Genomic DNA, 288,358 nt, shown 5'->3' with positions numbered 1-288,358 from the left:
ATTCCTCACTGCCCACTGTTATACCTGAGATATCTGGATGTGTTCTTATTTTAGCTGCTAGAGGCTCGATACTGAGGGCATAGAGCAGGGGAGAGAGAGGGCAGCCCTGCCTCGTACCATTTCTAATGTGTATTGGGGTTCCCTCATCTCCATTCATTTTTAAGTAAGCTGACGGAGTCGTATATAGTAATTTGATAGCATGCAGAAAAGGGCCTTGGAACCCCATATGTTGAAGTAATTGGGTCATGTAAGTCCAATCTAGGCGATCAAAGGCTTTCTCTGCATCTAAGCTCAATACCACTGACGGGGTGCCCTGTGATTGAATTAAGTCAATAAGATCTATTGCCCTACGGGTGTTGTCCCCTGCTTGCCGTCCTGTTACGAAGCCCACCTGGTCTGGATGGATCAATCTGGGTAGCAGCGGGGTTAGTCGTTGTGCCAACAGTTTAGTAAATATTTTTAAGTCACTATTGAGCAATGCTATGGGCCTATAATTTCCACACAAAGAGGGGTCCTTGCCTTCCTTTGGGAGAACAGTTATATAGGAAGATAACATAGAATCAGGGATGGTTTCCTTCCCCTGAAGAAAGATATTAAATAATTCCGTCAGGATTGGGGAAAGGATTGCTTGGAACGTCTTATAATATGTGTTGGAAAACCCGTCTGGACCTGGAGATTTATGGAGCTGGAGAGATCTTAAAACACTAAGTACCTCTTCATTAGTAACCTCCCTATTAAGTATTTCTAGTTCAGCTTCCGAGAGGGTAGGTAAGCCGCAGTGTTCTAGAAATTGGGCTATTTGCGTCGGTTTAGATTCATTAGTACAGGAATCCACCGGGAACAAGTTGTACAAAGTAGAGTAGTAAGAGTGGAAGGCTAGTGAAATCTGGGCGGGGTTGTGTAAGGTTTCCCCAGTATTAGATTGAATAGTTAGAATTTGAGAGTGTCTGGAGCGTTTCCTCAACTGATTTGCTAGTATTGTGTGAGCCTTATTCCCCATTTGGTAATATTTCCTTTTCGACCAAATCAAAGTCTTTTCTGCATCTAGTATAGCCATTTGTTTGAGTGAGGAGCGCAGGTCCTGGATTTCCAAAGCCGTTTTAGGTTTCGGATCCTGCTGGTATACCAATTCTAATTTGCGTAATTTGTTCTCTAAATTGTATAAATCTTGCTTTCTATTGCGCCTTTTAGTAGAGGATAGAGAAATAAGGTGACCCCGTAATACAGCTTTATGAGCTTCCCATGTTAAAGCAATAGACTCTATCGAACCTCTATTTTCTGCAAAATATTCTTTAAGGTGACGTGCTATGGATTCACTGATGTTTACATCATTGAGAATGGTTTCATTTAATCTCCAATGAGACTGTTTTTGGAGCTTAGGTGGGATGGCAACGGTCAAGGTGATAGGAGCATGATCTGACCACGAGATAGCTTGTATGGAAGTGGTAATAGGAAATTTAAGGCAAGTCTGAGAGACAAAAAAATAGTCTAATCTCATAGAGGCATTATGAGGAGACGAGTAGAAAGTATATCTCCTGTCCCTAGGGTTACCTATACGCCATGTATCAAATAGAGCATGAGACCTGATTAAGGCCCGAAATTGTTTAGCCTTTTGAGGGACCTGCGACGTTGCAGAAGGGCTGGGGTACCTATCCAGGTGTTCTGAGAACACTAAATTGAAGTCCCCACCCACTATCAGTACAGGAGAAAGACATTTGTCAGCTAAAGATAGAATCTTACGGACCATTCGGATCTGTTTAACATTTGAAATATATACATTCAAAAGAGTTATCGGGGTATCCACGTACGAGCCTTGCAGCAAAATAAAGTGCCCATTCGGGTCAGATATTTGTTTTGTAATCACTAAGGGGCAGTCCTTATGTATCAAAATCATAACCCCAGCTTTTTTGTGTGGGCCTGAGGCTTGGTAGGTCCTAGTATAAATAGGAGAATTGAGTCTATTGTTGTCCGAGGCTTTAAAATGTGTTTCCTGTAGGAAAGCTACCTCAGCCTGAAATCGTCTAATCTCTTTCAAAGTCAAGGTTCTTTTCCTAGGACTATTAAGTCCCTTCACATTCAAAGAGACAAGACGTATCATCTTAAATTATCAATAAGGAGTGCTGTCCTGAAAGGCTCGTGAAGTGGATCAGGTGTACCCTTCATAAGAGAACCATACAACAGTTCAAGCATAATAATAAACATTATGTACGAAAAAATAATCCCACATAAACTGTGCCAACCACTCAAAGATACATTCCGCAGATGTGAATTGGTTGAGTCCATGAACAAAAAAGAGTCCTTACGTAAGAGTCCAAGCAACTTCCCAAGAGAAATTCTGACAAAAAATAACAGAAAGAAATGGGAATGATCATGCATAGTGAACTTAAGCGCAGTCGCGGAGTAGTCGGTCATCATCATATAGAGAGTGAAGGGTAGTGGTAGATTATAGGCCTCCAAAAAAATTAAATCAAAAAGAAAAACAACAATCAACAAAAACCAACAACAGACATGAACACACATTGGTGTTACCTGACCTTCGGTAACTTGAGACACTCTAGGTACACTCCTCACAAGTACCAGTGTCGACGGGAATGTCTAGGCGAGAAGAGTCTGGTGGGAAGAAAGAAATACAATCCCTTCCGCAGGGCAGGCACAATAATTGGACTACTAAAAAGTAGAATACAAAAGGCAACCTGGAAAAAAAATAGGGTAAGGCAAGGGGAGTCCCTCATAGTGCAGATTCCTTCAAGTAGGCGAGTCAGGACCGCGCGGAGGTGAAGAAGATGGTCGAGATTTTCGTGGGCTTAATGAGTCCCATTCCGGCGTCATCCTTGGTGATTGAGCATGAGAGGTATCTTTAGTTGGTACTGGATTCGGCACACCAAAATTCCTCAGAAACTTATCGCACATCCGAGGGTCGGATAGGGTGTGTTGTTGTCCCTTCACATTAACAATGAGCTTAAAGGGGAATCCCCATCTGTAGGGAATATTCTGAGCCCGTAGATATTGCGTTACGGGACTTTGGCTGATTTAATACATTGTCTGTGAAATTGCACATTTATCAGTAACATTTGGTTCCATGTATGAAATTATGCAAATAGCCACCTAGTTCATTATGTACCTTTCTCTCTACAGTGGGCAATATGGGGAGTAAACCCAGATGTTACCACACTAATGACCAGAGGGGCGACAAGGCTCTTACTGATTCTGCAGGAGGCAAAAAATTATTTTATAAGTATGAATTAGGGAAATATGTTCTCAGTATTTTATCTGGCCTGAATAGAGGCGCGCCTTAACAAAACAGCCCTGAAATTCTTTGAAACATGGGAAACTATTGAAATAATTCTACAGGCAATGAGAACCAAAACAAATGTTTCCAAACCACTGATTGGCATATAGGACAGACTTTATGGTGAACCACCCATACAGTTATAGACACCATGGGCACATATCCATATGAACTTGGCCTTGCGTTAAGGAGCTGTTTACTATAGACTATGAAAAAAATGTGATACCCACTGTATCAATATTTTTTCATTATTATTTCTCTCTTTTTTTTATTTCTAATTTGTTCATGCACAAAATGTACCTATTGCATTCCAAATTAGGAAAACCGGGCAGGATTCCCTAAAATTGACGTGCCGAGTCATAGCCCTGCCCCTGACATCAAATCTGCCCCTGCTATGTCATGTCCCACCCCGTTACAGCCCCACCTCCCTGCTGGAGTTAGTCAGGAGGAAAGGTGGCAAGGCCATGGAAGCAGAGTTTGATTCAGGCAGGGTCAGATAAGTGAAGCAACAGAGCTTGTCTGCAGCAATTTCAGCTCAACTCATCTGCAATTGCAATTGGTCTTCATTTCATATTTGTGGTTTTTGAGTTATTTAGCTTTTTATTCAGCAGCAATATTTTGCAATTTCAGCAATCCAGTTGCTAGGGTCCAAATTACCTTAGCAACCATGCATTGATTTCAAAAAGAGACTGGAATATGATTAGGAGAGGCCTGAATAGAAAGAGGAGTAATAACAACTAGCAATAACAAGTAGCAATAACAATACATTTGTAGCCTTACAGAGCCATTTGCTTTTTAGATGGGCAGTTTGGAAACTGACCATATGTCTAGCCCCATGTCAGATTTCAACATTAAATATAAAAAAATCTGTTTGCTCTTTTGAGAAATGGATTTCAGTGCAGAATTCTGCTGGAGCAGCACTATTAACTGATGCTTTTTGGAAAAAAAAATGTTTTCCCATGACAGTATCTTTAACAATATTGTCTGCTGACTATATGGCCACTTATGAAGGGAGATGGTAAAGGCATAATGGTTGAAAAAATGGTTCAGCATATGCTTAGTCACCATATCTGTCTATTTAAGAACATTCCTTTCAATTTTTTTAGTGAACCTTGTAGAGTGAACCTTTACTTTGTGGTAAACCTTGTCACCCATTGTCGGAAAATGCACATCTTCTAATAAATACCGTATATACTCGAGTATAAGCTGAGTTTTTCAGCATCCAAAATGTGCTGAAAAAGTCTACCTCGGCTTATACTCGAGAGAGCATTTTAGGAAAACATTATTTTTTTTTACCGTTTTGCTTCTTTAATATCCGTTAGGTTGCATGTCCGTGGATTCCCCCAGATTCAGCGCAGCACTCTTGTAAAGAAATCCGCACGGCCCGTCTGTTCTGCCTAACCTGCCCACCCACCAATAAAGAAACAGTAGGCGTGTTTAAAGATCGCTGTGCGGACAGAATGTTGCCTGTGTGTGCGGCCCGCACTGCCTCCCAGTGCCTGGCGTCCCCTCTCACCTTCTCCCGCAGGCCGCGGCCTCATTGCGCATGAGCGAGATCGCAGAGAGTCCAAGAAAGCGGAAAGCGCCACTCACCGGGAAGCCGAGCACCAACATGGTAAATCAGCTTCACATGCTCATATCCATTTTGAGCGTGCAGGTTTATTACGGGCTTGGTCTCCGTCTAAGCCTGCCCACATCAGCAGGGTCTGACAGGCAAAGGAAAGCAGGCGGCGCTGCTCTAAGCTGTAACTTCAACCTCGGGGTTTTGGGGCCTAGTCACTAGCTGTCCGCACCCGGGCTCTTCAAAACAAGGATCTTACTGGGACAGGAAGGGATAGATAGAGCTAGCGTTATGGAAAATTTGTGTCTGCTCGCTATGTGTATTGCTATGAACTGTGTCTCACAAAAACACTCCCCTGCCAGCCATGACTGCTGATTGAACTGCATTTACTCCGCACTAATGAAGACACAGTGAGAAAAAGCAGGAAGCATTGCGCTTCTACAAAGTTGATCTTTAAACAAGCCTACTGTTTCTTCATTGGTGGGTGGGTGGGTTGGCAGATCAAATGGGCCGTGAGGATTTCTTTACTGAAATCTGAATCTGGGGGAATACCATATTATTGTCAATGAAGATGCTGGGCAACACCAAAGACACCTGATCTTCCCTAAACTTATTTTGCCAGTTCTTCCCCTCGGCTTATACTCGAGTCAATAAATTTTCCCAGTTTTCATATGTAAAATTAGGTACCTCGGCTTATACTCGGGTCGGCTTATACTCGAGTATATACGGTAAGCTAATTTCTTGTAATAAAGAACATGTATGGTGCACCACAAAGTTTTAAATGCAAGCTGAATGTGTTTGTTTTTTTGCAAGTGGAGTGTATTCTGTCTTGCTTCCCAGATTTTGCTGAGCCACATTATAAAAATCTGAGGCTTATCTGACTTGCAGATGTAAGCATGTGACATTCTTCACTGTTTTTGTCAGGGCTGCTTTTAACTCCCAGTTCGGAACTGATTATGATACCAGTGTCAACCATGATGTTGGTAATGCAGAAGCACCCATAATATGTGTTCCATCTGTATGTATGTTCTGGGCACCCATTAATCCATACACTTAAACCTTTGATGGACTGGAGTACCTGGGGCCCAACGGAGAACCTTACCCCAAGGGCCCTTCAACCCAGCTGCACCCTAAACACTGGCTGCTGCCACCCCTTTTCGAGACATACTAAAAAACATTCTATAAGGAAAAGCAGAACTATAACATGACTTCTCACTATTCACTATTACAACATCAGCTTTATAACACAATAACCATTAGAAAGAAAGATAACTATGCACATCATTTGCACAAAATAATGGATACTTAAAATCACAGTTCACATATATGCAGTGTCAGACTGTGTTAAACTAGTTTTCACTCTGACGGACAGGACTTCCAAAGTTCAGTGTGCCAATTTCAGCAACTTCAGTGTCCCCAAAAGTGAAGTGACATCCTTCCTGAGCACCACCCTCTCTCCTTATGCACCGATTCTGTAACGTAGTTTGGAGCTTACTGCAGTCATCGGGGAGCCCCTCCGGTAGAAACAGTTTGGTGGCTTTCTATTTCCAATCCTTGCAATCTCTGGGCCCTGGATATTTGCAGTTTTTATTTGCCAGCCGGGGTCTTCCAGGGGAAAAACTGGCCAGCAGATTAGCCCCAATATAAGGTCAGTTCCCTGTGCTAGTTAACTGATCGGAACCCTACTCTATGTAGATAGATGAGGTGAGGCCACTATGACTGAAGCCCACCTGTTTTTTCCCCCGGCAGGCCAGTCCGACCCTATACTTAATGTGCATGTCCCAATTTGGGATAAAATAAACTTGCTTAGAATTTAGCTATATCTCCCCCATGCTTTAAATTGTGGACACCCTCTCCTAACTTTTACAGAACAAATGTACATGCATTAATGTTTAACTCCACAGTTAATAATTATGTAAATACACCCCAGGTTTCCCGCCAACAATTTATTTTTCTAACACCAGCAATGTTCTTTTTAATGAAATATGAATACTACCTAGTTCTACTATTATTACCAATCATATGAAGTGCACTTTGTGGTACAGTAAATCAAATAGCATTTCTTTTTCTCTATTGTTTTTTCAAAATATGAAAGCATTTAGAAGCAATTACCAATAAAATATTACCTATTTTAGTGGGGTTTTTTATTGAATTTACATAGCCCTGCCACGCTGACAGAGTGACTTTCTTTAATGTTAAATATAGTCATGTCATGCTCAGTAGACAAGTATTTTCCGAGAGCATTAGTTATTTGCCAGAGACTAAATGAATTCTGTCTTTGTACATGCTGTTCGCCAGCAGGTCATATATCAATTTAATGGGTTCTCTCCTGCTGTAAACTTTATATCATACACTACATAACCACATAGGCCATGATTTTCTTAAAGGGGATTCAGACAGCATGAGTATCATTTACTGAAAACACTTGGTAGTTGGTGGTATATTTTACACAAATATCTTATGTCAAAATCACAGTTTGCTTTTGTTTATTATTACCATAACAGCACTTGAAAGTTGAAAGCAAATACATTTCACCTCTTCCAGGATTAAATTTAACCCCTTTTGCAATAATAAGGGGCAAATTTACTTTGCTCGAGTGAAGGAATAGAATTAAAAAAACTTCGAATTTCGAATGTTTTTTTTGGCTACTTCGACCATCGAATTGGCTACTTCGACCTTCGACTACGACTTTGAATCGAACGATTCGAACTAAAAACCGTTTGAATATTCGACCATTCGATAGTCGAAGTACTGTCTCTTTAAAAAAAACTTCGACCCCCTACTTCGCCACCTACAACCTACCAAGGTGCAATGTTAGCCTATGGGGAAGGTCCCCATAGGCTTTCTAACAATTTTTTGGTCGAAGAAAAATCGTTCGATCGATGGATTAAAATCTTTCGAATCATTCAATCGAACTCTTTGCGGTAAATCCTTCGACTACGATATTCGAAGGATTTACATTCGGCAGTCGAATATCGAGGGTTAATTAACCCTCGATATTCGACCATATGTAAATCTGCCCCTAAATGTAAACTAGGGGAAGCATTCTTGGTTGCTTTTGCAAAACTCCAACTTCCAACATCCCCCATCGCTTTGCCATTGCAAATACTTTTTTATATGTACAAATGCAATTGAACTATTCCAGTCTTGTTTGAAAGCCAATATATGACTGCTTTGGACTTATACACCTGGATCAAATTTTGCTCCTAGATCAGTGGTTCCAAAACTATGGACTGGAACCTCTTGTGGGCTTATAGCAGTGGCAAGGTAAAAAGTTTGAAGGTAAATTTGGAATATATTTGTGGTTAAAAAATGTATTTGGTGTCCTAGATACTCTCAGAACTATGGCTACATGATATACACGTACACCAATGTTTTCTACCTTATCCCTTTGAAGACAGAGTCATATCAAATGCACATAAATTATGGCAAATTATTTAGATGCCTGCTTGCATCCTGTTCTAAATATTAAGCAGCCATTCGGTGTTCATCAAAATTAATTCAGATTTAGCTATTAAAGGAGTTTTCCCCTTTGAGTTAACTTTTAGTATGATGTAGAAAGTAATATTCAGACAATTTGCAATTGGTTTTCATTTATTATTTTTTGTGTTTTTTTATTTAGCTTTTTATTCAGCAGCTCTCCAGTTTGCAATTGCAGCAATCAGGTTGCTAGGGTCCAAATTACCTTAGAAACCATGCATTGATTTGAATAAGAGACTGGAAAATGAATAAGAGAGGGCCTGGACAGAAAGATAAGTAATAAAAAGTATCAATAATAATACATTTGTAGCTTAACAGAGCATTTGTTTTTAGATGGGGTCAATGGCGCTCATTTGAAAGCAAGAAACAATAAGAAAAAGAAGGCAAATAATTCAAAAACTAAAAAAAATTAAGGCGAATCAAAAAGTTCCGTAGAACTGGCCATTCTATATCATAATAAAAGTTAACTTAAAGGTGAACCATCCCTGTAAGCATGTGGAACAACTTAGCCCTAAAAAGGTTTCCAATACACGCTGGACACATACACAAATAGATATTGCTGAAGGTTCTGTTAAAGGAGAACTAAAGATTAATTAAAGAAGAAGGCTAGAAATGTTGTAAATTAGCTCCCCATCTTTTTTTCTTCTGATTCACTGCACATGCTCTGTGCTGCTTTCAGTTACTGAGCTTAGGGACCAACTCAAAATATACAGTACACATAGAATATAAATGTCACAATATAAGGCTGATTAGTATTTAATACAGATAGTTACTACACAGCAGCACAGAACTAATGCAACTATCATTAGAATTTAATAAGTCAGAGACACATCATTTTTTTGGGAGACTGGTCCTCTTTAACTCTTCCCACATGCATTATTAGGCATCAGGGATTCTTACCCACAATGCTTTTTATTTATCAAGCAAAACAGGCAACTTACAACACATTATAATAGCACATCAGTATTAGATTATTTAGAGTGTCATGGCTTAGTGGAGCAAATTCCTCTAGTGCAATATAACGAACCCCGTATTCAAGAGTCTCGTCCATGCTATGCTAATAATCACTAGGCACTGGCCCACTACCACTTATTTGGGAGCTTTTGATTTTCTTGGAGCTAACTACCCCTTGCATCATATACTACTAATAATTACAAGGTGTGCAAATGACTAAATGTAATTTTAGTAGTCTTTAACTAGCTGAGGCCTGGGTGGTGACTTTGCTATGCTAAGTCTGTTAGGTTCTGGTAGAAAATGTAAAACCCCTAATTACCGTACATATAAAGAGTAGGGATGCACCGAATCCACTATTTTGGATTCGGCCGAACCCCCAAATCCTTTGCGAAAGATTTCGCCGAATACCAAACCGAATCCTAATTTGCATATGTAAATTAGGGGTGGGAAGGGGAACAATTTTTTACTTCCTTGTTTTGTGACAAAAAGTCACGTGATTTCCCTCCCCTAATTTGCATATGCAAATTAGGATTCGGTTCGCCTGGCAGAAAGGTTCGGCCGAATCCTGCTGAAAAAGGCTGAATCCTGGCCAAATGCCGGATTCGGTGCATCACTAATAAAGAGACTAATTATTGTACCGATAAGTTTTGAACATTGCTTAGTCTTGTGACTTTGACTGAACTATAGATACAATCTAAAAGTGCCACTGCCCTGTGCCAAGGAACTATGAAATATTTAAGGTTATGTAGCCATGCTTAGACTGCAAAACCATTCTGGGTTTCACATTTTGTAAGATGGAAAATGCCACAAAATTCAAGAGAATACACTTCCCTTCCAAAAACTATTTGCCATTTAAATATACCAAGAAGCAAAGTATAAAGGCTGGAACCAGACAGACTGTCCTGAAACATTATTATTTCATTATTTTCCCATCTTGCATAAACCATTTGATTCAACATTGCCATAAAACGATTACATAATATTTCAGTAGAACTGTGTTGCTTACCTTTTCCCTGTAAATGTTGTTGGTTATTTGCTTACCAGAACCTTATTATTAAACATGACACCAAGACTAGGTTCTTCAGAATAACTGAATCATTTATTAGACAAAACATTGGAATCTTGGAAGCTTGTCACAATGTCACACTTTGCACGTATGACACGAAGAGTTGCAAATGTCACGCCTATTTGTCCAAGTTTTTATAGTGCATTTACCGTAAGGAAAGGGGGTACATGAATTTCCATAAATGGTAAAACACTTCTTATAACAGGGCTAGTGTACAGTTTCTGATGTATTTCCCAATCAAACGGTTTCCTAGGCAAGCAAGCGTTGCAAGCATTGTGGGCTATATCTGCCAGCTGCAGACAGGGTGTATACGTGCAGTTACATAGTTACATAGTTAAATCATTGGGAAATTCTGTAGCTACAATTCTATTGCGTGTCCCAACTGATGTTAAACCTTTGGCCTCTGACAACAGGGCCTTGACATTATATGAGCACAGTTTTATATTGCTTTATTAGAGAACCATTAACCTCCTGCACCCACCTGTTTTGTCTCTGCATATTAAGGAACTAGGGGTGCAGTTGACATTTTATATGATATTATTTATCCATTTATACAGACAATTACATATCATGGGTGGGAGTTCTCATTATTTATTATTATGTCATCAATGTTTCCTGTTCTTAAGTATGGTTTATCATCGTATACAGTATTTCCCCACACACAAACAAACATGCCAACACACATGCTTTTTTACAATGAGCAAGATTAGTATGCATTTGAACACAACAATTAAGCTTCAATAATTAATGCTTCACATCTATAAAAACTGTGCTGTTATTTAGCTGGATGAAAGACACAAGAAACTAAGTATTGTATCTCATCCTCTATCCTCCACAAATAGGCCAGTGTGGCACACAGTCTTTTCCAGTTGATTGGCCCATCAGTGTGCACACAGGATGGATTTTATCATGTGATCATTTCACCCTTGTTATGGTCCAATACCATGGCTGTCACACACAAGATGGGGTACACCGGAGCATACCAGCCAGAAAACTCTGTATGTGCCGCTGGCCTTAGGATCTCAGTATGACAGAGAATAAAATATAAAACTCAGCTGGTTGAGGCAAAGTCTGCCATCTAATCTACAATGTCTCAGTTTCGACAGTCATGTCTAAGTCACCTTACATTTAATAACCTGTGTAAATATAGTTGCATATATGGTCATGGAACTCCCTAATGACCTACAATGGTTTTGTAAATGTAACTGCTGTTGAAGGCAGTATCTGTTTGGCTGTTTATATTCTCTACTCTATTTTTAGGGACTAGGCGATTTAATTCAGTGGGAAGGATTACCTTATCCATATCCTTAAAAAGACAAAATAATATTTTCCAGTTTTCATGTTGTGGTTTAACCAATGAATTACGGGAATATGCAGAAATGAGAACTGCACAAACATCTGTAGTGTTAGGGGATTTCAAACCATTTTTTGGTGCACACAATGGGGCCGATGCATCAAGGGTCAAATATCAAGGGTTAATTAACCCTCGATATTCGACTGGGAATGAAAATCCTTCGACTTCAATATCAAAGTCGAAGGATTTTGCGCAAAAAAGTTCGATCGAACGATCGAAGGAATAATCCTACGATCAAACGATTAAATCCTTCAAATCGAACAATTCGAAGGATTTTAATCCAACGATCGAAGGATTATCCTTCGACCACAAAAATTTAGCCAAGCCTATGGGGACCTTCCCCATAGGCTAACATTGGGTTCGGTAGCTTTTAGGTGGCGAACTAGGGGGTCGAAGTTTTTTCTTAAAGAGACAGTACTTCGACTATCGAATGGTCGAATAGTCGAACGATTTTTAGTTCGAATCCTTCGATTCGATGGTCGAAGTGGCCCAAAAAACACTTCGAAGTTTTTTTACTTCGAATCTTTCACTCGAAGTTAATGAATTGGCCCCAATATGTCAGAATCCACCACTAGGTGGGATTATCCAATGGCTTATACTTCTAGAAAGGTATGTTTTTATGAAAATGTTGAAAAGTAGGGTTTTATAAATGGGCTGTTTAATGTAATATAGTTTTATAGAAACCTATACTCCATCCAAGGGTATAATTTTTCTTTGCATTTGCAGCAATGACCATGCCTGTAAATTTCTGCAATTCGTTCAAATTTGTTTTACTTTACCCAGTGTCAGACTGGGGTGTCTGGGGCCCATCGGGGCTGCCAACAGGATGGCCTTGCTTCAGTGGAGTTATGTCCCCAACAAGACCTCTGTTACAAATATTTATATTGCTATACAATTATTGGAGGAGCTAATAACCAGTGGTTCTTTTTCACTGGTCCAAACATTCTCAGCTCATTCCATGTGTACTTGATACGTGGGCACTGGAACTGAGGAGAAAGCAGCTAATGATTAGTAAAAAAAAAAATAATCGGCACATTTCAAAATGCAGTGGTTTCTTGTAATTTCCCACCTGTAAAGCAATTGGCAAATCTGAAGGTAAAATATAATATTTTGGAAGCAGTTCAAGGGTTGAACTGCAATAGCTGAAATCTAAGGTGGGTTGGAGATGAACCGACACTAGGGGAAAGAAAACATGAGCTCAAACACTTTATGTAAGGCCTACTGTTTGCAAAAATTGAGCTAAAAAACCTCATTAACTAACTGAGGGAATGTGCAATAAATTAATTAAAAGATATACATTTTTTACAGTAAGCTCAACATTGTAGGATCAATCCTTACTTTGTACATTTGTTACTGTGTTGTGGTTTCTATCAGTAGTATCTACATTCTTGCAATCTGCGATGGGTGAGCATGTATATGTGTGAACTGTGCAACTCTAATTTGTGGTGGTATCCAAATGATCATCAAATGTTTCAGATCAGTGGATCTGGACACAAAAGTAAAGTGACTTGGTAGAAACCACATGAATGACAGGTGAAAGGTACACAATCCAGAGGATGAAAGCTATGGACAATTTGTGGCAGCAATACTGATACAGTATTTAATAACCTAATTGACTTCCAGCTTAATCACAGCTTCGCCAAAAAGGGGAAGTACATTTTTTAGATGGAAATGACAATATACAAAAAAAAAAAAAGACCAAGATTATAATTAAAGATCAAAAGATGCATTTGTAAGTGGCACATTTTGATGGTCAAGTGTATTAGTTATTAAAGATTTAATAACAATAGATATATATGTAGAAAAATTATTTTAGTGTGAGATAATGGTAAATTAATGCCAGTAGCAGCCAGTGTGGTTTTGCGTTTGTTATAGTTCAACTGACCCCAGCAACCAGGCAGTGGTTTAAAGGCCACCAAGAAGAACAAATGACAGACCTAAATGGAAATGAAAGGGTTAAATCACTGTGGGTGCCAATTTTTTAGGCATCCCCTAGTAATTATACCTGCTAACCTCAAAACCTGGGTTGGCACTCCTCCAGCCATGAGTACTAGTCTAGCGAGCCTTGTGTTATCTTCAGTCCCATCAATGCATTAAGCCTCCCCTTAGCTGCAGGCTTCTCTACTGTGCATACACACCTACCCAAGTCAGTAGAAAATATTTTCGTCTGTTCTAGTAAGTTCCAGTCTATTATATTTTTCACCCTCTCTATCATGATCCAGTCTCGTTCTGGGCCCCTGCTGTCTCTTGTTTACATTACTCAACACTTATCTGTACCCCAGGGTTACAAATTCCCCTTCAATTTCTGGTATCTCCCAAGACAAAAAGTGAGACCTCCACACATTTTACTTTCTAAAACAAATCGAAATTTGATGGCAAAATAGTTAAAAGAGAGAAAGAGATACACTGTTACCTTTACCATTCAAAATTACAATACTGTACGTGTATACAGTAGCAGGTGATGATTTTTGTCTGATTTCTACAGAATCATTTGAACTTCCAAGCATTGTCACAGCAACTTCCAGTGCTAACTGGGACATATACTACAGAAAAGAGAAAAGGACATGCCATCTGGTACCTACTGAAGAAGTCATAAAAGCCATCTAAAATCCATCTGACAGTGATGGTACAAGCAGAATTCCATTGAAGTCAATGACTATGGCTGAGATTGACAGAGGTGATTTTTCATCATACAGCGCGTGCCATGATATTTATCTATCACTGATCATTCAAATTTAATCTAATTACAGGAATGGGGTCTGTTATCCAGAAATCTGTTAACCAGAACACTCCGAATTACAGGAAGGATATCTTCCATAGACTTAATTTTATTCAAATAACCCACATTTTTCTCTGTAATAATAAAACTGTACCTTGTACTTGGTCCCAAATGAGATCTAATTAATCCTTATTTGAAGCAATACCAGCCTATTGGGTTTAGCCTATATTCACATGATAATCTAGTAGACATTAGGTATGAAGATCCAAATGACATTGCTCAGTAGTGACAAAGATAAGAAATGTATCAATTTAGAACAGTTGACAGGGTCGGCGACCCCCCCTCCCAGAGCTGCTTTAGAAGGTGAAGACACTTTACACTTTAATATTAGAAAAATAGTTGACACATAGAAAATAAAAAGTAATTGAAAAAAGTCATTATTTCTGGTGATATATCGGAAAACAACTAGTTGTTTGAAGGTAAACAACCGATTTAAATGCAACAACTAAAAAAATTAAGATCTACCACTTTATTCTACTATGAACCACTTCAAGTTCCTCTCTATGATACATATTCCACTGCCTATTATCATGAAAGCAATTAAAGGCAAAGCAAAACCATTACAGTATTTAACACTCAGTCTGCACTTATTTACCTTGGGAACGCAGAAGAAATTATATGGTGTGTGTTATGATTTGTGTGTGTCTGCATGCCCAGCATGCGTCATGGAAAGCCTGTTAGAAGTCAGATCTAAACATATCCCTTTACTAATTAAACATATCTGACAACTTCTGCAGATATGAAAACTTTCCAAAACTGTGTCATTTACCAACTAACATTGTCATTGCCAGTCTTGTTAAAAATATTTTCTGTTACATTACGTCATTTAACATTGTCATTTTATTTTCAAAACTGGAGACTGTTTTCTCTTTCTTACGTTTATTCAAGCTTTGAATTTCCCCTAGCATGCATATGCAGTTAACTAGTATTATACCTGGTTATCCAAGGACTAAGAACTATTTGGATATGTTTCCAGCAAAGTTACTTGGAAACCCGTTATCCAGAAAGCTCCGAATTATGGAAAAAGGCTGTCTGCCATAGATTCCATTTTATCCGAATTTTAAAAAATGATTTCCTTTTTCTCTGTAATAATAAAACAGTACCTTGTACTAAGATAAGTACAAGATATAATTAATCCTTTTTGGAAGCAAAACCTATTGTTTTTTTTGTAAAATAGTTTTTATAAATTTTTCATGGCATGTTATACATTTCTTGGACATTTTATATGTCCAATTACTAGTACATATTGATTGTTGATATCATAGTACATGCAATAAATGAAAGAAAAGAATGAAGTAAATAAGAAAGAAAGTTAAATGTGAACAGAGTTAACTTTGTGGTACATTTCCATAAAACTAATTCCGAGCCTAATTACAATCTTAACAGGCTAAATTTGTTTACCGTTTATTGGATGTTTAAATGGTTTTCTAGTAGACGGTACAAAATCAGATTATGGAAAGATCCGTTATCCAGAACACAGATCAGATCCCATACCTGTACTGGTTAGGAACATGGCCTTTTCCTGTATCTTACCTGGCAAAGGCTAACTTTGTTACATGAACTGAAATGGTAGCAATTCTTCACTAGTGGTGTCTTGCCTTTCCTTCTGGTGAGAACGTAGGAGCTTTGGGAAAGAAATCAAGTTTTCTATTTTTTTGATTAAGGGAAGTAGAGGCCACCCAAAAACATAGTGTCCTCCACAGACAGCTAATTTATGTAGTAATATTACCCTTAAAACAGCTAGGGGCACATTTACTAAGCTCGAGTGAAGGATTCGAAGTAAAAAAAACTATTTTTTTGGGTACTTCGACCATCGAATAGGCTACTACGACCTTCAACTACGACTTAGATTCAAACTAAAAATCGTTAAGACTATTCAACCATTCGATAGTCGAAGTACTGTCTCTTTAAAAAAAACTTCGACTACATACTCCGGCATTTTAAACCAACCAAGGTACAATGTTAGCCTATGGGGACCTTCCCCATCACTTTTCTAAGGTTTTTTTTGATTGAAGGAAAATCCTTGGATCGATCGATCGATTAAAATCCTTTGAATCGTTCGATCATAGGATTTGCGGTATTTTAGGATTTTACTTCGAGGGTCGAATTTGAGGGTTTATTAACCCTCGATATTCGACCCCTAGTAAATGTGCCCCCTAGTGAAGCAGTGATTTGCTGGCATACCACCTTCTCACACTACCTGCCCCTTTAAAAAAGTAATTTAATAAATACTTGAGTTCTTTGTTTTATTTAGGTTTACTATCTGTTATTACTACTATTTGAATACAAAAAAAGGGTGGGTTGTGTGAGCACTCCTAAGGCTAAGTAAAAATGTATTAAAGTATAATGGAAGTGCTACTGATATGGCCAATTGATCAGTGCACATACCCTGGTCCCCTGTCTAAGTAATTCAGTATATATGCAAGTGCATTTGACAGGGGTTTTTAGATACAAAGTTATGATCATAAAGTTGATAAGTCACCATACCACGTCAAGGTAAACCCCACACGGTGGTCCCTAACTTGTTTACCTCTGGTCATAGTATAAAAGGTATTGTACCTCTCTGCATAGTAGCATTAATTGAATTAAATGTCTCCTGAACCTTGGTTTCAATCTGAGGGCTAGATCTTCCCCCGCCACTAGCTTGCGGCTTTTAACCCTTTAAGTGCCAGCAGAATTTCACATTTTGGTTACGCGAAATGCCAGCCGTTTTTTAAACATTTTGTGCTCTCTCACTTTAGGGGCATTTTCTGAGGGGAAACCTATAGTTTACCTAGGAAAACTATACATTGTTTTTTTCGGTAGAAACTGAGCTTTCTAAATCTGCCTGAGTTTTCATGTATTTCCACCTGTGCAAAAAAATTTATAGTGCTAAATACCAAAAAAAAAAGAGAAATTACCATTTTTCATCGTATATCAATTTATACCAGAAAAATATTTCATTTTAGGGATGAAAATCCAACTGATTTGGAAAGCCTTATGTCTCTCGAACGTGCCAATACCAGATATGTATAGTTTTAGGGAGATTTAGGATTTCTGTACAGCAAAAACTCCCGGCAGTATATTACCGAATTTTGAAAGCACTAAGGCAGAAAACAGCATGCTTTAGATTCCAAGGCAAAAAATCCTGAAACCGTAGGTTTACCCCAGAAAACCATACATTTTTGAAAAGTACACATTCTGCCGATTACAAAATGGGTAACTATGTCTCTCTACTCCCAACTACCAAACATAAAAGCTTGTCTGAAAATAGCGGTTTTTCAAAAAAAATTCAAAATTCTGAAAAATCATTTCAAAGGTTTTATTTTGCTGCTCCGCATATCCCAAACTATATTAGGTACCAAGAAAAAGCACCTGAAATATGATTGCCAGGGGTCCACTGAACAGTTTGATACCCATTATGCATAGGTTTACCAAAGTATCTGGCATTTAGAGACACCAATATGAAGTTAGCACATCCAAATTGATCAGGACTTTACTTCAGCTACTGAGAAATCAACACATTGACTGCATTTTTTGTGGGGTAAAAACACAGAAATATATGTTTACCCCCCAAACCCATATATTTTTGGAAAGTACACATTCTAATGAATCTAAAATGGGTATCCATGCCTTTCTGCTCCAAACTACTGAGTCGCAAGGCTTTCCCAAAATTGTCGGTTTTGGTGAAATATCTGAAAATTGCCTCAAACCTTCAACTTCCCAGCACCATATCGCCCATGTATCATTACGTACTAAGAAAAAGCACCCTAAATATGATTGCCAGGGTTCCTCTGAACATTTTGGTGGTCATTGTTCATAAGTTTACCAAAGTATCTGGCATTTAGAGGCCCCAAAATGAAGTTAGCGCATACAAACAGTCCCGTGGGTAACTTCAGCTAATGAAAGATCAACACATTGACTGCATTTTTGTGGGGTAAAAACACAGAAATATATGTTTACCCCCCAAAACCCATATATTTTTGGAAAGTACACATTCTACCGAATCTAAAATGGGTACCCATGCCTTTCTGCTCCAAACTACTGAGTCGCAAGGCTTTCCCAAAATTGTCGGTTTTGGTGAAATATCTGAAAATTGCCTCAAAGCTTCAACTTCCCAGCACCATATCACCCATGTATCGTTACGCACCAAAAAAAAGCACCCCAAATATGATTGCCAGGGTTCCTCCAAACAATTTGGTGGCCATTGTTCATAGGTTTACCAAAGTATCTGGCATTTAGAGGCCTCAAAATGAAGTTAGCGCATACAAATAGTCCTGTGGGTAACTTCATCTAATGAAAAATCAACACATTGACTGCATTTTTGTGGGGTAAAAACACAGAAATATATGTTTACCCCCCAAACCCATATATTTTTGGAAAGTACACATTCTACTGAATCTAAAATGGGTACCCATGCCTTTCTGCTCCAAACTACTGAGTCGCAAGGCTTTCCCAAAGTTGTCGGTTTTGGTGAAATATCTGAAAATTGCCTCAAAGCTTCAACTTCCCAGCACCATATCACCCATGTGTCATTACGTACTAAGAAAAAGCACCCTAAATATGATTGCCAGGGTTCCTCTGAACATTTTGGTGGCCATTGTTCATAAGTTTACCAAAGTGTCTGGCATTTAGAGGCCCCAAAATGAAGTTAGCGCATACAAACAGTCCCGTGGGTAACTTCATCTAATGAAAAATCAACACATTGACTGCATTTTTGTGGGGTAAAAACACAGAAATATATGTTTACCCCCCAAACCCATATATTTTTGGAAAGTACACATTCTACTGAATCTAAAATGGGTACCCATGCCTTTCTGCTCCAAACTACTGAGTCGCAAGGCTTTGCCACAATTGTCGGTTTTGGTGAAATATCTGAAAATTGCCTCAAAGCTTCAACTTCTCAGCACCATATCACCCATGTATCGTTATGCACCAAGAAAAACCACCCTAAATATGATTGCCAGGGTTCCTCCGAACAGTTTGGTGGCCATTGTTCATAGGTTTACCAAAGTATCTGGCATTTAGAGGCCCCAAAATGAAGTTAGTGCATACAAATAGTCCTGTGGGTAACTTCAGCTAATGAAAGATCAACACATTGACTGCATTTTTGTGGGGTAAAAACACAGAAATATATGTTTACCCCCCAAACCCATACATTTTTGGAAAGTACACATTCTACAGAATATAAAATGGGTACCCATGCCTTATTGCTCCAAACTACTGAGTCGCCAGGCTTTCCCAAAGTTGTCGGTTTTGGTGAAATATCTGAAAATTGCCTCAAAGCTTCAACTTCCCAGTACCATATCACCCATATGTCATTACGTACTAAGAAAAAGCACCCTAAATATGATTGCCAGGGTTCCTCTGAACATTTTGGTGGCCATTGTTCATAAGTTTACCAAAGTATCTGGCATTTAGAGGCCCCAAAATGAAGTTAGCGCATACAAACAGTCCCGTGGGTAACTTCAGCTAATGAAAAATCAACACATTGACTGCATTTTTGTGGGGTAAAAACACAGAAATATATGTTTACCCCCCAAAACCCATATATTTTTGGAAAGTACACATTCTACAGAATCTAAAATGGGTACCCATGCCTTTCTGCTCCAAACTACTGAGTCGCAAGGCTTTCCCACAATTGTCGGTTTTGGTGAAATATCTGAAAATTGCCTCAAAGCTTCAACTTCTCAGCACCATATCACCCATGTATCGTTATGCACCAAGAAAAAGCACCCTAAATATGATTGCCAGGGTTCCTCCGAACAGTTTGGTGGCCATTGTTCATAGGTTTACCAAAGTATCTGGCATTTAGAGGCCCCAAAATGAAGTTAGCGCATACAAATAGTCCTGTGGGTAACTTCAGCTAATGAAAGATCAACACATTGACTGCATTTTTGTGGGGTAAAAACACAGAAATATATGTTTACCCCCCAAACCCATACATTTTTGGAAAGTACACATTCTACAGAATCTAAAATGGGTACCCATGCCTTATTGCTCCAAACTACCGAGTCGCAAGGCTTTCCCAAAGTTGCCGGTTTTGGTGAAATATCTGAAAATTGCCTCAAAGCTTCAACTTCCCAGCACCATATCACCCATGTGTCATTACGTACTAAGAAAAAGCACCCTAAATATGATTGCCAGGGTTCCTCTGAACATTTTGGTGGCCATTGTTCATAAGTTTACCAAAGTATCTGGCATTTAGAGGCCCCAAAATGAAGTTAGCGCATACAAACAGTCCCGTGGGTAACTTCAGCTAATGAAAAATCAACACATTGACTGCATTTTTGCGGGGTAAAAACACAGAAATATATGTTTACCCCCCAAACCCATATATTTTTGGAAAGTACACATTCTACGGAATCTAAAATGGGTACCCATGCCTTTCTGCTCCAAACTACTGAGTCGCAAGGCTTTGCCAAATTTGGCGGTTTTGGTGAAATATCTGGAAATTGCCTCAAAGCTTCAACTTTCCAGCATCGTATTGTCCATGTATCATTACCAGCATAAAGCATCCTAAATATAAACATAGGGGTCTACTAAACAGTTTGATGCCCAATATGCATAGATATACCAAACTATGTGGCGCACAGAGACCCCCAAATGACAATATGTATAGACATTTTCACGGCTGACGCGCTGGCTGCTGCAATATAACCACTCGGTGTGTGTATTATGCGACATTAGACCACCTAACAGTACAGAGACCCCAGAAAACCATATATTTTCAGAAAGTACACATTCTGACGAATCCAATATGGGTAAATAAGTGTTTCTACTGCAAACTGCCAAACTGCAAAGCAATGCTGAACATAACGGTTTTTATCAAATTTCTGAAAATTGTCACAAAGCTTGAATTTTACCCCATTATATGCCCCACATTTCGTAACTTATCAGCATAAAACATCCTAAATATGAACGCCAGGGGTCTACTAAACACTTTGATGCCCAATATGCATAGATAAACCAAACTATGTGGCGCACAGAGACCCCCAAATGACAATAGTGTATATACATTTTCACGGCTGACGCGCGCTGGCTGCTGCAATATGAGCACCTGGTGTGTGTAATATGCGACATTAGACCCCCTAACAGTACAGAGACCCCAGAAAACCATATATTTTCAGAAAGTACACATTCTGACGAATCCAATATGGGTAAATATGTGTTCCTACTGCAAACTGCCAAACTGCAAAGCAATGCTGAACGTAACGGTTTTTATCAAATTTCTGAAAATCGTCACAAAGCTTGAATTTTACCCCATTATATGCCCCACATTTCGTAACTTATCAGCATAAAACATCCTAAATATGAACGCCAGGGGTCTACTAAACACTTTGATGCCCAGTATGCATAGATATACCAAACTATGTGGCGCACAGAGACCCCCAAATGACAATAGTGTATATACATTTTCACGGCTGACGCACTGGCAGCTGCAATATAAGCACCTGGTGTGTGTATTATGCGACATTAGACCCCCCTAAAAGTACAGAGACCCCAGAAAACCATATATTTTCAGAAAGTACACATTCTGTCGAATCCAATATGGTTAAATAAGTGTTTCTACTGCAAACTGCCAGACTGCAAATCAATGCTGAACGTAACCGTTTTTATCAAATTTCTGAAAATCGTCACAAAGCTTGAATTTTACCCCATTATATGCCCCACATTTCGTAACTTATCAGCATAAAACATCCTAAATATGAACGCCAGGGGTCTACTGAACACTTTGATGCCCAATATGCATAGATATACCAAACTATGTGGCGCACAGAGACCCCCAAATGACAATAGTGTATATACATTTTCACGGCTGACGCGCTGGCTGCTGCAATATAAGCACCTGGTGTGTGTATTATGCGACATTAGACCCCCCTAACAGTACAGAGACCCCAGAAAACCATATATTTTCAGAAAGTACACATTCTGACGAATCCAATATGGGTAAATGTGTGTTTCTACTGCAAACTGCCAAACTGCAAAGCAATGCTGAACATAACGGTTTTTATCAAATTTTTGAAAATCGTCAGAAAGATTGAATTTTACCCCATTATATGCCCCACATTTCGTAACCTTTCAGCATAAAACATCCTAAATATGAACGCCAGAGGTCTACTGAACACTTTGATGCCCAATATGCATAGATATACCAAACTATGTGGCGCACAGAGACCCCCAAATGACAATAGTGTATATACATTTTCACAGCTGACGTGCTGGCTGCTGCAATATAAGCACCTGGTGTGTGTATTATGCGACATTAGACCCCCCTAACAGTACAGAGACCCCAGAAAACCATATATTTTCAGAAAGTACACATTCTGACGAATCCAATATGGGTAAATAAGTGTTTCTACTGCAAACTGCCAAACTGCAAAGCAATGCTGAACATAACGGTTTTTATCAAATTTCTGAAAATTGTCAGAAAGCTTGAATTTTACCCCATTATATGCCCCACATTTCGTAACGTATCAGCATAAAACATCCTAAATATGAACGCCAGAGGTCTACTGAACACTTTGATGCCCAATATGCATAGATATACCAAACTATGTGGCGCACAGAGACCCCCAAATGGATATATAGTAGATAAAATTTACAAGGCAAAACAAAATAAGGCAGTAAAGGGTGAAATGCAAAAAAATCCAATAAAACCACAAAAATCAATGTTTTTTTTCCAGACTAGTGTTATCGGCCGTCAGAATCACAGTTTGAATATTTTAGATGGGCCAAACAGGTTCTACGGCTAGAAACAAGTGAACACAACATATGCAGAGCTGAAAATGCAATAAAATGGCTAAAAATTCAATAAAATGGCTAAAAATGCACCAAAATACCCAAAATTGCAATATAATCACCGAAATAACATACAAAAGGTATTGCACAGTACGGTTAGCGAATACGCTATGCGTAATGGCAATAAAACATTTTTTTCAGCCAAAAAAAGAAACGATGCGATAAGAAAAAAAAAAAAAAGCCACAATGCCATGTATGTGCGTGTGCGTGTGTACAAATGGTAAATTACATGTTATGTGCGCGTGTGTGCGTGTGCACATGTGTGTAAGTGCAGTGAGTGTAAGTGACCCCCCCAATCCCCAAAAATGTATGTGTAAGTGTGTGTAAGTGTGAATCTAAGTGTGTATTACTGTAATAAGTGTGTGTTGGTGTGTTTGTGTGTGTAATTGTTGCACTAACCTGAAAAAGTCGCTGGAGACTGTTGCAGGCGATCAGGAAGAGCCTCTGGAAGACATCTGCCTCGTGGTTCCTGTCTGTGTGCTGTGGGGGCGGAGATCGTTGATCCGGTGCAGGCTGCAGCAGCAGGACACGTAAGTAACACGTGCCTGCTGCTGTTTTTGGGCCCCTGGGCGATCGCGCCCCAGGGGCCACTCGATCCCCTGCTCTGCTCGTTGCCTAGGGGCAGGGGATCGAGCAGGAACGGAGCGAACGGCTCTAACAGCCGCTCCTCCGCTCCTGAACCAGGAAATGCTGCAGAACGTAGAATCTACGTTCTGTGGCATTTCAAGTACCTTTGCCACAGAACGTAGATTCTACGATCTGTGGCATTTAAAAGGTTAAGAGAGAGTGATTGCCCAAACCAACACCCATTTTTTTTAAAAAAATTTATAATATAAAAATAGTGAAGGCAAAGTAAAATTGTATGTATAGCTGCACACATAGAAATTGTGTATGTATGTATGTAGTTATAGGTGTGAGTATAGGTAAGAATATAGGTGTGAGCAAAAGTAAAAAAGACAAACTAAATTAGGTGTAGTAATAGGTGTAGGTGCAAAAGTGCTACTCGATGCAGTTAAAAACATAGGGCCACCATTAATTAAACGGGGTAGGTATGAGGTGCTACTAAATAGTATTACTACTATTTAGCTGGGTTCGGTGAGAGATACTTTTTATTGTAGATAGCTAGTTGGGTGAAAGGGAATGGATGGGTGCCATTTTGTTTTATATGGAATGGTTCAGGCTGCAGGCTGAATGAAAGAGCCATTCGTAATAGGAACTAGCATAGTTATTAAGAGTAGTCTATGCAGACACTCCATGTGAGTTAGATTACCTGACATGTGTTAAACGAACAATGACATCAAAAAAATTAAATAGATTTAAAGTAAACAATATGATGCACTGTTGCCCTGCACTAGTAGATAAAACTGGTGTGTTTGCTTCAGAAATATTGTTATAGTTTATATAAACAAGCTGCTGTGTAGCCATGGGGCCGCCATTCAAAGCTGGAAATGGAGAAAAGGCACCGGTTGCATAGTCAATAACAGAACCATATTTGAGTATATGAGAGGATATTTTAGGTTCAGGCTCCACTTTTCCATCTAGAATTTGGCCATGCATTCCCCCCCCTTTTACAGTCAGTAATAAAACATTTTATGATAATCAATACAAATATGGTTTTAAAAGTGATCAATCCACTTCTAAATCTTAACATAATTGGCCATTTGGTTGGGGCTCATTTGGTTGGGGCTCTTAAGGAATTCCTGTGAGCATTACATCATTTACATTTTTTTTAAATGATAGCCCCAGAGATTATGGACCTCTGCACTAGAATTATGCCTTGCACCACTGTGGAATATGCAAGTATTATATAAATGATTATTATTAAAAGCAATATGCTAAGATGGTTCCAAGCAATTCCCCACAGTTCCTTTCATGCTTTTTTACAGGTCTGTTAATCAACTGACTTCTGCTACATTGTTTCAGTAGTCAAAACCAGTAGTGCAGTGAATTTGAGGGTCATTGTGTTCAACTAAATCAGGTGTCCCACATAATTGTCTAGTTTCCAACAACAAGAGTAGTTCAAGTTTATTATAAGGTTAATAATACATTACAACACAGCTCATGGGGTTTAATTCTAATTTAAACAATGTAGGTGCTGTTTTTTTGTAGATCTGAGAAGTCCATAAGGATTTCCAGAATTTTACCAATCCATTTCACCTTTTTTGACAGTCAGAAAAAAAATGTACATATATATCCAAGTAGATAGATGTATAAATGCATCAGACTGCGTGTCAGTACACAGCTTTTCTAATTGTTAATCACAAATGCAAATCATAGATTTAATAGTTTCCACACTGAAATAAATTGTATCTGGGCAAAAAATGTATAGTTAAACCTTAAACCAAGCGTTAGCACAACTTGTAAAAAAAAATAAATGATAGCTGCAAATACAACCCTCATTTTGTTGGATTTTTTCTTTCTTAAACAGCTATTTAGAGATATTGTAAAACATGCAAACATTACATTTGTGATATTTTTGCACCACCTAGTGATAGAAACAGTGTTTGTCAGTGAATAAAAAAAATATAAAAATATTCACTTATATTTATAAGAATAGTACTTTGAAAAGTACTATTCTTATAAATATAAGTGAACTTTTTACTAAGAATTTCATTGGGGCCTTCCAGATGTCCTTCTGACCAAAAAGTTGAATGCATCCTGTCACTGATCCAATTCTACCTCATGTATGCAGGCCTATGCAATCAATGGACTCACTAGGGTCTTGGACCACTAGGAAGCGCTGGTAATCGGTCAGATCAATCAGATCCTCATGTAAATGTAGCCCATCCATGGGTGTGCTATGTGATTGTAGTAACGAGCATGCCTTTTGTAAAGCAGTAGTTAGGGGACAAGTCCCAGCAACATCCTGCAATGTATTACCTGGGATTCACTCAAAACCAATAAACGTCTTTATTTATCCCAGGCATATTGCTTCTGGTGATATCGGAACTGTACGCTCACGGCTGCACTTCATGGGATGATCCAGCACGATGCGCCGGAGTCGGAGCCGCCGAATATAATGGGAATGATAAAAAATAACAGGTACAAACAACACGACTGTCGGATGAAAACGCAGCGTGTTCATATCCGACAGTCGTGTTGTGTCGGATACATGTAGTTTGTAACTACAATGTTTCTATCACTCCCAATATATTCAGCACATATCCGCTTTGTCGCCACATCAAACTGGATCGTCCCGTGGAGTTCAGCCCTTTAATAAACTAGCACAGGGGTGTCCAAACTTTTGACTTCCCTGGGCCACAAAGAAAAAATGTCTGGGGCCACACATGAAAAACACAAACACTTTTGATTTGTAAAAGTAAAGAAAATACACAGAAAAGAACTACAATACCAGTTGGATAACCAGATGGAGCTATACACTGGAATATGGGACACCTGGATATTAGACTTATTATTATTACTAACTGGGCAATGGGCAGAGTCCCCCTCCTCCCTAGGTCACCACATTGTTACAACCTGGCATAGTAAGTCTGTTCCAAACAAGATGAAAGACTGAGATGGTTAATGTGTCTGGACTTAGAGAGCACAAAGTGTTATTTCACTCTCTAGTTTTCTCCTTTATTTCTTAATTTCTTTCTTTTTTCCCCCTTCTCTTCCTTTTCTCTCTCCTTCTACATACAATGTAAAGCAAATGTATGTAAGTCATGTTTTTGCAATGCGTAAAAAAGGAAAAACTGTTTAAAAATAAGTTTACAAAAAAAACTAGTAAAAGAAAAATAAAAGTTTACAAAAAAAAACTAGTAAAAGAAAAGAGAGCAATATAAACAGAGTGGGATTTTTGACGTGTTTGAGAAATGAATGCATCAATATTTGGTTTGATGGAAGCTACACACCGCATGGTAACAAATAGGAAGAGCTAGAAGAAAAATAGGCACTATATTTACCAATTATGCCAACTGTAAAGCATAGCAGGCAATGCGTGAGGTGCCACTTAAGAATGCTTACCTGCCTTTCTAAATAACAACCGAATGCTCACTTGCAGGTTGATAAGCTCAGTGTTTCTGCTCTAGGAAGCTGCACACTGCACGGGAATGAATAACCAGAGCTAGAAGAAAAATGCAGAAACTGATATAAATGTGATACGGACCTTAGATTGCATGCTCACTGGGCAAGAACTGATGGAAATGTGACAGGGACCTTAGATTGTAAGCTCCCTGTGAGCGCAGATATGCCTTCTGCACACACACACACACACAAAAATGTATAGACGGACAGCACCTCTTCTCCAAAAATGCTAACTTGTAGCTGCCGCTGTGCTCGGTATAGACTTTGTACATAACTGGAACAAAAAAACCCAGCATCAAGGGATTTCAGTCACTTTTGGGACCTTTTTTAAGGCCCACATTTACTGGCACCCCTCCACCCCGGATTTGATGAAAGTCTACCAAAAGGAATTAAGGGCCACAGACCCGCTCACCACCACTGCCCCCCCCCTTGTTTGTTTGCTCACCGAAGTAGTAGAGGAGCTATGCAGATCTAATGTTAAGTGTTGCAGAGATGAGAATGTGCAGCAGCTTAGGGGGGGATACAATGCCCCAACTCAGTGAAGCGCTCAGCACAAGCAGCCAGAAACCACACTGATTTTGCTCCACAAAACACGCTGCTCTCCGATTCTCCCGCACGTGAAGATCGCAAGTCAGACATGCACACAACCAGAGCGAAGCAGGAACAACAAGCTGAATTGCCAATGCCAGGTACCAAGTTAGGTCCGGGGGGCCATATCCTTTGCGACATGACGTTTCCTCAAGAACCGAACATTTCAAATTGGGCCGTATTCATATCCTTCCGCAGGTTGGGCACCCCTGAACTAGCACATATTGATCCCAGGCATATTACTTTTGGTGACATCAGAACTTTAATCATAAAGAAATAGCACATGAATAAAGCAGAAGTATCTTTTCCTCAATCAGCATATAAATTCACAATTAGACACACTCATGATCTGTCCTCTCTAGAGGTGGAAGTGCCTGTCTTAGTGACAGTTCCCAGTGTAGTCTGGTCTCACTGTGGTCTCTTGCTCCAGGAATCTCACTCCCTGTGTCCCTGAAACTCAACCACTTGAATTCGTATACAGGCAGTCTGGTCATCGCAGGGTACTGTCCCCACTATCCTCCTTGTTGGAGCCTTGAGTTGCTCGACTAGCTAAATCCGCTCCTAGAGCAACTGCAACAGAGCTATCCGTAAACTTTTCCTAACCCAGCCTGGCACCTCCCCACTAGGTGGGATCCAGGAAAGAGCCCTGAGAACATGTGCTGTTCTCTTTTTATCTACTCAACCACTCTCGACTCCTAAAAGTTACCAGAGGCGACTTTTTGCCGCCCCTTGTAACTGGCCGCTCCATGCCGGCTGAGGCAAGATTCTCACCTTTCCTCATGGCTGGATCGACCTTTTTACCGAGGATCACCGTAGGTGTACAGCTAACTCTCACAGTCTCTACATCAGTATATGTCAGCATTTGAAAAACAAAGAGGGACAAAAGCTTGTGCTGCGCACAGCGTAGCAAAATCTTTTGGTCAAGCCCATTTTATGGTCACACCCCCTAATTACCATGTCTATTTTAAAAAATTTGGCAGGTTATAAAAGTTTGAACACATTTCTGGGAGTTTTAGAGCAATGTTGTTCTGGATACATAGACAATTAAAGGGACATATCTTATGTGTATAGGATACAGTTCATGAATGTATTTTCTTTAAATACATTTCCTATATTTAATGTAAACAGAACGACTTTTTTTGCATACTTTTCAGCCAAACTCATTGTAATCCAACTAAAGGCCTGTTAGCTGGATGTGATCCTGCCAAGGATTTTTATGGTACTCAGTCTACTCATTTTTTTTATAACATCATATGAACATGGAGACTGAAGAGGATTCTCTTACAGCCTTTGTTACGTTGCTTTGCATATGCAAATTCGGAGACACTCCTTCCCTTCCTCTGTGGGAGAGTTGGTCATATGCTGCATTTAAAATGTATTTTATATTCTTTGCATCATTCCTCACGTAACCGACCACTGATTTTTCAAACTGCGTAAATGCACTTGCCACTTTAATTTTTCACATTGATTTGCATCAATTATGGCTTAGATAGAACAGTATAAAATAAGAGTTAAATAAGAGATCAGGAGGCATTAAAGGAGAAGGAAAGGTTAAAACTAAGTAAGTCTTATCAGAAAGCTCCATCTAAATATACCAGTAAACCCCCAAAGTAGTGCTGCTCTGAGTCCTCTGTCAAAAGAAACACTGCATTTCTTTCCTTCTATTGTGTACACATAGGCTACTGTATCCGACTTCCTGCCTTAAGCTTAAACCGCATTGCCCTCGGCAAGAGCATGCTCAGTTTGCTCCTCTTCCCCCCCCCCGCCCAGAGCAGGGAGAGACTCAGGCAGGAAGTGATGTCACACCATGTTAATACTGCAGCTCCTATCCTAAACAAACAGAGAGTTTCTAGAGCTTTTTACTCAGGTATGGTAAAACATTCTACAGAATAAATATAGCATTCTAGCTTGCACTATTGCAGCTAATCTATTGGCAATAAAATGCCTCCGTAGCTTTCCTTCTCCTTTAAAGAAAACACACTTTACACATTTGAGCTTTTTACACTATTTTTCTGGTGTAATTGCTTATAACATGATAATCTTTTAAAGGGGTGGTTCACCTTTAGGTTACCTTTTTGTATGTTATACAATGGCCTGTTCTAAACACCTTTTCAATTGGTCATAATTTTATATATATATATATTTTTAAACATTTTAACTTTTTCTTCCCTTGTTTAACAGCAATAACACACAGGGTGTTTTGATCACTTCTGTCCTCTTTGGAAAAACTGTAATAATCAAATAACATTTTCTATCAGAAGCCCCTTCAGTGGTATAGGCAATGTTCTGCATTAACTGTAAACCTCTTGGGTAGCCCCCATTTCAAATTAAGTGGGGGCAAACCTTAGCTTCAGAAAGGAATATGCTGAGACACAAGTATAAAGTCTGCTGCGCCTATAGATTCCGATATATGAAGCAATCCGGTATACTTAATTTGCACCCTAAGTACCCCTTGTGTACTGCTTATAGTTTATGAATATTTAATTGCCTTCTTGACAATAAAAGTATACATAACGATATCAATTGTTTTCTTTTCCAGTATGGAGAAATAAAAAAATATTTTTACAGTTAATATTGACAAAATGTTAGTGTTTAATTCAACATATAAAGAGACATACAGTAAAATCTTACATATTTACATTTGCCCTTTATGAATTTGTATAATCACCAGAAAAACGTTTTTGAAAGAAAATTAGCTGCAGAGTTAATCCAGCTTCCTTGACTATCGCTCTTTGACCCTGTAGGTATCACAGCTTTATCAAGTTCTTTCTGAGGGCTAACCTCTTCAGGCAAATAATCTGGTAAGTATGAGTTCTTCTCAACAGTCACATTCATCTCATGGAGTGGAACATACATCTAGGAATTAAAAATTAAACATTTTTTTTTTTTCTTATAAACTTAATTTCGAAATCAAACAGAATATTGCAGGGAATTTCAAATAGAATTATGTTATTTTAGCATGATTGGCTGCTGTAGGTGCATACTTTGAACCTTATATTACATAACCCCAACAAGGCATTCGACAAAGCAAAATACATTTTTTTTATTGGCACAAAATATCTAATATATCGAATAATATTCAGTATACAGGTACCAGAAGCACAATGATGCAATGCCCATTTTTGTCCAGTGGATGTCACTGTAGAGCACAAAATAAACATAGCATAACATAGCTTAGTTGAATGTAACAAACATAGAATTTGCAAAAATGTTGACAGTTATTTCATCCAAATGTTTAAAGTTGGAAAAGCATAAATACCTCATTCCCAGATTCATTTCTTATAACCTGCTGTGCCCTCAGCACTCTTGTTTCAGCTATTGCAGATGCTAAACACTGTAAAACACATCAGTAAAACTATCAGATTGATACAGAACAATTTCAGGCATGTAGAACAACACTAAAATGTAGCTATAAGTTGTATTACAGTGTCTACATTGTAGGTTTAAACGAACCTCTCAATAGCAGCAGTAAATTCACGGGTCCGCACACACACTATGTATTTGCAGTTGGAGACGTGGCCCCTCTTTTAATTTAAAAAAAAAATATGAATATTTAGAGTGTGTGCGGACCCGTGAATTTAATGCTGCTATTGAGGGACCTTGCCGGAAAGTGAAGTGGCGGGTGAGCGGTAGATATAACATATTACATTGAACTAATCTCTGCAACATGTTTTAAGTGTGTTTAAAAGCAATGCGAAGCAGGAAAAAACATTTTACCTGAATAAAGGGTCACAATTTTTTCTAATGTAATGAATGATCATACAGTAATTATATATTTGCAGCAATGTCGGACATAGCTGAGGTTTTTCCAATAATATTGAAGATCAATATGGCCTTCAGGAAGGCTTCATGTTTAGGGCTGTTTTTAAAAACATGTTGGATTGTTCCAAATTGTCCCACAAATATATGCAGCTGAACAACCTACAATCCACACACTCCTGCTGTGGTGATGCAGGCCATTCATGGCTCTACAAAACTACAGACTGAAAACCTTTATCATATAACAATAGAATATTTGTTGCAAAGATTTGCTTTGATCAATAGGTACAAACTTTAAGGGGCAGATTTATCCAAATGTGAGTAATAAAAACGCACACACATTAAGTTCCTATGGTATTTTAAAACTGTATTTATCAATGGTTGAAAGTTAGAACATTTGAAAAATACAGTTCTACAAATTCCATAGTGGTGAAAAGAACGTGGGTAAGTTTTTATTTATTAAGCTCTAAACTCACATTTTAAAAAGCTGTCTCTTAATGTAAAAAAAGTATATATTTACTTTCTTCAATTAAGATTTGCTCCTGGTTAGGGCTTTGACTGGGTCATTGTGAGATAGTTACCTTTTTGTTATTGGTCCACTCCAATTATATTTAGCCATGTGTTTATTTGTCAGGCCAGTGGTTTACATTTGCTTCAATAAAGTATGTTGGTGGTAGCATCATGTTATACAGCTGATTTCCAGCAGCAGAAACTGGACATCTTTTTAAAATATTCAATACATTGATGTTGTAAAAATACAGGGAAATGCTGCTAGAAAAGTTGTTTCAGCTTCAAAAAATGCACTGCAATGGCCCAGTCAAAGCCACATCTCAGCTGAGAATCTGTGGCAGTGTTTACAAAATGCAGATGATCAAACATCTTCCAACAAGCCTGAATAACCTAGAGAAAACCAAATGACAGCAACAGCTGCAATATACTTATCCCAAAAGGTTTAGATATATCATTCAAGAAAACAAGAGAATTATTCAAGGCTATGAATACTTGTGTACACGATAGATGGAAGTATTTTTATTAAATCCATTTATCAAGTTCCCAAGTGTTATAACTCCTTATACTTACATCGGTAGCCAGGTCAGGTTTTACCCTAACAGTGCATCTCTGTATGGCTATTTGAAATGTAAAGCTGATTACACCCTTCACTTTCAGCAATGCTTCTTCACAAAGATGCTTTTTCTCCTAAGTTACCAAAAAGAAAGAAAACAAACGAGTTTTTAAGAATAGCCTTCATTTATCTGGACTAATTTTTTTTTGGGGGGGGGGGGGTTGCGCTCAAAAGAGATTGTTTCCTGCCCCCAAAAAACAAAAATCATTGATTTCACGATTACACATCTTTTCCAGGTGTAAATAGAATTTGCAGGCAATGTCGCAGATTAGACCCCACTCTGCATACATCTCTCTTCCTTGTGATTTTAGAGCTGAACTAAAAGCTGGAGGGAAGGAGCTGCTCAAAGATTTTTTGTCAGTGATCTGATATGAAGACATTGCTTTCACTAGTTTACCTTGCAAAAATGTCTCAAATGCAGCACCATAATTCCCAATTAACACTATAAACGGTTATCTTTCAAAAGTTAATATAAACCAAACTGCAAAAAGAGAGTGCTCAGACCAGGACACTGATGAAGTCATAATTATTTCAAGTTTATATCCACCTGTTGGGCAAAAATATTATCCCCAACCACTCCGGATGGGGGGTTGCCAGCACTAGGCCACCCGCACCGGATGGGAGCTTACGGAACGAGCGGCCATTTTGGTGCCCCCGCAAGTGTCCTATCGCTGGTGGGGGGCAATTTTTTTTTTTTAACTACGGTTACCCCCAACCAGAGTGCGGGCTCTATTAGCCCACACCTTTTGTTGGAGATAATATTTTTGCCCAACAGGTGCACTTTAAGGAGGAAATAACGGTTTGTGATGTTCAGTATTAAGTATAATGACTGCCCTCCCACACCTGGTTTGGAATAAAGTATTTTTAACTAATTATGAGCTATAACTATCCATATTTAATATTACCAACAAATTTCTGAAAAAGTCAAACAATGTCATAGGATATACTCCTTCGGAGGAAGCAAATTTACCACAGAATGCTAAATGCAATTAATTACTTACCACATCATGAAGACCATGAATATACAGAGTTACAGTTTTAGCTCGTTTGTTACAACTTGTTGCAAAGAAGGATGGCTTATTTTTCTTGCTGTTTGTTTCTGGAGTTTGCATATGGACTGTGGGACTCAATAAAAGCTGAATACTCCTTCCAAGTTGTTTTACTTCATCATCAACGTCATACCTGAAAAAGTATTTAACCTTTTTCATCTGTGTTTTTAATAAGTTGAATATTCCGTAAGTAGAACTGGATACTGAGTTTGACTCAAACTACCCCACAGGCAGAAATAGAATTCAACCTTCAATAGCAATTTAACTGCTAAGGATTTTCACATTCCAATACATGATGTATTTTACTTTTAATAAAAAAAAGTGGTTGAATACATGTAAGGCTTTCATGCTTTTTTGGAAGGATTTTGCCACCATAAGAGAGTCTGGCCTCTTAACAGCGAGTGCGACATGTTACTAATGAAAAGCACTGCGCTGTTCATTTCAAGCGTGCATACAAGCCTCCCTCCCTCACTATTCTGCAGAGCAGGTTATACTAACATACAGATAATCACAAGTAGATGCAACTAATTTATTGAATGGTGATACAGTAGAACCACAATGTTACACCCCTGAATGTCACATTTCCAGGAAATTAGTTTTCCCCAGTCCCACACAGGAAAACTGCATTTTTGACACACTCCTCAAAAGTTCTAAATCAGGGTTATCTATTTACATATAGCACAGCACCTTGCAATTGTAAATTACCCATTTTATTTCTTATAACAAAGTCAATTTACATTCAAAATGTGAAGGTATCCAAGTGAATTTGAATGGAAACCCCAGTTTTATCACAGCATGTACTATCTGGCAATATTGGTCAGATTTACCTGTTTTTTAAGTTTTCCAGACTTTCCATCAAGCCAAGCTCATTCCTGATTATTTCACAATGAGCAGGTTCCTCACAAAGATAGAGAAATGCCTGTAAAATGTAGAAAGACAACAAGAATACTTACAAAATAAGCTAGAAAATCAGTGTTCTTAGCAGTGCATGCGAGGAGAAGACTACATTTAAAACATGGTTAGTCTCATACTTATTATGGGGGTGTTGGTCAGTCTTAACACAGAACATGTACCTAGCTGCTTTAAGATATGTTATGCATGCATGCATGCATGCATATTTTTATTTAGAAAGCCGTTTCCCCTGTTTAGCTCAAGAAATAACAAAAACAATAGATTGTTTGGTAATTAATACAATACAATCATTATGAACCTCATTAAACAATGCGGTATACTGCCATTTTAAAGGTTTTTGTCTGGATAAGCTAATTCTCTGATCATCTTAACCTATCAGTGGACTGCTTTATGGCGGACAAACCAAATGGCACAGTAAAGAAGAACCTATAATTCTACTTTAAAGGGAACCAGTCATCCAAAAAAATTATTAAAAATCCTATTTCATCACATTAGCAAAAGTAACTTTAATTATTTGAATCTTGTTTCCTTCAGTCTGGGAACTGGAGCAGGCAGGAGCCATTTTGTGGACACTGTTATTAAGGTAGGCCTTGCATCATCTCAGAATCTTGTTTGTGCACCAGAATGGGGGACCCGATGTCCATCCCCATGCCCTGGCTACACAATTAAATGGTGAAGAGAGCGGGAGAATGCGAGGGATGCAGTGACATCTAGGAAGTTCTGTATGGAAAGTGAAAGCAATTGTCCGCTCCTTGTTGCCCTTTTTCTGCCTTGTATACACTATTGGATGGTATGTATATTATTGCTATATATGCTGATGTCTTTGTTTTAACATTGCTGTAATTGCCATATCAATTTTCTCTACACTAAAAAGATTTTTTGTGATACCACCCATGTCTGAGAAAAGAGTTTTTTTCTGAGTGTGCAAACCTGATATATGGTATAGTATTTCTATTATAGGACAGATATAGATTTTAATATTTCTCACCTTTAAAGCAGACTCCACCACACAATCATCTTGATGACTTAGAAAGAGAATGAGACCGGCAAGGCAGCTCTTATCCCTTACAATGCTTGTTCGGTTTTGTGGATCAGAGGCCAGGTCCCTAAGGTGGGCGACCACAGACACGGCATCCATCTTGATGGGCACTCACCTAAAGGTAACAATACGGACTAGTGACAGTTAGCAGATTTACTTGTATCTGGACTTAAAGCTGGATACATCACCATGCTATTAGTTTATAACTTCTCCTCAGACTTTTTGTAGTGTTGGAGTTATAGTCATGGTTAACAGCTACAGCAGAGATCCCCAATCAGTGGTTTGTGAGCAACTTGTTGCCTACCAACCCCTTAAATGTTGTTCCCAATGGCTGCGTATTTTTGGCTTGGAGGCAAGTTTTGGTTACATAAAATGAGTTTGCTGCCAGTTCACAGCACTTTTGAGCCACCCAGGAGCATTTTTTGCACCTGCGTTGCTCCCAACCTCTGTTTATGTCTGAATGATGCTCACAGGTGAAAAAATTGAGGCCCCCGGATCTAGAGACTCAAAAAAACATTGCTGCCCAAATTATGGAAAACATTGTTTAGAAACTATATACATTTTAGGTCTAGATACATTACAGCACAGAAAGTGATACGCGGCATTCCAAAACACACTCAAAAAATTGAAGTTATTTGGAAAGCAAATATTATAATTGAAAGCTGTGTTTGCTAGTAATTTCCTGTCCTGATGGATTCTGCTACATAGAGTAAGCACAGCCAGCAAGGGACAGGCAGATATTGCTTTTAATAGCACTTGCATTTAGATATCATTTTTAAACCTCTCTTTCATTTTGTCCAAATAGTATATTTTTATTTTAGTTTTTACATCCCCTTTTAGCCACAATAGCTGCCCACACATAGAGAAATATTGTACACGGGGGACAGGACTTTCCTATGGCTCCCAGTAAGTGAGGAGAATCCTAATTGAGCTATTACTGGCCTTGTTGTTAACCCTAAGGGCGGTTCGACTCATAGTGCACAAGGAAGATATTAAAATGAGATCAGGTGATGAGTTAGGCTGCAGTATCTTCCTAGGATGTTAGGGCTGCAAGTCACAAGCTACTGGTAAGCCCCATACTGCCTTGGCTTACCAAGAGATGCCCACCATGTTACCCGAGGCCCCATTTTCACAAAAACCTATAAAATATACATACCACGCTTCACATGCGGCACTGCCAGCAAGAAGAACCCCCCTGTAAGTGCTTGTCACTTGCGCTGTCCTGCAGCCGTTACACGGGCACCTTTCCCACGTTCCGAATCTGATTGGACAGTCTGGCATAAAGGGTGGCTTCTAAATGCACAGCTGGCCAATAGAAAGCGAGTGCTGGGTTTGAATGCGTCGCACCCTGCTAGAGCTACTTCCTGCTCCCGGATTAGCTGTGCTCGGCATTAAGCGCATGTTTTCAACGGGGAGACGGGCAATTATCGGTGAGTACAGCAGTATCCGCGACATCGGGTATTTACACACACTGTGGCCACGACCCTTGGGAGTCTGCTGCTGCTACTTTGCAAGCGTTCCCCTTACTGACCTCACAAATCTAAACACACAGTAGGGTTCTGCACCCTTGGTCACTGGCAGATCGGTAGATGGTAGTCTTGCAAGGTCGTAAAGTCCCTGGGAAACGAATTCTGAGTTTTTATATAATTTAAGGAGCACGCACTACATAGCTTAGTTCATTGTCATCAATACCCAACAGCAGTCAGCAAAACCAAGCAACCCTAAGCATATGTCCAAAACTGGGTATTAGTTCATTGTGGACCCCCCCATTAGTTCATGACTAGTGTCTATAGTAAACTGATGAATCAGATCTGTGCGATTTCTGACTGTCTGTATGTGACCAAATTGCACCACTAAAAATGATCTAAATCACATAAATTGATGCCTTGCGTTTACTCTAGTGCAGGAGTCCATCTGTAGGCTGAAGAGATGCACTTCAAGAGATGTTTATGGTCCTCTACTGATTGAGTAATCGACCCACTATATGGAAACCGTTATATAGTAGTATAACCGTGGCCTAAGAAGAGTTTTAGTTTCTGACAGAACCTACAGGTATAGAACAGCTGACAAAACAAGCATCAGAGTGGTGTCATTCAGGAGTTTAGATGCACACAGTTTGACAGGGACTCGGATCAAGCAAGAACATGTAAAAAAAAATTTAAATCTTGTTCACTGTTAATTTGGCTTTATATTACATGGTTGAGGGATAATGCACATAAACATGGTTAGGAATTGGGTAGAGTTCTGAGCCCCAAACTAAGATATAATTAATTCTTATTGGAAATAAAACCCGGCTATTGGGTTTATTTAATGTTCATATGATTTTCAAGTAGACTTAAAGGGATACGGTCATGGGGCAAAAAAATTTTTTTTCAAAATGAATCAGTTAATAGTGCTGCTCCAGCAGAATTCTGCACTGAAATCCATTTCTCAAAAGAGCAAACAGATTTTTTTTATATTCAATTTTGAAATCTGACATGGGGCTAGACATTTTGTCAATTTCCCAGCTGCCCCAAGTCATGTGACTTGTGCTCTGATAAACTTCAATCACTCTTTACTGCTGTATTGCAAGTTGGAGTGATATCACCCCCTCCCTTTCCCCCCCCCCCAGCAGCCAAACAAAAGAACAATGGTAAGGTAACCAGATAGCAGCTCCCTCACACAAGATAACAGCTGCCTGGTAGATCTAAGAACAACACTCAATAGTAAAAACCCATGTCTCACTGAGACACATTCATTTACATTGAGAAGGAAAAACAGCAGCCTGCCAGAAAGCATTTCTCTCCTAAAGTGCAGGCACAAGTCACATGACCAGGGGCAGCTGGGAAATTGATAAAATGTCTAGCCCCATGTCAGATTTCAAAATTGAATTCTGCTGGAGTAGCACTATTAACTGAAAAAACATGTTTTCCCATGACAGGATCCCTTTAAGGTATGAATATCCAAATTACAGAAAGAAACGGTATCCGAAAAGCCAGGTCACATACCTGTAATTAATATATAATGTACTGTTGCCTTGCATTGGTAATAGTTCTGTGTTTGCTTTAGACCGACTATAATAGTTTATATAACACGCTGCTGGGTAGCTCTGGGGGTAGCCATTTGAGCGTAGGTTGCAAAGCAGACAACAAATGTACTGTGCAGGATACTATTGTATTCTGTTACAGAGCTTATGAATTGAATGGCTGCCCCCATGGCTACGCAGCAGCTATTTATATAAACTATAGTAGTCTTTCTAAAACAAACACATTTGGGCAGAGTGATCCTTTCATAGGCTGCAGTCCTGTTTTCATTTGTAATTAGCCTATGGAAGTATTGTGTCAGCCCAGCATCGTTGAAACAACAAAAAAGATCACTTAGAAGTGTCGGAGGGTCGGGTTAACGAAGGTTCAGGGGACTGGGGGGGGCTTTTAGTTGAAAATATTCGGCATGCAGCAGCTCCTAGATATGGACAAGTTCCAATGTTTTTTTAACGATTGCATCTGGAGGAAAACTGGGTTACTGGGAACCAATTGGTTCCAGTCCCAGATTATTTTGGTATACACACTAGTTAGGGGACATAGTGGAGGGTACGGGCATACTAAGTATTCTCTGGGAGCTTTTTCGTCTATGTGCTTTGAAACGGTTCCTTTTTTATTTTGTAGCTCTTGGCAATACAATAAAGAATGTATTCAGAGTGTGCATGTTACATGGTCTTGTAGCCACTGTGCAGTTGTTCTTTTGGATTTAGCTGCCTTTAATAAGAGTCCGCGACCAGCATATTTCTTTTACATTATTTCTTAATTGAAAATTATTTTTTTTTGTCCAGCACATGTCTTATCTGAAGCTAAGACTAAATGTGTAGATTAGTGTATGCCAGGCCACCCAACTAGGCATATGTGCGAGATGGTCAATGGTCAAATTGCCTGAACAAACTTTAGCAGCATTTACTGATTTACTGCAGGAGATTGTCCGTACGATGGCTATCGGGCCAGGTTATGCTGATTTAGACCCCTCGAGCTTTTGTCGGCCTGTCTATGACCACCCCTTGGGTGTGTTTTTTTTTTTAATTATTATTATTATTATTATAAAAGAATTTAAATTTTTTTATTGCATTCTACAGTTGCATTATTAATAAATTCTTTTGAACATTAACGTGTTTAGGTAAGAAATCGTATTGCTCTGATGTATTTTTAGGTGAATGAACCTCTACAAAGCTAGCTGTCAGAATATTCGGTGCTCAATGTGGTGAATAATACTCAAGGATTATCAATGTCTTTACTGTTGGATCTTATACAGCAACTACTGGAATACCTAAATATTCCAGTTGATAGGGTAAGGAACTCTTTATATTTATTGAAAAGAATGCAGAGGAAAAGTGGAAATGATATCACAATGCCCATTCTTGTGTTTTTCAGCTTGTGCCGATATGGGAAAACTATGCAAACAGGCAATATTTTCTCCATGTTTTAAGGAACCATCTCCCTTTAGTTTTACCAGGAATTAATTTGCAGGTAATTAAACACAAATGTGAACTGTTAAAATGCAATTTTTACAGAAAGTCACTTAGAGGAAAGTGCAATAAGGCAAACATCATGTTGTGTTCGTAGGCTCAGGCATGTAACAATCATTCTCTGGTGCATTACATATGCTTGCTTATTCAGTGTACACTATGGTCGTCTGAGGTGCTCCTGGATCCCCTACATGCACCATATTCCTCTACTTGCTGCCGTGATTGAGTCCAGAGTGGGAGGTCAGGGGGCAGCACCCAGGGTTAAAGGTGTACAGCGGACCTGGGTCTGTGGGTCCACCGGGTTTTTTTCCAAGTGTCCCGCCTGCCCAGTCCAAACCTGTGCGCATGAGTATTTGCAACATGGCGCAATTATGCTCTTTTAGGTTATGGTGCCAAAAAAGACAGAATCAGTGGTTTAGATAATGGAGTCAAACCAAGTTGATTGTTGCTATCAATTAGGAACATCATGTATCACTTCAAGGATATCTGCATGAGACCCAGAAAAACTCCCTAACATTCTGTTCATTCCTATGGGATTTTTAGAAGCGTATTTATCAAATAGTAAACTCTAAAGGTCCCCATAGACGCAAAGATTTCTCTTGCCAAACGACCAATTTTAGTGAAGTCCGACCAATCCTTCTAAATTATCGTGCGGTTAGTGAGACTCGAACGATTGAACATTTTAAGATTATATGGCCGACATCTGTCAGAAAATTTATCAGCCAGGTAAAATTTTTATCGTTCACAGTGCAATCTATCTATGTTTGCAGGGACAAGCAGGCCGCTACCCTTTGTTTTCCTGGCAATATCGCCTGAAATGGTTTTTTTAGTTGATGGATAATTCGTACAATCGTTTCAAGATAATCGTGGTCTCACAATGACGATCGGATCTTTTAAAAATCTTTACATCTATGGCCAGCTTAACTCTCCCCCATTGATAAATACACTTATACAAATTTCACAGGAATCAATAGAATCTTGCACTGTCATAAATCTGCCTCTTAGTGTGTATAATGGTAATTCTGATTACTCAAAGTCTCTCTTTTTATAGAGTAAACCTAGAAGGGGCCATGATTGGGTCATAGGGTGGGTCTATGGAGACCCGTTGGTTGAGGGCCACTTCAATGTGGTACTTGCTTAATATGGTACATCAGATATGGAGACCCGTTGGTTGAGGGCCACTTCAATGTGGTACTTGCTCAATATGGTACATCAGATATATTTAATCAGAAATATTGGAGGAAGTGTATATATAGAAATATAATTTGCTAAATTTGTTTGAAAATCTTTGTTCTGCCCCTGAATCTTGTAGAGAAAAAAATAATCTGTCTTCATTTTATCATCTGATAAAGGTTTTAGAAAGATTGGAGAATAAAGAATATGGCTGGACTCGCAGTGTGGTTCGGGTGATTGGGACTTTGCTGCCATTGGCTCCGACCCCAAGGCCCTTCTTCCAGGTTAATACTTTATTTTTTTTTTTAAACCAAATTCTCTTGGAAGTGTAAATGCACTTATTTAGTATATTGACTACCTGACTGTTGGCTTATCTTGTGTATGTTTCTCTACATAAGTTTTACGCACTGTAGGATATATGACATGTTTCATGGAATTTATGATGTGATGAAAGTTAAACCACCATAATCCTGGTGGACTACAGTAGCCTGCAGTTATAAAAAATACTTTTAATTAACATTTCAAATGCAGACCGCATCCTGTTCAGAAAAATTTTAATTTGATCTATTTCTGCAGCATGTGACAGGACCTTATGCAGTAGAAGGAAAGAGCAATGGAGCAGTCAGCCGGCCTGGGATTCCCTCCTTGGTCGATGTCTATTGTTTGACAGATGATGATGTTTACTCTTACACCAGATTCAGGTAAAGATCACATTTTGTATTATAACAGTGCTGTTTATAATTTTCCATGCCATTACCTGCAATTTTACAAATTTGGGACAAAGACTGAAGTAATACAAAATGGTCTATGGAAGTTTTTAAAATGCTGGGGTCCACAATAATCTTATGGAGGGTCACATCCAGCACATGGGACTCAGTGAATGTTAGTTACCAGTTATCGTATTTTGGGATACCTTCTCTAATGGATAATGCTTCCTCATTTTTACTGAATTAACATTTCATAATAATAGGAAGAAATCAACCTATGTGTTAAGAAAAAAAGATTTTGTCTGACCTTATTTCCAGGATGCATTATTAGCTGGATTTTAAATGACATGTATTCAATGTATTTGTACTGAAATCTTGAAGTTTTTCTTTAATAAAAAATAAGTAAATAAAAATTGTTACTCCCCTTTGCACAGAGACAAATCTAGCTACAGCTATGCAAGTGGCTGCACCAAAAGCTTGGATATATATCAGTCTGACATAGCCTTTTTTTTGGTGTTATTACTTAAAACTTTTTATTTTTCTTTACCAGGCATCATCTACCAGGAAATAGATGTGAAGAAATGAAGTCGTTGGCACCATCTTACAAGAGAAAGCTGAGTTGGGAGCCCACGATAATAAACAGAGCACCAGATACAAGTCTCCCTCCTTCGAGTGAAAATGCTATTCAGAAAATTGCAGCCCTAGAAGGGGAACTGTTGCAGCTGAGGGCACAGATTGCTGCAATTGTTGCTATACAAGACACCAAATCCATGCAATCCTGTAAGCTATACTTTATTATTTCTATTGCATTTTGTAATTTATTTTGTAATGCATCTGTTGATGTGTTTTAAAACACCTTTTGTTCACATTCTGACCAGATCATTGAATTGAATATTTTAATTGTATATTGCAATATTGCCTATATTTCCCCAGTTGGTAACTGCAACACACACACACACACAATGTCACATACCTGGTAGAGTTTGCTTAAGAACTCTATATAGACTTCTTTCTATCATCCTTTAAATATATACTTCTTTGTATGCCATCATGCTTTTACTTTATCCTTGCCCTTAAATAGATTGTATTCCATATAAACTGCCCACTGCACGACAAAAAAGTTGGACAGCAATGTCAGATTTTGTATAGGATCAGATTTTGTAAATATGTCATAAAGGGGTCCTGCATAGTGATGGGCGAATTTATTCGCCAGGCGCGAATTCGCGGCGAATTTGCGCGTTTCGCCGCGAGCGAATAAATTCGCGAATCGTCCGCGAAAATTCGCGTCAAAAAAATTCGCCGGCGTCAAAAAATTTTTTTCGAAAAACGGGCGCCGGCGCCAAAAACGGGCAAAAACGAGGCGCCGTTTCGCGAATTTTTCGCCGTTTCGCGAAATTCGCGAATTTTTCGGCGAAACGGCGCAAATTCGCCCATCACTAGTCCTGCACCCAAAAACTTTCCCATAGTCTGCATTTAGCAATTTGCTAAGCTCCCCTGCAGGCCAGCAAGTTTCACTCAATGGCAAATACTGTCATTGAAGGTGACCAGGAAACAAAGGGGCTGATTCACTAAAGGTCGAAAAAGTGAGTGTTATCTATAGCATTCCTTAAAAATGTTATCACTTCTTATATCTTTCAAATTAACAATTGATTCACTAAAAGTTCACTTGTCTAACTTTAAAAAAAAAAAATCTGAACCCCGAGTTGCCTATTACCATTTGAACAAAAGGAAAACATGCATGATCTGAAAAAAGATTTAATGCCTGTGCTTTTAGGTCACGTCACTTAAAGGGTGGGGATTTGGTTGGCTATATACTAAAGACCCATCATTTTAGATTTAGTTGAATCCTTCAAAAATTTTACCAACACAAAAAAAATTTGAACTGCAATTTGCCTATTAGATTTGAACAAAAACATTAATGATCCTAATAAAAATTGTGCCAATGGTTATTCAATGCTTTTACAGTAATAATGTGACTTTAATTATTAGGGTTTGGTTGAGTAGTACTGGGGATTTAAAACAAATTCTGCAAAATCCTGAATTTTGTGCATGCCTAATAATGTTACCATTCAGAGGAGAATTAAAGCAGATTAATGCAATCCTGCCCTTAAAGGAAAACTATACCCCCAAAATGAATACTTAAAGGACCAGTAACATCAAAAACAATTTTTTGAAAATTGGTTAGTAAACAACGAAAAATAAACATCAAGGCAAATTAAACTTTTAAACAGCAAAGCCTTTATTAAGAAATAACTTACCAAAACTCCACTTCCTGTCCTCTGCGAATGGGCGACCATCCATCCTGCAGAGCTCGATTTCTCCTCCTGGCTATTCTAGTGACAGTCTGCAGCGCTTCACCTATTCCCAGCAGCAGCAGGTACTGGAAGAGCTGGATCAGTGGGGTGCGCATGCCACCTGCTCCGGGAGTTGTAGTGCCCCCGTCCGATGCTGGAAAACCCAAGACGAAGATCAACCCCCCTAAAAGCGATGAGACCGCCAATGCTAAACTACAGGACTGTTCTTTCCCCAGATCTGACACAAGCTCACAGCCATTATAAACAGGCCACAAATCCCGCGAGCTACAACATACCTCCAGTCGGCAGTCACGATTTCCCTCCCCGATCAGAGACAGTGGATGTATAACCCGTGCGCTGAGCATGTGCACGCCACTGATCCAGCTCTTCCAGTACCTGCTGCTGCTGGGAATAGGTGAAGCGCTGCAGACTGTCACTAGAATAGCCAGGAGGAGAAATCGAGCTCTGCAGGATGGATGGTCGCCCATTCGCCTTTTTTGCAGAGGACAGGAAGTGGAGTTTTGGTAAGTTATTTCTTAATAAAGGCTTTACTGTTTAAAAGTTTAATTTGCCTTGATGTTTATTTTTCGTTGTTTACTAACCAATTTTCAAAAAAAAAATTTTAATGTTACTGGTCCTTTAAGCAACAGAGTTTATATCAAATTGAATGACATATTAAAGAATCTTACCAAACTGGAATATATATTTACATAAATATTGCCCTTTTACATCTCTTGCCTTGAACCACCATTTCGTGACTCTATCTGTGCTGTCTCAGAGATCACCTGACCAGAAATACTACAACACTAAGGGGCACATTTACAAAGCTCGAGTGAAGGATTCGAATTAAAAAAACTTCGAATTTCGAAGTGTTTTTTGGGCTACTTCGACCTTCGACTACTACTTCGACTTCGAATCGAACGATTCGAACTAAAAATCGTTCGACCATTCGATAGTCGAAGTACTGTCTCTTTAAGAAAAACTTCGACCCCCTACTTCGGCAGCTAAAAGCTACCGAAGTCAATGTTAGCCTATGGGGAAGGTCCCCATAGGCTTGCCTGTGATTTTTTGATCGAAGGATATTCCTTCGATCGTTGTATTAAAATCCTTCGAATCGTTCGATTCAAAGGATTTGCACTAAATCGTTCGACTTCGATATTCGAAGTCGAACGATTTTAGTTCCTAGTCGAATATCGAGGGTTAATTAACCCTCGATATTCGACCCTTCTTACATCTGCCCCTAACTGTAACAGGAAGAAGTGATGAAGCAAAAGGCAGAACTCTGTCTGTTAATTGGCTCATGTGACCTTACATGTGGTTTGTATGTGTGCACAGTGAATCTTACGATCTCAGGGGGCGGCCCTTGTTTTAAAATGGCAATTTTCTATTTATGATTACCCAATGGCACATACTACTAAAAAAGTATATTATTATGATAATGGTTCATTTACATGAAGCAGGGTTTTACACATGAGCTGTTTTACTCAGTATCTTGTAATAGAGACCTACATTGTTTGGGGGGTATAGTTTTCCTTTAATAACATGAAGACATAAAGTATATATTTGAGTACTGATTAGGTTAAATGGCCCTAGGACAGGGCCATGTTTCAGACTGTACGTCCTGCCTCTACCTAACTCTGTGTCTTAATGACAAGGACGTTAGAGGTTGGGAGTGGGAAGCCTGCTTGCCTTACCCTGGTTAGAATGCTGCATAATACAGAGATATCCAAAGGTCTCTGCTGTCCCAAACAGAGTGCAGACCTGTAGCCATTCTGTAAAAGAATGCACAAATGTAAATGACCCTTCCAGTTACACAAGTATTTCAAACTCTCTTAACCCTGGAATATTTGAGATGCACTTTACAGGGAAGCTACTTAGAATGGCAGGATATTATTTGTCTTCTTTACAAAATCGAATGAATGCAGAATTCAGTAGATTAAGAATTATACACTTTTGCTTTTCTGACTAGGTTCTGAAACACTTTCTTCATTTGGCAGTCCCACTCATGATCTTCTCCAGCCATCTTTAACTTCTACTCCACTTTCGGGGCAAATATTGCAGCCTGTAACCCCGGCACCCCCACCGCCGCCACCACCCCCTCCACCTCCTGCTCCTCCTTCAAAAGTAAATACTGGGGAATCTGCTATAGAACTTATAAGAAAACGAAAGGCGGTTCACAAAAAAAGCCCAAAAGAGAGGGCGATGGTAGACAATACAAATAACCTGCCCAGCATGATGGATGTACTGAAGGGTATGAAATCTATCCAGCTGCGTGCAGTAGAGAGGTAAGTTAGTGTCACTTTCTCCCCCCCGAATGCTTTCCTGTTGTGGGGTAGCAACATTCCTGTGTAGTTATATATTTAAAGGGATTTTGTTGTGATTTTTAAGGTCAGAGGATTTGTTTTTCCACGAAAAGGGTATTTTTCAGTCATGGGGTTTTTTTTTGGGGGGGGGGGTTAAACTTAAACTTCAATTTTTAGGGTTTTTATAGAGATATCCAAAGGCCTCTACTGTCCTAAACAGAGCTGAAAGGCCTGTGGCCATTCTGTAAAAGAATGCACATATTTACATTGTAAATGACTCTTCCAGTTGTTTATATGTTAATGCAGGTATAGTTTTACAGTCTGAAATCTGTAGAAGTCAATAACATTTGAAGATGTTAATAGCCTTCATGATCTTTCATTGGGTTTTGTGCAAAAACTCAAGTTCGAGATTTTGTTTTGTGCCCGGAAACTTGATCATTTCGAGTCATTGTGTCTGACCCTGGGCTTTCAGAAAGAACCAGCACTGCACAATGGAACTCCTTTGAGACATCTATAGTTTTCTCCTTTTCAGTGTTGTCTGGAGGGGTCAAAGTTCTATTTCTCCTGTTTGGGTGCTATTGTAATGTCTACCACTGGGGGGGGGGGCAGGGTAGCACTTTTAGCAATTCAAATGCATTCTGAGTTGATTTTTATCTTTACAATGCTGACACTTTCTCCAGCCTTTGAGTAACTTGCTTTTTAGGGTGTTAACACACGGGGAGATTTAGTTGTCTGTGATAAATCTTCGCTGCTGCGGTCAACTAATCTCCCCAAAATGCCTTTCCACTGACAAGAATGCGAATTGCTGGCGTGATGGCATAAGCATTGTTTCAGTTTTACGAAGTTGCACGAAGATTTCTTGTGAGGCAACTTACAGTTAACTGAAGGACCTCTCAGGGCAGAGACACGCGTGAAGATTCGGGGAGATTTAGTCGCCCGGCGACTGATCGCCTCTTCTTCGGGCCACTAATCTCCCCGCATCTCCTTCCCGCCGGCTAGACTCTAAACTCTTAACTTGGAGAGCTTAGTTTTCCGAAATAGCCTGAAGTTGCCTCACGAGGAAACTTCGGGCAACTTTGGAAAAATAATCGCTCCAAGAGAAATTAGTCGATGGGCAACTTAATCTGACCGTGTGCACTTACCCTTACAGGACAAGCTGAGCTGTTCGAAAGGTGGCAGCCTATGATGTTGCCATGTTGAAAGTTGCAGAGGCCTTTGGTTTGACCCAATTTTACTGGCAGTGTTTGCTGCTGGTGATAACATGGATGAATGCGTAATTATTCACCGATATTAGCAGTGTGTCCTCTTAGCCAAGAGGTGTCTTGTACTTTTGAATATAGAGTATATATTGCATATCAGAGGAGTCTGGTACCAGTCACCACATACCCTCTGATTTATTCTTTTGTTTGTTCCTCCCCCCCAATAACATGATTAAACAAGATTTAATCCTTTTCTTCTCTTTAGATCCCCAGGGGGAACGCCCCTAACAAGAAAAGACAAAAAGAGGCGATCCCTAGATGATCCAGCAGCTATTATTGCCAATGCCTTAAAGCAGAAATTTGCGCACAGACTCAAAAATGACTCCTTTGATAAGGAGAACATTTCACATGAAGAATCTCCCTTCTCCAGTCCTGAAATTCCACAGGTATAAAATGACTTTTCCCTATTACTTCTGCAACTTTGCTTCAAATATCAAAAGAATAACAAGCACTGCACTAGAAATTGTTATACTGAAATGTGCATATTCATGTAAATGCATAGACAAAACACTGCAACTTTTGATTGTGCTAAAAAAATTATTTACAACACTACTCGTTTTTTTATTTTTTTGTTGCACAGTGTTCTCCCAAGAAAATAACATTTAGGGTGGGAGGAAATTGCGCAGGTGGGGGAAAATAAATATGTTCCTCCCCAACCCCCTACACTAAAATAACTTTTCTTGTATTCACTGATCGGACATCAAACACATCACAGTCTTACGGCCTTCAACATGGAAACTACAACTATGCATGAAACACGGGCAGAGCGGGAAAAGAGAGAACCTGGGTGGAGGGGGGGAATCAGCCAACCAAAACAGCCTGTGGACAACGCTGTTGCATTAAATGGTGCAGAAGAAGAAAACTGAGCTCCCTTGCATTTTTACCACCACAATTTTTACAGGACCGTTTTTTTTGGGGGGGGGGTATTTACTGGTATAAAAGCTTTCCCCTCTCCTTTGTTGTGACTGTTTTGTTTGCAGCAGTCCGTTATGCAGGGGAATGATCTGTGCATTGGTAATGTATCTACCTTGCAAGTACCAAACATGGAGTACCTTCAGTTTTCCCTGTTTAGCTCAAGTTATAACAAAAACCATAAAGTTTTTCGAGATTTAAAAAAAGAAAATTACATTCAGCACAAGCTCTTTTCATTCAACTGAAGGAGGTATAGTTCCCCTTTAGCAAGCATCAATTATTGCACATCTTTCCACACTTACAAATCTCTACAAGAATGTTACCAGTGTGTATTGTTTCATTTTGTACTTTTTACATTTCTATGCATCTATTCTCGTTTGCTGTATTTTTGCACATTCAAAATAGGTGGATTAATAAACAAACTTCTTGTTTGCATACATTCATTTTTAGCTTTATCTCTTTATTAACACCTTTATTGTTTTCTTTCATCTTCAGTTTGGACGGCACCTTTTAAAGCCAGTTGGAAAGCAAACAGGGGCAGTACAAGAGGGAAAACAAGTTTTAGTGAAACCTGGACCCCATGTATAATGAAAATGCTCCGAATTTGGGCTACATTGAAAGACTTTCATTGTGAAAGCGAGGCTTTGAATGTTTTTGAAAATGTTCTGCAATGTACAGTGACGAGTGATATACAAGGTGTAAGAACTGCTGTGGGTAATTTATGATTGTTTTATTGAACAAAAAATGACAAGTTTATTTTAAAGAAATCTGCATCATTTTGTTCTTTCATGTCATTTTGATGACACCAGCAGGTATTTTATAGATTGCAAATTGACAAGAGTAGGCAGAGAGGCTAATATGACATGAGTTTTTAACTTAAATGAATTTCTTAAATAGAATGACAGAGTATGGGGGTACAGCTTGTCTGCATATTTGGCATTATGCTTATAGATTAGAACTGGCGTATTGCTTGCTTCAGTACCTATAATAATCAAAACAAGGTGCTAGGTTTTAAAGCACCCACCCACTTTATGACAATATAAAAGTAAGATATACCCTGCCGTATAGAGTATATTTTTGTCTGACTATAATGATAAACAAGCAGAAGACATGTAGAAATGCACTGCTGCTTTTTTGTCTGACAACTTCCAGTTGAAGGGATGATGTGTGTGACCTATGCTGAATGAAAGGGTCTCTCCCATTGTTTTAGTTATTTATTGATGTAGAGTTTGATTTATTTTCTGTGTTTTATTCCATAGTCTCCTTGTTCATGCAAATGTTCTTTTTTTTATTAGCAGTATGTGTCCGTAATGTTTTACCTCAACTGTAAATGGCAAGTCAGAGGGCTCTGTTTGCCTACCTCTGATAAATGTGGGTTAAGTGAGTTATGTCAGCCATGGCGATGATTTTGCGGACCTATGTCATTTCTGCCAGCATACTTTGAGTAGGGGCAAGCTACGCTTGGTATGTTGGGGGTACGGGGTCATTGAATCTCTTGAGTGTGATTAGCTGCATATTAATTGCTCTACAACAGAAATATCAAGTGAAAATAGACAGTACTCCAAAATAAAACTGTCCATCTTCCTGACATTTGGTAAATGCACCTCTCTGTTGGGGTTTAGGTACAATTGTGTGCTTGACTCCTGATGATTTTGTGACCTCTACCCAAATTATGGAGGATTTGTGCTTGCATAATTTTACATCGTAGGACAGCAATCGCGTATTAAAGGTTCATCCTCATGAACAAAAAATTAAATCTGTGCATAAATTGAATTGGCCAATGTTTTTAATGATAAACTGTATTCTGAATGTATGGAATATATACGTTTAGTTTTAAAAACTTGTTTACTGACGATTAATTGTCATTTACTGGTCTTAAAAAAAGAAAAAAATATAGTGCTAAAGTGGGGTTGTCTAACTGGAAGCCCGGGGACAGACTTATGGCCCCAGACTGCTTAGGGGCAAGTCCAATAACCTCTATAGATGACACTGTAATTTTCTTTGGATATGGCCCCAAAACATGTAGTACCTGTATATTAATTGTCCCTTTTGTATGGAAACGGTTGGATAGAACAACTGCAATGTAATATCTGCCCTTGTGTTTTAGTACATGTGTCTGCTGTTTTCATTTCCAATGCAAGGCAACCCAGTGTGCTGAAAATTCTCATCCTTTGTGGCCTGGTTTACCTTGATCTGATGTAGGAGCTCACCAAAAAAATTCCTGCGCTTAAGCGTACTGGGTGCTATGCAATGAATGCACAGGGGCACTGTCTCAAGAATGAGACAATTGCACAGCTTGGAGATGTAGCAACCTACTATGTCCCTATGTGATGAATAAAACACTGTTTACAGCACACTGAATGTAGTCTTATTCTATAGAATCCAATATAAATGGGGTCATTACAGTATATATAGATGTATATCTAAAATGTTACACAGACATTCATGGGGGAAATGTAGGAAAAAGCTTTAAGTGCTGTTTGAATGCTGTGATTCTTGCCAGCTTAATATGCCTATGTGGTGGCCTTAAATAAGGCGGCATTTAGTATTTTTGTTTGTCTTAAATTCACAATGTTCGTATTTGGCAGCTCTGAGGTACACATTTTGACCGTAATGAGAGACTGCATTATGCAGCCACTAACTGTAAAACTGATGTGTTTGCTTTAGAAACAGTACTATAGTTCATATAAACTGCTGTGTAGCCATGGGATCAGCTATGTAAATGAGAAAAGGCTCAGGTTACATAGCAGATAAATTCTGTAGAATATAATGGTGTTCTTCGGAGATTATATTCTATGTAACCTGTGCCATTTAGCTACACAGTAGCCAACTTGTTTATATGAACTGTAGTAGAGTTTCTGAAGCAAACAGATCAGTTTTACCAGTGCAGTGCAACTGTACATCATATTTTAATTGCTTTAACACTTGTTTTTTGGTATTACTGTTCCTTTATAGATTGTATGTTTTCCTTTTTTCATTTATTTTCAGTTTGTGTTGTTACATGCTCTCAAACATTTTCTATGTTTCTGTCTTAAAAACAAGACTTTTTGTTTACATTTTTAGGGCTTTGCTATGGTTTTAATTCAGAAATACAAATGTGACCTTAAAGTTTGTACACTGATATATATATATATATATATATATATATATATATATATATATGCTTTAATTGCACTCGACAACCTCCTGTAAAATTAGTTTTATTTCTTTTTGTAAATACGGTTTTAAAATAAATCTTTGAATATGCTAATTACTTTGAGGACTATTTTTGTATTTTCCACCCACTATATATGCAGCTGTGATGCAAATAAAATTATATTTGATGAATTCTAATAGCAAAACTTTAGATGGGGAGGGAAACTAAAATAGCAGCAATCTGTAAAGTTTTTGTTTCTTCAAATGTAGGGCCACCATCATCCACAATGTCAATCTCTACTCTGCTTCAAAATTAAGCTTTAGACCGCAATTCGCATGAGACTGCATTTAAGGCTTAGGTCACACAGCATTGGATCTGCTGCTCTCAGCTGAGAAAAGCGAATCCGCTCCCTTATGCACCTCCATCAAACTGCACTGAACAGCTTCTACTCTGATAAATGAAGCGGAGTTCACGGCAGCCATCTTCTTCTCTTCGGTAATCTTCTGAATGAGACTGGTGTAGTAGCGCATGCGCAGTTGGAGCAATTTTCTGTCTCGTGACAACTGCACATGCGCCGAAAATTGTCAAAGCGCCGGTCTCATTCCGAAGATGAGGATGGTGCCTGTGAACTCCAATGGACAGAATCTGCACCGAGGGGTAAGTAAAGACTTAGGGGCATTTGCCCAGGGTAGCAGCTAGGCTGGGGGGAGGAGGGAGGGGTCTATGTAGGGTTTTTAACGTTTAGTTCTCCTGTAAGAGGCCCAAGTAGAGAGTTCCGATAAGCAAGGGAAACAAGCGTGAAAATGGGAAGCAAGAAGCGTAGTCGAAAACCAGGCCAGGAGATGAGTGAGTAGGTGGGGTCACAGGCCATTTCATACACAGCAATCACGGTACAAAAACAGATTCCAGGATAATAGTCAGGCAAAGATCAGGACAGGTGGCTAACTGGATGAAATCAGGGACAGGCAGGATCAAGGATCAGTGAAACAGACTTAGTAAATGCACATCTTTACGTTGGGCAACATGCTTTAGACTATGGGCACTTTAAATATTTGAATTTCGCGCCAAGATGACATAATGCGTGGTGCACCAAACTCAAAAGTACGAGCACATATGTTGTGCATCAAACCCGGAAGCACTCCGCACAGGGAAAGAAGACTGGGCGTTCCCTGGGAGGAGCGCATCGGGCATCCCTGTTGCACCGCTGGACCACCAGGTATCCTAACACTAACTATAGATAATAGTAATTTTCATTATTATATTGGCCTTCTGTAAACAGGACAATGTGTTATGGAGTGGAGGTTTCTAACCCAGATGTTGAGAGAGTAAGCTGCTGTAGGGAAGTGTTTAAATTCTGCACTTCTTGGATAAAAGCAAAGAATACAAAATTAGCAGTGCAAAGGAGAATACATACAGGCATTTAAAAGATTCCAGTCATTAAACGGGATCTGTCATGATTTTTATGGTTTTGTTTTTATCTTTATATTACACTTCAAATAATTCACTCTACCATATAAAATGTAATTCCTCAACCAATAACTGTATTTTTTTTATAACATTGGTGTGTAGGTAGCCATCTTTGGTCATTTTGCCTGGTCATGTGCTTTCAGAAAGAGCCTGTGCTGCACTTTGGAACTGCTTTCTGGTAGCCTATTGTTTCTCTTACTCAATGGGGTAAATTTATCAAAGAGTGAAGTTCCGCCACTAGAGTGAAATTCCGCAGCTCTCAATTCATTTCTATGGGATTTTGAAAGGGGTATTTATCAATGGGTAAAAGTGAAAGTTCACCCTTTGATAAATACACCTATAAAAATCCCATAGAAATGAATGGAGAGTGGCGGAATTTCACTCTAGTGGCTTAACTTCACTCTTTGCTAAATAAACCCCAATGTTACTGAAGGTGTTGCGGTGTTATCTGGATTTTACTATTTAGTGCTGTTCTTAGCTCCACCAGGGAGCTGTTATCTCCAACTTGCAGTGCAGCAAGAGTGACTGACTTTTATCAGAACACAAGTCACATGACTGGGGGCTCCTGGGAAATTAACAATATGTCTAGCCCCATGTCAGATTTCAAAATTAAATATAACAAAATCGTTTTGCTCTTTTGTAAAACAGATTTCAGTGCAGAAATCTGCTGGAGTAGCACTATTAACTGATTCATTTTGAAACAAAAACATGTTTTCACATGACAGTATCCCTTTAAATATAATTGAAACACTGAGCTGTTAGACGTATGGTACATCAGACATTTAGAAGGCCACTCTCCTATGGAAAACAATTGTGTTTTTTGCTCATAGTGCTTACTGGATATTGGACAAAATTGCCCAAATTCTATAAGCAGGACATAAGTCAAATGTGTTTCAAAGTGCTGCCCACTAATTCTGTTTTGTGCCTCTTTATTTTCATCATCATTACATTATACATGTGTTAGTACAAGTGTGTGTGGATTCAAGGTCATTCTCCTAGTTAAAAAGCAGACTTTGACACCCTGTCGTCATTTACAGCCAAATAGTAGCGGAACAGATCAATGGGAGTTTAAAACCATCTTTTTTTTTTTTTTGTGTAGTGTAAGGGAAATTTAATTCTAAGCAACCTTTTAATATACATTCATTACAGTTTTATAATGGTTTTAAAGTTACTTGTGAATATAACTCCAGTTGAGATCCATACCTGCCTCTGCACCCCTGGCTTACACTCCTAAAATAATGCAGCAGAAGCCAGCTGGCTAACAGACGTGGAGGAGACCTGACTGCTATTACATTGTTTTAGGAGTCAGAGAACAGGAAGGGATAAATTTCTTTCAGTTGCATTTACATTTACAAATAACCATTTGTAGTTTAGTGGGCCAGGGTAACAAGCAACATGAAATTAGTTGAGAAACTGCAAGCTTGCTGTTGAATTTACAAGTATACATCAAGGGGGGGTTTTCATCAAAGGTCGAGTTTGTGAGATTTTTCTACATCAAAGTAACTCACAACTTGAATGTTTGCTTATTTATGAAAAAACCCGAAATGTAAAAAACTCGATAAATGCAATCTGTAGCAAAACTTGAATACTGTTCTCAAATTTATCGAGTTATCGGCAAAAAAAACCCTCAAATTGATTGGGGGTTTTTGGTGGGTTTTGCTCAAAAACTTGAACATCATCAAGGCAAAAAATGGTTAAAGGGACCGCTGTCATTGACTTCTACATGACCTCGACAGGTGTAGGCTGGAGTATTTTTGGATTCAAGCTTTTTGCAGCTTTGGTCCATAATAAATCTCGAATTATTCAAGTTTTTTTTTTAATCCCGAGAAGTTTGAGTTTTTCCTGAAACTACTCAAAAAAAATAATTTTTGGGAAACACACAACTTGACCTTTGATAAATAACCCTCCAAGTGTACAAAGAATGTATACAGGTTACCTTTGGTATTCAGTAGAACCAGAGATATAGTGCCTCTTACTGATTTAGTAAATGGATTTGGTTTTTTTGCCACATGATGTGATGCTTTTTATGAAAGCTGGTTTATTTCTTATTTTCTGATGGACTTGGACATAAACAGCTGCTAACATACGTGGGTTGTGATTTACAACTCTTTCTTCCAAAGTAGGAATGATGCCAAAACCACAAAGTTACAAGCCAATAAACAGTTGTGAACACCCACAACTGATTTAAGTGGCCTTTGTAAACTCACTTGAGGGCAGCACAGTTTTCATCACCATATTTCTAAATATAGGTTCTGTTCCAGTAAGTTCAGAAAGAGTATCCGTGTCTTGTGTATATATTGATCCATTTAGCAACATGAAATCATTAGTTCCATGTAAACGGGCGTACAGCAGTAATTATGTGTACCCGCCATAAGAACATAAACATACTCTTTCCTATTTAGGAAGTCTGCTTTCCATTCTGCATACCAGTAAAACACTTTGCAGATGCAAAGGTAGTATAGACAGTAGAAGAAGAAGTTAAAAACTGAATTCAGTAATTGGTTGTTTTTTGACCAATATTATCCCACATCTGGGTTATAGAATCTTTATTCCGTCCTAAAAACAACACATTAATGATTTACGGAAATCTCTTCCCTAGTACATAGTGTACTCTAGTCAAAATCCATGCAATACCCCCTGTGTGTGGCCCCCCGCATGAAAGTCTGCCTACTGTGTCTGTTTACCATGTGTAAGCGTTAAAGGTATCACTACAGAAATTAACTGGCCCCTGCATTGTTTACACCTCAAATTTAGACTATAAACTCCTGTATTGTTCACACCCTTAAAGCCATGGACTGTTCACACCTCATACCCAGACTGAAACTGCCCATATTGTTCACCTTTTCACACCTCATACAAACTGCTGAAGGGGCACCAGCACTGTGTCACTATATGTAGTAAATCTAAGAGTGGTCCTGATAGGTTTCCCTGTCTCGTGCTCTGTTCTGCCTTCACAATACTACCTGTGTGTGCCATACTTTGCCTGCCCTACTCTGCCTGTGTGTGTGTCATACTCTGCCTGTCATATGCTCCCTGGGTGTGCCATACTCTGCCGACCCTATGCTCCCTGTATGCAGTACTTTGCCTGCCCTATGCTCCCTGGTTGTGCCATACTATGCCTGTCATATTCTCCTTGGATGTGCCATACTCAGCCTGCTCTATGCTACTTGGTTGTGCCATAAGCCTGGTAGGGGTTTGTTCTGGGGGTTTGTTAGCATTTTAAAATCGTTGTCAGGGGGCCCTTAATTTGTTTAATCATGTGCTGGGGAGTGCTGTGTTATCCACAGGGGAGGATGAGGCATATGGGTTTAAGGGTATGTCTTAATATGATAACTTTGAGTGAACATATGAGTGATATCCCTGCAGTGAGCACCAACCAACCAACTATTAAGGGACCTAGTTATCATGCTATACATCAAACAGGTGATGGGGGGCCCGGTATGCTGTATGGTAATCCTCCCTTCACAACCCATCTCATAGTATGTTAATTTACTTCATTTTTTTGCCCTAGCAATTAGATTGCTTAAATTGCAAACTGAAGAGCTACTGAATAACAAGCTAAAGAACTCAAAGACCACAAATAAAAAATAAAAACCGATTGCAAACTGGCTTAGGATATCACTCTACTTCATACTAAAAGTTAACTTAAGGTGAACAACCCTTTTCAGATGATGTTACAAGAGAAAAGCTGCTGATAGTTTATCATCTTGGTAGCCAGTAGCCAATACAAGCACCTTTATATGTTAAGTCCACTGTTAAATAACAGTATCTGGTTTACAGAAAGATCTTTATAATGCCTTGTGAGGTGTTTGGATCGCCGCTAGTTGTCAAATTTAATGGCAAACACTAAACAAATATGCATATTTTTTTAATGGGATATTTGTATGCATACTGAACATTCTTAGAGGAGGCATCAATAAACAAATTCTTCCGACAGAGAAAAACAGCCTTCTCTCAGTCGTTCCTCTTTGTGACTTTGCCTTAAGAAGCATTCATAGGTTGTTTTTTTTTTTCCTGTTTGACTTGTTTTGCCAGCGGCAGGAACCTTCTACTAGAATCCCTCATTCCCAAATCTGTTTTATTTTCTTAGAAAACATGCTCCACCCAGTTAGGACATAATTCATTTAGGAGGTACCAAATGTGAAAGCTAAACCAGTGAAGGCAAACCTCCCCTTGATATTCAGATATTCAGATCATGTACTGGTTTTTAGTGACTTGCCATTAGTGTTTGACTAAAGACAAAATATTGTTCGTTAGACTGTATCATTAGGTGGAGAAATCTTTAAATTGCAAATATGTGATTTGTATATGACACTAGAGATGTCGCGAACTGTTCGCCGGCGAACTTGTTCGCGCGAACATCGGGTGTTCGCGCTCGCCGGAAGTTCGCGAACGTCGCGCGACGTTCGCCATTTTGGGTTCGCCATTGTTGGCGCTTTTTTTTGCCCTCTCACCCCAGACCAGCAGGTACATGGCAGCCAATCAGGAAGCTCTCCCCTGGACCACTCCCCTTCCCTATAAAAACCGAAGCCCTGCAGCGTTTTTTCACTCTGCCTGTGTGTGCTGAAGAGATAGTGTAGGGAGAGAGCTGCTGCCTGTTAGTGATTTCAGGGACAGTTGAAAGTTTGCTGGCTAGTAATCGTTTTGATACTGCTCTGTTATTGGAGGGACAGAAGTCTGCAGGGGTTTGAGGGACATTTAAGCTTAGGTAGCTTTGCTGGCTAGTAATCTACATTCTACTGCAGTGCTCTGTATGTAGCTGCAGTGGGCAGCTGTCCTGCTTCTGATCTCATCTGCTGACTGCTGCAATAACAGTAGTCCTTGTAAGGACTGCTTTTATTTATTTTTTTGTTGTTTTACTACTACTACTACTACTACTATAAGAGCCCAGTGCTATTAGTCTAGCAATGTTGGGGAGTGGGACTGGTGTGCTAATCTGCTGCTCCTAGTAGTTCAGCAGCACCAACTTTAATTTTTTTTTTTTAATATTCATTTTTTTTTTATTTTACTTTTTTTTATTTTACTACCGCTGTAGTAGTGTATAAGTTGACCTTTTAGGCATTATTTGCCCTGTAGGCATTATTTGCACACTGTTTTCTTCAACCCGCCATCTAGCTGTGTGACCTTGTTCACATTCTGTCTAAATATCCATAATATTACCGTCTCCAGAAAAAACACCGGAGTGACTTTTTTCAAGCAGCATTCATATATTTTACGTAATCCGTATCCACCTCTGTAGTAGTGTATACGTTGACCTTGTAGGCATTATTTGCACACTGTTTTCTTCAACCCGCCATCTAGCTGTGTGACCTTGTTCACATTCTGTCTAAATATCCATAATATTACCGTCTCCAGAAAAAACACCGGAGTGACTTTTTTCAAGCAGCATTCATATATTTTACGTAATCCGTATCCACCGCTGTAGTAGTGTATATGTTGACCTTGTAGGCATTATTTGCACACTGTTTTCTTCAACCCGCCATCTAGCTGTGTGAGCTTGTTCACATTTTGTCTAAATATTGATAATATTATCGTCTCTAGAAAAACCACTTGAGTTACTTTTTTTCAAGCAGCATTCATATATTTTACGTAATCCGTATCCACCGCTGTAGTAGTGTATACGTTGACCTTGTAGGCATTATTTGCACACTGTTTTCTTCAACCCGCCATCTAGCTGTGTGAGCTTGTTCACATTTTGTCTAAATATTGATAATATTATCGTCTCTAGAAAAACCACTTGAGTTACTTTTTTTCAAGCAGCATTCATATATTTTACGTAATCCGTATCCACCGCTGTAGTAGTGTATACGTTGACCTTGTAGGCATTATTTGCACACTGTTTTCTTCAACCCGCCATCTAGCTGTGTGAGCTTGTTCACATTTTGTCTAAATATTGATAATATTATCGTCTCTAGAAAAACCACTTGAGTTACTTTTTTTCAAGCAGCATTCATATATTTTACGTAATCCGTATCCACCGCTGTAGTAGTGTATACGTTGACCTTGTAGGCATTATTTGCACACTGTTTTCTTCAACCCGCCATCTAGCTGTGTGAGCTTGTTCACATTTTGTCTAAATATTGATAATATTATCGTCTCTAGAAAAACCACTTGAGTTACTTTTTTTCAAGCAGCATTCATATATTTTACGTAATCCGTATCCACCGCTGTAGTAGTGTATACGTTGACCTTGTAGGCATTATTTGCACACTGTTTTCTTCAACCCGCCATCTAGCTGTGTGAGCTTGTTCACATTTTGTCTAAATATTGATAATATTATCGTCTCTAGAAAAACCACTTGAGTTACTTTTTTTCAAGCAGCATTCATATATTTTACGTAATCCGTATCCACCGCTGTAGTAGTGTATACGTTGACCTTGTAGGCATTATTTGCACACTGTTTTCTTCAACCCGCCATCTAGCTGTGTGTATTATCGTTTCCAGAAAAACCAACTGAGTTTTTGTTGTTGTTGTTGTTGTTTTTTTAAAAATAATGCCAGGCAAAGGCAGGCCGCCACGCAGAGGCCGTGCTAGGGGCCGTGCTGCTATGCAATCCTGTGGCCCTAGCAAATTGCCCAGTTTTAAAAAGCCAATGACCCTGAACTCCCAAAATGCTGAAGAGGTAGTTGACTGGCTTACACAGCACACCCCATCCTCTACCGTTTCTAACTTTACCACAACATCCTCCTCATCCTCCACTGCTATGGCCACCCCACGTAACACTTCCTCCACCACCGGTGCCCCTTCTTCACTGGGGTCAGAGGAGTTATTTTCCCATGAGTTTCTTGAACTGAGTAATGCGCAACCATTATTGCCAGAAGAAGATGAAGGAGATGAGGACCTTACACCAGATTTAATTCTGGCAGAGAACACGATAGAGATGGACATAATGAGTGATGAGGAGGAGGTCCCCGCTGCTGCTTCCTTCTGTGATGTGTCAGAAGAAATTGATGCATCTGAGGAGAATGATGATGAGGAGATTGATGTTTTGTGGGTGCCTAGTAGAAGAGAGCAAGAGGAGGGTAGTTCAGATGGAGAGACGGAGAGTCAGAGAGGCAGTAGGAGAATAAGACTTAGAAGAAGCAGGGAGGACAGCCCGCAGGGATCAGTAGGGCAACAACATGTATCGGCACCTGTGTTCAGCCGGCCAACGCACCCGCCATTGCCGCCAATGCCGCCAACTTCTACTGTTACCGCCAGATCGCACACTTCCAAAAAGTCAGCAGTGTGGGATTTTTTAATGTGTGTGCCTCTGACAAAAGCATTGTAATTTGCAATGAGTGCAGTCAGAAACTGAGCCTTGGGAAGCCCAACAGCCACATAGGTACAACTTCTATGCGAAGGCACATGAGCGGCAAGCACAAAGCACTTTGGGAGCAACACCTCAAAGGCAACAGGCAAACTAAAAGCCACACTCCTTCTGGTCCAGCATCTTACTGCTCTACCTCTGCTCTCCTTGACCCGTCTGAACCACCCTCCACTCCGCCTTCCACCTTGACCACCTGTTCCCATTCCCAGTCATCTGCCACCAGCCAAGTTTCTGTGAAGGCCATGTTTGAGCGTAAGAAGCCAATGTCTGACTGTCACCCCCTTGCCCGGCGTCTGACAGCTGGCTTGTCTGCACTCTTAGCCCGCCAGCTTTTACCATACCAGCTGGTGGACTCTGAGGCCTTCCGCAAATTTGTAGCAATTGGGACACCGCAGTGGAAGGTACCCAGCCGCAATTTTTTTTCTAAAAAGGGAATACCACACCTGTACCAACATGTGCAGAGCCAAGTTACCGCATCTCTGTCACTTAGTGTTGGGCCAAAGGTCCATATGACTACTGACGCATGGTCCTCCAAGCATGGTCAGGGCAGGTATGTCACCTACACTGCCCACTGGGTGAACTTGGTAATGGCTGGGAAGCAGGGAATGGGTAGCTCAACAACAACAGTGGAGTTGGTGTCACCGCCACGGATTGCACGCGGTTCTGCCACCACCTCTACTCCTCCATCGCTCTCTACCTCGTCTTCTTCTTCTTCTTACTCTGCTGCTGGGTCCTCCTTCTCCTCCTCCACACCTGTGCACCCCCAGCTCCCCCTAGGCTATTCGACGTGCCAGGTACGCCGTTGTCACGCTGTCTTGGGGATGACGTGCCTGGAAAGCAAAAACCATACCGGATCTGTACTCCTGTCATCTCTGCAGTCACAGGCCGATCGGTGGCTGACCCCACACCAACTGCAGATCGGAAAAGTGGTGTGTGACAATGGAAGCAATCTGTTGGCAGCGTTGAGACTAGGCAATTTAACACATGTGCCCTGCATGGCACATGTGTTAAATTTAATAGTCCAACGTTTTGTCTCCAAGTACCCAGGATTCCAGGACGTTCTCACCCAGTCCAGAAAGGTGTCGGCCCATTTCAGACGTTCCTACACAGCCATGGCACGCCTTGCTGACATTCAGCAGCGCTACAACATGCCAGTCAGGCGTTTGATTTCTGACAGCCAGACTCGCTGGAATTCAACGCTCCTTATGTTGGAACGTCTGCTGCAACAACAAAGGGCCGTCAACGAGTACCTTTTTGAACTGGGTGGTAGGACTGGATCTGCACAGCTGGGGATTTTTTTCCCCCGTTACTGGGTGCTTATGCGCGATGCCTGCAGGCTCATGCGACCTTTTGAAGAGGTGACAAATATGGTCAGTCGCACCGAAGGCACCATCAGCGACCTAATACCCTTCGCTTTCTTCCTGGAGCGTGCCGTGCGACGAGTGACAGATGAGGCTGTAGACCAGCGTGACGAGGAGCTGGAAGCGCACGATTTCTGGTCGGAATCACCAGAACGAACCCAGGCACCTGCTGCAACGCAGGGAGAGGTGCCAGAAGTGGAGTCAGAGGAGGAAGGTGGCTTTGTGGAGGAGGAGGAGGAGGACCAACAGGAGCAGGCTTCCCAGGGGGCTAGTGGTGACCTTTTGGGGACCCCTGGTCTTGTACGTGGCTGGGGGGAGGAGACCGTGGATGATGCAGTCCTTGATAATGAGGAAGCGGAGATGGATAGCTCTGCATCCAACCTTGTGAGAATGGGGTCTTTCATGCTGTCATGCCTGTTGAAGGACCCCCGTATCAAGAGGCTTAAGGAGAAGGACCTGTACTGGGTCGCAACGCTACTAGACCCTCGGTACAAGCATAAAGTGTCAGAAATGTTACCAACATACCACAAGTCCGAAAAGATGCGGCATTTACAAACCAGCCTGCAAAACATGTTGTACAATGCTTTTAAGGGTGATGTCACTTCAGGAACTCATCAACATTCCAGGGGCAGAGGTGCCAGTAATCCTGCCACGAGCACACCTGCAAGGACAAAGCCCTTTGGCCAGTCTGTAACGTCAGACATGCAAATGTTTTTCTGTCCAAGGCAGCGCCACAACCCTTCTGGATCCACCCTCAAAGAACGCCTCGACCGGCAGGTAGCGGACTACCTGGCATTAACTGCAGATATCGACACTCTGAGGAGCGATGAACCCCTGGACTACTGGGTGCGCAGGCTTGATCTGTGGCCAGAGCTGTCACAATTTGCCATGAACCTCTTGTCTTGCCCAGCCTCAAGTGTGCTCTCAGAAAGGACCTTCAGTGCAGCAGGAGGGATTGTAACTGAGAAGAGAACTCGCCTAGGTCACAAAAGTGTCGATTACCTGACCTTTATTAAAATGAATGAGGGGTGGATCTCGGAGGGTTACTGCACGCCGGAAGACTTGTTCTGACTTCTATGCAGCTGTCCTTCTCTTCAAGCCTCATGACTCCACACACAGCTGTCCTTTAGCGTCCTCCTCCTCCCTCCGCCACCGTTACAAACTAGGGTGCAAACCCTACTGGTTTAATTTTTTCTGGCCTCTGTGCTTCAGTGGCTGCAACCAAAAAAACTGGGCAAACAATGTCTACAAGGTCAACGTATGGCAAAAAATGACTATTTTCAGCATTTATATGGCATATTTTTTCTGGCAACTGTGCTTCAGTGGCTGCGTCCAAAAAAATGCATATTTTCTGCATTTATATGGCATAATTTTTCTGGCCTCTGTGCTTCAGTGGCTGCAACCAAAAAAATGCATATTTTCAGCATTTATATGGCATAATTTTTCTGGCAACTGTGCTTCAGTGGCTGCGACCAAAAAAATGCATATTTTCTGCATTTATATGGCATAATTTTTCTGGCCTCTGTGCTTCAGTGGCTGCAACCAAAAAAAATTATATTTTCAGCATTTATATGGCATAATTTTTCTGGCCTCTGTGCTTCAGTGGCTGCAACCAAAAAAATGCATATTTTCAGCATTTATATGGCATAATTTTTCTGGCAACTGTGCTTCAGTGGCTGCGACCAAAAAAATGACTATTTTCAGCATTTATATGGCATATTTTTTCTGGCCTCTGTGCTTCAGTGGCTGCGGCCAAAAAAACTGGGCAAACAATGCCTACAAGGTCAACGTATGGCAGTTGTTTAAAGAGAACAGTAGATTACTAGCCAGCAAAGCTACCTAAGCTAAAATGTCCCTCAAATCCCTGCAGACTTCTGTCCCTCCAATACAGAGCAGTATCAAGCAGATTACTAGCCAGCAAACTTACTATCATCTGTCCCTGAAATCACTAACAGCTCTCCCCCTACACTATCTCTTCCAAGCACACACAGGCAGATTTTTCAGATACATTTTTGCCCTTGATCCCCCTCTGGCATGCCACTGTCCAGGTCGTTGCACCCTTTAAACAACTTTAAAATCATTTTTCTGGCCAGAAATGTCTTTTCTAGATGTTAAAGTTCGCCTTCCCATTGAAGTCTATGGGGTTCGCGAACCGTTCGCGAACCGCTCGCATTTTTGCGCAAGTTCGCGAATATGTTCGCGAACTTTTTTTCCGACGTTCGCTACATCCCTATATGACACCATAGTTGAGCATGTGTTAAAGGCCAAAACCTTGTTAAATAAATCATCGCTGTTGGTAACAGTAGCTGCTGTACCTTTAAAGAAAAGTTAAACATAGTGCTTATATAAAAATATAAATGTAGGAAAGGGAAGCACTGGTATCGGCCTACTACAATTGCAGGCAAGAAAAGTTTTAAAGATCTGTATATGCTACTACCACTTTTTTCTATTTGCTTATGAGCAAATCATTTTGTCTTCAGTGTTTTAAAGCTCTCACAATTTAATGATTTGTGCTATAGAGGCAAATGGAGTACAGGTATGAAGACATGTAAAAGGAGATTGTATTTTACTAGGAGGTAGCGATATATAACAAACTGTAAGTCACCAGCTGAGGGCAGCAGCAGTCTACAAACAACTGCAATCGATTTCTTGGTTTTTATATTCTTTACACAAACTGCTGTTACATAATCATTAGCATCTGAAATACTGCCTACAACAATGTATTTAAACCATTTTTTTTTAAAAAAAAATTCATTGTGCGAGATACAATTTATAACGTGGTAATTAAATGTTCTTTTACAAGGAATGATTGCTTTGTTATGTGAGTCACAATTTAACTCTTGGTATGTTAGCTGACTAATACATATTTTATTAAAAGGGATTTTCAGTTATGTTAAATTAAAGGAACAGACTACTATAGTTTATATAAGTAAGCTGCTGTGTAGCCATGGGGGCAGCCATTCAAGCTATAAAAAAGACACAGGTTACTTAGCGCATAACAGACAAGCCCTGTTAAATACAATGTTTTGTTTTTTTTTATCTGCTATGTAACTTGTTCCTTTTCTCCCTTTTTTCAGCTTGTTTATATATAACAATAGTAGTCTTTCTGAAGCAAACACACACTTTTTACCATTGCAGAGCAACGATACATTGTATTTTAATTACTTTGATACGCTTTCAGTATTTGGTGTTACTGTTCCTTTACCTTACAACCAATGAAGCAAGAGGAAAAAGCCTGACATCATTCTGAAATCAATAAATATCTCCAGGTTAAGCATGTGGGAGTTAAAATGTGTGTGTGTATATGAGAGCTTTGGGGGGATTTTAGTAAACAATGTCATACAATCTCACATGCACCTCTGTTCTCCAATTGTTCAGCTTTGGCCGACCCACCAGGTGCCCCAGGCAACCTGGCCGGTCACGACGCCGACTGGGAGTGCGCATGTGCGAATCGACGCTAATGTGGATCACAAGGAGAGATGGGACTGGACTAGGGCTTGAAGACAGGTAAGGTACGTGCCTGGCGCCCCCCAGCTTTGCACTCTAGGCACGTGCCTACTCTGCCTACCCCTAGTTCCGGCCCTGCATTGAACCATATAGAAAGTGGAAAGTTTAAATGTTAGTAAGTGACATACCATAACACACTTGAAGGGGAGGTATCCAACCACAGAATTGTTAGGGGAAGGGAACAATGTAACCTAATAGAAGCCATCACACTGATGGTCTAACCTGTGGTACCCATAACCTGGCAAGGAAACATTTGCACAAGGTCTCAGTGGTGTTTGCTGGTCCTTCCGCAGTAAGTTGAAGGCAAAACATTCTTATATGCAACTATGGTAATGAATTTCAGAATATACAAAAATGTGTTTTAATTTATTGTACTGTATAATAACACTGGTATTTATTTAGTAGAATATAATCAATAGATTTTATTTAGTATTTTCAAATGCTTGGTAATATTGTAGAACTACAAATCCCCTGAACAAGACACTTTCTATCACTGAACTTTGAAACATGGACTCGGACATTTTGATTGAAACATATGGAGAGGAGCCTAGCACACTGCCAACGGAGATTTTCAAATATAATTCATTTGAAGCACTGGGTGGCACCCCATATGATTGAACATACTACACTATATTAGTTTCTAATTTCTGTTGCCACAGGCGCTGATCTTTTTTTATTTGGAGATTTTGTTGTGCAGTTGAGAGACTGTGAAGTGATCTGCAAGAAACAAAAAGCCTGAAGGACTGACATTTCCAACCATTTGTTATTTGTACTTACCAAAGCCTGCACTGGACTGGCCTACAAGAAAATCTCCCAAGTATCCCCAGCCAAGGAGAATTCCTCCTAACCCATTCTTATTCCCATGATGGGCCTATTTAAAATCCTATAACATCTTTTACTAAATTGCTGTAAGGATGAGGCCATGGTGTCAGATTCTCAGCTGGGCCCTAGGAGACCCATTCTGACAGTATGGGTGTCCCAATGACAGGTGTCATTGATAAGTGATCAAGATAGGGTAGTGGCAATCAAAACATCCAAAGTGCCATGGTTTTAGGGCAATGATCCCCAAACAGTGACTCGTGAGCAACAAGTTGTTATCGAAGCCTTGGATGTTGCTCCCAGTGGCCTTAAAGAAGGTGCTTCTTTCTGAAATCCTGACTTGAAGGCAAGTTTGAGTTTCATCAATTAGGGAGTCATATAGTTATTGCACTTAACAACTCACATCAGAATGAGGAGTCGACAAGGCATCTGCATGAAATATGGCTGCAGCTTTTTGGATATTTCAGATAAAGCTTTATTTATTCAAAACTAGCCACATGTTTTATGTTTGCAGACCTCAAGTTAAAGAATTGCATGCAGGAAAGTTAGTTTTCCTACAAAATGACATGTGTATCCAGGGCTTTCAGGCCAGCTGGAAATACAGATGTGTTTGCCAATGAATACGGATGCATTTTGTACAGTTTTTCCAATATTTCACTGGTGCCTTGGAAAAAAAAACACTTGGCTCCTATTACAGAATAGGTCATTCTACTATTATTCCATAGTATAAGAAAACAAAATATTGCCTATCTCAAAGGTTTTAGTTAATGTATCTTTTTAACCAAACATGGAGGCTGATTTACTAATATAGGTGCCAAATAGTGATGGACAAATCTGACCTGATTTGCTTTTTCATCATTAAGTGCTCACTCAGTCTGTATTTGCTGCATTGCTAGTCCCGCTCTGCACCTTGTGTCCGCCAACAGAAGTTAAAGACCCTGCAAATTACTTCTCACTACAGATGCCCCAATCTGACCAGCTATGCTTTAAATAAGCAGCAAACCCAAGAGACTTGTAAAGCAGAAGATACTCTCAAGGGCATTTACTTCCTAATATGACACTCATATATCACCTACAGTACCTTAGCCATTTGAAAAGAAAACTTGATTTATATAGAGATGGGAATCCTGTGCTTATCATGCCAGGAACTTCCATGTAACTGGAACACATGAGGAAGTATCTACAGCATGAAAGTGCATTCTTGCTGCATTAGGTGTCCTCAGATAAAATTATGATATAGTCAGTTTATGATGATATAGGCAGTTTACCTAAGATGCATTTAAAATGTATAATTATTCTTATCTTTTCCCCTTTCTAATTTAGTCCTTTTGTACCAAACTGCTGCCTAATTGCTAGAGTAATTCGGCCCTATCAACTAAATGGTTGATAAATCCAGCAATTTAATCCTTCTCCCACATCCATTCCTGGGACCATTTCCCCATCCCTTAGACTCACAGTGTAATGCAGCCACGCTACCATTGTGAAGTGATGCATTCTGGGACTTGAAGTCTCTCTGCTTTCCAGAGAATCTGTGCACCACTCACTATGGATAGCAGAGGGACTCCAAGTCCCAGAATCCATCACTCCATAATGGGACAAGTTAAGGAAGTGGTTGCATTACAATGTGAACTGACCAGATAGAACAGGGACAGTAATGACCATGGTTTCCACTCAAAGAAATATTCTATTATTGTATACTTATATAAATTAGTTAAAAAAAACAGTTGTGTGTGTTATAGTTACATTTACATATGTATATAGTGGGAACTACCATATTGCTTGCCTTCAGCAGCACCCATAGTGGTTAGATCTAGTATAGGTAAATCTAAAAACAACTGGACTTGCTGAGTAATCAAGAAGACATTTCACTACTCATCCGAGCAGCTTCTTCAGTTCATAGTGGTTAGACTATGCTTTCTATGACTATGCTTTTCTATGTTCTATGGCTTTCTGCAGAGAATGCCTCAGCTGACCCAAGTATTTTTAGCAGCCCTTGCTTCTGCACAACAATTTATAGGGAACAATTATATAACTGAGTATAAGAAATCCCCTGTACTGAGCATTATTTAAAATAGTTTTTAAGAGAATCATGTTCACCCTAAATTTTACTGCTGGAAAAAAACATTAATATTTGTTTACTGCATTAAACATGGTTTACAATTTTGCAAAACCTCTGGCCTCATCCATGCTGCCAACCCAGCTCTACCTTTTGCCTTGTGATCTTCTACCTTGACAACTCCTCTTTTTTCTCTTTACACACTGCTTTTGGGCCAGCAACTCCTGATCCCACACAGGAAAAAAGTTAGAGGAAGCAACTTCCCCACCACCACCAATACACCCTAGGCACATGCCCTTCTGCCTACCCCTAGTTCTAACCCAGGGTGTACCTCCTATGGGTATATTCTGGGTATCTAACCTAACTAAAACAAGAGTAATTAGCAGAATTTATTATTCTTGTCCGATAACAGAAAAGAAGTCCAGAATCAGTGGTGTAACTGTGCGGTCATGGGGCCCCCCATAAATGTATGTTTATGGCCCCCCCAGCACGTGACCTAACAATTGATGCACAAAAAGCTGCCACGTCACCCATGATTTTGCATGTGTTGTGGGTCATATGCGAAATCGGGTCACGTTGGCCAAGGTCTGCTTCCACCGAAGTTATGACATTGTCCAGAATTCTCTGCTTGAGCAGTTGCAAAAGCTCAGTTACATAGCATTTACATATATCCATTGCTGGGGCTTGATTGTGGGGAAGCTGGAAACTAAATGTAGAATGGAATTTTGATACAATGAAGCGAGTAGTTCAGTAATCTCTCTCTCTTGCTCAGGTTTTTTTCTGTACAGGATTATATCTCTCACAGAAAAAAGGAAAAGCTGACCACAATAAGGCTGTCTCACACCAGTGATTCACATGCCCACACAGAGTTCCTCTTGTTTTGTCATTAGCTGTCATTTTTTACTTTACTGATAACTTACAGCAGTATTGTTTAAAGATACAGTTAAGTCTCTGGTTTTAATTCTTGGCATGACTGCATAGCAGCCACCACCAGATTGTTACACAATGTTTGCCTTTCAACTTGACTTATGGGACATTAAAACTGTTTTACAAAAAACAGGACTCTAGGCGAAGGAATTCTTTTCTGTACAAAGAAACAAGATATAATACAGATTCAGTAGGCCCTTATCTTTCCAGCGTGTGCAGCCTATTAGCCCAAGGCTGTCCACATGCATGCCCCTTACCCGCTTGCTGTTCTGCGGATGCAATCACATGTGACTACAGGTGCTTGGTAAATGGGGAGCTTCTTATTTTACAAATGCTCATGGTTCTGCCAAGTAAGAAGCAACTGGAACAAAATAAAGTGCCTTTTACACGGTGCATTTTGTAGATATATGTATTAAGTGGATGAAGCAGAAGAGATACAATTTTTCACCTCTTAGAATGCCAACACTTACCCTTATTGTAAGTAATCCCTTTTACTAACAGTCAGTGACTGTTTCTTTCCATATTGCATTTTCTGATTAGAGGTATAATTTGTATAAAGTAGGTTAGACACACAAACAACAGATACAGGATCTTTGCCCAGTTTAGCTACTGACCGGAACAATATCTTAAAGGGGGAGTAAAAAGCATTGTAAACTATAAAATATTTCTATTTCTAGTGTTATACAGGATACTTCTCTTTAAGTGCAAAGTAACTTAGAAACAAGCTGTGCTTCCGTTCAATTGTGGCAGAAGCAGTAGGGTTGCACAAAGAAGCAGAATAATACTACAGGGCAGTAGACGATGGGTGTATAATAACACGTTAGTTGGGATGGTCTTGTTTCCTTCTTCCTGCCTTCTAGAGGGGGAAATAGTTAGCTCTATTTGGGGACATACAATTTCAACACTAAGGGGCACAAAAGAGTGTTCCTTAGTATTCAAAAACCATTTGCGTTCGCATTCTGGCTGCCCTCTGCATCTAGCAGGCAAAATGCAAAAAAAAAAATTTTATTTTTGGGCACAATTTGTACAAAGCAAGTTTTTTTGTGCAGAATATGACATTAGAGGCCGGTGCCTTTAAGCAAACTGAGCTGCATGTCCCAAGCAAAGAATTTTGCCCTGTGCCATAATTTCTCTCGCATACTGTGGGTTTCCCCTTTTATTTGTTTCTAAAGCTAATGATGTGGAATTTTAACTTTCCAAGAAAGGACTTAATTACCTCATTTCCATTTGATGTCCTTAAAGGAAAGCAAATGAAACTACTCTAACATGAGTAACTGTGATCTGATACGGTTGGTGTTTGATTTGGAAGCTTCTGGGACATTTACATGGAAAGTAAGTGGAGAATGCAATTACAGTCTATTCCAAACCAGTGCGTATCTCAAATATGCTTTCATTTAACTGAGATTTAACTACAAGCAACAAATCTTACTGTGTGCCATTGCCCTAAAAGTTCTGAAAATGGCAATGCTGCCTCTGGTAGTGTCCATTCAGGCAATTTCTTATTTTTCTGCTTTTTCGTTGCAATAATAAAACAGTACCTTGTACATGATAATATCTAAGCTGCATAAATCCTCCTACTGTTTTTTTAAATGTTCACATGTTCTTTAGTAAATGAAAGATATGATGTTTTTTGAATTCAATAAAGACCCCTCATATGGAAAATGGCAGTTCCCAAACATTCTGGTTAACAGATATCATATCTGTAATCTGTAAGGTCCAAGGTTTCGAACGAAACCCAAAATAAATTAGGATATAAATTCTGCATTTTTTGGGGGCTTCACCATCTATTTTTATGCTGATTCATAGCACATGGTCTGGGCTGTTTTCAGTTACCTGAGCTTAGGGCCAATATATATATATATATATATATATATATATATATATATATATATATATATATATATATATATATATATAATACACAAAAGCCATGAATATCCTGTAAATTATATCCTTATAAACGGTGAGTTCTGATGTCACCAGTTATAAACGTGTTTTTATATGGTCATGAAACTCCTCGGTAACTTATAATATCCTTATATTTTACAAGAGGGGGTACTTTATTCACTATATATATATATATATATATGCACATACATAAAATTCATGATACAGGATGGCATGGCAGCAGATAAACCAGAGCATTTTGTATGATAATTGTTTCTATTAATCAATTGTTATGCCAAAATCTCTTAAACCTGCAATATCAACTTCTAAAATAGATGTAACAATACTTTCTGCCATTTTTTGATGATTTCTTATGACCCCTATGCTTTGCTTATCAATAGCAGCCTAGGGCATACTGAGCATTTAAAGTGTCACTGGTACTCAAACATTGGCCTGACCTTATCAGAATATGACATTTTTCAGTAGACCAATTAGAAGACATGGATCATTACTATTGTGGGCTACTGAACCTCTGGGTTAAGGTCCCCATAGATGCAAAGATTTCTCTAGCCGAACGACCGATTTTAGCGAAGTCCGACCAATCCTTCAAAATTATCGTGTGGTTAGTGGGATTCAAGAGATCGAACATCTTACGATTTTTCAGCTGACATCTGTCAGGAAATTGATCGGCTAGGTTAAAAAATCTTTGTCGGTCCCAGTGCAATCTATCTATGTTTGCAGGGCCAAGCAGGCAGCTACCCTTTGTTTTCCTGTTTTTTTAGTTGATGGACAATTCGTACAATCGTACGATCGTTCCGAGATAACTGTGGTCTCACGATGACAATCAGATCTTTTAAAAATCTCAACATCTTTGGTCAGCTTAAGTGCAGTAATTAACTGGAGCTGTACTGTCCAATTATTATTACATGTTGTCATGTCAAGGGCTGGATTAAATTAAAATGCTTATGTCATATAGAATTTTGGAGCTATTATAGGAGAATTAAACCCCTGTGTACCAAAAAGCCCCCCTTAACTGCCTGTCATTGCCCTCCTCCCTCTCCCTCCCCGCACTGTGTATTAGTGAAAAAAAAACCTTAAAAAAGTCTGACCCTTAAATGCAGAGCAGTACAGCGGAGCTCCAGTGCACCATCTTCCATGGCTTTGTATTCTTTCAGGACTCAACGACGATGCAAAGCCCGTGGGAGCCAAGTTAGAAATCGGCTTCAACTGCGCATGCTCATATCGCCGTTGAGCCCAGAAAGAATACAAAGCAGTGGAATATGGTGCTCTGGAGCTCCGTTGCGCTGCTCTGCATTTTAGGGTCAGATTTTTTTTTTTACTAATGCACAGTGCAGGGAAGGAGAGGGGGGCTTTTTTGGTACAGGGGTTTAGTTCTCCTTGGGGCCATAAAAATCTTTTGGAGGGCCACATTCAGCCTGCGGCCTCCATTTGGACAGCCCTGAATTATGGGGTTGACAAGGGGAGAACTAGGAATCAATAATCAATTATTATCGGATTCAGCTGAATACTGAATCTTTGAGTCTCAAACCAAATCTGAATTACAATTTGTGATAAATGTTAAAAATTTGCATCAGTGAACAAACAATTGTCGCATTCAGTTTCCCAGAGCTTTACATGTTCAAGATTTTTCTGAATCCTACTAAAAGTTCTCGGATTTAACCAATCCCTGAACTGGAACATGTATTTGGTGCATCCCATATCTCCTTGTGTTTCAATACACCTTGGACAGAATGTATTGTACCTTTCTATGAATGTAGAGCTGCCTGCACCTTGCAGAGTTGCATTCCAGAGCTGCAGGGCATGGGTGTCCCCTGGCCCCTCTCCATGAAGCATCACTGCTAGCAACATACAAGGGAGCCCTGTAGTTAAGGCTTGTATAAGGCAGGTGTTAAGTTACAGGTCTCCTTTGTACCTGTCAGCATACTTTTCTGTTCCTTGTGTTGCTATGGGCAGTGGCAAAAGTATATGGGCCACAAACCTTGCAGTGAAAGATTAACCTTGGGACTGCAAGCTGGTACGTCATTTTAGAGTGGGTGAATCAGCAGTACCCACTTGCCTATTGCATCATATGACCATTACCGAATAAATGTACCAGGCATGGATTCATAGCAAATTTCCACTTTTTGTAAATTAGTAAAACTGCTGCAAAAATTTGGCGCCGAAAAATCCGGCAAGACAAAAAAATTGGCGAGCGCATAAAAATTGACGTGCATCAAAATTTTTTGGATGTCCATTGACTTTAATGCATTTGAACAAAATAGTCGTGAGAATGAAAATTGTCGCTCGCGTCAAAATAATTTTGACGCCCATTCTCTTGTTTTTCGAAAATTTTTTGCAATTTCTCAAATTTTTCTGCTGCTTTGCGAATTTTTTCGTCGTCTTGCAAATTTTTCGTCAAAGCAGAACGGGACAGATTCGCCCATCACTAATGACCATCATTATTTTGTGTGACATGATGTCTAAAGATCCGCTATCAGTTTTTAAGAGGAAAATCAGAAGCTCTTCCAAATATCAGTGGTAGAATAATATGATATAACGAAGTCACATGATTATCTTAGAGAAGCTTGTAGTGCTGTAGTTATTGGCACGGATAATTAATGAAATTCTTCCTTTAATCGTCATTACTAGCTTAATTTGTTTGTTTTTAACATGTAGATTAATTGGGTCACATAGTTACAGTAGGACTATAGTAAGATCAATTATTGATACTCTTAAAATCCATGATTTTTTTTTTTTACTGCTGTTGCTTTTCATAAGCAGATCATTAAGACCCATGAATGCATTGGTTATGCTTTAAGCCGTATACTACAACATACTTACACATCTTAAACTTTGATTCCCACACTGTTCTATTTTGATGTTTCTGTAAAATAGAAACTACTCATTGCTATTGAAATCATTAAATAGATGCTCTCTGTCTGTTGATAGGAGATATCAGTATAGCACCTGTGTTACTGGGAAGATAACAGGATTGGTACTTCAGTTACAGATTATGGATAGCAGCCTCTTAGAACAATAAAGAGCCATTTAAACCATTTCACAAATTATATATGTACTCCCTATTATAGAAGAATATATGAGAATGATGGGCTTAATTAGATGAACGTGTATGTTTTTCAAACTCACTTATTACATTGCTGCACTACAGGGTTGAACCTGAATACCGAAAATTAATGTAAAAAAGGGGGGGGGCTAAACAAAGTGATGAAAAGAAATGGTAAAGCAGAAAGGAATCATGAGGAAATGTAGCAGGTTGGACAGGACCAAAAACAAAAGGTAAGGTGCCAGCAGGAGAGCCAGTGGATATATATAATTACCCCTTTTTAGAATGCCATTTAATTTTTACTTAAGTTTAATCAGTGGTCCGTTATTTTATTTTACATAATAGGCATAATATTCCATACATTTATGTAATTTAAAAGCTTGATTTTTGGCTTGATTTTATTTCACTTGCTTTAGGCTAGTATATCTCTCCCCCTCTTACAGTAAAATCTTTGACAGGCTTTAAAGCCAGTTGTAAATGTATATAAGCACTTTCTAAAATATGTCTTGGAAAGCTACTGCTGATCCTGGGTGTGTTCTCTGCCAAAATAACATTTCTTTTCTCAAATTTTTGTAAACTACATACTCTTAAAAACAATTTACATATTGCTTTGGATACAGTTTTTGACACAATGTAGAGTGCACCACAGAAAAAAAAAGATTGGGGACAAGAAGCAAAAAATTAATTTAAACAAAAGAATTATAAATGGCAAAAAGTAGGGTGTCAGAGTGAAGCAAAATGGTGGATCTGGACTAAAGCACTTAACGTATTTATAGCAATTTTTTTAAAGGAGTGGTTCACCTTTCAATTAACTTTTAATATGTTATAGAATGGCCAATTCTGAGCAACTTTTCAATTGGTCTTTAATTTTTATTTTTTATAGTATTATAATTATTAAACTTTTTCTTGTGACTCTTTCCTGCTTTCAAATAAGGGTCACGAGACCCATTTAAAAAAACAAATGCCCTTTAAGGTTACAAATGTATTGTCATAGCTACTTAAAATGCAAACTGGAGTAAGAAGCTAAATAACTAAAAAAACCCACAAATAATAATAAATGAAAACCAATTGTAAATCACTCTCTACATCATACTGAAAGGTGAACAACCCCTTTAAGCGTTTGACCTTGCACAGATATGTACTTTAAACACATGGTAGTAGAGATTATTTGTGATATGTTTGTGCAGTTGAATCAACTAATAACAACACTGTGGTATAACTTACTGATGAAAGGTCTTGTGCTTAGTATATTTTTGCTGATTTTGTGCTGCGCAGTGGCCCATGCAATAAACCAGCTTCCTACTTTCAGTCTCCTTATTTAGCCAGTGCTTGGCCCAGTCTTGCCCCATCTAACACACTGAGGTCGCAATAACAACAGAGCAGGAACTTTTTTCCAACTGTGTCCCACTACATGGCTTTTAATCGCTGTATATTTATACAGGTATAGGATCCCTTATCCGGAAACCCGATATCCAGAAAGCTCCGAATTACGGAATGGCTGTCTCCCATAGACTCCATTTTATCCAAATAATCCAAATTTTTTAAAATGATTTCCTTTTTCTCTGTAATAATAAAACAGTAGCTTGTACTTGATCCCAACTAAGATATAATTGATCCTTATTGGAAGCAAAACCATCCTATTGGGTTTATTTAATGTTTAAATACATTTCTAGTAGACTTAAGGCATGGAGACCCAAATTATGGAAAGTTCCATTATCCGAAAAACCCCAGGTCCCGAGCATTTTGGATAACAGGTCCCATACCTGTACTTATTTCTTTATTTTAATGGTTTTCCTCCCTGTGTGTACTTTTCTAAATCGTATAGCACTAAGTATTCTGTAGTGCTATATAAGTTATACATACAGACAGACAATCAAAACTCGCAACTTACCATTAACCAATCCAACCTGCATGCTGCTGTTTACTGCTTAGTTAAACCTTAAAGGAGAAGAAATAACATTTTACATTTGGGGGTGCCAAAAGTTAGGCACCCTCAAGTGACTTCTTTTACTAACCTGACACCCCAGGCTGGCGCTCCTATCATCAGAAAACCACACTGGGCCAGGGTTCTTCTAGCAACCACCACGGAGAGATCCTCTTCCTGCTTCTTCGGGTCTTCTCGCAGTTGCGCATGCGCAGTAGAGATGAAAGCCAGACTTAAACGAAAAAGCCGGCTTTTTCGATCTACTGCGCATGCATCTGCCCCGAAGAAGACGGAAGAGGATCTCTCTGTGGTGCTCTTTAGAAAAACCCCAGGCCTGTGCGGTTTTCTGCTGATAGGAGTGCAGGCCTAGGGTGTCAGGTTTTGGCACCTCCAAATGTAAGTAAAAATAATCACTTTAGGGTGCCTAACCTTTGGCACCCCAATTGTGAAATGCTATTCCTTCTCCTTTAATATGTTTTTAGTATCTCACCATGGGGTACACTATTGTTTCACCCAGAAGCTGGCTGGCTAGGTAATATTTAACACCTTATTACAGGAAAACATAGCATTCAACATCACCATTCCACTGATCATAAAAAGTCCTTGTGATCCAGAGATCCTAAATACAGGATTACTGTACAGCTTAACAATGAAAGGTTAGAACATGTTTTATTTGCTTGGTTAGTAGAGAGGAAGATTTTATTTATTTTTATTCTGTATTAATTTATTTTTTCCTTGATGAATTTTTGTTAAAGTTGGCATTTGTTGCTTTATTTTCATTGGATTGAAATGAAATGTAATAATAATTCTTTTCTTTTATTATGTAAACTGATGGGCTTTATTGTAAATCAATATTTTGTTGGTTTTGCTCTTACTGTTTAATTTTTAAATACCAATAAACATAATTGGAAAAGAAAGAACAACGAAAGGTCATTTACTGAAGCAATAGTGATCGAAGAAGTTCTGATATCATGGTGAAATGATTTTGAATGCTGCCAGATTCTTGGTAACTGCTAATAAATTTTGGAGATTAACCAAAAGGCATTGGTGATTTATGAAGAGAATGCAACAACTGAAACATGACAAGTTAAAATTTAAGGCCTTTATATGAAAATGAAAGCACTATTAGAGATAATCTATTTACCATATTTACAAAAGCAATTTTTTTGTTAAAAGTAACAGTTTTCTGTTCACAGTGCCAATATTTGTACAGGTAGCCGATCCTCAATTATTTTGGCATGTGGGTAAGAAGCTCAGTATATACAGAAAATTTACAAGTGGGACTATACACAATTTGCAACAACAACTTTAAACCTTCAATCATAAAAATTATAAAGTGGCCATAGGTTGGAACACTGAACATTCCCAACCAGCATTTATATGACCATCACATTCCTTATGAAGAATTCATTGCACTACACCTTATTGTAGCTAAAATACCAGAATCCAAAGTGGTGTTAAAGCGTTAAAAAAATGTCTCTTTGTCTTCTACGGTAGTGCTTAATTCAAATATTTCAAACAGCTCGTATGAATATAAAATTTAAGAAGAAATGATATATATATATATATATATATATATATATATTTTTTTTTTTTTTTAACTAATTCTTTCAGGTCATATTAAAATAAAGTTCATTTCTCAGACTGATCACTTCTGAGTCCAGTTAATGCTGGTGTTTTTCTGTTCTGTGGTTCTACTCAATGTCTTTGCTTTCACAAAAGAAAAAAGCAAATGGCTCCAGGTGATGGGGCAATTATATGGAGTTCTCAGAGAGTCCCTTCCACAGTACTGGTAGTCAAGGTGTAAGAAGTCCCTTGATTATTGTTCAAAGTCACTGTATCAAGATACAAAGCCTTAAACATGTTTCTGTATTCTTCAATCCATTGGCCATATAAAATGAAGACCATGAGGTGATGCTGATTTAACTCTTGGAGAAATAAGAAAGATATGCCGGAAAGAGTGAGACAACAGAACACCAGAATATGGTAAAATGACTCGCCACCTCAACCCTAAATTCTTTTCTCTTCTACTTTCTCCAATCCTGCTTTACCCCAACTGCTGTGAAAACTAACAGCAGCTCACCTGAGCTTTTTTTTATTTTATTTTTTTTTAAATCATTCTTCATTGTAAGAAGCAAAGGAAAGACCAGAAATGCTACAAAGAAGGGTCTGAAATAGTCACTGTGCGGCTCCATCTTCTGTGAGCTTTTTGTCATCTTTGTCCTCTGTTCCTTGCCCCAAACGGTCATTGCTCTTGCTGCGCTGCTTGTGTAGCAATGCTCTCCACTTTGACTTGTTCTTCCTGAGATGGTTTAGCATATTTACAGACAATGGTGTGTCCCCTGTAAAATGGCCCCACTCAACAAAGAGAGGCTCAGCTATATATGTTATGAAGCCTATAGACAAGACAAAATAAAAATATGCATTAGCACCCAATACATTGTTTGATTAAACAATGACTGTGATAAATAAAATGTTCTTTCTTCACACAAATTCAAAACATTTCAATTGGACCATTTAGGAAGCAAGGTAAAAATGATAAATAAATAACAGGACAGATTTAAATCTGTTGGACAGGCCATTGATTAGCACTGTAGTCAGGGCCGGATTTACATAGCGGACACCCCTAGGCCCGCTGCTGTTCGTCACCCCTGTCCCCTCCCCTTCATTCGTGAACATGCACAAATTTTCATCATCAGATTGAGAGCACTAGTGATTGGCACATGAGAAATTTAAAAAACGATTGTATCTCATGATCAGCCTCAGAACTTCCGAACCAATGTGGGTGTGATTGGGCTTCATGACGCCCCCTAATATCCTGCCGTCCTAGGCCCGAGCCTTGGTGGCCTCTCCACAAATCCGGGCCTGACTGTAGTTATTTACAAATTGCTATCAATTTAAATTTTAATAGGTGCCCTATCCCATAAATCCTCCTACTACCAGTCTTGCTAATATTATGAAAGACTAAATTTTACTTTTTGGAAGACGGCAAGTACCAAAACCAACCAACCAACTGAATTATTTGCCAGTTAACCAGCAAAGATACATTTAGCTCAGTGTTTGTTACTACATTTAAGCAAAATAAGCATCTAGTGCTCAAAAGTCTTCCCATATTCTTCTAGATAGAACACGAACATTCATTGCAATTTTAAGAAACCTAGAAAACAACATACAGTTTTCTAATGGTGGGAAAGTAAAAATAAAAAAGAATATATCCTATATCAATGTAAAATATAGCTGCATAACAGAAGTGAGAACTCACCAACTTGTATACTTGGTACAGTGTCCTTTTGCTGATTGCACAAGGGGCTTATATCCAGTCCAAGCTTTCGTTCAAGTTCTCCTAATAAATAAACAATTATGTTATGTAAGCCAGCTGATAAACAACCATTATGAGAGGTACGGGATTCTCAAAGTACCGTTCTGGGGTGTAGTGTAGGGGAATGTTCTTTGAATTTTTACCCATCTCTTGACCCTTAATAACTATGAGGTAATTTCTAATGTTTAGATGGCGTTATATAGTCATGTGTGGTGTAGCATAGTACCGTGCCAAGGAAATCCTGAAAGTTACACCTTCTCAATGGACATGTTCATTCCAGGGTTCCCTTTCTAATTTCAAAGCAGGCAGTGATGCGTGCGCAGTGATGCAGTAAGATGCAATAGTGTGTATGGCCGCAAGGAACTTTGTTTAATAAAATGGAAAGTATTGCCAAAATATGCTTGCTGTTGCGATTTTCTCATCATGAGAGGAGCCCCAAAATTTTGTGTTTAGCTACTGACCTTGCCTGTAAAATTCCTCACAGACCCTTTCACTCCACTGCTTGCTCAGTTCCCAGACACGGCATGGGTTGCAAATGTCCGCACACTTCAGAGCAATCTACATAGGGTGAGAATTAAAGGCAGTAGTTTAAATCAATAAATCAAGCAGCAATGACAATTATGCAATGCAATACCTTAGAATAAAATGTTCATTATAAGTATCCATCAAGTCTATGTGACCAATCAGGGCTCAGTTATTGACAGGGTATTATGCACTGTATAAGATCACTCATTGCTAGGGCAACATCTGAACAACAGGAATCAGTGTTACCTGCAGCATGAAGTGCCGGTGTTCTGTATCCTCCAAGCAGAGATCTTTGTTGTTCAGGTGATCTTTCAAACGGCTAAGGAACTCATTCTGCCGATTGATGTCTGTTGACAGTATTAAAGAGCCCAACTGCTGTTCAATATCCTGTCTGAAATCGAAATATTCCATGGTTACATGAAACAGCAGGAACACAGAGAGGACACTACTTTAAAAGGAGAACTAAACCAAAAACATGAATATGGCTAAAAATGCCATATTTTATATACGGAACTTATTGCATCAGCCTAAAGTTTCAGCTTCTCAATAGCAGCAATGATCTAGAGCAGTCATCCCCAACCAGTAGCTCACAAGCAACATGTTGCTCTTGGATGTTGCTCCCAGTGGCCTCAAAGCAGGTGCTTATTTTTGAATTCCAGGCTTGGAGGCAAGTTTTGGTTGTATAAAAACCAGATTTACTGCCAAACAAAGCCTCAATGTAGGTTGACATTCCACATAGGGGCCTACTAAATGGCCAATCACAGCACTTATTTGGCACCCAGGAATATTTTTCATGCTGTTGTTGCTCCCCAACTCCTTTTACTTATGAATGTTGCTCATGGGTTGTAAAGGTTGAGGATCCCTGATCTAGAGTTTCAAACTTTTCACAGGGGGTCACCATCTTGGAAAGTGTCTGCGACACTCACATGCTCAGTGGGCTCTGAGCAGCTGTTGAGAAGTTAAGCTTAGGGGTCGTAACAAATTATCAAGCAGAAAATAAGGTTGGCCTGTCATATAAGTTAATGCAGACTGATTATTAAATTTTTGGTGTTAGTTGCACTGGTTTCTGTGCTACTATGTAGTAATTATCTGTATTAATTACTAATCAGCCTTATACTGTGACATATATTTTCTATGTGTACTGTATATTTTGAGTGGTCCCTAAGCTCAGTGAGTGACAACAGCACAGAGCATGTGCAGTGAATCAGCAGAGAAGTAGAGCAACATTTCTGCCCTACTTCTTTAATTAAGCTTTACTTTTCCTTTAAAGACTTCACATGGCTTGTTTAATCACACAGAGCAAACACTGGTACATTAGCTGCAACCATATTAGACATTTGTACCTGTACCTATTAAAATCAATAACAGCAATGGACTGTTTCCTTTTAAATAACTAATGATGATGATAAATACTTGACTATTATGGGTTTTACAAACTGTAATACTTTCATCACTTAATTTTGTTAATAATCTTATTTCAGATATGGTGTAGGAAATTTGTTACATAAGATACCTAATTTACAACTTATTGGGGATTTGGTTTCTGTATTCTCTTTCACTCGCTACTCTACTCTATTCAACAATTTTATTGAATTGTTTATACTGACTGTTATCAATTAATCTTGCTATAAATCTTTTGTGCAACATTATCTGTTGTAAATATAGCTAGAATCTCTGTCATAAAGCACTGCAAGCCACTCCTTTTTCATAAATGTATTATAAATGCCTTGAAATATGATTCTCCAGTCAAAGAAATATTACTAAAATATGTCGGTGACTGTCTAATAAAATTATTTTGGCTGCTATAAACAGCATATGACAAACTGTAATCTGTGCTCAATAATTGCTTCCAGTCTAAGATCAAGGGAGAACACTGAACTCCTATTCCTATGTTTATATTGGTTTGGATGGATGCACCTGACACACCAATCAGTTCATTGCAGTAAATGTTTGACTGAACACTAAATGCATAAATAAAGTCCATCTGTAGGCTATGGTTTATTTTTCTTTAATCTAGAATAGAATGCAATGAAAAATGCTTTAAGTTTATAAACAAACCGCAATTGGAAATGCTAACTTTATAAATAAATACTCATTATAATGAATGCCATGTGTAATATCACTTACGTCATTTCCTTTGGCAGGTGAGATAATACCCGCGATTCTCTCAGCATTCCGACAGTGGACCTCCAGTGATGGTTCTCTAACACAGATGTGTTCTATTGAGGAAAGGCAGTATGATAAGTGATATAAATTGCATAAGATAAAAAATTAATAGGACTGTAAAAAAGGCAAAGGAAAGGAAAAAATGTTGATTATATTGGGGATGCTTACAACAGTACTAAGGATGCATAGTGTAGTTTGTACTAGATGTACTAAGGATGCATAGAGTAGTTTGTCTTGTAATTGTGAGTGATGTTCATTTATTTTTGTTATGTTCTTCGGTTTATTTAATTTATAGTAGTGGGGCTTTAGCAGTCCCAAAAGTTTTGCCCCTAAAACAGAGTGCATAGGATTAAGGTTGTTCACATTTGGCTAAATCCAAGTTGACATTACTATTAAAAAAACAGAAAAATCCACAAATTCATAAAACTCATAAACCTTTGCTTTTTTCTTTGTTCCAGTGCTTATTAGTTAAATTATATATACCATTTATCCTTATATTATTTAATCATTAAAATGTTTTAATTGCCTAGAGAGAGTATATAGATCTTTTTCAGACACATAGGTTATACAACATAACATTCTTAGGTTCACACTCCTCTTCCCTACCTTACCTGATACAAGCTTGCAAGGTGATGTTTGGTTTTTATTAAAAATGGCTGGTTAACCCCTGGGTGGTCAACATCGTGTGCTGCTGCTGCTAATAGCCCAAGCATGATGTCCAGAGGAGTAAGAAAACTGGCAAGCTATTATGGATAAGACAAGAAATCATAGTTAAGCCATAAGTAATAAAAAGCCCAAATGTTTATTAAAAAAAAAAAATGTGAATCTCAAAAGCTCAGTTACAGGAAAGGTCATATATGGTATCATCTTATATATTTATCTAGAAGTTATAATAAATGACGTTAGAATATATGAAACAGTCTGTTTCACACTAATGTGAATGCTATCATTCTGACAAAACTATTTGTTTTATATACAGAATCTGTACACCACCGAATCTATAGCAGGGATGTCAGTTTTATTATTCACATTCTCAAATTCTCGTTCTTGTTCTATTATTTGTTTTCTTCTAGCTTCTTAGAAGATTTTGCAGATTCAGTCTTGAGTAAGGCTCCATTGTGCCCTGGCTGTCCAACATTATAAAACTCAAAAAATAGTGTCATGCAATGCCAAAATAGCAGTATAACAGCTTATGGCCTACATTAAAAAGGTATGAATGTACATTTAGCATGAGCATGGCTTTAATTTTGGTTTGCTAAGGTGCACAATACTGTGCCACTTAGAATCTATACAAAAGAAAGGTATATAAAGGTTCCATAGTGCAGCACTGGCGCTTTCTGAAAGCACATGACCAGGCAAAATGACCTGAGATGGCTACCTACGCACCGATATTACAACTAATAAAATACACTTGTTAGATTATATTTTATATGTTAAAGTGAATTATTTGCAGCGTAAACAGTGTAAAGTGTAAAAATGACATCATAAATATCATGACAGAATCCCTTTAACCATAGCATTCAAACTGGTCCTTGTCGGGTGCGAGTTACAGGACCCAAAAGCACCTTGAATATATCACAAATGACATTCAAGGTGAAAGCCAGGGACACCGACTAGTGCTGAAACATGCAGTGATGGTAAGTGCAACTCTATGGAAGAAAGGTGCATTGTGGGAAAAAATATGACCCTTTGTGCCTTGTTTATACTCTGCACTTTGTACTCTGCATTTCAAGGGCTGTAGTCTTATACCAGTCAAGGACATACAAAAAAATGATTTAATGTTAAACTGCAGGCATATCAGTAGGATGAAAATTAAGAGGTTCATTGCATTCACAAATCTTAAACATTAAGATTCTATTACGTACCTTTGGCTCTTTCAAGTAGCAGTGCATAGCTTGTGTGACATCCGCAGCATGGACAGCGTTGTGATAAGGGTTTTGGCTATGGTAATCTTCTTGCACCATTACTAAAATTGAAAACAAAAGATCACTTGCTGCATGCACTTTTTAAAATATGTGATATTTACAGAGGGGTCTCACAAAAAAAAATGAAATGTCGCCTTCCTAGCTGTACCTACTTTATACGATGAAATGTAAAAATAAACTAGGGATAATGCTTTCAACAAATATCACATTTCCTGTTTTTTAATCTGGGACTATTTCATGTTTGTTTCTAAAGATGATTTTGCAGCCCCAGTTATATTGTTGTCATACAGCAGATGGCATCAGGTTTAGGACAATCGAAAATGGAGGTGTCAAATGAAGTCCTTATAAAAATTGCTGTCAGCCAGCCAGCATGGGGAACAACTACTACCAATCAATTTCCACCTTCCACCAAGTAATCAATCTGACCTATTGGTTGGGACCAGTAAAATCGACCACTATCTTACACAATTACACCCTTTACCTCATTTAGTTCATGTTCAAGTTTTTGTGCAAATTAATTGGGTTAGGAAAGCTGAGGGTATATCTGGATTTCCAGTAGTTAACGAAAGATGCTTAATAGCCCCAGAATTAAATTTCTAGGGTGTTTTGCGTATATGTCAAATACTTGACATTCATTGTTGCATTTGAAGGCTGTATAGTGCTTCTGCAGAATAGTCAAATAACTAGTTTTACATTTAAGCATAAAATGTGGGTCAGGTTTGCTTGCTTGAAGCACTCACATAAATATTGTATACTTGCTATTAACGGAAAAATAGACACACTGTAGATTAATTCTCTGAAGTGTCTCTTTAAAAAAACCTAGGGAGGGATTTACTAAAACTTAAGTTGATCTTATTTATTTTATTAAAACCAAGTCGGACTAACTCCTATCCATGAATTTAACTCATTTATTACAAAAACAGCTAGAAAAAGTGCGTGTGGAGACTGTGGCAACAAAATCGCGCAACAATTCCAATTGCACAAATTGTCGCCCCAATTAACGATCTTTCCGAGTTGTCACCCGAAAACCCTAATTTTATCAGATTACGATTTCAAGAAACAACTTCAAGGACATCTACTATTGACTTCTACATGACCTCGACAGGTTTTAGATTTAGTATTTTTGGATTTGGATTTTTAGCAGTTTTATAAATCAATAAATAATAATTCTCTAAAAACTTGTCCAGATCATAAATGGCTCCTTACTGTATTCAACAATACATTCTCACTAAATTCTCACTTAGTAATATTTTTACCAAAACTAGCATGTTAGCCTACAGATCCTAAAGTAATTATAAAGCATATCAAAAATATATTACAAGCAGAACCAAGGGGAAAGAGTTATCCACAGAAAATGATACAGTTTGTCGTATGATCCAAACCAATAAACAAACCAAAAGATTAAATGAAATCCTTCCACCGCTTTCACTGATTTAAATACACTTCAAGATCACTTACTAAGCCTGGTCACTTTTGACCCTTTTCCAGAGGAAAAAACTGAAAATGTTCTTTTGACACTTAATAGACCTCTAAGCTCTCTCTCTACTCACAACCACTTACCGGTAGTTGGATACAGGAGTGGTTCTGGGCCTCCTGCAGCCTTTGGCAGCAGACTCAATATAAGTTGCGACAAAAGGAAGAAAAGATGCTCCAGAACATCAATGTAAATAGCTCACCAAGTGGATTGTGTGGTCCAGGTGCACCAGCCCTAGACCCATGTACCTTTGGGGTACGAAACGCATAGGGCCTATGGAGATGTAAGAATATTTTTAACATTAACTAATAAAGACTAATTTTTTTTTTTGGCCCTGTGCCAGATAGCCCTGTTTTTCTTGTTGTACATTCCAGCAGACTCAATATAACAACTCCCACGAGGAGTTTGTCTCACTAAAGAAATGCAAATGTATTACTGTCCATCTTTGGGCCTGTTATACAACTTAAAATCCAGATGGATTTCAACATTCATGTCTCCTTTATTATCAAATAGGGGAATTTTGCAAGATGAGAATATATTGATAATAAATCCAAGGACAAAAGCCACGGGGTTACAGAGACTGCTTCAGTGGTGTTTATCAGCTTCAAGGAACTTGGTATGACTAACTCCGGTTAGACTCCATGTTCTATTCCAGTCATGATTACAAATCTACTAAGGGTAGCAACATATCATAATACAAAATTAGCCAACAGCATATTAATATGCCTGGTACTTACCATGATCTATTCTGGTCGTGATTACACATCTGCTAAGGGTAGCAAAATATCATAATGCAAAGTTAGTCAAGAACATATTAACTATTATAGTACTTACCTAAAAATCTGTGTAATTTGACCATGTCAAGCTGAAAGTGATGAATAAGCCCGTGGACATTAAACAGATGGCACAATAACGTAACTAAGCTGTTACCTGAAAGAAAAAAAGAAATATACTTATGAAATATACCATATAAAAAGAGATGTGACTGACAGGTATAACACGATTTTTGAACCCTGTGTATATAAATTGTTTTAACTTCTGGTGGTGTGACTCCCTGGCCATGCCAATCAATGTAGTTCATGTAGAAAAAGGGGGCCCAGCACTCAACTGCTGTATTGTGTCATAACAAATGGAGACTTAAATGTGTTCAATCTAAGGCAGCCCTGTCAAACATACAGTATATGCTTAATACTCTGTTCATACCAATTGCAACCATCAAATTTCACCCATTAATAAACAGTCTTTAGATATTAAGTATAAGTGAGTTACAGTATTCCAATTTTTTAACAAATGAGCTGATCTGTGTTCAGCATTGGGAAGGAATGTAAAACTGCATTTAAACCAAAGGCAGCAGCACAGTATACAGGTATGAGACCTGTTATCCAGAATGCATGGGACCTGGGTTTTTTTTGGATAAGGAAACTAATCATAATTTGAATCACCATAACTTAAGTCTACTAAATGATAATTTAAACAAATAAACCTAAAATGATTTTTTTACTCCAATAAGGATTAATTATATATTAGTTGTGATCAAGGACAATGTTCTGTTTTATTATTACAGAGAAATGATCATGTCCACATTAATTGTGGTAGCACACCAAAAAACCAAATGGTTGGTGCTCACTGCAGGGATATCATTTATCACTCATATGTGAAAAAAGTTGTCATATTAAGACACACCCTTAAATCCATATGCCTCCTCTTCCCCTTGGATAACACAGCATCCCCGTGTAGAGATTGAACAGCACCATCAATTCTTGAGTAGTTTAAAAAGCCTTTATTTGTGCTTTTGTGGGCATCACCACAACGTTTCAGGCCATGCGGCCTTTTATCAAGCTTGATAAAAGGCCGCATGGCCTGAAACGTTGCGGTGATGCCCACAAAAGCACAAATAAAGGCTTTTTAAACTACTCAAGAATTGATGGTGCTGTTCAATCTCTACACAGTATTGTTTGCCAATGGGAAGTGGCCATTGCAGAACATGCACCATCCTTAAAGAATATCGAGAATCCGTGTGCTGACTACTCTTTCTCTAACACAGCATCCCCAGCACATGATTAAACACCTTAGGGGCCCCTAACAATAATTTATTTTCAAATGCTAACAAAGCCCCAGAACAAATACCAGGCTTATGTTCCGCAGGCAGAGCAGGGCACACACAGGCAGAGTAACATGGGTGTGGTTTAAAGTGGGTGTGGTTTTAAAACAGGGAGTGGTCAACACTGGCTTCCATTATTGGCCCTCCACTATGTAGGCCTGAAAAATTTCGGCCCTCTGTACCACAGAAGGTGGACAGCACTGATATAGTATAAAAAAAATCTATATTTCCTAACCTTAAAATGAAGGGTTTTTGTAACAGATTTTTTTTAAGTATCTTATAAAAAATATTGGCTGCCATTCCCTATTGATATACATTATCTTTAGGTATGTCTCTTTTCAGAAAGCAGAAAAGACTTGGTGCCATATAGTAACAGTGTGGGGTGGGCCCGGGTTACAATTATTAGGAATGGTACAATCAAAGCAAACAATATGAGATGTGATACAAAGAAAATATGCCACTTACATGTACATAAGTACTAAACTAAACCTTTGTTCTTCACATTCTAACAAACAATTTCAACCCCTCCACTGTTTTGTGTATTTGCAAAATAAATGGCTTTTTACAGGAGCTGACTGCTTCAATCTGTATCTGTTTTTCTGTAAGGCTGTGCTGGCCAATAAAAGTTGGATTAGCTTGTATTTGAACCAAAAACTTATTTCATCTAATGTAGTAACTTAAAAACAGACGTGTTGGGTTTATACTGTATTCCCAGTGATGTTGTTACCTGACATGTCACTTCTCTTCTTATTACTAAAGGAAGACGAGACCTCTAGACAGTTGTAATGTAATCTTAATCCAGAATTGGTTTATAATTGATGTTGGCCCATAAAGAGCACACGATTACTAATTGAATATATTCATAATTCTCTACGATTAATTTCTGTTTGAAACTCTCACCATCTGTTGACAGTTTGAAGCTGATTACATCCATGTTATGTAATGCATTGTTAAACCAGGATTATCACAAACACTGTTGCAAGAGTTTACTCTGTTAATCTATCCGGATTCAACATTGTTCAACATCAGAGTGCCATTATGGAACAGTGCTGTTTTATTCCATTCCCTGTGGCATATCAGAATTTCCACCACATCCTGTCTGTCACTTTTTACCAATACACAAGAACCAATATGCAGTAGAGCTAATTTGAAAATCATGTCATCTTAAATGATGTTAACTGTAAAGCCTAAAGCTTAGTTCCTCGACCAAGACCAATGCAAAATATAGATAGACATCAAACACTTTACAAAACTAAGGTATGTATGTATATCTTTTCCAGTATGCATATGTTGGGGTATTTTTATCCTCCCTTTAAAAAAAGAAGACTGAAAACTGGAGCAAAACACAGGCTCGGTCACTAGTACTGCTGTCCTGCAGAAGTGGGTTACGTTGAGTTACACTGAGTTAGATTCTGAACATGCCACTAACTTTAAGGCGTGTTTATGCGCGGGTTTCCATTTCCATTTCAAAAACAGGGAGTTCAATTAGCTCCTGATGAAACAGACCCTAGTGCAGGGGTGCCCAAAAGGAAGATCGGGATCTACCAGTAGACCTTTAGCTGGTGATCAGTGGATCTTAAGACACTGTCAACAAACAGCTTGTCTAAATTACCTTCCTGTTTCATGCTTTTCATTCAGATATTTATTACTGTTTATTCATTAAAGTTAAATAATAAATAGTTGTTAGTTAAACCTAGCAATATACATTTGCTCATAAATCAATACAATAGTAAGATACTGTTTTAATTCGAACAGAATGCTAACAATGCTTTTATATGATTTAGGTCATAATGGGACAACATCACTAAAAGTAGTATGGGCACTCCTGCCCTAGTGTTTGCTGAATTAAATTAATACAGAACTTAGACTGTCAGCTCCTCTGATGTTGTGCAGATTTAGTTCAATTTTGAGTGAAATCACCATGGTTTTTTTCCAAAAATGCAGAGGTTTTTCCCAGAAATACAGCGTCATTGCGGGCAAAAAGGTCCAATGAATCTGGTGAATTGCACCCAATTTGCCAAAATGAATGTAAATGTTCATGTGCTTTCTGTTTGGCATGTGAGTGACGTGTGTGCCCTATTCTTTTGGCACAAGTGCGCTGTGGCTATTCACACAGGGTGCTGTGGGAAACCTGAATCTACCATCAATAGGTGCCACAGTGCCTGATTCAGAGTGGCGCCAAGCACATTTTGACAGAAGTTCCTTTAATGAAAGGTTTTCTCACACTTTTCTTATCACTTTTTACTATATGTAATGTAATGTTTTACTTTTCACTTTTAAGTATCTTGTTTCTTTGCATTTGATTAAAAATGGACAATTATTTATTTGAAATAGGACTATCATGAAAATGGTATCTCAGAGTTTTCTGGATAGCTGGTGTCCCTATGAAGGCTATTTAAGGTTTTTAATATCCTTGTTGATAGTAGGTTTGTCACCCAAAATATGTTTTTCTTAGTTTCATGTGCATAACACAATGTACTGTATAATGTTTGAACTCACCGTTTGTCAGGCGATCAAACAGGAAGATGTCAAAATTCCACATTCCCACTTTAGATAGCATATGCTGTGGAAAAATATCATTAAATTAAATCAATATATAATACTCGGTGAATGCATTTGTTGAAAGGAAATCATTTTTTTTGTTATTTAGTGCCATATATTCATCTAACCATAGACATCTGCATGCACAATATATCTTTATAAGGTGATTTATTGTCTCACCTTTCTTAAAGAATGACCAGTTTTTAGTCATGAGTCTGTTTTGGTAATAAACACATTTTGAGAATAATAATATGTAGCAATATGGGGTTACTGGTTCAGCAAATCACAGCAATCAGCTCTGAACAGTCCAATGTTGTTAGAATAAAAATCAGATCGGTTACTAATGGTTATTGGACAACTCGGATTTTGCCCATTATGCTATTGATCACTTTTTTGCCTTTTGCATGCTGCCCTGTTGTCAGCACCAGTGGGAGCAGCTTCAGCATGTATCCCCCATTAATAGAGAACTGTCTGCATTCGGCAGAACTGTATTAATGATGGGAGGATTGCACAATGGTATCCAATTTGCCGCCTCTTACATATCCCCTTATTTGCCTGTTATTCAACCATGAAAGTTTGAGAGCACCAGCAGGCCCCACACCATGTAGTATATGGATAAGGCTGCCTTGCACCTCTTGTTGATGTGCTCTGCCCCTTTCACCTTCACGATTATTCCTTCGATCGTAGGAATAGTGCAAAATCCTTCAACTTCAATATTTGAAGTCGGAGGATTTTACTTCGACGGTTGAATAATTAACCCTCGATATTCGCGCACTGGTGCTTTAGTTTGGGACATTCACAGATAAAATGCTTTATCACTATGAAGAAATAATATTAATAATAATATTAATAATAGTATTTTTGTACTTCAGAAATGTCATTTCAGAACTACAGCACATCTCTTCCATTTAACAAGCAGATAATATGCGTATAAACAATTGTTTTTTGTGGAGTCATGCTTTCTTTCAAGACAAAATACATTTTCACTGGAAATTGTATTTGTCTCCAAAACAAAATAAATTTTTGCAGACTTTTCACCACACCTGCTATTGAATACCTCCTCAAAAAATTTGATTCATTTTGATAATATGTATATTTTTTCAGCTTTATTAAAAGGTAAATTTGATAATGGAAAAATGTAGTGAAATACACCACATTAAGCCTATAAATATTGCCTTTATAGGCTCAATATAGGAAAGGCAGCATAGACTTTTGTATGTTTTCCCCACTATTGTGTGCAGGCTGGTGATGTGAATCTTTTAAAACATTTTTAAAACATACAGAGAAGAAATTCTGTATTGTTGAGCCTTACCCGAGCCTGTCCAAGATAGTCTTCATCCAACAAGTGCAGAGAAGCTTGTGGCACAATTCCACGCAGAAGCCTTGATGCATGAAAATATCTCTGGAAACTCAAAAGTCTCTTTACTTTCTTCTTAGTGCCGATTTCTCCTGAGTGTGTAGTATCTACATAAGGCAAAACATTATCAATATAAGAAATCTAGAAAAAGCTAAATAATGGACAAATACAAGAGCATATTATGTTGAGGAAGTTCTTATTAGTAAGCAGGCCCATGGGGACTGAAAAGCAGTGGAAGGACAGGGACATTACAGGGCAAGGAAGAGGGCCCAGATGAAGAAAGAAGGGGTTTGTGGGAAATGTAATCTGGGGGGAGGAGCATGAGGAGTGAAGTGAATAGCGCCAAAAGGGATCAGCGCCATTTTGTAATACAGCCCCGCCCGCCCTAGATTGGAACAAGAGGGGACGGGGTCTTTTTACAGTCGCAGGTAAGGTTCAAAGTGTTAGGAGTTTAAATTATGGCAGAAGTTGGTTAGGTCTGAGGCTAGGGGTGATGGTGATTGGCCACTATTAAAAGGCGACAAAAGGACTAGCCTCAGGATTTGGACAGGTGCTTGGCAAGTGGATCTCCACAAGAGCAGCCTTCAGCAGCTAATGGGGACGGGGAGATTCCACGGAATAGTTGTTTAAGATTATTTGGTTTGGAAATGTTAAGAGATGTAAAGTTAACTTAAGGGGCCAATTCATTAACTTCGAGTGAAAGAATAGAAGAAAAAAAACTTCGAATTTCGAAGTGTTTTTTTGGCTACTTCGACCATCGAATGGGCTACTTCAACCTTCGACTACAACTTTGACTTCGAATCGAAGGATTCAAAGTTCAAACTAAAAGTCATTCGACCATTCGATAGTCGAAGTACTGTCTCTTTAAGAAAAAACTTTGACCCCCTAGTTCGCCACCTAAAAGCTACCGAACCCATTGTTAGCCTATGGGGAAGGTCCCCATAGGCTTGGGTAAGTTTTTTTGGTCGAAGGATAATCCTTCGATCGTTGGATTAAAATCCTTTGAATCGTTCGATTCAAAGGATTTAATCGTTCGATAGAATGATTATTCCTTCGATCGTTCGATCGCAGTATTTGCGCAAAATCCTTCGACTTCGATTTTCGAAGTCGAAGGATTTTCATTCCCAGTCGAATATCGAGGGTTAATCGACCCTTGATGAATTTGCCCCTATGTGTTAATAAAATGGCTGCGGCATTTTCAATCCACAAAGGAAATGTGTAAGTGTGTTTACTGAAGGGTGTTGGTAAAAGGAGGGAGGGTCCAGAGATTGACGATGCTCGTGTCATGGTTGTCCTTCAGAATAGCAGTTGGCTGTTACACAATCTTTTAATGTGAACTTATTAACTATAACAACGCCTATCATCTAGTTCTAGGGCATTTAAATGCAGACCATTGCTTATATATATATATATATATATATATATATATATATATATATATATATATATATATATATATATATATATATATATATATATATATATATATATACTATATTAGAAACAGTGTATGTGCCATGTAACTTGGTTGAAGGTTCTAGGGCTGACATAGATGGCCAGAGAGTGCATAAACTCTACAGTCATATTTCTCTTAAAAATTCTATACAACTGATATGCCCTTCCTAGCTTAGCTGCTGAAATGTTAGGTTAGCTCATTCACTTTCCTTCTCTTTTTCATTTTATCAACTGATGCTCCTTTCGCATGTTTTCTATTTCCTGTGAATGATATCCCACTTTGCCATGTGTTTTGCTTTATGTATATAACATTACATATTTATATGTTTTCTGGGATGTTTCCCAGAGCAGTTTCCACAGCAAAACTGAACAGATATGGGCTGGATAATACTTAAAGTTATTGTTATAAATTAAATGTTAAAGAATTCAGAAATGAAAAAAAAATCAGAGGGCATGACCGTCTTTGGTACATGACATATCCAGCAAGCTCAAAAAATTATATCTCCAATCACAGGGAAAAAAGGGCCCAACACATAGGGGCCAATTCACCAAGCTCAAGTGAAGGATTCGAAGTAAAAAAACTTCGAATTTCGAAGTGTTTTTTGGGCTACTTCGACCATCGACTGTGACTTCGAATCGAAGGATTCAAACTAAAAATCGTTTGACTATTCGACCATTCGATAGTCGAAGTACTGTCTCTTTAAGAAAAAACTTCGACCCCCTAGTTCGCCACCTAAAAGCTACCGAACCCAAAGAGACAGGGAAGGTCCCCATAGGCTTGGCTAAGTTTTTTTGGTCGAAGGATAATCCTTCGATCGTTGGATTAAAATCGTTCGATTGATGGATTATTGTTTAATCGTTTGATCAAACTTTTTGCGCAAAATCCTTCTACTTCGATATTCGAAGTTGAAGGATTTTCATTCCCCAGACGAATATCGAGGGTTAATTAACCCTCGATATTCGACCCTTGATGCATCGGCCCCATAGTATGTTGAGGAGTTATGGGTGGATGCAGGGGCCATCCTGGCTCCTCCACCACCTGAGGCAGTCCCCACCAGGACACTAGTGCAGAGAGCGCAATTTGAAAACTGGAAAGTCAGCTCTTAAAAGGGTTTTTTGCCACACATGGTAACTAGTGGGGTGCTGTTTCTCAACTCGCCTCATTGGCATGGATGCAGGAAAAAAATTGTAATTATGGGAATGGGTATTTGCGGAAGACCACCTTTTGCTGTGGTGCCAATATTATTTTGGACAGGTGACAATCACAGCTTTTCCCCTTGGATTGAAAAACATTAAAATACTAACTTCTGGGACCTTAGTCAGATAGAAGTCAGTGTACCGTAAGCAGGTTAAAATGATGTGACCAATGGACAACTTACAGTAGGTTTTAATTTATGCTACAAAATATGCTCAACATATCATCATCAGATGTCTGTTTTTAAGCATATGACCAGGAAATGTTACCTTTTTATATGTTGATGTCGGCTACTAGACCTGGAACAAATTATGTGACTTTTTAACTTGAGGTTGCTTATACTGGGTGACAGAATTTACAGTGCTGATATGACTAAAATATGCATCTATTTGACAAATAACTGACTTAAAAACAAATAAAACATATTTTTTAACAATTAAAGTAAATATAGGATGAGGTTAAAATGTATATTATTATTATTGTTATTATTAAACATGCTCATAAAGCATTTAACAAATTCCACAGCGCTGTACAATAGATCGGTGTATATATTGAACATGAAGATTACTTATAAATAGAGCATTGCATGTAGCAGGTGGTAGTAACCTGTAGTGTATATTGAAGGAATGTATGTATATATATATATATATATATATATATATAATATCAAATCAGGGAATATCTCTCCTTTAAAAGCCTGATTGCTGGCTGGGGAGGATTTAGCCCTTAGTGAAAAAACAGCGTTCAATGGACATTGATTACAGGTAATGCTAAAATGCACATAAAATATAAAACAAGTTAGGGACCGCCATTCGGGGTTTACCTTGACGTGGTATGGTGGCTTATCAATTTTATGATCATAACTTTGTAACAAAATAACCCCTGTTTTGGGTACATATGCAATAGCATTTATTATACTTATATATACTTTAAAGCCTTTAGAGTGCTCCCACAACCCCCCTGTTTTGATATTGTATATTTAGCCGGAAGCTGTGGCATAGCTTCAGTGGTTGTAGCACCCCATACCCCCCCTTTAAACTAGTGGTGATCCTATGCTTTTAAAATTGGGCGTTTGTTTTGGGAATATCTCTCCTTTAAAAGCCTGATTGCTGGCTGGGGAGGATTTAGCCCTTAGTGAAAAAACAGCGTTCAACGGACATTGATTACAGGTAATGCTAAAATGCACATAAAATATAAAACAAGTTAGGGACCGCCATTCGGGGTTTACCTTGACGTGGTATGGTGGCTTATCAATTTTATGATCATAACTTTGTAACAAAATAACCCCTGTTTTGGGTACATATGCAATAGCATTTATTATACTTATATATACTTTAAAGCCTTTAGAGTGCTCCTACAACCCCCCCTGTTTTGATATTATATATTATATATATATATATATATATATATATATATATATATATATATATATATATATATATATATATATATATATATATATATATATATATATATATATATATATATATATATATATATATATATATATATATATATATATATATATATATATATATATATATATATAGCAAATTTGAGCACGGTGCACATGGACAACCAAAGGAGCAATGCCTGTGTGCTGGTTACATGTGTCAATAGTAATAAGCAAGAAAAGAAAAACCGCACCAACAGGTCTTTATACAAAAATAGAAAAAACTTTTATTACTCAACGTTTCGGCTCGACCGCTGGAGCCGTCTTCAGGAACACGGCCTGAAGACGGCTCCAGCGGTCGAGCCGAAACGTTGAGTAATAAAAGTTTTTTCTATTTTTGTATAAAGACCTGTTGGTGCGGTTTTTCTTTTCTTGCTTATATATATATATATATATATATATATATATATATATATATATATATATATATATATATATATCTTGATAAAGGCCCCATGTGAGGCCCGAAACTTGGCACTTTGAGAAAGGCTGTCGTGTCAGCCGAAACGTCAGCGATTGTCCACTGAATAAAGACATTTAAGACTTCTAAGACCTGTGAGTGCGATCTCCATTTCCAGCTTTGTATTCAAACTTCAACTAGGACTGCACCCAGGCATAATTGATGACATTTTCGTGAGGCACCATGTGAGGCCCGAAACGATGATGAAATTAACACTATCTTTTGAAGAAAATCCTGGTGTGCGTCAGCTTTTTCTGCCATATATATATATATATATATATATATATATATATATATATATATATATATATATATAATATATATATATATATATATATATATATTTATATATAAGTAAAAAATAAGCCAGCACCAAGGGTCTTAATGTGGAAAAAAATATATGTATTAATTACATGGTATAACCGACGTTATCTACTACATTTCCATGCACAGGGGCAGCTTTATGGCAAGAGGTGCTGTCCAAAGAGATTGTTTTATATATATATATATATATATATATATATATATATATATATATATATATATATATATATATATATATATATATATATATATATATATATATATATATATATATATATATAGACCAATAAAGCCATGAAAGAAAGTCTTAATGATTCCGATGAAATAGGAAGGAATTCCTGATGGCATCTGGAAAGTTACTAGTTTGAACATGTTTCATTACTGCTTCCCTGACCCTTTTGTCAACCTGAGCTTGGAACTGGATATTACTAGCTAAAGCAAGTTTGAGACTGTCCGTGCTATGACACTTTTTTTTATAGCAGAATATACTTCAACTTATGTTGTTGGACTGCTCATACGTTCCTTTTTGTCAGACCTGTTCAAAATTGTGTTGAACCAATAAACCTAAATGTGTAAATTCAAAACAACTGTTGTTGGCTCCTAGCAGTGTCTCTGAGATCAGGAAATGAAATGATTTATGTAAAGTCAGGCCAAAGAAAAACAAAACACAGACACGCAAGTTTCCATTTAATTGTTTTTTACATTTATAGCTTTTATTTCTTTTAGAAAGCAACCTCTGTTTTTCTAGTCTACTTGTTAGTGCCCCGTAGGCAGATTTTATTATTTGCTTGGTGGAAGTCTACTCTGAAATTGTGGCCCTAATAAAATGAGAATTAAATGACACCAATTAAAATCTAATTTTCAATATCTGCTCAGGGATGCTTCTGCCATGTGCCCATAAGTAACACACAGGATAGCAAAGTACTGCTAAATGGCCTGAGATGCCCAGTTACATATATAATCGAATACATAAAGAAATTGTGTCCAAAAATCTAGAAATCCCTGGAAAAAAAACATATTACTGAAATTGATGTACAACAAAATATCTAAATACATAAAACTAAGAGTAGGGATAAGCATATTTTTCCGCCTGATACTGATATGCCTAAAATTTTCATGAATCTGTGCTAGGATTTCACCATGAGTTTTGTTTTGCGAGAAAAATGTTTTGTTTTTTTCTCATGCAAGAAAAGACACAAGAAATAATGTTTATTAATTATCATGCCTTTGGTTTAAGAAAAAGTTCATAAATTCACAAGACTATCCTGCTCCAGTAGTTTTTTGAGTAAATATTTTTTTCTCAGGGGAGTCTGGTGTTATTCCCCCTTAAACACCATTCTAGAATACAGTACACAATTACCTCAAAGCCAGGAAAGCAGTATTTACTAATGACCAGTAAGTCAAAATTGGTCCCAGATCTCTTAATTGCACAGGTTCCCAAAAGGCCAATTCAGTTTAAGATGGTGGTCTATGATTGTGATTTATCAATGACACCAGCAGCAATTCTTTGCCACTGTTTTCCTAGAGTTCTGTGCAATGGTGTGTGTAAGTATAGAGGAAGCAGACCCTGCAGCTACAGGGGGCACAGGAGGTATAGGGGCCCCATGAGGCTTAATGCATATACAATTTCAATAAATATTGGTAAAACAGGTCAACCTCTAAACATTTTGAGGGCCTGAAAAATAATTTGCTGTGGGGCCTGGTAATATCTAGTTACACTACTGATGGCTAGGGAGGGGCGAATTTGACCCGTTTCGTTTTGCCAAAAATTCGCCGCCAGCGAAATATTGCAGTCACCCATTAAAGTCTATGGGCGTCCAAAAAATTTTGTTGCGCATCTTTTTATTTTGACGCACAACACCTACAAGTCTATGGGTGTCATTTTTTCGGCGAAACAAGGCGAAAACATTCGCCCATCACTACTGATGGCATGTGTGCTATATGCTGCACTCCTGTAAGCACAAGAGCATCAAACCAACATTTTCAGTAAGGTATTTGTACAATCTACTATTCTACTATATCTGGATATCTTTATTTTTAACTTTCTGTGCATGTTTATTTTGACATTTCTGTGCTCTGCATTAGACAACCAGAGGATGTTGGGGCGGGTAGTTTATTAAAGCTAAATGCTAATAAAGGCCAAGCAAACCAGTACATTACTGTAATAGCCTCTGTTTGTAAATTGGATGTATGTAATCCAGGGACTCCCAGTATTCGCTATGAGATTTACTTAGAGAATAATTCGACTTATTTGCAGCTGGTTGTGGTTGGCAACCAGCTGCCCATACTTCCATTACTGAATACCAAAAATATCAGGGTTATTAAAACCTTTTTAAAATAATCACCCTCTTCAATCACTTACACCTGAACTAAAGTACTTTCTGGCTGTCCAACTTTGCAGGTTACAACAGTTAAAACAGCCATAGACTTCCATGTATGTATACTGTAAACAGTTCAAAGCTTCATTCATTGGAAGATTTTAAAGCCTCGTTTTCCAGAATAAGGAACTACCTTACTCTAGGCAATCAGATGAACAATCTGGTCCTGGCATTGTGAGGCCTTACTTAATTATACACAAATTAGTAAATGGTAATTAATGAGTTGATAAAGATAAAGAACTCGATTATCTCACAGATGACAGAGCTGGCTCGTGTCTCTGCCAGTCAGATAGTTAACTGTCAAGAACTTGCTGACTCCTAAGTAAAGGTGGCCATACACGGGCCAATAAAAGCTGCCGACAGACCGAGTCGGCAGCTTATTGGCCCCTGTATGGGGCCCTCCGACGGGCTTCCCCGATCGAAAGTCGGCAAGATGTCGATCGAACGGGACTAAAAATCCTGTCGGATTGCAGCCTCATCTGTTCGTTGATGCGGTCCCGCAATCCGACCGCCCATTACCCATCGTTAGGATCCGATCGTTGGGACATCGCCAAACGAGCGGATCTCGCCGTGTATGGCCACCTTAAGATAGTTAGGGTAAGGTCACACTGGGAGATTCAGTCGACCGGCGACTAATCACCTCTTCTTTGGGGCGACTAATGTCCCCGACCTGCTTTCCCTCTGCTAGAATGAAAAATCGGCAGCGGCATGGCACTCGCAGCGATTCGTTTTCCGAAGTCGCTTAAAGTTGCCTCACGAGGAAACTTCAGGCGACTTTGGGAGTGCCATCCCACTAGCGATTTTTCATTATAGCTGGTGGGAAGGCAGGGGAAAGCAGTTCGGGGAGATTGTCGCCCAGAAGAAGAGCCAATTAGTCGCCAGGCGACTAAATCTCCCTGAATCTCCACGTGTGACCTTACCCTTAAGCAGTACAACAATGAATTAATTATTGTTTTTTTTTTTGAGCCAACAGATTAAAGGAAAAAGGGGTAAAGGTTTTATAGCACTGCCTTAAAGGCCCTGACCAATATATCTTTTTCATGCCAAGTAATTCTTTTCCGTTAGGAAAGAGAAGCAGACTGTCTGATACCAGTAAATCACAATTAATGAATGAAGAACTTGAACATCTCTATTATTTATAGAGAATCATAGGAAGTCCGGTATTGTCATGATAGGCTATAACAGTCCTCTGGAATGTCTGGCACATCCTAACTGTTCAGGGGATATTCATATAAATCGAATTATAGGTCAAAGATGAAATACTAAATTGAGAAAAGAGAATTACAGCTTTATGTTGATAACTGTGCCATGGGACAGTAATTGTTTTAATAATTTCAATATAGTTTGCCTATAATGATATAGCCTGGAGTGTTTGTAATGTTTTACCACAATTTATTTTTAGTTTTGACACTCCCTGTTTTTTTGATAGATAGATAGATAGATAGATAGATAGATAGATAGATAGATAGATATTACTCTAAACTTTGTCCAAATTTTTACTATGAGTACAATGCTTCCTACCATATGCCACCAACAACAGACAACTAAGGCAATTTAGTGGATTTATTGCAAGTTGTTCTTTTTAAAAGAGCTCATAAATACGCCACCACATTGACTGTTTTATATCCTGTTTGATAAGAGCTATATCCTTGCTTCTGAATTTTATACACAGCTTAGCTACAGTAGGTCCCAGCAAATATCCATATTTCTGTCCTTTCGTGGTAGAAGTTTCTGGCTTCTGCCCATGTCCCAAGTTTCTAGTATCTGCCTTGATGTATCCTCTTGTTATTGACTTACACTTTAAGAATCTCTGGGTGCCATGTGTTTGCAGTAGAAAGTCCAGGCTCCAGGTCCAGGAGTCATTTATGTATACCTCAGACAGAAGTGCAAGAGCTCTGTTCTTGTCAACTTCCAGAAGATAGGCTTGCCTGTTTGAATGACAAGTTGGGGTGGCAGGAATGGAGCCAACAGCAATTCTTCTATGTGCTGTGTAAAAAACATTTTTGATTGTGCCCATTTTTCACACTTGGAACATTATATTGCACTTAGCAAATGACCCCCTGCGTGTGGCTAAAGGCCCTGATCATGCAAAGGTATATCATGACCTTCAAAGATTATATCCAGGTACAGAAATTTTGTTTGTTCAAAATACAGCGAGTCAAAAGTGCACTGAGATATGATGGGAATGTAAATTATTTATATACAGATGTGTTCCGGGATATCTGAGGTTTTTATCCGGCTTCATATAGGGAACAGCCTTGTGCTGGCAGCCAAACCTGGCAGTGAGCTAACAACCTCCTGATGATGTGTTCCAAGAAGTCTCCACAAGTTACTGTAACAACAATATTATGTAATAGACTGGATTAAACAGGCACTTCTGCTTTTCTTTTTATACATGACATGGGAGGGCACCAGTGCAGACATATCTTTGGAGCTTTATCTGATTTAATAGGAAACATAATATTCCCGTATGTAGAACATATGCAGCAGTTGGTAGTGAAAACTAGTCTGGCCGCAGTGCAACCTCAGAACTAGTTGTAGTGATGATCATGTAAATCCAGACTTCTCTTACTAGTACAGCATAAAATAATTACTGTTTCTCCCAGATATCTAAAAACAATTATTTGGATGACTTTATAATATCACATTTCTATATTGTATCATTTAGCTAGCTTGGTATAAATTAATCTAGTTATAATGTAGCATAATCACTGATTAGCTGATTGCCTTGAACATTGTTTTAAGCACTGGCATAACTGCAAAGGAAGCAGAATCCACAGGACAGGGGCCTGGACCAAGGGGTCTGCTTCCTCTATAGTTGTAGACAAATCCCCCTCCATAGCTGCTCTCCCATCTGAAAACATGCTGGTGGAAAGCAGAGTAGGGGATTTTTGCGGGATGGGGGTTGGTGGTGCAGGGTAGTTGACTTTTTTTTAGACAGAAAGTCAACTCTCTCAATGCCGTTTAAAAGGTCTATGGCACCAAATCAATAGGTAGCGTTTAGAGTTCACCTATTTAAAAGCAAACAACTCATATTTATCTATGGGTTATACTACCCCTTTGGAGTGTCAATCATACATTCATTGCTGGGATGTGCATTCGCATCATTGGACTTTTAGTCATATGTTAGATCTTTGCCAGGGTGTTAATTATAGAAGGACTTGCCTCCACAAACCACTGGTGAGCTATGGCCATTGCAATGGATTCATTGTCTCCAAAAAACTGGTTGTTAGCTGGAAAACAAATCCAACCATATACCATCAACTTACAATTAAGGGTCAGTTGTTATAATCTGCCTGACAACCACAGATTTTAGACTAGAACTTGCAATGGAATGCTCCAAACAAAAATATCCCACGCGGCTGCTTTTAACATCCCACTTCTGTTTTCCCATAACTTGGCTTTAGGGGTTCAGCTTGTTACAGCAGATGTTTTCTAGCAGGAAACACGGCACATACAATGTAAATGCAAAACACTGCTAGTGCTCATATTTGGAAAGCCAATGCTAATCAGTAAATCTGTCAGGGAGTCACCATAGGGAGAACTGCATGAGATAAAGTGATTCTGGGACCAGACAGTACAAATACAAAACTGTCAGAAATCAAGTTGCAAGAAGTGAGATGCCTTTTGGACAAGATATGAATACAAAGTTCTTTCAGCAAAGCTAGAGGTTTGAATTATGCACTGTGCCAGGGGAAATCAGCCCTGTTGGAAGAACTAAGCCATATTCGGAAACTTACAGGAAACATGAACAGCATGCAAATCCAAGCTGCCCAGAGACAATTTTTTTCCCCTGACATACCTGCTTTCGTACAGAGATATATTTTACATGTGCAGTACTTTTAATGAGAAAATGCTATTGTGCATTCAGGAAAGGATCGCACATTTTCCCCCAATGACCATGCTTTTGGATTTGTACTGCATAAAAATATAAAAAGTTACATGTCTGCTAGATGAGAGGCATACGAGAAAGGTGTTGGAACAGTTTAAAGGAGTTTGAAATATTTTTTTCAGGAAGGATAATGATGCTTTTTCTGCCTTCATACAGTTTTTTTTAACAAATAAATCAGATATAAAACAAATCCTTCAAACTGCTACTGAGATATATTTCCCATCACCTTCACTCATCCAGTCCCTGGCAGAGGGTGGTATGAAGCTGCAGCTTTACTGCAGTTGTAGGCCTGTAGTATATGTTTCATGTTTATGTAGTTTTGGAGCATTTTAATCATCATACGGCTTAACCACTACCCAAGTGAAACTTGTGTGACCCCATATCCTAGACACCTGGACTCCTTTTACCTCTTTGGAGGGTCTACACAATCCAGCAGGTTCTCAGGAGGCATACATTCTAGGCACTGAGGAACAAGCACTCGTCATACTTTTCTACATTTCAGATGGGTGCAATTTTACACACTCTGGGGCAGATTTATCAAGGGTCGAATTGAAAATTCTAATTTTTTTATGGTCAGAACTGTCAAATTCGACTATTGAGTTATTCAAATTTGATTCATGTTTTTGAAAAAGTTTTTTTAAAAAAAAAAATGTAAATTCGAGATTTATCATACTCTGGCCCTTGAAGAATTAGAATTCAACTATTCGCCACCTAAAACCTGCCGAATTGCTGTTTGAGTCAATGGGAGAGGTACAGGGATCAATTTGGAGTTGTTTGCAGCCTTCCTGACATTCAAGTTTTTTCCAGAGAAAAAACTTTAATCGAGTTTTTTTTAATTCAAATCAAAATTGATTCGAGTTTTCGAGTCATTTTAAGTCATACGAGTCTTAAAAATTAGATTTTTTTAATACATTTTGAATTTATGGGGAGTTATTAAAAACTCATATGATTGGAAAATTCGAACAAGCACAAGTTACTTCTCCGGAGGGTGGCAGGAACATTGCTAACCTAGCTGGAGTAATGCTTGATGCGAGGTGGCTAAAAGGAGAACTAAACCCTAAAAAATAATATGGCCCAAAATGCCATATTTTATATACTGAACCTATTGCACCAGCCTAAAGTTTCAACTTCTTAATAGCAGCAATGATCCAGGACTTCAAACTTGTTACAGGGGGTCACCATCTTGGAAAGTGTCTGCGACACTCACATGCCCAGTGGGCTCAGAGCAGCTGTTGAGAAGCTAAACTTAGGGGTCGTCGCAAATTATCAAGCAGAAAATTAGGTTGGCCAGTCATAGAAGATCATGCTACAGGGCAGATTAAATTATGATGCTAGTTGCACTGGTTTCTGTGTTGCCATGTAGTAATTATCTGTAGTATTACTAATCAGCCTTCTATTGTGAAAGTTATATTCTATGTGTATTGTATATTTTAGTCAGTCCCTAAGCTCAGTAAGTGACAGCAGCACAGAGCATGTGCAGTGAATCAACAGAGAAGAAGATGGGGAGCTACTGGGCATCTTCAGAGGCACAGATCTTCCCTGCTAAACGGCTGGTACGGAAGCCCAAAACATAATATACAACATTTCTATCCTACTTCTTTAGTTAAGCTTTTGCAAAGCAAAATGTGAAAGCTGAGTTAGTAATTCCTGTATAGAATTAATGAAAACCTTGTAACAAAACACAACCGTATATGCTTTCAGCTTTTCAATAATTCCAAAGGATTAAATAAAATAAAAGAACAAAAAAGAAATAATTTATGATCTTTAAAGACCCTTGAGTATGTTATTTAAACCATCTTATGCTATATTTTCTGGATTAATACATACAGTTTGTGGTTTCACTTTGCCTGACTCTTGATTCTTGGATGACTTGTCCCAGGAGGAGTTATTAGTTTAATAATCAGCACCATTATGTATTGTGAGGGCGAAAAATTAAAACTCAATCATTTCCCATACCATTTGCATCTCTGACATTTCCCAGTAAATTAATGTACAGTATACAGTAAGCAAGAAATTGGAACAGATTATAGGTTACGACTGCTGCAAACATCTATACTGGGTTTCTACCATATTTTCTGTGTAGGCACCCACTGTGCTATCGTATCGTATCGGTTGCATCCTCAGAAATGTATAGAAATCATTCAATTAAGTGAATGAATCACTTGAATTAAGTAGGTTATATTGTTATGTATAGTAAGAAGCACTTATGTTAATGTTGCCAATATTCACAGAGTAGCAAAATAAAAAAATCTGGTTGCAGGCTTCACATTACAGTCTTACTTACCCAGAAATGAATCTATTGCATAATATTTCTTCTCTTCACAGTGTTAATAGCATAGGACTCTTCTCTTCTAATCACCTACTTGTTTATATTTTCCCTCACAAAGAATAATCAAGGGGTAAATATGCACCCTTAGAATGATTTCAATTTCCCTTACATAGGAGTCACTTCCAAATTATTCTCTTTACAAGTATCCTTCTTCCGTTGCCTCACCTAGACAGAGAAGAATGGTTCTACTGTAGTGAAGCCAGGCTAGGGCTGTACACTTCACATACCAAACCTTCAGAAGGAGGAAATAAGTGCTTAACAGAGCTGCACAAAGCAGGTGAAGAGAAAATAATACTGACTATAAACATGGCCTTGCCTGAAATGACCTAAGCAAAACATCTGAAGAGGGAATAGCTGCTGACATTTGTGTAGACTGGTCACAGTCTCAAAACACACAAAGAACATTTTGTTTGAAAACAAACTAAACACATTCTGGTGCATTGATCAATGTATTTGCAACGATAAATGTGCCAAATATTATTCAAACTGCTGGCAGAGCTGTTTTAAGGTGCCATTGGGCCCAGGTCTCAAAGGCAGGCCTACCACACAACCCTAGGAAATTTATGATAGTACTGCCCTCAAAAAAACTTGAATATAATAGTGCTGGCAATACAAAATGGTGTGTGTTTGTCAAGTTGTCATTAACAGGTGTAGGCCTAACAGCCATGAGAACAGATAAACCATATATACAAAGTGAAAATACAAAGTGAAAAAATCCAGTCTTTTATAAAAACATATACATTTTTGATATGTTATATGTATCACTCTCCCAATGGATCAAAAGGGAGGTCTGTAATTTCTGGGGGATACTTCAGAAAAAAATCTTATGGTTGGCCCTAGGCCAATGCCTATTTTCCTATTTTGCCAACTTATTAAAGGAGGGATAAAGTTTAACAAAGAAGTACAAAAGGTATATATATATATATATATATATATATATATCATGAAAGGTACCATACAATAAGTATTTAATTCAGATTCTCATTACATTAAAGCTCAGAAAACAAGAGAACATTCTGGTTTAGAATTTAAAAATTAACCTTGTACCAGACCCTGCGGCTGCAGAGGGACCCAGGAGGTATAGGGGGCCCCATGAGGCCCTAATTAATAAGCAATTTTAATATACATTGGTAAAACAGGACAACCTCTGGCTGGTGCATTAGGCTCAGTACAGGTGTGTGATCTATTATCCAGAAACCTATTACTCAGAAAGCTCAAAATTAAGGGAGTCCATCTCCCACTGTCTTCGTTTGAATCAAATAATCTAAATTGTTAAAAATAATTTCCTTTTTGCTGTAATAATAAAATAGTATATTGAACTGATATTATTAATCTTATTGGAGACAAAACAATCCTATTGGGTTGATTTAATGTTTAAATGATGTAGACTTAAGGTATGGTGATCCAAATTACAGAAAGGCTCCTTATTCAGAAAACCCCAGGTCCCAAGCATTCTGAAAAATAAGAATAACTGTATGTAAGCATTTCTAGCCATATTCATTTTTAGAGTTTAGTTCTTCTAACTCCTGACTGCTGGAGATGAATTAGGACTCCCCAGTTCAAATGTAATAAATACGTTGTTCAAATTAGTTTATCATGTTTGTTTTAAAGCAGGCATGTCCAAAGTGCTGCCCAGTGGCCAAATGCGGCCCATCTTCAAATTTACACCGGCCCTCAGCCTCCATCATGAAATTAATAATACCGTGGCCCCCCAGCACAGTGCAATCAGGAATCACCTAGTCGTAATATTTAGGCACATTAGTGAAATGATCTGCCACTGGGTCTATACTGCTGCCTGTGTGCTGAAGAAGATAGCAATAGACATGTACTGGCACGTAGTGACGCACCACTCTCTCATACTTCTTTAGGGCTGAAGGTGTCAACAGACGTACTGACGTGCCAGTACAGTAAACTACGTTCCAGTACGTGTCTATTGCAGCAGGCAGCAGTATAGACCAAGTGGCAGATCATTTCACTATTGTGCCCAGATATTACTGCTACGGCTACGTGATTCCTTGTTTAAATGAGTTAAATGATGTTAATGTTTTAACGAGTCCCTATTCAAGCTGCTGATTGGTTGCTTATTAATTTGTACCCAAGTTAATAAACAGTCTTTTTGTATTTTAAGCTGACGTTCAGCCTATAACTAAGTTATATAATGGCTAATTCTTTGCAAATTTCAATGGTCTTCGTTTTTTTTCTGACTCTTTTAAGCTTTGACTCAAACAGCTAAAAACAACTGCTCTGCGACACTACAATTTTATTGTTATTGCTTTCTTGAGAGAGATGCTGAACAAAAAGCTAAATAATTCAAAAACAACAAACAATAAAAAAATTAATAACAATTGCAAATTGTCTCAGAATATCATATCACTGTCTATATCATACTAAAAGTTAATTTTAAGATGAACAACCCCTTTACGTAATAATACATGGACAAATTAAATACATAGGGGAAGATTTGCTGCAGGCCTTAATAGAATGTGACATGCTCATTAAAGGGACTCAGTCAGGCCCACATGCCTGTTCAAATATGAGAGGCACACGGCATGCCAATCTGGACCATTCATAATACAGTAGAGATGAAATCATGTTCTCAAAAAGATGGCAGACAGAAATGTGCATTATCCATTTTCTCTCCTATTTTCCCTTTTTTCCTGAATTTCTCATACTTATTACAGAATTCTTTTTATCATGACCCAGCATATAATCCAGTCCAAATGAAAGCGAGAAAAAAAACTGCCACATTCACATCTAGAGCAATTCATACACATGGCCTGCAGTTATACAACACATGGCTTGCACATGCAGCAGCATCTGACTTATCACGTCTCTGTCTCCATCCGGCAGTTTCATGTTAGCTAAGACTCTTAAATGTAAATCCAAATTATTGTAATCTTGCTTCATCTCGTGTGTTTTGTTCTACTGTGCAGTTAGTACAAACACTCCACTACGCACTTGTAAACATCCTCATACGTCATTATCTCTGTAAAATATAATCTGTCACCATCTGATACACTTGTTTTCCATTAATCCCCCCATAAATTAATATTGTAAAAATCAAATATAATTCCTGGGTGTTCTACAGGGAAACAGCTTGTGATATAGACTCATAAAGATTTACAAATAGCTTCCTCAAATTTGTACTATATCCTGCAACATAACAGTCACACAAAAGATCAAGGATTGAGCTAATTTGCACTAGTGCAGTCATCCAATACAATCAGTCCAATTTCTGCATTTCGCAAATTGTTATGCATGATCAAAACTACTTCTAATTGGTTAAAATCGGCTACTGCACTGGTACAATTTATCACCTACATTTGAAACTCAGCATCAGCTAACTCCTAACAAAAAAACAGGAATATGAGAAGAGATCTATAGACTGAAATTAAATGTAAGGTAAGTCAATTAAATGAGGACAGGTAACAGTATTAAACAGGCCTTAGAACAAAGGAACAAAGTCATATTGAGCTTAGAGAGGATTTATTTCTGAGTCCATGGAATTTATTCACTCTTTAGGTGTAACTGCTATTTTGGGCAATCTTTTTGTTACCTATGTTGAGCTCATAGTCTATTTTGATCACTGCCCTGTGTCCCATTTATTAGGTAGGCTGGACATTTCTTCACACCAAATGCTGTCCTCATTAAGTTGGGGGTGGGTGTATTTTAAAAGTTGTGTTTTCCCCTGCTCACATACATCAAGGTTAGCTGCGGACCAGCCATATCAACTAGAAGGTCCCATATGGAACATTTTAATGAGGTCCCCTAGACTTAAAGGAGAACTAAAGCTTAAATAAAGAAGCAGGGCTGAAATCTTGTACATTATGTTTTGAGCTTCTATACCAGCCCAAGGCAACCACAGCCCTTTAGCAGTAAAGATCTATGCCTCTGAAGATGCCCCAGTAGCTCCCCATCTTCTTTTCTGCTGATCACTGCACATGCTCAGTGCTGCAGTCATTTACTGAACTTAGGGACCGGTGCACAATATACTGAATATATTTAATATAAATGTCACAATTTAAGGCTGAGGGTGATTAGTAAATTATTATTGGTATGGGTATATGGCAGCTCATGAACCACATAATTACCATCATAATGTAATAGTCAGCCCTGTAGCCTCAGCTTATATGAGAGGCAAACCTAAATTTTTGCTTGGTGATTTGTGACACCCCATAAGATTAGATTCTCAATGTTTACTCAAATCACACTGAGTATGTGCGTGCCACAGACACTCTTAACAAAATCCAAAATGGAACTGTGTCCTGTGTAAGTGATGGAAAATACTAAGAAAAAAGACTGAATTTATATCAATAACAGTAGAGTGTTGTACTGTGTTAGCCATAGATATTTATATGTCTATAAAACTGTGAAACCCAATGTATCCTCACGCTGCAGGGCTGGTCTCTAATTGGACGAGATACTGACAGCATGATTTGTCACAGGACCAAAGGGATGAGGCGGTAAAGATAGCAAATCTATACATAGCACAAACTGGTTAGCAAAACAAAAAGCAAAACAGATTTATTTTCCTCTACAATTAAATCCCTGTATCATCTTCTTCTGTCCATTACATCTGTCTGATATATCCGGAATGCTATCTCCTGTACACCCTTCCCTTTCCACTGGGCATTAGGTCAATGGAGAACAATTAGCCAGGCATACAGTCCTAATCAGAAGGAAAATACTAAAACAGTCCTATCTTTGACTCATTTTACAGATATATAATACGGTGTAATTAAATTACTACAAGTTATGTTTTTTTTATTAGCTGGAGCTATATTAACTACAAGCCAAATAAGATAAACACACTGACACTTAATTCATTACACACACATGTCATTTGAGCATGTAACATTTTGTAAAATATACAATATCTTGGTACTATTTCAATTTGCAATATCTCAATTCCTTTCTTTACTATATTTTAGCACAATGCTGCCTAAGAATGGGATGGATAAAATAAAGGCCATTTAGGCTGCTACATATTGCTGCTATTCTCTAAAGATAATATTTAGGCATATTTATTGTACAGTAGGAGTACAAATCTCCATATTATTTTCTAAAAATTACACCCACACCCAACGAAACTGTATAGACTCAAGGTGTCCATACACGGCCGATAAAAGCTGCCGACAGACAGAGTCCCCGATCTGTATCTGGCCGAAAATCGACCAGATGTCAATTGGACAGGACTAAAAATCCCTTTGGATCGCTGATTGTTTTTGCGGTCCCATGATCGGCCCGCCCGTATATATATATATATATATATATATATATATATATATATATATATATATATATATATATATAAATATACTGACTACAAAGGCTAGCTAAGCTATTTAATTACAGCATTAGGAGTGGGAATCAATGATCCATTGACTAAAGTCTATGGCAACCTTTAAAGCAACTTACAGACTAGACAAACAATTTTTGAAAAATATTTATCAGAACACATCTATCAAAATTTGGGGGATAATTTCTCAGTAACTAAATATGAAACGAAAGACTGCTAAACAAAATCAGCCACATTGAAAGATTTCATGTATAAAGTAAACTTGGCCGATTAGGCATTCTGCTTTGCAAAGAAGTATCTCTGTATCACCAAGGAAAAAATGTTGCTATGGAAACAGTGACAATGTATTCATTATCTTCTCATGCTGGGAGTGAATGCAATGACGTCAACAAAGGTTGGAAGTGACTTCTGATCCTGGCCTGTGACACTGCCTAGTTAGCAGACCAAATTTGCTCAAAGCTTACTTTGCAAGTTACATGCCAAATCATTTTAAAAAGGACCAATAGCAATGCTTTACATACAAAGAATTCATATATAGAGTTGCCAGATTGTAATAAACAAATTTGTCTGTAAAGAATTCCCCTATTATTATTTCTTTTTATGTTTATAAGCAATAAAGGCACTGAGGCCACAGAAATAGTTTAAGAATTAATATGTACACTTGCGTTTTAGTATCTGTAGCATAAGGTCACATTTACTAATTGCAGGGAGGCATAAAATAAGCTCCATGTTTTTGCACTTTTCACTTAGTCCTGTCAGTTGGGCCACAGTTGAGAACAAAGACCTGCTCCTTTCAATGAATACAGCCTTGCTTGTGTTCAGCAGCACTGGATTCATGAAGGGTGGGCTTGAGGCTGAGTGTGGGCATTTAAATGCACAAGCTAGGGTGCATCAGTGGGTGCAAGTTACCAGGGGCCCGGTACTAAATGCCTGCCTTAGCATTTATTTATCCCTGCAAGATACAGAGTGCTAATGCTCAGCAGACGGGTCCAAAGGGGCATTTGTTCACTCCTTGTGGCCTTGCATCTGTGGGATTAGTAAATTACCCCATGCTGTATTTTGTAGAGAGCATGGTGCGTTAATAAAAATCTAGAAGCCAAACTGTAACCATATAGGCTAATAGCTGAGCTAGTATCTCTTATTTAACAGCTATCGCCAAAATCAATTTTGTGTTTTTGTGCAGGATGGGCTTCTTCTTGGCATGCAATAAAAGCTATAAATCTCGGGTGCGGGGACCGGGTCCGTGGTCCCCTAGTTACACCACTGATGTAGTAAGGGTGGATACTGAGAAGGGAGGCAAAATCTTCTCCATTTATCTCCAGACTGTTATTTATAAAAAGCAAGATACAATCAATGCACTGACAAGTTTCACTAGAATTGAGCTGAGCCACATAGTCTGCCTATTTATCTAATAAACCATATAACAGGCAGAGCTAAGTGCAGACATTTTTTATCCGTGATAGTGTCATTATAAATCATTATCAGTTTCATTTCTGCATTAAGGTTTGGTTAAACCATGTCTATCAAAGAAAATTATAATATAAAAACACCATCTATCTCATGACTGTCCACTCATTGAATTACCAGTTAGTATGCTGTGCTCCTTCACCTGCACCAAACCATTTAGCATGTAGCCTATATATCAAAACACAGGGAACTGTATTGTTTGCTTATTATTATCTACAAGCTGTCATTCTCAGCACTGGCAAGTTTTAATGCAACAAGGTCCTATGGGCTACCAAGCAATGGGAAAAGATTCACTCTGAAACTTAGTTTTGATGACTACAACTTAGCGATAATAAGTAAATGAAGTGCTAAGGGTGTCATAACCCATATAGTCTGTCAAGCAAGTATTCAAAAAAAGACAAGGGCACATACAAAGTTCATGGACAACATATTTCTATAACTGTTTTTCATTAGTTGCATGCAGGAAATTTTAGCTTAAGCGCTGCAAGATGTACTTACTATTGAGAAGACGGAAATCAATAAAAGGGTATGAACCACGGCGTTCTGAGAGAACCCCTGCTGGAACTTTCACTCTAGCATCTCCTGAAAGATATAAAAATAACCAGTGTTAATTGTACTGCTGTTTTCTGTAAATAAAGCTCTGTATCATGTACATGTACTCACTCAAATCAATACAGCAGAGAAAATACTCTACATACATATATTGAAATGCATTTTTTTTGGATCCTAAATTCATCAGTACAGGTGCCGACAAGCAAATAGCCTGGTGTTTTCATTAAACATATCCATTAATATGGGCATTTCACTGTTTCTGAAATTTTGGAAAACTTACAGAAGTGAGTAATTTTCTATTGTAATCGCTCAGTTGTCTTGGGGTATAGTATCTTGATATTTGCATGAAATATATCAGTGAAGGACAAATGGACAAAGGAGAGTGTTATGCCTCACGTTTAAGTAGTTCAGAAAAAGATCATCACATTAGTATATTAATTAATGTAACACTTTTCCTACACGTACAACTCATTTTCTTTTAAAACAGCTGACATAATTTATCCCTTGATGTTCTAGATGTGTGTTTACACTCTCTAAAAGTCAATATCTAGCCATCAAGAAAAGGCCTATATTTTTGAATAAACATCATCTGGGGTTTTTGTAAATAGCATCATTAATATTCAGAACATTTGTCATTTTTCAGAATTACCCTGTTGGTTTTGGAGCAAGGCATAATACATAACTTTTATCCCACATACTTGTGTTGGGCTGAGTTAAAAGACTGTTGTTGACTCTTTATTTTATAAAATAGGATTGGAAGCAGTGGAGCATTTGACTGTGTCCTGTCCATCTGGCTTACTCACTTCATTTGCCAAATTTGTGGAGCTACGAGGGTGAATTAATCTGTTTGCAGTCTTTGCTCTTTTCCATGTTTGCTTTCAGGAAAGAAAAGCCAGAACTTGAACTAACAAGGACAAGGACTGATGACATAAAATGACTGCACAGTAAATGTAATGATAAAGAGAGATTACAGGTATGGGACCAGTTCCATAATGCTTGGGACCTGGGGCTTTCTGTAATATGGACCTCCATAACCACTAAAAACAAATTAAACGTTAATTAAACCCAATATTATTGTTTTGCTTCCACTAATGATTAATTATGTCTTAATTGAGATCAAGTGCAAGGTACTGTTTTATTATTACAGAGAAAATATATTTTTCAAAATTTGAATTATTTGATTAAAATGGAGTAAAATGGGAGACGGACTTCCTGTAATTCAGAGTATCCAGATAATGGATCCCATACCTTGCTACAGTGAATACTGTGATATCCAGAAGTTATTTCTGATTAAGCATAATTTAGTGCATGGTATGAAAATGATCCTATTAAAAACAATGAGGTTTTTTTCAGAATTATTTGTTCACAACAGCAAAGCTGTCTTAGGTTCCTCCAGGACCTAGGCCTTGAAGTGATTCTGTCATGATTTCTATGGCGTAGTTTTTATTTCTACAGTATAGTATACTGTTTATACTGCAAATAATTCATTCTACCATGTAAAATTTAATTCCTAACCCAACAAGTGTAATTTTTTTAGTTGTAATATTGGTGTTTAGGCAGACATCTCAATTAATTTTGATTGATCATGTACTTTCAGAAAGAGCCAGTGCTGCACTATGGAACTGCTTTCTGATAGACTTTTGTTTCTCCTACTCAATGTAACTCAATGGGGTCACAGTGGGACATAGGTTTTTACTATTGATTGCTGGTGATATATGTACCAGGTAGCTGTTATCCTTACCTTCCCATTGTTCTGATGATGGGTTGATGGGGGAGGGGGAAGGAGGGGTGTGATATCACTCCAACTTGCAGTGCAGCAGTAAGGAGTGACTGAAGATTATCAGAGCACAAGTCACATGACTGGGGCTAGACATTTTGTCAATTTCCCAGCTGCCCCTGGTCATGTGACTTGTGCTTGCACTTTAGGAGAGAAATGCTTTCTGGCAGGCTGTTGTTTTTCCTTCTCATTGTAACTGAATGTGTCTCAGTGGGATATGGTTTTTTACTATTGAGTTTTGTTCTTAGATCTACCAGGCAGCTGTTATCTTGTGTTAGGGAGCTGTTATCTGGTTACCTTCCCCTTGTTCTTTTGTTTGGCTGCTGGGGGGGAAAAGGGAGGGGGTGATATCACTCCAACTTGCAGTACAGCAGTAAAGAGTGATTGAAGTTTATCAGAGCACAAGTCACATGACTTAGGGCAGCTGGGAAATTGACAATATGTCTAGCCCCATGTCAGATATAAAAAAATCTGTTTGCTCTTTTGAGAAATGGATTTCAGTGCAGAATTCTGCTGGAGCAGCACTTTTAACTGATTCATTTTGAAAAAAATTTTTTTTCCTATGACAGTATCCCTTTAGGGTTCAAACAAAATTTAAAAGTATCCTTACCATAGAAATAGAGATGATATTCAAGAATTTGCTGTGAAAAGATTATCATTGGGACTATGTAGAGAAATGTGAAAATTCCTAACAACATTCTGCCAGGAGGGGTTATTTATTAGCATATTTTTGTTTATTCACAGCATTTAAAACCCTTGCTGAGCAGCCACTTACTATTTATCCAAAATCTCAAAATACATGATGGCAATTACTTTAAGACCAGGGATATATAGCACGCAATATTTTATTATTTTCTTGCTTTTCCTCTCCTCCATACCGTGGCTATGGAGTCACTGCTAGAAACAAGCAGTAATAATATGACTAAACTTAGTCTTAGGAAAAGGTAAGGAAATATTGTCTGGGTTCCATAAACATTGTGACTCAAATATGATGAGCAACAGGAAACACAAGCTGAATACCCTGCAACAGACAGGATATGGTGATGATTATTAATGTTGTCCATACTACCCCTTTGCCTTTCTAAAGAAATATCTGCACAATTTGTTCTCCCATAATTCCTGTTTAGTCACTGTCATGGTGCTTTTATAGGTCAGTGACACAAAACCGTCACATCAAAGGCTATGTTTATGAGAAAAATGCAATAGAAGCCACTCTGCATGTTAGAGTGTCACTTATATTTTCTTAATCATAGAAATACAGAAAGGGCACCATTCTCCCAGAATGGCAAGGTGCTATGGGGTATTATACTAGGTGGGAGTTGTGCTTGGTGCATTTACATCAGATATGTTTAAATGTGCACAGTTGTACTTTTGCATTGATGTGAATCAGGTTGAAATGTGCTAGAAATATTCAGGGTCATCTTAGTCACATCTACTGACGCAGGTCACTGTGGAAACCCTGAAGCAATAGCTTCAGGGTTTCCTAGCTTCAATAGACGCACAGCTTCTGATTCACCAAAATGTAGAAATGCAAGGAGTGACTTTCGCCACAAAAGCCTTGTTCATCTTTAAATTAAGTTTAATGATAATGATATTCTGAGAAAATTTGTAGTTGGTTTGGTATTATTTGTGGTTTTTTGAGTCATTTAGCTTTTTATTCAGTAGCTCTCTAGTTTGCAATTTCAGCAATCTGGTTGCTAGGGTTGAAATTATCCCCAGCAATCATGCATGGATTTGAATTAGAGAATATGATAAGGAGAGGGCCTGAATAGAAAAATGAGCAATAACAAGCAGCAATAACAATACAATTGTACCCTTACAGAGCATCAGAGCATTTGTTTTTAGATGCGGTCAGTGATCCCCATTGCTAGAAAGAAGAAGAAGGCAAATAATTCAAAAACTATAAAAAAGTTAAGAGCAACTGAAAAAGTTTGTAACATATTAAAAATGAACCACCCCTGTAAAGAATGAAGCAGATTCATACAACGCAGCCATCTCTGAATGTCCTAAAACATTTCTTTTTACCAGCTTCTCATTTTCTTATTTTATGTACTGATAGAATTTGTATGTTAAATACTAAAAGTGCTACTTTATAGTCATGCCATTGTTTTTGTACAGACATTTTAGAATGCATGCCTAAGGAGGGAGGTTATGTATCTTCGCATCCAGCTTGGAGAAAGGTGAGACAAAACATAAAAAAAGTAAAGCATAACAAACCCATACATTTTAGTGCGTTGCCAGGAACTAAAAACAGACTCAATTGCCTCCCTAGAGAAGCATTTCCTGAATAGTTTTTTTTCCTCTTATTGCCCTGTTATTTTTATTAACTATTAAGAATAAAAAACATTCTTGCACTGACCATTCAGCGGTTGTAAAACTGTCAGCAAGGGTAGGTACAGCCAGAGAGATGAACTGACACTTCTCTGCCTCATTCTGGAGAACATAAATCAACAAGGACTTCTATAAATGTTCTGACCTCTTGAGGGTAAAGAAAGCCTAAGACTCCCTGAAGGTCAAGGTTTTAAATATGTAAAAAAAACGAATTAAAAATTGGAAGCACTAGATGATACATTTATCAAATGTTAAAATGTTTTGCCATGAGCAATTCATATTGAGTTTCACTTCATTCTCGAATTTTAATAAATCTCTGGGCAATGGTTCGAATTTTATCTTGGTAAAAGAATTCTGAATGCTGTCATTGGGTTAGTGTTATTGCTCTTTGGGCATTTCCCATTTGACCCTATCTTTTTACTTTTCTAAACGCTGTTAAGCTGTTGGTTAGCCACCCACACTGACAGCCACATGAAAAACACACCTAATCATTAATTCTCTCAAGCTTACTCTCAATTGTGGCATTTTTTTTACAATGTGATATTCATCACAAAGAAAAATAGACCCATAAAATTTGGACTGTAGGGTTGGACCTTTATATGGAATGCAGTCTTCTAAATATAGTAGGTTCTATGCAATAAAACACCTTAATTTAGAATACTGCCATCTTTGTGCTCTTTATTTATGCTACAATATGTCTTGACAGTTATTTCTAACACCTTACTCAATGTTAACTTTTGACACTGCAAAATTTACTTGAAATGTGGGTGGCATTTTGTTAGAGAGCCATTAACTGTAATCTCGTACATCCGTCTCATATAAGTAACAGAAATGCACAAAGTCACAAATACCTACATGCTATATAACATCTCCAAATTGTACAAAATTCTGTCATTATTCATTTATAAATATAGAAATGAATATAGTCCTGTCTTGCCTGTTCTTTGCTTTCCATAGAAAGCAGCAGTGGGCTAAAGCAATGAAGAACACAAGTGCAGGAATTTGTTTATGATTGACCAGGCACACGCTTGTTAGAAATATCGACCACTGAGCGTTAGTAAATATATTCTCAACAATATAATTATAAAAATGCAGATAATTTTCTTTCATACATAAATAGGCCCTTAAATATTTATGCCCCAGTGTATCTGCTGCAAGTTGACAACTTGAATATTTTCTTTAAATATGAAGAAATTAAGGGGCATATTTATCAAGGGTCGAATTTCGAATTTGAAAAACTTTGCAATTCGAATTAAATAAGACCTACCGAAATTAAGTCAAAGGTTTTTTTTGGTCGAATAGGTCCGTTTTAGATCGAATTGGTCCTTATTCGGCCGACTTCAAATCATATGAATCGAAGCAATAGCGCATTCGATCGAATTCAATTCGAAGTTTTTTACAAAAAAACCTTAGATTTTTCAAAGTCCACCAATTGACTCCAGACTGGTTCTAGGAGGTCCCCTATAGGCTAAAACAGCAATTTGGCAGGTTTTAGATGCTGAATGGTAGAAGTTGGATTTTTAAAGAAACAGTACAATTCCGATATTTGAATTTTCAAATTTTTTTAAAATTCAAATCGAATTTGGACTATTCCCTAGTCAAGTTACACAAAAATAGCTTGAAATTCCAATTTTTTTAATTCGAAAAATCACCTCGACCTTTGATAAATCTGCCCCTAAATTTATATCAATACCGAGAGGGGATAATGAAAACATTTTGGGCCATGTCTATATTTTCGTTGGTGAAATGATAGGCTTATATAGTTCAGAGCACTTTGCTTTTATCCCAAAGGCTTTGCTACCGAATGTCACCCAGGGTGCTTAGTACAAATGCAACAGGTTTGATCACTGCTGGTCTGAACTGCATTAGAGCATCAATCTCACTTTAAAAAGGAAAATAAACTCAATCAAAAATAAATGATTGTTAAAAAGCTTTATCACGGCCTTAAACCTCTTTTAATCCTAAACCAGATAATAATTGGGTCTGGTTATAAAGATAAAACGTTAAGGTCAATTTTAACGAATTCACACCAACCACATGATTGGTGAACATATCTTTTCACATTAGCATATGAGGCAATACAAATGGATTTTCCAGTCTATTGCCAACAGAGTGACTGCCTGAAATTGTTACATTGATAATTGCAAGCATTACCTGCCACAAATGACTTAAGGGCTCACACTTGTTGTGACTTGTCACAGGCACTATGTTGTCGCACCATGGTTGTTTGTGCATTTCTAGAAGTAGAAAAATGTCCTACTAATAACACCCATTATGTTGGAATTTTTCTAATGTTGCATAGCCAGCTGTATTCACAGAAATCTACTATTACTCTGCCTACCCTGACGAACTGCAAGTTGCATTACCTACATTTTGTGTGCTAGCGGGCAACAAAAAGATGTTGCTGTTGACATGACATATTAGGGAAAGTAATTGGCTGCTGAAATCTGAATCCAAAACAGGTGATTATGAGTTTCTTTTAGCTATGCAGTTCTGACGTTAGATGTTTTTAAAAAGCTGTACAACATTCTAAGCATATGTATAAGGGCATCCATGATCAAACACATGTTTGCTAAAAGAATAGCACAGCGACTCTTATCTGTACTGGAGCAAATGGGCCCTGAAAAAATATTGGCTATACTGTAGATATAGTCACATTTATAGCACAATATCTTATAATCATACAGCACTACTAATAATACACAATTCTGACTAACCATTGTATCACTAGACTAATGTCTCCGTTCAAGGATGTGATGAGAAAAACAAACATATAAGTTCTCATATTTTATGCAAAAGTTCTATATACCAAAGGTCATAAAAGCCATGTGCAATAAAGATAAAGAATAGAGATCCCAGCAGTGGCTTCCTGTACTGTTTGCAGAGCAGATACTTTTAATGATAACACATTTAGCAATGAAGATCTTCCAACCCCGGAAATTCTGTGTTCAAGACCTCCCAGATGAGTGGAGATTTATGCCTGGCGCCTATTAAACAAGATACCATTTTTTTAGTGTTCCTTGAAAGAATGAAGCCAAGTCCCTAAATTAAAAAAACCAATAATCATAAAGCATGTGTTATACTGTCTGTTTTTTTTTTTTAAAAATTTCTTAAAAATATGAGATGTTTTATAGACAATTCCACACTATAATATTCACATTTTTGTTTACAAGCATTGCTAATACAGATATAGGATCCATTATCCAGAAACCCTTTATTCTATTTTATTAGCTCTGAATTACGGGAAGGATGTCTCCCATAGACCCCATTTTAATGAAATTATTTAAAATTTTAAAACGTATTTCCCTTTTCTCTGTACAGGTATCGGATCCGTTATCTGGAAACCTGTTATCCAGAAATCTCCAGAAATATTTTTAATAATAAAAAAGTATCTTGCACTTGATCAAAACTAAGATATAATTAATCCATATTGGAGGCAAAACCAGTGTATTAGGTGTATTTAATGTTTTTTCCTAGCGCTAACTTCCATATTTACAGTGTGACAGGTTTTCCAGATAAGGGATCTTTCTGTAATTTGGATCTCCTACCATAAGTCTGCTAAAATCATGTAAACATTAATTATAGCTAATAGGATCGTTTTACCTCCAATAGGGATTCATTATATCTTAGTTTGGATCAAGTACAAGGTACTGTTTTATGATTACAGAGAAAAAGGAAATCATTTTATTTGTTTAAATTGAAGTCTATGAGTGATGGATGTCATTCTGAGCTTTCTGGATAAAGGGTTTCCAGATAACAGCTTGTACCATACTTGTACATAGCATGATACCAGCAAAAGTGTATCAATGTATATTTTGTTTCTAATATATCTAGATATAATAAGAAATAAGAAATTTTGCAGCAGCTACAAATTATGCATAGAGACAAACAGCTGGTATCTTAAAGTGAGGTTTCTTGTATGGAATTGATTAAAATAGGATATAATGTATTCACTGAATACCAAACATTACAAAAAAGTTTAAGCTAAACAATGAACCAAATCCAAACCCTAATTTATGAAATAGTAAGCAAAAGTCCCAACATGGCATCATCTGAGCAAAAACGTTATCACCTTTTTATGGTTTTATGTTTTATGGTTTTTTCAACCTCACATTTTTAAAAATCACAATTGTCTCTGTATTTTTAAAAAAAAATCTGAATATGAAAAACTCAATGAATAAAAATGCAGAACAAATACAAATAAGACAACAATGACCTTGAAATCCTAAATTCTGTATGAATTTTTGTGCGATTACAAGCAAATACAATGCTGAAAACCATCACAATTTGATAAGGACAGCTCCAATTGACGTCTACATGACCTTGCCAGCTTTTAGATGGCAAAGTTTTGAATTACCATTTTTTGTGCTTTTTACACTTAATAAATATTGAATACTAAACAGAATCCTATATTAAGGGCATCCCTTATAAAAATATTGGTTGTTACCTTTCTGAAGTTCTGTAAAAAATGTATTAGTTCTATGGTGCTTCTAAGTGTAATGGGGCTGCTAAGGTAACACCCTGGAGAACTGAAACATAACCATTTAGAGGTTTCCTCAAGGTTTTCTCAATATTTTTAGAGGTGACTGACATGGCACAAGCAATGCAAAATTTGTTTAAAGGCTGGGGATAGTTCTGTGAATGGGGAAACCACTTGTATACAAGTAAGGAAAATGAATTTGTATTATGATTAAAAAGAGACTCATTTACTAAATTGTTCTTAATTTCTTTATGTTGCATGTTGTATTTAATGCTTGAATATTTTTGACAATGTGTCACACCCTTCTCTACTCTTGAAGAATGTAACATAGTCACATAGTAAATTAGGATGAAAAAAGACACACGTCCATCAAGTTCAACCTTTTAACTCTATTTTAACCTGCCTAACTGCTAGTTGATACAGAGGAAGGCAAAAAACACTACTTGAAGCCTCTCCAATTTGCCTCAGAAGGTGGAAAAAAGTTCCTTCCTGACTCCAAAATGGCAATCAGACCCTGGATCAATTTGTACTATGAACTATGTAGTCACTTTAAAGACAAAACAAAGAATAAAATCAATTGCCAAAAAACATCTCTAAAGGGTAACATAGCTAAAATTTCTAGTCAAATAATGTTCAGCCTTAGGGCCAATACCTATTAGGGTAATGGTCTAGCTGTCACCACTCTGTGTGCGTCCATTCGAGAGTTTGCAATTCAACAGTATTAGGAGCAGTGAGAGGTGTACATGGGGATTTTGACCACAGCTATTCTTCACTGCAATTTCCTACTACTTTTCGCTAAAACAAAAGTAGCCAAAAATGGTAGAAATTGATTTGGGCCACTTCTCACTAACTAAGAGTTGAAAACAGGACAAATACCCATGGTTATACCATGAAAATGTAGATGAGTGTGTTTTTCAGGCAATAAACATTCTTCCCATTGTTGTCAATAGAAAGTGTCCTTTGGCAACTTGCTCCATTTTATTGCTGCCTTTTTTTATGGGAAAATTGTACTGGTAGAGTTTGCTATGTGCAAGTCTTAAAGACAGAACTTCCACTCCTGTACTGTAGCTGATGAAGGACTATGAAGACAGTTTATGATGACAGGAGTGAAATGGTATACAGATTCAAGCAGTAATACTGTCAAAGAAGCAAGATGATAAATATAATTTGAGGAGATAAGTGATTCTGGTGGATGGATGGAAGTTAAAAGATTTTTTTGAAAGTGCAAGTGGCATTGTGTTGATGTACTGTGTATGTGCAGGGTCCGGTCCATTGTTATATTTTGGGAGGCATTTAGATTTGTTTGTTTTTGCCGCCCCCCGCCTCCCCCACGGCACTCACCTTGAGTGCCGGACGGGGGTCTGGGGGGTCCACGTCGCTAGTGCAGAGAGCGCAATTGCACTCTCTGCACTAGAAGAGCAAAATTTCCAGATTGAAAACCGGAAATTCGGCTCTTAGTTAACAGGAGTGGCATTTTTGCTGCCCCTGTCAACCGGGGGGGGGGGGGCGCTGCCGCCTGAGGCGAGTGCCTCAACTCGCCTCATTGGCGGAGTGCCCCTGAGTGTTTTACCCACAATTAAACCTTAATTGCCATGTGCAAGTGGTTATTGCTCCATTTCTGACATTGTCTGCATTAAAATGATGTTTGTTCATGATTCTTTGGCAAAGGTATCTTGAACCTTGGAATTACCAAGGTTCCATCTGTGCAGGGTGGCAGTGGTTTCAGAAATCTCCTGCGTCAATAGGCATACTTGCTCACCATTCATCAGAGCTTCCTGGATGGACCAACGGAACTGAGTACAAGTATACAGAAGTGCAAGGAGTGTGTTTTGACACAAGTACATTTAATGAATAGTATCAATACACAGATCAATTGTGTCCATTTTAGCGTGACCACACTTGTGGCTGCAAACCTAAATAATCCCTATATCATTCTATATTGCCAGTATGTGGAGAGTTGTAGTTCAGTGGTAGTTGCGGGAAAAAATCAGATTTTCACAAATTTTTTGGACTTTTTCATCCAATTTTCAAGATTTTCACTTTTTTTTGTAATTTTCTCCCAATAACTCTGAAAACGTTGGGGTATTGCCCAAACCCAGCACACATCAAAAAAGCATTGGGACTTCTCCCATTGACTTATATGCAACCTCGACAGGTCTGAGATGCTGGATTTTCAGATTCAGACTTTTCCATTCTCGGGGCTTAAAAAAATCGAAAAAGTCAGATTTTATAAAAAAAAAAATCAAGAATTTTTCATGATTTTTGCATTCAGAGTTTAGTAAATAACCTTTTTAAAGCTATATCTGTCTGCCGAGATACATAGAAGTAAAACCTAAAATGCAGAAGGCAAAAGAATATATATTTTTGGATTGTAGCCCTTTTTGGAACTGCCACTAAGCTTCAATAGAATTAGGCAAAAGTTGAATAGGCAATAGTTTTTTTCACTGTTGAACAAAGCATATGAGAATTTGTGGAAAAAGACTTGAGAAAATTCAGTGCTGCCCACTAACTAATGTGACAGATGTTTCACATGAAGTCAGAATGCGTGCTTGCGTGCATCCATGTTTACAAACTCTTTTCCTGGCTCGTATTCAGTTTAAGTAATATTTGCATGACATGGGATGCTTTGCTAGGTCAGTGAACCTAAAACAAAGAGAAGAGCCACACGTACAAAGGAAATGACCTCTTCGACATAGCAAAAAATAAGTATTTCAAGTTGCGTTGGGTGAAATGTCGAAGTTACAGCCCTTTTTTAGAAACCTTGGTGTGTTTGTAACTGGGAAATCTGATAAGTAGTGGGAAATTGCATGCTTTACAAATAGTAATGCAATTGCAAAAATATATCTTCTAATTATTTGTGTGTTGCTGCAAACTTATAAGATATAAGGGACGGGTTCATTTATGACTGCGAGCCTGAACACGAATGCTGGCAAATGAATAGCTCCACTTTAATGCCACACTTCCCTTTGCCATACCACTTACTGTCTAAAACAACATTATGTCAGGCCAGCTATCACATTAGTGATATGTTGTGAAGATAGAATAGTAGAAGGCACTAGCACAATGTATTATGAATAGGCAATACTATTTTGTAAGAATTTGTGCCATTTTTGGGAATGACCCCACTATGTCAAGAGTGACATTGACCACAGTGACCACCTGAGACAAATGCCTGCTCCACTTGTAGGCCGGCAAATTAAAATTCAATCCAAATCTCATCATTAGCCTTAAGGGGAGCAGACTCAATTAATACGATAACATTTTAGACTCCATTTGAAATCACGTACGAACCAACACAGTCCATTGTTTCCGTCCTATACATGCTTCACCAATGCATGTGACCAACTTGCTGCAAATCCTACACTGACAGCTCATCTTGTTGTACAGTGGCATCAAAGCCCTTGGCTAAATGTCTTTTCTGCTGTGCCCTTGGACATGAACTACTGCTGATGTTCACAAATAAATAACCAGGATTACAAAGTTAAGCAGTTTAGACATGCACGGGGCCTGCTTTCTTTTATGCTATAAAAGACAACTGAGAATATAAACATATTTTATTTTTACGGGTTCTCCCAGGAAGAGATCCAGGTGATCTTGGTTATAAAACCACCATTAATTAGGCCACTCAACACTTTCATCAAGAAAGGATTGGAAAAATGAAGCCATTCCAAAGAGCTTCAGATCTTTCCTTAGAGCCCCTCTACATATCCACTCATACTAACTCAGTAGCACAGGTAGGCATGTCTAAATTATCCATATGCTTACCAGAAGATATTCACAAAGCATACACTGTTAACAGGTCATTGGGGCTGGTCTAAATAAAGCCTATAACCTTAAACAAATTTGTTACTAAAAATCCTTAGATTCATCAGGTACAGGCAAGTGTAAACTACTTTTACAGTATTAGAGCATTTTATAATTTTATCCATATATATATATATATATATATATATATATATATATATATATATATATATATATATATATATATATATATATATATATATATATACTGTACATATATACAGAGACAGAGGAAGGTGCAGTTCTACATGATTGTTCAACTATGTACAATAAGCAGTTTTAGATTTTTCCTATAGTTTTCACAGTCACTCTTATGGAGTTTTGATTGCAGCTTTGTTTTATAGGACCTCTGTGTGCAGTTAGTATATATTCCCTAGTGGTACAAAATAGTGGTACAAAACTATCCTTTTGTGCCTCTTTGTTTTGTAAAAGATAACCCCTGGGAAATCTGGTCATTTTTATTATTTTTTGTGTATCTACAACACCATGGTTAAATATTCTGCTTTGTGTATAGCAGGTAGGTTATACAGTACATAGCTACTTTGAGGCTGTATATATTTCAGTGACTTCTTTTGGAATATCACATTGTGGAACACTGACACTTCAAAGAGCCTTACGGTATCACATGGCCATTTCACACATCCCTACTAAATACCAATACTATACTTTTGTTGTCCAAGTGCTGGGGTCAGCACAACCAATTTACCTTCCCACACTTCATTTTTTTTTTATTTCAAAACTTTGTCTCTGTGTGTGGGTATGCAGTTTTTAGAGAACATTTTCTAGCTCCTTTAGATACAGCCCCAAAACTTAATCAACATGCAAACTGAAGAAAATATTCACACACACCTTGCTGTGTGTTGTAATACTGCCATTGCAATAAGCAGTCCAAATAGGTAAAGAGCTTGATGTTAATATGCAGACTTGCTGTGGCAGTGCCATCATAATAAAAAACCTGAAGAGCAAATGTCATTAAGCGGGCATCAAGTATGCTTATACTAAAACACTTTCTAAATGTCCTTTTTACCCTTTTTTTGTTTAAAAAAAATCATATTTATATTCATATCCTGACATTCTTTGACTACAAATACTCAATTTAAACATTTCTCAGATATCTCTGTTCCTCCCTGAAGGTTTATTGCGTCAGTGCAACAGATAGAGTAACCCTGAGCTTATACACACATTTGCTCTATTTTTTTTTTTTTGTTCCTGCCTGACGAGCTTTACAACCTTGAAAGATTTAACAAGTCTGCCTGTCCAGAGACATTTCAAAACTCTTCTTATCTTTTGGCAGCATGTTTGATACCACATGATTAGACCCTAAAATGAGAGCAAGTAGGTGAATATGCTTTCATGTTTTCATTCAGGGGCAAATTTACTTAAGGTCGAATATCGAGGGTTAATTAACCCTCGATATTCGACTGTCGAAGTTAAATCCTTGAACTTCGAATAAAAAATCGTTCGATTTTAATCCATCGATCGAACGATTTTTGTTCGACCAAAAAAAGATAGCTAAGCCTATGGGGACCTTCCCCATAGGCTAACATTGACTTCGGTAGCTTTTAGGTGGCGAACTATTGGGTCGAAGTTTTTTTTTAAAGAGACAGTACTTCGACTATAGAATGGTCGAATAGTCGAACGATTTTTAGTTGAATCGTTCGATTCGAAGTCGTAGTCGAAGGTCGAAGTAGCCCATTCGATGGTCGAAGTAGCCAAAAAAAACATTCGAAATTCAAGGTTTTTTTCCTCTATTCCTTCACTCGAGCTAAGTAAATGGGCCCCTTAATTTTACATGGAAATTGTCGTTTACATGGAAAACAACTTTTTGCAAGGATATGGTTTTGTTCGGTAATGAATATATCCTATTTCAGAGTTGTATTTCCAGACTACACATCGTTTTTGGGGTACATACACAATAATTTGCAATTGGTTTCATTTTTAGCTATTTGTGGTTTTTGAGTTATTTAGCTTTTTATTTGATAATTTTTAGCAATCTAGTTGCTATGGTTTAATTTACCCTAGCAACCATGCATGGATTTTAATAAGAGACTGGAATATGAATAGGAGAGGGCCTGAATAGAGTAATGAAAAGTAGCCTTACAGAGCATTTGTTTTTATATGGGGTCATTAATCGCCATCTGAAAGCTATAAAGAGTCAGAGGAAGAAGGCAAATATTTCAAAAACTATAAAAAAGAAAATAAGAAGACCAATTGAAAAGTTACTTAGAATTCATTTTCCTATAACATACTAAAAGTTAACTTAAAGTAAACAACCCCTTTATGCAGTCTATAGTGATCTGCCTGTGTTGACCAGAAACAGGTCTTCTGCCTTTGCTCTCTCAAAAATTAAGCCAGGGTTTTTGTCCTTCAAACTTAAGGGTCTGGTGGGGTGGTGGGGGGTCTGGGCAGGCAGAGGGTTTGTTTTAGAAGGCCAGTATAACACAGGGTATCTTTTTAAAGCTCTACTGATATATTCCTTTTAAAACATGAAACCAGAATCACTTTGATTTCCAAAATGGTATTTATAATAGACCTAGAAGCCATCAGTGCCCATAGTGGCCTTGATTAAACTTTTCTATTACACTGAAGACTAGGCAATATGTGTTTAACCATTCAAGAAATAAGATTCCAGGCATTGGAATATATGCAAAAATGCTTCTCTTTTAGGGCTAAGCAGCAGTTTTGATCAATTAACAGTTTAAAATGGTCTTCAAATTTTCCTGAAAATTTTGGGGAAAATCTAATTTCTTCACACCGAAAAACAAAGTCTGAGCAGAATCATTTATGAGTTGTTCTCATATTTAAAATTACTTTGACCAATGCACCAGTTCTTAGGAATGGGCATCCATTAATGCATGTTTAAAAATTAGGGATGCACCGAATCCACTATTTTGGATTCGGCCGAACCCCCGAATCCTTCGTGAAAGATTCGGCCGAATACTGAACCAAGCCGAATTTGCATATGCAAATTAGGTGTGGGAAGGGGAAAATATTTTTTATTTCCTTGTTTTCTGACAAAAAGTCACGCATTTTCCCTCCGCACCCCTAATTTGCATATGCAAATTAGGGTTCGGATTAGGATTTGCATATGCTGAATCCTACTGAAAAATGCCGAATCCTGCCCGAATCCCGAACTGAATCCTGGATTCGGTGCATACCTATTAAAAATGACAGATCATAAATCTCTTGTGTTCATTATTCAATTTAATTATTTGTACCATTTGAGTGTACATTCAGCAATCTGACCTAAAAAGGCACCTTCAAATGTGACTAGTTGGCATTTTTGTCAAGGACAGCTATTTGGCAGGGAGCTTGAAACTGTAAACAGAAGAACTGTTGAAGCGTCACAAATCAGAGAGGTCATTCACCATGAGTTGTACTTAATATACATGATACACCTTTAGTGGGTTAACACAGGAACAGATAAAGCAGCATTAGAGAAAGAGAGTGAAAAATGCATATTGTACAATGAATGGTAAACTAGTATGTTATACAGTATCGAATTTAGTTCCTCATTTTTATGGAGGGGACAGGTGTATAAGCCCAATGCATGCTAAACTGTAGTTATTGCATGCCTGCTTTCTATTGACTCTAATAAACATGTTTTAAAATTAGTCACACACCAATCAGTTCTTGATTTGAAGCGGATTTGTATTCTATAAACAAGTTGAAAGCAAGTCTACAGTATCATTTTTCACATCTGATTGAATAAAAGAAAGAATAGAATTAAGACTGCTACTCAGGCAAGGCTATTTTTTAAACAAATACCATTTTTTCTTCCCCTCTGTGGTAACAACAAATAACTCTGCTTTAGGCTAATGTATACAAAGTATTTCTCCACTGGTGTATTTCCAATAACCCGCCATTCCTCCTGCTATTGACATGAATAGAAACTGCCTGGAGGGCTGAAAATTGCTTTTCATGAGCATTGACCTGTGGCTTCAATTAATGCCAGTCATTGAGGATTTGGGGGAATCTTGAAATTTATCGGGTAAGTGGAGAAACAGTACGTGTGCCATTAGCCTTTTTTTTTTATAGATCAAAATTCACAGTTAAAACAAGTACATCACAAACAAAATGTTCCCTGAGCCCCTTCATCACTGCAGTTCAGCAAAAAAGTGTTTTTCTCCAGTCAGAGTGTGATCTATTGGTGTACTATAGAAATGCTTGGCCACAATCATTTTTCTGCATTCATTAATATTCACATATTTTCTTCAGTTTGTAGAACAAGTGTAGAACATATGTATATATGCATATTTTTCTTATGCCCATGTACTATACATACAAAGCAGCTTTTACAGAAGCAGCAAACATTTAAGTGATTCTTAACGTATTGGAGCAACACTGGGTCCCCATGCTGTTTCAAGTGAGACTTATGAGATCACAAACTTGATAAATTTAGATTCCCTTAGAAAAATGTTGATGGGCTCTGTGTTTGATGAGGTCAGTGACCGCAGCAACGAGGCAAATCTTAAATTGCAGGTTTTTGAATAAAACGATAAATAGTTTACCAACCTCTAGGAATATCACTTACATCATATTAAAAGGTGAATTGCCCCTTTAAAATTCTTGCAGAATAAACAGATAAATAGTGATATGTGCAATATTTAAATGATCTATGCAGTGCATATTGTACAAAATTAAAGCTAGTTCCATATATGTCTAGGTTGGGTTTTACAGTATCACTAACTCTTTTGGTGAGATATTCTATATGGTGCGAATACTGGAAAAATAGTAAAAAACCTCTGCCAAATTTTGCTTAATAAAATGCACTTAATATTTTTTCCCCTTTCAACTTGTTATAGTGAGGTAGTATAACTTTCCACTCTGATCCCAAAGAAATCATAATTCATTCAGGGCTTCATTTCAAGTTTCCTAGATTTGGAATCCTTCCATTTTTTAATATGAGGCATTTTAAATTGGATGGATTTACAAAAAGAAGAAGGCATATGGCCTGAAAAAAATGTGCCTTTCAACTGAGAGTCCGTGAATCTGACTCATTCCATATTGTTATTATCTGACTTTGATGCTGGACTGGGTTCAGAAAGCTTAGGTCTGCTTCCAATATGTGAAGTTTTGCATCCAAGAAAATCAGGCTTCATACCTCACAGAGAAAAAACAATTATTAGGGCCACCTCTATACTTGGGTTTTTAAACACTGTGACATTTCAATGCTGCTGGTTCCCGAGTTTGTTGTTCATAATTCCCTCTGTCTAAAACGTATTTTAAACAAAATTTTGAATCTATCTTTTCCTTTCACCTGCAATGCACTGATCCCACTATAAACACCAGCAGACTGCTCCCTGCTATATAAACCATCAGCCCACTCAGATTCTCTGGCGGTTAAAAGACACTTCAGCAGCATTTACAAAGCAAAATATAAATTAACTTGAGAAATATGACTTATGTCTTATCACGAGTACATTTCTACCACCCCTAAGATGAGCCAAATAAAACGGAATTTATGGCTTTCTTGGGCACAGCACTTATCTTGCAAATTAAATACCAAACAAATATGATTAATTGACTACTGCAAACTAAAGTGCCAATCCAACAGTACTAAAGAATGCAGAGGTGTACTAAAGTATGCCAGTCTGAGGTGTTCTGCTTTGCTTTCTGCAGCAGAAGACAGAAAACAGAAATGAAAATATGAATCATGGCATTCCAGGGCTTAGATATACAGCCAAACCTAGAGTTTGCCAGTGGCTGCTAGTGATGAAGGAGCTAGATTACCGTTATTTTACATATTTCCTCATGATAACTGGTGTAAAGTGATGGCAGCCATACAGTGCTTCTGTCAGCACATCTAATACCCATGTATGTAACTCTGGACACAACTACCTTATTCCACAGAGCTGTCAACACATAAATGCTAATTTATTTCTGTTATACCACGTTGTTTGTGGTGCGTTTTTTTGGTGGTGAGACAACAAAAGCAAACATATGACTACCGATTCATGACATACAGAATTATTGTAAAATATAAAACTATAAACTTTTAATAATGCCTCTCAGTCAGGTATTTGGGTGGCAGCTGAGAGTGGAGCTGCTTGTAGAGGTAAAAGGGATGTGCTACAATACCTGGGGGTTCTGGCTGTTCCCAGTGTGTGATAGAAAGCCTGACAGAGAACCAAGGGGCCTGTGGAGCCTGAGACAAAGAGAGAGAGTGTCTGAGCTTGAGCTTGAGGGAGAAAGTGAGTGCCAAGGAGCCCGTGACAGTGCCTGGAGAAAAGCAGTCTTTTGGAGAAAGTGCAGCAGTGAAACTGACTTGGAAGTAGGCTGTGTAGACTGACTGACAGAGAAGTTATTTTTAAACTGTGAGTAACAGGGAGCCAACCTCATGGTGGTCTACAGCTTGGGAAAGGCCCTGGGGTAGCCAGGAAGACTTCAATCTCAGCTGTAAGAGAGACTGTTATATTTCTGATGCCATATGAAGACAAGCAACTTGATGATTTTTATTTTTTCAGTTGTAATGAAAAGGCAAAGTCCGATGGCCATAGCTGATTCCTCTGGTGAATGGTGAGCAAGTCATTCTATTGACACTGGGGAATCATGGAGCTACCATCACCATGAACATTGTGGTAACTCCAGTGTTCGGGTTGTATCAACTGGTGAAACAGACGTGCCCAACAAATTGAATGCAAATGCTATTTTCAACTCACGCTCTGGAAGCGATGCTTCCTTTACTCTGGAAGTTTTTCCTGCTATGAAGAACTCCAATTTGGCTTGCCATACCCCAGACATGGTTTCTTGTAATGGCATTATGACACAGTAGGAGGTCAATAAGAGCTGATAACATAGCTTGAGGATGGCCTACCACAGATACAATAGTTTTTTAGGAAAGACCAAATATGGTCCAGCCAGGCAGCAGGCTGAACCAATAATTATGTGCCCAGACCAACAACACCCCACTTTTCCTTCAATATTTGTTCTTCAGACGTCCTTGCCCTTCAACATTTGTCAGTCTGATAGGTCCTTGCTTTGTTTCTAGACACAGATCAATAATCTGCTAAACTTTATGGTCACCTTATTTAAGTAAAATGAGCTTGTAGAAATAAAGCAAACAAACATTTTTCTGTGACTTTTCAATGTTTCAAATCTACTGTGAGTTTATAATTATTGAATTAAACAGATCTATAATAAAACAAAAAAACCAAAGTGACCGTTTTTGCTTCATCTGTATAAAAGATTTGAAACAAATACAGAGATTGTGTACTACATGACAGAATTATACATTAGAATGTAATAGCAAAAATACAGGGATGGGACCTGTAGAAACACGTTATCCAGAAATCTCCAAAATATTGCATGGCCTTTAATGCTTTCCTTTATTGCTGTAATAATAATAGAGGGCCCAGTATTTTTATTGTGACTGACTTGCATACATTCATATTGTTTTAAATAATTTTTTGAACACTTAAAGGGGACCTGTCACCCAGACATAAAAAAGCTGAATAATAAAAGTACTTTTCAAATTAAATATGAATCCCAAGTTCATTATTTTACTAAATCCATCCATGTATGTTAGAAACTCATTTTAAAATCTCAGCTGTCAATTATTTATTGTATTCCTCACCTCAAACACAGCTATTACTTTCACTTTAATTTCTGCACTTCCTAAATTCCAGAGCATTACTCTCATGCCCCATTCTCCCGACTTTCTATAATTCCTATGCTATAATTCCTATGCTTGAACATGTAGAACATACACAACATTTTGGGAGAATTCAACTTGCCTTTAGGGTAGGGACACACTGGGCGATTTGGGGAGTTTTAGTCGCCTGGCGACTAATCGCCGCGACTTTTCTCCCCGATTGCCTCCCCTCGCTCTGCGCCTGGCTAAAATGAAAAATCGCCTGCGCTAATCACACGCGGCGATTCGTTTTCCGAAATCGCCCGAAGTTGCCTCACGAGGAAACTTCGGGCGACTTCGGAAAACGAATCGCCGCGTGTGATTAGCGCAGGCGATTTTTCATTTTAGCCAGGCGCAGAGCGAGGGGAGGCATTCGGGGAGAAAAGTCACGGCGATTAGTCGCCAGGCGACTAAAACTCCCCAAATCGCCCAGTGTGTCCCTACCCTTAAAACCAATTCCACAAAATGTCTCCTGCCTTCTTATTGTGACTATGGATTTCAAAAGAATAAAGCAATAGAGGAAAGGTGACAATTATACTGACTTTGAAAAATAAAACATTGACAGTTCTCACTGTAGACTGTGTGGCAATATGGGATAATACAGCGATGACAATCCCAGTTGGGAGTCTTGAAGTCAGTCATGATTGGCAGAAATGTTTCCTAAAAATAAATGTCCTATGTGAAAGAACATGTGACAAGCCATAGTGAGGCATGCCATTAAAGTTATACCAACCTGCAGGATTATTATTTTCCTCTACCATCCATGGCAGTCAGAATTTTTAGCACACAGCAATGCCACAAACTGCACTATCCAAACTGCATTCTGCTATACATTACAGTACACCTTCTTTTACTACAAGCCGTGTAAAGACAGCTAAACAGAATAGTTTGGGTCATCTGAGAAATATCTACTGGTTAATAGCACTCTACTAGTGTTTAGCAGTAGTTTAAAGCATAGTCATTTCTTAAAATGTTCTAAATTAACTCATATTGTGACATGGATTTGCTATGCTTAATAAGTGATGTATTACACTTTGCGTGCACCTCCAAGACATACTCATGCAACCTATAAAATGTAACTCTAGGATAATAGCTGCCATGAGCACTCACAAACCATATACTGTATAAGTAATGTGATATTCCTTGCAGTTAGCATAGGACCATCTAAGGAGCACCATCAGCTGTCACTCACTGGAGAGCATATTGAAAGTGACTCTGGACTACATGACCTTGATTGCAAATTCAAAAGGCATATACGTAAGAGTACGATACTGAAATTGTGTATTATTTCAATTTGCCTTGCCTTTCAAGTGACAGCGTGTAAGAAAAGCAATGTGAAATTTGGAAGTCCTTTAACTTTTGGGGTGCAGCATCTGCCACAACGCTAGATGTGATTAACCAAGCAAATGATCTCATACTTTGAAGAATAAACAGGCTCCAGTGAATGTAAAGAAGAATAAACACAGTTTGCACCTTCATTGGATTTATTCTTAGCATTTAAATTCAGTTCTCTTACACAGTGCATTGTAATACAGGTATGGGATCTGTTATCCGGAAACTCATTATCCAGAAGGCTCCGAATTACAGAAAGCCGTCCCCCATAGACACCATTATAATCCAATAATCCAAATTTTTCAAAATGCTTTCCTTTTTCTCAGTAGTATTAAAATGGTACCATGTACTTGATCCTAATTAAGATAAAAATTGCCTTTATTCACAAACAGCAGGGCAGCATTTGCAACGTTTCGAGCCTAGCATAGCTCTTTTTCAAGCTTGAAAGCTTTCGAGCTTGAAAAAGAGCCGTGCTAGGCTCAAAACGTTGCAAATGCTGCCCTGCTGTTTGTGAATAAAGGCAATTTTTATCTTTATTCTGGAATGCTGCCCATTTCGATTTGTGATACCTGTATTCCAGTGGGGAAGGACACTATGGGAGGTGCACCCAAACAAATAAGAAGATTGAACCAGGTGTGTGCCCCTCAAATTCTCTTTGAACCACTTGATCCAAATTAAGATATAATTAATCCTTATTAAATGAAAACCAGCCTGTTGAGTTTATTTAATGTTTAAATGATTTTCTAGTTGACTTAAAGTATGAAGATCCAAATTACGGAGAGATCTGTTATCAGGAAAACCCCAGGTCCCGAGCGTTCTGGATAACAGGCCCCATACCTGTATTGTATTGACGTGTATAGCTTTGAAGTGCTCAACAGTCAGCATCTACTATGTATGTGTTAAAAATCCATATTCAAACAATGATCTTTTAGGAAACCATATGCCCGCTTTTGCCATTTTTTCAGAAGAGGTTATAGTTCAGATCCACCAGCTGTTGGGAAACCATTGCTTACAAAATACTTGCACAGTCAGACCTGGCTCACCCTTAATCAAATATCTAGGGCAAGATTCACTGATCGGTCAATTATTTGCTACAGTGACATTTTTTGTGCATTTTTGGCACCTTTCCATGACTCAGGTGAAGAAGCTGAAAAATTTGCCAGTAGTTAATTCTCTGGTAAATCATTTGCCAGTTTTGAGCTGTGAACAACTATAGTGCTGAAAGACTCCGCAAAATACATGTGTTTTTCATACTAATTTTTGCAGACCTTATTGCATGCAATTACCTTCAAGAATCATATATATATATATATATATATATATATATATATATATATATATACACACACACACACACACACACACACATTTTATGTATCTTAAATATAATTAAAATAAATATATTTTATAATAACATATATTATTTATTTTAATTATATTTAAGATACATAAAATGTTTTATATATATATATATATAATATATATATATATATATATATATATATATATATATATATATATATGTATATATATATATTGGTTTATGATTAGCACCTTCCTGCTATCCTGCTGAACTGCCAGAAAATGATCACAAAAAAGCTACACAATTGTATACTCTTAGGCTGATAGGGCTAAAGGGCATAAAGCAAGGAAGGGCTCAATGACATATGAAATGATACTCTGTATATTTGTCTTCGCTTCTCATATAATTTTAAGCTGTAATGCCACTTATTTATTTTAACATACCTGTTATGGGCACAGTCCTTTCCCTTCTGTTCCTGGAATGTCACTATAAAGAAAATCATATACATATGTACTAGCTACAGAGGGGGATCACAATGCCATGTGAAATCTGCATCATTGCAAATTCACATTATTTTACAGGAGAGTGAGGAAATATAGCAGCAAGTATACAAAATGAAAATAATTAGTAATTTCAACATACTTCACATGCACTTGCTACAAACCAATGCACAGTAATTGGTTTGAATCCATCATATGCCTGCCATGATAGCAAACAGCATTTTTATTTAGTGTCTGTTTATACATATAATTGTCTTTCCCTAAGTAGGGTAAAAACATCCCCATAGTCATACGTTGTATGCTTCTAAACCTGTTTAGTCTTTGTCTCTATAATCATTTTTTTATCATCAGTGACGGCTTTGTAATATCTTCAGAACTGTGATAGTTGTCCCTTACACACACATATACAGCCTATAGACTCTCACACACAATACTCTCTCACACATATACACTCTCACACACATATACAACCTATAGAAGGTTTGTTGCTATATTTATGGTCACTATATTGCATTACATTGCTTACAGTCAGTACAGGTTTACTAGCTAGTGGGATCATAACAACAGAAACTGCAGACTCTGCGGCTCCTGGGACTATAAAGGCCTGTTAGGGGTCCTGGGTGATACACAGTTTTAATATATATATGTGTAAATCATCTTATTAAATGGTTTTAGACATAAGGTGGACGTAAAGGCGTTGTTCACCTTCCAAACACTTTTTTTTTCAGTTCAGTTGTTTTCATATTGTTTCCCAGAAATAAAGACTTTGTTCAATTACTTTCCATTATTTATTTTTTACTGTTCTGAAATCTGAGGTTAAATTTGAATGTTCCTGTCTGTGGTGTTTGAGTCTCAGTAATTCAGGTGCAGACTCTAAACCAGGGGTGTTCAAACTTTTGGCTCGCCGTGCCACATTGGAAAAAGAATTGTCTGGGGCCACACATGAAATACACAAACACGTTTGATTTGTAAAAGTAAAGGAAATACACAGAAAAGAACTACAATGCCAGTTGGATAACCAGATGGAGCTATACATTGGAATATGGGACACCTGGATAATAAATAGACGTATTATTATATTATTATTACTAACTGGGCAATGGGCAGAGTCCCCCTCCTCCTATTTCCTCGGGAACTGTTTCAAGCCGAGCCGCATTCATATGCATCCTGGGCCGCATGTGGCCCTCGGGCCGCAGTTTGGACACCCCTGCTCTAAACGGAGTATTAGTAACTATTGTATCATTCTAACAGCTGCCTCTAATGAAACTCAGGGATTCTGCTCAGCAGGGACAAAGATAAGAAATGTATCAATTTAGAACAGTTTACAGGGTCAGCGACCCCTCCTCCCAGAGCTGCTTTAGAAGGTAAAAAAGACACTTTACACTTCAATATTAGAAAAACGGTGACACATAGAAAATAGAAAGTAATTGTAAAAAGTTATTTCTGGTGATCGGAAAACTACTAGTTGTTTGAAGGTGAACCACCACCTTTAAAAATATGTATTTAAAAAAATGTATAGTTCAGAAACTTTTATTTATACCACTAATAATGGAGTTATGAAAATGGACCCTAACATTTCCAGGTATAAATTGGATTTTTACAAATCCTATGCAGGCGTGTTACAAAAAGGAAAGTTCATGTATATTCATATACTTGCTTTCCCAAAATAGGGGTCCCCATAGGCACAAGCCTGCATGCTGCTGAACCTATTTAGCTTACCTTTTTTTATAATCAGAGACACCTTCTAGTTATGCAGCAGTTTTCCGTGACTTTAAAAGTATTGTACAACTTATACACTGTATGAAAGAACGTACTTGGAAAAGAAGATAAGGACTAGATGTGAGCAGCATTTGCTGCAGCACAGATATTTAGCCCAACCGTTTTATTTTGAAGCAATGGAAATCATCAGGTATAATTTATGTAATCTGACCGTTGATACTGTACTGAGCTGTATAACCATGATCTTACAGGCCCAGGAGTGTAATAAGCTATTCCAAAGGACTGCAACACAGCAACCCTATTAATCTTTAGATTACACAAGGGCATGCATTATTTGATTGGTACGACCAAATTATATGACCAAAGTGCTGGGCATAAGTATTTTTAGTTTCTCCACTCAAATATGATATGAGACGGTATTACTGTTTGAAGCCCAATAGAAGTTTATCATCGCACCGAATGACAGCTCAGATTTGCCCTTTTAGTATTTCCCTAAAAAAAGAAAACAAAAGTAGGGCAAACCCATTGCATAAATCTTAATATAGAAATGCTGTTGCTTACTTCACTTCTACCTTCTCTAAATTTTTTCCAAAGCATGAAAACATTCCATTACTGACAGCTTTTATTCCAGACATAACTGATTGTTATGGTGACTAGGGGCATGTGTGCTTAGAGTCCCTTTCTTGTGTTACCGTCACAGCATGTAGTAAAGTAAACTTTACTATATGAACAGTAATGGGTGGGTGACCTCTCTTGCCCGTCAGCATGCTACAGCCTATTTTTACATAGGTCAAAAGCAGGGATGTTTAACATAATCTTTTTAAGAGAGGTTTTATGGCTGTGGCATGCTTGAATCAGCATGCTGACTCCTGTAGCACCTCAGTGCTACTGTATTCAGTGACATGATGGATGGAGCAGAATGCCAAGGATACAGCCTAACCAAATAGCAATAATCTGGCCAAGCATTTTTTTCACAAAACACAATCTTCCCATAGATAGTTCTAATGAGATGAAACTAATTTGAATAAACATGCTAGCACTGGTTAATAAATCTATGACAATGCTGTGTCTTCTGGCTAGTGGGGGGATGATCTGTTTTGCTCAGAGTTTTAGAAAATTGCGAACTCTCTGGGTTCCAACCACACCTCAAGTTTCCTCCAGATTTTTCCAGTCATTTCTTTTTTGTTCCAAGAACTGTTTTTTTCGTTTGTTTAATATTATTGCACAACATCCTTGGTTTTATGAAACAGACAACGTATTTCCAGGCAAACACTTCCTAGTCAGCACAGAAACAATACACACAATATTTACTTAGAAAGTGTCCTCTTTAAGGCGTCACGATGCTTGAGAGCTGCCATCAAAGCAAAGAGATCCAAACTTTAATCTATAGCATTCCACAAATGCCCAATATCTCTTTTCACATTTTCACATGGGAGCACATAATGACTAGAGTCTCAAATGATGAAATTGTGTGAAGCAAAAGAACAGAGGGTTCATAAATAACATTTGGTTGTTATTATATCATTCCAGTTTGTGTTTAACTGTGGGTTCTAGGAATAGTACCTTGTTGTAAAAATAGAAGGCAAGAGCAGCAGAAATGAAGCAATTGGTTTAGGGTACAGCCGACTCTTCTTATCCTTGAACTTCAACAGAACCAGAAAAGGACGATGGCTTTCCCTGTATCATATGAGGATAGAAGGTCAGCAGGAGGCAGGCATCTTGTTCAAGAGGCAATTGACTCTCGCAGATCCCACAGCTGTCCCTGTGTGACTAATTTTTACCCCCATGAAACACATGCTGTACTGAAACATTACATTTACCCTAAAGCTGACCTTTATTTAGCCTCATGTAACACACTCATCCCACATGAGTCATTCCCTAAGCATATGGTAAACTAAGCATTAGCTGTTGCTATCACATTTAGCAACATTATAGAAGCAGCTATGCATTTCTGGGCATGAAAAGAGCAGATACAGTGACACACACTGAAATCTCCTAACTGACAGAAGCACTCCTCATGATTGTTCTTATCAGATGCCGTCCCATCTAGGTCAAATGTGAAGGAAACTGCTCATAGATTTTCACTTTCCTTTGGTTAAACGTTACACAGAAACATTATGAAGATTTAATATTAGATGCTGCTCTGTCTGAGTGAGGACAATGAGTAACTCATATTCTGTATTTAATTGGCTGCCATCTCCCAGCTTACACAGCCATACAATAGCAATTTTTCCCCTGGAGAACTACAAACAACTAGTGATGACAGACAAATATCAGCACATTAGCTCATTCCTGCACAGTAACCGTCAACAGGACAGCCCTGTTCTGAAATGAACCTCTAACAGTAGTTGTTTTGTGCATGGCTGTGTATGTATATGGTCCACCAAAATTATTTGGCATAACAGCCATGTTAAGTAGCCTAAATACCAAACCAACAAAAGACCAGTTTATGCATGGCCTCATCAGCCATCATCTAGAACTGCATGGATCTGCTCTTGTGTGTAGGGATTCTACCAACAAACATGGCCCAATTGCTCTAAAGGGAAGATTGAGCAAGAAAGTTTTATGTGTGTGTGCCCAATATTATTAAATCCCTTCCTTTACCATATCACTTACTATCCATTAAAGTGTGAATAATCAACAAATTGACTAGCCAGCATCAAGAGCTTTATAGGAATATTACTTGCTTTCTGTGATAATTCACCAAACAAAGGTGTGCCATGTCTACCTGCAGTACATCTACTGTTATTTTATTCTTATGCCACTAGTATACAGTAGCATGACACTTATAAACATGTTCATCTTACTCAGAGCTATAGCAAATAAGGTAATGTTATTCCAAAAGGTTTAATGCTAAGGTTTAAAAGGTGTTTAATGTGCCCATGACTTGTGCTCGATACTTTGACTTTAACAACCACAATATTTTTTCCCAAAAGAAGAAGTTTACCCATCAGCATATTCACATGAAGTTTCTGTTACTGAAAGACGACAACCTGTCAGTAGCAGTGTGACAGGACGTTTTTGATAATGCTGTCTGCTTACATACATGTGTGTGAAGACTGGTCTCTATATGTTGTGGCTAAACAGAACTGGTCTAAGGGAGAATAAAATAACACATTAACAAAAAGCCACACTAATTTACAAGAGTAAGATGTCTTGGGTTAAATTCTGACATGGACATTAGTCACAAGTATGGTTCTCTGCAAAGTTGCCTACAAACACATATAGTGCTGAGTGATATCTGAGGACTATAGATTGTAAACTCCACAGGGAAAGTGGATAATGAACAATCTCTAGAACACCAGTGGTGGTAATCATCACCAACCCCTTAGATGCCTCAGTGGCCTCAAAGCAGGTACTTATTTTTAAATTCCTGGATTGGGTCAAGTTTTGGCTGCATACAAACCAGATGTACTGCCAAACAGAACCTCCTGTAAACTGGCAGCAGGCCCGGGCCAAGCCAGCCGGGCGCCCAAGGCAACCCAGCCGCCCTCTTCGCCCCCTTGCGAATAGGGTCCGGACAAGGGGTAGACTGAAGAAAGAGGTATGTGCTTGGCACCCCCACTTGATTGCGCCCTAGGCCCGTGTCTCTTCTGCCTACCCCTAGTTCCAGCCCTGGCTGGCAGTCCACATAGAAGCTACAAAATGGCCATTTAAAGACCTTAATTCGCCCCACCCAGGCAGGTCCGGGCCTAGGGCAGCAAGTTGGTAGGGGGACACGTTGCCCAGCCGCTTCCTGAGGAGCACTGGGGATGCCCAGCTCCCCAGTGCTCTGTAGCGCCTGGGTGATAGGACCACGATAGAGCGGCATGGGCGATAGGACCACGCTGCCTTGGGGCACCCGCCGCTGAAGTCCGGCCCTGCACTCAGGAGCATTTTTCATGCTCATGTTGCTCCCCAATTCTTTTTACTTCTGAATGTTGAGTGGGACCCCCACTCTAGAAACACTGTGCCTTCCCACAACTGAACCCTCTTTCAGTTGTGCTCATTATAACATAGAGGCTGATACTCTAATTCGCTTGTTATAGACTTTGCACTCCTCTCCGTTAGCATATAGCAGGAGATAAAATAAAGCATATATGACAGCAAAAGACAAACAAGAAAACAGAAGAACCACAGCTAACTTTTACAGAGATGTCAGTGAGAATACATGAACAAGGTAGGATTATCACAATGAAAATTAATATTTATCACTGGCTAAAGGTTTAATATTTAAAAAGTATGTCCATAAGTAGCAGAACATATTTCAAATAGGGTAGGGGCAATTAAAGGCAGGGTGGAATCATATTACACAGTGAAAGCAATGGGTAGTGACATCACCAACATATCTTGCTGTGAAATCAATGCTACCCCTAGTATAGTACACAGTGGGGCTCATTTATCAACACTGGGCAAATTTGCCCATGGGCAGTTACCTATAGCAATATACCAATGAATGCAGCAATCTGATTGGCTGCCATGGGTTACTGCCCATGGACAAATTTGCCCAGTGTTGATAAATGAGCCCCAGTGAGAGTAAATTGGCAATAGAATTCAAAGCATATTTAAAAGTGAGAGCACAGTGTATTGGCACAGCATATCCATTACATTATACAGTGATAGCAATAGGTACCACCATCCAAAGCAAATAATAAAATGAGAGCAAAGGGTAATATCATAGTATCCTCAATAAACAAAACAGTGAAAACAATTGTTAATACCATCCAAATACATTCACATTAAGCAATGATATTGCCATCATATTATACAATACAATGATAACAAGGGATTCTCTACCACTAGAACATTATACAGTGAATGGCAGTAGGCACTGACTCCCCAAGTATATTACATAGTAAGCTGTAAGTAGTAGGCATGCCCCCCCACCACATTATACACATTGAGAGTATCCCAAATACAAAGACAGGAGAGTTCTGTTACCCTAAGTACACTATGCCATGAGCAACAGTGGTTATTAACACCCTAGGCATATTATACAAAGCTAATGGCCCTTGTGCCCTTTAAAGGTCTTATTTTCTTTCCTCAGTCTATATAAATGATCCCTATTCCCTAGACAGTCAAGGTCTGAAAGTCGCCCCCTCCCAAAATGCAGTTTACCTAGATATGTCTTGAAGCTGCAGGACTGACTAATGGTCAGCAGTGAGAGTAACTCAATGGCCAAATGTATATGGTAGCAGGATATTTCTGTTTGAATTGTTATCAATCTTACATTGTGCAGCTCACCCTCCTGTGGTTGGACAGCGCAGCACATATTGAAATATAGAAAAGGCAGGATGGCACATTGGCTACCACGTGGAAGTGCAAAATCTCAAGGTTATGTAGGTACCTTACTGAATTGCATCAATATGTAATGTTCTCCATTGCATTTATTTTAGAGCAGCCAAACTTGTGGGTGTGATCATAAATAACCCCAAGGGCATGAATTAAACTTTATACTGATGAGCATATCTGACCTACAAAGTGTTAGCGGGCACCCAGAACTAGTAGGTCAATGGCAACTCCCTGGGAAGGAGACACTGCTTATATGCATGTTATTACCCCACCCCAGGCAAATACATGTTTAGAAAATTGAAGTAAGCAGATAACTGCAGCTACCACCATCCCCAAAGTCACTTTGGGGGGCTTTACACTATGCATATGATTCAGAGAATGTACCATCATACAGTTCTTTGAATTTTGCTAGAATATCACATTCCTGAGCAAATAACTTCCTCCGTTTTCACTATTTCTCTAATGTAACATGCAAAGCACATTTCAAAGATAAAGAGGCTTTAGTGACAATTAGCAGTTCCTTTTCTGAAACAATAGGGGAAAAAGCAGAAATAAACGGCACTTAACCCATTCAGTGCAGAATGCAAACCTGCAGTCTGATAACATAAAAGCAGCACTACCTTTGAGGGTATTTATTAAGACAATGGAATAAATTTTGGGTAAGGTTGCTTTGCTAGGTATCAGGGATGCTCATCCTCCTCCTAACTTTTTCTGAAGTACAATTTCTAACATCCTCTCAGCCAAAGTCTTTATTAGTACATCATCTCTATTAAGAAAACTTTATTAAATTCTTGGCAATTTCCCTGAATTGTGCAATTTTAGTGCTTTAGTTCTTGGAGGCTGATTTACTAACACTGGTTTTAAAAAAATATAAATGTATCAGGTCTTAAAAACCGTGAAAAGATCTCCCTGTTAATAATGATTGTTCTTGTACACATCAGTGTTTTGGATCTTACCTGGTAAAGAACCTAGGGCATCTTCATTGGCCAACAGCCCTCTTTGCTTCACGCTCTGTAAGCCAGTCTTTGATTTCCAGAGGAGTTTCACCATCTTTATTATTTCCGGCAACTCACAGGTCAGGTTTCCAGAATGGTAGGCTGGAAAGCTCCCCATGGAAGGTGGCAAAAGAACTTCAGCTGTCCTCCAACTCCTGCCCATCTCTGCAGAGTTAAAACACCTATCCAGCACTGGCATCCTGTCCCTCCTTCCTTGCGATAGAGCAGGAGGAGACTGCTGCTGGGATAGTGTGTCTACTTTGTATAGAGCAGCCCAACTCTGACAGGGAAGATAAGGAGATAGCAAAAGTCTTGCTGTCCTGAAGAAGGTCCCCTGTGATTTAGTAATCCAGTATTAGTTTGTGCTAAAAAGTGCCAAATCAATTGCCAGTTTTCTTCCTTGCTTTTCTTCAAATCGGTTTGACACACTTAAACAGAATCCAGACTGGAGCTGGAAAATCTGCAAAAGTCAATCACATGTAGTCTCTGCTTACAATTTTCTCTCATTTCCTCTTTTTTTTCTTTCCCCTGGTTGCTATATTTCAGAAGGTTTTGTAAACTATAGAAAGATGGCAGGTTTATGATGATTCCAGCTCGGCAATGTAATCTGCAGCGCAAACAGTACAAGACTGAAAGAGTGAGGAGCTTTGCAGGCGGCAAGAGCACTGTGTAACTGCCTCTTCCCTCTAAGCTGGAACAGGGCCAGTCCTTCCTTTCTCTCACTGCATTATGATGAGGGCATTACAAACACTGTTAAAGCTGATCTGCTGTAATGCAATTTAATGACCTTTCTCCCTCGCTCAATGTTTTATCTTCTTCTCCCCCAGTTGCTGGGTTTTTACTGAACCAAAAGTATGCTTGGCTCGATTCAGTACTTTGTTTGTGGAACTAAAGTGCACTTCTTCTGGAAGGAAAATACTAGTGAATTAAAGTACATACCAGAGACTGCACATGCAGGCAGAGAGAGAGAGAGAGAAGTGAATCAGATTCAGATCTACATTCACAAGCCCAGTAAATGTTGTGTAACTTGCTGCAGTGCTATTCCTCCTTTCTGTCAGTTACATACTGACACGCCATTGGATAGGGGAAAAAACAAACCACTTCATGCAAGGGAGAGAGCACAGCCAGCAGATGCAAACCAGACTTCCGTAAAACTTGACCTTGTAGTAAATTATGAATACAAAAGTGCTGCTGTTGCACAGTACGTTTTATAAAGGAATATTAAAAACATTCTAAAAACAGTCAAAAATATATCTGTGAGGGAACAAAAAAATTTCAACTGGGCCCCACGGAAACAACCTGCCACTGCAACTCATTAGCTCATGCGCTGCTGCCACCACCGGGCCCCATGAGGGAGCAGGTCTGGGTGCAGTCACATCCCTTATCCCCCCAGTAGTTATGCCAGAGAAAATAATCTGGAAACCTGTCAGATGTGGGTTGTAGAGTTCTTTATCACTGTAAAAGAGGCATAGAAAGAGAGACAGCAGACCCAGTGGCTGCAGGGTGGTGAGGCAGAAATATAAAGCGCCTTTATCCAAAGCATTGGGTAAGGATGAATATTTAAACAGATCAATATTGACTTCAAGAGAACAGGGATTGACAACACTGTATCCTATAGAGACACACAGCCAACAGTGAATGACATGTCATTGTCTATTTTCAGAGTTCTTTTCAGTATAATTGTGAGCTACAGTAATGTTGCATGTAAGAAAGAGAGTTACTAATTAGACCACTAACCAGAAAGTTACAAGCCTAGAATATTTCCCCATTAAAAAAGAGGCAGAATTCCCGATCAGCCATAGAATTAATTTAAGTCCAATACTGTGTTTACCAGTAGCTAACATGGAAAGGGAATTTACTCCCTACTTGTGGAGAGACTGGGAATACATACCAGGATAAGTACTACATAATTTATGCATACGATTTAGTACATCCTTATATTAGGATGTTAGAAATCACAGTCATATGACTGTATATTAGTAAACAGCCAGTTCTGCACTTGTGTGTCTAATAAATCAAAAATATTTAAGTATATGCAAAGTCCAAATTATACATTTAATATTATCTGGATAACAGGTCCCATACCTGTATGTTTCAAAGAATCATGTAAAACAAGTGGCATTACTAGGCACCGATTATAACTGATGACTCCACTAAGTGCCATTTCTAATATTTTACAGGTATATATATATATATATATATATATATATATATATATATATATATATATATATATATATATATATTTTTTTTTTTTTTTTTTTTTCCCACAGTACCAGCACTCCAGACGAAGGTAGTTCCAGTGGTGCAAGATCAATTGTAGTATATATGTTGTAAAAAGGATCAGCACACACTGTATGTCAGGTGAAAAATCTTTTCATTTATTGTGAAAATATCATCATAATCCGACGTTTCGGTCCCGCCTGGGGACCTTTTTCAAGGATATGGTGTGTCACTAATGACACACCATATCCTTGAAAAAGGTCCCCAGGCGGGACCGAAACGTCGGATTATGATGATATTTTCACAATAAATGAAAAGATTTTTCACCTGACATACAGTGTGTGCTGATCCTTTTTACAACATATATATATATTTCTACACATCATGAAAAGTTAAATCACTGGGGATGCCAACATTTTAAGCTCCCTTCGATTATTATAGTCGCTTACCTGATACCCCAGGCCAGTGCGCCTGTTCCCTAAAAACTGCATCAGCCCAGGGTATTTCTTAAAAAGCTCCTCATTGACGTCTTCTTCCATCTTCTCTTCATTCCGGTCTAGAGGCACATGCACAGTACAGTGACAGCTAAACTTGGATGCAAATAGCCGGCTTTTTCACTCTACTGCACCTGCCGGTGCCCAAGAAAAACCCCAATTTCTTCAGAATACTCAATAGTATTTCCGCTAGCAGGAACACTGGCCAGTGTATAAAGTACGCAGTTTAATCACAGGGGGTGCCTAACATTTTGCCTCCCCCCACAGATTAAATCTTTCATTCTCCTTTAAGGATGTGCACTACTGCTCTCTCTGAGTAAGCTTGCAGAAGTTAATATTCTATTTACTTAAGTTTCTTTAAATCCGTAATTCAACGTTTGATGTCATGAAACAAGAATGTGTCGAAAGAAGAGGGCAAAGTTCTCAATGCACAGTTTTATCACATCTATATGTTATAAAAACTGATACCCAAGAAGTCATATTTACAAATGAATCTCTTTAACAGCTGCAATCTCCTTTATAGTTGAGATTCCATACAAGGAAATGATGCAGTCTCTGGTGTTTCTCTCCTGTTATTATTTTATTATTATTAACATGTATTTATATAACGAAACATATTGCGTAGCACTGTAAAGTAAATGTGATTATACAACTAAATCACATGAATTATATACATAGAACATATGGAGTTACATACATCACAATCAATACCGGTACAAAAGGTGAGGAAGGCCCTATGCAAAAGAGCTTACACTCTAAAGGGAAGGGAGATACACAAGGTGTGGGAGTGGGCAAGATCGAATTAAATGGGTGAGAAATGTGGTACTGTAAGTGGTGTTGCATTTGGTAGTTAAGCAGAGTGAGGGTAGGCTTCTCGAAAGAAGTGCATTTTAAGAGATTTCTTGAAAGCAGAAAGGTTGGGAGAAAGTTGGACAGACTGTGGGAGAGAGTTCCAGAGGCGGGGTGCAGCCCTTGCAAAGTCTTGAGCATGTGAGGAGGTAATGAGAGAAGAGTTGAGTAGCAGGTCAGTAGAGGAGCGTAGTAAGCGGTTGGGTGAGTATATAGAGATGAGTTCAGAGATGTAGGGTGGGGCAGAGTTATGAAGTGCTTTGAATGTCAGGGTCATTCATTTGAATTTGATTCTGAAAGGTAGCGGAAGCCAGTGCAGGGAATGACAGAATGGCGAGGCAGAGGAGGAGCAGTTGCTGAGGTGTATGAGCCTCGCAGCAGTGTTCATTATGGACTGGAGAGGTGACAGTCTCTGGAGGGGAAGGCCAAATAAAAGAGAGTTACAGTAGTCTAGACGTGATATGACGAGAGAGTGAATAAGAATTTTGGCAGAATCTTGGGTGATAAATGATCGTATTTTGGATATGTTCCTTAGGTGGAAGTGACATGATTTAATAAGTGACTGTTCACCACTGAAGTTGGTGGTCAGGTTGGGATCACATACATGTGGGTCTATTTATGCTATAAAATACTGCTGAATATGATCATCAGCACAATGTGGTTGAGTTAATGCACTGATTATGAACATGCTGCTTGTTATTATGAAAATGAGCATCCCAGGACACTATTTATGAACACTTTGAATGATATTATGACTAGAATCTCCACACACTCCAGATGAGCTAAGCTCTTTGCACAATGCTACTGCTACCATATTCTACATTTGTACAGTAAAAAAAAGTGGCTATAATGTAAGTGTGAATACTGCAGACTGGTTAAATATAAATAAAATATTATTTTAGATTTAAGACTATAATTATTCCATGACAATTCCAATGCTTGAAAGCTTCACTTTTGCAGTAGAAATGTTTTGCAGTAGAAAAGAAAACACTCTGGTTTCATGCTATGCATATCTGACATTGTCAAAGCAATAACATTAGATAAGTGCTGCAGTATTTACGTCAGGTGCAACAGGAAGTTTACTGTATACTATTCATGTTATTGTGCGTAAGAAGACTGAAACACAGCATTCTCTGGATATTTTAGTTATTCGATTATCAGCTATAATCAGGTTATTATTTTCCATTATCATTTTATCAATTATATTTTATAATAACCAGATAACCAATAACCCCCCACACACACCCTCAGTTCCATGGATATCCAGGGCATTAAAAAAGAACTTTTAGAGTCACCCTTACCACAATTTGGAAATCACTGATTTAACCCCCGCACATAGAGAGTTGACAGATTTTCTAATGTATATGTCTGTCTGGTCGTTTGTATCCTTAAGCAATTATGTCACTTGAATCACACACCTGGAGGAAGGCTTAGAACATGGAAAAAAAAGTAGATCAAACTCTGATCAATCACCAGGCTGATTATGTTAATGAACCAAATCTTTTTTATTCAAAATTTGCTTTTGTAAAGTGACCACTAAGTCAAGAATGTGCACGCCTTTCTTAGTTCTAGGCCAGGGATCCCCAACCTTTTTCACCCGTGAGCAACATTCGGATGTAAAAAGAGTTGGGGAGCAACACAAGCAGAAAAATTTTCCTGGATGGAGCCAAATAAGCACTGTGATTGGCTATTGGTAGCCCATATGTGGACTAGCAGCATACAGGAGACTCTGTTTACCATTACACCTGGTTTTTATACAACCAAATCTTGCCTCCAAGCCTGGAATTCAAAAATAAGCACCTGCTTTGAGGCCATTGAGAGCAACACCCAAGGGTTTGGGGAGCAACATGTTGCTCATGAGCTACTGGTTGGGGATTACTGTTCTAGGCCAACCAGTTCTATATTTGCATAGACATGTGCAATATGGACTACATTTTTAATTCATGCATATTACCACAAATGCTGCAGAGATATTTTCAAAGGCAGCCATAGAACCAGTTTAAGAGAAAGACATCATTGGGTCACTAGAAAGCATCAGTAGCTTAGGTTATTTCTAATTTGATTCAACTTTTGTCAGTTCACACGATCTTCAATCATGCAGTGTCTTAATCTTTTAATTTTTTGTCTAATCTCCTGTTTCAACTGCACTCTATTTTTATTCTTCTTTCCCTTTTTTCTATAAAGCAAAGTATAACTGAGCCACAAGCCTTGGTGCACCCTAGATAGTCCTATTTAGATGTTAGTGTAAACAACATGAATTTTGTGTATAAGGAACCCAGAAGCCGAATGGTTTCCAAAAAGGAAAGCAATTATGATCTTTCAAATCCAAGGATATTACAATGATGAAAAGGCACTACTGTGATTGAACAAATCAGCATATGGATGTCTAAACAAATTATGTTATCAAAATGTTCTATTTTCCATAATGTAGGCATGTATTTTTGTACATTATGGGAATTAGAGACACATTTATTTACATCACTTGCTGTTGCTCCCCTTAGAGTGCATCCACTTTTTACTTTTGCCCTTGCTGCACTCCATAGTGTGTGCCAGACTGAGAATTGGGTACTAGTAAATACAGGGCTCCTGTCTGCTTTGAAATATCCCTTTCTCAAACTAAAGACAAGAAATTATTTTGCCATAATTAGTCAATACATATTTCATTCATCTATTTAGTTCACTGGTCAAATTAGTTCCTGTATCTCATGTTTAATCCTATAGTCTGTAGCATTAACCCTCCTAAGAAGAAGAATACACAGTCACTGTTTTAGGCCCATGTAACATGTAAGATTTCCCTGCCGACTACACATAAATGCTCAAAGGGGGCTTATTAACAATTAGTGGACTCATTTGCACCAGGGCTTTTATTTTTCTACCTGCAGCTGGCTGTAAAATGCCTGACTGGTTTCTGTGGGTTACTGCTCATGTGCAAATCTTCCCAGTGTTAATAAATGAGCCATAATGAGCATAAAATATGTCAGTGAAGGTAAAGCATACCTCCCAACTATCCAGTTTTTCGCAGGACAGTCCCAATTTTGACATCTCAACCTGGATTGTTACTGAAATGTCCTGACTTTCTCTTTCATCTCTTGAAAAAAGATGAAAAAGATACAAAGTTTCTAAAACTTAATTAAAAAAGAGGCTTTTGGCAGAGAGCCCAGAATATGTGGCAGCTGCACTTGGATACATTTGTAACTATTTAAGATAAGCAAAGACACAATTAAGATAAGCAGGTCTCTTGGGGAAGGTGACGTGCAACTTAAAGGGCTATTCATCGTCATTAGCAAAACTGTAATAACTAGGGATTCACCGAATCCAGCATTCGTTCGGGATTCAGTCAGGATTTGGCCTTTTTCAGCAGGATTCGGGCGAATCCTTCTGCCTGGCCGAACTGAATCTGAATCCTAATTTGCATATGCAAATTAGGGGCAGAGAGGGAAATTGCTTGACTTTTTGTCACAAACAAAGAAGTAAAAAATGTTTCCCCTTCCCACCCCTACTTAAACATATATACAAATTAGTATTCGTACGATCGGATCTGGATGGTCAGCTTAAGTTTTCTATAGGCTGTTCAGAGTGGGAGAGATACAAATTGTTATGTTGCTTAAAACAAGCAAGACAATGGTAGACTAAAAACTTGATGCTATATGTACTGACATAAGAAGACTACAAATCACAATTCTACCTAAAAAAAACCAAATAATTAAACACTATCATAAATGACTGTTTATTAAGCCATGTTCATGACTCATATCTAGAGACCTTGCAAGCATATCAAAAAACTGTTCTATCTCAATGTTTGCCAGGCAATAGAAAGGGATTAGAAATCTCTAATTAAATAGGCAACAAATTGCGTCTACAATATTCAAAAAAATGAGATGCCATTTGTGTTCAGCTACCTTGGAATAATACTTTGGGAACTTTCTGTGTCCATTATTGCTTTGATATGCAGGGAAATATTTTGTCTTCCTTTTTTTCCTTGGATGATTAGAAATGTGCTGCATGTACAGCAATGAAGGTCTTATCATGTCAGTAATACACAAGTAGACTTGTGGGAGCCTGTTCTAATCTGATTCCACAGGGGGTCTATGAAACATTGTTCTGTGTCCTGTTGCTTTGTTCTCGTATATTTTGCTTTGTCTTCTCCAAAGACAGCCTATGGCAAGCCTGGGGCAATTTACCTCTCCAAGGGACTGGAGAAAAATCATAGCACAAGATAATGCTGATTTTAGAAAGGCAGAATAGAAAAAATACATATCAAAAGATTAATTGTCACCCACACAGCAAGTTTTCCTTGCAATATATTTATTATTTGGTACTTTTGCTAGCTTTTTCATATTAAAGACAGATACATTAATTTGAGATATATATACATAATATATGGTTTAACATTGTACTAGAACACCTGGCTGAACTACTTCTAAAATAGAATACATTTTTACTGCATTATCCTGACTTACTGGAAAAAATTAAAGTTCTACAATTCATTGGTACAATTTATGAAGTAGATGGAAGGTTGTAGAGAGCAAAAAAACCCACAATGCACCATATATTTAAACTTTACACCCCACCCCACCATGAACAGAGTCCTGTTCCACCGCATGAATACAATGTTGCCCTATGGCAGGTTAAAAGGACAGGATTGACCTGCACAAGTCAGCTCTGCACCTCAATCAGATCCTGGACAGAACTGCTCCTTAAAGGAGAAGGAAAGGTTAAAACTAAGTAAGCCTTATCAGAAAGGTCCATCTAAATATACCAGTAAACCCTCAAAGTAATGAGTCCCCTGTCAAAAGAAATACTGCATTTCTTTCCTTCTATTGTGTACACATGGGCTTCTGTATCAGACTTCCTGCCTTCAGCTTAAACCTCATTGCCCTGGGCAAGAGCATGCTCAGTTTGCTCCGCTCCCCCCACCCCTCCCTTCTCTACTGTAAACTGAGCCCAGAGCAGGGAGAGACTCAGGCAGGAAGTGATGTCACACCACATTAATACTGCAGCTCCTATTCTAAACAAACAGAGAGTTTCTAGAGCTTTTTACTTAGGTATGGTAAAACATTCTACAGAATAAATATAGCATTCTAGCTTGTACTATTGCAGCTAATCAATTGGCAATAAATGCCTCCGTAGCTTTACTTCTCCTTTAAATGAACACTAAGGGGCACACTTTTGAACTCTGTAGTGCTTTTGCACATCTCTCAGGGGTCTTTATAAATGACCCCTACTGTTATCAGCAAGACACGCATAGGTAGCATTATATATATATATATCATAGTGAATGTATATTTAGTAATAATTTAATAAATCATTGATTTACAGTTTTGTACTTGGAGTAATGCTCATACAGTTTGGGCATTTAGAACAGATCAGTTTTGGAGTTATTTACTAAAATCCGAATTTATATCATTTTTTTTATTAAACAAAGCTCGACCAAACTCCCATCCACGATTTTGCCTTATTTATCATTAAAATAACTTAAATAAATTGGATTGCAGAAAGACTCGATAAAATTGAGCAAAAACCGGAATTGTAAGATTTTTTTTGGAATTTTCACCCGGAAATTTTTTCATGTTATTGCCCGATATATTTTTTTGGATTATTGAGTTAAATCCAGCGCAGACCACGATATCTTCAAAGTGGGATAGGGACATCTGCCATTGACTTATACATGACCTCAACAGATTTGAGATGCCAGATTTTTGGATTTTTTGTAGCATCAGGGTATAAAACATCTAAAAAAAACTCTTGTTTTTGCCCAAAAGGCCCACCCGACCAGAAAATTTTCAGTTTTAGTAAATAACCCCCTTTATATCTGATGCATTGTTAAGATGGGCTAAATTCATAATGATACCATTGTTCAGCCAATAATTTGTAACTATTTAAGGAAATATCAATACAACTAGTGTTCTAAAATTAGTAAAATCTGTCTGTATGTTTTGGTAAGATAACCACACCACATTCATGACTGTGCTTGTCCCATTCAACATTGTTTATTATTTGAGTTTAATTAAACCAGTTTATCATTCACAAATGACTTATTCAATTTCAGAAAGCTCTTGATATTTTTTGAGCAACATAAGGAAAGAAAAGGCCATGGCAACGCAACACCCTGTTTATTTATCCTAGTGGTGTCTCAAGGCCATTGTTTAAAGGGGAACTATCCCTAAAAAGTGATTAACTTTATCTCATGGATGTGATGTGACTATTGTATCAAAACTAACTGTAATAACCGGTCTTGGCTTGCATGAAGGACTTACCACAAACAATTCTTGTTACGGTAAGAACTAACACTCCAGCTGCAGGAACAACTTATTAGCACTACTGGCGTCTAGCCAGTGCTCACCATACTGGAGAATGAATGCTTTATCTAAGACACATGCCTGATGAAGGTTCTTGTGTTGCTCCAAAAAAATCTCCATAATAAAATATTCATTTACAAATTACAGCTGGCTGGACTTAAAATTCAACAATAGCCGTGACAACAACTTGGATATCCCTGCGACAGATTCATTTCTGCTATTCTATAAAAACATAGCTGACTTTTTTATTTCTAGATATCAAAAAATATTCACTTCAAAACAGCTTTCAATCAGTTGATGGGGATAGCTAACAGTATAGAATAAGGCATACAGTTTAGTTGTAACACAACAGCCAATCAGATATTCAAACAGGTGATCAGTAAATAATATCTGATATAAGTGATATGGGTTACTACACCTTACTCATGCCTTACTTGCTATTGGACTATATGAGAAATGTTTAAAGGGGTTGTTCAACTTTGAGTTAAATTTTAGCATGATGTAGAGAGTCATATTCTGAGGTAATTTACAATCGGTTTTAATTTTTTATTATTTGTGGATTAAGAGTTATTTTGCAAATTCAGCAATCTGGTTGCTAAAGTAAAACTTACCGTAGCAACCATGTACTTATTTGAATAAGAGACTCTAAATTGAATAGGAGAGGCCTGAATAAAAAGATGAGTAATAAAAAGTGGCAATAACAATCCATTTGTAGTCTTACAGAGCATTTGTTTTTTTTAGATGGGGTCGGTGACCCACATTTGAAAGCTGGAATAAGTCAGAAGAAACAGGCAAATAATTAAAAAACGTAAAAAAAAAATAATGAAGACTAATTTAAAATTGGCTTCGAATCGACCTTTCTATAACATACTAAAAATTTAACTTAAAGGAACAGTTCAGTGTGAAAATAAAAACTGGGTAAATAGATAGGCTGTGCAAAATAAAAAATGTTTCTAATATAGCCAAAAATGTAATGTATAAAGTCTGGAGTGACTGGAAGTGTAACATAATAGTCAGTTTGCTACTTCCTGCTTTTCAGCTCTATAACTCTGAGTTAGTCAGCGACTTGAAGGGGGGCCACATGGGACATAACTGTTCAGTGAGTTTGCAATTGATCCTCAGCATTCAGCCCAGATTCAAAAGCAACAGATATGACCCATGTGCCCCCCCTTAAGTCTCTGATTGGTTACTGCCTGGTAACCAGGGTAACCAGTCAGTGTAAACCAAGAGAGCTGCAAAGCAGGAAGTAGTGTTCTGACTATTATGTTACACACCCAGTCACTCCAGCCTTTATACATTACATTTTTGCCTAACTAACTATATTTTTATAGTTAGTTAGGCAAAAAAAACTAACAATTTTTATTTGCACAGCCTTTCTGTTTACCCAGTTTTTATTTTTACACTGAAAAGTTCCTTTAAAGGTTAACCACCCCTTTAATTGTCTTATTTAGGCAAGTTATAGACTAAATATTACTGTCTTAGACTATACATTGTTAAGTAGTGTGTATTCTATATAAACATATGTCACCAGGTTTCGTTAATGAGTTAAAGAAAAGAAAGGTAAGAAGATATATATTTAATCTCATTAATTCACACACTACTGTTTATAAATGTTTAATACATTAAAACATTGTAACCCACTAATCGCCAAATACAATCACTTGCCCCCATCAAGCCATAGCAAAAGACAAACAGCAATTGTAACTTATAAACTGCACAAGGCAAAAATTCAAAAAAGTCCAACTGCAGCATTGCTGTTACTCTCTTGCTACCAAATATGCATACATCCTTTCTAAATGGTTTCCCATTTAAATCCGTTTCATTTCATTGTTTTTGCTTCAGCTTTTTCCTGCCCTTTGCATGCGGCTTGTCATTTTTATCACGAAAAATTCTATTTAGGAAAAATTGTATGCAATGATTATTTTAAATTGCATATATTCCTGCAAATGTGCCAACTGCAGTATACACTGCAGTTTCATTGTAATCCTTACTTTAATATCTTTTTAGCTTATTACAATAGGCCATAGGATAAAGTAATGAAATAAGGTATGACGAATGGGAAGCTCTTCATGGTGGGAATTATTCTCTTGCTGTTTGCTTTTCATATTATTGCTTTCTGAGCTTTTCTGGAGAATCCGGGTGATTAGCATTGTGAAAACATTATGATCAAGGACACAATATCATGTAAAGGTTACACATATAAAAGGAGAATGTCTGTATCTAAGCATTTTGTGCATATAAGGGGTTAAGTTCATTCTGATCTGTACAAGTTTAAAGGCTGGTGTTCCTGGCTGTCAATAAGTGCTGTATGCTTTCATGGAAATGTCGCATGCAGTCAGCTGCTTTCCGTGTGGTAAGCATACACAAGTAAAGCTATTTACACCTCTCCAACGAGTTAGCACTGTAAAAAGAGGAGAGAAGATAGGGGTAAACCCTGCTGAGCGAGAATGCTTATGTAACAGCTGCTTGAATATTCTTCCCACATGATGTCATAATCCTGTTAGAGCATCTTATTTCTAATGCCAAATCATTTGGATCACTTTCAGAACTGTATAAATGAGAGACACGATCGACTAAGCCCAACAGGAAAGTTCATTTTCGAAATGACTTTTCAAGATGAAGACGTTATAAGGTAAAACTATAACAAAAGTCATATAAAGGTGATACCTTTACCGGCTGACTAAGATGACAATCACAGCACTCCTTTAGAACATTTTAGTTTCAATGCCTAATAGGTTGTATTAAGTTTCATACATAAGACACATTTTTTTTTCTGTTCAAATATGAGAGAGATTAATAAATAAGTGAATCTTTAAAAGGCAGTTGATTGAGGCAATGTAAAGGGTAACTACACTACCCATATAGCTTGCCTGGGTGCAGTTCAGTCTCATTGTAGGCAGCTTTAAAGGACCCCACACTCACAAGACGTCAAAAATTAAATTGTTTAAGCTAATTCTTAAAGTCCAAGCTTTTGGCAAAGTGCAAAAGTGAAAAATATTTACCCCCATATGTAATATAAGGTGCTAAGTTTGCCCAGGAGCCGTAACCCATAGCAACCATAGCTTTTAAACAAGTGACCAGTAAATGCTACCTGCTGATTGGCTTATATAGGTTACTGCTCCTGGGCAAACATAGTGCCTTTTATTACTTAAACCTCACAGCATCTAAAATGACAGTGTTGGGGAAAACAGTGACAGCAGGTAAGTGATGTCAGATCAGCTGGACAGATCAAACAAATGTAAAACAAAACACAAAAAAAGAGTAATTAAAACATAAACACTTGAATAATGTTTATAAATTAATTGTGTCAAAATCCATTAGGATAGCAAGATTTTTATTTTTGGCAAAAGCCCACTCATGGGAAAAATATAGTCTCATTTAAAAAAAAATAACAGTTCAAAACCAAGCTAAACAGCAAATACCAACTCACAATTGTTTTGCATAAACCATGATGATTCATAAATCCCAAGGGGCATATTTATTATGCTGTGTAAAAAAATGGTGGGGTAATACACCACACTTGGCCATGTAAAAAAAGGTGTAAAAAACAAGGCAAAAACCAGCATACATTTTTTTTTGAGTGACTTCTGCCTGAAGTCATGTAAAATAACAGCGGCAAATCTGGCTTTTTTATGGCGTAAAATTGTATAAAGTGATATTTTACACAGCTTTTTACATTGGTTTTTTTCACAGCATAATAAATATGCCCCATCATTTCAGTAAATAAATTGTGTGGAAATAGTGGGGGGAGCATATTGTACAGAATAAAGTAAATATATGCACCAATTAGAATAGAAGGCTTGGCTCTAAATCTTCTTGACTGTGAAAGGCCTGGAGTGGAGGGAATTTCAGGGGTGCTATACTTACCGATCCACTCTTTCCTTTGCTGCACCGCGCACCCCGAAACCTCACCCATAAAGAGACGGCACCAATTTGTTGGATAATGATGGCCGCAGCTTTTTTATTAATTTTCAAGCTCAAACATTTTTTTAACCACCAATAAACTGTAATAAAAAATTAACTGTTTACAAAAACAATTGATATTTTTATTAGACATAACGTTCCATAGCAGTTTTTTGTTAACCTACTTATTTCTGCCCTGTTCTGATTCCCTTGGCCAATGCTGTGACAAATAACTAAACCTATGTCACCCATATCTCCAGAAAGCTGGAAAAAATGGAAATTTGGCTCTTAAAGTTACCAGAGGCGGCTTTTTGCCACCCCTGTTAACTGGCCCCTCCGTGCTGCCTGAAGAAAGATTCTCACCATGCCTTATGGCTGGAGCGGCCCTGGATCCGCTCGTTTGGCGATGTCGCCTATTCAAACCAGTCAAGGTCATGTAGAAGTCAATGGCAGCTGTCCCTGAAGTTGTTTCTTGACATTAGGGATGCACCGAATCCACTATTTTGGAAAAGATTCCTTTGCGAAAGATTCGGCCGAATACCGAACTGAATCCTAATTTGCATATGTGGGAAGGGGAAAACATGTTTTACTTTCTTGTTTTGTGACAAAAAGTCAAGCGATTTCTCTCCCCCCCTCCCTAAATTGCATATGCAAATTAGGATTCGGATTCAGTTCGGCCAGGTAGAAGGATTTGCCCGAATCTGAATCCTGCTGAAAAAGGCAGGATCCTGGCCGAATTCCGAACCAAATCCTGGATTCGGTGCATCCCTACTTGACATCATGATCTGCGTTGGATAATCCGAAAAAGCTGTTGTTTTCATACGATAATATGAAAAAGTCGAGTTTTCACAGTGAAAATTTTATACAATCAAGTTTTCGGAGCGTCAATCTTACCATACGAATTGATGCTCGATTTTGTCGATATGTTTTGTAGCTCTGATTTTTTGAGAAAGATTATTCATAAATGAGTTTCAATTGTGAAAGGGAGTTTAGTCGGCTTTGCTTTCATAAAAAAAGTTGTGTATTAAAGTAAATAAGCCCCTACGTTTTACATATAAGACATTTATTTTTTACCAACTCTACTCTGGTCAATGAAACTTTATTCATCCTATAGAGACAAGCCACATGCTAGTACACAATGGAAGGAAATATGTGTTCTTGAGTGACTCATTGGACTTGGGAAAACGAGTACAGTATATTAGCAGTTATAGCCATAGTAGCCATAATAGAATGTGTATGTAGCCTGCTAGTCATTTTGCTGAAAATTCTGTATTACTAATTTCATTCAGCTTTTATGTTTCTGTATCAGTTTAAAATGATTTCAAGAGCTATCAAGCAAACATACATTAATTCAGTCTTTCATATTTTTCCATTAACAATTTTTTCCACCCAAAACATAACTTACTATATTTGCCCATTAGGGTGATTTCTATAAGAGAATCCTAAGTAATACTCAATGTTCAAATAATGGCATTGTTAAATACTGACCTTGAACAAAAAGGTCTGAAAAGTATGACTAACAAACTTTAGCAAGGAAAATGACAGTAACATAATAACAACATAACTATCTGAGTCTACAAAAAGTGCAACCTATCTGTACATCTGGACTTCACTCGGTTACTTCTTTTCCATTAACTCTACAGAATGTACAGCTGTCACAAAATTTTTGCTGCTTGTGTATACAATTAAATTTCATTATCTTTTATTTATAAGACACCAAAATATTACGCAGCACTTCACAGAGAATGTTTTTCATTAATACCAGTGAATATATATATATATATATATATATATATATATATATATATATATATATATATATATATATATATATATATGTATATATATATAAGACATATATATATATACGACATACACTTCCCTCACAAAAAAGTATTGTGAAAAAATCTCTTTAATTTGTTTTTGCTTGCTAAGAAAATCTGTCATTTGCCTCTCACACTGCGACCCATTCTCGCAAAATAAAGAAAATGAAAAACAATTGAGATAAATTATTTCCAAGTATCTCTTAAACAGAACTTTTAATTGAGTTATTGCAGAAACACTACTAAAAGCAAATGTCTTTGCTATTTTGCAGAATATATTTAAAATAAAAATAAAAATTTACAGTTCCATACCTCCCAAAATTTTGGAAATAGAAAGAGGGACAAAAAGATTTGCCGTGTGGATCATGGCACGCTTGTGACCACGCTCATTTTTGTGGTCACACTCCTAATTACTAATTTCATTTTATAAAATTTGTCAAGTTATGAAAGTTTGAACACATTTCTGTGGTTTTTATGTGTTATTACAGTTTTGCTAATGAAAGTGAATTGCCCTTTAAACTGCAAGTCACAGTTTCCCAAGAGACCTGATTATCTTACATTGTTACAATTGTTTCTTTGCTTACCCTAAATTGTTTCAAAAGTATCTAAGTGCACCTTGCACATATTCTGGGCTCTCTGCCAAAAGCCAATTAAGTTAGTTAGTTAGTTAGTTAATTAAGAAGTATTAGAATGCTCACTTCTGTTCTCATCCATGTGATTTTTTTTGTTAACTATTGAACAGTGCCAAGTTTGCATTGTGAATTTCTAACAATCAACGAAATTGAATAACCTTTATGAAACCAATTAATCCCATAAAAGCTAAAGAGAAGTATTTTTTTAAAAATATTTAAATAAAACATGATATGCGGCTTTATCTATACGATTTTTTAATGCAATGTTTGATAGTGGCCCTATTACTACCAGGGGAATGGATTCATTGTTTTCATAAAGGTTATTCAATTTGATTTATTATTGATTGGGAAACCAATGTTTCCTGGTGGTCAGGGTATTGTTCTAATTTTTTTAAAGAGTGTTTAAAAATTTCTAACAATGCTTTAAATATTTATAGGTATGGTATCTATTATCTGGAAACCTGTTATCCAGAAAGCTCCAAATTATGGGAAGGTTGTCTCTCATAGACTCCATTTTACCAAATAATCCACATTTTTAAAAATGATTTTCTTTTTCTCTATTATAATTATACAGTACCTTGTACTTGATCCAAACGAAGATCTAATTAAATTTTATTTGATTTATTTAATGTTTAAATGTTTTTTTTAGCAGGCTTAAGATATGAGGATCCAAATTACAGAAACATATGTTATCCAGAAAACCCCAGGTCCCGAGCATTCTGGATAACAGTTCCCATACCTGTATATGTATAGTGCAGCTATAGACAGTAGGGTTGTAGCACTGGAAATGTGGCCACTAACCAGGTTTCAATGAGATATGTTGTTAATTAGTCACTTGAGAAATCAAATGTTTTTATATTTAACATTTTTCCACGGACAGAAGCTAAAATATGCTATGAAAAAGTACAGATATGGGGCCTGTTATCCAGAACGTGCGGGACCTGGGGTTTTCCTGATAACAGATCTTACTGTAATTTGGATCTTCATACCTTAAAGGAAAACTATACCCCCAAAATGAATACTTAAGCAACAGATAGTTTATATCAAATTGAATGACATATTAAAGAATCTTACCAAACTGGAATATATATTTACATAAATATTGCCCTTTTACATCTCTTGCCTTGAACCACCATTTCGTGACTCTATCTGTGCTGTCTCAGAGATCACCTGACCAGAAATACTACAACACTAACTGTAACAGGAAGAAGTGAGGAAGCAAAAGGCAGAACTCTGTCTGTTGATTGGCTCATGTGACCTTACATGTGGTTTGTATGTGTGCACAGTGAATCTTACGATCTCAGGGGGCGGCCCTTATTTTTTAAAATGGCAATTTTCTATTTATGATTACCCAATGGCACATACTACTAAAAAAGTATATTATTATGATAACGGTTCATTTACATGAAGCAGGGTTTTACACATGAGCTGTTTTACTCAGTATCTTTTAATAGAGACCTACATTGTTTGGGGGGTATAGTTTTCCTTTAAGTCTACTAGAAAATCATGAAAACATTAAATATGCTCAATAGGCTGGTTTTGCTTCCAATAAGGATGAATTATATCTTAGCTTGGATAAAGTACAAGGTACTGTTTTATTACTACAGAGGAAAAGGAAATCATTTTTAAAAATTTGGATTCATTTATTATAATGGAATCTATGGTAGACGGCCTTTCCGTAATTCAGAACTATCTGGATAACGTTTTTTCAGATAATGGATCCCATACCTGTATTTTCAAGGAATATTCAGGTCCATCACACACACTGCAGAGGGTTACTGTGATTTCCTACAGGAGATTATTACATCACCTTTATTATTAAAAACAATCAGCAATTCCTTTGTCAAGTACCAATGAAAAATGTAATAAAGACATGCTAATGGGACTTTAGAGTATTATACAAATACACAGAAAGTGGATTTACATACCGTTATATGTAGCAATAAAAATTGCTTAAACTTGCAGCTTCAAGTAGAACAATAAGAGAATAGCCCACTGACATCAGTTCATTTCAAGGGCACAAGTGAGGCACAAAGGCCTTTATTTTCGTATGTGAATTGTGTCTATTCTGTACTGACGAAGTGGGATGCACTGGATTCCCACATTCTTTTACTTACGTCAGAAAATCATACTTAAATGTAATCCACCTCTTCTTTCAGAAGATTCGAGGAAGAATAACATGATCAAATATTTTGGAAACAGATGCCAAATAAGCCTACATCTTACATTATTATCAAGTCGTCAGCTCTTTTGATGTGGAACCTTTTATTCATGCAAGATACTACAGTGAATAACACAAACATTCAATAAATCATTGTTTCATGTATAAAACCACACACTAATGGCATTTTCAGTAGTGGTGAGTCTAGTTAATTGAAATAACAATTGCATATTTTTTTTTAATTTCTATATTTAATTCAGACAATGACTACACAAATATTTCTGCTATCCTTCTGCTGGGTCAATATATGATTCCAATATCCATATATTTTTCATTTAAAGTACATATATTGAAATAAAACTTTTGCGATTTGGCTCTAGCTATTCTATTATTCAAGATGGGTTAAATTCCTGGGGTCCTAATGGATAAAGCACTACTAATCTGAAGCAGGACTGAGTATTTTTCTTTTCATATGGTTTACAACTTTGTTACCCTCAGATCTACTCTCGATGCTGCTTAGCCCGTCTGTCCTCCCTTCGTGTTGCTCATCCCAGACCAAAGCCCAACCAAACCTCATTCACTCCCAATGCCAGGCACCAGGTCGCGGTCTACCAGGAACATTTTCAGGGTCTATTGGTAGACCGTGATCGACGTCCTGGGCACCCCTGGTTTACAAGCTCGGTACTCTAAATGATATCAACTAGGACTTTAATTTAAATAAACTGTATGAAAGTGGGCAGCTCATTCTGTCCCGCCTTTAAAACTTTTTTATAATTCCAGTCCATTACAACTTTATCCCTCCTACATCAGTCATAAGCATAGTGCAATAAAGGGGTTGTTCACCTTTAGATTGAACTTTTAGTAAAATGTATTAGTATTCTGAGACAATCTGCAATTGATTTAGCTTTTTGTTCAGCAGCTCTCCAGTCTTCAGTGACCCCAATTTGAATACTTGAAAGAGTTAGAAGAGAAAAGCAAATAAATCAAAAGCTATAATAAAGAATGAAGGCCAATTGAATAGTTGCTAAGAATTACACTGACTGTTCCTTATTGAGGATATTATATATATATTTAATAGCTGCTACTGTTGTTATTTTCCTATGGTGCTTAATACAAGTAAAACCATTGAACTTAAAAAGGTTGCTAAGAACTGGCCATTTTATAACATGTAAAAGTTCACTTAAAAGTGAACAATCCCTTTAAATAGATATGAAATTGTTTGGAAAAACCAATTCTAATTATCTTTTAAATTGGTCTTCATCATTTATTTTTTACACTTCTTCTGATTCTTTCCAGCTTTCAAATGGGGGTCACTGACCCCATCTAAAAAACAAATGCTCTGTAAGGCTACTCATTTATTGTTATTGCTACTTTTTATTATTCATCTATCTATTCTGGGCTTTTCCTATTCATTTTCCATTCCCTTATCCAAAATAATGCATGATTGCTATGGTAATTTGGACCCTAGCAACCAGATTGTTGCTGCTGAATAAAAAGCTAAATAACTCAAACAATACAAATAATAAAAAATGAAAACCAATAGCAAATTGTTTCAAAATATCACTCTCTACATCATATTAAAATTTAACTCAAAGGTGAACAACCCCTTTAAGTTGGATTAGTGGAGGTAACTGGGTGGGTCAGGGTCATAACAATGGCAGTTACACATTGTGATATAGCATCATAGGACATGGCTCAATACAATTGGAGTTCTCAGCACAGGGCATGGCTTGTTAAAACTGTTTTAAAATAAAATAAAAGAAACATCGGCTGAGTCTAAACATAATGTACATAGATATATAATATAAACAGATTTTAACTTACTTGTTCCAGTCATTCCACAGTGCTGAAAGATCAATATTTTAAACTAACCACATTTTGCCATATATAACACAGAGCAGATGATCCAAAATGCTACACAGAAGAAGCATTTTTGCAATGGTCAACTCAAGGGGAAATATTTACCCCAAAACAAAAGAATAAATCAGATAAAATGCCAAGCATGTTTTTATGGCATCAGGGCTGCATTTCATTTATACAGCACTTTTGGCCATTCATATAGAAAAACACACACACAGTTCCCATATCTCATTTGCCTGAAAACTCATGGATGTACTGATGTGTGCTTTCAAACTGCAGACAAAATTCAACTTTATTTCTACTCTAATCTATATTTACAAATCAAATACACTGAACTTTAATCCAGGTTATGCCATCTCAGTTCTCAGTATTTATAAAGTAAACAGATAACTTCCACAAGGAAATTCCCTCTGCATTCCTGCTTGTTACCCTTCGTGTTCCCCAAACTGCTCTTCTAATAGCAGCCAGCTGTGTGCCTTCCTATTCCTTTTGTCTATTTCAATTATTAACTTATCATTTTCCCACAGTTTGTTCTCCATTTCCCTAGCAAACGTTAGTATGAAGGGTGCAAATGATGTGCATAGGAACAAGTACTGACCTAAAGCACAGATTGTGTTCCAGGCAAATATTGCTCTTAATTTTAATAAGTTCCTCCCTTCCTATTGCTGATGGCTGGGTAGACCAGGTGTTTTGAATAATGTTATTTTCCTGGAAACACCTTTGATTTGAATGCTTTTAGATGTTAACTATGTTTATCTTTAAATGGTGTAGTCACTTCAAAATAAAGGCAAATAATAGGTTGTGTGGTGTCCAAGGCATTGGACCATGGACCACCGTCATCCTATTGCTGATTGGTGCATGTGCAGGACAGTCTGGGGGATTTTTTTAATCACATTTTTTGTATATATAGCAACCACACTCCTAAATCTGCTACTTAAAGGAACAGTAACCCCAAAAATGTAAGTGTTTTAAATTAATGAAAATATCATGTAGTGTTGCCCTGCACTGGTAAAACTGATGTGTTTGCTTCAGAAACACTACTATAGTTCATATAAACAAGCTGCTGTGAAGCAATGGCGGAAATTGAAAATGGCTATATGGCACAGGTTAACTAATGGATAACAGATAACACAATTAGACAGACAGAGTTTATTTGCTATCTGCTGTGTAACCTGAATCTTTGCTCCTTTGAATGGCTGCACCCATTGCTATACAGCAGCTTATTTATATAAACAATAGTAGTGTTTCTTAAGCAAACACAGCAGTTTTACCAGTGCAGGGCAACACTGCATTATTTTTTGACGTAACTGTTCCTTTAAGTATACTAAAAAATCCTTTAAACATTAATTAAACTCTATAGGATTGTATTGCCTCCAAAAGGGATTAACTATATTTGGTTGGGGTCAAGTAAAAGGAACTGTTTTATTATTTTACAGAAATTTAATTATTTGATTAAACTAGAGTCTATGGAACATGACCTTCCCATAATTTGTAACTTTCTGGATAACAGATCCTATATCTGTAGTATGATAAGGTACCTTTTTTAAATGTAAGGAAACTATGCATAGTGGTTGTATAGTCTCTTGAATAAATTAATTAATTAAAATGCATTTAAGTTCCAGCAGTGCTGTATTACTATAATGGCACATGAGGTGTATGTCTTAAAGGAACAGTAACGTCAAAACTATAGTAGTGTTTCTGAAGCAAACAGATCAGTTTTACCAGTGCAGGGCAACACTACATGATATTTTCATTACTTTAAAACACTTACATTTTTTGGTGTTACTGTTCCTTTAAAGGCAAAAAATAAAATCCCATTTTTACTTTCCTTAATGAAAAAGAAACCTATCTCCAATATATTTTAATTTAAAAAAATGTGTACCGGTTTTATAAGAAACCTGACTGTATGCAGTGAAATTCTCCCTTTATTTACTGCTGCGGATAGGAATTGTCAGACGGTAACTAACTGCTCTGCAGGGAAACAATCATACTTATGAACAGCAGGGTGAGCCCCTGCCTTACTTCCCAGCCATGCAGAACTCAAGCAGCTTTGTTTGTTTCCCTGTAGAGCAGTCGGCGACTGTGTAGAGATTTGGATTGGATTTTATTTTTGCCTTTACATCCCCTTTACTTTTTCCAACTCCAGCTGCAGGGACAAAGATCATGGAGCCAGATTTAAACAGATAAACCGGGATTCTATTTGGAGGATTATTTTGCTGCAGCCACTGGTTCTGCAGAGTTGGAGAAAGTTTGTATTAAACAATAAGCAGCCCAGACCACACTGAGCATGAACATGTGTCTTGGTCTTGCAAAGATGTTTGACAGAGTTACAAGATGGTGACTCCCTGTGGCCAACTTTGAAAGCATACATCATTTGTTCAATTAGGCTTGTGGTGCAGTAAGTTCATGTTTATTTTTAGTATACAAAATACAGCATTTCTAGCCTTATTCTATTTTAAACTTTACTTCCCCTTAAAATCAGATCTGTCACCCACACATAAAAAAACTGCATGATGAAAGTCATTTGAAAATTAAACATGGAACCCAAAATCTTTTTTCCATTAAAACATCATATAAAGATGTTTAAATATCTGAGCTGTCAATAATATATTGCCTTCCCTACCTCTATGATTGTGTAGGGCACTACACATGGGCATTAAGATTTTGTGGTGATACACAACTTGCCTTAATGACATTGTCCACAAAATGGTACCTGCCTGCTTGCTGTGATTGTGAATTCCATGACTGACGGAAACAATATTTAAATGATATATAGTGTATGAAAAGTTTATTTTCTCATCTAACATGATAGAAAGGGATTTGTAATTATTTATTGGGGTCTCCTTTAAGGTATGGAAATTATGGAAAACACCAGGTCCCAAGCATTTTGGATGACAGGTTCCTATCCTGTATTTACCTTGCATGAACAAGAATGAATTGTGTTGTATTATTTTGTGCCACAATAGTTTAATGATGCCATATTCAGTCCAATGAGATGCACCTGAAATTGCCCCTGCTGCCTCCCATTGACTTCATTGGGAACCAGAGTACTGTCAATTTGTGGCCTACGGAATTCTTTGTTGGTATTTTTCAGCATAGAAGCACCCAACTGTAACTGTGTAACCTATCACATAGCTTAAAATCCACTAGACACTCCTAGAAAACATGCAATAGCATGGTGTGCCAAAAAAGCAGCACAGGACTTTTGCTGTTTGCCATTAAGGACATATTAAAAGTTATGGTATAACCAGTTAATTAATTCCTCTATGTAGCCGCATTACACAATGAGAAACAATTTTCATTTGCATCCCTTTGATTTTCTCATGCTCCAGAAGCCCTCCAAATGTCTTTATATAAAAAATATATACAGCACAGGTATGGTACCTTTTATCCAGAATGTCTACTAGAAAAGCATGTAAACATTAAATAAACCCAATAGACTGGTTCTGCCTCCAGTAAGGATTAATTATATCTTAGTTTGGATCAAGGTACTGTTTTATTATTACAGAGAAAAAGGAAATCATTTTTAAAATGTGGATTATTTGGATAAAATGGAGTCTATGGGAGATGGCCATTCTGTAATTCCAAGATTTCTAGATAACGGGTTTCCAGATAATGGATACCATACCTGTATCTGCTCAAAAGATTTTGCTTAATACAAAAAAGGTCATACTACTCAGGGAACAATGACAGCATTTAAAACACCTTTTAAAAAGTTTTGAAAGAAAGGTACTCCACGTTCTGCTTTTTTAAGTATGTATGCTTCAGGGAATCATTCTGTTCTAGGCATGTTTAAAAGAATAAAAAAAAATCACAATCCAATTTTGGCTGGACAATTTATAAAATTTTTACAATGTCTGTTACAAAAGTATCCTATTCCTGTTATTCGTCCTTCCAGTCTTATTTCTTACGTATCTGAATAAAACATGATTTCAATAATATATGAGCGCTCCAGAAATTCTAAAGATGACATTTAAGAAGAGTTAGCTTAAATCAAACTGAAGTTTGCTGGTAATAAACGGTTCATGCATTTCCATACGGTTTCTGTGTCTTCAAAGACCATATAATACTATAAAATGAGTGCCAAGAAACAATTTTAATGTGGTTTAGGAGAATATGAACTAAGAGCTGCAAGCATGTTCCAAACCAATTTCCAACAAGCTTCCAGGCATGTAAACCAGAATGCCTGTGACATCATTCCTATAAAATATCTTTAATAGAGGCTAAGGGTGTTTTAGGACGCAGAGAATATTTAAGAAGCAGGTTTTACTCCAATACCAATGCAAGCCCTTTTTCTTGAATTTACCCAGAAGTAGTAAAAATAATACGTAATAAGTGTGATCGGCAATGAAGCACTGTAACATTATACAGCTCACACTGAAAGCATGAAGACATCTTACCTAGCATGCGAACACATTTGGCATTCTGGTCAGGGTTATCAAATGAGATTTCTCCACACCTCTGAAACAGAAAAAAAATATTGCCGTTAATCCAGGGCTCAGTGGAAAAGTTTCCACAGCAACCACAGTATGGAAAATTCAATAGATTACTTGCTGCCGTGTTCTTAGATCCTTGCTTCCAGCATGCAGCTGAAGTGTGTCTATGAAGGTTTCTTAGCCAGCCTCAAAAATCTATCTGTGCAGCAGATCTTGTCAGCAGCACAGTGTTAAACAGTGGGGGTTTGTCACTTTTACATACCCTGTGTTTACAGTAAGGCCATTGATAACCCCCCTGTGCTTTTTATTTTGTACATAAACAAAAGTGTTTTTATTTCCATTAAAGGGCAAATGCATGCCCAAAATGAATACTGTACACATTACAGGCATTTTAGTTAAATCTGGAATACAAACTGGATGCTTTGTAAAACTATTATACAGATATGGGACCTGTTTTCCAGAATACTCGGGACTTGGGGTTTTCCAGAAAATGGATCTTTCCGTAATTTGGATCTTCATACCTTAACAGGGGTGGGTTACCTTTAAGCTAATTTTTAGTATGGCATAGAATGGCTTATTCTAAACAGCCTTTTAATTGGCCTTCATTTTATCTTTTTTATGGTTTTTGAATTATTTGTCTTTTTCTTCTCACTCTTTGCAGCTTTTAAATGAGGGTCACTGACCCCACCTAAAAGAACAGTGCCCTCTAAGGCACACATGCATTGTTATTGTTACTTTGTATTATTCATCTTTCTATTCAGGCCTCTCCTATTCATATTCCAGTCTCTTATTCAAATCAATGCATGGTTGCTAGAGTGATTTGGACCCTAGCAACCAGATTGCTGAAACTGCAAGCTTGAGAGCTGCTGAATAAAAAGCTAAATAACTACATATAATAAAAAATGAAAGCCAATTGAAAATTGTCTCAGTATATCATCCTCTACATTATACTAAAAAAATATTAAAAGGTGAACAACCCCTTTTAGTCTGCCACAAACTCATTTAAACATTAAATAAACCCAATAGGCTGGGTTTGCTTCCAATAAGGATTAATTATATGTACTATAGGTACTATGTATTGTTACAGAGAAAAAGGAAAACAATTTTTTAAAATTTGGATTATTTGGATAAAATGGAGACTAGGGATAGAGCTGTTCCATAATTTGAAGTTTCTGGATAATGGGTTTACGGATAAAGGATCCCATACCTGTAAAGTACTGAAGCAGAATAATGAGTGTAGTAGGACCTCCAATCTCCCCAGACTCCGTTTACCATTTTTTTCCACAGGGCTCCCTTTTAAGTCTAAACACATGGGTGATAAGCACATCCAAGAAAAGATTCACCTTTACTGGAGTTTAAGAAACAGTATACAGTGCTCTATGGTCTATATGATTGTTAAATATTTAGAACTCATTCACTTTGTAGACTTTCTTCTAATTTGCAAATTTCTTGTTAATATTGACTTGATTGGGCAGAAAAATTGCTTAGGAAGGAGACACAGAGAAGGGAAAAGGTAGGGACACAGAAAAAAAGTGGTTAGTAGTATGATTATTTTCTTCTTTGCTTGTTTTGCACTTGTTAATCTGCTTAACCTTATGGAGCAAATTCACTAAAGCGTGATTTTTCGCCAGCGAAGGATCCGCCACACTTCAAACCAGTTAGCCAAGCATAAATTCATTACCACTATGCTAATTCCCTAAAATGCGAAGCTGTGTTTCTGTAGCCGAACGCTGGCAAAGATTCGGTTTAAAATATGAAAAAATGAAAGTGAATTTGTGGAGTAACGATTGTTTGCCTGAGCCAAAATTCGCCTTTTGATAGGGCGCAAAACTACTCTAGTAACAACCACTTCGCCCTTTAGTAAATCTGCCCCTATGTCTTTTCGGAAAACCCTGGAGTACTATGCTCTGTTTGTAGTAATAAATGGATGATTTCCAAAGCATGCATATGCCAGAAAACTAAGAAGGAAAAACACATCAGAACCACCATTCTTTTTTAGTATTAATTTCAGAGGTCATTGGAGTGTGCCAATATGGACTATAAAGAATATAGCAATAAAAAGAACACAAGTGTATTCCTTTCATTTTATATTGTCATCTGTTAAATTCTGAAATCTTTATCCGGCTGTATTTACGGCCCTGTAAATATGAAGATCGACTTTTATTGCATGCTTATTTCAGCAATCAATGGGATTGTATCCTGCTCTTCTATCAGGATCAATATAATGCAAAACAAAAGACTTTTTTGCATTTACACCGACTGATACTTCTGAATGCAGAGCTATTAATTATATGCAATTTTATACCAGAACACTTTCAAAGAGATATTATAAACATGCCCTCCATAAAAAAACACAGATAAAAATAATATGACTGCCAGAAATTACAATGTAACAGGAGACCTACGCTAACTGTATCTGCTTTATAGCCACTAAATAGTAAATTCCATCTCCTTTATAGTACATCTGACTCTCTTACATTTTTGTGCCCATACATGATGTATAATCATAAGTTAAAGACATATAAATAATTCTAATATTGTATTCATTTACATATGCATGACATGCTTCATTAAAAGACAGCCTACAGGCTAATAAGCAGGAAAGCATGGCATGACATCACTAGGGGTGTTGCTATACAAAAATAGACAGACATGGCAAAGACCAGCCTGTACAGAAAACTAACATCTATGTATCTGGTTATTTTTTTAAATAGCAGCCTTTATTTTAAAGTAATTATTAAAATAAAGCCTGAACACAAGGTGATAACCCAAACAAACTATTGCATACAAATATATTTGACAATAAAACTATGGAATGTAAGGGTCAATTTATTAATCCCATGAAAAAGCTCAGCACCTATAATCTGAGAAATAAATCCCCGACCAGCAGAAAGCCAAGTGATTCCAATGAAGAAACCACATGAAAGTTGTTGTAGTGCCTGAATGCTCAAGCCCGAAGGTTCAAACATTCTTAAATCTTTCCCTTAATGTGAGGATTTAAATGCTAAAACCCACTGCTTTATTCTTAAACTCCTTGCGTTCCCCTTCTCCCATGTAATATCACAGACCATAAGGAATTGCCCATGCTGCCTGAGCAACACACTATTGACAGATTGTAGGCTGTATGCACTTAACTCCCAGGTTTTGCTGGTACCAGCACATTAAATGGCTTTATTTAGCCTTCATCAGAGAAGAAAGCAGCATGCAATTCAGTACTGGTAAACATCTAGGGGGATATATATATTATGTGGTGTAAAAGATGGCAGAATAATTCACCATATATTGCCAGGTATCAGCGTGTAAAAAATGGTGTAATTTTACCCAAACGCACATTTTTTTTTCTTTTCTTTCACCGGAACTTACAAAAGTCTGAAGCAGTGTATAATAATGGCGGAAAATCTGGCTTTCACATGGCATAAACTAAAACACAGCTTGATAAATCCGTTAGTTATTTTACACAGCTTTTTACAAAGTTTTTTTTTTGGCAAATTTCATTTTACACAGCATAATAAACAGGCCCCCTAGAGTGAAATGATTTAACTATGAGCTTTAAAGTACATGTGGTGTGGGTACACAACATCAGAGGTTCCAGTAAGTGGATAAGTATGTAACATAAGCCACCAGTAAGCTATTAAGGAAAGGAACCCATATGAAAATCATGCATTGTAATTTAAGAAAAAACAAAATAGTCATCTCTCATATTCCTGGTACAATCCAATTATATAGATATACTGTATAACCATAGGTCAAAACAAAGCCGATGCTCCAGAAACTCATAGTAGTAGTTTATATTTAGATATCAGTTAATCAAACCTTGTCTAACATTCCTTTCAGTCTGGACACCATGTTAATGATAGGGTATTTAGCGCAGAGGGGTGAATCAAATCAGATGCATTAAGATTTCAATTTATCAGATATCAGGTAGTGAATAGTATGTGTAAAATATTAAGACGTATACTGAATATTACTAAACTGAGTTATGTAAAATTATTTGGTGGAAATAGTGAATTATAATCTAGGCAATGGCAAGTAGTGTCAATCCATCAGATATAAAGCTAACATACCTTGTTAAAATGGAATCGAGCCACAGGAGGAAACATTATTTTTATCTGATTATAAACCTTGTTTAAACTGTAACCAAAGTGAGCAGTCAACTTTTGCCTATATAATCACAATAGAGATGCTGATATGGTGAGTCCAGAGATGGGGATTTTCAGTTTTGTAAGATACAATACACTGAATAGAAAGGTTATTCCATCTATTAAATGATGGATTGTTGATCCAGGGTGTAATTTATCTGCCAGTTTTCTGTCTGGAAGAACCAACTGGCACGATTTCTTTGAGGTTTCTCCCCTTCATCTGGATCCTTATAATTGAAATTGTCAGTGCATAAATGTTTAAGCGTGAAGGAGATGTTTTTTTCTGCCAAATGACTGTGTAACTATATACTGTTATCTATATTATTTATGAGCCAAAAACTAAATTTGCCTTTGTAGGATTAGTTAATCATTTCTAAAAGTATCATGTCTCTAATTTTCATTGCAATTAAACATTTTTGTGTATGGTCTACAAATTGCAGTGATTTCATCTGTCATTTAAAGTTTGTACATACTGTTAGAGCTTACTATATTATGCATTTGGCCCCGCCAGCCCAGACCTGCTCCCCAGCCCAGACTGTCCCCTCTCCTCTCCCCCGTCTGGACCATATGACAGGGTAGGAGGGAAGAAGAAGTAGAAGGGAGTAGAAGTACGTGCCGCAGCTGGGGGCATGGGTGTGGGGCTGGGAGCAATTGAGGTTGGGAGGAAGGCCCAGTTCTCATGGGGTGCCCTGACAGTCACACTCCCGGTGGATCCTGGACAGTCCAACCCTGTTTGAAATATTAGGAAATGTAACTTTTACATTCTCACGTAATAAAAATTCAAAAAAACGGAAGTAGAAATTGCATTACATATAACTATCTAAGTAACAATTGTATATTCTATCTAGGTTTGAAAGAGTTACTATACTAAAGGTTTCCATATGTGTGCCCTACATTGGACTAATGTGAAAAGGCCTCCTTTCTCAATCTCATGTTATGGTGCCCTAAGAGGTGCAAAACCCAAAAAAGCCCACACAAAAAAGCACTCACACCCCTGTGATTGGCAGTGCGTTTGCACCTCTCCTGCCCCTTGCAGTGCCTAGCACTTCCTATCCTACACACTGCACTGTTAGGAGATGTTTCAAGGAATGTCCGCCATTTATCCTCTATGATGCTCCTCTAGAAGCAAGTAAACAAATTCTGAGCGTTAGGGCACATTCCACAACCCATAAATGTGTATACAAGTTAAGCAAGACTTACTGGCATTGGTACAAATGCTGCCGGTTATTTATGTATAGGTTTACTTAGACAATAACACGCTAACATGCCACACCTCAACTCAAGTTTATCCAATAACATCTAGCATTTCAAATTATTTCTAGGTTGTATGGCGGATTGGTGCTTCACATAAGAGCTATGGGGCCCATTCACTAATTTCGAATGTTTTTTTTGGCTACTTCAACCATCGAATTGGCTACTTCGACCTTCGACTACGACTAAAAAACGTTCGAATATTCAACCATTCGATAATCAAAGTACTGTCTCTTTAAAAAATTCTTCGACCCCCTAGTTCGCCACCTAAAACCTACCGAGGCCAATGTTAGCCTATGGGGAAGGTCCCCACAGGCTTGCTAACAATTTTCTGATCGAAGGATAAGCATTCGATCGATGGATGAAAATCCTTTCGATCGAACGAATTGCGCAAAATCCTTCGACTTCGATATTAGAAGTCGAAGGATTTTAATTCGGCAGTCGAATATCGAGGTTTAAAGTGGACCTGTCACCCAGACACAAAAATCTGTATATTAAAAGTCCTTTTCAAATTAAACATGAAATCCAATTTCTACTTTTTATTAAAGCATTCATAGCCGTTGTAAGCTCATTAAAACATCTTAGCTGTCAATCAAATATTGTCTGCCCCTCCTCTATGCCCTGGGCATAGAGGCGGGGCAGACAATTAGTTTCACTTTCCATTCAGCACTTGCTAGAAATCACTGCTCTCCCCACATTCCCCTGTTCTTTTAACAATTTAATTGTGTAGCCAGGGCATAGGGATGGACATCAGGTCCCCCATTCTGGTGCACAAACAAGATTCTGAGATGATACAAGGCTTGTCTTAATAACAGTGTCCACAAAATGGCTCCTGTCTGCTTGCTATAATTATGAATTCCCAGATTGAAGGAAACAAGATTCAAATAATTTATATAGTGTAATAAAAGTTCATTTTGCTTGACTAATGTGACAAAATAGAATTATGAATAGTTTTTTTGGGGTGATGGGTCCCCTTTAAGTAACCCTCGATATTCGACCCTTGATACATCTGCCCCTAAGTGTGCTACACCTGTCATATTGTACACTGCAGATGAGAATTACTTAAGCATTAATTTTCCTTACCTAGAACTCATTGTGATAATAATATTAATAATGAAGTACTTATCTTCATTTGGTCCATTTTATACAGCTGTTACTTTTCTAGGTAGGTCATATATGTGGCATTACCTAATGAAGTTAATGTAAGTATTTTACCAACAGGATAAGGTATGTGGCTATTCACATGGTCTATTAATTATTAACCCACATGAAGAAAAATGAAATCTGGGACTATGAATTGAACTTAATTATTTACTAGTACCACTAATTGTATACATGTGACAGTGGTAAACTCTGTAGTTGTGTTTTTGGGGGTTACTTCCTGTTGTATATTTAAATACAATGTACTTTGGCAAAGGGCCCTTACGATATGTAGTTCACATAAATACACTTTGTTAACAGCTAGTTCTGCTTTCAAGCCTCCCTGGTTTTCTCATTATTAATATAATCAAAATATGTATATTTTAGTTTGAGAAAAATACAGGAGAATGCAGTTTAAGACAAAAAAGTTGTTTTCATTTAAAAATAAAAGTTTATGTTATTATGTATAATATAAAAATATATAGCAACGAGAACATTTTTACAGAATGATTCCTTAAGCCCAGCATATTTTCCAAACCAAAAAAGAATTGTACGATCTTAATCAAATTGCTTTAGAAAGAGAACATGTTTTAAAATGTTTTCTTATTTTTTGTAGGGCAATGGCATGAAATTGAAATGCAGTCTGCAGATTATTGCTTCTAATTGCTTTCTTATGCTGCTTGAACTTTTTAATAATAATCTCAAGTAAGCAAAATATTGTTTTATACTGTGTGACCTCTCAATAATGAGTCCAAAACAGTACAAGTACTATGATCCAGCTGGACACAGTGGAAAAAAGTATATTTAGTTTTTTAAAAAAAATATTTCATAGCCCTTGAGATAGACATGCATGTCTAATGACTGCAGACATCAGAATTTGCCATCTAAGAAAAGGAACAATAGCCTTCAAGTTGCTTTTCCATATATCACCAATGATATCCTATGCTGAAGCAAGAGTAAGCTACAGCAGCTAACATTGTTTATTTATTTTTTATTCATTTTTTTACTTTATTTTATTTGAGTTTTCAAAGTTAACATTTTCACAGATTTCCCAACCCCTGATATAGCTTCAGTACTTATATTGTAACAAAACTATTAAAACTTCAGTACTGTAAGAAAAGTACAGTTATGGGATCCATTATCTGAAAACACAGAAAGCTCTGAATGTAGAAAAAATTACATGTCCCATAGACTTAATTTTAAGCAATTCTAATTTTTCAAAAATTATCTCATTTTCCCTGCAATAATAAAACAGTACTTTATACTTGATCTAAGCTGTATAAATCCCTATTGGTGGCAAAACAATCCTATTGGGTTTGTTTAATATTTAAATGTTTTTTTTAGCATACTTAGGGGCACATTTACTTAGCTCGAGTGAAGGATTAGAAGGGAAAAAACTTCGAATTTCGGCTACTTCGACCATCAAATTGGCTACTTTGACCTTCGACTACGACTTTGAATCGAACGATTCAAACTAAAAATCGTTCGACTATTCGACCATTCGATAGTCGAAGGACTGTCTCTTTAAAAAAAAACTTTGACTGCCTATTTCGTCAACCTAAAACCTACCGAGCACCAATGTTAGCCTATGGGGAAGGTCCCCATAAGCTTTCTAAGTTTTTTTTTGATCGAAGGAAAATCCTTCGATCGATGGATTAAAATCCTTTGAATCGTTCGATTCGAAAGATTTAATCGTTCGATCTAAGCATTTGCGCTAAATCCTTCAACTTCGATATTCGAAGTCGAAGGATTTTACTTTGAGGGTCGAATTTCGAGGGTTAATTAACCCTCGATATTCGACCAATAGTAAATGTGCCCCCCAATATATGGTGATCTAAATTACAGAAAGCTCTCTTAATTGGAAAACCCCAGGCCCTAAGCATTCCAGATAATAGATCCCTATATCTGTACCATAAATGCACAAATACAAATTGTATATTATATATATATAAGAGATACTGTACCACCTTAAATTATGAGGAGTAAATGTCACTAAGGAGTTTTGTGACCATATAAAGATGATGATTATGATGAGTAATAATGAATAACTTTTCATTATTACTTCCATAATAGAAATGAGCTATATTGTTGATTTATATGTACTTTCTCTCTCTGGGGGGAGGTTATAAACATGAATATTTTACATAAATGTTTTATCTTAAAGCAGTCAGGCCCAGATTTGTGGAAAGGCCACCTAGGCCCGGGCCTAGGGTGGCAGAATTTTAAGGGGGCGACATGCTGCTCAACCACACCCACATTGGTTGAAAAACACTGGGGATGCGCTGGAGATACAATCATTTTTTAAATTTCCCACGCATCAGTCCCCATTGCTCCGGTCCAGATGATGAAAATTTGCACGAATAAAGGGGAGGGGCAGGGGCGACGAACGGCAGTGGGCCTAGGGGCGCCCACTATGTAAATCCGGCCCTGAAAGCAGTATTATACTTGTGGGTATCCACTACCTGCACACAGGAGGTGATCACATATATCTCTCAAAAACAACAAACAGTTAAAGGGCAAGTAAACCCTGTGGTGGAAGGAATAGAACACATCCCCTAACAATCGCTCCCAAAGAGGTGTAACTCTAATTTAAAAAAATACTACACTATATATTACCCTTTTGTCTATCCCTGAGGTTATAGAGCTGGTTTTCTTCCTACAACTAGTGATGGGCGGATTTATTCAGCATGCGTGATTTTGCGGCGAATTATATATTATAATAGCAGAAGACATGGCAACATTTGTAAATGATTACGGTAAATCACAAGATTTTGGGCAAGTCAGGGTAAGCTTCTGACCATAAGTCTGGGTCACAGACTTGCTGGGCACAATTCTATGTACAATGTTGTATTAATACATCAAAAGTAGTAATTTGAGAAAAGCACTCAGTAGCAATTCTGCTGTCAAAATTAATTTTCACAGCAGAATTGCTACGGAGTGCTCTCCTCAAATTACTACTTTTGAGCGTATATAGGGCTTGCGGTAACCCTGACGCACCAACACTTTAACTAAACACAGGCTGAGCGTAAGAACAACTTCCATTGTCTTTGTATTAATACATATTTCTACATAGGTGTAAACATATCAACCATATTATGTTAAAGGAGCGGTTCACCTTTCAGTTAACTTTTAGTATGTTATAGAATGGCCAATTCATTGGTAGTCATTTTTTTCATAGTTTTAAAATTACAAATGCATTATTATTGCTGCTTTTTATTACTCATATTTCTATTCATCATACAAATCATACTAAAAGTTAACTTAAAGGTGAACAACCCAATAAACTATAGATTGTTGTTCCATCAGTGGCCATAGTTTCAGTTTGTTGGAGGGATAGACAAGCTGAACAGCAGAAGGCAAGTTACAGAAAGCTGTAAGTAAAGGCACATTAATGCAGATTTCCCTGACATGATTGGGAAAGTATAGTCTCTGATCGATAGTTTTGCTTCTACACAACAATGTAATGGAGATAAGTGGCAATGTTTTTGGATTTGCCTTAAAACATCCAGTTGAAGGAATCTGAATTGGTATGGGATCCATTATTTATCCTTATTGGTGGCACTCCCTAATGTGCATGCTTGGAAAATAAAATAAAGAAAGAACATATACACAGTATACAGTCCCAACCTCCAGGCCTTTATATAAAAGATTTGCTTTTATATAAGTATATCTCACTTTCCATATCAGCATGTGAATTCATGTACACGTAGACTGACTGCAATAGCTACAATGTTACCATCCTAAACTCCTTCAGGGTTAAGAATGATGTGTCACTCTTTTTAAGAATGTGCTTTACAAACAAAACAAACAAAAAGTTCTGTCCCCAGGAAAACTTAATGACTGAGAAAAGACATGCACAAATACAAAACCATAGTAACTATTTACAGGGGTATAAATAGCAGTGCTCAGACATCAAGCGAAAAACATTTCTCCACCAAGTCATGCAGACCTGCAGTTTACCTTCCCTCTCACACACATCCACACTAACAAGCCCCCCTTATTGTATGGTACCACCCGCAGTCACAAAAACGCCTTCAAATTAACATTGTAATACAGCAATAGGTCAGTATCAAACTGTTAGGGGGTTATTTACTAAACTCTGAATGCAAAAATGATGAAAAAATCGTGATTTTCTTTTATAAAATTGGACTTTAAAAAAATCATGAATTTTTTCGTATTTATTAAACCCCGAGGATGAAAAAGTCAGAATCTGAAAATCCGGCATCTCAGACCTGTCTAGGTTGCGTATAAGTCAATGGGAGAAGTCCCAATGATTTTTGGATGTGCGCTGAGTTTCGTGCAATACCTCGTAGTTTTTGGGTGAAAATTCAGAAAAATTGTGAAAATCGGATGAAAAAATCATTAAAATCTGCAAAGCAAATTTTTCGGGAAAATGTAATAATAAATAAGCGTAAAAACCCCGGTTTAATTGGAGTTTGTAGCAGAAAATATTGAGATAAATTCGGACTTTAATAAATAACCCCCTTAAACTTAAATCCTTATCCACCATGACTTTTGGAAGTGCTTGAAATCAGATAGACTTTACACTGAGATCCAGTATGTTTTTATTTTACATCACTCATAGAATGTATAATTAAACATCAAGTAAGAAATCCTTTCATTGTAATATATAGACTATTTACAATTACGTTTAAACTATAAAAGACTCCTGAAAATGTAATTTTGAGAGCAACATGAGCAACGAATATTGAATAACTAATGCCCACATGGCAGGTGGTTATGATGTCTTTAATGTGTCAAAGGAAAAACATCTGAAAGACAGGATAATATGTTTCAAACTAGTTCAAAGGATCCAGGTAAGAGGAATGGCTGTTGGAAGTAACAGCTCAGCTTTAGGGAATAGTGAGACAGTTGAAAGTAGCATTTGTAGCATTTGTCTACTTTGCTTCAGTCTAAATCAGAAACGATGAATAGTTTAAACAAGTTTGTTGCCCTAAACAGCTACTATAAAGGACAAAATTGTCAGCTGGAATAGCAAAACAGCTTTTTCATTGGTCTGTAATACAGTTTATATATTGAATAAAGTACCCTCAATTGTAAAATATAAGGATATTATAAGTTACCGAGGAGTTCCATAACCATATAAGGGCTAGTCCACACGGGGAGATTCGGGGAGATTTTGTCGCCTGGCGATTAATCGCCTCGTCTTTTGAGCGACTATCTCCCCGAACTGCCTCAGCGTTTTTCCCCATAGGCTAGAATGAAAAGTCGTCTGCACTAATGCACACGTGGCGATGCGTTTTCAATAGTCGCCCAAAGTGATTGCCTATGAGGGGGCAGGAGTCCGTTAGCATTAGAAACTTTAACAGGCTGACATGGGACAGGCAGGTTGGCAAAACTTCAACTAACAATTACTTACAAAAACAAACATCTTAGGAATGAACAATCAGCATGACCTATAGGTAACTATTAGGGGAAGATTTATCAAAGGTTGAGGTGAATTTTCAATGAAAAAAAATTTCAAGCTATTTTTCTGTGTACTTCAACTTGGGAATAGTCCTAATTTGAATCAAATTTGAAAAAAAAATCTAAAATTCAAATATTGAAATGTATCATGTACTGTCTCTTTAAAAATTTGACTTGGATCATTCACCATCTAAAACCTGCCAAATTGCTGTTTTAGCCTATGGGGGACCTCCTAGAACCTATTTGGAGTCAAATGGTGGACTTTGAAAAATCAAAGTTTTCTTTTTTGGATAAGGTCACACCTGGAGAGTCGTGGAGATTTAGTCACCCGGTGACTAATCGCCTCTTCTTTGGGGCTTCTACTCTCCCCGGACAGCTTCCGTCTGCTATAATGAAAACGTGCCTGCGGCATGGCACTCGTGGTGCTTCTTTGTCCGAAGTCGCCCGAAGTTTCTTCGTGAGGCAACTTCAGGGGCTTTGGAAACCGACTAAATCTCCCCGAATCTCCAGGTGTGACTTTACTCTTAGGAGTGTAAGAGTTCCTATGCTTCCTGTTCTTATGAGCCAAAATTAAGTATATTTAGACAGACCAGCAAACAGACAAACATACGCAGAACCAATGTCCCAATACAAATTTAGCTCTTCAGTCTTGATTTATCCTTTATTTCTATTGGTATTCTCATTATAAATATAATATATAAATAATATATAAATATCTATTGATATTTTTAATTAAATAAGCAAAAAAAGATAATGTTGTTGGGGAGAATTACAAAGTTAAAATTATATTACAGCATGACTGCATTACAGAACATTTCTTAGTAACAATAACAATTCATCAAATAGTTGTATTTAATTGTAACCAGATTTTGTGCGTATATTTACATATTATTAGCATTACATAAAAGTTATTCCACTGCACATTTTTTTTACCAGTATTGATTACAAAATCTGGAGGAAAATCAACAGAGTTTATTGAAGTTTTGTCACTGTACAAATACGTAGAGTCCAGCATACAGAGTAGCATTATTTGAAAAAAGATATACACATACATACAGTACATATCTATGCATTTCTTGATTTATACTCTTTTGGGGGAACGTAATAAAAGTCGATAACGGAAAAAATATTCGTAATGCGCAAAGTTATGCCTTTGTGCAAACAAATTTGCCTTTACGCAAATTTAATATAGCTTTTGCGAACCCAGAAACTAGCGACCACTTCTGACAGGGGAAGAAGGCTTGTGAATTTTATAGTTTGCGCCACTGCGCAGTGAATGTAATAAAACTTCTTACTGGAAAGTTGTCATGTTTGCTCCAAAAGATAACGACACCTTCAAGCACGTCTTAAAAGTGTGCAATGTGCAATTAAAATTCCAATGCACAATTAAAATTTGCAATGTAAACAGTTTAAGGAAAAGTATTATATTGCGAAATGCAAATTTTTATTTTGAAAATGTTTTGCTCTTTGCGACTTTTATTACATTCCCTCATTTATGTTTTTCAAGAGGAAAAAAGTACCTTAAAGAGGTTATTACATAACCTCTAAAACATTGAAAATGTGTAAAATACATCCACTATAGTGCTCTGCACATTACTGATTAAGTAAAGGGTGGGCCTCACAAATGCTGGGCCATCTTTATCCTGCCTTACTGCACATGCACACGTGTCCATGTTTTACACCTTCAAGGTATTGCACAGTTACACATTTTGCACATGAAAACATTTAAGGTCAACAAAGGTATTGCATTTTCAAAGCAGTATTTTTTATGTATATATCATGGCAGCTACCAGTAAGAGTTAGGTGACTTGTTTTGAAAAAATCACAAAAAAAATATAATTTCAAACAGCATTCCATCATCTTTATCTAATACCTAGGTGATGTCCCATAAATCACTTTAGTTGTGACAGCTGACAAATGAAGAAATGCTTAACAGATTACATTATACAGGAAGATGTAAAACTTACTAGAATCAACAGTTAAGAGCTCTGTAATTACTTGCAGCACATGAAAAACAAAATGCATTTTTTGGCCTTTACCCAATACCTCCAGGGCATAAGTAAAGAAGTTCAGAAATAGAAAGGATTCCACGAATGCTCCATGGCACATGCTCTTCATTTCTATTTCAAATCACTTTAAACTGGCTTTGTTTTTCACTCCTGTAATAAGAACCAACTTCAATCTCCCTCTAAGGCAGACCTATACATGTTCTATTAGCAAAGTGGATTAATGGCACAAACCACATATTATTAATTTACATTAATTGTCATTGCAATAAAAAAGCCAAGCCAGTGAAACAGGAACAGGAAACATGAAATGTTGTTAGACACAAAAGTAAAACTGCTCTAAGATGTCATTATAACTTAACTTGAAAAAATAAGTTCAATTTTGAATTACAAAACTTTGGCATCTAAAAGCTGCCCACTTTCTTTAAGTCACTGGGAAGTTTATTTAACATTTAAACAACTTTTTTTAAATTCAAGTGTTTTAAAACAATCAAGCTTTTACACCTTGTCTAAAAATTCACAGGGAGACCTATTTCTTAAAGATCGAATTTTAGTGGAATTTTGAGCTTTTTGAAACCACAATTAAAAATTTTTCTCTAAAATCAGGAATGCCATGAAATTTAATAAAAGATCCATTTTAAAAAAGCACAAAAAGCAAATTGTACGATAGAAAATATGAAAACCTCTAAAGCCTCTAAAAATGTGAGTTTTTTAGACAATTACTAGCAAAAAAAATCAGAAAAACGCTAACGCAATTTGAATGGATAAAAAAATGGTCCAATTAGATCAGTGCAGCTCCATTGACTTTTACAGGACCTTGATTGCTTTTACTTGGCAAAGTTTTGTATTCGAGTTTTTGTGGTTTTTACTCTTTGGACATTTTGAATTTTCACGAACATCTCGAGTTTTAGAGGAATTAAAAATTTTTAGATAAATACGACTCCTGACCAAAAATAAATACCCAATGTAAATAAATAGGACCCTTAGACTTATGCATACACATTAGAGTAAAATTGTGTGATTTTTCTCGATACACTGGGGGCTGTCTGACAGTAACTTTATAGCTTTGGAAAGCGGATTGCAAGATTTTTTGTCTTTTACCATGTCAGTGTCATATGGCGGTCCTAACTATTTAACTCTGGTCATATTTTTTACTCACGGCTTGGCTGCATTTATTGGTAGAAGTATTCCCACAAGGCCTTTTGTATTTTAGAAGTTGTAGTTTAGAAGCACTCACACCCTTTCATTAGTTGTGGAGTTATGCCTTTAAAAATAGATGTTGTTCTTGTAGATCACTCACCTATAAATGTTGCAGCCTGTGAGATCAGTGGTTAGGTCAGGAAACATGTTTCCCAAGAAGTTCCACCAAACAGGGATGCACTAGGCTATTTATCCAATTAATCAAATAGTTTATGTTGTGAAAATACAATAGAAGTCTACAGGAATCAAAGCAGATTAGGAAACACGTTTTTATTATTAAATCTGGCCAATTGTGTGCAAAACATTTAATTTGGTAAAGTAAAATTATGTCTGCAGGCACATAGATGTGTGCTTTTGGCTAATGCTTATCTTTTTTCCCCTTTTTCTGTTTGTATAATAAACAATTCAATCATTATTGCCAGTAAATCTGAGCTCAGTTTTCAACAGGATACATGGGAGCCTTAAGATGGCGATAGACGTGCAGATTTACCTGCTATATGAGACGTCCCAATCTCCCAACCTGCCACTAATCTTACAGATCAAATAAAGTAGTAAAAGAACAGATCAGGCAATGTTCTGCCCCTACAGCAATCATACGAAAGTTTATGTCCGACAAAGCTGGTGACAGTCTCCCTCTGATAATCATCAGATCGGCAACACGTGCAGAGATATTATCAGCAGCCGACAGAAATCTTCTAACCTGTCCGATCGACTAAACGATTGTGGAACGACAAATGTCAGGACAATCCACACATGTTCCGAAAATCATACGAATCAAGGATTCGTACAATTGGATCTTTGCATCTATGGCCAGTTTAAGACGTACAAGCTACTGGCATACTGGTACTTCTGTACAATCTATGTCACTTAGTGTATTAAACCAGGGATCCCCAACCTTTTTGACCCATGAGCCACAACCAGATATAAAAAGAATTGGGGTGCAACGCAAGCATAAAAAATTTTCTTGGGTGGTGTAAAATAAGTGCTGTGATTGCCCATTTGGTAGCCCCTATGTGGACTGGCAGCCTACAGGAGACTTTGTTTGGCAGTACATCTGGTTTTTATGCAACCAAAACTTGCCTCCAAGCAAGGTATTCAAAAATACTTTGAGGCAACTAGAAGCAACTTCCAAGGGGTTGGTGTGCAATATGTTGGTCACAAGCCACTGATTGGGGATCACTGGGTTAAACCATCATTATTTTTAAGGAGAAAAACAGAACAATGTAAACTTGGAGAAATATGCACATTTCTATAAAAATATCAGACTTCTTGGTTGATGTTCTTTTAAAAATTATAATTAAAACAAAATACATGCTTTTAAGCAGGTTCTAATATCAAGCCAACTGAATATTTGGAGACCACAGTGTTTGTACTAGTGAAATACAACATGGTAAACAAAGATTGTTATGTTTATGTTTCATATTATAAATTGATGTCAGAACTGATATACTTTTTATCCTGGTTGCCATGGAATGCATAAAGATTAAGAAATAATCCAAGGGTCGAGGCACAAAATGGTACATTAATCTCACCTCTCCTGAATTTTATCAAGAACACCACAAGAAAAATGGATTTATGTGGGATTACATTCAATAAGTAACCCATCAAGTTTAGGAAATCTCTTTGGATCTTTTTTACACATGGTAATGAAAAAGGAACCAGAATTACAATCAGAGGAAATGCATATTTTAAGTTACTAGTGGAGGGGAAAATGTGCTGCCTGTGGAGGTTTCTTAATTGTTTTATTGACCAACAAAGTTGAAGCAAAGACAGAAGTCTGGGGGACAGTGCCCTGGCTCATTTTTAGTTCTAACTCCATATATATGTTATACTACTATACTACTCCTCATTTAAATTCCTGAGCCACCTTTATATGGATGATACCCAAATCAAGCAGTCTACTCCTGACTTCTCACCCTCTGTCTTTGCCCAAGTTACAGATTGCCTTTCTGCTATCTCCTGGATGTCACAACACTAACTGAAACAAAACTCCATTATATTTCAGCCATTATGTTCACCAATTGTATAAATAATATGTTGACAAACCACTTATGTTTGAAATACAATAACTTTTGAATGAAGCAAAATTTTTGTCAGGTAATACATCCTACAGATAAATGATGTAAATTCAAATTCTTAATTGCACCTGACACGCTTAAGCAAAACAATCTGCCCTCCCAAAATATACTGCAAAGAATCACACTCCTAATTGCATATTGCACAGAATGCTACAGGGGAGGCTCATAGGTGGGATGGGGCTTTCCCTCGCATACCCCTTCCTGGGTGCAGGCTCAAGCAGGTGTTAAGTACAGGGTTCTCTTGTGTCTTTCAGCACTGCATTTTGCCCTTTGTCCTTAGTTTTCAAACCAATGACAATTGTGTCATGCACAGTTTGCAAGGGTACAATTTTGTGCTCCTTAGCACCCCAGCACTTGTATTCTTTTACTTAGTAAATAAGTCTTGTCTCCTTTTACCAAAACTCATCAATTGAGTTACCTTTCGGATATTGTGTAAGGCAGCCTCAGTAAACAATAGCATCTGGTACACCTTCACCTATCACTTCATTTAGCCAACCTCTTTTTTGCCCCCCGCACCTAGATATTTTAGCTACCCAGATTTAGCTCTAAAGTTGAAAAGATTTATGCATCACAACATTATACCAGTTTTTATTGTCTGGGACTGCTGTGCTTTAAACACTAGCGATAAACCATGTACTCACTGAGTAGTTGGAAAATCCTGTAAATTATTTACTGACAGATATATAACTATGGGACTTGCTTAAACTTTGTTTAGATTACATTTTAAAATGCCATGGGGCATTGTTTCCTTTTGCTACATATAGTACTAAATTCGTTTTTAGCTAATGGAATGATCTCTGCACAGTCTGTGTATATTTTTATAAAGTGCTTTGTGAAACACTGCAAACAGGTTTCGTTGATCTCAGGTTTATCTTTATGACCACACAACATGCCGGAAATTATTCGGAACTGTCTGTGACATATGGGGCTTATCTTATCTGCATATAGCTGTTATTATAAAGCCATCATTCTCTTCAGGTGCACCTGAAATCTTTAAATATGACATTTCCATTACTTTAAATAAAAAAAGAAGGCTCTAAATAAGTTCCATATATGGCACGCTATAAGGCACGCTATAAGTCCCAGGAATATGATCCACATTCATAGGAGAAATAATTAAGGCTATTTCTGTAGTAATCTGGAAAATCAAACAGGATCTCACAATGCATATTTTTTATCTGTAATAAAAAAATCTTCAGTTGTCACAGGTGTAGCTTAACTAATCATGTTCTTTATATCTTGATGAAAACTCCAGTGATAAATGCATTCTCTTATCATGTAATGTTGCCCTTAATTTAGTGACTGACATATTTGTAATATCTGTGTTGATTATACGTTTCAATCAGCGCTTTCTCACGGTTTTATGTATAATTGCACATGTACTGTAACTAAGGGAGTTTTATTTTTTTTCCCACCAGAGTGGACTATCTCCAGTTTGTAAAGCTATATAAAGCTATAATGTAGGGTTCATTTGCTAAGCATATGGCAGGGTGCCAAGTGCAAACAATGGGTGCCATCTACCATGTTTTTTGCCCTTTTGCCCTAAGTAGAATAGAGGCAGAGACCTTTGTCCATCCCATTGCCGAGGAGTGGGTTGGGGCAGACATGTAGGCATTTAAATCATGTAAGCACATGCTCACTGCATAGTCTACAACCAGTAGGAAGAATCAAAGTTTTACCTAACAAGTTATTAATTTATAAAGATAATAACATGAATAGAACTAGGACTGCTTACCCACGGCAGGCCATAAATCATGAATCTATTGTCAAACATCAGTTTTTATCCAAATACCAAAATGTATTTGTCACATATTTCCCAGGTTTATAATGGTATGAGGAGACTTATTAAGATAAGATAACAATTTTCTGTTTATGCTGATACCATGCTTCACATTGTAGGGTACATTTCTAGGACAGATTGAACCACAGATCCATCTTAAAAATATTGTAAATAAATATGGCTGCTAAAGAAATCACTTGTTCATGGGACTGCTGTACATGGAAAATACTTCACAAAAATGACCAAGCATTGTAATTTACTGTTATAGTTTTGCCGTGGTAATTTGTTGATTTCCTTTTTCTAATTAAAAACTAAAAAGTCAATGAATTTTTACTTACCAGCTTGCTGAGGAATAGTTAAAATGAATTTCCATGAAGCATAAGTGAGGAAAGAGGAAAGGATGTCATAAGTATAAAATATGAACTTGTAATGGAGATGAATTAGAAAGGACCAAACACTTTTTCTAATTTATTAGGAATGGAGCTTTTTTTCCAGTTTTGCAACTGGTCATATTTAAAAAAAAAAAAATCTGCAGAAAAAAACTATAGCTGGCATTTAATAAATCAGTTTCACATATAGTCTTTATCATTTCTATCTATTTATTGTTACAATGGTTTAGATATTTGAACATGAACCTAACAATGTTTTTTTTTGCTTTCAACAGACAGCACACATGCTGTGAGTCACAAGCGGATATTACCTGAGCTAATTGGCCAATTCCAACCATGTTTTTCAACTTATAAATCATATAAAGAATCTATCTATGAAGAAAAAATATAAAATAAACCTATTTGTGAAAAGGGATACATCCATTACAGTGTGTTTTATTTATACATAAAACTAAACTATTTTTGGCTTTTTAAGAACATTCAGTGAAATTTTAGACTTTCAAAGCATTTGGGAAGGAAACTGTAAAATCTGCAGCTACAAAAAGCATTATTCTAAGGGGCCAATTCATTAACTCCGAGTGAAGGAATAGAAGAAAAAAAACTTCGAATTTCAAAGTGTTTTTTTGGCTACTTCGACCATCGAATGGGCTACTTCGACCTTCGACTACGATTTCGACCTCGAATCGAAGGATTCGAACTAAAAATCGTTCGACCATTTGATAGTCGAAGTACTGTCTCTTTAAGAAAAAACTTCGACCCCATAGTTCGCCACCTAAAAGCTACCGAACCCAATGTTATCCTATGGGGAAGGTCCCCATAGGCTTGGCTACGTTTCTTTGGTCGAAGGATAACCCTTCGATCGTTGGATTAAAATCCTTTGAATCGTTCGATTCGAAGGATTTAATCGTTCGATCAAACGATTATTCCTTTGATCTTACGACCGAACTATTTGTGCAAAATCCTTGGACTTCGATATTCGAAGTCGAAGGATTTTCATTCCCAGTCGAATATCAAGGGTTAATTAACCCTCGATATTCGACCCTTGATGAATTTGCCCCTTGGTGTAAACAAAACCTAACACAATTTTTTTAGAATTGCTATATTTTATTGCTATTTAAAAACCCTGCATAGATATGGTTTGTAATGTTTGTGAAACATCAAATCCCCTTAGCATACACAAGGATGTTTGCAATAGCATGGTCTCCATATTTAGCAATGGCATATATCTTCTTTAAATACACATATATGTTTTTGCAAAATCCAATTAAGCTGACAAACGTGAATTCGAATTTAAATGGCCAGGGCTAAACTACACTGGAGATTTTGATCAGATTTTGTGGGTCAGACTTTATCTGGTGTTATGTTTTGTTTATGCATCTACATTGGACAGCCAATGTATTTCAATGAGAGAACAAAGTCTTTCAGATACCATCAGGTTTTATCTTGTCTTACCTTCCAACAGACATGTTATGTCAGATGGCAAATCTTCCATGTAGTTTATACATCAGACTTATTTACAGTCCCATTTATATTCTGACCCATGCAACTACATGCAGCTTCAGGCCCAGATTGGCAAATGGGTTCTGGCAAATGCCAGAGGGGCTGCTGTAAATTGCCATAGAAAGTCACTATATATTGGGCTGGTGGGAGGCTGTTTGGGCTGCTGTGTGGCCTGTTTGGGCCTCTGTGTACCTGAAATGCCAGGGCCTATTTTGAATCTCAGTCCAGGCCTGTCCAGGCCTGTCCAGCTTGTAGGATGCAATCTATCATTAAACTCAAACAAAGGAAGCAGGGCTGTTTTCAGAAGTAATTTAATGTTGTTTGAGTCGGGGGGGGCAGTCATACATATACAATGTGGGTTTCATTCTTCTTCTAGAACTGCAATGGTTGTATAACCAAAAATGAGTTTTCGTACCTGCCCTTACTGTTAAACTTTTAGTTTTAGACACGGGTCTTTTAAAAAAACATGTCATATGATGTACAAAAAGGTAAAAATGAGTCCCTAATAATAGCAATGGTATCATTGCCAGGCAGAATAAGGAATCATGTAGAGCAAGAGGCAGAATAATACTATACTGTAAATATGTCAAAAGCAACAAGAACTAAACAAACACCAAATGCAAGGGGAGGGGGGAATATGAGGGTTTAGTGGTCCTTTATTAGATAACCACTTAGAGGCAGATTTACCAAAAATGTAATTTTAAAATTTTGGTGTGCTTTCTAATTTGAAAACTCAAAACTTTAGATTGTTGTTTATTTATTTAAAAATCATGTAAAATTGCATTAAACAACTAAAAACTACTCTGCAGTGAAATTGCAGTCTACCCATGATTTTCAATGAGCCATATTTCTATTTAATCTCAAAACCTCAAACTGAAAAATAGTTTGAATTTTGCTAATAAAATTCCCATGGACTTCTACATGAACTTGACAGCATTTGAGTGTGAGTTTTTGCTCTTATATCTAAAAAATGTGAAACTCAAACATTTAAATTATATTTTTTGCAGTAGAAAGACTCGAATATGAGTGTTGATAAATTAACCTGTTGAGGCCTATTTATCAACATTTTCGTGGTTTTAGAGGTTTTTAAAATCATCACTAAACTTACTTTCTCTAAAACCACAAATGTCATAAGATTTATTAAAAAATCTGAACTGAAAAAGCATGAATGGGAAAGGTTGCAGAAATGTTTAAAAAAAATCGACTTTTTCGTATTGTCACACAAAAGCTAGCATCAAAAATATCTGAAACCTCTAAAAGAAAGACAAAGAAAGATCGGTTATTGTAAGGGACATCTGTCATTGACTTCTACATGTTTTTGACAGTCTTTACCTGGAGTATTTTCATATTTGGATTTGTCGTAGTTATATTTGCATAATAAATCCTGAAAAAGTTGCAGAAAAAAATTCGACTTTTTCGGGATTTATTATGCAACAAAATTGCGACAATTCAGAATATAAAAATACTCTAGGTAAAGACTGTCGAAAACATGTAGAGGTCAATGGCAGATGTCCCTTTTGTCATCAAAAATGAACGACAATTAAAAAATAACAATGAAAACACGACAAAGGGTTTAATGTTTTTCTTGCCAGCAGCCAGTTCCTTGTGATTTAAATAGAACCTGTAAATGGAGAATCTATGCTGCTGGTAATCTGTGACTTTCACTGCAAATGCTGTAGATGCTATGATGCTGGCAGGGATGAAATTTTGGCCACATTTTTGGGAATAACCACTCTTTTAACACACTAGCTCTAATTAAAGGAGTCTGAAGGCAACTATCAAGAGTGCATTTTATAGGCATTCCAGACTCAAAAGAGGGTTAATCTACAACTGATTTATACTTTACAAGACAATATTGTATAATATATAAAGCTAGCAATGTTCCTAAGATGCATGTGTTTCTTGGGTAACAAACTGAACATTTTGATTGTAAATAGTTTAACAGTGTAGTGTCTACTCATTCTGAGCAGTGGTAACACTAGAAAAGCAGACATTTGGTTATGCAACCTCTCTAAACCTTCTTTATTTACTAAGCTGTGTAAGGGCCCTGGAGCCTTTTTTGTTCTGGTACATCACATGCTGCTAAACTTCTGCACAGCATAGGAAAATGTGTTGACCGAAACATACACTTAGGGGCATATTTATCAAGGGTCGAATTGAAATTTCACATTTTTAAATTAAATTTCGAGTTTATTTTAGTGTAATTCGACTAGGGAATAGTCCAAATTCGATTAGAATTTTAAAAAATTTGACTATTCCCCATATAAAACCTGTCAATTTGATTAGAATTTGATTTGATTCGAATTTGCAGCTCAATTGTATTCACCCATTTTATAAAATTTGATTGCTTGGTTTTTTTTTCGAATTTCGAGTTTAAGGGAGTTGATAGGAGTTTTTAGAAACTCCCATAAACTCAAAATTCGACCCTTGATAAATCTGCCCCTTACTGTATAGTTCTAGAACTATGATTTTTCGGGCTAGATTCAATTCAGTGAGAAAAAGGTATATCATGTGAAATCTCATGGACGAGATTCAATTTGAGATGCAATTCAATTCAGAAAAACTTATCTTCAAGGTGTATCACATGAAAACTCTATTAAAGTCTATGGTAAAAAACTGGAACTGAATTTGGAGAAAAGTTTTTTCTCCTGGAATTGAATATCGTCCATGAGTTTTCATGTGATAAACCATAACGTTTTCTCACTTTATTTGAAAAGATGGAGACATATTTTATTTTAAATTGTATTATTTGTAATGCAATAATTACATAACCTTGCAATTAATTAACATTGAACCTCATTTGCCATTTTTTTTTTTTTTTGGGAACATACAATTTTTGGGGAACGTACAGTTTTGCACAATTTAGCAAAAATAGATAGACAGTAGTTACAATACCAACCTCAAGGTCATGAAGGTTAAAACCACTTTTGCTCAGATCCATGAGGCATGCCACTAACAACCAGTTTGAAAATATTCCATTTTCGCCAGGCATGGATTAACAGAAGCTTTCAGTGTCTCACCGCCGCAAATGTTTTTGCGAAACTGCATCAAAAATGTGTTGCCGAAAAATCTGGCCCAACAAAAAAATGGCTGTGCGTCAAAATTGTTGTGTGCATAAAAAATTGACGCCTCAAAATTATTTGGACGCCCATTGGCTTTAATGTATTTGGACATAAAAGTCGCGCATATAAAAATTTACACTTGCGTCAAAAATTTTCACACGCCAATATTTTTGGCGTTTCGCAATTTTTTTTGCCATTTCAAGAACGGGACAGATTCGCCCATCATTATTCATAATCTATCTTACAGCCATTGTTCTGTGCAAGTACAAATATAAGTCCATACAACCAGTTCAGGCAAAGTCAGGTTGGTAAGACCATACAAGGAGAATAAAATGCAGCTAAAAAGTACTGTATTCATGCTGATTTGACATCTATCATTCCACGGGCAGCATACAAAATACATATATCAGCATGAGAGTAAAAAAAGGAAGAAATGAATAAGTAGAAAAATGTATTTACTGAATGATGCTGCATATTAAAAGCAATAATCACCCGCTTTTCAACCCAGGATGGTGAACGTGTATCTATTGTCTATCATTCACAACGCCCACTCAACTTATTTATATCTTTCCATCTTTCCAAAGAGGCTAAGACATCCTACACACATGCAAATGAGCAGCATTTATTCTTATGTAGTAGCTTCATGCATAGAATCTGGATTCACATATATCTGCAAAAATGGTTGTTATTCTGAATGAAGGCCTAAAACATGTTAGCATGAAAATAATGGCTGCTACCCAAGAGTGTTCAAATTAAATAATGCAGTCTTTCTTCTGATGAAGGGTTCACAACCTTGTAATTCATCCACGTCTGCTACTCATGATGCTGCATGCTACTTACAACAGATCACACCTCCCACATCTAAATATCCCAAAATACAAAATAAGGGCATCATAGGCCACACCATTTGTCCAACACACTTTTGGATAATTCCTCTTCAGATGTCCTACTCTGGCAGGGGAAATAGAAGGTTTGCAGACATCTTAAGCCAATTGGCTCAGCTCACAAAAAGTACTGTAATATGTTTGACTGAAGTCGATTTACCGCATTTCCTTTGTTCGTACGATCGAAGGAAAAATCGTTCAATCGAACGATGCGAAGGATTTTAATCCATCGATCGAATGATTTTCCTTCAATCAAGAAAAGCTAGGAAAGCCTATGGGGACCTTCCCCATAGGCTAACATTGATGCTCGGTAGGTTTTAGGTGGCGAAGTAGGTGGTCGAAGCTTCGACTATCAAATGGTCGAATATTCGAACGATTTCTAGTTCGAATCGTTCGATACAAAGTCATAGTCGAAGTAGCCAATTCGATGGTCGAAGTAGCCAAAAAAATACTTCGAAATTCAAAGTATTTTTTATTCTATTCCTTCACTCGAGCTAAGTCAATGTGCCCCATAAAGTCTATAAGATATCACTGCTCATAAACAGGAATAATGCTATATATATATATATATATATATATATATATATATATATATATATATATATATATATATATATATATATATATATATATAGGCACAACAGAGGCTTGCACTCACAGGACTTACAAATGAGGAAAAAGGTGTTTATTTGGCAAAAGCAACTAACGTTTCAGCTAGCTCCCTAGCCGAAACATTAGTTGTTTTTGCCAAATAAACACTTTTTTCCTCATTCGTAAGTCCTGTGAGTGCAAGCCTCTGTTGTGCCTGCATACATTTATCGAAGCTTTTTGCACCCAGGCATCGTACACCTTTATACGAGTTGTGCCGACATCCTGTATATTTATATATATATATATATATTTATATATATATATATATATCTATATCTATATATATATATATATATATATATATATATATATATATATATATATATATATATATATATATATACATAGCCATGCAGATTATGTTAGATATATAGTCTGTTTGGTCAGTTTTTACTGTTGTACCGTGAAGCAAAAAAAGTGGGGGCAGCTGAAAAATATGGCATTGCCCCAGCAACAATGCTGAAAGAGTAATGTTTAAAACATCCATCTGTCACTAGCACACCCCACAAAAAAAACCCCAACAATATAAGGCCACAGGCCAGCTCATGACACAGCCACAACCAAGGAGAAAATTCACTGTAATATTTATTGGAGCGGTGTACTGCTCCACACCCCACTAGAACATACTCATTAGGTTCCGATGCCACAATCACAGCCTACAATGAACCAATCAGACACTGCAGAGCTTTGCTTCAGTGCTGCTTGCTCCTTGTCTACAGAAGCTGCCATAACACAGCGCAATTAAACTAAAAGTAAAATTAGGAATGGCACTCATTTGAGTATCAGTTCAGACTACTTGTGACAATGGCTCAACATATCAGGGGTGAAAAAACCAACCTTGATGCTGTTGCCCTGAAATGGACTGGTCATACTTAGCCAGGTATCCAAGAAACAAGAGCACTACAGGACATTTTAAAGAGGGCATATTGCATAAAAACAAAAATGTACCAGTGCATTATACTCCGCTATATTCTATAGAAGAATTGTGCTTAGAAAAGTTGTGTTTCAAGGGTACTGGTGATCTTCCTTTAAAATATCAGGCAACTCAGCAATTCATGGGCATACCTACCAATATTACATCAGAAAACTTTATATGTCATAACCGCAATCAACCCTAGCCACACTCCGCAATTGTCCACCTAACATTTTGGTCCACAAACCTAGACTCTCTCATCTGAACATGGGCAACTGGAAATTGTTCCTCTATTATGTTTTACTGATAACATTTTGTTTGCTAATTGGTTCTTTTTTTTTTTGCACACGAAAAATCAGTAGAAGTGAAACATATGGAAAAGCTTTTAAAATATTGCAATTAGTAGATGTTCCAGAAATGTGGTTGACTGTTTTGTTCAGCTGAAGAGGCCCTGCATCTGGGGAAGCATGATAAAAGGATGTTAAAATGTACTTACAACTGTGAGAGTCAATACATTTTATTATTGCAGATAAGGTTGGTTCGATTTCTTAGATGCATATATTGTATTACATGGACTTTTCCTGTAACCCATCTATACCTGTGAATTAATGCATTACTGTACTGTATCATGCATACGACTTGGATTTTGTTTTTAAAAATCAATAAAAAATTTAAAAATTTTAAAAAAAATGTACTTACAAACATGTGGAACACAGGATTACTACACAGCAATGAAAACTCCTCTACTAACAAAACTGTATCAAGAACTCCCCAATACAATACATCTAGCAAATATGCCAATAAATAAGCAACCTAAGAATTAACTGCAATGTTCAATTTACTCTACATTACATTAACACAGAATTTCATAATATCCAAAGCCACACCTTACTAAAGCAATATGGTCTTGACAGCCATGAGATAACTACACTGACAGAGGCAGCCAGTAAATTGAAAACTAAGGGGTATAAACCTAGATTTGATAGACCAGGTGCACAGTTTGTGTATATTTCTAGATAGTGATATTTCCATTTTGTTTCAGCTACCATCAGATCAATATTCTTCCATCTCAAAATTATTGCAAGAATAAAAAATCTGATTCAAGTGGAGGATATGCTAAAATGAATCCATGTTATTTTATCATCAAGACTGGATTACTCCAATGACCTGTATTACAGTCTCCCAGAAAAAATATCTGCACTGATTACAGTTGTTACAAAATGCGGCAGCCAGGCTACTTGCCCCAACACTGCAACAATGACACATAACACTAAGGGGCCGATTCATTTACTTCGAGTGAAGTATTCGAAGGTAAAAAGCTTCGAATATCGAAGTTTTTTTGGGCTACTTCGACCATCGAATGGGCTACTTCGACCTTCAACTACGACTATCGAAGGATTCGAAGTAAAAATCGTTCGACTATTCGACTATTCGATAGTCGAAGTACTGTCTCTTAAAAAAAAACTTCGACCCCCTAGTTCGGAAGCTAAAAGCTACCGAAGTCAATGTTAGCCTATGGGGAAGGTCCCCATAGGCTTTCCTAAGTTTTTTTGATCGAAGGATATTCCTTCGATCGTTGGATTTAAATCCTTCGAATCGTTCGATTAGAAGGATTTAATCGTTCGATCGAAGGAATAATCCTTCGATCGTACGATCGTACTATCTGCGCTAAATCCTTCGACTTCGATATTCGAAGTCGAAGGATTTTAGTTCCTAGTCGAATATTGAGGGTTAATTAACCCTTGATGAATCGGCCCCCAATTCTACGTTGGCTTCCACTGCAGGACTCATTAAGATCTGCCTTCCTGCTTTAAAATCTCTAAGTAATCTTGGCCCTGTTTATCTGGAAGGACATCCAGTTTCTCATAATCCCACTTATTCCCTATATGTTTTAGAATCCGGAAAACTCAAGATACTCAAGGCTGAATAAAAGTCCTTTGAATCTCATGCTTTGGGCCAGATTCAATTCAGTGAGGAAAAGTTATCTCATGCTTTATCACATGAAAACGCATGGACAAGATTCAATTTGAGGAGAAAAAACTTTTCTCCAAATTCAGTTCCCATTTTTTCTCTTAGACTTCAATAGAGTTTTCACATAATAAACAGTGAAATAAGCTTTCCTGAATGAAATTTCATCTCAAATTGAATCATGTTCATGACTTTTCACAAAACACTTTTTCTAGCTGAATTGAATCTGGCCCTTTATATGATATAACACCCAAAACATGGGACTCCCTGTCATACACAGTCCAAGAAGCATCTTCTTCAGATGTTTTAAAAGCAGACCAAAAAAATATCTGTTTCCCCAAGCTTATGGAGTACAAAAATTAAATTTTAGAAAAGCAACCCTGTCACTGCTGTGGTCAACACCATTTTGTGCTGGAATATGAACTTTAGGTACTTGCCCTATGTTAATTGTATATTGTCCAATAAGTCAGCAGAATGAATGTGTATGCTTTATTAATCAGGGGAAAGCTCAAATGAAAAATGCACATTCAGCCAGAGAGGACATTTCTCATTCAATACCACAGCTTGCCAGCTGTATGGACTCTCTCAAAAACCCAAGCAAAAAATTTTGGAAAGATAAAATATCAGCAGAAGGTGGAAAGAAAAGTGCACAGTGTTTGCTTCTGGCTCTTAGATCCAGATTTCAACAACTGAGCTGCAAGCAGCAAAGGCACAGGGGAATGTACTGAATTGTGTTTTTTTGATGCTGAATTCTGGCTCTAGTTCTCCTGAGGTTGCTGCACTGACAATGCTGCCTTCACAAAGAGATCTAATAGTTTTTTGTTGTTATTTACATCAGTTCTCCAACACAGACTCTTGCCCTATGTTCAAGCTTGGAACAAAGGTGTGCTTAGCCCAGTAGCCTCATGAAAAATGTGGGCGTATCTCTGTTGCCATTATCTGTTTTTCAGATTTGCAAAAAAAGAATATGCACTTGTCCTGCTTGATTTATTTTCTTTATAGATGAACCTTCTGACTGAAGAAGCCTGGTGTATAATAATTATATTTCACTTTAACCCCTGTGCCCTTGGCTCTGCAGTAATAACTGAAATCTCTATTTCTCAGAAACTGCCTAAGGTCTATGACACACATAGTGGTTTAAGGAAATTTGGCAGCAGTGTTTTTTTTCTTTGAATATAATGTGGCACTAAATTGCTACAAATTATTCTAACTGCTGGCTAAGAAGCTGCATGAAATAATGACACTGATATATTTAATACAGTTCTGGTCTAAATTAGAACACAGGCAGTGGCATAACTATGGGCAGAAGACCCCATGACCACATTTGAGACAGAGGGGGAGGGGATCCAGTTAGGACACATATCCTACCTCTAACCAAGTGTGTTCAGCAATCCCTATTTTTCGCTCTCTCTCTCAGCATTTACATATAGTTCTGGTTGAGAACCTTTCCAATAATTTTCCATTCTGATCTAGACACTGCTGCCTAACTGCTGGTATGGTAGCAGTTGAAAAATTCAAGTCTGAGAATTGCAAAACAAAAAGTAACTATCTTTTAAAAATGAAGAAGAATAAGACTAATTGCAAACTGCCCTAAAATATGGCTGTTTTAATCATATAAAAATTAAATTTTAGGGTAAACTACTGCTTTGAGAATAAAGTCTGAAAATATATATATATATTTTGCTTATCAGATTAAAAATAGCACTACTTGGGACTTTAGTAATAAGCATACACGTTCATGCCCTTTAAAACATTTTTGATGTGGGAGTCTCTACATAACAGGGTTGTACGTGCTATACTGCACAGCCATTACTTTTTAAATTAGAGACTATAGACAAAACCTCAAGTATATTCCGTTATCCATACATACTGCTTAACAGGGACAGAAGTCAGTTGGGAAGTCAAGACTTAGTGAATTGAGGTATGATATGGAACACTGACCCAAATATAAAGTGTAGCACAAAGGGAGTCATTTAGGGGAAGAATAAAAAAAGCATATCAGAGGACTAAAGAAAAAGCTCACAAGGCAAATACAGTACATACCATACTCAAGATAATTTTAAGTATAATGCAAACATGCATGACAGTCTTGTACAGAAAGCCACAATACATGTTGTATATTTTTACTGATGCCTTTATAAGGAGCCTTAACTTACTCAACTAACTGAGTCAGAATCAAATAAAGGTATGGGATGCGTTATCAGGAAACCCGTTATCCAGAAAGTTCCTTATTACGGGATGGCCATCTCCCATAGACTCCATTTTATCCAAATAATTAAAATTTTAAAAAATGATTCCCTTTTTCTCTGTAATAATAAAACAGTAGCTTGTACTTGATCCAAACTGAGATATACTTAATCCTTATTGGAGGCAAAAGGTTTACATGATTTTCTAGTAGACAAGGTATGAAGATCCAAATTATGGAAAGATACATTATCCACAAAACCCCAGGTCCCGAGCATAATGGATAACAAGTCCCATACCTGTACTAGAGATCTCATGGTTGCCTCAGGGTATATATCACAAATCTCATTCCTTAAGGAATAGTACACATTAATAAATAGTTTTCTTTTGAGATGGCAGTAATATAGAAAAAGAAATATAAACATAAAATCAGTAATGGTTTCACAATGCTCTCTATGTACAATGAATAAGAGCCTGTATCAGTTTTTAATCAGCATATATCTGCAGCAGGTCACCGGCAGCCTAATATATTAAGTAGAAATGTACTGCTTTATTCCCTATCCTACAATGCAGCTGTATTTTAATGAAATTCGAAAGTTTACTCTAGGTCTAGTAATCTATGGCAAACAGTCAGATATTTGAATTGAACAGGTGATCAGGACATGCACATACACATTTCACATCTTTTATAAGTGTGCAATTGATGTCACTATGTTCTGAATTCCATTATTGGTATGACAACAACTACCTAGCTGATATAACTGCTGTTCCCTGTGGCTGGGAAATTTGATATTACATCTTTAAAATAACCACTCTGTCTTGCAAAACATTTCCGCTAATGGGAAGATCTTCAATGCTACTGGAAGCCACAGTCCCATTGATCAGATAGGTAGGGGGCCTGTACCTACCAATGAAGTTTGCCGGCAACTAGACTGCATGACCAAGCTCACCAAATTTGAAAACCTCTATGTATAGAGATTAACTTTTGCAACAATGCCCTGCTTATTCTCCCATAGTACGGAATGGCACATTTTTGAGGTTCATATAGTCAAGCTTGTGACTTTGTGGTAACAGATGACAGTTTTTGCCCTTTTTGTACTGCTGCTCTGTTTTATTCAGTTTGAACCCATTGTGGGTTCAAAGTTTTGTGGACACAAAGTACATGTTGAGAAGGAAAATGTTTTGCTGCAGTCTTTGACCCTTTGATTGATTTATGGTAACGAACCAAAAGTACCTGGTGATGTTCTTGTAGATCAATGTAACATGCCTACGCCACGTAGTAATAATAATAGATAAAAAGTTGTAGTAAAAGTAATATAACTCACATTGCTTTAAAATATTATTCTTTTTTTTTTTACTTTATGACAAATAAGCAAACAATCAGCTCCACAATGCCCTTAATCTGCTTCATGGTCTGTGTAATATTTAATTTAATGGGGTAATATCTAACTTAAGGTTATGCAATGCAAAGCTGGCACAAAGGATTTTCATCTGAAACGGAGCATGTTGTACCAAAGAGAAGGAGGAGCAATGACAATTACATCAAGGTAACCACAGGCCAGGACACGGCCACTGACCTTGGCGTGCATATAACAAGCAATTCGTTGGGTGTAGATGGGCTGATAAAGCTTTATTAATTAAGTTACGCACAGAACTAGACACAACAAGATGTTCATTACATCATACAGACATTGCAACTTACCTATCATGCCTCATTATATTAATAAACAAAGTATATTTGGGAGGGGCAAACCTCAGAGACAGCCTTTTGGCACGTGACATTGATGTTGTACAGTACAATAATGATGATTATCTCACCAACCTACAGAACGGTGTTAAGGACAGTTGAATACAGTGCTTAAAAATTTGCTGCATAACTTTTTTTTAACACCTCTGAGATCCAAGTACAATATAGGTACAGCAAGCATGCCAAGGCAGAATGCATACATGGCATTAGATTCATATTCTTCTAATGGGGTGTTGGACGAATCTCACAGCATTTTATGCTGCCTTACACGCCAGTGGGTGTGATAAGCAATGCTGATGATTGTAACTACTTGACTAAATAATGAATCTATATATGGGTATATTTATCAAAGAGTGAAGTTAATAGTGAAGTTCTGCCACTAGAGTGAAATTCCGCCACTCACCATTCATTTCTATGGGATTTTTATAGGCGTATTTATCAAAGGGTGAACTTTCATTTTCACCCATTGATAAATATAAATACGCCTTTCAAAATCCCATAGAAATGAGTTGAGAGCTGCGGAATTTCACTCTAGTGGCGGAACTTCACTCTTTGATAAATTTACCCCATTGTGCTATTGAAAGTTCTTGAATAGAAGTACTGTATAATTGATGTAGATTGTTGCGTGATGTAGTATTACTATGATATTACTCGTAAAAGTTATCTATTCCAACAGCAATTGACTACGAGAAGTAAAATTGAAGTGATACTGACACCAAAAAAAAACTTTTCAAAATATTAATGTGTTACCTGGAATTCCTAAACCTGACTGTTTTGCCAACATGGCTGTCCCTGTCAGTTAGAGTTTCTAATGCTGAAGAACTATTGCAGTACAAATGCAGTATGAATAGAAGAATTTGGGGGATCTGATGGGTAATGTAGAAGCTTTAGGTTCTAGTTTTATGGCAAAATTATGAAGTTCATGCAAAGTTTAAGTTATGAATTTAACAAAAAAGTTTAAAAAGTTTAATTATAGGGATGGTACAACCTAATTCTCATCCATGAACTTAACTCATTTATCAATAATTCTTCTTGAAAAAGTTTGTCTTGAAATAACTGTCGCAGTGAAAACTCTACTTTATTTGATTATCGGACAAAAACAGTGTGGATCACAGTGTCAAGAGTTATCTTCAGGGACATCTGCTATTGACTTCTACATGATCTCGACATATTTGAAATGAATGAATGAATGAATTTTTGAGGTTTAATAAACAGGCCCCTAAGGGGCCGATTCACTAACTTCGAATGAAGGATTCGAAGGTAAAAAACTTTGAATTTCGACGTTTTTTTGGGGCTACTTCGACCATCGAATGGGCTACTTCGACCTTCGACTACGACTTCGAACTGAACTATTTGAACTAAAAATTGTTCGACTATTCGACCATTCGATAGTTGAAGTACTGTCTCTTTAAAAAAAACTTCGACCCCCTAGTTCGCCATCTAAAAGCTACCGAAGTCAATGTTAGCCTATGGGGAAGGTCCCCATAGGCTTGGCTAACTCTTTTTGATCGAAGGATATTCCTTCGATCGTTGGATTTAAATCCTTTGAATCGTTCGATTCGAAGGATTTTATCGTTCGATCTAAGGAATTATCCTTCGATCGTTCGATCAAACTATTTGCGCTAATTCCTTTCGAAGTCGAAAGATTTTAATTCCTAGTCGAATATCGAGGGTTAATTAACCCTCGATATTCGACCCATAGTGAATCGGCCCCTAGGTGTCAGTATTGAAAAAGCCATGCATTCTCAATAAAGCTAGTATGCAAACAATAGAATAAATGATAAGATAGAGATATTAATTTGAGTGATAAATACTACAGGTATGGGATCTGTTATCCAGAAACCCATTATCAAGCTCCAAATTATAGGAAGGCCATCTCCTGTAGACTCAACTTTAATTAAATAATTCAAAATGTTAAAAATAATTTCCTTTTTCTTTATAATAATAAAACAGTATATTGTACTTGATCCTACTGAAGATATAATTAATCCATACTGGAGACAAAACCAGCCTATTGAGTTAATTTAGGGGCAGATTTATCAAGGGTCGAATTGAAAATTTAAAGTTTATAAATTTCGAGCTAATTTTTGGGGCACATTTACTAAGGGTTGAATATCAAGGGTTAATTAACCCTCGATATTCTACCCTCGAAGTTAAATCCTTCGACTTCTAATATCGAAGTCAAAGGATTTACCGCAATTTCTTTGTTCGAATGATCGAAGGAAAAATCTTTCGATCGAACGACTAAATCCTTCAAAGGATTTAAATCCATCGATCGAATGATTTTCCTTCAATCCCAAATTGCTAGGAAAGCCTTCCCCATAGGCTAACATTGGTGCTCGGTAGGTTTTAGCTGGCGAAGTAGGTGGTCAAAGTTTTTTTTAAAGAGACAGTACTTCGACTATCGAATGGTTGAATAGTCAAACGATTTTTTGTTCGAATCTTTCAATTCGAAGTCGAAGTCGTAGTCGAAGGTCGAAGTAGCCAATTCGATGGTCGAAGTAGCCAAAAAAACACTTCGAAATTCGAAGTATTTTTTATTCTAATCCTTCACTCGAGCTAAGTAAATGTGCCCCTTAGTGTACATCGACTAGGGAATAGTCCAAATTCGGTTCGAATTTGAAAAAAATTTACTGTCTCTTTAAAAATTCAACTATTCGCCATGTAAAACCAGCTGAATTGCTGTTTTAGCTTATGGGTGACCTACTAGAACCGATTTGAAGTCATTTAGTGGACTTTGAAAATTAAAGGTTTTTGGGTTTTTTGAACGATTGAAGTTTCATTAGATTCATTAGAATTTAAATTTATTTTTTTTTTAATAAATTTCGGTTTGTCTTTTTTTATTAGAATTTCGAGTTGATGGGAGCTTAAAAACTCCCATCACCTCGAAATTTAACCCTTGATAAATCTGCCCCTTAATGTTCAAATGATTTTTTAGTAGACTCTATGTATGGAGATCTGAATTACAGAAAGATCCCATATTCGGAAAACCCCAGATCCTGAGAATTCTGGATAACAGATCCAATACCAGTATATATTATATTAAATCTCACTTTCCCATTTATGTATTCTTGTTATGAAGGTGTTCAAAAATATCCTTAATATGAATTCTACATATATGAACAACAATAAGTAAATCTAGCAGCATTCACTGGTAAAACTAAACATATGGCTTTAGCTGAATTCAGTCCTTAAGTGACCTAGTAGTGTAACCTCTGGCTGCTCCCTTGCTGGTATTTTCGTGACCTTTTAAATCTCTTGAACAATTTATGTAATAATAGGATTTACTATCTAATTAGAGTAGAAAGAGAATGAAACACGGATACAAGAGTAATAAAAATCATTACGGAAACAAAAAACATGCTAGGAAGATCCACCTGGCCTCAAGAAATTGCAAAGCAATTTATTTTTCGACTGTTACAAGAATATGGAGCAGATTAATCAATTCAAGACCAAAATAACATTTGATGTAGCACCTACCTAAGCAGAGATTTAGCAAGAAATCCCAGTCTCTAATCCTATTGTTTTGCTACAGACATACCAGGAAAGTATCTGAAATCCTTTCTGCCTGATGAACGGATTCCACCGAATAACAGAATAGTTGAAACCAATGTTGAAGACAAGGTCACAGTTCAAAACATTAAATTATTCTGTGCTCATTTTTGTAAAATTAAACATGTTTATGAATATTACATTGAATAATTTAAGTCCTTCCATATAGCTTTAGGGTAGAGACAATTAGCAGAAGGCAACAGTGCAGAGACAGTATAAGGGACCCATAGAGAGCATGGCCTATTTACTAATTTTGCTCCCATATCTAAAGCATGGCTCAGTGCATAACTCTAATGTGCCTGAGCAAAAAACTATATAATTTATTTAATTAATGAATTAATTTGTGTATACATATATATATATATATATATATATATATATATATATATATATATATATATATATATATATATATATAATCTTCAAGATGGATCCACACACCAAACTTTTTCCATTCAATTCTTTATTTTAACATCACTCGTGTGGTGTTAAAATAAAGGATTGAATGGAAAAAGTTTGGTGTGCGGGTCCATCTTGAATATTATATGCAACAATTGACCGAGCACCCACGAGCGGATCAACAAGTAAGAGTGCGGGTACCTCCACAAGCATTATATATATATACATATATAGACACAAAAAAACGATAACAGCACTCACGCTTAGTCTCCTATTTCACGGTGCACGTCCCCTGAGGTCTCCGGTCAGTCCTCCACAATATACAGAAAAATGGTCCTGGACAGCACTCGTTATTGTATCAAAATTGTATTAAATAGTAAAAGAATACATCACAGTAATGTGCACATTTATAGCAGTGACGTTTCAAGCCCAAACAGGCTCCTTCTCAAGTCATGTGAACAATGGTTTAAATTCAGCTCAAGTCCATGTGATTTCTTAAAAAGTCCATTATAGGAAGTGACATGGTAACATTCCATGTATACCATATACAGGGTTCATGTCATGTATGCTATATATAAACAAATGAAACATAAATAGCAGAGTCTACAATTCAATATTTTGAAATATAAGGGGCCGATTCATCAAGAGTCGAATATCGAGGGTTAATTAACCCTCGATATTCGACTGGGAACTAAAATCGTTCGACTTCGAATATCGAAGTCGAACGATTTTGCGCAAATCCTGCGATCGATCGATCGAAGGATTTTAATCCAACGATCGAAGGAAAATCCTTCGATCAAAAAATCACAGGCAAGCCTATGGGGACCTTCCCCATAGGCTAACATTGACTTCGGTAGGTTTTATCTACCGAAGTAGGTGGTCGAAGTATTTTTTAAAGAGACAGTACTTCGACTATCGAATGGTCGAATAGTCGAACGATTTTTACTTCGAATCGTTCGAATTCGATCGAATTCGATCGAATTTAACCAATTCGATGGTCGAAGTACCCAAAAAATACTTCGAAATTCGAAGTTTTTTACATTCGAATTCTTCACTCGAATTTTGTAAATCTGCCCCTAAATGTCTACATGGTTTGTGTGTTTTTGCAATTAGTACATGTTGGGACCCTTAAGGTTTATGTACAGAGCACTTATACCAGTGTACCATGAAGGCTGCACTAAGCATTTTACGCAATCTAAAATACAGTGCAATATCTAGAGCACAACAGGGCCATGTATTGTACATAGGCATTGATACAATAAGACAACAATTACAGCAACAATAATGTATGAAGAATAAGCAAGGCATTGGGCCTTCCAGGGGATACCCTTGAACAGCCAACCTGCTGTCCATTCTGGATGCAGCAACATCGAACACATTGCATTGCATTCAGAGTAAGCTACTCTTTGTGCTCCATTCTAGAAGCTCTGTATTGGGGCATAACCAGCAGGTGAATGTGAAAAATCCCCAAAAAACTAGCCATTTTGCATCTATTTTCTGTGCACTTTGTACTTCACTCAAATCTTTCTAAAAGAGGCATTGTTAACATATTTTACTGAAAATAAAACAGGCTGTATCACTGTGTACTGGCCAGTCAATATTTGAGTTATTCGTTACTCTGCAGTGGGTATTTGCTGGTAATACAGAAGTTGTAATTAGAAATAAACTGACTGGAAACATAAAGAAAATCCTAGTGAGTGGTCATATGATATGTAACATGCAGCATGTGCTGTTGGCTTCATTTGCAGTCTTGTGATTTACTGTTGGTTAACAACTGTTACTGATGAGGAACAAAAACATTTAACATATTTAAATACGAAGTGCAACTTGTTCTGTGATTGTAGAATATAAATGTTGGCACCCAGTTCTGAGAAATGAGGACAAGGGATCCTGTTCTTCCTGTAGTTCTGTCTCACTCATCCCTTGGCCTCCCAGTAAAAATTCCAGCACCTTCTTCCCCACAGCAATGACCTGACATGGTTCCAGCTTTCAGCAATAAGTGTTATCCAGCTGCTACACTCTAATATATCTATATTTATAAATACATAGTCTGCTCGGTGCGTAGCATATACTACATCTATACCTGGGTACCATAGCAACAAAAACATGTAAAAACAAACAAAGCTGCTGCAAAAAAGATACATTTAAACATAAAATACATGCAGAATACTCAATGTTTCAGTCCTATACAGGGACCTTCATCAGGAAACTGCACGCACAGAGCTGTAGTGAGACTCCAGAATATGAACCCTTGCCTGAAAATGGTTGCTAGGTAACCAATCACCATGTAATTACACTCACAAAACACTGCCCCAAGTAAAGACATCATCAGGAAAGTAAAGAGTAACTAGTGAAATAAACTGCAATAGGGGGTAGTATACTGACCATTGTCTATTGTATAGAAGCCCGTCCTATCATCTATAGTCATGATAGTGCCTGTACACATCAGAGAATGGAGAATCCTCTGCTACACTGTCGTAGGCCACGGGCATACTGTACCTAGTGCAACAATGTCATCGCCAAAGAGAGCAGAGGTGAATGTGTGCAAGTGCAATGAGCTTCCATGCATACCTGTAGGCACATGCCCTTGCCAGGCAACACAATATCCACTATATTAGTGCCTTTCTTTGGGCAAACCTAAACTAAAAGCTTAAACTATTGACCTGGATGCATAAAGTAATAAACACTCAGTTTTATACTGTACTAGCTGATGATGGCTGTAGGCATTGATTTAACTTTATCTACAGGAGGACCCCTCATGCACCACCTAAATGCAGATATTGGCAGTAGAGAGTAAGGAGAACAAAATCAGAAGTTACTGATGCATGAAGGGTCTTGACACTCTTCTGCTCAGTCCTCTCACGGCTATCACATCAAGTTATAATGAAGGGCATATTCTGGCTTCAAATACAAAAAAGGGGGGTTGCGAGTGCACTCCTAAGGCTAAATTACAATATGTTTAAGTACAATGGAAGTGCTACTGACTTGGCCAATTAATCAATGCACATTCCCTGGTCCCCTGTCTAAGTAAATTTACCTTGACGTGGTATGGTGGCTTATCAACTTTATGATCATAACTTTGTAACTCAAAACCCCTGTCTTTGTTAACAAATGCACTAGCATATATACTGAATTACTTAGACACATATAAAAAAACAAACACATCACATGGCTCAAATGATGCACCACAGCAAGAAATTTCCCAGTATTATTATCAATGAAATAATTGTGATTATAGAAATAGCCTGTCATTGTGGAAAATGGTGAACTACCTGAACTAAATATCTAGATTTTTGTGACCTTAATATGCAGTTTAGTTTTATATCCAAGACAAGAAATTATACTTTTTTTTAAAGAAAAATTCTTTAATCTGTTTTATATGCAAAAAGCCAACTAGCAGTACATATGAATCATTAATACTGAGATGAATACAACAATCAATAGAAGAACTGTGAGATCTTTAACTTTGAACCTCTGACTGTCACAATACATATGGATGTTTTTCATCCTCCATATTCCATGGGAGATATCTGGATCAATGCTGTCTGCCTTACCTTTGTGGGATATTTAAGCCTCTCTTCTGACTATTTGCAAAAATGCTTGAACAAAATATTAATGCAAACACATGCTTCCATTAAAATTAAATAGAGTATATTCATCAGTCAGTAATATTAACATTTTTGGTGGCAAAGTAAACTTTAAATCTGGTTGGATTTTATTACAACATATCTGACAGTTAGCAAGTTTTGCTATAAGGCCTGTTTCCTTTTGTGTTTGTGTATACTAGCCCTGTGTATGCTAGTGCTTGGGTCATTACACACAACTGAAGTGCAAGGAGAAGCATCAGTGTAAAGCAATGCAGAAACTGAAACACCAGGACTATACTGTGCAGGCAGGATGGAAAAAGGTTCAAGCAAGAGTTTCTCCTGGTTAAAAGATATGAAGGAGAAAAGGAAAGAATTGGCAGCACAGGCCTGAACGATCTACAGAGAATCAAATAGCAGTCTCCAGGCTAGAGATTCATGAAGCAATACAGCATTAAAGGGGTTGTTCACCTTTGGGTTACCTTTTAGTATGACGTAGAGAGAAATATTCTAAGACAATTTGCAATTGGTTTTCAACAGCTCTCCAGTTTGCAATTGCAGTGATCTGGTTGCTAGGGTCTAAATAAGAGACTGGAATATGAATATGAGAGGGCCTGCACAGAAAGATAAGTAATAAAAAGTAGCAAAAACATTAACATATGTAACTTTACAGAGCATTTGTTTTTAGATGGGGTTAGTAACCCACATTTGAAAGCTGGAAACAATCAGGCCAAAACCTGTTGGTCTACCTGTCTACCCTATACAAAAAATGTATTTGTTGTAATCCCTTCTACATCATTTGTTTTGTTTAATACAGTATATATTTTATCTACTAAAGCATTTTCATTCTGTACACAGAAACAGAAATAATGTATGGCGGTGCATTCTGTACAACTGCCAATATTACCATGGACAGTTCCCCATCTACTGGTGTTAAAAATCATTACACTGGTTTAGTATTAAGAGATACCATAATATGCTGAACACTTCCAATAAAAATAAATAAAATGAATACATAAATGGTGGATGCCTTTTAGATACACTAAAGGGCAGATTTATCAAGGGCCCCCAAATAGCAGGGGGACCTTTATAAAAGATCTAAGAACAAGAGGCCACCAGGGGCGATTCTAGCCTTATTTTGCCGCCCCCACCCCTCCTCACATTTAGAGCACCGGAGAGAGCAGGGGCGGTCCATGTTGCTTAGTGCAGAGAGCGCAATTCGGGTCTTAGTTACCCGGAGCGGCATTCTAGTTCAACTCGCCTCATTGGTGGAGCGCCCTTGGAGGCCACACCTTTAAACTTGAGGAAATTAACTTTCATTTGAAGCAGTGTAGGTGGTTGTGGAATGTCTTTCCTGAGATGTTGTGAAGATAAATTCAATTAATGATTTTAAAGGAGAAATCAACCTGTGGGGAAAAAACCCTGTACCCCCCACCTAGGTAGCCCTCCCTCCCTCTTCCCCTCAGGCTAACTACCCCCCCCCATGATGCCCATACTCCATACATAGATCTGGAATTTCCGTGTAATTCCGTGCATGCGCAGTTGTCGCAAACTGGCAAACTGCTCCAACTGCACATGCGCAAAAATACCGATCTCTCAATCATCTTACAGAGAAGCCGGGAGATGGGCGCATAGAACTTCGCTGGCAGAATGTGCGCCGAGGGGTAAGTATGGAGTATGGGGCATCTCCCTGGGTTGGGGGTAGTTAGCCTGGGGGGAGGAGGGAGGGCTACCTTGGGTGGGGGGGTTCCCCACAGGTTGAGGGTTCCCCACAGGTTGATTTCTCCTTTAAGAACAACTTAGACTATTTGAACAACCATAACATCTAAGATTATAGTGATCTTAAGATCTACAGTTTACAGATTAGTATTGGTATTGATATGTTCAATATGTTTATTTATGTGAGTGTATAGATAGGTCTGTATGTGATACATGTGCACAGTGGTTCATTTGGAGGGGATTAACTTGATTAACTTTTGTCTTTTTTTAAACCCAAATGAATGATGTAAATATATCGCCGAAAGCCTATTTAAACTCTAACGAAATGCACGCTCATCACTTATGCCCCTGAGGAAGCCGTAGACACGGCGAAACGCATTGGGCTGGCATAGGTGGACTGTGGGATACCTAGCTCCTACCCAGTCCCTACGTAGACAGGCAGAATTGGGTCAGAGGGATTCACTGGAAGGGACGGAGCAGGCAAAGGCGTGTTACCTCACTTACACGCTGTCTTACTATCATTACTAATAGCCAAGGTAGATACTAGGAATCTGCATTCCAATACCACAGGTCCACTCTTTGCAATTTTTAAACTATGTATGTTTTTATGGAGATGGTCCAGCACTGTCAGCAGAGGAGGCAGACAGGGCCGGACTGGAAGTAAAAAGCAGCCCGGGCAAAAAAACTCAAAGCAGCCCATATGTAAACACACAGGTCTTGTAATCATCCACTCATACTATATATTGGAGTAAAACTGCAAACAATTATGTGCATAAAGAGCTGCTTTTCTCACTTAAGTGTAATTAATGTAAAATATGTTAAAGATTCTGCAGCCTTGTGCCTTTAATTGGTCACAGAACAACCCCTCAGTGACTTCTAATATCCTTATCATTTACATTAGGGGGTACATTATCCCTTATAATACATAGTTAATAATAGTTCCCTGTATAACTCAGCCTGCATCCTTGTGCCTTTATATGGTCACAGAGCGGGAATACCATGTATAATACCCCCAGAACTAGACACATGAAACATAGAAAGTAATCCGTTAAGAATGTTTAAAAAATATTTTGCTGCAATTCTTAAGTAAGGAGTCAGAACTAGTGATGGGCGAATTTGCGCCGTTTCGCTTCGCCGAAAAATTCGCGAATTTCGCGCGAAATGGCGAAAAATTCGCGAAACGGCGCCGGCGTCTCGTTTTTGACGCCGGCGCCCGTTTTTCCGACGCCGGCGCCCGTTTTTGACGCCGGCGCCCGTTTTTCGAAAAAAAAAAATTTGACGCCGACGAATTTTTTCCGCGAATTTTCGCGGGGAGTTTCGCGAATTTATTCGCTGGCGGCGAATTGCGCAAATTCGCCGCGAATTCGCGCCTGGCGAATAAATTCGCCCATCACTAGTCAGAACAGAAAATAATCAACGCTAGTTAGGCAGCACCGCAAGATGGACTGTCCTTTAATTTGTTCCTATGGCTTCAAGTTTGAGTAGATATTCCCTTGGCTTTTACTCTGAGCCACCCTGAGGAGGCCATGGCATAGCTGCAGTTCCAGGTTTTGGCCTGCTTTGAATGTACTCGTGGCAATCCTGAAAACGAGTTCGGTCTCTGGTAGGGTACAGTATACATATACACATTGCGTATACAGTGGTCCTGTTTATCAGACAAGGGGTACAGACAGCCTCGGCTGCTTAGAAGGTTGGCACAACCGATGGCCTCCGTTTTACCAACATTGATACAGAATAAAACAGGGAACCGATTGCTTGCACCTGGACCTCATCTGCCTGTAGGGTAAAAATGTATGAATTAATGGCTGGATTAAGAAAAGCCCAAATACTGCCTCAATCCTGCTCCACTTGCTGATAGATTTCAGGTCCCCCCCACCCAATTGGGACGAGATGGGAATAATTGCACCAATGTGCCCGATGAATCTCTCATCCAAGACAATCCAGCAACTGCCAACTTGGACACTAACGGAGTCCATGTCTTTGTCTTCTGCTCAGCCAGCCAGAATGGGCTGCAGAAACACAAGTAAATCACCGTAAACTTGAAAGCCAAAGAGGCATAACTTACAGGCACCAGTCCCTATGCCAAGGAGCCGCAGGATAAAGTCGGTGCCTGCTGTGCGCTCAGCCCTCTCCCCTGCTGCATGCAGGCAGCGCTTTACAGTAACCCCCACCTCCCCCTATAATAATACACTAAGTGCCTTGACACTGGCTTTCTGAGCAGCCCGTCACTTTTTATGTCGTGGGGCAAGAAGGCACCAGGCGTGCAGCAATGACGGTTTTTCCTGCTCCAGCAGTCAAGCGCATACCTGTGCTGTGGGTACAGTTCCGTGCTGCGGCTGCTGCTTCTCTCCACCGCTGACTGCAGAAGGCAATGAATACGCGGACGGGTAGCTCAGGAGCCTGCCGTGCAGGAGCATTGCGTAGCTGGCCTGCGCTGCCACTGCTTCTGGTTCTGTTCCGGTTCCGCCTTGCTGCCCTGCTGTGCGCACTTAAAGGAGCAGTCGCGGTTTTCGGCCCCATCTTAATTAACTTGCGAGCGGCCCACTTGAACAACTATATAGCGGCCCCTCGGGCAATTGCCCGAAAAGACAGATTGCCAGTCCGGGCCTGGAGGCAGACAGTGGGTGTGTTTTGATATGAGCATTTTTATTGGCAGATTAGAATAAAAGTTACATTTTAAATTGTTACTTTCACATTTGGGAGGCTGCTAGTTTGCTTGTAAGAGACTGAAAGGTCATATTTCTTTAATGTGTCCTGCTATCAGTCTCTTTACCCTATATTTTCTGTAAATATATGCAACTATCAGAGAAGGCCTCAGAGATGAAAACGCTTCCTGCGTTAAAGATCCAAAGATCTTTTTAGTAAAGATAAAAGCACATTTGCTTTTTTGCTATGCTTCAGATTTAAAAGAAACATGATTCTTCATGTCATGTGATATAATGATGTCAGGTTATATGGCAGGGGAAAGAAACCATTTCCCCAAATCTTACTTGGCTCGCTCATGGATGGTCTGTATACATATTTTTATCCATAGCTCAAGAGCATGGACACTGGATCTGTTTTCTACTATTTGATGCTTTTTGAATAAAGCTTTGACAGCTTTACTCTAGAGAGAAACAGATACATTCGCTATCAGCCCTGGTTGCCATCATGCAGGTCCATGGGAATATGTGTCAGCTTAATATAGCCAGTTCCACTGATGTCTGCAGCAATGTAACATTTCATAATATGACAAGTGCTAAAAGCAATTCAAAGAATGACAGTGTTTTTCCTCTTCTTTTGGCTTGTTCTTTTTTTAATAGAAGGAAGAATTTATGTGCAAATTCCAATCATGTTTCAGATTGCTAGGTAAGATGATGGTGTCCATAAATAACATGTAATGGTTCTTGACTTTTGCAACGTTTTGGTAACCCTTGGCTGGCCTGGGTAGGTTGACTGCATCATGAAACCATTCATGTTTATCAGTATGTAGTAGGATGGGCATAATAAATACCACAAATATGCCTTCAAAATGTAGCTAAACAATGTTGATTTTATACAGTACGGGTGCAATATATGCTTTTCCACTGTTGTATGCTACAGCACTAGGTTGTCAGCACCTTGCAACATTATTTACCACCTTCTACCCCACATATTTATGTTTTTACTGACACCTGTCACTCTTACTTTAGAGCATTTGCCCACAGCACTTTGACTCACAGCACTTTCCATTGGGAAGCAATTTGTAGCAAGTAGCAGATATTAGTAACAGATATTTATAGGAAGTATAATCCAGAATTGGTTACCAGGGGTTTTCCAGATAAGGGAAATTTCCGTAATTTGGATCTCTATAGCTTAAAGGTGGCCACAGACGTAACAATTACGATCTTTCTTGGAAAAGATCTTTCCAAGAAAGATTGTTTGTTTCAATACACACATCTATAGCTGAATCGTCAGATATACAGGTAGAAACAATTCAGCACTAAAACAATAGCTAAAGTTTGGGTGCCTTCAAAGGCACCTGATCAAAATTTTCCATCCAGCCCGATCGACGCACCTACCGATATCCAAGTCTTCTGCCGATATCGGTTGGCTCTTTTCCCACCATACGCACACCGAATATCGGACGAAAATTTGTTTCGTATGACATTTTTTGGACAGACAGAATATCAAAGGCTATTGTGATACTAAACTCTATAGTTAGTATAGTTATGGGTATATATAATTTGTGTGAGGGTATGGAGGTGTGTGTGTATGGATGCTGGGTTTTCATTTGGAGGGGTTGGACTTGATGGACTTTGTCTTTTTTCAACCCGATTTAACTATGTAACTATGTAACTAAATTATCTATGCGTCTATGGCAACCTTAAATCTGCTAAAAAATCATTTAAACATTAAATAGACCCAATAGGATTGGTCTGCTTCCAGTAATGATTAATTATATCTTAGTTGGGATCAAGTACAAGGTACTGATTTATACTTTCAGAGAAGAAAGAAATCATTTTAAAAATGTTAATTATTTGAATAAAATGGAGTCTATGGAGAATATTTACTAAAGAGGGAATTTTTCGGTGAAAATTTGCCAAATTAATAAAAGGAGAGTAACCCTTTTCACTAGCGAAAAACATCAGTGATGGAGAAAATTTGCGATGTTTCACCAGGTGAATTTTTGCTCAGGAAAGCAATTGTAAATCTGCTACTTTATCAAAGTGTGAAAGTTTCTATTAGTTACCCTTTTTTAACAAACTCTATTTCAATAAGATAAGGCTACATCCTCAACATTATTATGTCACTGACATCATATCCTGTATTCCAAAAAAAATCAAAATGCTGGCTTTTTTTCATTTTTTTCAAGTGGGATTATGTTTACAAATTGTAACTGTTAAAAATTATTTATTTACACTTTTTTAACATTTGACTCTCATGCCACATTTGTTTAAGGGTGGGTTCATTGCCTAGGACAATATAGGATCTCTGTCTTCATTTTGATTTGTGGCGAAATTATTGATGACTAAAGTACATTGCTGAGAAGTAATTGTGCATTTTGAGGAATATGTGTATTCATCACAATGAAGTGCGAAGTATGGTCGAGGCTTCCGAAGCGAAAATTCACACATAGTAAATGCGCCCCTATGGGAGCAGGCCTTCCAGTAATCTGGAGCTTTCTGGATAATGGGTTTCCAAATAATGGACCCCATACCCATATAGCATTTAGCAAAAAGTTGGACTCCCCATGTTTCACAGCCCACCAATGCTTCCAACTCCCCTTAGAAGTGTTAAAATGTATCATACATGAATAGTTTTAAATAACATATTATTGCTAATCAAAATCTATTGATGGACTCTTCTCGTCTCACATTGCACAAAAATTCCACAGATAGTGGGCCAAAGAGGGCCGTACACATTTATCAATAGGTGTGATGAGCAAAGCACTTCATGGTAAATGTTATAGTGTGTGTAAGAAATATATATACTGAATTGTGCTAATTATGGTAGAGTGGCACATAGCAAACTGTATAGCCCTACTGTTTAGCAGTGAATGGATTTTGTCTACAAAAGAACAGTATTGGACTTTGATTGTTGTGTGGAAACTGTGTAATGACTGCCATGAACGTCACCTATATTACATTATAATGGTTTTGTAAATTATTGCAAATGTATCACAGTTCAGAAGTGTTCTAATAGCTATGTGTGCTATGTTTCCAAATGTCTGGGATTTTGTAACAGTCTGTAATGGTCATTATGCAAAGAAACCCTTAAAGGGGAACCTCCACCCAAACTGTGTTTTTGCATAATGAAAAACAATGGAACCGTTGTAGTCAAATTGTAAATTTCTGTACTGCTGGAACTGACAGACACAATGTAGCAGAAGTCAGTTCTTCCCAGGTTATTTAGCTGTCTGCCATGAAGAAAATAGCAAGGACGAACCATTCTTTTTCAGTAGCAATGAAATGTTGCAGGAACACGTTGGAATTGGTGTGCAATAATAAAAAAAATCAATGGCACAAGAAGAAAAGAGATCAAAATAATACTATCCATGCCATCAACTGATGAACAATTTACTGGAGAAACAAATATAAAGGGGTTCTCAATGTTCTTTCTGCTCAGACCTGTCTTGGCTGGAGGAGAGCTAACTTTTACTCAAGAATCACAACCAGGAGTGCAGAAACAAATGAAAAAAATACTACTTTGAGTCACAGTTATAATTACAAATAACTTGAATTACTTTTTTAAATTCATGTAAACTAGAAAGAAGCCAAGAATTCTATTCTTGTATTGGATACATTTTTATTTTAAAGTGTACATGCCCTCTAAGAAATTATAGTATCATCATCATTTATTTATATAGCGCTGTCAAGATACGCAGTGCTTTACTGCAGTTATAGCAAACAGGGAATAAATGGTGGATAACAAACAAGGATTACAGAATACAATAGGGTTAGAAGGACCTAGAGATTAGAGTTTACAAACTAAAGGTTAGGGTACAATTGAGACATTAGGATTATATAAACACTTTGTCATTTTTGATACAGCAATGATTAATTAAGGTACATCGAATAAGTCTCTTTAAACAGGTGGGTCTTTAAGGAGCGCTTGAAAGTTTGGAAAGAAGGAGAAAATCTGACAGTTTGTGGCAGAGAGTTCCAGAGAAAAGCAGAAGCCCGAGAGAAGTCTTGTAGGCGAGAATGGGCAGAAGTGATCAGAGGAGAAGTGAGGCGAAGATCAGAAGCAGAGCGAAGGTTTCGTGAAGGAGTGTATTTGGAAATTAGAGATGAAATATAGGGAGGGGTTTCATTATTAAGGGCCTTGAATGTGAGTGTAAGTGATTTGAATTTGATTCTAGAAGAGATTGGGAGCCAGTGAAGGGACATGCATATGGGAGCAGCTGATGTTGAGCGGCGAGCTAGATGAATGAGTCTAGCGGCCGCGTTTAGAACAGATTGGAGTTGTGAAAGGTGACTTGTTGGAATACCTGTGAGGAGTAAGTTGCAGTAATCAAGGCGGGAGATGATGAGAGACTGAATCAGTGTTTTAGTTGATTCTGAACTGAGATATGGTCATATTCGAGCAATGTTGCTCAGTTGAATACAGCAAGATTTTGCAAGTGTTTGAATGTGTGGTGAAAAAGACAGATGTGAGTCTAAGATAACTCCTAGGCAGCGTGCCTGTGTGGTGGAATGAAAGGTGGTGTTGTTTACGGTGAGTGATATCTGAGGGACAGGGGAAGATCTTGGAGGAAATATAATGAGTTCTGTTTTAGAAAGGTTCAGTTTAAGGTGGCGCTGTGACATCCAGGAGGAGACAGCAGAGAGACAGTCTGTGACTTGGGAAAGGACAGAATTAGAAAGATCAGGAGTAGACAAGTAGAGTTGGGTGTCATCAGCATAAAGGTGATACTGAAGTCCAAATGACTGAATAAGTTTTCCTAGTGAAGTTGTATAGAGCGAGAACAGCAGGGGGCCAAGAACAGAGCCTTGAGGAACTCCAACAGAGAGTGGGAAAGTAGTAGAAGTAGAGTTAGAGAAGGAAACTTTAAAGGAACGGTCAGCCAGATAAGATGTAAACCATGAAAGAGTGTCCCGAATGCCAGATGAGTGTAGAATGTCAAGGAGGAGTGTGTGGTCAACTGTGTCAAAGGCTGCAGAGAGATCTAGAAGGATTAGAATGGAATAGTGACCTTTAGACTTTTCCAATAGAAGATCATTGGTTACTTTGGTAAATGCAGTTTCAGTCGAGTGTGATGGGCGGAAGCCAGATTGCAAGGGGTCGAGGAGGGAGTTGTGAGTGAGATGCTGGATCAGGCAAGCCTTTCTAGTAATTTGGATGTGAATGGAAGAAGGGAGACCGGTCGATAGCTAGTGGGAGAGCTGGGATCAAGGGAAGGTTTTTTGAGGATAGGAGTGATTAGTGCTTGTTTGTATAATGATGGAAAGGTACCAGTAGAGAGTGAAAGATTAAATAGGTGGGTAAGTGCAGGAGAGAGTGTTTCAGAGATTAGGTGGAGGAGGCGAGAGGGTATGGGGTCGAGGGAACAGGTCGTGGGTTTTGAGCAGGCTAGAAGTTTGCTAACTTCATCTAGAGTTGCAGGGGTGAAGGAGTGCAAAGTAGAAGTGAGTGGACTGCACGTTGGTCTGAGATTGTTGTCGGACGGTATGCTCAGCCTAATGAGATCGATTTTTTCCTTAAAGATATGAGCAAGGTCTTGGGCGGTAACATTAATAGGTGGAGGGGGTGGAGGGGGGCATAGTATGCTATTTTGTGATAAAGCTGAGCCAATAAGCAAGCTCAGATTCACCCCTCTCCTCCAGAACTTAAATGTTGCAGTCTCCAGCCCCCTTTGCGCATTTGCACAATATTAATTGTTTTGCCAGAAAATATAATTCATACTGTAGCTACCCAAATAGCATGCCTCGCAGTGGAAACTTGCACTATCCTCTTTCTTCAAATCTGCAATAATACAGCTTGACATGCTTAAAAAAAACAGAAAACAAAAGTGATATTTTTTAAATAAATTCCCTGCTTGCAAATTGGTTATTTTCACAACAGGTAAAGGAAGGATAACAAATAAGTAATTTGCTTGCCTCTTGCTATGCATAAATGTAAAATAGCCCTCAGATAAGGAATTATGGACGTCTAAGCATTTAGGAACGCTGATTTAATAGTACAATAGGTGAAAGTTGGAAGGTGGAAGTTTTGACAGCTGCACTAAATCTCAGTTTAAATCCCTGATGGCAAAGCACTTGTATCGCATGAGCTCTGGAAAACAGGAAAACAAGGAAGGCCATTTCCAGCCAGTAATTCACACTGACATCAATATACTAATACATTTGAATCACTTCTATCACATTAAGATGTAACAAAAGTTTAGATGACCCTGTATTCTGCTCTATATTGGTGCTGTAAACTACATCAAGCCAGTTTGTCAAGCTGTGTAAAAAAATAAAAAGCAAGCATTATTCTTAAACCTTATTTGACACCCATGTTGATCCCTGCAATCATTCATTTAAAAGAACTAGTTGAAAAACAAATAGAGTCTCAGATTGCACTCAGTAGATATAAATCAATTCATTAAATTTTATTCAAAAAGTAAGTCCGCTCAATTGATCACCAACCGCCAATTTCATGTTTATTTAACATCAATTCAAAATATGTGAAATTTCATATATAATAAATTATTCAAAACATCAATTACAAATTCATTATCAGAATATGTTGTAGATAAATAAATTCCTGTATAAACTAAATAAAACCATTTGTGTCGATATGAAGTTTTTTCCCAAAACCAGTTCCTGTTAAAAAGTCTTGGAGGAGGAATTAAGAGCCAAATTTTCCCTGGGTTTAAAGGGATTAGGATTTCCCAATTTGAAAAGAAGAATCCGCATTAAAAGGGGAAATTATGCTGTTTCAATTTGCAGATACTTCATCTGTAAAGGAAGTCCGTTAAGTTATGATCCTCAATGCAGCCTTATTTATCCCCTTGTGAGATTTGTAAACAGCGCTTATTGTCGTATTATAAATCACCTTATTGCTCACATCTTAACTGATTTAAACAACCTTCGACACATATTTGATTAAGTAGACTATAGTCCTTGTGCTTTGACCGCTTTCAAGTAAGTCCCCATGTAAAATATGCAGTGTTTACAATTAGCGGTTATTACCGCATGTGAGATACTCAGCCACACCGCTTCTCGGTACCCGTCTGCTCCTCTCGTGGGATTCCAGCCCGCAGATATTTGAAGTTGGCAAGTTCTTTTCTGATTAGTCTTATTTCGCTGCTTCAATGAACCGGGTTTATGCTGCAATGAACCTGGGCATCCTGGTCCATTGCAGCAGTGAGATAAGACAAGATATTTATCTCTATCAGTCTCATGCACCGTCAGTTAGTACTGACAAAGTAGACACTTCTAGAATGCAATAGAGTGCACAGCCATTTCCTAAAAACATATTTAAAATAACTAGCCTAGGAATTATAACAATATGTGCTGCCTTTTACATCACCCAAATGCTGTAATTTATACCATTATTTTACAGCACTTCAGACCTTGTGTAAGCCATTAAAGCCAATGGAAAAAGTTGATATGGTAAAAGTAAATTCCAACAGATGTTGCAGGGTACAAATAAATGTTAAAAGCATTTTCATGCGCCAACTGGTTTTTAATACAGGCATTTTACCGCTCTGTCTCTGCAGTTGCCTAGAATTAATGCATGCTATGATCAATACGCTAGTAATGTTTGTCAGTGTCTGACTGGCCCACAGGGATACCAGGAAAACTCCCGGTGAGCCCAGGTGTCAGTGAGCCCTCTTGCTTCCAACCATTTGGCCTATTTCATGGTCATTCCTTATTTCTTTATCCGAAAAAAGAGGCTTAATAATAGAAGAATGGAGTATAGTATGTAGAGATAAAAGACTAGGAGAATAAAGAGGTTGAGAGAGAAGAGGAGGAATAATAGTTTGGAAAGTGGGCCCCTGGCATCCCAATCTGACACTGTGTATGGTGTATTGGCTGTTTATTATAACAGCTCAGTAAGAAGAGTTAAAGGGTGGGAGAAGGGATGTCTAGTAGACTCCCCCAGCCCTTCCCCATTTTAATTCTTTATTATCCAGGGTTAATTACAATGACATGACAATCCCACATGGTTGGAAATCCCCTGCCTGGTTAGCTAAGTGTTGGGCCGAAAATGGATAAGGGATGGGGAGTGAGTCCTTTGTCCCTGTGCAGTGTGTCCTGGATTTGGCCAGAAGGTTTGACTGTTGTGCAAGAAGTATAAAAAGAGCTGGCATGTGCTCAGTCTATTTCCTATTTTCACTCCAGGAGGGCGTGTGGACACTGAGCAAGTTGTAGGGCCTATGGAAGTGAGAGGCCTGTGGAGGGCTTGGGTTAAAGACCTTGTGAGCTTGACCATGTATGGTCTACAGTTCAGATGCAGTAGAGAGAATGTGACAGGAACAGCCTGGAAAATGATTCATGTGAAGAAGCTGGGATGTGCTCATTCTCATGATGAGTGTTGGAGCTGGCCTGAAGACTTCTGTGAGACGCTGTAGATGCCTGTACCAGCTCTGTGTGAGCACTTGGTGAGTATTCTGCCTGAAGAAAGGATATTGTCGGCCCTCTGTGAGTGATCTGCCTAGGGTAAAAGTATTGAAGGATCCCAGCTTATGTCCCCTGTATTAGGACAGGTGTTGTCAGTGTGCCTGATACATGGGAGCAACTACCTCTGTCCAACAGAAGAGGTATTTGGCCAGGTAGTACTATCTGGGTAAAGTTAAGAGCTCTTGGGAAGAGGTGTTGGAAAACAAGCGACAGAGATTGTTCTAGTGCAGTGATCCCCAACCAGTAGCTTGTGAGCAACATGTTGCTCTCCAACCTCTTGGATGTTGCTCTCAGTGGCCTAAAAGCAGGTGCTTATTTTTGAATTCCTGGCTTGGAGGAAAGTTTTAGATGTATAAAAACCAGGTGCAATGCCAAACAGAGCCTCAAGGTATGTTTACAATCCACATAGGGGCTACCAAATGGCCAATCACAGCCCTTATTTGGCAGCCCAGGAACATATTTCATGCTAGTGTTGCTCCCCAACTGCTTTTACTTCTGAATGTTGCTCACGGGTTGTAAAGGTTGGGGATCCCTTTTCTAGTGGATGCTACTTAATGCAGGGAGGGTCTATTGTTGCTTAGCAATGTGATGTCATGTTTGACCTGTAACCCTGTGTGATTTTCTTCTTCCTCTTCTTTCTTCTTCCTCTTCCTGTGTATGCTCTTTATGAAAAGTTCCTGTTGCACACATGTTATGCTGAGTTGTATAAAGCAATCAAGTTACTGTTCACACAAAAGTTGGTGTGTCTGTCCTCACTTACAGAGAAGCTGCACATACAGTTCAGATCTGCTAACAGGTTATGGGCCCAGATCACAGCACCACTGGTATCTGATCCTGAGAATCTCTGGAGTGACAGACAAAAGCTGAGCACATGGTAAAATGGCAGCTAGTCTGGCATTCAGGTCAGGCATAGCAATCAGCTATGGAAATTTAAGGTGGAAATGCTTTTATGGAAGGATGATCTGTGGGAGGTACTCAGCACAGAAAACAATCCTGATGATTGGGATGAAAGAAACAGACATGCTAAAGCAGGTATTAGCCTACTGGTGGAAGATGATCAACTGATTCACACCAGGAAACAATCTACAGCAAAAGGTATGTGGAATGAACTGCAGGCACTCCATGAGAGATCAAACTTAAACAGTAAACTGTACCTGCTGTGTAAGCTATACAGCATGAGACTGCAGAAAAATCAGGAACATTTAAATGCAACTTTAGAAATTGCAGAACAGCTTAGAGGAATTGGAGAGGAAATTAAAGACAGCCATTTAGCAGCTCTTCTTCTATGCAGCCTTCCTGAATCATATAGCCCTCTGATAAATGCCATTGAAGTCAGACCAGAGTCAGAAATAACTCTAGAATATGGCAAAGACAAGTAAATTGATGAATATAATTGCAGAAAGGAAAACAGAGCTGTGAAAGAAACTATAGCACCAGAAACAGCTCTTAAATCTGGAAAAATTGCAAAAAAGATGCACAGAGCAGAGTATGTTTTCACTGTACAAAGCAAGGCCATTTAAAGAAAGTCTCTTTTATATTGAAAAATTAACAAAAAAATGCAGTGGCAAAGACAACTTTGCAAAGGGTGCTGCACGTAAAACTCCAGAAAAGAACTCTAAAAAAGATTTATTGTGTCCTCTGCCTTACGCCTTTAGTGTTACAAACACTCAATCATAGAGGAGCAATGAGTCACATGACAAGTGATAAGCATTTCTTTGATCAAATAGACCGTGATACAAATGAGAAAGTGTTCCTTGCAAATGGGGACAGCATCACTATGAAAGGAATTGGTCAAGGTTATGTGAACTGTGTCACAAGCACAGGACAAAAACAAAATATACTTGTGAAGGATGTACTGTATGTTCCAGAATTAGAGGGGAGCCTCCTATCAGTGAAATGTTTGACAAATGCAGGGTGCTCTGTTCATTTTACAGGCAAAGTATGCACAATTCAGAATGGTTCAGAAATTATAGCTGAGGGAACAGCAGACAGACACCTGTATGAGCTCAAATGTGGAGAAAACAAGGCTAAAATTGCCACTCATCGCCTCATCAGAAATGCATTCATACATGGCACAGACGTCTGGGACACAGACATCCAGATGCAATACATGAACTGTTAAACAAAAATATAACTTCTGATATGGATATCTCACCATGCAATACAATCATGAAATGCATCTGCTGTATCAAAGCAAAAGCAACAAGTTACCACTACCTAAAACAAGTCAGAGCAGGGCAAGTCAACCCTTAGTGTTGATCCACAGTGATGTGTGTGGACCAATGAGAATACATACCCCAGCTGGAAACAAGTATTTTGTGACTTTCATAGATGATTACTCCAAAGGATATTTAATGAAGCACAAGGAGTATATAGCAGAATCCAAAAACAAATTCCAGCGCAATCCTGTGACATTAAGATCTGACAATGAAGGGGAGTACACAAGCATTGAAGCTAGAGCATATCTAAGGAACAAGGCATTCAACATCAAACAAGTGCTCCATACACTCTAGAACAGAGCGGTGAAAGAAAGAATCACACACTTGTAGAGATGACAAGGTGTATGTTAAATGATGCCAACCTCCCAAATAAATTCTGGGAAGAAGCAATAAATACAGCAACATATCTACCAACAAAATATATGATGAAACTTTTGCTCCAGTAGTGAAACATACAACTGTGAGAACACTCTTATGTATGGCAGCCAGCAAAGGTATACAAGTAAGACACCTAGAAGTGAAAACTGCATTCTTTATGGTGAAATTGATGAAGACCTATACATGTAACAACCACCTGGTTTTGTGAATCCAGAATCCATAGATTTGTTATGCAAGCTTCAGAAGGGCCTATATGGACTTAAACAAGCTGCCAGAGCCTGGAATGAGAAAATAAATCAAGTTGAGCGATTGTTGACAGACAACCACCAATATCAAAAGGTTATTGGCAAAATGTTGTTCATAGCGACAGTGACAAGACCAAACATTGCAGCAGCAGAAAGGTTTCAGCTCCATCGCATCGTGATTGGAATGCGGTAAAGCGCATCATAAAATACCTGAAAGGGACTATCAATAAGAAGTTGAAATTGCTAGCTGTACACATAGCAAAGTTAACTGGTTATGTAGACACAGACTGGGCAGGTGATGTAAAAGATCGTAAGTCAACTACAGGATTTTTGGCACCATATTTTGGACCAGAAGAAAACAAGCCACAGTAGCCTGATCATCAACAGAAGCTGAATATGTTGCCGCAGCACAAGCTTGTCAAGAAGTTATCTGGTTACATCAACTCTTGATGGACTTGGGTTTGGAAATACATGAAACAACCCTACTTTTGGAAGACAACCATGGATGTATTAAGTTGGCACAAACAGAAAAGATGAATCAACGTACGAAACACATTGAGGGGCTCTCAAGATCAGAGCCTCATTGAATTGCAGTACTGTCCAACAGAGACTGTGGTTGCAGACGCATTAACCAAACCATTGCCCAAGGATCATTTTGAGAAACTGATTGAAAGAATGAATCTTGTGGAATAATCTCCATACTGTTGAGAAGGGGTGTTGGAAAACAACAGACAGAGATTGTTTCAGTGGATGTTACTTAATGCAGGGAGGGTCCATTGTTGCTTAGCAATGTGATGTCATGTTTGACCTGTAACCCTGTGTGTTTTTCATATTCCTGTGTAGGGATGTAGCGAACTGTTCGCCCGCGAACTAGTTCGCGCGAACTTCGACCGTTCGCGTCTGCCGAATGTTCGCGAACGTTTGGGAACGTTCGCAGTTTGAGTTCGCGTTCGATCGTTCGACCATTCGACCATTCGAATTCCTTCGACCGCTAAAAATCAAACGATTTCCATTCGTTCGAACGATTGTAAGCATTCGATCCAATGAAAAGCATTCGATCGAATGGCTTCGATCGTTCGATTCGAATGAAAATCCTTCGATCGAACGATTAAAATCCTTCGATCGTTCAATCGAACGATTTTAGCGGGTGTTCGAAGTTCGCGAACTGTTCGCGAACGTTCGCATTTTTTGCTGGTGTTCGCGAACGGCGTTCGCGAACACCAAATCGGCAGTTCGCTACATCCCTATTCCTGTGTATTCTCTCTATGAAAAGTTTCTTTTGCACACATGTTATGCTGAGTTCTATAAAGCAACCGAGTTACTGTTCATACAGAAGTTGGTGTGTCTGTCCTCACTTACACAGAAGCTGCACATGCAGTTCAGATCAGCTCTCTGATAACAAAAGGGACAGTGGCTCTCTTTATCTACCAGGAATGGTAAGGACCGTGCCAGGGAAGAACTACCACATGGGTTCCCCAGGGCAGGGGTTATTAATATGTAAAATATATTTTACTTTGCACTTTTTGTGTTTCTTTAAAGTTCTATTTGTTTTACTGCAACTCCATTCTAAAGAGCATAGACAGTGTGCAAAAAATAAAGCAGTTTGTTGTACTGTCAAATGAACCCTATAGTTCTCAGAAAAACAGAATAGGGAAAGTGTGGAATGGAGGGATCAGGCATGAAATGTTAATCATTTGGTGCTAGTTGGGCCACCTGTAAATGTATCCCCGGATCCCACTAGGTGGAGGCACTGCCATGGAGAGAAATTCCCAGTACCCTTTCATTTAGCAAAGGGATTCACGACCTGTGGATGGTAAGATATTAATGGTGTATTTCCTATGGCACAGGGAGTGGCCAAGATGGGGTTAAATTAACATAGCACCAACATATTCTGCAACACTTCACAGAAGTTATACATCATGCACATGTCCCTATTACACTTACATGTGCTATTGTCAATTTTAACAGGAGCCAATTAAACTGGCTAGATGTTTTTGTAACATGGAGGGAAACCAGAATACCCAGAAGAAAAAAAAGACAGACAAGGGGAGAATCAATGTGCCACTATGTTGCCAAACAGTGCTGCCATCAATCATGGGGGAAGTACAGGTCTTTTCACTCCACCAAGGTACTGCTGCACTTTGAGCCTTACATTGGATTATAAATCTTGAGAAAGGAATGGAGCACATCGCTTACACCCCTTGTGCTAAACAATGCAATGCTGTATTAATGGAGGGGAAGCACAGGTCTTTGCACTCCATTCTAAAGAGCATAGACAGTGTGCAAAAAATACAGCAGTTTGTTGTACTGTCAAATGAACCCTATAGTTCTCAGACAAACAGAATAGGGAAAGTGTGGAATGGAGGAATCAGGCATGAAATGTAAGAGAAAAATAGAAACAAATTAAAGAAGGGGACAGAAAGAAGATCTGGGGTAAGAAAAGCAGTTATACCCTTTGGGCCCATTGTATTCGGGATATCTTGCCTTAGTTTATCAGTTGTATTTTCATAACACTGTTTACTAAAAATGGTGACTACACTTTTGTGTGAGAGATTTTTTAAATTTTCTGCTGCCATAAATTATTTGTGAAAATTCAACAGTGCATATCCCCTATACATTTGTATAGTGCTAGGAAAAACTTTCTATATAAAACTTTGCAATTAAGAAATGACATAAGTGGGATATTAGTATGGAAGAGGTGACTTACATAATGAGATGGGAAAGAGGTTGCTTTATCTTTATAATGGCAGTTTGCTAGCCTGAACATCGAGAAATTTCCCTTGGTGAAAATTCATTCAATTTAGTAAAATACTAAAGATTGACTGAAAAAATTTCACCTGGCAAAAAGATGTGAATTTTCAGCAACGTGAAGAGATTGTGCATGAAAACACTTTTTCTTTTTTTTTAGAAAATTGCTGATATAGACAATTATTCTTGGCTAAAATATGTAACAATTGAACCTTTGCCTGTATAGAAAGTTCCCCCCAAAACTGTGATGCACTGTACGACTAGTAGATTTGTGACACACTCTGAGTTATATGTCAATGGAAATTTGCATTCATGTGCTACATTTAGCACTATATCTTCTGGCAAACCAGCTTTGTCTGATGGAGGCCTAGCTAATATGCTTGGTTTCTATAACAATGTTGTCATTGGGGGGAGAGATTAAATCTTGAGCATTTAAGGAGGCCTTAACAGAAAAAAATCTGAGAACCCATATGCCCAGATTTGACTGGACACCTTGACAGCTTGGTCATTAACCAGTGTTCCCTCTAATTTATCTTGTGCTGGGTGCACAAATGTGTTCCTCTCTCTTAAAAAACTGTGTGTGCAAAGGGATAGGTAGGTCCAATTAAGAACAGGTATAGGACCAATTGACTTCAATGCGTTTCACCAATTTTTCACTGTTTCGCGAATTTCCCCGCAAATGTTTCAGCGAAACGGGACAAATTCACCCATCACTAATAAAAAATCATTTAAGCATTAAATAAGACCAACAGGATTGCTTTGCCTCCAATATGCAAAGCAATATCCAATATAATCAGTTATTAGTACCTACCTGTACTTATTTCATGTAGTCTGATTATATAATAGTAAACTCAAGTCTATAGAATGCATTTCCCTCCATCAATCTCTTCTGCAGAGAATCCTCCAGAGCTGCAGATGTTTGTATGAGGCAAGCAAGGATATCACACCAAAATCACAATGGAATTGAACTGTCCATGTTGTGTTATGGTTTTCATTTACTAAACATCAATGTTATTTATAGACAAAATGCAAAATATCACAAACAACTTTACAAAATATTTTCTGCCAGCACTGTTGCAATTAAAGAATACAGCAAGTCTTTTAGCACAGATGGCAGTTGCAGTAAAATATAACCCATCACACGTGCAAGCAGAAGTGAAATGGTAGTCCTTGAAGAGTCTGGAAAGTAGAACTTCTATTGAGAAATTATCCAAATTCTCTTTACAGTGTTGTTTTATGGGATAATAAAAAGACTTGTAAGAGACTGATTTTTTAAAATGATATTTAAAATCTTTATCGGCTTATGTAATTTACCTTGTTACAGATACAAACTGACAAACATAGGCTCTATATATCCATCTTCTTAAATGCACTCAATATTGAGAGGGTTTGAAAGTTTTTTGCATAATGAAAATGCAACTTACCATTATACATGGATTCATTTTTTTATTGGTGTTTTTAATTGCCATTGTTAATTGTAATTGACAGCAGTATATGGCTATTTACATTAGCTGTACTGTTGGTTCTAATTCCTAAAATAATAAAGGCCAGCTGATTAACTGATATGCACATCTCTTTGTTTTTCTGAAGTCGCCATGCACAGTGAAGCATATGGGTTCGGTAGAAAAGCATTTGCAAGAGATTAGTTGCCCGTGGTAGAGGAGATTTATTGCAGGCTACTAATCTCCAAGTGTACTCCAAGAGAGATATAGATGTTTATATACAGGGAAAAGACAGCAGAAGTCTTTTAGTTTGGTAGAAAACGCAAATACTTATATATTATTGAAGAGGTAACAGTGAATTAAAGCTACTCCATGATTGGTCCTTGCAAGGTAGATAATTAGATCACCAGAGCATAGATAAACCCTTGCTTAATAAAAAATGAAGAGAGGCTAAGGAGGGACAGATGCTGAGATAGGAACAATGAACAGTAACTCGAATATTTTATAAATGGGACAACATTTTTATTTAATTATCTTTAGAAAGATTCTTATTTCTGTGAGATGAAGCTTATATTAAATGCAAGATTTCAAAAAGTTCCCCTTTTAAGAGAGATATGCTTACTGTTCAGTACCCTATGTTCTAAAATAACAAAATAAGGCTATTTTATTCTGGTCTTATAGTGACAAAGATCTAAAATTGCTGCATGTACGCAAAACTGGAAGTTTTATCTAATGAAGATCGGTTACTAGCTCATTGGAAAACAGATTAAAATTTTGTAAATGTATAAAACTGTATGGAAGCCAACTACTTGATAATGTACTTGTTAGAACAGGTACCCAACCTTTTATTACCCACGAGCCACGTTCAAATGTAAAAAGAGTTGGGGAGCAACACAAGCATAAAAAAAGTCCTTAGCGGTGTCAAGTAAGGGCCCTGATTTACCATTTGGCAGTCCCTATATTGATTGGAGGCTCTGTTTGGCAGTACACATTTTTAGTTTTTATACAACCAAAAGTTGCCTCCAAGCCTGAAATTCAAAAACAAACATCCAAGTGGTTGGTGAGCAACACTGGTTTGGGATCACTGTGTTTTAGGTTCTAAGATTTTGCTTGCCCCTGTACATACAGTATACTTAAACTGTATATAATATACTATATATATTTTACAGATCTTACTTTTAGCTGTATATTTACATTTACTTGAAACTGCCATGTTAAGTGCCTCTTACCTTTTTAAAAATTAAGTACATTTTAGTAGTATTACAAGCACAGCTGTTTTTTTTATTTATAAAAGAAGTTTTATTAAATTAAATGTATGGCTAAATAACCAATACTACTGCAACCACAAAAACGGCATAGTGCTGCCTCTCTGCTGTCCTATCTATATTAGGTTTTCCAGCCATGAGGTAAAGGTAACCTTGGCATTTTCAATCAGATCTGTTACATGTGGTGTAACCATGAATGCTCTGTGTGTGTGGCGCTGAAGCAAATAAAGTATCAGCATTGTGGATGTTCAGGAAGAATGTAGATAAAGAAAAAGGCCTAACTGATCTATAGGTTTCTGTTTGGTAAATATCTAAATATTGTATGTAATTAATATATGCATGTATTAAAGGCATACCAGGTTTTTTTTACTGTTTTTTTTAGTCTTTCAGCTTGATGCATACTTCATCAATTTACAAACATATTAGGAGAAGGTGAATGAAAAATAGGAAAGACAACAAAGTGGCAACAACAAAGAAACTGGGAAATCATGATGAGAGAGATACCATCTTGTCGGAATACTATTTGTAATTACATTGCCATAGTTATTTACTATAACAAACAATAGTTATAGTTATACAGGAGCAGTGACCAGCTCTATGTTGTAGCTCCCACCCCTCCCAGCTATAGTCAGGTGATCCCACTGGTGTCTAATAAAAGGGCAGCCAAGTTTGGGAGTTTTACTTTGAAAGCAGCTAGTAAGTTGCAGGTAAAACTTAGTCCCTTTGTAAAATGTATAAGCAATTGAATTCTTAATGAATCAGATGAAAATTAAGCGTAGGACTGGCCAGATATGGGATGACTTTGACGTAGTTGGCCAGCTTAAATATATTGCAATATATGGACAAACAATCCCTGTTTTGTTTAAAGGGTAAGGCATTTTTCAGTAGCTGTATGCACAAAATGTCGCTGTCTTAAATATATTGATAATGGGTTGAGTGCAGAGGACCTCTTGTAGTTGACCATAGTTATTTACTTACACAATTTTTTGATGGCCCTGCTTCTAAAACAAAATGTTATACATATTCCTTGGTAAGCAGGAAATTTACAGTGAAGAACTATCCACTTTGCCTTGGATAAAATACTTTTCGCCTTCAACCTAAATGTGTACCTCCACACAATTTTCTGTAATACCCTCTAACATATTTGTAAAGTAAAAACATGTCACTGCATCTCCAATCCTAATCCTTCCTTATAACACCCCTTTTATCCACCTTATCTTTGCACTTACCTTCATATGGAATGGCACTGCTCATCTCCATGGAATTTTTTAGCTCACGCCATTATTTTGCCATTCAGCAGACCTAGACTATCCAACTGAAAGACCACAAAGCTGGTTGTATGCATCCCCAGCTCCCCACATTTATATTTGTATGATGCAATCATTTTATGAAAATCTTTATATGACATTTTTGTCCTACCACATGAAAGTAACTGGACAGCATTGGCATGACTATATTGCCACCAATAGTGTCTTCTCCTCCTTGGGCACATGATGATTCACCAAAGTATGCCAAGGTTGCTTAACAGTCAGCAGCTTTCTGAATGCTTCATTTTAAAAATCAAAATTTTCAGAAAGCTTTCAACTTACACCAAGGTTATAGGCACTAGATAACCTTGACTGGTATTAGAACAATTCGTCCCAGCATTCTTACCACATGAATCCATAGAAAAACACAGCCAAAAATAATATTAAATATTTTGAAGTAGATGCAGCAACTCGTACAAACTGTTTGTGCTGTTCTGAATATTTACAGCCATTAAGCATAATATATTTGTCTTGCATGAAATAGTAAAGGTTGTTGCCATATACACTAGCCTCTCTTGTGGCTGAATTGCTCAACATCATTACAAATGGCAAACAAGAGTAAGCCACTGTTTTTCATAACATGTTAAGTCTTCAGTTTCAAATCCACTTTCTTGTACAAAAACATACACTTCCTGAAAGAAGATTAATGCTGTTTAAATAAAATAAACACTTCTAGGGAGCCTCTCATTAGAAAAATATTAGAGAGATATAAATATATCTATTAGCCCTAGAATGATAGAAAACAGAAGCACAACAGGAATTTCAACATCCTGTTATTTTTTTGAAAGCATATAAAATTAAGATGAAATTCAATATTTCAAATGTTTTGAATGGTGGAATATACACTTTTGATTAAGTGTTTTCCATTCCTGATGCTCAAATCCCAGATCTGGCTTTTGTTTTCATTCTTATATGTGGTAAGAGAAAGCATTTAGTAAATGGTTTCCTGTTCTAAGGATGGACTCTTTTTGTACAGAGATCTCTTGTTGCAGCTTACCAAAATTATTGATGTTGGCAGAGGAACTAGAAGCTGAACTCCTACCAGCCAAACGTTTCACATGCCTGTATGTTAGTAATCAAGGAATTGAATACAGTTGTGTCAGTGGCAACATAGTTAGGATTATTAAGCATGGATAGCCTGCTACTATAATGTCAATTACTGAAATCAATTATCAGCCAGTGCTACGATTAAATGGTTCCCTATCACATCTGCAAAGCGTATATAAATACCATGCTTTTTACCTTTATGAAAATTCTGGGATATCACTAGTAAGGGCCCACTAGTAAACAAGACCATTTACTGCTGTGGTGCTGTTTAATCATGCTGAGGCCAGCATATAAAACTCTTCATGGCAAGGCAATACTATTGTTTTTGATGGATAAATTCAACCCTGGAACTTGATTTGGACAGCCCTTTGTTATTTTAGACATAATATATAATCTGAAACTGCCACATGTTTTCTAAAAATTCTCAAGGACAAGGCTATGAAACAGGCTACATTACTCTGTGTCACCCTGTATCAGTGGTTTTAACAAATTGACACATTTATCAAAATACCTGTGTCAATTCATCAGAATATGTGTGACTGCTGTGAGGAATAAACACCATGCTATACAATGGGGTGGTGGTGCTCAGGGCTGCTTACCAGTAGCGCTGAGCACTAGCATCCATCAGAATCCATGTTTCTTGACACGAACAAATGGTAACATTTTTGGAAATTGGTAAATATTTCTGACACTTGCCCATCTTGTATTAATACAATACTGGCAAAACGTATCAGCAAGCTTGCATAAATAGGTTTGACAGCACTTTAGCGCCTGTTTCCATCTGCCTACATATAGTCAAAGAATAGATGCATTAGCAAACTTTAATTTAATGAATGTCTTCTAACAGCAATCTTACGCTTCATGCTCTATGATACCAAACAACTGAGCATATGACTAAGTACCAAATGGGGCATAAAATGTATAATACTACTATGTAAAAATACAATTCAGTTTAGCATGTGTCATGTTCCCCCAGGCACCCTGCCCAGTCACAGGGTCTGCCCCTTTTTAGTTAAGCCACTGTTGGCTACATTCTGCCTAACACAATAACAATACTCTAAGGCTAATGTGACATACTCGTTCAGTATAACACAACAGAGTAAAAATGCCCACTATATCTATCTACATACAATGAAATGGAGTGTAAAACCCATGATTCTTGCTTTGGACAACTACCGACAATATACACCCCAGTGTGCATTTTCAGGCAGTGATAGAAAAATGCCAGCCAATTTGCCAATGCCAGTTTATCAGTACACCCATAAGTGTGGGAAAACTTGAACATGTACTAAATTTAGTGGATGATTGCAGTATGGGAAAGGCAAAAAAACACAAATTAGCTTAAAACCAGTGTGTTTGAGGTGACCAGGGCCCACAGGGGTGGCTACATTAGGGGCCCCAACACCCTCTCAGGGGTCCTCTACCCAGTCGTTAGTTACACTGCATACCTCTATCCCCCACACCTTATACTTTTCTGCTGGGGCCATGATCAAAAGAGGTCAGAGGAGAGTGACATTAGCTTTTGGTGGGGAGTGGGTCTGGGGTTTTTCCTGGTGTCTCACTGGCCCAATCCAACGCTGCCTGACATTTTTATGCCATGGAGTGAATATACTGCAAAAAAGAAAATTTATGACAATCGTGTAAGTGTTTCATGTGAGTGACAATAAAGTTGGATGTGTGGACAGTGTAGATATAATGAACTTAAGTATGACAGCAGTAACACCCTAGGTGAGACATACTTAAAAAATTACATAACTCCAGAACCTAATGGGGAATGTAAGCAATAAGCAATAAACACCTAACCTCTGGTGCATGCGAACAGTGTTGCGTAGTTTTTAAGCTTTGCCAAGGGTACCAGGAAAGCCCAGGCCCAGGGCTGCATGTATGCCTTTTGTAAATGTGTCATATCTTAAAAATTCAGAATTGTCAGAAAAAATTGTATGAAAAAGCACAATTCATTTGAGTTGTCTTCATGGTGTGTTTTATTTGTTTCCCAAAAATACCTAGTGGGATCCACATGCTACTGAGCATAACAGCAAGCTGCTATCCTTTAGATTTAAAGTATATACAGATGTGTATTATGTATTTGTTAGTATGTATTACAAGCCACACCTACGCGCACCCGATAAAAAATGGGACGAGCTTCTATTGTGTTTCTGTATTATGGGGAGGTGACTCTCTCCTCAATGCCTGCTCTCCCAACCCCTGCCTAATGGTGTCTTAAATAAATGTTTAACCTTTAAGTTGTGCAAAAATAAGTTTTCCCTGGGGGCTATATATTGGAGTGCTGGGGTTAAATTGTGTAGTATATATATAAATATGAATATATGTGTGTTCACACAGCAGTGGACAAAAGCATGTATGCCTTATCATTAATGCACCAGACATGAATGTTATAAACCCTTTGTTTTGGTGTATATATGTGTGTGTGTGTGTGTGTGTGTTTGTATTTGCTGTCCATGGAAGAGAGCCCAATCTCTGTTACTAGAAAGGACTATTAAATATAAATGTTTGATATTGTTATAATTCATACAGCAGTAATTCCGATTTCTGTTGCTACCTGATTTCCCGAGCCTCCCTCTAGTTCTGATCACATAAAAATATAAACTTGCAGAAAACCGCAGGGGGGGGGAGGTTGCCACATATTTGCTGAACTGTTCTGCCTGTAATTAAGTTCAATCCGAACACCAGGTTAAGGTCATGTATAGGCTGATATTAAAGAGCTTATTATTTGCTTGAAGGGACAGCCCTGCAGATACAGAAAATGAAATGAAATAGCCACAGTCAAACATTTGCAATACACAAAGTCCCTGTTTTCTTGGCAGGCACTGCAGAATAGCAATTGTCCATTCACAGCACATAGCACATCCTCTGCATTTTCCCTGCTAATATATGTGCCGCCCCGAACTCCTTTGCCTTTGCTACTTGTGCTATTTGCAGCATCTTGGTGCTCAGTGCCATATATATTATATATATATATATATATATATATATATATATATATATATATATATATATATATATATATATATATATATATATATATATATATATATATATATATATATATATATATAATCTATTACTGAAGGGAAATAAATTCTAAACCAAAGCATGCACTAAGATGTAGTAACATATATGTATCTATGCATCACAATCTTGCCATTGCTGAGTAAGGGAGCAGCACAGTGGCTCAGTGTTTAAATCCTCTGCCCTGCAGTGCTGGGGTCTTAAGACTGATATTCTCATTTGCACTGTTGGCAAGGAGTCAGTTCTCCCTGCATCCACGGACAGCCAGAGGTAGACAGCAGAGCCACCTTCTTAGAGCACAAACTGTCAAGTCTAATAAATTATCAACAGGGTGGTCCTGATCCTAAGAGGTTGAAAGGCATTGGGCAAGCTATAAAATGCAGGCCCCCATACCTATCAAGGAGCACATTGGCACGTTGATGTGGTCATCATCCAACAGCTCTCCATGGGTCCCAATGGATGAGCCAATCATTGACACTAGGGCCTGAAGACATTTATTGTGTGATAGTACCACAAGTGGGTAGGCCTTCCAGATAAGTTGACCCTTATGTGTCTTGTTTGAATGCAATAAGAACTTAGAGTGTAAGCTTCAGTATACAAATACAACTCATCACTATATAACTAAAGGCTAATGCTGCAGAAGTTATATTGGAAGACACAGGTAATTTCCTTAAAACTCTTTCTTTCTTCAGGAATACACACAAATGATCAGGGACCTTAGGCACTTGCTTCCTCTGTACAGCTGAAAAATACTTTCTACATCTTTATGTTTTATTTTGATTTTCAATTTGTTACAATAAACCGCATGATGAATAATCCATCTTGGATACTGACTGTTCTGTGTCAGAGGCAAACAAAAGAGGCCCCTTTAGCACCAAATATTTTGCGTGCTTGTCTCACCATTTCTCTATAATACACGTCATGCCTTTTGCATCTCTGAGAGCACCCCCTATTTTTTTCATTGCATATCTGCTTCTTAAAAGGTTGAAATAAGTACTGCAGTAACCAATAGTATGATTCATACACTATTTGCAAAATGGGAACAGACAAAACATTTTAGCCAGCTGCTGTTTCACACAAATGGGTTTAAAAGGAAGATAATCACCCTTATTGCTGTGAAATGATGCCTCCTGAAAAAGTCTTAATATATATGGCTCGGCAGAAAACTGTTGTTACCTGTTGTGCTTGTCATTAATGTATTCCCTTGTATGCTCTAAGGCTGCAGCAGTCTCCCAGAAAGCACTGCAAGAGAACGATTGCTGTGGATTTCTCTGTTTTAGGCCACAAAGGCTTCATTATTTTTTTCCTCCTGGTTTGATTTGAAAAGCTGTAGTTGCTTTAGCAGACTGGCCACAGTTATTCAATAGTATTTACAAGGAAGGGGGAAAGAAAGCGCTTTATTTCAGACCTCTAAACCAAGGCCAAGCCAAGCATCCTAAAAATGTAGCAATATAGTGGTGAGATGAAATGTGAAGGTGGGGGAGAGAGTTCTTTTTTTCCTCTTTTCTTGGTCACACAAGTACATAATATCAACAGAAAAAAAAGCATATCTTTTTTTTATTAATACAGGAATGTCCAGCATCCCCCTAGAGCCGTCATGTTTAGAGGTGCTATTTGCCACCAGAGTGCAACTTGTAACTTTTGGCCTGGGGTCAAACAGAACAAAGTGGCCATGAAATGGTGCAACTGGCCCAGATTATGACATCAATGTAATTTCTCAAAACCACACAGTATATTGGTTAAATCTAATATGCAATACAGATTGACAGACCTGTTATATACATATTTGCACACTAATGGGTCACTGGCCATATTGTCATCAAGTCATCAAGTGCTAGAACACTAAAGAGGACATTAATTGTTTGTCCATTAGGTAGGGCGAATCATTAAATAACCACACCACAAGTGTTATTGTATCTGCTCCTGTCAGTGTATCTGTGCTGTCAAATTCAGATGTGGACTCTATTACAGGGGTGCTCTTGCAATGGAGTATGTAAAACAGGGTCATTGTAATTGTGATGATTAATAAACAAAACTATTCACACAGGCCTCCAGAAACCCAGAATCTGAAAGTAGTAGTTTGACTTGAAAGAGATCCATGCATTGAAGTTCTATTCACAGAAATGAGCTGCTCCAGAGAACATCAGCACATAAAGGAATCCTAGTGCAAGGCATTAGTCTATCATGTCACACTCACCATGCCGGCAGCTTATTGCTTAACAAGGACAGCATGTAGGACCATCACTGGATATAGGTGAATGTCAAACACTGTTCTGGCTATGCATACCCCTGTTGAAAACGTTACAAAGTATACTAATAAAGGACAAATAGGAATAATAATATCCGAAGAAAAAATCACAAATACCCAGCGCTACACAAACATAGCAACCTATCATCACATTAAATGTATTACTACTACCTATTAAAGGAAAAATCATTTACATACGTGTCATGTATGTATATATATATATATATATATATATATATATATATATATATATATATATATATATATATATATTTAACATCAATAACAGAAGGGACTGAGCCTTTCAGTGGGAAGCTTCTGTCTATATACATGAGCTGAGAAATGAATGGAAATGAAATAACTGCTACATACCTCAACCATTAAACAAGACATTTAACCATAGTGGCAGCTCTGTGACCTCCGACTGAAGCCTGGGTATGTCTGATCGCTGCTGTTTGCTGTACATGAAGCCCTGTGCTGCAAAGTCCGGCAACAGCATCCAGGGGTGTCAATGAAATTCAATGGTGAGCAGCACGAGAAGAGGAAAGCGATCATTAAAAAGATATAAGTCAAAAGAAAACCTACCAGCAGTTAGAAGAGGGTTCAGAGTGGTTGAAAAAAAACTTTTGTTTTTTTCTCAGTGTCTGCTGGTTTTATGCAGTGGTGGAGTTTTAGTTTGCAGTCTGCTGCAGTGTGACTGAGTGTGTCTGTGCTGCACACAGAAGCAGCTATTCGTGAAGCCTGTGTGTGGCTGGGGAGGTGCTGCATACAGTTGCTAGTGGCAGGCAACAGCAAACCAATGGGCGCAAGCTGTGTCAGCTCACAGTAGTGTGCAGCCCTCTCTCTCTCTCGCTCTCTCTCTCTCCCTTCTCTATGGGGCTGTGACGTCAAAGCCTTCTCCTTGTGCATGCACAACTCATTTCACAGCCCAGCTATGAGAGGAATGTGCCACTGATTTCTCTCCATACATATTCAGAGGCTGGAAGCAATGCTTTTTACATGGTCTGGGAAGACTGGTCATAGGCTTCAGTGTCCTAATGACATGTTTATATGGTAGGATGTCTCTCTTGGGGAGATTAAGGCACCCCAAGTCTTCATTAATCACTTCTTATGGAAATAACATTCATGTCAGTTCCACAGTAAGGATTGCAAATACTACTGGAAAATATAAAAAGGCAAACAGAAAATGTTCAGTGGATTATCTGGGGTGTACTCAACTATGTGTCAAAACGATAAACATTTTAGCAAATGTTTGCTAAACATTGGTTGGCAATTCAGCAGCAATGCGTGGCCAGCTGAACTACAACTCCCATAATCCTCTACAGCACTGGCCCCTAACTTTGATTGTGAACTTCTATAAAAAAAAATTGCATTCCGAAAATTCAAATACCTGTAGATTTTTTATTGGAAGCAATTGAATTTATTTTGTCACACAACATCATGTCCTTTAATGGTCAAATATGCCGCCAGATAACAGGTACAGCTATGGGGACAAAATTTGCGCCCTCATATGCCGGCTTGTTTATGGCAATGTGGGAAGATAAGTACATTTTTGGGGCAGATAATCCATACGATGATGACATAGTGTGGTGGTATCATTACATAAACAAAGTCATCATGGTATGGAGTGGCCCAGAAGATGACCTGAGGGGATTTTTAAACTATGTAACTATGATATTAAGCTTTCCATGCAACATCATGTTAATAATATTGATTTTCTTGATTTGACTTTTTATGTGGAAAATAATGTAGTGATGTCTAAATTGTATAGGAAAGAAATAGCTGGAAATACCATTCTAAGAAAAGATTATTTTCACCCCCTACATACAGTAAAATCTATCCCATATGCCCAACTAGTGAGAATATATATTGGAATTGTACAGATGAGAGAGTTTTTTACCAACAAGCCAAAGAAGAGTATGAAGGATTGAGAAGTAGAGGTTATAGCAAAAGTGATATAGCGGAAGCAATGGAAAAATTAGAGAAATCGAAGACTAGAAATAAAATGGGTAGTACAAGGATATTTAGTAAACTGGAAAAAGAAGTAAGATGTATCTTAGAGTATGGATTACAATATAAAGCATTGGAATATTTTGAATGCAGATCCAACTATACAATGTCATTAGTAGGAAAGCCAAGTCCATAGCAAGTCAGGTTGCCCCAAATCGATTAAATAGAAATGTGAAGAAAAAAACATGGTTAGATTTGAAAGGTTTTTTTCCCTGCAAAAATGGTGTGGTTTGTAAAAATAATAAGAGTAAAAAAGTGACAAAATAAAGAGTCAAGAGTTCAAAATAGGGAAAACGACAACTTGTGTTACAAAATATGTGGTATATGCGGTACAATGTGAATGTGGCGCCTAATATGTTGGCCGCACGATAAGGCAATTACAGGTCAGATTGGGGGAACACTTGAGAGGCATTGAAAATAAAGATGATGATAACCCAATTTTCAGACATTTTAAAGTGGCCCATGGAGGATTAACTCAAAAAATAAAAATGTTTGGTATTGATAGCATGGAGGTAATTTAACTACAAAATTATTAAGACTAGAATCAAACTGGATTTTTAAATTAGGGACAATTATACCTGAGGGAATGAACAGTCATTTTGAACTAAAATCATTTCTTGCATCATTATGGAGTTGATAATATTGTTTTTAATGTCTCATGAAATTTGATAGTTTGGATTAATTATGAATTTGATAACACATTGATTTGTATGGGAGTTTTTTTATGTAATTTATAGAACATTAGGCACTAAAGCACTTTTACTATTATGCACTGAGTTATTTTATTGTAACTATGGGAATCACTTTAATGGTCATGTCCCATATTTTAATGATGGAAACTGATTTTTTTAGAATTTAATATGGGGAACTGTAGAGGCCAATAGCTCAGAATGGAATAGAATATGTATAAAACAAACTCACAGGTATTTAAGGGACATGACCGGTACCAGCCTCCTCTAATGAAGCGCCAATAGCGCGAAACGCGTCGGGAGGGTGTGGCTAACACAAGGTAGGCAGACTGGGGGGAAGACACTGCACTGTGGTGTGTTTGTAAAATGTGTTGATATGCAATTTTTCTGTGGTTAAAATGCACAAATAAATGTTTTAAGTGAGAAGCTGTGCATGTCTTTAATTAATGAACTTCTATAGGAGCACAGTGCAGAGGCTGGTGGTTAACTGAAAGAATAAAATGTGTGGGCAAATATTTATTTACTATCTTGCTTATAGTCTTCACAGACAAACATGTATTCCTATAACTATATATATATATACTGTAGTTACCAATTGTAAAAACACTTCATTTTATGAGGGGCTGGGTAGTGTCTCCTGGATTGGAACCTTCCTTCCTTTTGCCTTGACAAAGCTTCTTAAAAATTGGTCTCCTAAAATAATAATTCGAATCTGACTTTGAAGAACTAATCCCATTAGGGGAACATATTGGTTATAATTTGATAGGGGCGTAAACTCTGGTCTAATCCTTTGCTTTACCACCTCTTCCATCTTCCTTCCATTCTAAGGGGCCGTGGGTTTGTGGCTTTTTAGGGTTATCTAGCCTCTTCTAACTGATTAGGGTAAGCTAAATTACAAGGCCACAGCTCCGGTTACCCTGTCCTGCCTTTACTTTGTGGTGTCCCAGGCTTTAGAAACAAAATAGGCAGTCAGTTTTTGGGACAACTCCACCTATTTTTTCTCAAATTTCTATTAACTTTATTCTTGGAATATGACCGGATGATTTTTTAACCCATATTGCACTGCACTTTACCGGTGGAACTTAATTGCAATATCAATTTGCCAATTTATTTGATTAATTGCACTTTATATATTAATTAATGAATGAATTTATTTATTAAGGGGTGTTATTGGAATCTATTGGTGGGTTAATATACCCTTTGGATTCAGTAATAATCAATTATTCTTATCATCAGTCCTTGGACTGATTCATTTCACTTTATTTAATTGCACTAGCACTTTACCTAAGCACTTTACCTAAGTTATTAGACAGCACCTTTTTATGAATTATTATTATCATTAATTATTTCGGTTTTGCAATTTATGGTTTGAGGTTACTTGGTATTGATATAGCATTAACTAATTGGTGGGGTTTCTTTTTCTTAAAAAATATCGATAACCTGAGAGGTCCTTATGCGAATGAAAATATTGGATACAATAAACAACTTTACAGTTTTGTGTCGTAATCCAGGAGAGTGCAAGTCTTTTTTTCTCATTTACATATATAGTATAATTTTACATATAAAGGTATGGGATTTGTTATCTGGAAACCCGTTATGCAGAAAGCTACGGAAAGGTCTCCCATAGATTCCATTTTTTTCCAAATTATCCAAATTGTTAAAACTTATTTCATTTTTCTCTGTAATAATAAAACAGTACCTTGTACTAAAACTTAGACATAATTAATCAAAACCAGCCTATTGGGTTTACTAACTGTTTATATTATTTTCTAGTAAACTTAAGGTATGAAGATCCAAATTATGGAAAAATTCATTATCCGGAAAACCCCAGGTCCCGAGCATTCTGGATAACAGGTCTCATACCTGTATTGTAAATATAAGGATAGTACAGATATGGAATCCCTTTTTTGGAAACTAGTTATCTAGAAAGCTTTGAATTATGAGAAGGCCATAAGTCACTTATAAGCAAATAATTAAGATTTTTAAAAAATGATTTCCTTTTTCCTCTGTAATAATAAAAAAAAACAGTACTTTGTACTTAACCTTAACTAAGCTGCATTAATCAATATATGTGGCAAATCAATCTTATTGCGTTAATGGAGGTCCAAATTATGGAAGGATCCATTATCTGGAAAACCCCAGGTCCAGAGCATTTTGGATAATAGATCCTATAACTGTATATGGCAGCTAAAAGGGGCCTGTCCGCAGTTCAACAACAGCCAGAGTGTTGCATATTCTTGCCCTTAATGCGCTGGCACTGCAGGGGGTTAACAGTTGTCAGGCATGTACAAGTTTAGCCACAAGACTCCTATACATGTGGCTTCTTTCATCTTGTACCAAGTAAACATCTAAAGACATCAACATAATTTAACTGCAGATAAAGCAAACTTTGGCTCTGCACAACATGTTCCAAATCTACCTTTCAAAATAGGTACATCAAATACCATTGTTTATTAAGCAATTCTTTTATATGCCTCATTTGTATACTGGCATTTCATAATTTTTTCAGTTAGGTTTTTACATCACTTTACAATGTGAATAAGGAGTCCAACATAATAACAATGTGGTAATTAGTAATTGTAATCTAATACTAGGAATAAGCAGGAGGACCAAGTTATAGCAGTATTAAAGCAAATCATTTTCACAGTGCAAAGGCGAGCAAGTATTTTGCATTCTTTTCTGGCAAACTGGCCTATGGGAAGAGTGTTAAGCTGGCAATAGACGCAAAGGGGCAAATTCACTAAAGGACGAATTCGCCGATTCACTAATGGACGCTGGCGTAAATTTGCTAGTGTTACTTCGCACCCTTACGCCTGGTGAATTTGCGCAACAAACGTAACTACGCAAATTCACTGACGCGCGAATTTGTCTGAACGCTACATTTTACGCCAGAATTCCTTCGCCACCTCAGACCAGGCGAAGTGCAATAGAGTAGATAGGGATTGCTTCAAAAAAAGTTACAAATTTTTCTAAGTCCCAAAAAACACTGGCGTTTTTTCTTTTTTTTATGGGTGATAGGCTGAAAAAGATCGAAAACATTTTTGGGGCTCCCCTCCTTCCCCCCTACATTTCCTAACTCATGGCACCTTAACTATACAGTGGGCACATGTGTAGGGCAAAATAAAAATTTGATTTGCTGTTTTGAAGGTTTCCCAGGCTTGTGTAGTGATGCTACATATACCTCCATTGTAACTTCAATTTGGAGCCGTATGCAAATTAAGCATGGCTAGCGTAACTTCGCTTTGCTTGGCGAATTGACGCTAGCGCAACTTCGCAACCTTACGCTTCCCCTGAGCGCAACTTCAGATTTTAGTGAATTTGCGTAGCGCTGGCGAAAATACGCCTGGCGAAGTGCGGCGAAGCCGACACTGGCACAACTATGAATCTTAGTGAATTTGCCCCAAAGATTTTACCTCAATATCGGACGAACGATCGTACGTCCTCATCCCCCCGACCTGCCACTAACCATTCAAACCAAATAAAGTAGTAAAAGAACAGATCAGCCGATGTTCTCACCCTACAGCAATCGTACGAAAGTTTATGTCCGACCAAGCTAGTGACAGTCTCCCACAGAAAATCGTCCGATCGGCAATATATGCAAAGATATGACCGGCAGCAACCTGTCCGATCGACTGAACGACCGATTGGCATGGCACGATAAATGTCGGGACACACACGATCGAAATCCTACGAATCGAATCTGTGTGTCTATGGCCAGCTTTATGCTTTAATGTAGAAATGGTAGCTCTTGACAGGAAACCTGATATCCATGAATCTACAAGGCCAACTCCACAGCGTCCATTTTCAGCAAATAATTAATTTTTTCTTTCAATTACCCTTTTCTCTGTAATAATAAAACAGTAGCTTGCACTTGACAATAACTAAGCCAGTTGAATCCATATTAGTGGCAAAATGAGTCTATTGGGTTTATTTAACATTTACTAAAGGGCGAAGTGACTAACGCTGGCAAAAATTCGCTAGCGTGACGTCATTTCGGTACTTCGAAGATTTACTAACGGTCGCTGGCATAACTTCGCTAGCGAAGGAGATAGACTCTAGCGCTACTTCGCACTCTTATGCCAGGCGAAGTTTCGCTCAGGTGAAAAGGTGTTACTACGCAAATTCACTAAGATGCGGATTTTACTGAATGTTACCTCTTGCACCAGATTTGCCTTCACTACCTCAGACCAAGTGAAGTGCAATAGAGTAGATAGGACTTCCTCAAAAAATAGTTGAACATTTTTCTAAGTCCCAAAAAACGCTGGTGACTTTTCATTATTCAGGGTGATAGGCTGCAAAAGATCGTAAATTTTTTCGGCTTCCCCCCTACATTTCCTAACATATGGCACATAAACTATACACTGGGCTCATGTGTATGGCAATATAACAACTCTATTTTATTAAGGTTCCTTGGGCTTGTGTAGTGTAATGTATTTGCTGCAACATACAGTATACGTTCATTCAACTTTAACTTCCCGCCGTATGCAAATTAGCCAACGCTAGCGCAACTTCGCTTTGCTTGGAGCAGTAATGCTAGTGCAACTTCACCAGCGTTCGGCGCCCTGGATGCAACTTCGGATTTTTGTGTATTAGTGTTGTCCTGGCAAATCTACACCTGGCGAAGTGTTGCGATGTGAGCGAAGCCGTTGCTGGCGAATTTTCGGAGGTTAGTGAATTTGCCCCTAAATGTTAAATCAAGTTTTGTTTAGTGAACCAAATTATGGAAAAGTTCCTTACATGGAAAAACCCCATTCTAGATAAGTTATCTTATAACTCTATTAAAATTAGACATATTGAGTAATCTTAAAAATGTTTCACTACTTATGCGAGAGGCTTCTTCATGATCTGAATGAGTAAAACCTTCATAGTCATACATTGAAAACTATACAATTTTTAATTAAATTAACAGAAAGAATGCAGTTATAACACAAGCCCTATTTTTGGAGAGCGGGATAACTACAAACTTGGGTAGACATAGCGTAGTCTCATGTATCATCATTACAATCACATAAGGTAATGTCTTATTTACAGACATGTCTTATAGACAGAGAAAGCTTTAACTGTGCATTCATCATAGCACATGCCAACACACCCATTAAAAGTGTAATGAATGGTTCCTCTGCAACATGTTGTACCATGTTTATATGTTTTGTACCTTTAATGCTTGGTTCAGCCCTACATGTTGGATCATTGTAGTAAATAGCATTCAGGTAGAACTGAAAAGGCATGAAATATGCAAGCTACCTGAATGTGATTGTTAGGTACTGTAGTAGGGTTATACATTCCCGCAGGCAAAAATAGCTTTTATTACTGACATCTACAGCTTTTCAATCTATGGTTTGTGGTATTATGAAAATGTAATGAAAAAAATCAATAAAATGTGTCCAATTTGCATCTATTTTACTGTAATGCTGCCTTCACAAGTGCACTCCAATGGTATAGTCTGTTTACATTCACCTGTGCCAATCTCCAGACCTGTGCTGCTTATCCTCAGTGCTAATAACTGAATAACAATATGTGTGTCTGTAGAATTGCCTGAAATTATATTTTATATATATGGTCATATGGTTAAGGAGATACAAATGGGCCATTTATGAATATATCCACAAATGTTCTAAAATGGATCAGAACATGCTACTGCACTTCCACATGGTTGTCAGTGTGTCTATCTTCTAATGAATGTAAACAAACTGAAGCTATTGACTCTGGGGAAACCCTGCAGCTATGTAAACACTGACCTGGAGTAAATCCAGGGTTCCCACTGTGGATTCATTCTCCACATGATGCAGTGCATCTCCTCAGCAGCCAGTTATTCACACTGGTTTTGCCTCATTTTTTGTTTCTGTGATGTCACAGTGTTAGATGCATTTGCTTTGTGACAGTTTTTTGTTGTCGTTTTTTTGTGACAATTTTTTGTTGTCATATCTCTTGTTTACAATAGACTTTATAAAAGGCAAACGGTAGATCAACAGCATGTTTGTGAAGACTTTTTGTTGTTAGCATTATTTTGCACATGGACTATATTATACATAGTACAGATATCTACCTATGTATTTCTTTTTATGAGACAAATCCACAGAAAGTTCTGAATCAGCACTTATTTCAATTCATTCTCTACAAGAGAGTCTTCTATTTTTATACATGCGGGACACTCTGTACGTTTTCAAAACTTAGCTCAGAGTGCCTAACTACATAGTCAAATTACAGTTTTGTTTCAAAATACATTAAAATATTTGATTCTACTATACATACCATTTTGTGTCTTTTTCCAGTTCATTCCAATTAATTAGTGCTGAACCATAACAATGTTTGCAAAGTGTTAGACTTTACGGGCGAAATTCAATATGCCCATACAAGGTGAAATGTGTAGGGAGCAGCCAGAAACAAGGAAGCTCATAGAATAAAATACAAGAGGCTACTACAAGCATTCCTGTGATCTGGTTTAAGAGAAGCACCTGAATAACCAAACACATGTAGTCACAGAAATAGTATTGCTGCATTTACTTGAGGTAACCTCTGAACTGTAAAAGTAAATAGTTGTAAAAAGATCTTTATCAAGGCCTCATTCACCTTATCGTAGAGAGGTCTGTCTAGTTTGTAATCTATAAATTCAGATTACCCACATTGCACTATTATTCATTACATTTTTTTTAAAGTGTTTTTATTTAAAGTCCATCACAACCATAATGTTTCACTTGTACAGCAGTACAGCTGCAAATTCACTAAAGGGCAAATTTTTGCCACCCAGTCACTCCAGCCTTTATACATTACATTTTTGCCTAACTAACTATATTAGAAACATTTTTTTATTATGCACAGCCTATCTATTTACCCAGTTTTTATTTTTATACTGAACAATTCCTTTAAAGAGCAGCTTCCTGAGTTATGTCTCACTCGAGGGCGTTATGATAGGCTGGGGCACTGCTTACATTTTTCTTACACTGAACTGTTCCTTTAAGCTGTGTCAGAGATTGACATAGGTTAGTAAGCAATGAGCTGGGAAGAGGCAGCAAAACACCTCCATTAGAAAAGATGAGCGCAGTTAGGGTTTACAAACTGTTAGCATATTGACATGTTCCTGTATCCCCTTTAAGCTTTACCCACCACATTTTTTAATGATGTTTAAGACATGGTACTGTGTCTTTCCTCCACAAAACTTTAGGTATTGTGGCCGAGTTTAATTTTGACTTCATCAGTGCACGGCACTTGTTTTTAAAAAGCCTTTAGATGCTATTTGCATACCACAGACATTGATGTTTTATGATGAGGTCACAGGTAAGCTTTGCTCCTGATGACTCTACCATGCAGATCATGTTTGTGTGAGTACCATGAAATGATGGCCTTTTAAAGATTTGCAACTGTCAACAGTTAACAATTCCTAATAGCTATAAGGCCTTGTAGCAGAGAGAGGTGCTACAGGCTGACCAGCAGGGTTTCATTAGCCTGAGGTGGCTAATCAGTTATCATTAAAACCAAGGCTCGTCAGTCTCTTAGGGAGTTCTAACTGGGAGAGACACACAGAGAGGGTCTGGGATCCTGACGTTACCCACATAAGCATACATGGTTACCCATTGGAAGGTCTGTAATTCTGCTGTCTTTTTGTTGTTATTGAACTGATATTGCTGCTGAAAGCATTTTTTCTTGTTTAGAAAGAAAAACTGCCTTTATTTTGTACCTATTTGCTGCCAGCTGAAATAAAAGTAATTTGCTCTTTAAGAGACTTTTGCTCTCCTAATGCTTAAGGTGGCCCATACACGGGCCGACAAAAGCTGCCGACAGACTGAGTCGGCAGCTTATTGGCCCGTGTATGGGGCCCCCCGACAGTCTTCCCGATCAAGATCTGGCCGAAAGTCGGGCAGATCTCGATCGGATGGGACTAAAGATCCCATCGGATCGCGGCCGCATCTGTTCGTTGATTGGATTGGATCAGCCCGATATTGCCCAAGCCCAATATTGCCCAAGGTGGGCATATCGGGGAGAGATCCGCTCGTTTGGCGACATTGCCAAACGAGCGGATCTCTCCGTGTATGGCCGCCTTTACTCTGTGGGAGCCCATCCCACATGAAATAATTAGGGTTAGGGGCCTTGGGAAAACAGTGTTTATGCATGGACAAGTAGAAACGTATCCAAACGTTTGCACATGCCACAATTACTATTTTTATAGTACCTATGTTTCAAACTTTGTGAAATAAAAAGTAACAGAAACAAACTGATTACTGAAGTAGTTGTTTATTTCTTTTCACTTAGTCATGTGTTAACAAAGTGGCAAAGCAGGTAAAATATTTAGGCTGCTGATCGTGAGAGAAATAAGAGACATAAACATCACAACTCTGAGCTATCCCTTTGAATGCTATACTACAAATAATATTTATAATACTCCTCTTCATCACAATGTTTATCAGATCATAATGTGTGGGCTGCTTAAAGGTTACAGTCTTTAAACATTTAAGTTGACAACACTGAAATGTCTGTGGGTGAAAGATTTTTAGATGAAGTTGCTTTTGCCAAAGATAGCTAAACACAGGATTATGTTATCATGGGAGGCTTTCAGATGTACCGAGGGAAAAATAAACTGAGGCGACTATAAACACGAAAATCATTGTGGCGGGAAATTTATCCTTAGCACTTGAGTCACACTATTCTTGGTTCCTGATAGACTTCCATCCATGTCCTAATTTACCTTCCAGTTGTTTGTCTTACTGAAAGGAGCCAAATGTGACTGGTGCCAAGCTGAGAGGAAGCATTGTTACCTGATAAAATCATCATTGGAAGACACGGTCAGTTCATGTTTAGCAGATGTCAGAGCAGAAATCCAAAAAAACCTTGTTCACAACTTATTTTTGCTGAGTGAATATATTTTACTAAAATATTTTTTAGTCTTGCCAGAATATGATTCATGAGCTTTCATATACCCTAAATACTAGAGTATATTACAGGAGAAGCTAATTTCTTTCAGTGTAGTAGAATGAAGCCTGAAATGCCAAATGATATGGGAGATACCGTATATACAACACAGTATTTTTTTGTTTAGATCCAGGAAGTATATTATCCAAAACGCTCTGCCCGCTTGGTTCAGGAAAAGGGTGCAACTCTCCTCAATCAGGTCACCGATATCCTGATATCTATAACTCAATTTATAAGTATATGAGGAGAGCACTCTGCAAGCAATTAATGCTGTGGTTATCCTTTTATTAGTCGACTACTTGTACACGACATGTTTCGGCCTATATGCCCTTTATCAAGTGTAACAAACAAACAGAACGTACAGGCTCCTTAAAACACCCCAACCATCCCCCACCAGTCAGTGATTGGACTCAGGAAACCCAAGGAGGTGTGTGTAAAAGTCCATCTTTTCAGTCCATATGCAATTAGTTAATCAACAGGTGTGTGGATCTCTTAGAATACAGGTTCAAAGTTTTTTTGTTTAGATGTAGATACACACATACATAAAGGATTGCATCCATCTCCGTTTCCAGTTATTCCTAGAGATAATCGAGAATTAAAGACAAAGCTGAGCCAGACAAAAAATCATGACCAAGGGCAAGAGCAAATGGGACATAGTTACTTGCAAAGGAGCTCTCAGTAGAGACATGCCAAACACCAGTAATTCAGTCTACACAAAGGTAACCGTGGTAAGAGTCAGAAACTCTACTCCCTGCATCAGTTATCACAGCAGATGTGGAAGAAAAGAAGCAAAATTGTAATTGCATGCATTTTAACGTCTCAATTGCATCAGGTTCATCGCAACTGCTATAAAACAAAATACATGGCAAAAGTCTAGCATCAAATTATGAAATAATCAAATTTTCACTGCTGGTGAATTTCACTTCAAAACTGCAAAAGTTCACTCATACTCTTTGTATCAGTATTTTTGTAGACTATTATAATGGGCAAAATATTTTACACAACTATTCATTTGGAACATGTTAAATCATACTATGCAAAACACATGTTTTTTTGGAAAACAAACAAAGATGTTAAGATATTGGACATTCCATAACTCAATACTAATGACTGAGGTGATATACTGTTATTATTGGAGACATTTATTATTTGAGATTGTTATTACTGGAGAAATTGGGACAGATTCACTAAAGGATGAAGTGGCTAACACTAGCGATAATTCGCCAGCACCACCCGCAGGGAAATCACCAATTCACTAAAAGGCGCAGGCACCAATTCGCTGGTGAAAGAGATTGTCTCTACTGTTCGTTCCCACTCTATCACCAGTCGACTTTTTGCTCTGGCGAAAGGTTGTTACTCCGCCAGAGTTGACTTTGCCACCTGAGACGAGGCGAAGTGCTAAAAAGAAGCTAGATCTTCCTCAATCATCTGTCGCTTACATCATATCCTGTGTGCTAAAAATGCATTAAACTTACAAAAACACTGGTGACTTTTCCTTTTTTTGAAGCAGGATTGCCTGCAAAAGCCCTAACAAACTTTTTTTGGGGAACTAGTTTTCTCCAGACATCTCCTAATATATGGAACATTCATTTTACAGGGGGCTCATTTGTAGGGCATTATATAAATTCTTTTGTCTTTAATAAGGTTCTCTGGACATTTTTAATAAAAAGTGGTCACTTCAAGCATTTGCACCAACATTTATAATAAAGACCTCCATACAAATTTAAATTACCCGCTGTATGCAAATTGACCAAAGTGTAAGATCACTAGCGAATTTTCACTAGGCACAAACGTACAATAGCGAATCTTCGCTATGAAATGCCAAAGTAACGCTATCGAAAAATCACCAGCATTCGATGCCCAGGGTGCAACTTCGCATATTAGGGAATTAGCGTAGTGGTAGAGAATTTGCACCTGGCAAAGTGGTGTGATGTGTGCGAAGCTGGCCACAATTCGCCCTTTAGTGAATCTGCCCCAGTGAGTACTGTGTAAAAGTAATATCTGTAAAGATAAAGTCATGTAGCTTTTTCACCACTGGTACAAAAATAACAGCATAGAATATGTCAGTTCTGCCCATGACTGCTGGTGCTTAATGACATTTACTACAATGGCATTCACCTGTCAGTACTCACACAGGGCAGATATTGGGCCAAAATTACACACTAAGGGCTCTTACTCACTGGCGTTTTGACCTGCGCTCCCCTGCGTTCCGTTTTTTGGCGTTCAGCCGCAGGGGAGCACAGGAATAGACGCAAGTCATTATTTCAAATGGGGCTGTACTCACTCAGGCGCGTGTAGGCGCCGAACGCAGGTTCAGACGCAACATGCTGCATTTTTCCTGCGTTCGGCGCCTACACGCGCCTGAGTGAGTACAGCCCCATTTGAAATAATGACTTGCGTCTATTCCTGCGCTCCCCTGCGGCTGAACGCCAAAAAACGGAACGCAGGTTAGCGCAGGTCAAAACGCCAGTGAGTAAGAGCCCTAACACATTTTAACTAAAATCATAAAATTGTAACCAATTACATTAGGCACCAGTGATCAAGGGAAAAGATATCCCACTTTTGGCACAGGCTTATTTAGCTGTATGTAAAAAGGTTTTACCCATTTAAATAGATACTGTAATGGGGAATCATGCAGTATTTAAAATAAATAAATGTATAGTGCTCCTCACACAGTATAGTAATCATGCACTGCAATCCAAGTTAAAAAAAGTAAATGTTTTTGTATGTAGCCATTGTAGTTATTTCCCATTATTCCTTCACTCTCCTGAATTGCTTTTTGATCAGTTGCAGTCTTTCTTTGCTGCTTTCCTATAAACTGATGTTAGTACACCCCTACCATCGCTGACCCTGGTCTGTGTGCCTGGCCTTAGAACAATGAATAGCAGGGCCAGAACTAGGGGTAGGCAGAAGAGGCACGTGCCTAGCAGAGGGGGCGACGCAACCGGCCGGGTTGTCTGGGGTGCCCAGATGGAATGGCCCGCACTGATGAATAGGTAACAGGTATCTAACACTTGGCACTGGCACCTCTCCTGAATGATTCAGCTGCCTGAATTGATAGGAGCTCCATGCTTTTATGCTGCAACCATTTGGATCATTGCAGACCCATACGGAGTGGTGAGTGGTTTCACTATCATGTGAGTCATTTGGAGTGTTTTCATTTAGGGGCATATTTATCAAGGGTCGAATTGAAAATTCAAATTTGAAATAAATTTTGATTGGTCGAATTTTGTATTTCTCCTATTTAAAAAAAAAAAAGCTAAAAATGTGAGATTTATTTAGTTTAAAATTCACAAAAACCAGAAACGCAAAACTTTGCCAGATAAAAGTTATTGAGGTGCTATAGAAGTCAATGGTAGCTGGGCTGATCCACTTGGACCATTTTAAATCAATTTGACTTTATAAATAAATGTCATGACTTTCTTGTTTTAGTGTTTGAGAGTTTATTTGTGGTTTCAAAAACCTCTAAAATCACTTCAATTTGTCCTTTGATAAATAGGCCTCTACGGGTCTCCCTAAATTAATTTGAAAATAAAATTTTCAGAAGTACAATTAATTATTTGCAAGGTACACAAAATAATATAGAATTAAAAACTACATCATCAAAATTGTGACAGTATTCGTTTAAATTAGTTATTCAGATTGCTTGTTACCTGAGGTTTTGCAGAAAGGGTATCTTTCTGTAATTTTCATTACAGATGTCTTTCTGGAATTTTGATTTCTGTATAATTGGTGTCCAAATAATAGATCCCATACCATATTGTACTGTATAAGATCTGCTGAATGGCACTTGAAATAATTCTTGATTTTACGTTTTATTTTGTTGCTGAAGCATCATAAAAGTATTTGCAGTATTTCACAAAACTGCAAGTTGGTGTAAACAATAGAATCAGGGTTATTTATAAGGTACTTCAGTATTTAGCCAAGTTATGAATTTCTCTTTCTCTAATTGACTGTTAACAACAACATCTTTGAAGTTCTTAGCCCTTTGGCATGTTTTGACTAAATCAGTCTTTTTGAAATATGGGCCAATGTTTGCTTAGGATTTCATAAATCTGTTTATGCTGGGCACTTTATCCCCCTGTAAATCTCATAAGCTTATCTATTTTTATTGGTGGATTCTTTTGAAGAATTGTCTTCTTGTGTGTAGTGTGTGCTCAATATTATCCTTTTTAAGTCACTTTTAATATCTTTTTTGCAACAATCAATCACTTTAGACACTTGCTTCTAGCTTGCAGTGCACATGCTTTGTGCATGAGACCTTTTTTGGAAAAGCCGCATAGACAAAAAAAGCTAGTGTGATAGCTGCCTTATAGTGTCTATTCTGAAGTAGCATATTATCCAAAAGTACAAGGACCAGCCTGGACTCTTGGGACTGGTGTTTCTGGACATTCAGCGCACTTACCGAGTGAGCCACTGGAGGCTCTTGGGGCTGGTTCTGATCTTGTCTTATTGTTGTTCTGTGTTTCTGTCTGTTTCCAGTTTGTCTCCTCTCTGGTCTCCTCCCTTCTTGTTACTCTCATGTGTGTTGTATTTCCTAATCACCTGCCCTTTATAAACCCAGCTTAATTACAATGTAATTCTCCTACCGCACACCTGTAGTTCACCAATCCTGCAGTTGGTGGTGCGTTCCTTCCGTTGACACGGCCGGGTCCCTTAGCAACCAATGTGTATAAGAAACGGATCCGCACACACACTGATTAATGCAGTCGGGGAATATCCCCTTTTATTCAGCCAACAAACATCAATGTTTCGGGGGGGATGAAGGGTGGGTGTTCCCCCCGAAACATTGATGTTTGGTGGCTGAATAAAAGGGGATATTCCCCGACTGCATTAATCAGTGTGTGTGCGGATCCGTTTCTTATACACATTGCTTTATAAACCGAGCCCTGAGCTTTGCTCCGGGCTGAGTCATTGATTGTATTCGTCTGTTCCTGGATAACCTTTGTTCCTTGTTCCTGTGATTCCTAGTTCCGGAGTTCTTGTTCCTGTGATTTTGTTTCAGCTTTCCTTGCCTGCCTGGTAAAGACTTTGTTTTGACTTTGTATCTGATTTTGACCTGTTCCTGTGTTATCTTCAGTTCCATTAAAAACTGCAAATTCACCATGCCTGATTGTTTCTGGCCATTTCCCTGGGCTTCCACCACACCCACCACCAAGTGTGAGACGTACTCCCGTTACAGCGGCTTCCCGTTGTGAACATTACAAGAAGTCTTTGAAATATGGCACTGCCATTTCCCATAGTGTCATATTTAAACAAGCAATTTTTGCTTTTGTTTCTGTTTTCTGCAACAATTCAAGAGTACTGTATTATTGACAATAACTAAGCTACCATAAATTCATAGTGATTCTATAATGAAACTTTATTTGATAATGTTTTACGTCATTTTAAGACATAGTGCTCTTAAATACAGAAAAAAACATACCTGGAAACCCCTAGGTCCAAAGCATTCTGGATAAAAGATACACGTCTGAACATATCTGTAAAATGATTTTTTTTCCTTCTATACAATTATACAAAGTGTTATACACAAATCTACAAATAACATTTCAAAGTATATGTGTTTTGTAGCCACTGGGGCTCATTTATCAGCACTGAGGAATTCTGCACATGGGCAGTAACCCATAGCTACAACTAAATGATGCATGAAATAATGCATTTGGAACATTTAAACACTGCAGATAAATGGCCAACACCCAATAATTTCTTAATAAATGAGATAAGATCAGTGGTAAACCTACCATGGGGGCATGGGTTGTGACTACGCCAAGGCCCACTACCTTTGGAACCTGGAGGTGGCTGTGTGAGATATTGAAGAATATTGTGTGATAAAGAGTAGCAGGTAGTGGTGCATTTTGGAGGGGGGCAGTTGGGTGTGAATGTTCCACTACAGAACAGAATAATTGTGGATCCTCACAGGTAGTGACAGAATGGTCTTATGTTTGTCAGTGGAATCCTAATAGGGATGAAGGCCTCATAATTTCACAATTGTATGCCTTATGCACAGAGACACAGGCTGCTATTTCAGAAGATTTGTCGCCCAGCAACAAATCGATTCTTCTTCAGACAACTAATCTCCCTGAACTGCCTTCCGGCAGGCTAGAATGTAAATCTCCTGCAAGATGGTAGTCGGAACGCTTCATTTTCCAAAGTTGCCCGAAGTTGCCTTACGAGGAAACTTCAGGGAGACTACGGAAAGCCGAAGCGATCCAAGTGCCATCCCGCTGGCGGGAAGGCAGTTCGGGGAGATTAGTCGCCCGAAGAATCGATTTGACGCTGGGCGACAAATCTTCCAAAATAGCAGCGTGTGTCTCTGCCCTTATGGTCAAAAAGCACATTGATGCAGCATAACAAGCTGTACCATTAACATAACACAATAAGTGAAACTTTAGGAACATTTAGAAAATAACCCTTTTTTAAATGCTCTTATTTTCTAAATGTTCCTAAAGTTTCACTTATTGTGTTATGTTAATGGTACAGCTTGTTATGCTGCATCAATGTGCTTTTTGACCATAAGGGCAGAGACACACGCTGCTATTTTGGAAGATTTGTCGCCCAGCAACAAATCGATTCTTCTTCAGACAACTAATCTCCCTGAACTGCCTTCCCGCTGGCTAGAATGTAAATCTCCTAAAAGATGGTAGTCGGAACGCTTCATTTTCCAAAGTTGCCCGAAGTTGCCTTACGAGGAAACTTCAGGGAGACTACTGAAAGCCGAAGCGATCCAAGTGCCACCCCGCTGGCGGGAAGGCAGTTCGGGGAGATTAGTCGCCCGAAGAATCGATTTGACGCTGGGCGACAAATCTTCCAAAATAGCAGCGTGTGTCTCTGCTCTGCCCTTATGGTCAAAAAGCACATTGATGCAGCATAACAAGCTGTACCATTAACATAACACAATAAGTGAAACTTTAGGAACATTTAGAAAATAAGAGCATTTAAAAAAGGGTACTTTTTTGCTGCTTATAAAAAAAACAATATTTATGTAAAACAGATATGAAAATAATTTTGGATCCTTCTATATCACCAAAAACTAGTGATTTTACCTCTTTATTTATTCTTTTTTTATCCTTATAATTTCTCTCTCTCTAACACTAACCTATATTATATCTTCATTTAATTTAATTTATCTGTGTATCTATCATGTATCTGCCGGTCTGCCTTTATCAGTCTTATGAATCACTTACCTGATTTTAAATGTTATTTTCAAAGTACAAAGAATTGTGATACTCAAAACTGTAATCTCTCCCAGAACCTTTAATAGCATTTTTCTATATCTTTAGCAACATCTGTTAAGCAACCATGTATTTGTATTACAGGGGTTTTGTAAGTCTTTCCTGTGCTTTTAGAAAGCTGCTTTTTTATCTCTTATGTCTAAGTCCTTAAAATCTCCCAACATCCACCCCTTTTTTATCTGGGGCCATGGAGCTGTGTTAAACATTTTAGCCTTGCCAGCTTTTAGAAAAGGTTGAAATGCCCTATGAACATCCATAGTTGCCAATTCTCAAGGGCTTTTCCTGTCTTTTTAGAAGTTTATGTACTAAACGGGTAAAAGTTAATATTTGCAATATTTTCAACAAAAATGTAAATTTACTAAAATGTAAGACAAAGATTATTATATATTAATTTTGCTTTGGCAAACTCTCATTTGTGTGGCAGGTCAAGTTATCAAAAGCAGCAATGCATATTTTTGCTAAGTGTAATTTTATCAGTTTGAGGCTGGTAAACTCCCAGCATAATGAGAGATTAACCACTTTAGCATCTCATTATCTCTGTCATAACCCCCACACATATATCATTTCTGTATGATGACAATGTGTCAGTGAATTTTCCCTCTACAAATGTATGTACTTACACCAGCACAATTTTACATTACACTAGCAATGGTGTAATGTTAAGTAAATTAGCATTGAAAATTTTGAGGTAAAGCTTGGTGTGGTTAGACAAGTAGAAAATTAGCATTATATTGGCTTCCAGGTAAGGAATATTTCCGTAATTTGGATCTCCATAACTTCTAAACTAAAAATCACTACTAAAATAATTTTTAACATTTAAAAATTAAATATATATTTAGATAGTTTTGTCATCTCTCACTCACTGTGCATGATAAATCCTTACAATAGACACTTAAGGGTAGTGACACCCTAAGATTCAGAGATTTAGTCACCCGGCGACAAATTGCCTCTTCGTCGGGCGACTAATCTCCCCTGAAATCCTTCCCGTCTGCTGGAATCTAAATCGCAGGCGGGATGGCACTTGGAGCGCTTCGTTTTGTTTGCCAGGCCACTAAATCTTCCTGAATCTTAGCATTTCTCACCACCTTAAAGGGAACTTAAGCACATCAATAAATAACTGAGTTTTATTTTCTGGGAAGAAAAAGTAAACATGTCTAGAATGTTTTTCATGTTTATAAATCTTATTAATGTTTACCAGTTGTTATCCACCTGGATTCATTAGGTGTGACAAGAACTTAAGCACATCAACTGTAAAATCACCTAAAAAATTTAAAATTTCATAAAAAACGCTGAATAAAAACTGAGTTTTTTCTGGCAAGAAAAAGTAAACATGTCTAGAATGTTTTTCATGTTTATAAATCTTAGTGATGTTTACCAGTTGTTAAAGGACAAGGAAATCTGGATTCATTAGGTGTGTCAATATGTTAGACACCCCCAGTTAATAGAAGATTTTCCCCCAGCTCCCTGAGTGATACTGATGGCTATGAACATACTGTATAGTATTACTACATGACCATTGGAAGTTGCTCATCTTTTGTGCTATTGTTTTTGTTTTGTTTTGTTACGACATACTGTAATAAAAGCAGAAATCAGCCTGCAGCACATATCTATCACATATCAGTAAAAAGCTAATCACTGATTGGTTGCTATAGGTAACTGCCCATGGGCAAATTTGCCCAGTGTTGATAAATGAGCCCCACTATTTACCAACTGCAATATATTGTTGCTCTCACAACCATGCTCCCATCCAATGTGAATATATAGGAAGATGGGACATCACTCCCAAGAATTCAACTTGCTAAATTACTTGTTTTATTTGGCAGCAGCCAGAAGAAAACCCTGACAGAAGCCACAAACAAAAACCAGTAGCTCAACACATACAAATCTATGTGATTGTACAATGGCTTTTCAAAGGTTCCCAGGTATCACGGCCACTTTAAATATAATCTATTAATTGATATGAGAATTCAAGCATCTGTTTAAGGGGCAGATTTTCTAAAGGGCGAAGGGACTAACGCTGGCAATGATTCGCCAGCGTTACCGCTTTTAGGCACTTTTTTACTAATGGGTGCAGCGAAAGAGACACACTAGCACTCATTCACACTCTATCGCCAGGCAAATTTTCGATCTGGCGAACGGACGTTACTCCGCAAATTCACTAATATGCGGATTTTACTGAACATTGCCTCTTTCGCCGGACTTCCCTTCGCCAGCTCAGACCAGGCAAAGTGCATTGGAGTTCATATATCTTCCTCAATCTTCTGTTACTTACATCATATTTTTAGTTGAAAAAACACTGGTGTCTTTTCCTTTTTTCAGAGTGATAGCCTGCAAAAGTCCTTAAAAAATTTTTTTTGGGTAACCAGGGTCCCCCATACATTTTCTAACATATGGAACATTAACTATACAGTGGGCTCATGTGTAGGGCATCATAACAACTCTATTTTATTTATTAAGGTTCCCTGGACTTGTGTAATGTACTTGCTGCATCATATACGTCCATTCAATTTTAATTTCCCATCGTATGCATGGTATGTATTGGTTCATTTAAGGGAATTAAAAAGTTCAGGTTAAGGGGATCAACAGCATCAGTGGTATAACATTGATATGATACTAGCAATAGGTTACAAATTCAAGCCTAACTCAGTGCTATGAAAGTGGGTGGGGGACAAAGCACCCCATGGCCCTGTTGGATAGGCCTCCTCTATAGGAGCTAGTCAACTGCTGGAAGAGGATGTTAAAGGATCCTTTTCTGTGTTTCATAAAAAATAAGAAAAGTAAAGGCAAATGGCACACAGGGCACTCTCAAATAAAAGCCCCTTACATTGTCTGCACCTGGATCCATTGTGTTGCAATGCACACACAGCGGATTTCAGCACTAAAATGTAAACATTGGCGTTTTGGCGCCAAAATCCACTGTGCATACCTACACCTAGGCCAGCACAATGGATCTGGGTGCATGGGACTGATTCTAGTGTAGGGGATGATTCTCGGCCTGTGGTTTTCATCAGGTTGAGTTTTAGCCCTGTGTGGCATTAGTCTTCTAGTGATAAGGGGAGTAGCTGATGAACACACATTTTCTTTTTTTGCATAAAGAAAGCTTATGTACTCCAAACCCACTATTTTAAAAGTTACTGTGCACTTTTTAATTCTGTTAGTAACAGAACATGCATGGAATTTCAAATAGATTTGAAATTAAGCCCTTTGATTTTCATTCTTTACAACTTGTTGCATTTCTGAATGATGATGCCAAGCAATATTGCTTAAATGTGTGCTTATCTAGTTTTAATATGGTATATGAATACTTTAAGAAAATTATTTTAGGTTTCACTATTTTGTAAGTCATGTTATCCTCTCACTTGGATTAGCTTGGAGCAATTTAGACAAACATAGACACACACACACAAAGGTATTAGCTGAAAGGTTTTTTCACCTACACAATAATCCCCTTTATGTTTCTGCATTACAATCTTATTGACTGACAAAAATAAACCTGTGCAATTGCCAGTTACACTATGCCATTCCTGTAGTATAAACTAGTACCAGGAATGTTTGTCAAAAATATTTAACAACTATAACAATGAATGCTCTCACCCATTATAATACAGAGTAAGCTTTATTAATCTTTACTGATTTCAGATCTCTTAAGGCAAGACGTAGTAATGCAAGTCATTACTTTTTTGAGTTTCCTGAATACCCAGAAAAGTAATTTTATATGTTCAATATATTTATGGAGAAAAAAAAGTATGATTATGTGATACTGATTCATTGAAGACTTGTTGGATATGGTAGACCTTTTTAAGGTCAAGGCCTGAAAAGACTACTATGACTACATTTACACAGCTGACATAAAAAGTATTAATTGATGCTTCATTACATATCAAACATTGATTTATGAAAGGTATTAGAACGCCTGTTTCACAATAATGGATATACTTGAGCTCTGTATTGGGTAGTGTATTTCCAGTTACAAGGCTTATTGTGGTTAGGATATATTCTATAAACAGAAACAGTGTGCCCAATATTTCATTAAAGCACTACTAGCACAATAATTTTGTTCACCTGCAATAATCATACAGCACTGTTTGCTGCTTATTTCGGTTATGCAATATAGCCTGCTTGATGTGCTTTTATTTTTACTTATTACCTCTTTATAGAAAATCCTCTATTTCCACTTCCAAGGCACTGTCTAGCATAGAGCATCAAGTAGTATTAGTGCCTTAAGTGCCCTCTAGAATGATCCCCTCCTACTAGCTCCCCTATGCCTTCCCCCTGCTGCTGACATATAGTGCATGTTTATTGTAGAAGAAAATAGATGAATAGCTAATTAATATTTCTGCCATATTCGGAATGTGTTACTAAGTATGTGTTACAAAGTAAGCCTGGTCTGGAATCTATTTAAAATTTCCATGTTTCTGTTTTCAATATCTAATTTGATTAGTTGATATATTTTTGGCAAAAGTTAAGCAGAATAGAACTAAGTAAAGGAAAAAGTACCGGATCAGCTGTTGACCTATGCTGTTTTGAATATCCTCAGTTTATCCTTATCAGATCTGGGAAATCACACTCATGTTGAATGAATCTGGCACCATAAATTAAATCAATCAAATGTGTGTTTGAAAAAAATAATCTCTTTAAAGGAACAGTAACACCAAAAACTGAAAGTGTTTTAAAGTAATGAAAATATCATGTAGCGTTGCCCTGCACTGGTAAAACTGATCTGTTTGCTTCAGAAACACTACTATAGTTCATATAAACAAGCTGCTGAGTAGCAATGGTGGAAATTGAAAAACGGCTATATGGCACAGGATAATTAATGGATAACAGATAACATTATGTTCTACAGAGCTTATCTGCTATCTGCTGTGTAACTTGAGCCTTTTCTCTTTGAATAGCTGCCCCCATGGCTACACAGCAGCTTATTTATATAAACAATAGTAGTGTTTCTGAAGCAAACACAGCAGTTTTACTAGTGCAGGGCAACACTGCATTATATTTTTATTACTTTAAATTTTTTGATGTTACTGGTCCTTAAAGAAAGAGTGATGAGAAAAGCTATTCTGTGAGAAAAAGCTTTTCAGTTTCCAAAATCCATCTATTTAGGCTGCATACACTCAGGGGCACATTTACTTAGCTAGAGTGAAGGATTCGAATGAAAAAAACTTAGAATTTCGAAGTTCGACCATCGAATTGGCTACTTCGACCTTTCGACTACGACTTCGAATTGAACGATTCGAATTAAAAATTGTTCCACTATTCGACCATTCGATAGTCGAAGTACTGTCTCTTTAAAAAAAACTTCAACGACCTACTTTGCCACCTAAAACCTACCGTGCACCAATGTTAGCCTATGGGAACCTTCCCCATAAGCTTTCTAATTTCTGATTTCTGAAAATCGTTTGATCGATGGATTAAAATCCTTCGAATCCTTCCTTCGATCGAAGTAAATGCAGTAAATCTTTCGACTTCGATATTCGAAGTCGAAGGATTTTACTTCGATGGTCGAATATCGAGGGTTAATTAACCCTCGATATTCAACCCTTAGTAAATGTGCCCCTCAGAGTTTACATGTGTTTCAGTTTTAAATGCTAAACACTATGCACTTGTTTGATGCCTTATACGCATCTAACAGTTTTTTATTCAATTAAAATATATATAAAACACTGGAATATTGTGCAGGTGGCATTTAAAAAACATCCATAAAATGCATCGAAACCCATTATATAAATGCTTGTGAGTATTGCTGAATTTACTCTGTATTACAAAATTATTCTCGTGTTTACAATGCATTCCAAAAACATGTTATAAATATATGCATTTTGCATCCATGTTTATGAGCCCTAAATCTGTTGTTAAAATGTTGAATAATTACTTAATGAAAAAAAGCTACTACACATAGATATGTTATTCTTCTGCATATTTCAAATTTTAAACAATTGTTCATAGCTGGCTATACATATGCTCGTAAAGGCAGTATGTGATAGAAGTATGACTGATTAGATTACCTAACTGGTGAGCTAGATTGTAAAGATCCAAACATGTGGGCTTAGGTCATGTGGAGGGCCCAATAAGGTCTTCAGTCAATGGCATATTTAACTGATACCCAACTGGTATCTGTCAGAAATGTTGGCTGTCAATGTCCCTTTTATGGAAACTGTAAAATTGCCAGTAGAGGGGAGATGGACATAGGGAGCAGGAAGATCAAGAAGCTGACCTCTGTCTACCCCATCAGTCTTCAAATGATGTGCAGATGTTTCTGCTGTAATGCACATGCAACGATCGCGAAGCTCCGGAAGTATAGGTCATGTACACAGCACCTTCCTCCCTCACAGGACCAAATGACATTGGTATTCTTCACACTGACTGAAAGTAATTTTGGCATCTTTGACAAATGGTTTCAGACGAGATCGTTTTTGGAACCAGCATAGCCAACATCTTTTTCAGATGGTTTTGGTGGGTTATGCTTCAGTTTCATACAATCTGGTAGCAATTTTCTCTTGACTTAAAATGTTGTCATATCTACACTTCCAATCTTTCTGTCAGTTGGGGAAAAGCATATTAATGTTTATTAAATCAAACTGGAAACTTCAAAAGCAGCTTTCAACATGGATGTTTTTCTAAAGAGCATTCTATTAGACTTATGAATGGCTGAATCGAATTATTGCTACATAAAAATAAAATAAATAAAAAATATATTAACCCTGTTGCTGTAAGTAGGTTTGCTAGTGCATTATGTTAGTACTCTGCCCTTTCAGTACCTGTACATAGGCTATAAAATAAGAAGCAAAAACATCACTTGATGTTGATGTAATGTCAAAAAAAATAAATTACATCTATTAAATGTAAAACTTTCCATGAAATGTATAACTCCGTGCTTATGCACTGACCTCAAGATTAAGCCAAGCATCTGTTATTTGTTTGAGGCAATGTGGTAAACCAATGTTCTCCACTCATCTGCAACACTGTACAGAACAAAGTATAATAAACTCCTATATGTTTGTTTTTAGGTTGCCCTCAGCTGTAACTATATGCTTAGTAACCTATTACCTATGGAGGGGGATCCTGTATGCAGTTCTTCACTTTTATGGTATATCTCATGACCATACTGACTTGTATATAAGATAGAGAAGGAAATGTGCAAAGAACATGTTTATAAATGCTAGTAGGCACCTTTAAAAAATCAAATCCCAATACTACTACAAGTACAACCAATTTAATGACATACTGTGTATTTTCTCACCTGTCATTGCTTAATATGTTCCTATATATTCTTCCCCCATGTCAGTGTTCCTAACAAGATGTTGTCTCCCCTTTAAGGCCCACTACAGCAGAATTAGTGGAATTCATGGAACCTGCTAAGTCATAGTCTTATTATAATATTGCTATTAAATAACAAATTGTCATGTAATGTCAATCTGAAGATCTGTGATCAGTGACCAGTGATTATTAGATCAGATCTGGTTTCTGAATGAATAAATAATGTAGCAAAAAAAGGTAAACATCTTCATTATGTTAGCAATCCATGAGACATTGCCATATTCACCTATTTGTGAAACTGGCCAAAAATTAGACTATACCTCAATGTGGTTGGTAATGAAAGATAATTATACCAGAATCATGCGTTGAATGTTTCTTGTGATCTTCCACTTCTGGTGTTCTAATGCTTTAGTGCAGTGCTGTCCAACTTCTGTGGTACCGAGGGCGAAAATTTTACTGGCCTATGTGGTGGATGGCCGATAAAAGAAGTCCGTGTTGGCCACTCCCCCTTTTAAACAACATCCACTGTAAACTACACCCATGTTACCACAAGAACTTTTAAGATCATATCCACATTAACGGTGGTAGCACACCAAAAAACCAAATGGTTGGTGCTCACTGCAGTGAAATCCCTCATCACTCATATGTGAAAAATTTAAGTCATGTTAAACCATACCCTAAAATCCATATGCCTCATCCTCCCCTGTGGATAATACAACAACCCCCAAACACATGATTAAACACCTTAGGGGCCCTTAACAACAATTTCCAAATGCTAACAAACCCCCAGAACAAACCCCAGGCTTACATTCCACAGGTAGCGTAGGGCAAGCAGAGAATGGCACACACAAGCAGCACTGGGCAAACAGAGAATGGAACACACAAGCAGCACTGGGCAAGCGGAGAATGGCACTGTCAGCGGGGGCCTGCGGCACCCACAGGGGGGTGTAGTAAGGATCAAGGAGGAAGTCCTTTTCCAGTGAGTCCAGGCAAAGTACAATTCAAGGGAAATCCAATAGAGAGGTCTAGTCCAGGCAAGGGTTCAAGATGGCAGGCAGCAAGGTTCAAAGTCAGGAAACAGGCAGATGATCAATAACAGGTATAACAGGCAAGCAGGGAGACCCAGGATATACACACAATATAATATTGAGCTATACTCGGGCATCGAACCTGGGTCTCTGGCGTCCTTTTATGTTTGAATTTGGCGCCACAGTGCGTGACGTCACCGCGCCGGCGCTTCGGCGCCGGCGTCCTTCCGCCCACGTGTAGTCCTGGGCGCCGACATCTTGGATCCGCCGCTGTGCCGGGAGGAAGGTAGGGAGCGCCGAGCGCTCATCGTGACAGTAGCCCCTCCCCCACGGGGGGCCACCGGACCACCAGGACGAGGCTTCTGGGGAAACCGACTATGAAAGACATTCACAAGGCGGGGAGCATGCACATCCGAGTCCTTCTCCCAGGAGCATTCCTCAGGACCAAAGCCCTTCCATTGGATGAGGTACTGGAGAGTCTAGAATCCAGAATCTTCTCGACTTCGTACTCTTGCTGGCCGTCCACGAGGATGGCAGAAGGAGGGGACTCACCAGAGGAGAAGTGATTGGACACTACAGGTTTCAACAAAGAAACATGGAACACGCTGGGAATCCGCATCTCAGGAGGTAGTTGCAGACGGACAGCCACAGGATTGATCACCTCAGAGATGGAGAAGGGACCCACGAATTTAGGACCCAGCTTAGGAGATGGAACCTTCAGGCGGATATTCCTAGAAGAAAGCCAGACTTTATCACCAACCTTGTATGGAGGGAAGGCTTTCTCCTACGATCAGCAAAGGTCTTGTGCACCAGGGAGCTCTTCTCCAAATTAGACTTGGTGGCAGTCCAGATGGCAGACATGTGAGCTGCATGATCCTCAGCAGCGGGAACGTCGGAGAGAAGAAAGGCTAGAGGATGCTGACCGTATACAGACAGGAAAGGAGATCTTCCAGTAGAAGAGTGATTGGCATTGTTGTGAGCGAATTCCGCCCACGGGAGTAGATCTGACCAGTCGTCTTGGCAGAGGGAAACATGGTTTCTCAGAAATTGTTCAAGAGCTTGATTCACTCGCTCCGCTGCCCCATTAGTCTGAGGGTGATAGGCAGAGGAGAACTGAAGAGAAACCCCCAGAGACTTACATAGGGAACGCCAAAATCTGGAGACAAACTGGGAACCCCTATCGGAGACAATTTCCACAGGGAAGCCATGTAGACGGAATATATGCTGTATGAAGAGAAGAGACAGTTCCACAGCAGAGGGGAGTTTCTTCAAGGGAATGAAGTGTGCCATCTTGCTGAAGCGGTCTATTAACACCCAAATGACAGTGTTCCCACAAGAGGGCGGCAACTCCACAATGAAGTCCATACCCAAATGAGTCCATGGACGAGAGGGTACTGGTAGTGGTTGTAGAAGACCGCAGGGTCGAGAGTGGCTGGCCTTAGTGGTTGCACAAACAGTACAAGCTGCGACAAAGTCTCTGACATCCTTGCGGATGGTCGGCCTCCAAACTAGGCGCCGAAGAAACTCAAGTGTCTTTTCTGAACCAGGGTGGCCGGCTTGTTTGGAGCTATGAGTCTGCTGGAGGATGGGAAGGCGTAACTCAGGGGATACAAACGCCATTCCAATGGGGGTATCTGGAGGAGCGGCAGACTGGCAAGACATGATTTGTTCAGCGAATTGGGGTAGTACAGCAGCGATGATCCTGGATGGAGGGATGATAGGATCTTGCTCTATAGGAAGGCGGTCCTCTGGGGAGAAACTTCGAGACAGGGCGTCTGCCTTCCGGTTCTTGGTCCCAGGACGATACGTCAGGACAAAATTGAAACGAGAGAAGAAGAGAGACCATCTCGCCTGACGGGGGTTTAGTCTCTTGAGGGATTGTATGAACTCTAAGTTCTTATGGTCAGTGTAAATCGTGACCGGATGAGGTGCACCCTCCAAGAGATGACACCATTCCACAAGGGCGAGTTTGATAGCCAGAAGCTCACGATTCCCAATGTCGTAATTCTGCTCGGCGGAGGAAAACTTCTTGGAGAAGTATGCACACGGATGGAGCTTACCATCTGCAGAATGTCTCTGGGAAAGGATAGCACCTGCCCCGACATCAGAAGCGTCAACTTCAATGAAGAAGGGTAGGTGAGGCTCAGGGTGCCGAAGAACTGAGGCAGAAATGAAGGCATCCTTCAGGGACTGAAAGGCTTCAAGGGCCACAGGAGGTCAACAATTGGGCTTCCCTCCTTTGCGGATGAGGGAGAGGATAGGAGCAATGCGGGAAGAAAAGCCTTTAATGAATTGGCGGTAATAATTCGCAAAGCCTATGAACCTCTGGATCGCCATGGTACTCTGGGGGAGTGGCCATTTCTGGATAGCTGATACCTTGGCAGGATCCATCTCGAAGCCCTCAGACGAAATGATGTAGCCAAGGAAGGAGATCTTAGGAACTTCGAAGGTACACTTCTCCAGCTTGGCGAAAAGGGAATTCTCCCTAAGACGAGAAAGAGCCTCTTTGACTTGGGAGCGATTTCTTGAGAGAAGATGAGGATGTCATCCAGATACACAACAACTGACTTCCCCAGGAGGTCCCGAAAGACATCATTAATGAACTCCTGAAAGACGGCAGGGGCGTTGCAGAGGCCAAAGGGCATCACGAGGTACTCGTAATGCCCATCACGAGTATTGAAAGCTGTCTTCCACTCATCGCCCTCTCGGATCCTGATGAGGTTGTAAGCCCCGCGGAGATCCAACTTGGAGAAAACCTTGGCCCCTTTAAGCTGGTCGAAAAGTTCAGAAATAAGGGGTAAGGGGTATCTGTTCTTGACAGTTATCTTATTGAGACCCCGATAGTCTATACAGGGACGGAGACCACCGTCCTTCTTTTCCACGAAGAAGAAACCAGCTCCGGCTGGGGATGTGGAAGGACGAATGAAACCTCGCTGGAGATTCTCTGAGATATACTCCTTCATGGCAGTAGTCTCCGCAGGAGACAAAGGGTAAGTCCGCCCATGGGGTGACATGGTTCCAGGAAGGAGGTCAATGGGGCAGTCATACTGCCGATGCGGGGGGAGGAATTCTGCTGACTTCTTGCAGAAAACATCGGAGTAGTCCCTGTAGACAGAGGGCAAGGAGGATAAGTTTGTTGAAGAAACTGTAACCCATTGGATGGGCTGAGAAATTAAACAATGTCCTTGGCAATGTAGACTCCAACGGGAGATTTGACCGGAGGACCAGTCAATGGAAGGGTTATGTAGTCGTAACCATGGTAAACCCAGCACGACAGGAGTGGAGGGACAAGGAATGATCAGGAAGGACATCTTCTCCCGATGTAGTACTCCAGTCTGGACAGATAATTCACCAGTAGACAGAGTGATGGTGTCAGTGGAGAGGGGTCTGCCATCAATGGCGAAAACTCGTATGGGAGGAGACACGGAGGATAGAGGAACACCAATCTTTTTAGCAAAAGCCAAGTCCATAAAGTTTCCTGCAGCTCCGAAGTCAAGGAAGGCCGAAACAGGAATTGACTTGGAGGTTAGCAGGATCTGCAAAGGAACACGAAACTGATGAGAGTTTTCAGAGGACTTGGAACAAACACCACTGATAAAAGAAATTCCAGTCTTACTCTGAGTAGGAACATTCTTCAACTTTACAGGACAGGAGACAGCTAAGTGGGATTGCCCACCACAGTACAAACAGAGACCAGATAAACGCCTCCGGAGTTTTTCTTGTTCCGAGAGGCGGGTCCTCCCGAGCTGCATGGGTTCCTCCGAAGGAGTGCTGGACGACTGCAAGGAGGAGGGAGGTATAATAGGATTTTGAAAACATGGTGCCATAGGGTGTGATTTCTTGCCTCGCTCTTTGTCAGCTTGATGTTCTCTAAGGCGGGTATCCACCTTGATAGCCAGTGCGATCAGATCCTCTAAGGAGTTGGGAAGATCTCTGGACACTAAATTACATTTCAGGCGAGACGATAATCCTTGATAGAAAACTGCTTTATATGCTTCATCATTCCAGGAGGTCTCCGCTATAAGGGTTCTGAAGTTAATGGCATACTCACTGGCACAGAGATTGCCCTGACGGATCTGTAGCAGACGAGATGAAGCAGTTGCAACCCGACCAGGGGCGTCCTTTTATGTTTGAATTTGGCGCCACAGCTCGTGACGTCACCGCACCGGCGCTCCGGCACCGGTGTCCTTGCGCCCACGCGTAGTCCTGGGCGCCGCCATCTTGGATCCGCCACCGCGCCGGGAGGAAGGTAGGGAGCGCCGAGTGCTCATCGTGACAGGCACACACAAGCAGCACTGAGATTGTATGAACTCAGCACTGAGATAATGGCACACACAAGCAGCACTGGGCGAGCAGAGAATGGCACACACAGGCAGCACTGAGTATGCAGAGAATGGCACACACAAGCAGCATTGGGCAAGCAGAGAATGGCACACACAAGCAGCACTAAGTAAGATGAGAATGGCACACACAAGCAGCACTGGGCAAGCAGAGAATGGCACACACAAGCGGCACTGAGTAAGCAGAGAATGGCACACACAAGCAGCACTGGGCAAGCAGAGAATGGCACACCCAAGCAGCACTGAGTAAGCAGTGAATGGCACACACAGGCAGCACTGCGTAAGCAGAGAATGGCACACACAAGCAGCACTGGGCAAGCAGAGAATGGCACACCCAAGCAGCACTGAGTAAGCAGCGAATGGCACACACAAGCAGCACTGAGTAAGCACAGAATGGCACGCACAAGCAGCACTGGGCAAGCAGAAAATTGCACACCCAAGCAGCACTGAGTAAGCAGAGAATGGCACACACAAGCAGAACTGAGTAAGCAGAGAATGGCACACACAAGCAGCACTGGGCAAGCAGAGAATGGCACACCCAAGCAGCACTGAGTAAGCAGAGAATGGCACACACAGGCAGCACTGAGTAAGCAGAGAATGGCACACACAAGCAGCACTGGGCAAGCAGAGAATGGCACACACAGGTAGTGAAGGCAGAACAGAGCAGGATATGGGAAAACCTATCATTCTAATATCTACTACATACAGTGACACAGTGATGGTGCCCCATTAGCATTTTGAATAAAGTGAGAACAGGTGAACAATTTGGGCAGTTTCAGCCTGGATCTCAGGTGTGAACAGTACAGGGCTTTAGGATATAAACCAAAGAGGTGTCACAAGTGTGAACAATGCAGGGGGATCACAGGTCTGAACAATACATGGGATTAGTCTCAATTTGAGGTTTAAACAATGCAGGGTGCAGTTAATCTCTGTAGTGATACCTTTTAAAGAAGGGGGGGCCACAGGCCACATGTAGCCCGCCATTTGGACAGCCCTGCCTTAGTACATTAATTCTAATTATGTCCAAATGTTGTACTTATAGAGCTTTGCTTTAAACATTATGTTTGTCTAGTTTATTTTATATTTATTGGCTAAACTGTATAAAAAATCTATTACTAATATTAATGGCATATGAAGTTAAAGCCAGATAAGTGTTAACAAATGTATCAAAGTCGATGAATGTGTCAGTTTGTCATAGGGGCTGATCTACTAACATTTATATTTTTTTTGTTTCCTCAAATCATACTTTTTAGCAATAAAAATTGTGGATTATATAAATTACTTTAAGCCATAAAAAATTTCATTTATTAACCATGAAAAAACTGTAATATAAAACTCTTCCATCTAACAGCTGTTGAGGTCTTGTAGAAGGCAATGGGAGCTGTCCTTTTTGAATTTTAAAGTCCTTCTTTGCTTTTTTTGATTTAGAGATTTTCTTTGAAGCTTGCACGAAAATTCTTACAAAAATCAGGATTTTAAGGGTTTCATATTCTTATTCAGATTCTTTTCACTTTTTTTAGGCTTCTGCTTTATATATTAGGATCTTTTAATAAATTACCCAACATTCGTGGTTTTAGTAAAAATGCATCTTTAAAATATCTTTACAACCACACAATTCAGTACTTTGATAAATGGGCCTCCCAATGTTTTATGCTGTATTTGGTAGTTAAATTTCAATACTACTCTGATATGCACAGTAATTGGACTGCTTAGCAGTCTAAAGGTGACCATACACGGGCTGATAAAAGCTGCCGACAGACCGAGTCGGCAGCTTATTGGCCCATGTATGGGGCCCTCCGACGGGCTTTCCCGATCGATATCTGGCTGAAAGTCGGCCAGATGTCGATCGGACGGGACTAAAAATCCCATCGGATCGCGGCCGCATCTGTTCGTTGATGCGGTCCCGCGATCCGACCGCCCATTAGCCATCATTAGGATCCAATCGTTGGGTCCTAGGGCCCACGATTGGATCAGCCCAATATTGCCCACATCAAGGTGGGCATATCGGGGAGAGATCCGCTCGTTTTGCAACATTGCCAAACGAGCAGATCTCTCCGTGTATGGCCACCTTAAGTTGTATAGGTGTACAACTTGCTAGCGGATATCACATGGACCATCAATGGTCAAAGATAAACCTACTACTGTGTTATCAGACAACCAAGATATTGCCTAAGCAAGCACATCCCTCACAGGATATGGCAAAGCATTTAAGCAAAATGTTCTAGTAATTAAAATATTTGCATAATGTTATTGTGAATAAGCTCACCTTCACACATTTAGATGCCCATTTATTAAACCTTTTTTCTGGTCAAGGTTTCTAGGAGAAAAACTGAAATTGTTTGTGGAAAAAAACTAGATTTTTTAGAGATTTATCATACCCCAAAGCTGCTAAAAATCCAAATCCAAAAATACACCATCTAAAACCTGTCAAGGTAATTTGAAGTCAATGGCAGATGACCCTGAATTGTTTCTTGACATTGTGATCTGCGTTGGATAATCTGAAAAATGTGGGTTTTTCCACCAATAATCAGAAAAAGTCGAGTTTTTGCTAAACTTAATAAACTTGAGTTTTCGGAGAGTCAATTGTACGATTCTAATTGACACTTGATTTTGTTGTGACGTTTTTGATAAAAAATTATTGATAAATGAGTTAAAATCGTGGAATGGAGTTTGGTCAATTTTTTTTCATAAAAGAAAGAGATTAACTTGAGGTTCAGTAAATGTGTCCCTTAATGCAGCTAATCAATAACAGCATTACAGGTTAAAAGCCTACTTTAAGAACATGGTGTTTGTTTTATCACTGTATTTTTCTAGTGTGGAATAAAAAACACCTAGAAAACACAATTTAAAGCAACATTGACACAAAAGCAAATAAATCTTTATAGCATGTGGAATGAAATAAATAAGAATAATCTAAGGATTGTTTATAATCAAAACAAAAAAACATAATAAAACTAAAGTCATTGACCACTTAAGGACAGACTGTATATTTTGTATTGTAGGAATCTGAATGGATAGCTTTAGATAATCCAAGGCAATTATTAAAGGGGTTGTTCACTCTTGGGTTAAATTTTAGTATGAAGTAGAGAGTAATATTCTGAAACAATTTGCAATTTTTTTTATTGTTTGTGGTTTTTTGGTTATTTAGCAGCTCTCAGGTTACAGTCTCAGCAGTCTGGTTGCTAGGGTCCAAATTACCTTAGAGACCATGCACTGACTTTAATATGAATAGGAGAGGGCCTGAATAGAAAGGTGAGTAATAAAAAGTAGCAATCATAATACATGTGTAGCCTTACAGAGCATTTGTTTTTAGAAGGGGTCAGTGACCCCCATTTGAAAGCTGGAAAGATTCAGAAGATAATTCAAACACTCTAATAAAAATAAATAATGAAGACCAATTAAAAGTTGCTTAGAATAGGCAACTCTATAACATACTGAAAGTGAACAATCATAACAGAAATTGTTGCCTGGGTTTGCTGCCTTTGAATTGTGTCCAGCCTCAGAAACAGGGAAAGTTGTTTACAAAAACTGAATGGCGGGATACTGAGGCAGCCTCAAAAACAATAGGTGTGAGTAGTTGAATTCTTATTTGCTTTTCTGCATACAATAGCCTTTGCATGAAAAAGGTCATGTCTGTGAAATCTGGAAGAATTACTTATTTGCTGTCCTTAATACTTTTGTAACAATATTAAACTGGTCAAAATATTATATTCTCTGTAATTTAGTTTTTCACCTCCACAGGGCACATTTGATACAAGGACGTTTGAGCCAATGCCTTTTCTTCCTTATTCTAAACTCCTCCCTGCCTTTTTTCACATGACTTCATCTTGTATCTTTTCCCTTAGTTTTTAACATGCTTATGACTAACATTACCATTGCCAACAACTATATAATTAAGGCCACAAGTGTCCAGCAAGTTCTGCTATCTTGGTTTATGATGTCACTTGCAAGTCATCGCATTTCCAGCAATGCTTTGATCACTCAGTCTGTTTGATTGCACTTAAAATGTATATACAGCAGTGGTGGTTTTTATAAAAGGGAACAGTGGGCTACACAATTTACCAGAGGCCCATAATTACTCTATTTGTTATAGTATGTATGTAAGCTTTTAAACAAAACAAGACATTCTTTCATGTGCATGAAAAAAGAAAGAGGGAAACATGCAGATCCCTATGAAATGGAAATGCTTTTGGCAGTTTTGTCTTTCCACCAACTTTTCAGTGTCAACTAAGGCTAAGTGGGAAAGCCAAATCACAAGTTTTTTTTGACAGTGCTTGACATTTTAGACGAATTTTAGACATATGGAATTAAGCCTGCCATTACTTCTTTTTAAAAACAACTAATAGGCGTTGGCATGGTAAATCCTGAAATTTTGCCAGCAGAAGTTTTACCTCTGTTTTTATGGCAGAACTAAAGTCATTGAGAATTGAGAAACACACCAATGGTTTAAAGGAGAAGGAAAGGTTAAAACTAAGTAAGTGTTATTAAAAAGGTCCACCTAAATATACCAGAGTAGTGCTACTCTGAGTCATCTGTCAAACGAAACACAGCATTTCTTTCCTTCTATTGTGTACACATGGATTTCTGTATCAGACTTCCTGCCTTCATCTTAAATCTCCTTGCCCCAGGCGTGAGCATGCTGTAATCTGAGCCCAGAGCTATAAGTGAGCAGGGAGAGACTGAGGCAGGAAGTGATGTCTCCATAGCTGACCAGTAGCATCAAAAAATGTAATTGTTTTAAAGTAATAAAAATATAATGCAGTGTTGCCCTGCACTAGTAAAACTGCTGTGTTTGCTTCAGAAATACTACTATTGTTTATATAAATAAGCTGCTGTGTAGCCATGGGGGCAGCTATTCAAAGGAGAAAAGGCTCAGGTTACACAGCAGATAAGTTCAGTAGAACATAATGGTGTTATCTGTTATCCACTATTTAACCTGTGCCACATAGACGTTTTTCAATTTCCACCATGGCTACACAGCAGCTTGTTTATATGAACTATAGTAGTGTTTCTGAAACAAACAGATCAGTTTTACCAGTGTAGGACAACACTACATTATATTTTCATTACTTTAAAACACAAATTTTTTGGTGTTACTACAATGTCAAATATCCCCATTGCTTTCTTACAGCTTGATTGCACCTACACAAATGCATTAAAGGGGACCCGTCACCCAAACAAAATTATTCCAAATCCTATTTTATCATGTTAGTCAAGCAAAATGAACTTTAATTACACTGTATAAATTATTTGAATATTTTTTCCATCAGTCTGGGAACTCATAATTATATCAACCAGGAAGGAGCCATTTTGTGGACACTGTTATTAAGACAAGCCTTGTATCATCTCAGAATCTTGTTTGTGCACTAGGGGACAGTGACCCAATGTCCATCCCCATGCACTGGTTACACAATTAAATCGTTAAGAGAGCTGGGGGAAAGCAGGGAGAGCGGTGACATCTAGGAAGTGCTGAATGGAAAGTGAAAGTAATTGTTTGCCCCGCCTCTATGCCTAGGCATAGAGGCGGGGTAGGCAACATTTGATTGACAGCTGATATTTTTAAATGAGTTTACAACAGCTATGAATGCTTTAAAATAAAAAAGAAATTGGATTTCATATTTAATTTAAAAAGGACTTTTATTATACAGATTTTTATGTCTGGGTGACGGGTCCACTTTAAAAAGAAAGTGTTGGCTAATTAGTAGAGATATATACCAGCCAATGGTGAGTTAATTCAAGTATTTGGTTGTAAGTAGTAATGCAAGATAACAAATGAGAAAAACATACACAAAGAATTATGACATTTGCAAAGGTTTTACCAAATGTAGTGAGATTCTTTAATAAACTGAATTGATAATATGTTTTAGCATTTAGTAACTCGTCATTATTTATTTATGGTTACAGAATAAACATGAATTATTCAATAAAAAAATTTTCTTTGCTAAAACATGTTAATTTTTTTTGTGCCCACAGTAAAGTCTGGGCATGGAATTATTTCAAATTAATGTTAGATTAACAGAGAGGTGAGTGTGAGAAAGTTGAGAATGTTAGAAAACCATCAGGAATTAGATTTCATGTGCTAATTCTTCAGTAAATCCTTTATTTTCTTAGCAACAGGCACATTAAATAATTATAATTTTCAACTCTCACTATAAAAAACACACATTTTTGCACAAAAGAATGAAGACTACAGTATTTGGCAAGCACTTGGGTGAAAAGAAAGTGTATAATTCTCAGGGCAGATATTAGAGAGTGGCTCTTGTACATGTAAGCTAATAACTGCTTGCAGTGTCGTTTTCCACAGAAAGAGCTTTGGTAGATCCATTTTAACAGGTCTCCCTGGACAAAAGGTAGTTCAATTTAGTTTTTCTTTTTCTTTTTTTTTAATAAGGTCTTTGAATTTTATGGCACATTTTACAGTTCAGATAACCAAGATACGAGATTTTCCACAAGACATGCCCTGAAATACATATGTAGTTTTTCAGCCAGAAATGTGAAGAGTAAATGGAACATTGTTTAATTGGACCAGTGTTGTTAGTGGATTACAGAATTTAGTAATGGGTGGAGGGCACACCAATTCTCTGTATCTGCTCCTTGCTGTATAATTGTAATACTTACTGTTTACTGTTATGTAATTGTGGCTATGTTTAAACGTTAGGTATATACCATGTAAGCTTATGTATTGTATTATACAGGCCTACTATTGTGGCTTTGTGTGTATTATTTGCATAAACAAGTAAAACTTTATTTTAAATATACCATACTTGCCTTCTTTTGAGTGTGCATACCTATCTATATATTGTTAGTGGATTACCACAGGGCTCTGTACTTGGTCCTTTGCTTTTCATCTTGTTTATTAATGTGCAGAACTATAGGTTCCATGCAGGATGCTGCCACTTTGCAGAGTGATTTGTCTAAGTTGGGAAACTGGGCAGCAAACTGGAATATTAGGTTTAATGTTGATAAATGCAAGGTTATGCACTTTGGCAAAAATAATATAAATGCCAGTGTGTTGGGAGTTTCCTTAACTGAGAAGGATCTAGAGGTTTTTGCAGATAACAAGTTGTCTAATTACTGGCAGTGTCATTCTGTGGCCATTAAAGCAAATAAACGACTGTCTTGCATAAAAAAGGGCATAAACTTAAGGGATGAAATCATAATTTTGCCTCTTTATATATCTCTGGTAAGGCCTCAAATTAAGTATGCGGTGCAGTTTTGGGCTCCACTGCTTAAGAGGGATATAAATAAGATGGAGAGAGTGCAGAGACGTGCAACCAAACTGGTTAGAGGGATGGAAGACAAATTATTATAGTAGACTGTCACGGTTGGGGTTGTTTTTCTCTGGAAAAAAGATGCTTATGAGGGGACATGAATACACTTTCCAAGTACATTAGAGGACATTATAGGCAAATAGCAGGGGACCTTTTAACACACAAAGAGGATCACAAGAGGCCACCCCTCCCTAGAAGAAAAGAACTAATTTGAAGCAACATAGGTGGTTCTTCACAGTGAGGACAGTGAGGTTGTGGAATCCAGGTTTGTTGCGATAGCTGATTCTGTTAATGTTTTTAACTTGGATGATTTCTTGGACAAGCATAATATCTAATCTATAGTTATAGTAAAGATATGGGTATATATAACTCATGTGAGGGTATGGAGGGGTGTGTGTATGGATGCTGGGTCTCATTTGGAGGGGTTCAACTTGATGGACTTTGGTCTTTTTTCAATCCGATTTAACTGTAACTACGAGATAGTATATTGCATAAACAACCAAATAGGACCAGACAAGAACTATTATCATTAACTTCTACATCTGCCCCAATGATGATAATACTGATTTAAATTATACATTCCCCTACAAATGCACAGGAGTTCTACATTGCAGTAAAAAGTTGATTTTATCCATATTCTTATACTTGGACAAACAAGAATGACTGAAAATACAGTACCCGTGTCTGATGCTTAAGGGGAAAAGATTGCTAAGAGCTGTCTAGCCTTAAGTAAGGTGGAGCTGTGTAGTGGGGTTGTTGATTGCCATGTCTGGGATTTTCACTTCTGGTCTCAGGCTCCCTGGTAAATCTATAAAATAAAAGCAAAAAGGTCTACACTGGTAAAAAAGATGATCTGACTTTTTGTATTGAAAGGCAACAACTAACTCACACAACGTTTTGGGGCGGAGCCCCCCTCAGGTGCAATGGTGCCCCGTGGTAATCACTAACCATCCAATACAAAATTGACTTCCAGTGAGCATGCTCCTAAATAACGATCTGCACCGTTAAACCAGCTACAGAAGTCTTCGGGAGCAGGGCTCTCTTTGAGAGAACAACAGGATTAATAGCCACCTAATAAACAAACTTTCATGTTTGAGGTTTCTGTAGACAAAAAAACCATCATTAGTTAAAAATAATATTTTCAAGCAGTATTTTTGTTTTATAATAATTTCACATAGGTGCTAAACTGCACCAGGCCTTTGCTTTAATTGTACAATTTGTAGTTGTGCGATCAAAACTAGATGCTGATTGGGTAACAACAATGGTGCAATCTATCGCCCATTTAAGGAAATCATCTGCCGTGTGTATTTGCTTCAGAAGCCCTGTGATCAATTATATACACAAGCATCCATGCAGACCAGTAGGACCCACCAGTGCAATGTAATAGTGTATTTAACAGTAAACCTCAACACTAAGGGTAGGGGCACACGGCGCGATTTCGCCGCGATTCTGCGCTAAGCGAGTTGTCGCTGCGTTTTTTAAGCCGAAATAGCTTTGCTAACGTTGGCGCTGGCGTCAATGCAAATCGCGGCGAAATCGCTGCGCTAATTCACACGCGGCAATTCGTTTTCTATTGTCGTCCGAAGTTGCCTCGCTGGGCGTTTCCGGGCGACAGTAGAAAAAGAATCGCCGCGTGTGAATTAGCGCAGCGATTTCGCCGCGATTTGCATTGACGCCAGCGCCAAAGTTAGCAAAGCTATTTCGGCTTAAAAAACGCAGCGACAACTCGCCCAGCGCAGAATCGCGGCGAAATCGCGCCGTGTGCCCCTAGCCTTAGACACTGTTCAACACTGTTGAATTTAGTTCTGTATATGTACAGTGATATGTAAATTTGTTGGTGCTGTATAAATAAAGGGAACTAACAATGGCATCCAATTTACTCATACTAATTCCAAGATAACAAATTAAGTTCTGGTCAAAGAAAGAGTATACAATAGACCCCATTTCCTGCAAGAAAAAGAACTACCAAGTCATTTTCAAACATCCAAGATACAAGACACCTAACTTCATTTCCTGTATGTAGGGATAAGGCAGTAATGCCTTAACATTAATACATTTAAATTTGGCATTTTTAATTACAAATGTTAAGCACTCTGCAAAAGAGACCAAGTGGCTACAGGATAAAAATTTGTCATAAGGGTCAAGCAGGACTTCTTTGAAGATTTGCTTGTATTGGCTGCTGTCTTTACTGTGCCACCTCCAAAACAAGGAAACACATTGCACTTCCTGTTCATCTGACTGCTGAACAGGAAGTGAAAGTCTTTTACTCTGATATAAATAAGCCTGATCATACTGTATATCTGTAAAAAAACATTAAATAATTGTCTAACACATTATCTGCATAAGAATGTACTCTAATATTAGCAATGGCAGATTTTTGAAAAAATAAAACTCTCCAAAATAGTACCTAAATAACTCAAGTGTACTGGAATTTTCTGCTTTTACTGCTCTTGAAAAAATACTGTATTATACAGAATAAACTTGATCAGTTTATTCAGTATATAAGCCAGTATATAAACTGGATCAATTGCTTGTATTTTTATCTTTCAGGAGTGTTCTAACCAAAGACAGGTATAGGATCCATTATCCAGAAAGCTCGAATTATGGAAAGGCTGTCTCCCATAGACTCCATTTTATCCAAATAATCCAAATTTTAAAAAATTATTTCCTTATTCTCTGTAGTAATCAAACAGTACCTTGTATATGATCAAAACTAAGATCTAATTAATCCTTATTGGAAGCAAAACCAGTTTATTGGGTTTATTTAATATTTACATGATTTTCTAGTCGACTTAAGGTATGAAGATCCAAATTACGGAAAGATCCATTATACGGAAAGCCCCAGGTCCCGAGCATTCTGGATAACAGGTCCCAATACTTGATTATTCACATATTGTAAATTGAATATAAAGCTATCACTGTAGATTTACCCATGTGCTGTCGAATAAGTGGTCAATAGTAGAAACAGACCTTGCACTTCAGTGATCAGACAAATTGCTAACTGTATTTTAAGCATTAAGTGAGCACACAACATTTGGGGTTAACTTCTTTTCATGTGCCAAAAGGAGGCACTTCAAGAAACTTTATAAACTTGTCAGACTGGACAGGTTGCAAGCAGTAGTAGAACATATTCAAAGGACAATTAAGGAGACCAATCAGGAGAGTAGTCGAAGAACAAGCCAAATCAATAAAGCAGAAGAAAGTAACACTGTGTCAGCCAGGAAGGACAATCACCACGATAGGAATAGGAACTGAGTGCCTCAGGGCTGTCTTTTTTATGCAGTATGTGTGTGTGTGGCAATGCATGTGCATGTTTGTGTCAATGCAAGCACATGTAGATGAGAGTGCACTGAATTGTGCCCACTCCAATTCAAGCCTGCCCCTGAATTGATACGCATGCAAGCAAGATGACTGACAGCACTCACACAAAAGTGATACCTCTAATTTGGGCTCATTCAAGTGGGTTCAACTTCATAGGTAGTTTATTTGCATGAAATTATATCTTTTGATTACTGTTTAGCACACCTCATTTGTTCTTCTCTGTATTCTTCTAATTGAATAAAAAAGCTTATAGACACAATGCTAGATTTCAAATCAATCTTAAGTCCTGAGAAAACTTGAAACTAATTTAGCAAATATCATCTGGTTTTGCCTGTTGTTTTATACAAGTAATAATCAGGTACTGTAAAATCTTGAGTAAAGTCCCAGCTATTGAAATTACAAATAACTGGGTGATTGGGGTTTTGTTTTAGCAACTGTATTTAAATAACACTATTAGCACGGGATGGAAAGTGCCTAAGGGAGTCAATGTGACTTTTCTCCCAAAATTGTGAACAACAGAAAACTTTTTTCTAAAGTCAAGCAGAGGTCATGGCACAAACAGTACAAAACCACAGCTGCTTTGACCACGTATGTACTTTATAGAAAACTGAGGCATTTGGCAACACTGAATTCTCATGTTCTGAACCTCATTAGTGTCAGTAAACATAAAATAAACAGCAGTAAAACATAATGAAAAAAGATTTCATACACTTTTTAACAAAAATGTTGGATCGACAAGTCGTTTTTGTAATTGTGATGCTATCTACAAATCATTATAATAAAATACAGAAAGCACCAGTAGTGATTTTGTTTTTCATACACAGATTTTATGATTAATTTTTTATTGTTAAAATACTTTTAATCAGCCAGACTTTTACTAACAGTTGTGGTTGTTATATAGGCAACAAGGATAAAATTCTCATGTTATCAACATATTTTTATGATGATTTCCAACAGGATATAAGTATCGACTATCATTGTGGGTTTATAAGAAAATTTAGAAATACTGAGGTAAAAGGAAAAAACCTGGAGGTAGGATGTTTTCCCTGGAGTAGATACAGTGGGAGAGTGCTGGTGGATATTATACAGTATATGTGTGTAGTAAACATGTGTGATGGACAGGGTCACTTGACCCCCTAACAATAAAGGACTGAGATGGAGATACAATCTATAACGGAGGAGATCCTGGAGTGGCAACACACAGCGAAGACTGAGCCTGTGTTTGGAGACCCAGTAATTAAAGTGTGCGGGGTTCATCACAGCAGAGTAATGCACTATAGCTGCTGAGAAGGGTGTATAGAAAAAACAGTGAAGGAGGAGTTATTGTAGGAAAGCACCATTTTTGGATTCAAGTTTTTTCTTGAATATTCTAGCAATTGAATTGAAAAATGGAATTAAAAAATGAATAAACGTGCCTACAGGGTGAGGTGTCCAAGAGAAAGGGATTAGTGTGAGAGTGTATCTGCCAAAACTTGAAGAAGTAAAGAAGGGTACCTTACCTGTATGTTCAAGTTTTAGATAACATATTTCAGCAGTGGTCTATATTGTCACATTTTTAGTTATATTATTACAGCAATACCACCTTTTCAAAGTAGTGAAACAGCACCACCTCGGAGGTCAAATCTTGCCATATTTACTAAGAGAAGATCAAGAAGATAAAAGATCCATAGGTAGACCTGCTTTGGTCTTGAAACTATATGCGCTGTTATATTTTTTGTATGAATCATTCTGGTTCACATAATTTAGTTAAGTATCAGTTGTGATATTCAGCTGCAAATGGTTTGTCTGGAAATTGGAAAATGAAGGACATTTTAAGTCACAGGAGAACATAAAGATGTGGTAAATTGCATCTTTATGAACTATTGACAGGTAGATTGCTTTCCTGGAGAAGAATAAGTTTGCCATCCCATCTGACAGGGTCAGGACTTTGGGGAGAACAGATGGCTCAAGTAACACCACAAGTGCAAAGTATGGATGCAAATGATCAGCTGGACAGAATTAGAGATCTGGACAAAAAACTCCATTATGGTCAAGAAAGGCCAACTGCATTAAAATTTTTCACTTTGCACTGAATTTGTAAATGAACCCTAAAGAGTGTTTACCTTGAAATCTTCTAAAGAAGGAGTAAGGATTCAAGTCCAAAGCCTGAGGCACAACTGAAGATTAAACATGTGCTGGGCACAGAGTGACGGCGACATTGGAACAGCTGTTTTCTGTTTAAGAAAATGGAGTTGCATGAGGACTCAAATAGTGGCTATGGTGATAGTACTCAGGGGCTGACCATAGATCAGGTTGACATACTGTATCAGTAGGGAGATCCACAAGAACAGGGCTATGAGGGGAACTGAAGTAGAGGGACAGGGCAGGGAGTGAGGAACCAGGCAGGGACTGAAGAACAAGGGGTAACATGCGGTCTCATAAACAAGAATCACAAACCACAGGAGGGAAAGATCTCATTTAGAAAGCTTAATGACCATGCAATGAGTATAGGTCAGAGGCAAGCTTAAAAAAGGGTCTTAACTAAATAATGAACAACACATGGAGTATGTTGAGAAAACCAATCAGGAACCAACACAAATATCCCCCAGTGGCACAACTGATAAATTCAATAGCAGTCCAGCACACAGTCCAGGGATCAAATCGAGACAGATTCTGACATTTTGATGGGAGAAGACATGTATAATAGGTGATGGGCAGACATGAAGAATTACAAACCTACTTCCATGGGATTGCATTCTTTCTCTTGTTCTTAAAAACCTTAATGCTTAATGCCCTTTAAATATAGTGGATACTGTATACTGGATCCAGTTGTGTAAAAGGATGATAGCAACAAAAAGATTGGTGCATTAATCCAAAGCAAGTAGTAAATAAACACAATCTCAAACAACACTCTAATTAGTGTTTACACCTAGGGGCAGATTTATCAAAGGTTGAAGTGAAGGTTTGAATTTAAAAACTTCGAATTTTGAAGTAATTTTTGGGTACTTCGACCATCGAATAGTCCAACTTTGATTCGAAGTTGAAAAAAACTTCGAAATTCTAAGGTCGAATTTTTTTGAAGTACTGTCTCTTTAAAACTTTGACTTCGACCATTCGCTACATAAAAGCTGCCGAAGTGTATGGAGGCAATTGGGGGAGTTTGGGAAATCGAAGGATGAAGTTACGATCGTACGATTCGAAGTAGGCCGAATTCGGCCCACTTTGACCCCAAAAAACTTCGACCTCCATTCGATTGGTCTTTTTGAATTCAAATTCAATTTCCCATATATACAGTATATAACATCAACAGAAACAACAGTCCCTTGATTGTCTTGTTTCATATAAAAACATTAGGAGGTTCATACAATTATCACTAGGGTCACTGCACAGAAGGAAAATAAATATATGTAACTGGTTATATTTTAAGTGATAGAGCTCGTAATGCACCTCTCCATCTTCAGCAACAGTAGCATGTAATAATATATTTTATTATTTATTATTAATTTTTCTAAGCAAATGCTCACTTAAACCTTTTTTGTGCTACCCCATTAAGGTATGCTTTTTATCGTGAGTTGTCTGTCATTATAAACCAGTGGTGTCATTTTCCCCCAACCCCCTCCAGGCAAAAAACTACAATTTCACGTGCACTGTGGGTAAACCACGACCCCCCCCTACAGAGGAGGCAGACCACTCCCCATAGCTGCAATGTCTACTTGCTCTGTAGTCATGCCACTGTGTGTAACCCAAAAATTAAGAATTCTACAATCAATTGAATGGAAAGAGTTAATAGACCATGGTGGAGACATTAGTAGAAAACAGTGATGTTCCATTGTAGCACACATAGGGGCAGATTTTTAAAAATGCGAGTTTAGATTTTAATAAATAAAAACTCACACATGTTCTATTCATTCCTATGAGATTTTTGGAAGCAAATTTATCAAATGTTGAGTTCTAACCTTCACCAATTGATAAATATGTAAAAATCCCAAATGAACATGGGTGAGTTTTAATTTTTTAAAATCTAAACTCACATGTTGATAAATCTGCCCCATAATTATAAGCAATCCCAGGTAAAAGTGTTCATTGTAGCAGGGCTGGGGTTATTTAGGTCTGGGGTCAAAGGTAAAAGGACAAAGATCACAAACTAGCTAGGAACTATATGCCAAAAATGTTCAGACTACACCCAACTGACAGGAATTTGTTGGAGCACTGCCTACTTCTCTGAGCTATTTCCACAATTCCAATTTCTATAAATGTATGTAATTAAAACATCACAGAGGAAACAGCATGTCAAAAAATCAGGACACTCCCTTCAATTCTGGAATCGTTAGGGTCACCAAAGAACAGAGAATAATTGTTCCAATGCATATTTCCCTACTTTTTTTTAATTTTTCCCTATACAAAATAGTCTTAAGTTTTAAGTCATGACAAGGTGTAGTTAATATGTTTATGTCACCTTTGAGGGCAAAAGGGTTAAGTTCCCTTACATTATTTAAGTGGGATTCATAAATTGAATATAATGATAATACTGATAATATGACTATTGTTAAGAAAAAAGTACAAGGGTTTACAGATATTGTTAATCTTGACATATGTAATATATTAATATTGCATTTATGGTACATGCCCTCATCGTCCTCTAACTCTGGATGTAATGCATGTGCAGTGTGCCGTCTGCACAACTGAATGTGGTATAGGTATGAGACCTGTTATCCAGAATGCTTGTTAAAATAAAACAAATAGAAAGGTTCTGCACTAATAAGGATTAATTAGTTGGGATCAAGAACAATGTACTGTTTTATTATTACAGAGAAAAGGGAATTATGTTTTAAGATTTTGAATTATTTAATTAAAACAGAGTCTGTGGAAGACAACCTTCCAATAAGCTTTCTGGATAATGGGTTTCCAGATAACGGATCCTATACTTGTATAACAGCAAATTCATGGAATATCCAATACAAAAACAGCATCAACAGGAGGAGGTGAGGTTCTTTTCCATTGAAGAAATTGCTTCAAGCACCCAAGCTATCCCAATACAGGGCATCCAGCAGAAGGCTTTTCCAAAATGTTCTTCAAATCAATAATTTAATCATATAGATTTATGTCACCCCTCTGTTCTGTTCCATTGTCATTCACTTTACTATCACTTACCTAATTTGACTGCACATATCATGATACCTGGCCTTTTCTTTGGTCAGTTAACAAATACAGTACATGGATAATACATGCAAAGTATTCTGTAGAAACAATATATAGCTTGGTTTGTCAAACTAAAAACAATTATTATCTTATCTCTTTCTGTTGTGGTACTGCAATAAATTAAAAGTATAGGATTTGTTCTGTGAAATGCTTGGGAGGTAAAGTTTGGATAAGGGGTATTTTTGTAACATTAGAGCACAACATTATAAGGTTATTAAAACATGTAAGAATTAAACATCCAATCGCATTGTTTCGCCATCAGCATGGATTATTCTAACCTGGATCTTCAACCTGAAATATATTTTTGATCAGCACCAAGGCTAAGGAAAAAGCAAAAACAGCAGTGTCATTAATTACATTGGTTTATAACACATGTATTTGAACCAAATTTACTCTTAGGGGCCTATTTATCATGCTGTGTAAAACATTGAAGAAACACCTCACCGATGATGTTGCCTATACCAACCAACCAGATAATCTATTTCAACAGTCATCTACAAAGTAGAGAACAAAAGCAAAGATCTGATTGGTTTCTACAGGCAACATCATAGGTAATGTTTTTCTCCAATGTTTTACAAAGCATAATAAATAGGCCTCTTGTGACCAAAACCACATGTGCTGTATTTAAGTGTTAAGTTTTTACAGTTTACATGTGCTACTGTGACTTCTCTCTAAAAAAAACCCTGTGCAGGACAGGCTTCCCAGTATCTAGTCTGGTTGGCAATTTACTAGATTTCAGCTTGCCTTGCAAAACAGCATATCAATTTGTATCTAAAAATTATTAAATTATTAACAAGATAGTGCTATTGTTGCTTTTTCCCTATCGGTAGGTACTAATCAAAATTATATTTTGGATTTTAGTTCATACACTTTTATTATCCACAATACAACACTCCTTCCCAGAATGAGAGCATAAGTGTGCCGGCTGCAGGTGCATAATTTAGCTCCACATTCTAGAGAAGAAAAGATGGGGGCCAGTTAGTAAATTGCATACAACAGGGCACAACTTGTGTTGTCAGTCACCTCCCTACTTTAAAGCGCTTTGCAGATTTGCCTTAGCAAGTTGGAAACCTTTCTTTGCACCCAAGTATGGGTTTTGTGTACATCCCCCTCCTATGTCAGCGTGAGTTTGAATGCAATCCTTTTTGTATCTGATGCAGATTATTTCAATAAACTGCAAGAAAATGATTTAATGTAGGATTTAGCATGGGTTTACTATATCTTTTTTAACAGTTTTTATTCAAGTTCAATAATATTAAGAGGAAAATACATGCTAATAATCAGTTATAAAATCAGCTTAATCAAAATAATGAAGTAGAATAAGTAAGTACAAAGAACAAACTTTCTGACCATTAGCTTTAAAGATGGATCGATAACAGTCTTATTGGGTTATGTAATTAAAGGCATTAAGTTTGCCCAGGGGCAGTATCCAATCAGCATGTAGAATTTTCTGGTCACATGTTTAAAAGTAAACATCTTATTGGTTGCTACTGGTTACTGCTCCTGGGCAAACTTAGTAGTGCTTTTTATTATAAGAGATTTAAAGTGGCCATACACGGAGAGATCCTCTCATTTGGCAATGTCGCCAAATGAGCAGATTTCTCCCAGATATGCCCACCTTGAGGTGGGCAATATCAGGCTTATCCGATCGTGGGCCCTTGGGCCCAACGATCAGATCCGAATGATGGCTAATGGGCGGTCGGATCGAGGGACCGCAACAGATGCGGCAGCGATCCGATGGATTTTTAGTCTCGTCCGATCGACATCTGACCGACTTTCTGCGCCAAGCAAAGCAAAGTTGCGATAGCGTTGCCTAATTTGCATACGGTGGGAAGTTAAAGTTCAATGGACGTATATGTTGCAGCAAATACATTACACTACACAAGCCCGGGAAACCTTAATAAAAGAAAATAGAGTTGTTATATTGCCATACACATGAGCGCAGTGTATAGTTTATGTACCAAATGTTAGGAAATGTAGGGGGAAGCCGGTTACCCCAAAAAAATGTTACGCTTTTTTCCAGCCTATCACCCTGAAAAAGACGCTAGCGTTTTTTGGGACTCACAAAAATATGTTCAGCTATTTTTTAAGGCCTGGTCTGAGGTGGCGAAGGCAAGTCTGGTGTAAGAGGTAACGATCAGTAAAATCCGCATCTTAGTGAACGTCCATAGTTACATGCATTCACCAGAGCACAAATTCGCCTGGCGTTAGGGAGCAAAGTACCGCTAGAATCTATCTCTTTCGCTAGCGAAGTTACAACAGAGACCGTAAATAAATTTGCTTGAGAGAACAGTATCAACAAATCTGGTGGTGTTTACAAGCGGTTCAATATTATAGTTGTCAGTCTGGATAGCTTATTAGCAGTCTGTTGATGTGATGAATCTTGGGGGGTGTGATTGTAGACAATTGTCTTGAGATGTCAGAATTTGTAAGTGCTCGGTTTGCTTCATGGTGTGCTGCCCCAAAGTAGTTTCATACCATGTGGTGTGTTGAAAAACTTGTATTGTTAAGTGTTTAGTTGTTTGCGGTAAAGTGTTCATGTAGGTGAGCCAAGTGTCAAAAATATGTTTAAGGTTTAATATTTATTTATATATTTTTTTTTCTTTATTAGTCAAGGTTTATATCCAGTCCAGATGGAAAATACAATGAAAATGAAGGTTTTTTTTACCAGAGAAATAGGTGGGGAAGTTTCCAAGAGCCATTTTATGGCTGCAGCTGCCAATTGTTCGGTTAGGGCTTTTTCTGGTTTTGTGGTGTTGGAATAAAATTGTCTAAATATGGTCCATGCAGTTGTAAAGTTTAACGTTTTCCCGACAGGCTTGCTATATCTTAAAGTTAAACTGGATACCTAAAAATTACTGTATATTGATCCTAACAATACATAGAAAATAGTAGCACCACAAAACTTCTCGAGACTACTTTTAGTGGAAAGACCACAGTTTGCTTTATTACAAAGTAGACTGTAAATAACAGCAACCAAAAAATATACATATTATTTATTGCAATAAACTAGTAAAAAAAGTCATGCAGCATGTGGCATTTTATATTTTTTTCAGCTGATAGAAAAAATCTTCAATCCAATTTGTTTGGTTTAATTAGGAACCAGGGAGAGACAGAAACAAGAGAAGCTACCTCAGGATACAACCTCAGAAGTATGAATTGTCAAAAAACTTTTGTTCTTGTGGGCTGGCAAACACTACGCATCAAGTTCAAGTTTTCTTCAGACTTCAGGCACTTTTTACATGTGAAAAAATATTTAGAAAGTTAATTTAAAAAAATATTTACAAAATATTGAAGTTCAATATTTATAGTTTCATAAACTGAGACAATTTATATCAGGTTCCCTTTTAGAACTCAAACCGGATGGATGCAGTTTGTAAAGACATGATCATGCTCCAATATCATGAAAGTTCCAGTTATACAAATAGATTATGTCTTGTAGAAAAGCGCATTCTAACATCATGTTGATTTGTTCATATTTGTTCTATTGTTTGTAACTGGCTTGTTTTTATCTTTTAAATTGTTTAAATTCTCCTATTCTGTAGTAGTGCTTCAGGATATGTTGCCACTTTCATTAATAAACTGCAACATAAAAAGGCTCCCTACACTCAATAAGATCCATATTTTAAATGAAAATAAAAAAACAAAAATATAATAATAATGTAATAACTGGGTGGAAACAGGGTAAAGTTTAATTTGTGTTTCTCAGGTATAAAGGTTACATTATATGACTGAAATATTTGTAAAAAGCTGGGAAATAAATGCTTGAAATAAATGCTTGAAATATTATATGTACTACATTACTTGTATATGGCAAGTGTAGTTCCTAAATGTTCTTCTATACTGCAATATATCTATATATATATATATATATATATATAAAAAACGGATAACTTCCAGTCTTTCCGTGAATACATGCTTTGTATTAATGGAGAAGCCTATTTTTTGTCTTTAGTGTAATGTTCATGATGTAATGGTCACAAAAGGTTGAGAAAATGACTTAGAAAGTTAATGTACAAAATGTGCACTAGGCAGAGAACAAGCTCTGCCACATCATTATGAGTCATACATGTACAATAAAGCAATCTATTTCTTACATTCTACTCATCTTACTCATTATATTCCTACAGTATATTGTTTAGCTGCCTTTTCTAATACAA

General features: G+C 37.9%; 3 protein-coding genes across 9 annotated transcripts; 1 reads left to right on the top strand and 2 right to left on the bottom strand.

The window, feature by feature from the left end:
- Nucleotides 1–30,450: 30,450 nt before the first annotated feature.
- LOC108716796 (armadillo repeat-containing protein 1) lies at nt 30,451–37,036 on the bottom strand. Of its 2 annotated transcripts, none has more exons than XM_018263252.2 (7): nt 36,917–37,036; nt 35,710–35,894; nt 34,637–34,728; nt 33,762–33,942; nt 32,718–32,834; nt 31,138–31,212; nt 30,451–30,734 (listed from the first exon to the last, which is right to left on the bottom strand). In XM_018263252.2, the coding sequence occupies exons 2-7, from the start codon at nt 35,857–35,859 to the stop codon at nt 30,543–30,545; spliced, it is 807 nt and encodes a 268-aa protein (XP_018118741.1). In that variant the 5' UTR covers nt 35,860–35,894; nt 36,917–37,036; the 3' UTR covers nt 30,451–30,542. The 2 variants fall into 2 exon arrangements, with proteins under 2 accessions (XP_018118741.1, XP_018118740.1); XM_018263251.2 differs by having other exon boundaries at nt 35,710–35,875; nt 36,917–37,033.
- A 15-nt stretch (nt 37,037–37,051) lies between these two features.
- mtfr2.L (mitochondrial fission regulator 2 L homeolog) lies at nt 37,052–51,347 on the top strand. 2 transcript variants are annotated; one of them, XM_018263249.2, is made up of 9 exons: nt 37,052–37,190; nt 39,937–40,074; nt 40,158–40,253; nt 41,605–41,709; nt 42,002–42,126; nt 42,683–42,912; nt 46,396–46,711; nt 48,194–48,374; nt 49,396–51,347. In XM_018263249.2, exons 2-9 carry the CDS (start codon nt 40,012–40,014, stop codon nt 49,486–49,488), a joined length of 1,209 nt encoding a protein of 402 aa, XP_018118738.1. In that variant the 5' UTR covers nt 37,052–37,190; nt 39,937–40,011; the 3' UTR covers nt 49,489–51,347. The 2 variants fall into 2 exon arrangements, with proteins under 2 accessions (XP_018118738.1, XP_018118739.1); XM_018263250.2 differs by lacking the exon at nt 37,052–37,190 and adding an exon at nt 37,667–37,812.
- Nucleotides 51,348–77,444: 26,097 nt separating this feature from the next.
- Nucleotides 77,445–237,780, bottom strand: LOC108716793 (cAMP-specific 3',5'-cyclic phosphodiesterase 7B). 5 transcript variants are annotated; one of them, XM_041562962.1, is made up of 14 exons: nt 237,341–237,778; nt 187,754–187,760; nt 168,359–168,419; nt 112,516–112,599; nt 91,721–91,872; nt 90,367–90,430; nt 86,601–86,696; nt 84,233–84,333; nt 82,979–83,110; nt 82,329–82,420; nt 80,448–80,592; nt 80,138–80,234; nt 79,620–79,700; nt 77,445–78,753 (listed from the first exon to the last, which is right to left on the bottom strand). In XM_041562962.1, exons 3-14 carry the CDS (start codon nt 168,363–168,365, stop codon nt 78,536–78,538), a joined length of 1,269 nt encoding a protein of 422 aa, XP_041418896.1. In that variant the 5' UTR covers nt 168,366–168,419; nt 187,754–187,760; nt 237,341–237,778; the 3' UTR covers nt 77,445–78,535. The 5 variants fall into 5 exon arrangements, with proteins under 5 accessions (XP_041418896.1, XP_041418894.1, XP_041418897.1 ...); XM_041562960.1 differs by lacking the exon at nt 187,754–187,760 and having other exon boundaries at nt 237,341–237,780; XM_041562963.1 differs by lacking the exon at nt 187,754–187,760 and having other exon boundaries at nt 237,554–237,778.
- Nucleotides 237,781–288,358: the final 50,578 nt, after the last annotated feature.

Source organism: Xenopus laevis, chromosome 5L (genome assembly GCF_017654675.1).
Source record: "Xenopus laevis strain J_2021 chromosome 5L, Xenopus_laevis_v10.1, whole genome shotgun sequence".
Taxonomy (NCBI): domain Eukaryota; kingdom Metazoa; phylum Chordata; class Amphibia; order Anura; family Pipidae; genus Xenopus; species Xenopus laevis.
This window is presented reverse-complemented; position numbering and strand designations above follow the sequence as displayed.

What these genes read in the sequence shown, in the direction of transcription:
- LOC108716796 (XM_018263252.2), bottom strand. Translation starts at nt 35,859, where the DNA reads ATGGATGCCGTGTCTGTGGTCGCCCACCTTAGGGACCTGGCCTCTGAT. An exon ending in TGGTGGAGTCTGCTTTAAAG is followed by an intron (nt 34,729 to 35,709) that starts GTGAGAAATATT and finishes TACATTTTACAG; the next exon opens with GCATTTCTCTATCTTTGTGA. An exon ending in TTCATGGTCTTCATGATGTG is followed by an intron (nt 32,835 to 33,761) that starts GTAAGTAATTAA and finishes TTGGTAACTTAG; the next exon opens with GAGAAAAAGCATCTTTGTGA.
- mtfr2.L (XM_018263249.2), top strand. Translation starts at nt 40,012, where the DNA reads ATGTCTTTACTGTTGGATCTTATACAGCAACTACTGGAATACCTAAAT. An exon ending in TACTCTTACACCAGATTCAG is followed by an intron (nt 42,127 to 42,682) that starts GTAAAGATCACA and finishes TTTCTTTACCAG; the next exon opens with GCATCATCTACCAGGAAATA. An exon ending in CCAGTCCTGAAATTCCACAG is followed by an intron (nt 48,375 to 49,395) that starts GTATAAAATGAC and finishes TTTCATCTTCAG; the next exon opens with TTTGGACGGCACCTTTTAAA.
- LOC108716793 (XM_018263247.2), bottom strand. Translation starts at nt 143,913, where the DNA reads ATGCCAGTGCTGGATAGGTGTTTTAACTCTGCAGAGATGGGCAGGAGT. An exon ending in ACTATCTTGGACAGGCTCGG is followed by an intron (nt 90,431 to 91,720) that starts GTAAGGCTCAAC and finishes ATTTTTCCACAG; the next exon opens with CATATGCTATCTAAAGTGGG. An exon ending in ACCTTGCAAGCTTGTATCAG is followed by an intron (nt 82,421 to 82,978) that starts GTAAGGTAGGGA and finishes TTTCCTCAATAG; the next exon opens with AACACATCTGTGTTAGAGAA.